Source organism: Cygnus olor, chromosome 3, assembly GCF_009769625.2.
Source record: "Cygnus olor isolate bCygOlo1 chromosome 3, bCygOlo1.pri.v2, whole genome shotgun sequence".
NCBI lineage: Eukaryota > Metazoa > Chordata > Aves > Anseriformes > Anatidae > Cygnus > Cygnus olor.
This window is the reverse complement of record NC_049171.1, coordinates 54,788,996-55,009,978: the sequence shown is the minus strand read 5'-3', so window position 1 is coordinate 55,009,978 and position 220,983 is coordinate 54,788,996. Positions and strand designations below refer to the sequence as shown.

The 220,983-nt window shown below is 40.3% G+C and overlaps 5 protein-coding genes and 4 long non-coding RNA genes across 21 annotated transcripts; 2 read left to right on the top strand and 7 right to left on the bottom strand.

Moving 5' to 3' along the window:
* Positions 1-2,309: 2,309 nt before the first annotated feature.
* Positions 2,310-28,898, top strand: LOC121067685. The gene is made up of 4 exons (XR_005818385.1): positions 2,310-2,323; positions 12,406-12,414; positions 14,833-14,836; positions 28,581-28,898. It is a non-coding gene; the product is annotated as an uncharacterized LOC121067685 (long non-coding RNA).
* Positions 18,976-34,881, bottom strand: SMPDL3A (sphingomyelin phosphodiesterase acid like 3A). Of its 2 annotated transcripts, none has more exons than XM_040552488.1 (8): positions 34,718-34,881; positions 32,722-32,935; positions 32,041-32,185; positions 28,910-29,006; positions 26,003-26,181; positions 24,594-24,774; positions 22,550-22,674; positions 18,976-21,372 (listed from the first exon to the last, which is right to left on the bottom strand). In XM_040552488.1, exons 1-8 carry the CDS (start codon positions 34,830-34,832, stop codon positions 21,061-21,063), a joined length of 1,368 nt encoding a protein of 455 aa, XP_040408422.1. In that variant the 5' UTR covers positions 34,833-34,881; the 3' UTR covers positions 18,976-21,060. The 2 variants fall into 2 exon arrangements, with proteins under 2 accessions (XP_040408422.1, XP_040408424.1); XM_040552490.1 differs by lacking the exon at positions 34,718-34,881 and adding an exon at positions 34,143-34,501.
* A 2,332-nt stretch (positions 34,882-37,213) lies between these two features.
* Positions 37,214-40,546, bottom strand: FABP7 (fatty acid binding protein 7). The gene is made up of 4 exons (XM_040552491.1): positions 40,364-40,546; positions 39,795-39,967; positions 39,058-39,159; positions 37,214-37,571 (listed from the first exon to the last, which is right to left on the bottom strand). The coding sequence occupies exons 1-4, from the start codon at positions 40,434-40,436 to the stop codon at positions 37,521-37,523; spliced, it is 399 nt and encodes a 132-aa protein (XP_040408425.1). The 5' UTR covers positions 40,437-40,546; the 3' UTR covers positions 37,214-37,520.
* A 12,200-nt stretch (positions 40,547-52,746) lies between these two features.
* PKIB (cAMP-dependent protein kinase inhibitor beta) lies at positions 52,747-107,381 on the bottom strand. 9 transcript variants are annotated; one of them, XM_040552819.1, is made up of 5 exons: positions 107,064-107,381; positions 88,859-88,932; positions 77,241-77,362; positions 57,947-58,121; positions 52,747-53,359 (listed from the first exon to the last, which is right to left on the bottom strand). In XM_040552819.1, exons 4-5 carry the CDS (start codon positions 58,092-58,094, stop codon positions 53,274-53,276), a joined length of 234 nt encoding a protein of 77 aa, XP_040408753.1. In that variant the 5' UTR covers positions 58,095-58,121; positions 77,241-77,362; positions 88,859-88,932; positions 107,064-107,381; the 3' UTR covers positions 52,747-53,273. The 9 variants fall into 9 exon arrangements, with proteins under 9 accessions (XP_040408753.1, XP_040408748.1, XP_040408751.1 ...); XM_040552814.1 differs by having other exon boundaries at positions 77,288-77,362; positions 107,064-107,379; XM_040552817.1 differs by lacking the exon at positions 77,241-77,362 and having other exon boundaries at positions 107,064-107,380.
* Positions 107,382-115,475: 8,094 nt separating this feature from the next.
* On the bottom strand, positions 115,476-118,002 carry LOC121067089. Its single transcript, XR_005818089.1, has 3 exons — positions 117,916-118,002; positions 116,162-116,344; positions 115,476-115,603 (listed from the first exon to the last, which is right to left on the bottom strand). It is a non-coding gene; the product is annotated as an uncharacterized LOC121067089 (long non-coding RNA).
* Positions 118,003-121,089: 3,087 nt separating this feature from the next.
* On the bottom strand, positions 121,090-126,917 carry LOC121067778. The gene is made up of 3 exons (XR_005818443.1): positions 126,732-126,917; positions 123,548-123,662; positions 121,090-121,393 (listed from the first exon to the last, which is right to left on the bottom strand). It is a non-coding gene; the product is annotated as an uncharacterized LOC121067778 (long non-coding RNA).
* Positions 126,918-130,068: 3,151 nt separating this feature from the next.
* Positions 130,069-147,238, top strand: SERINC1 (serine incorporator 1). Its single transcript, XM_040550471.1, has 10 exons — positions 130,069-130,246; positions 135,443-135,604; positions 136,395-136,588; positions 139,580-139,659; positions 139,837-139,974; positions 141,843-142,012; positions 142,138-142,228; positions 143,838-143,979; positions 144,088-144,318; positions 145,658-147,238. The coding sequence occupies exons 1-10, from the start codon at positions 130,208-130,210 to the stop codon at positions 145,794-145,796; spliced, it is 1,386 nt and encodes a 461-aa protein (XP_040406405.1). The 5' UTR covers positions 130,069-130,207; the 3' UTR covers positions 145,797-147,238.
* A 1,066-nt stretch (positions 147,239-148,304) lies between these two features.
* Positions 148,305-163,234, bottom strand: HSF2 (heat shock transcription factor 2). Of its 2 annotated transcripts, XM_040550469.1 has the most exons (13): positions 162,955-163,227; positions 160,033-160,141; positions 159,685-159,812; positions 158,771-158,895; positions 156,386-156,461; positions 155,164-155,225; positions 154,970-155,054; positions 153,956-154,122; positions 152,588-152,857; positions 151,929-152,034; positions 150,380-150,433; positions 149,676-149,760; positions 148,305-149,275 (listed from the first exon to the last, which is right to left on the bottom strand). In XM_040550469.1, the coding sequence occupies exons 1-13, from the start codon at positions 163,099-163,101 to the stop codon at positions 148,986-148,988; spliced, it is 1,704 nt and encodes a 567-aa protein (XP_040406403.1). In that variant the 5' UTR covers positions 163,102-163,227; the 3' UTR covers positions 148,305-148,985. The 2 variants fall into 2 exon arrangements, with proteins under 2 accessions (XP_040406403.1, XP_040406404.1); XM_040550470.1 differs by lacking the exon at positions 150,380-150,433 and having other exon boundaries at positions 162,955-163,234.
* Positions 163,235-163,631: 397 nt separating this feature from the next.
* Positions 163,632-186,759, bottom strand: LOC121067992. Of its 3 annotated transcripts, XR_005818546.1 has the most exons (12): positions 186,546-186,759; positions 184,873-185,032; positions 183,108-183,231; positions 182,587-182,686; positions 180,911-181,071; positions 178,656-178,735; positions 177,450-177,576; positions 176,135-176,257; positions 174,281-174,503; positions 167,726-167,797; positions 165,561-166,756; positions 163,632-163,788 (listed from the first exon to the last, which is right to left on the bottom strand). It is a non-coding gene; the product is annotated as an uncharacterized LOC121067992 (long non-coding RNA). The 3 variants fall into 3 exon arrangements; XR_005818548.1 differs by lacking the exons at positions 178,656-178,735; positions 180,911-181,071; positions 184,873-185,032 and adding an exon at positions 182,248-182,295 and having other exon boundaries at positions 163,633-163,788; positions 186,546-186,747; XR_005818547.1 differs by lacking the exons at positions 178,656-178,735; positions 180,911-181,071; positions 184,873-185,032 and having other exon boundaries at positions 163,635-163,788; positions 186,546-186,747.
* Between the last annotated feature and the right edge of the window lie 34,224 nt (positions 186,760-220,983).

Sequence of the window (220,983 nt, the reverse complement as noted above, 5' to 3'; positions counted from 1 at the left end):
AGTTGCTGTCTGTAGCTGAAAGGTACTTGAAGTTTACGTGGGACCTTGTTTGAATTGACCCCAGCCAGCAGTCAGGAACGTACACTGTTGCTTGTTCACTCCCCTCTCCCTCCTCAGCAGGACACCAGAGAGAAGAGGAAGAGCAGAAGTGAGAAACTTTATGGGTCAAGAGAATGACAGTTTATTAGACAAGGAAATAGGGGAAAAAACAAACGATATAAAGGCAGCCACTTACCACCTGATACAAGTCTGTCAGCCAAAAACCCCACCCCTTCTTCCTCTACCCCCCTTTATATTGCTCAACATGCTCATCACGCAGAATATTCTTTTTGCCAGTTCAGGTCAGCTGTCCCAGCTCTATCCCCTACCAATTCTTGACCACTCTACTTTTAAAATATATGCTTTGTACTTGTAGGAGCTGACAGTGGATTATTCGATTTGGTATCAGAGTATTGTAAGTACTTTTGTGTTCTGGTGCTGTGCTGCAGAAAGATAAGACCCCTTTGGAGAAATGCTGAAGGAGAACCACTAAAACATCCTTCACTATTTTGTACAACATTCCCATGACACACAATTTCATTTATAAATCATTTATAATGAATCACATAAGCTAAACATACGTAATGAAAATAAATTTCAGATATATTTAATGACATTGTAATAGATAACCTGAGGCTGTCACTGGTTTACATGTGTAAAAAATAGATCTCTCTTCACACGTAATTCTTACCCCTCGTTAACTTTTGCTGCTTTGAAGGGAATAAATTGCTTATATCTCTAACATAGCATCTACATAAAACTTTATATCTGAAACTCTTATATCTGCTTTTACCTCAGGTACGCAACATTTATTACTAAAGGAAGCATTACCATAATACAGAAATATCATCAGGTTCTTTTTCAAACTAAAAGAATTAGCAGTCCTAAAACAAAAGTGCAGTTATATGTAAACTAATACATAGCTTGGTAATATGCAATCTGAAATGTAATTTAGTTTTATAAACAGTTTGGTCAGTGAATTAGATGACTCACAGCAATGACATTTTCTTATTATATGACTTATACTGAGTTTCAGTAAATTATTTTTGTAATATGTTTAATTTTCATTTTGAAAATTTGAATTACTCTATCTTCACAGCATGCTAGATATAAAATCCAACCAGTATCTTCTGAAAAAAAAAAAAAAAAAAAAAAAAAGGCAATCCCTGTGGTATAGGACTTTGAGTAATTAAGAAGAAATGCTTGGGGGAGGGGAATTCTCTGCATTTAACTGAGCAAAATATACTCCAGTTCAAAGGCTGCAACATAATCCTATTTGCTTGAACTCTTTCTTTGATTGCATTTATGTTTTTGAATATATCATTAGTCAACAACCTGGGACAAGAAGTAGTGTCACCTGATAGAGGGCTTTCTTTCCTGGAAGAAAAGGAAGGCTGAAGTAGAGTTAGTAGTGTTAGGCTCTGCACCTTTTTGAGGTTGAAGAAAGAGCCACTGAGCATCCCAAAGAGCTGGTAGTTTCAGCTGATGCCAAGTGTACAAACAAGAAGCGATGGACAGAAAATAGACCAAATTTGAAGGCAAGCTTTGATCCGGATGTTAGCAGAGATCGTTGGGAGCTTCTGCCTTGTGGAACGAAGACTGCTTTTTTTTTCCAAGCAGGTGGTTCAAAAATACTCTCTCTTCTCTAGAAAATATATATGAGCAAAGCAGAGAAATCTCGCAACTGATAAAGCCTCACCCTTTCACAGCCACTGTTGGAACATCATTAAATTAGTTTTGTTTAAGATCCTGTGTGAAATTTCCTGCCTCAGGCTGCAGACTGACAAGTCAAAAACACTCTTTGCCATAAAAGAAAGATAAGATGTATTTTGTCAAAATAAACCAACTGCAGTTTGAAACCATTTTTTTCTGCTAAAAATTCAAATAGATTGTAGAAGTGAGATAACCTAAGAACCTACAAATGGAAATATGTCTGCTCCCATATGTCTCGAGGGATCTAATTTGTAACTCACAACACCAAGGTATTTGCACACTTAGAAATCAGCAGTATTTTCAACACTGCATTAGAATGCATTGCAGTCATCTGCTGGAAGATTTTGGTTAACCTTTCCCACTTTCACCTGGAATCATAAAGGATAATAATACCCGTTATCCAGATTTCTGTGTGCTGTCCCTAGTGAGGAACAGGCAACTGACTCATTTGCTGCCTGTTACACACAGATACTACTCCTCAGTAAGGAATACTTTAATGCTATGCAATTCATAGTATTTCAGAATAAATTAAACATTACAGCCAAATTCTCTCTTTCAAAGAAAAGATGATGTTACATCTTTCTAGCCGAGTCTGAGGTCTTGTGAGTTATTTCAAATAGGGGAAGAGGCCAGCATATCTTAGCTACAAAGCAGTTCATTAAAAAAAAAAAAAAAAAAAGTACTTTCACCTTTCCTGAATGCAACTGAAATTAATAGACCAACATCCCGCACTCAACAACACTTAGACCAAAAATTCTCGCTGTTTTCACCCATGTTTCTAATTGCCTCTTGTAGACATTTTTTCCCAGCTATTTTTGTCATCCTGCACCTCACAGATATGAAAACCATCGTATAGCAAAACCCATTCATGTTTTGTCTTTATTTCAGGTGTAAGCTGTTTTTGTTTCAGCTCTCTGAATACTTACAGCAGCTTAATCATTTCTTACCTTTATCCTTCTCAGAGAGCTACTGTTAAACCCAGAAGCTTTTAAAGAGTTTTAGCCTACTATAACATCTCGTTTGTGAAGGCTTAGCAACAGCTACAAAATCTCTCATTGCTGTGAGCAGCAGCCATATATGGTTCTGTGCCCCAACAGTTATTTTCAGCAAAAGACAGATAAAGATAAATTATCCTGGTTTTTGGAGATAAAGGCACAGAAACATAATGGTTTTCATATGTTTCAGTGCTTCTGCTTCGCAGTGGTACAGTGATGAAAAAGGAATCGAGTAGGAACGGCCATTGGCAGACAGCAGTGCAAACCAGCATTGGAGCTGCAAGAAGGCAAGTTCACTGGTGTTACTGGCTTTGAAAATTCTCTCAGTGGTTGAATAGTATAAAATAAACAACAATAATAGTATTGATTCATGCTTAGCAAAACCTCGAAATGACACTACTTGCCTTTCAAGGTGCATTGCTGGAATATTGATTTCTTTGTTCTATAATAAAAGACTAGTTTTCCTAACTAGCCTTAGCTGAGAAGAGTACCCCCTGTTCCTTCTAATGTTGAACTGTGTGGGAACAAAAATGTTGTTTTTTCAGAGTTACATTGTTTAGAGGGAAGGAATGCGGTATTGAGATATGCTTGCAGTGATAAGAAAGCTTAACAGACAACTTTGTAAAATGCAGACAACCAGAATCCTTAGAGCAATTAGGCGGAAATCACTGTGTAAGAAACATTACCACCTCAAAGAGTATAAAAGTCAAAAGTAATTTGACTTGTAACAGGCCGGCAACTGAAAGCCATGTATTGTCTGTGAAGCACCGGATAGATTGTGAACCTGGATTACCCAGTCAATGGGGAAGCAGGGGAGGGTCCCGACCCTCGAGAAAAAAAAAAAAATATATATATATATATATATATATATATATATAAGCTGTGTTACGGAACTAGTAGGGGCACTCCAGCTTGTGGGACGCCTGCCATTGCAATCGCGAATAAATTACTACTTCACTGAGATCCTCGCCTGAGCCTAAGTTATTGGCTACAGAGTGTTTCTCACAAACCGCTATGGGCAGATATCTGCCTACATGTCTGTGAGTATGACAACACTGCATGTGAATATCTTGAAGCCTTGATCTTAAAGTGAACTCTGCACAAATTCACATGTAGAGATAGGTAATCGTGATGTGATTATCAAGTCCAAAATACAAATTAGCTACAGGTTGTTTCAGATGTTCTGATAGATGCTGCAAATATTCAGTTCAGTCTTGGCACAGTCAGTCCAAATACTTGGAAACAGAACGTTTTCAAATTGCCGTTTGAAAACATTCACTTCCAGTAACCAGCAAATAAACTATATATTTTGGTGGGTTTTGTTTTGTTTTTAACTTTATTTTCATTGTGTGGTTTTTTTTTTTTTTTTTTTTTTTTTTTTTACTGAGAGATGTAAAATTTAAAAAAAATATGTATTAAATTCATGTGGGATTTTGAAGCAATGTTTATAATTGATTTGTATAAACTCAGATTTTAAGATTATTTTCTGCTTCTTTTTGAAATAACTGGATTATCTGAAGGATGAAGAAAACTTTGACCTATATATTCTAGTTACTGTCTGTCTTCCATTTACTTGTCTTTATATCATTTTAAGACAAGCTAACCCATATAAATGTCTTGCAAGATATAAGATCCAATTTTAGTTATGAAAAAGGACCTGTGTACCAAAGGAAGACAGATGGACAGATTCTTTTCTTAGCACACATTGCATGGCAGAAGGAAACCAGTGGAAAGCAGGATTTAAATTCTCCCCACCCAAGTATTACAATCACAGAATTATCCCAGAAAATTATAATGGAAAGAGAACACAACAAATCAACAACAACAAAAACATCTCATGCCACTTATACTGATACCTCTCATGTCACCATTGGTTGCAATGCTAACCAAAGCTATTAACTCAATCTATTTTCTCGGACAAATGAAAGACCAGAATTTGGCAGCTTAACTTATTATTGAATTGTGCTTCCTGTAAGGAGGTTGTGACAGGCAGATGAGAGAGTAACACATTGGAAAATTATTCTTTACTAAGAAAGAAATGAAGCAGACATTGTCTAAGTAAGTATTATTGATGCACTGCACCAAAGATGTGAAGCTATAAACCTTCTGCAGGCAAGAATTACCTCTTCCAAAAGTCTAGGGAAATCTGCATCTCTTGACTGTACATCAGACCTTCTTGCCTTTGCACAGGACCGGCATTGCTGGGGCATGCAGTGAGGCTCCAGGCACACACTGATGGGACTGTCCACCATCCATGAAGAACTGACCATCAAGTACCATCAGCTACTGATGATGCAAGTCTCCTGCATGTGCAAACACAATAGATTTTGTTTTCATTCTACTGTATCATGCCTCCACCACTCTTAATGATACTCCTGCATTCCTTCTTTCTTTGATTAATGTGACCATTTAGATAGCACACCTAGCACACTGATCCATGTAAAATGCACAACGTGTTCAATGCTAAATGACCCAGATAAAAGAGTTTCTGATTAATCTAGAATGGCGAGTTTTAACCATTAACTTGAAATTCGTTTCCATTTGCATCTCTGACATATTTTACTGAGAAATCACTATCACCATGAGCACTGGTAAAAAAAATGTGCAAAATAAAAAGACGACACAGGCACACTCCTTTACTGCTCTTTGATTCCTTTCTCTCCAAGAAAGGAGAGATGGTGTTCTCTCCAGTTCTGAAACAAAATGATTGAATCGGTGTAGAAAACAGCCAACAGTATTATTTCATTTTAGGAATAAAGTCACAATATTCTTATTTTCTTAACCATTGATGGAAATCTGCGTTTCCATACAAGACATGGGCATTTCCAAACTGGAACAGGGGAGGGCACTAAAGAGTTACACATGGATCTGAAAGCAGTCGAAATGATTTGCCCAAAATGTAAATTGGCTCTAAAATTATTTCAGACTTATCATGTATACAAAAACATATGTTCTGATTATGTTTTCTTTTTAAATGAAAAATAAGTTCTGATAGGGCCTATTTGAGTTGATTGAACCACTTCCTTATCTTTGGGAAAAGCTGCAGAAGCCAAGTTATGCTTTTCTGTTCTATAATCTTCCAGCCAAGTAATGAAAAATACTTCCTTGTCAGTAGTTTTCTAAGAGCAGGTTGGTCTCTGAGATGAGTAGAGACACAGCGTGAACCAGACTGTAGTATGCTTAGGCATTCATTTTATTTGTCTCTATTTCAGTCAAATTAAGTTTAGCATTAAAAAAATATGTCTTTTCAGGTCCTCACTCTATCTGGATGACTGTCGCTGAAGAACTGACACATTTAGATAATAGATTTCAACCCACACTGCACTTCCAATAAAGCTACTGCAAGGTTATTTGCAAATTTACTACATTTGCTCAGGACTTGGCTCCTTATGGGAAGCAACAATTCATCTTCATGTGCAAAGGGGGTATGTTTTGTCAACCAAAATGAACAACACACATCTATTTACATAATTAATTACCATCAAATTCACAGCAACTTGAGAAGCTGAAACAATTCTTCCTATTTTCTGCCTGTCAGAGAGTGCTGTCACAACTGAGAACATGCACTGAGGTCCTTCTTTGTAAAGGCACATCTGAATGAAAACTCTCTTTTAATTATAGGTTTTTATTCATTTATTTTTTTTTAAGTAGCAGACAATTCTGTAACCAATGGTAACATTGGTAATGATGCAGGCTATAATCAGATCTCATGCATTAGTGGAAAAATTTATCATGTCAGAGACCAGAAAGACTTTATGAATGGATATTCAATGTATGTATAAAGTTCTGTATTTCTATGGAGACCTTTTACACTATCTTTCATACTATACAGCACATAATAAATAAGGAGTAAGCCTGTGTGTTTTGGTTACTCACAGAATGGTTATGAGGCAATGGCATGCAATGCCTATTCATTTTAGGGCACATGAGGAAGAACAATTCTAATGCAGAGGGAGAGGTCTGAATGATACAGGCCACAGATAGGACTTAGTCCACAGTTCTGGTCAGTTCTGATCCAAAAAAAAAGACTAAGTGGAGCACATCAGAGGAATGTTACTCATGAGCACTGCAGTTGCTGTATGGCTTATATGCAATGAACACATGTATACACCATCCTTAGGCCTGATCTTGATGTGCATCCAACTCTTCTCCACATCATTGTTTTCTCTGAAAAGAAATCTATGTCCACAGGCTAGACAAGAACCTCAGTAAACCAAGAACCACATTTCAGAAACAGTCTGGCTTTTTTGATATCTTCAAGAGAAGTTTGGGAAGGAATGATTGTCTCCCATAAGTAAATCAGAAGGCAAAACACTGGGAAAGGGAAAGACTAATTTAACTTCTGCAGTAATGTTGCATAAAACATATGGTCAGAACAATGTCAAAAAATATATGGTAAAAGAGTGGCAATAAAGTGGCAAAAAAGTGGCAAAAAATAAATAAATAAATAAAAAACATGGCTGCAAATTAGAAGTCAGCTTCTGATAATTCTCAGAAGTGTGCAGCAAGAGACCTTTATTTCTAAATAAGTGTTTATGCTATCATTGCCACTGGTACAACTCCCTGACAGCAAAAACAGAAGCTCTGGGGCAGACGGGTTCCTCTGAGCCATCCAGATGACATGCTTCTTATGACATTTTAGAAAGAACATCACATGCAGCAGAAATGGAGTTAGGGAACAGTCCAAGGTTTGGGGCAGTAAGCTTCTCTGCAGACCCCTAGATGACCTAGAACCCGTGCAAAGGTGCCGTGGAACAGGTGGAAGCAGCACAAGCCTTCCAGGAGCTCACTGCCCCACAGCTAACCTCTGCTCTGGTTTCTGGAGGAGCACAACCTCGCTGCATGCCTTCACAGCACAGACAGACAAGCTCCCTGATGGCTCACTGGGTTTGTTTGTCTCTCTCAGATCGCAGTTTCCCATGACAACAGCGTTTCTGCATGGGGACACGAAGCCTGGCTGCCAGCAGATGGATGTTTGTGACTGCAGAAATATCGCAGGATCTGGACCTGTCCCCAGCAGATGGGGATGGCTCAAGTGCTCAGGGTGTCCAAAATATATAAACTCTTCACTTTCCCCAGTCTGTTTCTTCACTTTTAAAAGAAGCAACAACCAAGACTGCCATTGCAAGCAGAAAACTTAAACTTCTTTTGAATTTCAAAAGAGAATAAATGAGGCATCACTTTCTCTTAAGGTAATATAAGGAAAAACAAAAACCAGGATGAACTGGCATCACAAATGCCCGCTGTGTGTTGCAATACTTTTTATAAAAGAGATCCTGCCGCTGTCTCACCCCAAATGCCTCAGCTCAAGCGTAAGGCACGACTCTGACAAGTGGGAACAAGGGAAACGCTCTGGCTGATTGACAGTCCCAAAAACCTCAGCGGGTCCTGCAGACAAATCGCACCAAGGAGCGGTGGGACTGCCGGTAATTTCCTCGCCATCCTTTGCTGCCCTGCTCTGCTCCTTCCGATCATTCCTCCGCTTTTGTGAGTCCTGACTTGTGGGGCGGGGGAGAGCAGCGTGCCTTGTGTCATTTTGTTCCCTTCATTACCATGCAGACAATATTTGGCTTTTCTCAAGGAAGGCCTGGGATCCCTGCTCATTTCCCAGGCTTTCCTCTCGTCCATTAAAGAAGAAAAACAACGAGGGGCCTGTTCGGCTCTGTCTGGCCGTGCTGTGGGCTGACGCTGATGTAACGGCCGAGCCCGGCAGTGACTGGCTGCAGCCAAACTGGTCATGCTCTGTCCACGCATGGAGCAGCAATCGGCTGGCAGCCGCCTCACACCTCAGCCCCGGCCTCCGCACAAAGGCTCCGGGGGGGAAGCATTGAGAGGCGAACAAAGCGCCAGACCAGCATGAGGCTGGGGGTGTCCCCCCCCCCCGCAGCACAGGGAGGGCTCCCCGCTTCCACACCACCCCTGCCCAGAGCTGGGACCAGCCTGGGACCTCTGAGACGATGATGATGATGATGAGCTGGTGGAAGAGCATGCCACGAAACTGGGGCTGGCAGGGGGATGTGAGCACAGATGGGCAGGAGAAAACTAAACCATTTTCTTTTCCCCACAGGATACAAAGCCAGACCTCGGCTGACGTAAAGCAGCATGCTCTCATTGCCTTCAGTGGCAAATATATTCAAATAGGTATCAGCACAAATGGTGTATTGGGGTGTCTGACAGGTAGTTTAACTCTGCAGCTGCTGCAGTTACTCCTAGGATGATGAGTAAGCTCATTGGGTGCTAATATCTGTTTAAATAGAGACATTTAGGCAGTGGGTTTAAAAACAGCTTGCATTTTTTTTGTCATCTTACGACTTTTCATGTTGCCTAAAGAGTATTCATTATTATTAAATGCTAAAAATAATAATAATCCTTGCCCAAAATTTGATGATTGCTTATGATGGACTTTTCAGTCCTAATTTTGAATATGAGTTACATTCTGGTAACTAGAGGCAAGTTACCACAGAAAGGCACCTAATAGTTCTCATGCCTGTTGTGTGCCAGACACCTGACATAGAAAGGCCTTATTAAATATTTGAGGTTCTTCCACATTAGAAGGTAGAAAATACGGGATTAACATTTGTTAAGTTAGTTGTTAACTAATTTTACTTTTTCAGTCTTCATTCTGTCTTCACTCAGCCCATCTCAGCTGACTCCTGTGGTGACACATCCAAACACTTTGTTGCTTGCAATAGTTACAGCCTCTTGACAGATCTAGACCGAATGAAAAGCAGTGGAAGTTTGCAGCTTGTTTGCTTTCAGAGGGGCAAGACACTGAAAGCATATAACAATATTTTTCTAAGAAAAGATTAGATCTTAAGGGGAGGAGAAGAGGATGAATGGGAAGGATTTTCACCCTAAAATTACATCAACTTGTAAACTACAAGTCAACTTCCTTTTCAGATGCAACTTACCAAGATAGGTATCACTTAAACTTGTATAATAGGCCTCTGACAGCATTCAGTTTCATTCTTTTAAATGCCTTCCCGAGTCTTGAGTTTGAGATGTTCTGTATTTAAATTCAGTCTAATTAAAGATTGGAGATTAATTCATTCATTTTTAGTTATAATGGAAATAAGTAGCCAGATGTTTGATTTGTATGCCTTCATACTCATTAAAACTTTGAATCAAAGTACAAGTAAAGCCCTGCGAAGTAAACCTGTGCTTATCACCCAGCAACACAAATAATAATTAAAAAAAAAAAAACTTTCCTTCAATTTTTTTTTTTGAATCATCTTTTTTAAGATCTTCCACATACGTATGTAATCTTTCTGTTACAGTCCATTTCTTACGTGTGTGCAGGTGCTGCCTATTTCTGCAGCTCAACGACAAAAAGTGCATGCACATAAAGTATAATGGGCATTTTCATTCAGGGTATCAGAAGCTGCCTCTCAGGCCATTCAGCTTCTCATTTTCAGGTATTGGCATTTGGAGCTTGACACATAAAACATGATGAAGCTAAAACTGAGATATTAGTATGTACAGCAAAGTCATGCATCCGCTATTACATTCAGGGTCTGTTTCTCTTTACCTTGGTGTATCTCATAGATACACGCACAGGTATGACAGCAAGGAAACATATGCATTAGATGGGCTACAACTGCATTTGTAAAGCTAAAAATTGAAAGTGCTTGGAAAATGGATTTTTTTTTTCCTAATAAAAACTAAGCATAAAATAGCTGGAAAAATTCCTGAGCCTGCCCCACTGTATGTTTTTATACAAAATGGAGTTGGGAAATAGTTGAGGTCAATTTATTACTGAAAGGAAAAAAAAAAAAAAAGGAAAAAAAAATTTTTTTAAGTCTTCCTCTAAGCATTTTTCCTTTTTACTTTGCTAATTAATTTGTCCCCTTTGTTAGACTTTTTTTTTTTTCCCTATAGTAACAAATTATGTTATAAGACCTCTCACTTTTGTTTCATGGTACTGTTAATCTCAGGGCTTTGCTCTTCACAGCTGCTAGCTACCAAAGTCTACAATTACTTCAAGGTGTTACCTTCACTCCTGTGCTGTTGGGATTCTCGTTAAGACACAACAGTCCACAGTTCAACCTGATGTTACCTTACAGCCAGCAACTCCTTGCCAAAGCCACCTTCCAGACATGAGATCTGAAATCTTAGCAAGAGTGACATCTTCAGCACTTGAATCTTGAAGTCCTGTTCTGGGGGTGATCCAAAACAACAACATCTCTTGTACCTCTTCTACCACCCCCAGTTTTTCAGTGGGTCTCCCATTTAAACGGCAAGAAATGCTTGAGCTATATTTTTTAACAACTAAATACTTCAAGCAGCTTATAAAAAAGTCTATGACCTGTGAGCTGCCACGTGGCTTTATCTACTTTGCTACTGTGCTTACAATTGTCCTCTGTATTGTAACAATATTTCTTATAAAAACTACCCAGTTTTGATTCTGGTAGTGACTGAAGAGCAGCAGAACAAACAGCAGATCAGGAGAGCAGATTGCATTCATACAAACTACAAAAGACTTAAATAGGGCACTCTGCCACTTGTCAATCCTGTTTTGTTCTAGTAAAATTTGTAAACAATGCCGAAGAAGAAGAAAAAATGAAAGAAAGAAGAAGAAAAAAGTAACAAGAAAAAAAAAAAGTAAAAAATAAAACCTTCATAGGCCTCCAGAGAAAAAAAAAGGCATCTGTCTATACTATGAATATGTGTCTGTTTGCTTTTGACAACAGTGGGCTCTACTACCAGGGGAATAAACATTTTTAGTTCCAGAGAAAAATCTTCACACTTCAGAAAGGCAGAAGGAAGAAAAAGCTTCTCATTCTGATGTGAGATGCTTGTTTTTGTACTTGTTTTGTATGTGGGGACCCAAGCTTTCATGCTGATGTGGAAGTAAAATAGTTCTTTATGGAGTATTTTATAAAGGACTATCAATCATTCCAGTATGAGTCTGAGTCAGAAGGGGAGCAAAGAAGGGGTCATGCACAAAAAAGGTTGTGTTTCAAGACATGCGAGGAATGGAGACTGGGTTGTGGGAAAGCAGACTCACATTCACACAGACCCTGAACTTGGCCTTACAGAGCAGATAAGTTCTGCTTATGCCTGCAGCGTCTTCTTGCTGAGGTCTACCACCTATAAAATAAATCCTGTAATGAAAGCAGATTACCTCATAATGCAGTCCTGGAAGGGGCTGATTCCTCTGATATCTCTTGCTTACAAATGTGCCGTGGGGTTACCATAGTTCAGGCAGCCTCATTAAAAGCAGTGCAAAACATGTAGAGCCTGAATGGAGATGGAATAAAAGCTCTATAGATGGCTCTTACACATAATCCGTTTGTTACTATGCTCCTGGCAAACAAAGGACCACACTGTTTATAGAAGTGCTTTCTGCCAGGAGCAGAACAAACCCTTATATGATTCTAGTGAATATTTTATAATTCTCAACAAAACAAAGAGTGTGCCTTCTTCATAATGCTTGTAATTCATAACTGGGAGATGAATGGATGCAGAAGAGAGAGAACGAGAGTAAAAAAGTGAGGTTGGTTAATTAGTATCGGCTTTACAGGGAAATAGAAATTCTTGCTGGTTCTGATTGCCCAGAGAGCTGCAATGGAAAAGAGAAGGAATCTCTTGTGATTTTATATGCTTTGCATTTAATATATACAAAGTTTAGAAATATTTCCTAAGCACTAAATTCAAGTGATTTATAGTTCTGCGTATCAGTGGGTGACAAACTCTTCTAAGTTTGGACAGAAAAAAATAAGAGGATATTTTTGAAATAAAAATTGGCTAGATGCTGAAAACCACAATGGCAGGCACATAATGAAGCAATGTATTAAACAAATACAAGATCTGTCTAGTTACACAATGAAAAAGTTTAAAATAAAATTACTAATTCTAGTTCTTTTACACATTTGCCATATATATGAAGGCTTTTTTTTTTTTTTTTTTTTTTTTTTTAACCTAAACAATGAATGGAAACCACAGTTGGCAGTCCATGTATTACTTGTTTTCTCATACCCTGTGCTGAATCATGTAGATGCAGGGTTCATCCTGATCTCACTGAGTTGCCCCAAATCCTAAACCTGTCAACCCAGGTCTCGACCCACCCAGCTAGAATTGATTGATTCATGTTTTTCACCACACCTTGTTCTCTTTTCCAGGAACTATGTCTTCAAGAGCACACTCTTCTCCCTCAAATATGTGGGAAAAAATCAACAAAAACAAAAATCCCACCTCCTGAAGTCTGATTTCTGAAAAGAATGTAAATGCCCTGTATGCTGTTACAAACTGAGGGGTGGGTTTTATGCCCAAACGAAGGAAATGGGTGGAGATTATTCATCCAGCTGAATACACAGTAAACTACATAGAGCTAACAGCCCTGCAGTTTAAGGACAGGCTGCTGTTTTGTCACCTTGCCTACACACATACAAGGTGTCAGAAAAATTTATCACCTGAAAACAAACCACAGAAGAAGAAGTTCAGTGACAGAGTCAAAAAAAAAAATCTATTAAGAGGTTTCATTAGCAGCAGCATAATAACAGCCTCCTAACTGCAGCTGAAGCATCAGATGTTCACCTCCCCTGGTCATGATACGCCTTACCCCAGCTTAGAGCAGTAAAGGGCAGGGGCTCTTTCTAATAGCCTCAGAGCTGCTTCGGGAGGGAAAACAAAGCAAGAGAGGCTTTGAATGCAGCTAGGGGCCCTGAAAGGGAATCAATGTATCTGTAAAGGAAATAGGATACTATGAGGTCCTGCCCGTTAATGTTATTTTTGTCCCATGAAGAGAAGTGGCCACTAAACATGGCCTGGTGTAAAGACATGAAGACTGCACTAAGTCAGATATGCAAATTTCTGTGGGAAAACATCCCCTCTGAGGCATTGAGAAGCTCTGACATGTTTTCACATAAATCATTAGGTAAGATGGGATCCTATTTTCCATCCAAATGGCACTCCAGAACATTGCGGGAGCTGAGGACCACCTGCCTTCCATGAACACACAGCTGATCACACAGCAACTGCTTTTGGTATCATGACATGAAAGCAGCAAATATGATCAGGATATAGAAATACTTTATTTTCTAAGGCTTTTCCTGTTTGTGTATCAGGGGTAAATATTGACCGCCAGGATACAGGAAGAGCTGTGCTTAAATTTTCTAATTCTTCATTTTTTCTGGACTCCGACGTCCTAAAATTATTTGAAGTGGCTGTTGGTATCATAGGCAACTGATATATTCAAGAATGCAAACTCAAGTGGGCTGGATTTCTCTTGCAACTGGGAGGTCTTATGGAATAAGTAAGTAAATACAGTAAGGGAGTGGGAACTCGAATGGGTTTGACAGGTCAAAGCTCAACTGTTGGTGTATTCTGGACTCCACTGAAAATTAGTTTTGATTTGAACTGATCCTATGTAAAAAGCAGTGAGTAATAGCAGAGGCACCTGCTCAGGCACCAGCAGGTCTCTGGCACCAACAGCCCCACAGAAACCATCCAGGCATGCACCCTAAAGAGCCCCCCAACCCCTGCTGCCCCACCAGCTCTGCCCCCGACCTGCTCCCCAGGCAAATTCCCCTGCTCCTGCTGCCTGGCAAGGAGAACCCCACCGCCCCTGAAGCCTCCCACCGCCACACACATGGTGACTGATGGCGCTGCACTTCCTCTGGGGGTTGCTCTGACCAGAAAGTTTAACTCACACAAATATTTGGCAACAGTTTTCAGCAGAAAGTTCCCAGAATCACATTGGATGGGACTGTGGGCTGGGGGCAATACAAGTGATTAATGGATCCTCGGTGGAACAAAACCTACTCAGACCTGTCACAAGATAGTTGCTATGGTTTTCTGACACAGCTTAGCAGAAATTTGCTTTGGCCAGGGGACTGGAGGAGGGGAGAAACACACAAAAAAAAAATACTATAGAAAAGTCCTCCATTGTACGCTGGCAATTATTCTGGGCAAAATCCTGTGCCTGTCTAGAATCTCAAGCTCTGTATAAATACTTTCAATTAGATTAAAAAAAAAAAAAAAACAAAAAACAAAAAAAAAAAGAGGAGACTGTTAAGAACAGACAGCTTGAAACATGTCTTGTTAGCTATCAACAAAGTCTGTTAGAAATGTTGGAAGGTTTCAGCTAGGTTGATGTAAAAACAACATCAAATATCCCCTCCTGTGAGACTAAGTTAAATGTTCTTTGCAGTGACTCAATTAAGGCTAGGTAAAATGCACGGTTCATTGCAATCATCAGGAACAACATCAGAATCTTTTAGTGGGATATTTTACCAAAGTCTCAAGTTTCAGCTGTTTTAAGAACGTTTCGTGTAGAAGGCAGTTTGCATAAGTGTAAAATATTCTAATATATGGGACATGTTCTGCCTGAAATGCCCAACAAAATAGGAAGGAGAAGTTGCCCAGGAAAGGCTTTTCAAAATGTCTAAAAATCGGTGCTTTCCATTTTACAAGGTATAAAAAAGCCAGAGCAGTATGCAAGAGTTTTAAGGTACCATACCCATCTGGAAGAAGAGCTTTTCTCCATATATTTTGAGCGACATAACTCCAGGCTCTTATCACCACCCCCACACAAAGGAAGATCCTGCTAGACTGAACACCGGTGATTTTGGTAAGTTCATTGCTTATACAAGTGCCTACAGAAACTGCGATCCTTTAGCATCCACAGGCACGAGGCTAAGTTATCTTGTGATCACCAAATTCAGAAAGATGCAGTGCCCCACCTCCCCAGAAACACTGTATAAGGGTTGTCCACCTATAGTCAACAAACATCAAACCAGAAGACCCAAGAGCACAACTTCCAACTCTTTTCATTTGGTTATGTATACTTATACTTCATACTTGTATGTCATGTATTTATGTAACATAAATCAATGCTATATAGGCAAACATCCAGGGTAGCTTGAAAGATTCTCCCTGCATAATGCAGCAGCATAACTGTGTTATGACATTGCTCCGGTCTACAGGGGGAATTATTCCAGGAAAAGCACTATACTGATACAGCTGCTCTACTACTGTAACCTGAGCCTTCTTATTCAGCTTGAAGTATTACTGCATTATGTCACACAAATATTTTTAACATTTTTGGAAAATCCATTCCATTCCTGAATCTCCATTAGGATTATTCATTATTTTGTTAATTAATTCATAGCTTCATTCATTTTGGTGGTCCAAACTCAGTTTTTACCAGATGATCATCTGGCCCACAAGAACTCTCAGAAATCATAGATAATATAGGACAAAAAAGCTGCTGGAATGTATCCATTGACATGTATTGTGTTGGACAGGCAAAGTGTCAAACTATATACCATGGGGGAGAACTTCCTGAGAACTACTTAACAGTTTTCAGTGGAAAATGCTATGTCAATATCACATTTTTTCATATAAATGTAATAGTTCTAATGCAAATTTTAATTTAGAAAGTTGTTCAGTTCAAGGGTAGGAGGAGAAAGCACACTCAGCACCATGACAGACGCAGAGCAAGTGCTTGAGGGGGAAGGTGGCAGGCTCAGGTGCAAATCTCAACTTTGCTTATCTCCCTTCCTAAAAACTTGGCAAGGTCTTGGTTTCATTCCAGGGGGACATATTGAAGTTTCAGGATGGGAAAATCCTCTTTTTGCCCAGCTCCGCATTTGAAATTTCTCCAGCTTAAATATTCCTGATGTCTGAGTGGCTGCTTTAAAATCAAAGACTTTATTTATAGCGTACAAGAACAATATGTCCAGTGTTTTTACCCGCTGCACGCTAGAAGACATGATAGAGGAATATTTCAGTAGTTATCTACAACACATTTGACAGTTAGATTCAGATCAGTAGATGGAAATACAGATAACAGAAGGATTTTTCCAGACAGTCTTTAAAAATAGCTCTACCGTTGAATGCAATGTAAGTTGCATGTGAAAACTGGCCACATTTATAAGCCTATGTTTAACATCACCAGTGCTCCTTCAACTGCTTCATTAAGTGCTTTGGACTTTTTTAGGGTTCGCCACATTTCCAGTGGTTTGTTTTCAGCTTTTTTAAGTAATTCCCTCATTATGATTTTAGTCAGCCACCTACCGCATCCATCCTATCGCTGTCCACTCTCCTAACACCTGCTAGGGCAGCTCTGAGCAACACATACAGCCTGTTCACAGGAATTAACAGGAATAAGTCATCCAGTAGCACTGGAAATGTTAATTCAATAAATTATCTTTGCAACTCTCCCAACCATCAGAAACTAATTAAAGATGTGTGATGGTTAACATTTTTGATGATTTTTTTTGTCTATGTGTTTTCTTTGAATTTCTACAGCTATATTTCATACGCAGTGTTAAAACAACATCCATATTATTATTTGCAGATCAGAAAACAACAAAACAGGGTAGAATTCCTAGGTGGAATGTTCCTCCACCAGAACAAGAAAGCTGGAGCTGACACATGACAAGTGAAATTACCTAGAGCAATGTTCTTTTTTGAAAGCTGTAGCATTAAGCAGATAAAAGCCAGTCTCCTGCTTTGGGAAAGTAAGTAAGGAAAGCAGCTGGTCTTGCTTAGACAGTTACAGTCCTTTTCTACACTGACACTGGCATAGCTCCTCTTGACTGTGCATGAGAGGGATTTCCTAGTGGTTTTATTCTTAGACAAATGTGACAACTCTCCTTGAGAAGTCTGTTTCTACAGAGGGAACTTACATGGCTGTTAAACTAGACACTCCTCCTTGAAGATGCTATGTGCTCATCAGCCATCCACACAGGAAATGGATCACAAGGGACTACACGTACCCAGTTATCTATTTCTGTCTGCAGACAACTTTAGTGCAACACCAGTTTTACTAACAGTATGTTCACTCCTTGCCCACCTCCTCCAGTCATCTCAATTTCTTCAGGTTGACAAGTGAAGAACAGAAACGACGAGACACCACTCAGTGCCTCAATCTAAAGCAATTTAACATTGACCTCAGGGTGCAGTAAATAATAATTTTAGTTTGGATCAGGAGCACACCTTAGGACCACGTATACAGGTCGTCCCCACTTACTGTGCTTTCATTAATGTTGCAGAGTGCTCTTGGAGAGTGCTCTCTCAGATGCAATGCAGCTGTGAGGTGCACTTCAAGGGTCCATCTGATGTTCTCCAGTTGCAAATGAAACCTGCAGCAGTGGCATCAGCTTCTCAGCATCAACTCTGCTATTAAAGTGCTCCTATTGGGCTGAACTACCTGTTAAGGTAGACATAAGTTCAGAGAGTGAACTCTGGGAGAGAATTAAAGCACAGAAACTAATGGGAAGAAGACACCATAGATCTTTTGTTTCTATCACATCCTTATCTACTTAGCTGAGCTGGCCTCTGAGGATCCCTTCTGTTAGCTCTTTATTCCCAGGAAGTGGGCTGAGACCTGCACCTGCCTCAGGGTTCAGGATCCCCTTAAGTGTCACAGCCTCTAGGAGACAGAAACAATTTAATATCCAGAAGAATTGTGCAGCATGGCAGCACTGCTACAGAAGAAATAACTAGAAGGTAAATCCTAGAATATTTGAAAAATTTCTCTCCTTGTTAATATGTCTCAAGTTTAATTCTAGATAAACTCAAAGCTTTCATCTCCACTAGGTGGTGTGTTTTGTCTTTCTGTCATATGTGGCCTTACAAAAATTCCTTCGAATCCTTCATTCAAGACAGGGACACAAAATATCATGAAATGTGAAACAAGAGTCTGGCCTACAGAAGTTTTATCAGGCCATTCCTCTTTGGTATTCAATTGTTATGACTCCTTCAAAAACAATCAAACAAACAAACAAACAAAAAAAACAACAAAATGATGTGAGGAAAGGATAACTTACCTCTAGAACATTCTTAGATCCATGGAGGAATGAAGTATGAACCTGAAACAAAAATATCACCCTCTATTTGTCTTTACCCCAGGTGACATTTAAGTTCTTTGTGTGATTTTTTTTAATATTTATTACAGTGTAACATTCTTAACAGCTCTTTGTTTTATGTCCAAATTACAAGATGATGCAGTTAAACATATTCCTGGATCTTTTTTGGCCAGTTCCATTTGCACTTGAATAAATATAGTTACGTATAAGAGAAGTAGAGAATGCCAGGCTGCATAACTGGATGCATCTTAGTAGATGGCCCCTAGCTAAATATAACTCTTTAGGGGATATGTCCTTCTGGCTGAAACAAAAACAACTTCCTTGGCTGGTGCCATCCAGGACTTGGCTTCATCTAAAGTCCAGATAAAGTCAGCATTTATGTTTTTAAAACAAACAAACAAACAGATCATAGATTGCTATTAGACATTTGTAGGCATTTATTTTTTTTTATGCTCACTAAATAATAACTACAGACATACACAGAGACAAGAAATTAAAGAAATATGAAATAAAATAGGCAAGAAGCCTAAGAACTCATCAACAGCATACCAGTGCTCTGTAACTAATCTGCTACATGGTTCAGTTCTCCCTAAGATTCAGCAATAAAAATATCGTTAGTGGGAGAACGTAACTAGGTAATTCTTATTGCACATTTCCAGGATGGTTTGTAGGTATTAAGTTTAAACAGAAGTCAGAGAAATCACAAAAACAAACCAGTAAAAGAGACAGTTGTTCAAAGCACAAAACTAAATTGAACAAAACCCATCTGGCAAATTGGAGCAAAATCAGCTGTAATTGTCTGTATGCTATCCACCCATAACTTTGCTTGCCCTTGGAGAAGTGACACTGGTAACACAGGCTTTTTTTAATGAATCAAACCATGAGAAAATCAAACAATAAACACATCCAACAAAGAGGGAATCATCAACATATACCACTGAAACTTTCTTGTACTTCCTCACAGTGACAGTCTGCATGGAACCCATGTTAACTCGCACTATTTACATATCCAGATACATTCAAGATTAGCCAGAATAGATGTCTCTAAAGAGTTTACATGCCCATGTACCTTCTTTGAGAACAAAATTGAAAATACAGTACAACTACCTGTTATGCATCATTAATGGCATTTCTAAACACAGTTGCCACAGGAGGATTTGTTTCTGAATGCAAATTTACGAAACCAGCCATTTCCTCTGCCGATGACTGATGCGTGACAAATCTGAAGTATCTGCATCTATAATTATGAACACTATAGACTTAGTGGAATATCTGGGGACAGATTTTCCAAGTATTTCAAGCTTGGATGGAAAGAAAACCAGAAAATTCCTCAACAGCTACAATAAAGACTTTAATCTCATGAAAATAAACAGTTAGCAACTGGATTTGTCTCATAACCACTGCCACAGTCTAGTTACTGTGGAGTTATATTTTCTAAATAGAGTCTATATGATATTATATTGACCAAAGTTTCTAAAAGTATGACTCTTGATGAGACAGAAAAATAGTAAAGATCATTCTTGGTTGTATGCACTAGATAAATTGCCCTCTTAATATATCATCTTGTGCACACAGTCCCAAGAAGTGGTTTGTGCACTTGTAAATTGATACATGTGATAAGCTTTGCATTAAGTGCCCAAGTGCTCTATGAAACACAGAAACCTGAGAAACCCAAGAAATATAATGGTTAGTGCATGTTTGCCTGTATTGCACATTAGCTATGTCTAATTACTGATATTGATTAATTTAAACCTGATTCATAGTGTGCTGCAAAATCTCATGCCAGCTGACTGCTTGATAGCAGCACCAATATACACAGGCCTATCATAGGAAAGAAGCACTTGGTGCTAGATAATCACAGTCTGAAAGTACACTCAGGTGTACTGAGTACTTTCAAGTATTTTCAGGTTGGAGGTTTGTGATCCATTAAGTCACATTCATGCTGTTGTTAAAATATGCCCCTGAACAGAGGTGAATTTAAGAGGATAAGAGAGAAAAGGAAACTTGGCACAGGGACAGAAATGCCTAATACTGGCATCACATCAAAAAGGTAACTGCACTCCAGCCTCAGCAAACAGAGGTTCTGCAGACTTCACTTTGTAAATCGCAGCAGCAGATGGCTGAAATCCACCCCCATACAATTCCCATGCCTGAAATGGCATTGCCTACGTTTACACATCCTGATAAGAAACTTGGATTTCCAAAGAACTGAGTAACTTCTTTTCTCATACATCCTGATGCCTGTTACAGGGGGGCACAGGACACTTGAAACAACAGCAAAATATCTGGCCACTATTACACAGCCAATAAACTTTTATTTAGATGTGGAAGGAAAATATGGTTAAAAGAAGAAAAATCTAGGAAGATTTATTACTCCCCTGAAATTCAGGCAAGTCCCACAGGTTCCCTGGCAGCATGTCAGCGCTTGAGCAAGAGGATGATCAGATTTTTTAAATCAAAGGCTCAAGTTAATATTGGCATACATTGCATTGGAGACTTCATCTCCACGTTGCTTCCTGATTGATACAATCTGTGTATGAGGAATAATCCAGATATTGGATTGCACATATTTGGCAGGTCTTGCACCCCTCTTCACAGACAATGGTTTTGTCATAACTGACAATGAAGTTATTGTAATACTGCTCAAACAGCTTGCTGTGTGGCACAGACAACTGCTTGGCCATTTCATATAAGCTTTCAGGCTTCAAGTCTTCAATACCATAAGCTTTAGTCAGGATGTATTCTAATTTCCAGTCCGATTCATTTTTCTTGTTGGCGTCTCTGAGGTCCAAGTAAAACTGCCAAAGATCCTACAGTTTGGAAAAAAAAAAAAAGAAGAAAAAATAGGCACGGCTGTATTGCTTTCTTCCCTGCTTCATTAAGTCTCTAGAGTGATATATTGATTAGGAAGCTGTCACTCCTCATTATTCACAAATGAATAGAAGGTCACGTCCCACCCCAAGAGCTGGGCTTACACCCAAAGCTGGTACTTGCAGTGTGGTAATGGTGGGGGGATGGGGAGAAGAAAAAGGAAACACAAACGGCAGCAGAGGCACTGTTAGAAGTCTTTCCTGTCCAAACTGTAAACCAAACTCCACTATGCTCGTGTCTGGCTTGGGTCTGGGGCAAAAGGGTGAAATCCAGAACTCTTCTCTGTGGACACTGCTTGAAGGGCAGAATGGACAGAAAAAGAACAGCCCAGGGAGAATTCAGAGGAAAGGGAGAGATGGAGATACAGAAATGAAAGCTGCACAGGAAAGAAGCAGACAACATTAGCACAGATCTCCAGAGGGAAACCCCAGTCTCAGTCAAGCCACAGGATGTGTTGTCACTGAACTCGGCAAGGTCAAGATTTTACTTTGAATTACTGAGAGAATGTCTGAGTTACTCAGAGCCAAAATCACCAAACAGGATTCATTATATCTCCAAAAAAAATAAAGACTACAGAAGTATTCTAAGTTTTCTCCTTTAAAAAGTCTTTATAATTTCCTATTAAAAGTATAAACCCTATATAGGAAGCTGCATGATTATGAAAGGCATCACATGGCTAGAAGTGTGATTTTCTTCATCTGCTCTTCTATACCCTGTAGAAGTACTTCGTGCCTCCCAAAGCTCAGGCAATCACCAGCAAACAACACTGGTATGTAAACAAACTAATAATAACTGGCATGAACCTTCTTCACCATTGCAGAGCTGAACTCCCTGCAATCAGTTTCAGGATTATGCCCAGAAAAATTCCGACCATCTTTGATTCTACATCGTAGGAATGTTCAGAGAACAGGAAACACTGGGTAGTCTTGCAGCCAGACAGACTGACCAAGTTCTCTTTCAGATTTCATCTTCTTTGCCCAAGAAGAAAAATAACAGTAAGCACCAAAGTTCCACCGATTACCAGAATACTACAAAGGCTGACATCTCACTGTAATTTTTAGTGACAGTGTATTTAAATATTTAAGTCCTAAACAATGCTTTAAAAGCCTTACTTACCAGCAAGCTATAATCGAGAAGATCGTATTGATAGAATCTGACACCTGGGTTATTGGACTCCATTTGCCATACATTCTTCACTGGGGTTACAGCAGGTGCCACAAACAAGGAATTTACTGGCTTTTCTGCAGGAAAAGGGAGCGGAGGAAACAGTTACCTTTCAATCATTTCTTTCTCAAACATATTTTTATGGAGAACCAACACAACAAGAACTAGAGTGAGAAGCTTAGGTACATCAGCAATTTTTTACCCTGGATTAGTTACACCACTATGAATTCCTTTATTTCCATTCAATGGACCAAAATCTGTGTACCCACATTCCACTGCTTATCATTTATCTATACTGGAGGCTTCACACCAGTTCAACTATCCAAGTGCTAAATGGTCTTGCCTGCAGGTAAGGCCTCTGTACTTTGTATATTTCTACTGAAGAAATATCCAGAACTTTGAGTACCTTTCCTCATGCTACACTTTACATGTTGCATTATGTATTTGTTCTTCGTGTATTTATAATGTCATTAGAAACACCAGGGTATCATAAACTGACTCTGACTTCACTCACCTAGACTAGCCCAGAATCTAGTTAGTAAACACTGATCTTTACAGTAACTGAAACATGAGGACATACAAAAGTTTTAATAGGCAGAATATGCAGGTAAGAGTATTGAGAGGTTCTCTGTGTAACAAAAGAAACCCTAACCATTCCTTTCTCCAACAACATCATGGTGGTGAAATCACAATGCGAGTCTCCACAAATGACAAGAAGCTTTTAAAGCCTAGAAATCAGTAAATACTTCCAGAAGAGATAACACTGAGCTCTGTATCTCAGTATGCTGATGTTGGCTATAGTATTATATTTATCTTGAATTCTCTGAAATTCTGTCAAAAAGAAAAATGACATAAAGAGAAGACAGCCTAAAACTGTACAGATAAACACAAACTGTACCACGCTACTTGAAATTTCACTGTTTGTATTTTGTCAAAATATGCAAAATTATTAAAATACTCTGGAAGCAGTTACTTGCACATGGAAACTGTAATGAGAATGCATCAAGTTCTGTCTATTCTCAGTGAAATTTGCAGTAGAGGTGATGATTTTATGCACAAATGGGACAAGGTACAAAAACATGCATGTATAAGACTGTTCTGAAAACCATTTGAACGTATTAAAGGCCATTTCTTTCACTTGGGTTGGATTGATTTTTACTGGACATTAATTCCATGTTAACGGTATGCAAGAAGGTAAGTCATTTAAAACTCTGGTACCCCAGTCCGCATTTTGGGCATTGCTTTTATGAGTTCACATAAAAACAAACACAGATAAGGAGCCAATTAATATTGGAATATTTTGTGTAAACCAAAGCAGTAGACTCCTCACTATGCTGTAGACACAAGTATTTAACTAGCTACTTGTTAGAGATCTTCTGATAGAGATGTAAGAGTGCTTCATACAGAAATATCCACACTTAAAATTAAGGGATTTCAAAGCAATAAACAAACTTTCAAACCTGGGTGCTTTTCTTGAAGGGAAATTAGCTGCTCTAAGAGGTGCAACAAGCAGAGACTTTCATTCCCCTGCCTCCTGCTTACCCCTATCTTAATTAACTTTGAAGCAGCAGGGAACTCAGCAGAGAGGCACAGTAATGATGCAGGAAACACAAGAACACAGAGCATGTCTAGTTGGCCTGAGAACATTCCCTTTGACACATTACACAATAGCAACTGGCTAGTACAATTTGCCCGTGTCACTGAGAAAGTGGAGAGGAAAGAGTAGAAATTCTTGTCTAGGCATGAGCATTCATTAAAAATATAGGAAGCCTACAGAGTCTCTTCAAACTTCAGAAAAAAGTCTGTCTTGCAAGGTTTTCTTTGGAAAAAATCTGCGAGTGTGTGAGGCTTGAACTTTTGTAGATAAATAGCAGAATTTCACAATTTCATTTTTCAGTTATTTACAACACAGACTGATGGGTAACACCATGTAAGAAAACATTAATTTGCTTTTAATCAAAAAGGAAAAGATGAAGGATTCAATGAGCATCATTACCTTCTTCATCCAGGAGGACCATGATACTATCTCTATGTGTGTGGCCAAAAAACTGCCCAGCAATAACACTACTGTATTTGCGAAAAATCTTCACTAGTCTCTCATTGTAATACTCCCTGATAGCCGTAGTATTCCTTGCATATGGCAAGTATCCTACTGGTACATGTCCTATTATATACACCTAAGAAATTAGATAGAGAAAACACAATTAGCATCTTCCCTTGAAACTGATAGTTTTAGCTTTAACTTAGAAAAGGTTAACACAATTTTATGCTGATGCTATCTTTGAAATGGCATTCTGAAAGCCAGAAATCACAGCAGTTTTATTGTACAAAATACAATGAATAAGTATGTTTAAATTTATAATGAGAAAAATAGTTTTTTCTTAGTGCATTCTTGAAGAAAGTTCTGCTAACTCTCTGCATGATTTTAGGGCAAAGAAAAATGTGTTCAATTGTTTCAAATGAAAATGTAAGTTAACTAGGGCAAGACTTATGATTTGGCACCTCAAGGGAATAGCAAAAAAGTTTTGTGTTAGAATATTATAGGGAATGGTCAGATATTCAGCATAAACATAGAAGAACTAATTACAATCTTTCTGTAAGTCTGTTGTTTAGACTGAGACTGGCTTCCAACGGAACAAGAAAGGGAAAGATCTCCTTTCCCCCCACTATAATATAATATTTAAAAAGACAACAACTGTTAACATGTTTCAAACTAAACACTTTTCCTGGTCAGCTGATGATCCAATCCCCACACCAATCAATAAACGTGAGCAACAAGTTATAACCCCACTTCAAAACTGAGTATTATTAGGCAATTTATTATTATTATAGCACTCAAATTGAAGCTTGGCTAAGTTTTGTGGTTGTCAAAATCTTTTCTAATATCTAATTTTCATACTCATAATTACATAACAATGTAAATGAAATACACTAACTTTTGTCTTAGACCATGGGTGCACATTTTAAAATTGAAGGCTTAGAGTAAAAAGATTCAGAAACAAAAGTTAAAGTATTTTCCTTCTGACTCCTATGGCATTTTACATTAGAAGTGAGAAAAGGTATTTTACTGCATTATTTGAGAAAGAGTATTCAATTATTGTATTAATTGTTGTAGTATGTACATAATGTGCATATTCAATAAAGAATTATTAATACAAATGAAACTGTGATTTTTTTCCATCTCTTTGATAACATTAATATTATTCTAAAATCGTATTTATATCACAGAATCATCTAGGTTGGAAGAGACCTCCAAGATCATCTAGTCCAACCTCTGACCTAACACTAACAAGTCCTCCACTAAACCATATCACTAAGCTCTAAATCTAAACTTTTCTTCTTAGTTTCTTCTTTTCTTCAAAGTTTAAACTAATAATGCCAATGGGTTCTGTTCACAACCCCTACCTTTTCCTGTTTTTGTGAAGACGCTTCCAATATTCCCTCCAGCCAGGCCAACTGGTTGGCTGGGTCTGTGATATTCACAGTCACGCTATTTGGGCTGTAATATAAGTTTGTGTTCAAACTGATTATCCTGAGTGGTTGAGAGCCAACGCTTGATTCAAACAGCTGTGTGTAGAAGCCACCTGTGAAAGTAAGACCAACATTATCTGAAAAAAGAAAGGCTTCAAAGCACAACTTTAGAATCAAAGTACAGACCAACAACATATTGTCTTCTTTCTAATAAAATAGGATGTGTTTTATCAAGCTATGTATCACCTGATCACAACAGAACATCTTAAGAATCTGTTTTCAGGAACATTTTAGTAGGAAAAGTTGACACTGAATATTTTATGAATTCTTGCCTGTAATTGCCTTTGTTTTTGTTTCCATATGCAATTATCCAATTCACACACAAAAAGTGCCCGTAACATTTCTACCACAGAGATGTAGTAATTGTTAGAAGTATACATTTCTTAAAATACTGCAAACACATAGGTTTGTCCAGGAACTAACTGTTTGAGTTTAGTAGCCTTGTACTTTGAAACTCATTTAGCTTTAGACTAGGACATAATTAAGAGCATGTCATACAGAACTTCAATGGGTGCAATTTCATAGTTCATGGACTTCACTGAAGCCGTGACAATAGAACTGTAACAATATACTTTAACGTAAGATCTGCTCCTTTGAGTTTTATTTTCCTATTAGAATTCCTACTTCCATTCTTACCCAGATGTCCTTCTTAATCAGGACACAAAACACAAATTAAAATTCCAAATCCCTAATGTCTGGAAATTGGGTTGAATTTTTCAGTCTTTTGCTAAAAAGAAAAATCATAATTAGCATATCCTTACCTTCCTAGTTTAGTAAGTTGGATACAAACATGATGTAATTAACAATACAATCACCAAGACTAGGTACTACTATAGTCTGAAGAAATATATGCCTATTCCATACAGTAATAAAAACAGAAACACCATGTCATCAATTTCTGTACAACCAAATTTAACTCTTCCTGTGCATCATACATCTTTTTTTAGAAATGTACTTTTTGTGAGGTCCTGAAGGCAATAAGATACTTTATGAGTATTGGTAAAAAGCCAATAAAACTGTCCATGTTACAAGAAGCAGTAATGACTATTGCAAAGGAGAACAAAAGTACCCTGAAGATAAGCATTGATATTCAAAAAGCTAAGTAACTTCTTCCAGAAGAAGCATTTTTCTTCCAGAAGAAGCATTACTGTTAAGCTGCCATCCATCATATTTGATAAGTAGACGCCTTTCACTAGACGACAGTCTAGTGAAGTTCCCACTGGCTGGAAGAGGGGAAAAATAAGCCTGTTTAAAAAAAAAAAAAAAAAAAAAAAAAAAGAAAGGAAGACCCGGGGAACTACAGGCCAGTCAGTCTCACCTCTGTGCGTGGCAATGCGGGACAATGCCAAGCACAAATACAGGCTCGGCACAGAATGGATTGAGAGCAGCCCTGAGGAGAAGGGGACCTGGGGGTGCTGAATGATGAGAAACACAACATGCACCAGCAATGTGTGCTTACAGCCCAGAAAGCCAACCATATCCGGGGCTGCATCAAAAGAAGCGTGGCCAGCAGATCAAGGGAAGTGATCTTCCCTTTCTACTCTGCTCTTGTGAGACCCCACCTGGAGCACTGCATTCAGCTCTGGGGCCCCCAGTACAAGAAGGACATGGACCTATTAGCACAAGTCCAGAGGAGGGCCAGAGAGATAACCAAAGGGCTGTAGCACCTCTCCTATCATAGAATCATAGAATCATTCCGGTTGGAAAAGGCCTCCAAGATCATCAAGCCCAACCTTTAACCTAGTACTGAAGTCCACCACTAAACCATGCTACTAAGTTCTCAATCTGCACGTTTCTTGAAGACCTCCAGGTCTGGCGATTCAACCACTTCCCTGGGCAACGTATTGCAATGCCACACAACTCTTTCCATAAAGAAATTTACCCTAATACCCAACCTAAACTTCCCCTGGTGCAACTTGAGGCCATTTCCCCTCACCTTGTCTCCTGGTGCTTGAGAGAAGAGCCTGATCCCCACCTCGCTATGACCTGTACAATTAAGGTAATTGTACAGCGCGATAAGGTCTCCCCTGAGACTCCTTTTCTCTAGAGGCTAAACAACCCCAGTTCCCTCAGCCACTCCTCCTAAGACCTGTTTTCTAGACCCCTCATCAGCTTCGTTGCCCTTCTCTGGACAAGCTCCAGCACCCCCATGTCCTTCTTGAAGTAAGGGGTCCAAAACTGAACACAGTACTTGAGGTGTGGCCTCACCAGAGACGAGAACAGAGGGACAACGAGGGGAGAGACAGAGTGCAGAGGGACAACTAAGAGGACAGGTTGAGGGAGTTGGGGTTGCTCAGCCTGGCGAAGAAAAGGCTCCGGGGAGACCTTATAGTGGCCTTCCAGTGCCTAAAGGGGGCCTACAGGAAAGCTGGGGAGGGACTCTTTGTCAGGGAGTGTGGTGATAGGACATGGGGTAATGGCTTTAAACTAAAGGAGGGGAGATTTTGATCAGATGTAAAGACAAAATTCTTCACTTAGAGGATGGTGAGGCCTTGGCACAGGTTGCCCAGAGAAGCTGTGGATGCCCCATTCCTGGAAGTGTTCAAGACCAGGCTGGATGGGGCTTTGGGCAACCTGGTCTGGTGGGAGGTGTCCCTGCCCTTGGCAGGGAGGTTGGAACTGGGTGGTCTTTAAGGTGCCTTCCAACTCAAACCATTCTGTGATTCTAGATCATCCACTGTAACAATTCATTCTGTGAGAAAGCTAAACAAAGGGAACAAATCTATAGGATCATTAGTTCTCTAAGCCCTAGCTTTATGATGTATTACTGACATACTTTACCTCTTCTGAAGGTACTGATTGCTTCAACAGTTAGCCAAGGCTTCCAGAAATCTGCTACAGCATTGTAAACTTCACTGGTGGTTACAGGAAGCTGATCCTGTGAGACAGCAGAACTTGCCTAAGTCTTATCATTCAGACACACATACAAAAAAAAAAATTAATTTATCATCCCACCTGATTTCTCCCATAATACATAAGTGTAACTAGTAATCACCAGGTAGCACATCAGAAAGCAACAAAACTTCTCACCATGCAGTATTGCTGATCAGGAAAAAAAATCCCAATCTTAGAACTGACAGCATTAACAATGTTAATGCATTATTAAACTAATGCCAGAAATATTTCAAGACTTAGGAGCACAGCTAAGTAGAAAACCATACATCCTGCAAAATTATAAACCAAAGATTCACAGTCTACCTTCTAAAAATACAGTCTCTTGGAGGAGAAGCTTGAACCCAAGTTTCTTATATAGCAGGTGAATTTTTCACACAACTTGGGATACATAGCTCCCCGAAATTCCACTAAAGCCCTCAGAAATATTTCAATGCGATTAATCAATATTTCCACGATATCCTGTAGTTCTGATTTAAAATGTAAAAGAAAAGTTTTGTCAATGTTTTCATACACCAGCTCTAATAAGGACTGCAGCACTTTTCAGTCCGAGCCAAGCAATGCCCAAGTGCCACAGCCTGATTAGAGCCATGCTCCCATCTCACCCTGACAGGGAGATTCCAGTTTGTCCTTGCCTTTCCTAAAATACCTGCTTTGATCTTTAATGCTAGGAAAAAAAAATCAGAGGTCAAAAAATAGGAACACTATTACAGTGCATGTTTTCTTAAACACAGAATTTGACCTTTTCAAGATCTTTGAAACTAAACTTACTTTATTAGAGGCTTAGGCACTAAGTCTCCGTCTAGAAGTAGTGCAATCAGTAGTCTGTTCAGACATTTGTTGCTTGTAATGCACAGATATTGGTTACTAAGAAAGCTTTGAGTCATACCAGTTCAGCCAGAGTTAAGTCACTGAGACACAGCAAAGTCTGATCTCAGATAAGAGGCCATGTTATGGACTGAAGGTGGTTTGGTCTTGGGCTCTAAAAGGCAAATCAGTGTTCAGTGAACATTTGGATCAGACAGCAGTTAAGGCATTTGTTGTAAGCAGGGTCAAGAATGTGAAACAAAGTAAGACTATGCAGAAAGACCAAGGTCACAGTAAAAAAGTCTAAAAGGTATCCCAGTGGTTGATTAACCTGAGTAGTATTTTTAATAGGCTCTGCAAGAAAAATCATCCAAGACCGTGAAATCATTATGATGGATAGGTCAGAACGCAATAGAAAGCAATAAAATTATTTGGCGCATAGTAAGCAAACAGCCTCCACAGCTGTGGAGGAACAGTGTGTAGGCCTCTGGAACAGCCTACGGAGTGTGGCTTGCTCCACATTACTTCCAGTCTATGGTACGTATTGCCAAGCACGTCCGCAAGAAAAATAAAAATGTCTTCAAGAGCAAAAAAATCCAACAACCTCATAGTGGGGAATTTCTGGTCCCATGGTCTTTTTCCAACAGTAACAGAAAAGTATGCCAGTTCTGTGCATTAGTGGAGTCTGCCATTTCGAAGCAAAGCACCACAAAAATACTCGTGTGGTTTTGGACACAAAACTGCAACAGTTACTTCAATAGGCAGCCTGCTTCAAAACGCTATTTGCTGTCCAGCTGCCCCTGCTGACCATCTTTTTTCTACCTTCAAACTTAATTTCACAAACAAAACTCATATTTGTCAAAAAAGTGTCACTACATTCAAATGTCAGTGTCTGCCATGTGGACTTGTATCTTTCTTTGTTTATGGGGTTACTGTATACAGCTTTTTTCCTTTATACCTCAGGAGACTGCTGAATGACAACTATTCTCTGCTAACTTTTGTTTTTTAATTAAAATGAAAATAATACAACGAGTTAAATTTCATCTGAGGTGGTATTTACCAAATCATCTTTGGTGAACTACCCTTGTTTCCTGTGAGTGCACATGACAAGCTCAAGCTATACGAAAAGCTTAAGACCACAAAACTCTCCAGTCCCAGCTTGGTCTGGGCACTCACAGCTCCAAGCTATGCTACTTGCTTAGCTCTGATTTTCCTTCTCACGTTGCACTCTTCCCTCTCCAATACTCCCTGATTTAGGGATCACTAATTACAGGCAATCATACTACTATACCAAAGTCATCTACCATACCACATATCCCACGATAGGCCTAAATAACACAGAAGGCTGGAACAAAAGCCTTTATCAAATTGTTTTAGTTGACCTGCTCAACATCCCTTCCGATCCCCTCAGATCCAATGACAGAATTTGTTTCTCAGTCCTGTGCGCTGCCAGATCACCTTGCAATATGCTTTAAAGGACAAATGAAGCAACTGTTTATTTTTGTGCTATGCCAAGAAAAATATTCACAGATCACTGACTGTAAAGAAGCACTGTCCTCAGCTGCAATGGCCCACATATCCAGTAAATAGTTAATGGGAATATTTCTAAATTTTGAATAAGGAAAGAAAGAAAGACACATTTTAGTAGTAGTGGCAAAACTATGGGAACATTACAAAAATTATTCCATCAGTGTGACAAAAACAAACAAACAAACAAACAGAAAAACCATTAATGTCCACAGGTAGACTTCCAGTTGGTCTTTCAGCACGCCTTGAACTTTACCACATGCTGCCAGATGCACTAAGGATGTTATCTCTGTTATGTTAAACTATTGTACACACACCTGACTTACACATATGTAAGGCTTACATAGCATGAAAAAGTGTGTATTGACACACTGATGAGACCTGGTGGTTCTAAGTCACAAGGAGAGGAATGGTTAACAGTAAATTTGCATCACCTCAGACAATGTACAGATTTTACCTGACACCAATATTTGGTTGGGTAACTTAACACATAGAAATGTACTTTGTATTTTTGATTGGAATTATTTATTTATCATTTGAAATGCTAATTGGAGAACCCTGAGATACTGTTTCCAGAATAACATTTATACAAATTTCACTGTTATTTTTTTTTCCCCGCACTTGCCCTCTGAGGAGTTAGAAACACACTCAACATGATACCTAAAAAAATTTTGTATTTGTTTTACCTGTGGCCAGTAATCATGATTTCCCAAGGCTGGGAAAACCTGAAGATCTGGAAAAAAACTACGAATTGTAGAACTCATATTGCCAATGATGTTAATGACGAGCTTTGTCGAGAGTTCTTTCACTGGAACATGAGGAGGGCTATCTCTGAAAAAAGAGAAGGTTTTATTAACAAAGAGTTTAAGATTAGAAGTCATAAGCTATAATATAGCTTGATTCTAGATACATCTTACAGAACCCACTACCTAATATATTGCCAAAGGACATCTAAAAAGATATCCACTTTATATTTAATGACCTTAAGACAAAAATACAGTGCCTCCCATGATAATCCATTCCAGTCAGTTTTCCTCTGACCTTTCCTTTTGCTTTCATTTTTCTACTTTCCACCCTCCCCGCAGCACGTTTATTAACTTGCACTAATAAAGTCATGTGGCACATGTCACAGTGAACAGTCCAACAATACCCACAAATGGTTACAGAGATCAAAATCTCTTCCTGAGGCCTTATATACTCAATCTTCCACTTATTAGCTACTCAGACAAGTGGAGACTCTTTAAAAGTAGCATTTGTGAGATACTAAACTGAGGATGTGTTGGTGTGAATATAAACTTGTGAATTACTGCACTATATGCCTATCCAGCTGTTAAAAGCTTTAACTGTAGAGTGACTTAAACACTTACCCAGTCCAAATCATGAATGAAGCCTGCTGCTTTGAATCCTTCATGAATGTAAATGCTGACAAAATAAGTTGATACGGAGAATCACACAAAAAGTCTCCAAAAGGTCCTGGGTTAGAGGCATTGGCTCCTTTGGAAGAAGAACAAACTTTGGTGCGATCAGGGGTAATGTGGTAAGTTGGATCTAAATGCAGATCAGATACATGCCAGAACTGTCCTGTTTACAGAAAATAAAGATTAAAGAAAATGCATTATTTCTCACCAGGCTTCTAAGAATCCCATTCCTTATATAGCCTGGGAAAAAAAAAAATAATTAGCTGAATCTAAAGTTGAACAGGAATCCCTGACATTGACTTCAAAAAAGTGCAAGTATTTTACTTAAAAAATATATAATAGTTCTGTGACTTTCTGATTACAACTTGCAAATGTGAACTGGATACACATGGATAACCCCATGTTTGCTCCATTTTTTTCTACTGCTGTTCCTCTTTGAAGTTTTGTAAAGGAGAATGAATTTAACAAATTGCTGATTATCCTGCCTGATAAGTGTGCATGAGTGGTGCATTCCTGATAAGACTACTTCACACAGTCTGCTTAGAAAAACTGAAAACAGAAGCAGAGGCATAGGTTTCAACAATTCAGCAGAAAAAAAAAATGGAGGTTGGTAGGGGCTGGAATATGGAGCTCCTTTTCATTTACAGCAATCTGGAAACTGAAGAGCAGAGGAGGTGATAGAGGGACTTCTCCATTCTACCACCTGAAAAGAAAGGGAGTAACAATTTTAATTATTTTTCTACACCTTCCCTGGCTGGAGGCTGCTATAAAAGATAATGGTCTAGAAGGAAAGGCAAGAAACAGCATGTGTGCGGATTTCAAAGCGCTTCTCCCTAGCAGCCACAGCAGCAAAAAGACTGGGCTTCTTACCAAAGAGAGGTGTGTCAGCCTTAAATACTGAGTATTTTCTAGGCTGACACATTCTTAGTCACTTGTCACTTAGCACTGCTCAGGAAAAAAAACAAACAAACTCAAGAGCACGGGAATATATTGAACAAGATGAATTAAGCTTGTATGAGACTAGCAGCCTTCAAGTTCCATGTAAAACATGAGCAATTTCTCTCTGTCAGTTTCAAAGCATTTGGAAAAGGCAAGTCTATCCGCGGCACTGGTTGTGAAACCGGGACAGATATAAATTGATTTTCGCAAAGTCACATGCTCGCTCAGCAACAGAGCAGGCAACACACAGCTCGACCTTGCGGAGCTTTATTTCAGGAAGCAAAGCCCAGCAGCAACCTTTCAGATCTACAATGCTACGCCTTCTGCGAGCACAAGACGCGGAAACGCCTGAACAATGCTGCACGCTTGGTTTGAGACGTCTGTGCTCACAGGGACGGCAAATCCCGTGCAAACAATGTCAGAGCACTCACCTGTGGCTGTTACTGTGCCGGAAATCAGGCCAGGCAAAGCAGGCTGCTGGCTGACAGCACAGACACAGCACTCGTGTTTGCAAGGCATGCTCCAGGGCACCGCACGGCGGGCAGGGCACGGCTCACCTTACCTGACACCGGCTGGAGCGCGGCATACCCTGCCGACTGCCTGGAGACCCTGGTTAACCCCCACCTACCTAAACAGCACTGCATTCAGTTAGCTAAAAGTTACAGCTAGCTGGGACGTAAACCGGCAGCAGCCTATATTTGGGTAAAAACACGCAGGGAGGCGCCAGACGGGACTTGCCCCTCGAGCCGGGGTACGCTGCGGGTTATGGGACTCGCAGCCAAGGCAGCCGGCCCTGCCGGGGGTAGCAGAGGAGCCCCGGGGCTGGCAGGGGACCCCCGAGGCTGGAGGGGGCCCGGGAGGCTGGCGGGGCCCTCCCCTCCCGGGGCCCCCCTCGGCCGGGCGGGCACCGCGGGCCGCCGCTGCCCCCTCGCCCGCCGCCCCTCCGCGGGGCCGGGCCCCCGCCAGCCCCCGCTCTGCTACGGGGCCTGTCGGCGGCCTCACTCACCCAGAGCCGAGCGGGGCCCCGGGCCGGCCGGCGCTGCCTCGGCCGCTCGCAGCAAGGAGTAGAGCAGCGCCAGGCCGAGGGCCAGGCGGGCGGCGCGTCCCCCCGGCGGCTCCATGTTGGCGGTGCCGGGAGGGCCCTGCCCGCCGACGGCTGCTCGCGGGACCGCCCCGGCCGGGAGGGGAGGAAAGGGGCGAGCCCGGGGTTGCCCGAGCCCGGGCAGCGTGAGGAGTTCTTGGCAGGCGTAGGGGAGGCCAGAGCGAGTCTAAGGTAGCTTTTGGAAGGAAGGTTCCTCACGGGAAAACGCTGAGTTATATTGTAAACACCAGCCCCACTGTTACGCGTTACCATAGAGGAGCTCATTGCTCAAGAATAGTTTCCTGTGGAGGACTCGGTGTCAGTTTTAGTAGCAAATTAGAGTAATTGTCATCAATCCCCAAACTGCCCCTCCATGTCCACCTGCTGAGGGTGGTTTTCTATTCGGATCTTCTTTCCAATGGCTTGCAAAGCCAGTTTTAGCAGAGCTGGAGGTCCCTTGTGTCAGTGTTTCCTTCACTTTCCCGCTCTCTCATCTGAACAGTGCCACAGGCACTTCACGAATACCACACTTCTCCGTTTTTTCTTACCCTTATTTACTTTGGCATTAATATTGTTCATCTTTAGAACAGGAAAGTACCTCACCAATAAGATTTATGATGGTTTCATATGTTACATATAGAATGCACATCTGTATGGAAAAGCCATCTTTTTTAAAAAGTGAAAGTAATGTAAAATATTCAACATTCAGGCTTTATGTGTAAACCAAGTTTTAACAGTCTCGGTGTTCTTTGTCTCATATTTAAAACTTTTTTCTTTTTTTTTCACTTCATGCCCCATAAATCACTTGTCACAAAGATGAATGCCACTAATGGAGACCCAAGTCTGTGTTCCTCAGTAATGAAGTAAAAACAGCTGTTCCCATCTCTCTGCGGAGAGGTGGCAAGGACCACAGCCAGTGTGATGAATACACACATGGGTGGATAGGCAGAGATGGGGTGAGACAAATGAAAGCTGAAACTGAGGTTTAAATGAGCAAATAAAACCAAAGGACAAAAGATGCTGCTTAAGCACATGGAGGCTGAAACAGCCCAAAACAAAAAGAATCCAGCTCCCCATACCATTGAAACAAGTTTACATTTCTCTGATGAAAAGTTAGCTCCCAGATTTTAAGTGATCAATATCCACCATTTAAAACATATTTATGATAGCTCATAATTAAGGACTGTCTTTTACATTTCTAGTGTTCCCCATAAGGAAAAAGAAAGAAAAAAAAATGATGTTCTTTTCAGGCAGCTTCTTAGTGAAAAAGTGAAGCTGACAAATTAAGGCTTGTATTGTTGTTGGCTAGATGCCACAGTTGTGTCTGAACTTTGGATGAGTGAGATAAGCTATTGAGGTTACCTTAGCCCTTAAGGAAGAAAGCTGTCTATCTAAGGAAGCAAGAAGCCACTTCCCATGATATCCAGTTGCAGATCTGAGGGGAGGCACAGTACAGGATCAGGCCTGGGAGGTTAGAAAGGGCTCCCCTCCTGCACCTCCCTCTGCAGCCACACTCCCCTAGTACTGAGCAACTGAATGCCACAGCTCCACTGTTTAAAGGCTTGCAGCTACCTACATCTCAATGTGCCACCAAGCCAGTGTGTCTGGAAACATGGGAGTTTCCAAGCATGCTCCTCCATGATGCCAGCAACTGCTTCAGTTTTCCTAAGAAGATAAAGTATAGAACAGTTTTTGCCCCACTAATCTTTTAGGGAATATTTTCCTGGAAGGTTTTAATTTAATTTTTCTACACAGTATTTTATCTTAAATTGCTCACAGTGCATTGTTAATTCCAGTACATATTTGCTATGAAACTACAGTGCAGGGAGAGGAATCTCAGAAGGTTTGTCTTGTATTGTTTTCCCTCCCACCCCTGTGGAGAAAGATGAAAGACAAGCTTTGTATGTTGGGTTCCCCCAGTCCTGCCCTTTATCTTGTCAGTCCTTTCCTCCCATCCTGTGAAACACTTCACTCTTTGAACACTGATGTACTTTAGTCTTCTGTATATTTGCAAAAACCAACAAAAATCCCCCACACCAACCAAATCAAAAACAGAGAAATAACTCCCATAACTATTAAAACAAAAACTATGGGAATCCCACAGAAATCAAAGGCTGTCTATCTGCTGACCTTAGCAGGACAACCGGATAGCAAGTTTCAAGTGAAGAGGGGAGCTGAAACTGGGTTGAACCTCTCACCTCTGCCTACACAAAAAGACAGGGGCTTTATTTAGATTTCTTCAGCAAAGCTACCTCTTCTGAATGAAGGCAGTTTTTCATTTCCCATGTATCCCACATTCCATACAGCCAATGCCCCAGGGTTTTGTACCACATGCTTTCCTACTGCTTAACTGAGAAAAAGGAACTTTTACAACTCCCTCTAAAACACTGGCATATTATCCCATAAAATGCAAAAGGAGCACAGGTTTAAAAAACGTTTTAATTTCTGTTGAATCTCCATTCCAAAACAATTCAAATATGTTCCATTTACTGTAAAAAAGAAAGGCAAGTGTTTCAGAGTTTTAATGCAAAGTTTAACCTGTTGCACTATACAGCACAAGTCTGCCAATTTGATGGCATAGTTTTGTTTTTTTTTTTTTTTAAAAAAAAACACCCCCCAAAAAATCTTTATTAATACTTCATACCAGAAATGTGCATTTAAGCTACTTTCAGTTATGGACGGTACATTAATCCATCCAGAAGTAACATCTGGACAGGGGTCAGGTAAACTACGCTTTCTCATAGTGGCGAACAGCAACCACATCACCAAAGGTAAGAGTCTGCAAGTCCAAGGAAAAGACAGCAATGTTAGATACTGGACATTTTCTGTAAAGACTTAACACATACTAAGAAGTCCATATGAGAACAACGTTGTTTTATATTGCATAATTTAAAATATCAATAATGTAAATTTTTTTATAAGTAAACAAGAGGAAAAATTTCAAAGTTATGGTTCCCATATTAATGTAACTTTATCCTTGCTACTTTCAAACCAAAGAAACACATAATACACACAATACAGCTAAAGTGAGGCTAGAAACGACTTAATTTTTCTAATTTTGTAAATGTAATTTCTTAAATTTATCATTTTAATATAAATTTAACACTTATTTTGCTAAAGTTAATCAAAATGTGCAGTCTAAAATCCAACTCCCCTATTTCTGTATTCTATACTATTCTGCATACGCATATACTTAAGGAGAATCTCATACTAAAATGCATTCTATGCACTTATATGGCTAGAACTGCCAAATATTCCAGTTACTGCAGTTATTTAAAAACACTAAGTGCTGTGTGTGAGCTTTGGAGGTATTTTGCTAATTGGAATATAGCATCTCACTGCATTCAAATTCCAAAGGAAGTGCTTTTCTGTGTATGTGCTTCTGTTTCCAAAAACAAAATGTACTTTTCCTTGAATCACTGTCACACTATGCTGCACTGACTATAAACTTTAAAAAGTTTATTATTTGTAAGTCTCCATCCACACAGATACTCTTTGAAGTATTCAGAAAATAAAGCTACCTGTTTTTCTCCAACAGCCAAATCACATAGATTAATTAAAATAGCTGAAGAGGTTTTATTTTGAAAGCTACAACTCTATGCCAAAAATAAGCATGAGTATTGTCAGTCTGGACATTAAATACAGTAACTTATACCATTTATCCATCCCATACTCCTGTTCCTGAAAAGTCAGGAAGATAATGGGAATTTAAAACAAGAACGATTTTTCTTTAGACTATTGCTGTTTTAATCAGTTTTCAACAAGATAGGAAGAATAAGCCCTTAAATGAAATATGAAAATACTATTACCTCCTGCAATACTCAAGTTATATTTTCCTACGGAAATACTTGTTCTGTGCAGTTAAACTGCATTTACATGTGCATATATAAAACATTTTTAAAGAAATCTACATTATCACTGACAACAAATCATTGCCTATATAATAACCAAGAACTTCATATATTTTGCAAATCACCGCAACTATTTACTTATTTATTTTTGCTTGTGCGTTCACATAAAGTCTAGAAAGAAAGGATACACTTGGCATATGTACAGGCTGGCCTGCCTAAAACCATTAGCAATTTTTGAATAGTCAGTAAAACTAGATGCAAAAGAAAAAATAAACATTTGAAAAATCTCTGCTAGCTTTCCCCACCAATTAGTTTTAGGTTTTGTGTGCAAGCAACACTTACCCGCAAAGTTGACAAAGTTTGAGAAAGCGATATTAGTGGTGTATGTGAATGCTCAGTGATTTTTATACTTACCATTACCATTTTGCCATCCTTTATTTCTCTAACAAAGTTTGTCTCTTTGCCATCCCACTTCTGTACGTGAACTAGCTTGTCTCCATCCAGGGTCACAACTGACTGTGAGAAATCAAAAAATACAGACACTCATTGATTTAGAGGTATTTAAGATTCTACTCGCATGTTAGAATTCTAGAATTCTCTCTAGATCCACATGCATCTACTGAAAAGATAAAGTAGTCCCAGCCATTTTAAAGCCAAGCACATGAATAATCCTTGTTTTAAGGGTGAACTCCATACAATTAGCATTTGTATCAAAGAAAGGAAAAAGTTTCCTTTGAGTTCCAGTCTCAGAGGAAACATCCTTTCAGATGTGCTTTGGGGTAACTGTTATGTTAAGCCCTCAATGACACAGGGAGAAGGCATTCCCTCATTTCAACTGGAAAAAGTAGCACCAAATGATCTTTCTATCAAAAGAAAAATGAGCACCCAACAGAATTCCTCAACACTAGGAGGTAGAAAGGGGGCTGAAGACACAGTATGTTGATTCAGACAAGACACAGTGCAAGTAGACAAGTAAGATGCAATCTTGCCTTTTTCTCCTGTCCTTCACAGTGCTACAACTAGCAGTAGCAGAGGTTACTTTTTCTTTTTTTTTTCTCCTTTGATCCCACCCTGCAAAGGATACAACCTCGGGGGGTGGGGAGGGGGGAGAAAAAAAAAAAAAAGCCACTGCAGCCCAAGAGTTCACTTACTTTGCAGTTTCTATCATCTGGGGTAGTTTCATCAAATTCCTCTCCAAGTTTAAAGCTGATTTCTGTGTTTTTGAAAGTGCTCTGAGTCCTGATCACTACTTTGTCCCCCTCGCTGCTGATAATCACAGTCGGTTTAGTCACATTTCCCACCTGCCGTGTAGCAAACCCCACTCCTAAACCCGCAAGGAAAAACAAAGATCCATCAGACATTCGTTATCCTAAAACATCCTTCCCGCCACACACCGAGGCGCACAAACCTCCTCCCCCGCTCCACAGCTTTAGATTACCAGTGAGAAATGCCACTTTTCGCCCCGATCCCGCCCGTGGACCGCGGCTGCCCCCGCCACCCGTCTCCACACGGCCGCAGCCCCGGGCCTGCCGCTGCCCCCGCTCGGTGCCACGAGGAGCCGCCGCTCGGGGGCACGGCGAGCGCCAGCAGCCCGGGGGCCCCGGCAGCGCTCGTCCTTACTTCGTGCTCGCCCTGCCGCCTCCTGCAGCCAGGGAGGGGGCTCTCCTGCATTTCGGGCTTCCCACGGCGCCCCAGACCCGGCTCTCCCGGCTCTACCTACCCAGCGCCTTCATGTACTCGTCGAAGTTGTGGCTGTCCACCAGCTTCCACGTCGCGCAGAAAGCCTCGACCATGGCGGCCGGGTGCGAGTGCTAGGGGTGCCAGGGAGCGCCGTGCCGCCCGCGCCGCCCCGCATATAAAGCCGGCGCCCGGCGGGGGGCCTGCAGGCGGGGATGGCGGCGGTCCGCCCCCGCGGGCAGGCCGGGGGCCGCGGCCCGGAGCCTCCCCGCCCCGCCGGGGGAGGGCGCTCCCCCGCCCCGCCGCCGCCGGGGCCCCCGGGAGGGCGCTGAGGGGCGGCCGCGGGCAGGCCCCGGGCGGGAAGGGGCGAGGGCCGCTGGCTGCTGGGGAGGGGAAGGGGAGCGCTGGGTGCCCAGGGTTGGGGCAGGCGGTGCCCACCCGGGGGTCTGCTGTGGGTGGAAGGGCAGAGGGATGCGCTTGGCAGGCCTGCTCACCTCAGCACCCCACAGCACCAACCATCCACGCTGTACTCCCGCTGCCAAAAAAGAAGCGGGTGCCAAATGTGAAAGACCTGGCTTGAATAAAAATGCGTTACCACAGAAACGCCTCCATTAGAAGCCTTCCCTTTAGGCCTTTCCAGCCAAGTTTGTTCAGTGTTGGCCAAGTGCAGATTCCTTTCCCCTGCCATCTTGTGCCGTTCATCCCGATGCTGCCTGAAATTGGCATTTGCTATTGTTGTGTGGAAACAGCGTCTTGCCTCCCAAACCGACACCATCTGGAAGCTAAGAATGAGCAAAGAACGAAAGGAAATTGCTTAAAACCATTTCATCTAGTAAGATTTTTTAACGCCAGAGAGTCTTTCCCTTCTTCTAGTTCTTTGAAATTCCTTGAAAGTTCATCTTCTGAGAGTTTTTCAGAAAGCAGCCCAGCGCTGTGGTTCAAGTTATGGCGTGAGCTTTTCCTGACCTATGGCTGGGATAGGTTCCAGAGTCATGAATCTAGCTCTTAGCTCTTACAGCAGTACTCAGGGATTAAGTGAAAGTGATTTCCTGTGCTTTAGGAATAAAACCTCAACAATTGTCTACCTGGTCCAGCCACACGAAATATAAATAATTGTGAATATTTTCCTAATATTTTAAAAGTAGCTTTGGACTGTCATTTGCATTTCTTTCAGGCTCTTGTGGTATGGCACCTTCTTTGGGTATAGGGCAATCGATGCTTGATTTGTCACGTTTTGACTTGGCCTCAGAAAGAATTAACCCCTCTCTGAATTAACCCCAGGGATATAATCCTAATTCCTTTTACCACACAACACATTTTTGTTAGTTTTGATAACCTAACTAAGGGTATGAACTAGTGCATCTATTCCTCTTCAACCTTCCATCTACTTACGCTGAAGTACAGACAGAGACATAGTGTTGATAGTTACGCATGCCCTCTTGCAGCTCCTCAGTTTATGTCCAACTTCCTCTTCTGACCTGTATTTCTGAGACGTTTCAACTCACGTTCAGAAACACAGGGAGAGTAAGATCATCACTTGAAATTACAGACCACCAGTTGTTGCTTGTAAGGCTGAAAGGACAGAAGTCCCTTTTCTTGGTCGAAGTTGAAAAATGCTGTCTCCTAAGTATGCACAGAATATCAACATTACCAGTGCATCTCACATCCATGTCCACTAACCTAATGCCTGTAGTCAGTCAAACCCTCTATAACCCCAGTGTAATCAGTAAACCTTGCTCCCAAAGGCCATCCAGGGTGAATGTGGGACAGCTCTAACCTTCAGCCTTTGAATAAAGGACACAAAAAATGCTTTTTGCTACCTTTCCCCTCTGTTATAGCCCTGTTTCACAGGCCCCCAGGCATTCAGAGAATGAGGGGCACAGACTCAGGTCAACTCAGTTCAACCCTTAAAAAAAATAATAATAATTTGTTCAGAAAAAAAAAAAAAAAAAAAAAAAAGACAGCACAAAATTGCCACCAGGCTCATGTGATGGAAAAGTTTGACCAACAGGTTGTCTTAGGTGGATTCCTCATAATCAATGTTGGGAGCTGCTGAGAATCTAGTCAGTGTGGCCTGTCACTAAAGGCTTAGCACTCTGTTTATGGAAAAGTAGTAAAATTAGTGCAGGTAGTGTTTGAAGTCAGGTTTATCTAGCTTTCTGCCATGTCCTGCTGTGGATCTAACACAGGAGGGCTACTCTTGCTACAACAACTCAATTAAACCTATCCTTTCAGCATCTTTGTAGTACGATAGCCATTATTACTCTGTAGAGTTTGATCAATAGTTAATGTGATATTATGTTATAAGACTTTCAGATAATTTAGAGATGACTGTATTATTCAAACATTTCTGTGTGTGGATCAGCAGACCCTGAAGCTGGAGAACATCTTTGCATGTGTCCATGTATGCAAGAAAAAGGTAGCAGTGACACCAAATCCTAACTCTCCTGATATGAAAGCAAGTGTTGGCACTCAAAGACCTTAGGTATTAAATCCCACTGAAAGCCAACATGATTCAGGGTCCTAACTCACTCAGGCATTTGGGGAATCTCATAAAAGGGACAACTTTTGAATTAAGCACATTGAAAATTATGTGTAGCAGGAAGCAGAAGAGATTTCCTAGAGAGCAGACTAGGGTATACTCAACACATTTTAACCTTGTTTGAAGCCCTGCTGTGGCTCTGTTCAGCTTTGATCTCAGCGTAATACAGAAATGACTGGATTTTAGTAGCTGCTGTGTCAGATGGAATGATGTTGCTTCAGGGCTGAGAATGATTTGAGTTTTGGTGCTGTGGAAAAATCTAATGTCAAACAGGGCAGTAGAATGTCCTTAACAAAAATTATCTCATGCATCCTTTAGCTGATTTGCTGACCCCAATAATAAAAATAAACAATAGTGCTTTTTGGTGAGTCAGAAAATTACTAACTTTAGTGATGTGCAGCTCCTTAGATATCCCAGTTTAAACAAAAGAGATAAATGCCTGATGAAGAAAATGCCTAAATATGCAGCTGCACAAGTGGTCATAGAATGGTCCTAGGTATAAAGAAGCTGTAAGAATCCAGTTTTGTGCTATGTAAGCACCACTGGAAGGGCTTTGCTGGAACAGCAGACCATATGATAGGCAAGGCTCAAGGTAATTCAGATGGGAGCAGGGAAGACATGTTTATACCACATGCCTTCTAAGAGCAAGGTGTACCTTAGGCAAAGCTTAAGGTACATGTTAGCAGGCTTCCTATTAGTGTGAAAGTTCAATTAAAATAATGCCAGGACAGGCTAACATCAGAGCACAAGTTATGTTAAGATCTGTTCCTGGTGTCTCTGGCTAATTGGTGAACACAGAGTGGTCTATGATTGTGGATTTCATTTTGATAGACTCTCTCTGAGGATACAAATTGATGCAACATGAGATTAGGAAAGACCTGGGAAGTAAATACCTGCTAATACCTCATTATGAACTGTTAAGACATTTATTCACATTAATTTAAGCTGATAGGACAGCTGGTATACAATGGTTTAAAGAGTGAGGGAAATACTACTAAATATCTCCAGGGTCTTACCTTCTTAAGGGTATTTTGGGGCTTGTCATCTGATATCTTATATTACTATATGTGCCATTCAGAGGACTCTGAAGACTGAGGCTCTCCTCAAAAAAAATTAGATGGTGCTAGAACTAGTCATCTTCCTGGCTCCCAGTTCTATCTATTGAAGATTAAGTTACTTTACCTTAGTACCATTAGGCCTTTGGTTATTTTAATATTTGCCTTTGCTTTCTTTTGTGTTTAAGCATAGAAAAGCTATTTAAAAAAACTTCAAAAGGTTAACAGAAATGTTAGGTGTCACTTACAACAGCCGCCTAGTTATTGCGAAATCAATACTAAAAAACAGCTTTCCAGACTTACAACTTCAGCATGGCTAAATGCGAGGTCATACACCAGAGGAAGAAAGAAAAGCAATCTTATAAATAAGTAACTATTTCAGGGGCAATAATGACTCTGAAAGAAACTCAGAAGGCATATGAGTAAGATGAACACAGTGAAAATAATAATGTGTATAATCAGAAGAATAGCACAAACATTTAAGCAGATTAGATGACTTGTCTTTGACTAGATGCAACTTTTTCTGGAAGATTTGTGTAGGTTTGGTGTTCAGAGCAGATCAGTGAGAATACTAGTGGAGCAGAAACACACTGCATTAAGTTTCAAGGATTCTGTATTTTAGCAAAGATAGGGAATGATTTTTATCATCATCAATCCAAACTTTACAATATTAAAGATACAGGTAATCTCTGAGTATCATACTCTCTTTCTACAGCCCTAGTATATGCCATGGAGGCTGTCTAACACTTACCAAGTGAGACTATTTGGCAATCAGTATAACCAGCCTCAAGACTTTGATATTGCATGAATCCCTCTATTTTCCATCCAGCTATGGACTGGTAGGGCTGAGTCACACCCTGCCAAAGCCAGAAGTCATCCTTCAGATAAGTCAGAGCCACATCCCTCTGACACTGTCTCCTCTGAATCAGAATCTCTTCTGTGGCACAAGCTACTTCTTTTGCAGTCCTAAACTGGCAGAGGAATCCAGAGACTGTTAATGCACTCCCAAGAAATTTGTGAATTCCACAGTCTTGATAAATAATTTTATAAATATATATTTTTAAAATAATAATAGGTTATAAATTTATGGGCCTGTTGTTAATGGAAAAAAAATGCCTGACACAAATCAGGCAGGAGTGCTTCTGAAATGTTAGCTCATGCTGGGTGACCTAGATAGAATTACACACCTCCCTTGTCAATTCATTCACAGAGTGCAGCCATATCCCTGCTTTACACATAGGTTTGTGAGCAAGTGTTGCATCATTTTTCAGTTTTCATGAGTCTAAATACGTAAACTTCCTGGAAAACAAAATTCTAAAGCAAGTTTGAGCATTGCAGGGTTAAGATAGCTCATTACTAGCTTTAAATAGGGACTAATAACAAGAGAAACTTGGATAAAATTTGTCATCCCTGATGTTGGGAGACAATCCCAGAGAAACAGAAATAAGAGTGAATCTGTACTCCAGTATGCAAAGATATGAAAATTCCAATCACTGGAAGTTGAGTCTAGAGAAAATGTTATTAAAAATAAAGTGTGTTTTAGCTGCGAAGAGGCTTAACCACCAGATCAACTTACAAACTGCCTTATTAGATATTTCATCCCTGCAAGTTATAAATTACTTTAACAGCCACTGCTATTAGACGTGATACAGGAAGCAATTCAGAGAAGTTCCATATCCTGGATTATGCAAGAAATCACATGAGGAAGTCACAATGGAAGACTTAAAAACACATCGGTAACTTGCTGAGTGTGTGTTTCTGCTTTGCCAAATCCAGACTCTGTTATAGGAGAAGATGCAGATATGCATCAAAAGGAAAACAGGCATGTAGTCCCTGCCTGCATAATCATGGGACTTACTACCTGGACTGTCCTGTAACAAATGCCAGTGGGAACATATGGATACATCCACTATTCCTTCAACATGTATACGTCCATGTATATGTATTTCAAAAGATCTCCCCCTCCATGTGGCTGATACATAACCCAGAGCTTCTACGTATGGCAAGCTCCTTAACTAATCTTGTAATAGTTAAACAAGGCTTCTAATAGCATCTTCCTCCAGACCTTTGAAACTGTCTTGAGCAGGTGGTGGGAGCTGCAGACAGCGCCGACAACATCCAGAGTCCAGAAGCCGCAAAGGGTACAGGAACATGCCAAGACAGACTCAGCTGCTCTGCTCAAAGAAGGGCCGTGGAAAAGAAAGTGGACCAGCTTTCATTCCTTTAACCTATTCCCACTGTTCTTAGTCTCCCCAGCTTGAAATATTCTCCTTCTTACGTATCAGCATTTTATCCTTCATAAATTTAGCTAGAAATTTCCACTCACAAAAGCCCACGCTGAAAACAAACAACAACAAAAAGTTACAAAGTCAAGAGTTCAAAGGCTGTCTGAAAGAAAATGCCTGAGACACACTTATTTCAGCACTTTTTTATATTGCAACACCACCTCTATTTACATGGTCACATGCTATTTTTTTTCCCTAGAGCAGCTTTCCCTCTCTCAGTGCCCAAGACAAAGGCTATTCAGGGTCTGGCTCAAGGGTCTTAGGGGTCTGTCTGATATGTAAGCTCTCTGTCCAGTACTTGCTGGGAGGAATAGCAATGAGTTGTCCTTCTACATCTCATTTTACTGTATATGAAAGCAACTGAAGAGACTGCTTTCTAATATGGGGTGTTCAAAGCACTAACAGTTGATGTTGGGCATAAGGAGGCATAAGTAGGTCTAGGAGTGAAGAACGGAGCAAGCGCTGAAGGAAGGCGGTGAGGAGGCTGATGTGGGCGTCGAATGGCGTTAGATAAGCCATTCAGACAGGGGAAAGGAATGCGCTGGGCTCGAGCAGGCGATGGGTACGTCAGGTTTCGGTGTGAGGCCGGGGAAGCTCTCGCGTGTCGGCCTGCACGCCGCGCCGGGGCCGCAAACAGCCGCGGTCTGCCCCGAGCGGGCGGGCGGGCGGCGGCGCCCTCTGCCGGCCCCACCGGAGAGCGCGGTCCCGCATCCCCGCCGGAGCCGAGCTGCTTGGCGCTGCCGCAGCTCTCCCTCTTTTTCATGTCATGGTTTTTAGCGAAGGAAGCCCAAAATCTGATATTTCTGAGGCGCGGAGAGGCGGGGTGGGGGCGTTTATGAGGACCGCCAGGGCCCGGCCGTTGGCCTGCCACGGACTCGGGCGCCATCTTGTGCTCGCAGGCCGCCTCCACTGGTGGGTCGTTTAAGAATGTGACCGAAGTGCTCAAGGTTTCTGGCAAGCATATAGATAGGAAGGTTAAACCATTCTCTCAGGGATTCGTTTCTCAGTATGCTGTATGAAAGGCATTGGACTTGCAGTCACTATATGGTAGATTCTCGTAAAGTAGTAATAAAGCACTGGTAAGGATTGTCTAAATCATTAAATGAGGTCCCTTTACATTGCAGGCTTTATATCACCAGCCAATTATATATTTTTTCCATAAACATAAGGCTTGCATTAAAAGCCAAGGACCTGGCACAGGAAGAGTGCCAGTGAAGCTAATAGCATTGTCTGCTGCCTTCAGTCCCACTTTGTAAAAGTGAACTCCCCCATCCTCTTGGGGTATGAACTGCTCCTCATGCACCTAAGCAGGGACATGAAGTGAAATGATAAAATAAAATAACAGATCTAACATTTATTGCTAATCTTTATCCAGCATAGAGCAGCTTCAAATGGGGAAGGTGAAACAGAGTTCAAAATCACTCATATATGGCGGTGTTGGCACCCTAACCCAAAGCACAGAACAGGGTTGTAAACCTGGGTAGGCTGCAAGCCAGGGTTAGACATTTGTTTTACTATAGTGTTTACAAGTTGAACATGCTTTTGGCTAGCTCAGCCCTTGGACCCTAAGTGCCTTGCCTTTGCACATGCGGTGTGAGTGAGTTTCCATGGGAGATCTGGGTCCTCAGGTCAGTGGTGACAGACACTGTACAAGGGAGTAGGTTAGAAGGGAAAACAGGAAGAAGTGCTGCACATCTGCTAGTGACAGTGCTTATGTAGCTGGAGGGTTTAGCGAGGATTATTTTCCCAATCTAATCATCATTAGAACAATATTCTCAGAGGTGCAAGATCTCTGCTGCTTGTGATCACCAAACTTTTTGCATATATAGAGACATCGAGGTACTGACTCTAATGACATGTTTGGACCCCTATCAAAAAGCTTAGTAAGTGTCTCAGATCAGCTGGACACAGTCAGTCTCTAGCCAGCCCAGTTGTTGCCTGCTTTGCACTTCACTCTCAAGTAGCTGTCTCCCAGCTGGTGCTGAGGTCGCTTAAACAACTGACTCCATCTATTTGAACAAACTACCTGGCAGACTGAGGATCCCACTAGGTGGCAGGACAGTTAAGTCCTTGTTACTTGTAGCCAAACCACTTTGGAGCTCACGACCATTGTTACCTAGTGGGCTCAGCACAGCCCAGTGGGGATCCTGGAGACCCTCCATGCTCCACAGCAGGTCTGGGGCTTATGCTCCTTCGGCACAGCAAATAAGGCCTGTGACAAACCGGTGAAGAAATCCGTGCAGAAATAAATCTCTGAGTTTTTCATTCTTCCTCACAGGTTTTATTTCACACAGAGCTCGAGCAGGGAGAAGAGAGGAATACGAAGCAGGCCTAAGCAGTTTTCTAGATCTTGAAATATTCCTCTTTGCATATATGATATGTAGAGATATTTGGTATACACAATGGTAAAGTGTGGTTTAAACCTCTTCTAGCCACTGCTGTGTTGTCATTTTTAATTAATGCAAGTGCAGTTATAATTCTTTGTATGATCTCCCCTGTATTTATTAATGTGTCATAACTGTGTAGCCTCTCACTATTTGAGAGTGATAAAGAAGGTATAATTCCACATCTCTGCTTGTCAAACAGTGGGTCATCGTGGTGCAACTATGAATATGCTGGGATAAAAACTGAAAATAAACCATCGGCTAATATTTTGATATGTGATTCTTACATGGAAGTAGCTGAGCATTATTTAAATAAATTCTCTCTACAAAAACTGCAGGCCCCGAACAGTGAAACAGGTGGTATATGGCAGCTGACCTGTCATTTATAAGCATCTGTTTATTAATAGCATCCATGAAGTGAGTATAGGAATACTGATTACTTTTAACATACACTTCAAGATTTACTTTCCTGTATGGTACACATGAAGAAACTTCTGTGCACACAATCCTTTTTGTCTTCTAGGCCCCATTTGGAAGCATATTACGTATGTAAAAGACATATAAGTCATTACTGCTCCGTTACGACCTGGAGTGAAAGCTGCACAACAGAGAATTGGTCACATCAGATCAAAGATCCGTATAAGCAAATATCATATCTTGGACAGTACAAACATATTTGATGTTTCCACTGAGCAGTTTCCTTGTCTCAATCCTTTGTTCGTGGACTTTCTAAAATGGGAGAAATTTTCTGTATGATTAGTAACTCATGACTTCAAACTAAAATTAGATACAATTCACACTGCAATTAGTGTAAAACGATCTTTGTCTTCAATGACAACCGAATCCAGCCTCTGCATTGCTGTACTATCAATGATTTGCAAAATCCTTTTAAAATATGCCACCCTGCAAACTGTTTTGCCACTCATTTCATCCAACATTTCTTTTTAAGCTCAGCTGATGCAATATTTTACCAGAATAATGGCATATGACATAGGTGAAGGTAGATGTATGAGAAATTATAGCAAATAAGCTTCACCTAAAAAAAGAAAGAAAAAAAAAGAAAAAAAAAGTTTTATTACTCCTCTTAATCTTTCTAAATTAGAACATTCTAATAATCAGTCCTCTACCTTAAAACCTATTTAGTCCTTCGTTGCCTTCCAGAAAATAAATTGAGCTTTCCTGATTAATATAAACAAAAGACATGCCTCAGCAGGTTCACCCACCTCTTATATGGAGCTTCTGATGAAGGGCTGACCCAAAGAAAATTACTGTCTTAATGACATCTGGAAAAGATTGAGGCCAATTTTATACATGTTCAATGTATCTAAATTGTTTTATGCATGCACAATGAAGTTACAGGGGTTTATTTTTATTTCCTTGTCTTTTTTTTTTTTTTTTCCTATTCTTTTAAGTATGCAGCGTGGCTGAGAATGAATAATTACTTCATTAAGTTCCAAAAGTTGGAGACAACAGTTACCTTTTTGCTTGGTCCTAATACATGTCTTGGCTCTATAAAAGCCCAGGACAGTGTTTTATGCTGATGAAAAAGATGCTATTGCCTGTGCTGCACTCGCTGCAAATGGAAATTGGGATTAATGCATTATAATACCAGGTTAGCCCTAATAGAAGTTTGATGGTCTAATTTATCAAGCTAATTAAGTATGTACCTAATTTTAGGCACTGAGTGGTTCTATTGACTTCAGTGAGACTAGTCTGCATTTCGAGTTAAGCACGTTTTAAAATATTCTGCTGAGTCAGGGCCATAAATCTGTTACTCTATGGATTAAGAGAAAACACTATCATTAATTATTCGTTAGCTGAGCTAATGGGAGGGTGGTATATCCTGGATATTGGTTAAAGCTGGATAAACTGGCTCAGTGGGAAGTATTCAGAAGCACTTAATTGGCTCTTTCCAGGCTCAGCCAAAGTTCGTCAGGATTTATGACCTATCTTCAAGATACTAACAAAAAAAAGGAACCACAACTTTAGGGGTGCTTCAGACCATAACCCTGTCTAAACCCCTAAACCCCAGGCCTGGAGGCCCCTAAAGAGCTCCTAAAGGGTTTCACTACCTCCTGTCTGGCTGTGTCAAGAGTAATACAGAACTAATAAATTCTTCGATACCAAAGTTTTTCAGCACGATATTTCTCACACCAACCAGTGTTTGTAGTTCTAGGTATACAGGCCAGAAATATGCAGCTGCCTCAAACTGGAAAGGCTTATTTGACAAGATCCAGGGTATAGTTAGCCCTGGTTAGCTACTCATCTTCTATATCTGAATTGACTACAGAAGAGCTCTCTCATGCAGCCTACACTAACAATTCTTTAGATGCAAACCGTATGTGCATTTAGAAAAAAAAAAAAAAGTATTTCTGCATCTGCAACTTGGTTAATCTGCAACTAGATAAAGAACAGGCAAATGAGGACTGACTGTAGCAGTCATTTGCAAACCCCACATATTATAGATCAAACACATTAATCCTGCTTTTAATTGAGTTGCATTTTAAATCTTCCTATTTGTCTTTATTTCTTGTGCAGTGTTTCTTTTAACCTTCTTTCCATACCCTTTCTCTCAATGACAGGCTCGTACAGCTCAAGACCAAAGTAAGCACCAATTTTCCAGGGTGTTTAGCACCCTGCTTAAGGTTCTAAGCTCAACATTTGTGAGCAATTAACTCCATGTGTGTATGTCTGTGATTTTTATACATAGTTTAACACATGAATAATTTGCTAAATTCATCTGGTTCACATGACTGGTATTTTAATAGGAAAAAAAAAAAAAGTTTCTTAGGCTAGCAAAATACTTGTTTAAGTACCTACTCCTGTAACCCAAATTTCTGCGTCTGCTTAACGTAAGAGAAGATTTTAAATATATCCAGTGCTGCAACTGTGATGGAAGAGGAAAATTCAATATAGGCCATGACCCAGAAGACCGTTTTAGCATATGCTCCACTTAGAGCATATAAGGAATTCTGTTTCAGTAATGCTCAACCACTTGATTTCCATGGGATCATTTTAACTTCTTGAAACAACACTTTTATGTGCCCGGATGCTATAAAGGAGGGTGGTGTACAAGAATGGGACTGCAACCCAAACAAGCCTGTATACCACAAATACAGTTAATTCTGAGTCCCTCTCTGCTGTGGTTTCTAACTCTGGTCCTCCATGTCAGCTACTTCAGACTTGCTTAAGCCACCTGTTTTGCTCCAGCAGAGTAGGTTATTGACCTTTCCAACCTTGAAAGTAATTCTGAGATACTGCACTGCACTTGTTGAAGGAATGCAGATAAGAGGAGGGTATTCGGTATTGCCTCAGTTGGATGAAATCCACCCTTTACTGAATGGTCCCAAAAGACAGCCCATGAACAAATGCAAATGCATAGTATGGATAGTAGCTGCGTGGGAAAACCTCCCTGCCAGCTCTCTGCCAGCTGTAAAATACACAGATATTTTGTAGATGGAATACCTGTCAGATGTCTGATGTACCTATTGGGGATGCTTCTTCCCGCTGGCTACAGTCCAGCAGAGACTGTATGGGCAAATAAAAGCATTTGATTGTCAGTGTTGGTTAGGTTTCACAAAGCACATAAAATGGCAGCTGCTTTAGACTGCAGTAACAGTGCACGTCTGTGCATGAATCTTGGGTCTCCTACAATAAAGGGGTGCATGTGGGTGTTTCCAGGAGCATGACTTCCATAGCACAACAATGCCTTTCAGCGGGGAACACCCATTGTAAATATCAAAAACATTGGAACATCTTCATCAGCAGTAAAGAAAAAAAGCAAAACTGAGATGAAATAATTTTATGTTATGGGGTTTGAGTCTTGTCAAATAAAAGAAACATCAAGGATTCAACAGAAGACGGAAAACATAATAGCTATTTAATTTCCATTGTAAGATCAAACAGTTTTAACCACTTACAAACATGGCTATTTTATTTCAGATACACATGAATAGCTACAATATTAAGCCTGAAAACAGAAATGACAGAAGTAGCAAGACTGCTGGGAGTGAGATATGTGAAATGATCTGCCATAATCTAATAGAGTTTAAAGAGAGTTTAAAAACAGACACTGGTGGTTTAAGTGGTATACAAAATTCTTTGAAGTCAGGAGGAAGAGAGAAAAATATGTATTTTTTTGTTTCCTTTTTTTTTTTTTCCTAATTTTCACATTCATCTACATATCCCTAATGAGAACAAAAATCTCTGGAGATGAACTGCAGATTAGGTCTGTAATCTAATACATACTTATTATCTTCTTAAGGTGGGGAGAATAAATACACCTTTGTGTTAGAGAGAAAGAAGCTGTTTTGGAAAATTAAGAAATAGGTCTTTTATTTTAAAGCGATCATTACTTGGTACATCTGCTATTTATATTCATTGAAACTGTGAAAGAAGATTAGTTAGGATGAATACAATAACCATTACAGAACTCAGAACAACAGATACATTCTTTAGTTCTCTTCCCGTCGGGATGTGTAGAACATTGTTTCTGATGGACTACAGTAGAAAAAAAAAAAAAAAAAGTAGTTCCATCTTAATGCCACCTAGATACAAGGATGTTGCAAAAGTCTTGAAGTCTTGTCTGTGCTGCTGCAGTAGCTACCACACTTCAGAACAGGTAACAACACAGGGAAACTCTGGAAAGTCTGTCGATGGGTTTCGCTAATCCAGCAGTCCTTAAGTGTTAGGAATCACTGCTCTTTCCCTCTGCCTCTTGACTTTCCAGCAAGGCTTTGGATGATGGCATTTCTCCACCTTCTGCTCCTTCATCTACAAAAACACAGAATCAAACATTTATACCATGCACACTCTCAGAGCTTTTTAATTGCAGCTAAATATTTGGGTTTACTGATCACCTCTATTTAGATTGGCTCTTTATTACCACACTCATGGGTGCTTTGGAAAGGGAGATTAACTGAAAAGATAAAGAACTTGCAAAGGCATCATCCAAAAGCAATTTCCTATTGGTGCTGATTTCCCTGTTCCTTGCACCTGCTGATTAATGTGCACTTGGTTGTAAGAATCAGACTGGAGATAACTTTTCTTTATTATTATTATTTTTTTCTGGGTTATTTCCGAAGTCAGGTTAGAATATTGCATTCCTCTCAGAATTGCTTGGTTTCAGGTAGATAACATTACGGTTTATGAACATGCCAGTTATCTGGCTGACCTTTTTTACCAAGAAATACCTAGGAAAATTCATCCTGTTTTCACAAGATGATGGGATGTGTGCGTGTATATATATTTATATATTTATTTTCTCTTGTATTCTGACTTGGAAGTTCATTCTTCCATACATTAGAGTGGAATGATTACAGAAGTAGTACAAGTAAAAGCACCCTAGCATAAGTGATTTATGGTCATGGTCATCATTAGAACAACAGAATTCAGCTCTGTCTCTTTTGATGCTCGATTTCTGTCACTGAGAAATGAGAACTCCTCTTCCCTTGATTTCCTTGCAAAGCGTAATTATTTTCACACTATCTTCAAGTCCCACATGGCATTAACAATGGTAACAATACAGTTTGTATACACAAATCTAAGACAGACCGTAGCTTTTGGAGGCAAGGAGGGGTCTGCTCAGCAAATCTGGTTGTACCATCTTCCAAGTTCTATCCACTTTAACAGTCATAATCTAAGGGGTACATTTTCAGCTATTTGCCCTGAAGACTTGCCATAAAATATCACAAACAGACAAAAGAATTATATATCTTGGTCTCTACATACCACAGCAATTTATCAGCTAAAGCTCTTGGCAGAAACTGCTTGATGTTCTCAGCCTGCTCAGTGATTTGGAAGCTTTGGAGATTTACAGTGGTAAATTAAGAAATGAGTTATTTGCCATCCTTCACTATTACATAGCACAGCACTGCTGTGGAAGGGGAGATAGAGCTCTATCCTCTATTGGCTGCTTCTATGTGGGGCTGGATGTCCAATACCAGTGCAGTCTTGCAAACAGGGTAGAGGAAAACATACTTTGCTCAAGGAAATCTAATCTCGTACTTGGCAGCATTTAGGTGTGCAACAAGTGCTAAGCTGCTGAGTGCATCAAGTCAGTCATACATAGTCACCTAGAAAAAAAATCAGCAAACAAGTTATTGGCAGAATTTTCCCCTAAAGCAGATTACAGGTGGCCAGTGTAGCCTCTTTGCTCTCAAACTTCTTGCAGACTCCTCTTTAGCCTTTGGATCACCAAGGACACCAATCAATTGTTTAACGTGGTTCCACTACAGCCTCCTACCAGACCACCTTTGGGAAGTATCAGTCCTCCGAAACTAACGCATCACCAGAGGTAGTTAGGCTACAGATAGCCTTCATTTCAGAATTAGGCTCTGACGGAAGTAGCTGGTGCCAAAATCTCTCCCATCCATGTCAACGAGAACATGAATTTGGTGCAACCTTCAGGGTGCACGGGAATTTGTATCACACAGACAGGATCCTTGTGTATTCATAAAGAATACATGCATCTTTTCTCAACCAGACAAATGGTATTAGCACATTCTGTTCCTGACCTTTCTGTCTGACAGCAAGTAACAGCATTTTAGAAGGAAAGGAAATGTATGATCCAATGAGCATTAGCTAAATTTGAAGCAAGATGGAGAGAGTCCTCCTCACCATTTCCCACAATCTTCACTGAATCTTTCACAGCAGAAAAAAATAGGGCATGCTTTATATAGCCACATGTTCCGTCTTCACTTTTCTCATTTATCCAGCCTTTTTGCTCTGAGCTGGAAGTGGCTTTCATTTTGTTAATAGCTTATTGTTAAAGCCAGAGACAGGCAAAAGAGTTGCTTGTTAGAGCCCAAAATGTTTCCCAAGCAAACAATTTCCCAGTCACAGCATTTGAACTTACAAACTTTCTGTCCATTTTGATGAGTTCCCCTCATTTTGCTTGCTAGCTGATTGGAAGTTTAACTGACAAGAAAATGAGGCTGTAATTCCCATTCGATACTTGTAGAATTCCCAATTCCCAACCCCAAAAAGCACCCAAGCAGGGCCCACTCGTCACAGTGTGCCTAACCGTGTCCTGTATTCACTTTCTATTATCATTACTGCAGAGTGCTGATAACAGCCGCTGCTCCTTCCGGGCATGCTCTGGTACAGCTATATGCCGACGACAAAAGCAAAGGATAATTCCATGCTCTAAATTGTTCTCCAAATCCTGGCAGTGCTGGTCCTTGCATTTGTAAGAAAGCATTGGTACATTTTGCTAATACTAATGTAGCTGTGTCATTTCTTTTTCTTTATACATTGGATGAACACCAGAAGAGGATTATTCTGTCTGGAGTGCTTATTATATGTTGTGCTGTAACATTTCTTTTAACAAGACATTCACTCTTTCATGTTTATTTTTATTCAGGGAAAAAGAAAAAGGATCAGAGAGAAATTTTCCATGTTTTAAAAAGTATATAATTTCCAACTACTAAGCTTTCCAGAGACCAAAATGAAACAAACATGAGGCACTTATCTACCGCTGCTGTATGTTTTGAGCTTTGTTTAACATGGTTTTGTGCATGTCCCTCAAGGTTCACTGCTCTAAACAATACAAAGGTTAGTTATACGTAATGTAGCAATGAATATTTCAGTGGGTTGGACTGGCCAGTTCAAGAGCTTTACTTCCACAGTTCCTGACACTAATAACAGCAGTAATTCCCATCTGCATCCCCTTTGATAAGGGAAACAGTTCCCTCTTGCTGTAACCTACTCTCTGTTCACCGTGTGCAACCTGTGCCAGGTGGAAGAGCTTTTTGAAATTAAAACAAACAAACAAACAAACATCAGATTTGAAAATTAAAGCATTAAACATTAAGTGCCTGTCTATACTTTGGAATAGATTTTCAGTGCTGAAGTCACACACAACACAATGGGAAAGTCTGTAGGGATGTACTTCTCATATTCCTAGGGAAAAATCACTTCTCAAAGCCAAGGAGTTTGAACTGGGGCTTATCTGCTGGCATTAACCCGTGTTACTTTGAATGCACTCTGACACAATGCCCACTGCCTGTCCCACCTGCTCTTCCAGATTCCCCCAGTTCTCCTCAGTACTGCCCTTCAGCCTAAGTATATCTGACCATCCTTGTTGTTTCCTTTTTTTTTTTATGTCCACCCTCTCCCCTTTATAAGTCCTTGTTCCCTTTTTCAAAGGTAATGCCTCCTTCCAGCACCAATTCAGATCCTTATTTTCCTCTCCTTCCCACATTCAAAGCCAGGAGGTGGTGATCCAGTCCCTTCCCATTCCTCCTGGAAGTGCCGTTTCTACCTGCCCTCTTCTTCACCACCAGCAGTCCTTTGATGCGCCCAAGGTGGGTTTGGATTACAGAACCCCAAGGAGTATAAATGAAATGTTCAGAGCAAGAACAAATTGTAATCAAAGAACCCCCAACAACTTAATGGTGTTAGGAGGCTGTAAGTTCAACATCCTGTAATTGCTTTCAGCAATATACAAGCAGGACATACTGGACATACATCCTTTGTGCCTGGGAATCCTTCCTGTAACCTACTTCAGCTCGGATTCATGGGCCCTCCATTCCTTAGCACAGGCTCACTGTGCTGCCCCTGCACCATTGCAGCTGCTAGAACTGGGACCACCAGCTGCAGCGGTGTTTGTAAGAGCTGCAAAAGTGACAGGCATGAGAAAGAAAAAAATCTTCCAAATCAGGACCTAAAAAAGTAGGGGCGAGCCATGCTCAGGGGCAACATATAATTCTCATTTCTCTGGCATCAGAAATCAGACTTTTCCTGAGCAGTGGAAAGAGTCTGAAAACCTCTCTAAAAGTGAAGAAACAAACAAACAAACAAACAAACGACAACAAAAACTTAAATGCAAAGCCAGCATTGATTAGACCCGTGTTCATCAACAGGGCATTTACCAACCTAAAGAACATGGCAAATGCAACACTGCTGTCAGATAGCAATGTCCAAAGCTTAGTAGCAGGAGTAAATCAGTGTAAACCCTACTCTTAATTTAAATGTCTGAGTTGGGATGACAGCTGTAATCGGATCAGCAGCCCAGTTTACTGTCTTGTGCTGTTATCTCAGTGCAGGAGACCCTAATTTATAGCTGATGTGGTGGTTTTCCAGGCTACCCAGCAATTTACTGTTTTTCCCTTTCTTCAGTGGAACTGGAACTCAGTTCCCAGCACCCTTCCCCAACCTACTGCACAGAGAGTCTGTGGGTGGATGTGGCAGACTCAGTCTGGGTTAAAATTAACTTGTCTTGTTAGGAGGTACAAGCGGTAACTGCTTTAGAAGGTTGAACTTAATCCTGAATGAAGAAAGAAAGATTAGTATTGACATCAAAATTGCATGACAGCAGTATGCATAGAAATGTCTGCTTCTGGGACGTGCAGGCATTACCTTCTGAAACGGAGAGCTCAGCCAGTTTGTGTGGCAGGTCTGAAGTCCCAGCACCAGCAGGAGAGCCCAGGATATCTGGCAAGGCGTTCCGGCGGCCCGACCTTCCTGATGCTGCAAAATCTGTGACCAGGGGCTCCACATCAGTCATTGCTGACTCCTTTCCTCATAGCAACATCTGGAGATAGATCAAAAACATAAGAAGAAAACAGCCACAGCCTGGCAAAACAAAACAAAACAACAACCATGAAGTTGGGTCTGGTTCTTCGGGATGGATGCTAATCAAACGTGCTGCTCAACAAAATGATAGCCACGGGCTTTGACCCAGTGGGTTTCTTGTTAGTAAAGCCACATACCTCAATGTTGGGTGCTGAAGCTGTACGTGCCTGTGCATTTCCTTACGTTGCCATTTGTACACCCAAGGAGCACAATGCACAGCTCTCGACCTACAGGAAACCTGCGGATAAAGTCAGCAACAGACCTTTCTGCCAGCCAATTGTATGCATTTTTATGACCTGAGCCCTCTTTTTAGGTGGTTTTGACACACAGCCACTGGGAAGGGAACTGAAACTCTGTTTAGTCATACTGTCTCTACGAAGCAGAACATGCTTTCTTTATTTGGAATCTTGATTGGACTATTATTTAGAATCTTGTTAGAACAAATTCCTTTCACAGAGGAGTAAATTATATAAAAATACCTCTCAAAAAAAAAAAAAATCTGCACAAAATTTCTTTATCCTGTAAATTCCAAAACACTTGCTTTCCTCTGCTCCTACAGGAATAACTTGTTTGCTTGGTTTAACCACAGCTTGTGCACGTGACTTTTACCTAACAAATAACCAAACCCTGGACTGAATAGAGCCAACAGTGCTCTGTTCCCTCAAGCCTGTCTCAAAGCCAATTGAACTGAATGTGAAAACTCCTGCTGACCACAACGGGCTTTGGATCAGGAATAGGTGTGTTTGCACGATCACACCCCAGGGCACCAGCTTCTGTGAGAACACCTGGAGCAGAAGGTGGTGATACTCAGCTGCCTGTCACACACAGGGATAGTGTATGAAAGCTCCCATTAGCAACTGTTTTATTAAGAATCATAGAAGGCTATCACACCAGAATTTTACACATTAATTTTCAGTAATTAACAGAGTAAATTCTAATAATTAGCCATGAATTGTTCAATTAAAACCAAACTTGCTCTGTATGAGTGTGGTTCTGCGTGCAGTGCAAGAACAGGAATATTGTCTCTGTGTCACTGTGCTCAGCATGTGATGTGGAAAGGATACAGACGGGGTTGGAGACCTGCCTGATGGAAGGCTATCAGGTTTTGATTGACAACTGCCTGCATTTAGAATAAGAGTTAGATAAGCAAAGTCTCATTTTTACTGTCCTTCATATAACAAACAGAGAATCATAGTCACCAGTCTAAAATTCTGCCAGGGTTGGGAACCAGTAGCGCTCTCACTTCGTGGATGGAAAAACCAAGGGAGATCTCTAGGCCAAGCATTGCCTGTTTTGATGTGCAGGAAGGGAGGGGCAGAGCTTTGATTACTGATGCTGACCTTGTTTTCACCACAAAGAACATTTCCCTCTTCTCCCTCAAACTTCGTTCAGCTGTGTCACTCCAATTACAAGAATAAATATCCTTAATCTTCTTTGTATCTCTGAATGTGTTGTAATAAAAGAAATGAATCCTCCTTGGCAAGAAATGAGGTTTAAGTAGAATCTGCAAATCTGAAAGATGACTTGAACTGGCAAACAAACCACTTTCTTCAACTGAAGTCAGTGACTAAAGGTTCTGACCCTGAGATTCAAAAGCTCCATCCTACATGAACACAGCCAGGCCAAGTCCAAATGAATCTTTTCCATAAGCAGCAAAAATACAAAAGAGAGAATAGACATTCAAGAACGTGACTTTGAGAAAATATACAAGGTATGTGTATCACTGTTCTGGTTTAGATACAGCATTATACTTTGTATTCATTAAAATGGGTGAGCTCAGCACTGGACAAGAAATAACAAAATAAGGAGAATGAATCCAAATTTACAGACACAGTCTCACGGCTTTTTGTAGGTGTTCGTACTTACTTAACTGTAGGTGTCATAAATATATTTCTCTACATGCTCACCAGAGAAGGAAAAGAGACTGTAAATTACATTTCAGAACAGAAAATACTCAGCATCTTCCTTTGCTTGGTAAAGGCATTAAGATTTGTTCCCGATGCCAAAATACCGGTGTGGTACCCTCATTTCATTTCGGCCACGCAGTTGGTGGGCCAACACTGTTGTGAGCTGGCTGCTGTTCATCAAAAGATCTCCAGACTGACATGAGTTAAAACACACCAGAGACTTTCTCAAACCTGCCTTGTCCATTTGTTTTTTCCTCTTTTCTCCCTTGCAATTACTTTGTAAATGGAGAAAATCCGCTCTACAACTACAACTGTATCAAACCACCCTCTCCTGTAGCAGTTTCATCTTAGCCATGTTGGACACTTATGTCAAATCCCTCCCTTTTCTCTCCAGCCTCTCTCTTTCTTCCCAATGTAATCTCCCTTTGGTGCATAATGCTAGGCAACCCAGGAAGATGATGAAGGGCAGTCTGACATCCTTCCATGTACATGAATTTGATTTATTATTTGATTTTAAAAGTGTGCAGGGGCAAATCTTAGAACACCTGTTGGACAGGAAATCAGCCCATCATTATCTGTCACTCTGGTGGGCACAATTCAAGTGTAGCTATCTAAAAATAACAGCAATACACTGTCCTTTGCGTAGCAGTTACCATTATGGTATCATCATCATTTTTTCTGTATTAAATCTTAGGTATCAGAGGCTGAGGAGAAGGCTGAGTTCAAAAGTTAAGGGCTACTCACTTCTAAGTGAGTAGCACACTTCTAAGTTTGAAGAGAAAGGACTGAATATGGGACACTCTCTAAGCACATTTCAAAGATGAGACTACTCCAGCAGGCTTATAATTTACAATATGAATCAAAACTTATGACCATTTAGGTTCATATAAATCAAAACTTAAGTCTACCTCCAAACATGGAACAGACTATACAAAATATCTTTCTACAGTACTACAGTTAAATGGCATTTCTTTCTTTAATGTTCTAAGGAATTTGTTCACTTTCATTCTGCTGCTCCCTTACAATAGTATTTTCTAAGTTCTACATCTAGGTATGGATGTAGAGCTCTACTTCTCTTCATCTGTGTCTAGCTTTATTTTTTTCACCATTTCGATCAGGAAGTAACTATCTCCCTGAGGCTGGCATCCTCTCACACGTGTTATGTGTACCATTTTTCACGCTTTCTCACAGGGTAAATAATAATCATGGTGTGCACAGCATCAGTTTTCCCAATTCCACTCCTCCCACCAGCAACATCTCCCTCAGCTTCACTGAGCTCATTTTGCTGTATACTTATCCTAGATAAAGATATGTACATCTCGCCAATGCCAGCACGCAGTTGTCTTTCTCAGCTTCCAAATTACTGTTTTCAAGTTCCTCCCATGTCACCGCTCACCAGGCTAATGGTATACAGTTTAAAGAAAGAGTGACAGATTGCTGGAGCAGAAGATTCCCTACTTCACTGCCTCTCTCTTTTCCAAAGCGAAAAACAGGCAGCCCAGATAGCAGAAGGGACTGGGTGGGACATGAGTTGAGTGGGGAAAGTGGCTGTTTGCAGCGGGTCAACAGTAGGAAGGCAGATGGGACTGCCAGACCAGCTCTCCTACTGAAACTAGAGACAAGGGCTTTAGCTGTCATTATAAATAAAAAGTAACCCAACAAGTACTCCATCAATATTCCATGGTACCAGATTAATTTTGCTGCTCATTCATGGGCCATGACACAGGGCTAAGGGATTCTCAGGAGTATAGTTAATCTTCTCGGATAACCCTCTGAAATTCCTACAGGACCACACAGGACAAACAGCAGACCACTCTGGTGCACAAGGGGGAAGGAAGAAGGCTGCTTATGCAAACTGGCTACCACCAAAAGTAAAATTTGATTACTGTACCCAACAGATTTTCAAGTGAGCGTCCTCAGAGAAAATGATTGCAGGCTAACTACCAGCGTGTTTTTTTCTAAGCAAGACAGCTAGTTTGTTAATCTTTGAATCTTCTTTCGTCAGCAGCATAGCCAGCTTCTCTGGGGAAAATGAGTCACAGGTTTATTTAAATGAATTACAAAGGAAAAGAACAAATAAGTCTCCCAAAACAACTTGTGTTGAGGATCAAGGCAAAAATGCTTTACAGTGCTCAGCTGTAACAGGTGCCACAATCCACGTTAAATGTCAGCGCTGTCTCTTGCTCACCTTATCTACTAGAAAGTAGATAAGTCACCACCGTACACGTTTGTGATAGCTTTTTTCTTCTCATCTTTTTACTGTTTTATACAAAGACAAAATACTGTTTTTGTTCTGCTTATAAGGACAAACTATTCTTCAGGAGATGTCAAAATGTTCCTGACATCACGTTGTTGCAACTCCACGTAGGAAACCGAACAACCAAACGCATCTCTCCTTGCCACTCAGACTCTTCTCTCCTTTTGAAAACTTTTCTCTTAGGCCTTTGCCTGCACTATTGAATTGAAAGGTACACTTCCCAAACACCTTTCCACTCCTTTTGAATGCTCATTAGTGATAACAGACTGGAAAACATGAAATCCTCTTACAAGCACTTGAGAAATAGAATAGCCAAGTAACACTGCTAGAGCCAGATTGATTGATTTTGTGTCTTGATGGTTTCTTGCTGTAAGATGTATTTCAGCATCTTGTTTTATTCAAGAAGAACTTCAGTTGTTTTATTTTTTGTTGTTGTTGTTGTTTTACTTTTAAGTAAGAGGAGTGTTCTTCAAGCACCTTTTCCCAAAACGTCCGTAGGTTCAAAAGTGTTCAAGTAAGGAGAACAGAACACTTATTGAATGCAGTACTTCCCACTGTGCAACTGAGATGAAAACCACATCTCCTTGCTACGCACTTGCCATGCTTTCACATCCTCTTCTGCTGCTGCTGCACCCTTGTGGCTTTGCCTGCTCTTCCCAAAGATGTCAGAATAGGAACATTCTCATACGTGCTAATGTAATCTTTACACTTTATCCTGAAGCCGTACAGGACCACAGAAAAGGCAAAAAAAGTTAGGAGCAGTAATGATTTTAATGAAGACTGTCCAGAGATTACGATGTTGACTAATAGTAACCTGGACATTCGCATAACAATTTTTGTGAGATCTCTGTTTGGTGTTTTTCTCCACCAATGAAATTTGCAACACACTCATTTGCCTAGTGGTGGGAAGCACACAAATAAAAGCAAGCAGTCTTTAGGATTTCTGTAGCATACACAGATGCCTTGGCTGTTTTGGGCTTAGAACAAGAGTCCACACACTTCTTGATAATTGGAAAGGCAAAACAATATAGATAAGTATACAAAAGTTAAAAGTGAAGCACTCAGGAAAAGAAGCAAATTCTTTAGTTTTGTTTTTTGTTGTTGTTGTTGGTGGTGTTTTTTTGTTTGTTTGTTTGTTTTAAATATATCACTAAAGTTGAAATGAGTTTCTGTTATTTTTCATGGCAGAAAGATGATTTGGCTTTCCAGTACCTCCAGAGATGTTAACTAAACTAACAGGGAAATTAAATTATTTCCAGTCTCTGTGAATCTATAATGCAGAAGCATGTCTGGGTCTACAGACTTCCTACATCTTATGTCTCAGCCTGGGCTATTACAGCCCATACAACACATGACATTCTTGGCATGGCATCTGAAAGTTTGCTATGTTGTTTACAGGTTTTCAATTTGGTTTCTTCACAAAGTGAAAAAAGCTGGACACACATCTGTGTTCTTCTGCTCTGGATGTGACCTACTCTACCTTCATGTACCGGGGCAATATCCTTTCTGATAATCTGAAGAAATGGCACCCAGATGTTATTTTCAAAACTTTTTATTACTTAGTCTCAAACCAGTCAGGTTGAGATAGCAATATCACACCATCCCTTCATTTCCTGTCTTGGTCCTCTCAGAAGAAGCATTGAGTCAAAATCCAAGATCTTTCTCCTACTGTTCAGGTGCTCATCAGTTTGGGGTGCAGAATCTGAAAGGTTGGCCAAAGCTGTAGGATAATGACAGAAACTGACAATTTTTGCCCCTTGGTAACATACAATTTCTAGATATATCTTGTCTGTGCTTTCATTAGAAATGGTTCAAGATGGGGAATTAATTTTGTTAAGTGTTAAGGACTATCACAATCATCTTCTGTCCAAATGCAAAATATATATTTTTCTTCACCTCTGCTTTCTCCTGTACACTGTACCTGGACTTTCTGATCACTTCCACACAGCTTATGTTATAGGAAAGAGAAGAGAAAAAAGCTACATAACGTATTAGTCATGATGCTTTTGTACTTATGGAGAATGTGCAGATGCTATGGTGAAGTTCACCTTCTGAAAACCTACACAAAGTAGAACAGGTTTACTGTGAGCTCTTAGACATTGAGTACACAGTGCTCTGATGTACAGAAAAACACATTACAAGAATAATAATAGCACTAAGTAATGGTACAAATTTCCCGTTGTGAAAGAAAATAAGGAAGAGGGGAAAGGGTCATGATACTGACAACCTAATCAGAAGTTATTTGCAGTAAGTAATAAATGAAGTGACATTAGCTGAAGGCAGTCAATACCAGGCAAGAGAGCAAGCCACTTTCCAAATGTCTCTGAGTGACCAAAAGCAATGACAGACACAAGTTTTAGTCGAAAATACAGTTCAACAGGGAAGAAAGGCTGATGCATCAGCTATGCTGGAAAAAAAAAAAAAGTCAAATGCATCTCCTACTATGGAATAAGAAATGAAGCTCAGCGTGGGGGCAGGGGAACAACCTAATTCCTCCTCCTATATTTTGGCCATTCATCCTCACAGTCTTCATTACCCATTGCAAAATGTATACATAGCCCCTGTCATACACATACACTTTCTGATCTCTGCCACAGAGCCTCATATCCTTCCTGAAGATTTACACCTGGCCTGAAATCCTAGAAAAGTTTGTCCACCCACAGGCACATACTCGAGAGGTAAGTTAGGAATTACTTAGACATCATTTTTAACTACCTAAGTTTCCAGAGGCCCTGGTAACTCTAAGATTGCAGTTATGTTGTATTTATGATTTTTCATATTGCCACAGGCACACAAGGAAGCGAGTATCTTTACTGTACCACCTAGTCTTGTTACTATGGTCACACGTGCACCACACCTTTCATCTGTCCTCTCCCCTCAGCTTGTTCCTCAGTCTTTGGACTATGAATTCGCTGAGGGAGAACCAAAGGAGCTTTTCCCTCTGCTTTCATACATAACCATTGTCCTAGAATCCCAAGAACACTTTCCTGAAGCACACACAAACAGCTGCGTAAGCCAGCATATGCACACGTCGGTACTGCATTCTTTATGTGAATCTCCACTTGCTCTCTCTGTGGAAGAAAATTACCCTGACAAAACCACTTGGAGAGGCTCAGGCAGCAACCAGCTTATAGCATGCTGTGGTCTGCTCGCATAATGCCCTCTGGTAAGGCAAATAGTGCAGTGCAATATAAAAAGCAGCAGAGAGAAGATGAATTTATAATTCAGCAGATATATAGGATATATAGGAACAGGACAATCTTATGGACTAAACCAACACACATATATACCCAAACTCTGTTACTGGAGAAGGCCCAAGTCCCCTTCTGATCTTACAGGCACGAATGAGGAACATTTCCAACTAGACCAGAGTGAATCAGGGCGTATCGATATTTGTAGGGAGGTTCGTAGGAATGGAGATCCTTGTAGACGTGCTTACTAAAGGGAATAGTTGCAAGGAAAGAGAAGTTGTCTGGTAGGAACATGTGGGCACAAATTGCTGAAAGACAGGAGAACAAGCATGGCAGAGAAGTAAGAAACTATAGGTGTGCTTGTACATCAGAAGAAGGAATGACTAACTAAGGTCTATCTGAGGTAAAGAAATTACCTGGCAAACTAAAGAGACAAGGAAGGATAACTCTGAAAAATGACTGAGGAAGAGGGATGAAATTACATAATGAGGAATTTATTTGGATGGCAAGTGGGATGTAGGCAGGGAAGAAGAGAGGCATGGTAAAGTCTGGGGAGACTTTCAGGAAACCAGTCCTACTAGAGGATGCATACATCCAGCAGAGCCTATGGATTAGCAGCAAATTAGTTAGGTAGCAGTAAAACAGGCGTGTATCTGCTTAAAAGTTTGTATGTACAATTAACCCAATAGGCCCACATACAGAACACCTGAAGAGTCTACACAAGAGAGTTTAAAACACTACAGATTTATTTATTTTTTAAGGGGGATAAACTATTTCATTAACGTGCCACATGCTAAAACGTCTTGTTAACTGAAGATTCAGTATTTGCAATGACCCCCGATGTTGTGGGAACTCCTCAAAACAACAAGTAGCTACAACGCGAGCCTCTGCACAGCAGCTCCCTACCATGGCGAAAAGTCCCTGTCTTCTTCACATTCAGATTTCCCAAGGACTCTCAGAGGCAGAAGCAGGTTTGATAAAAGAGCTACCTTGCCGTCATGAAGCTCAGTGCTTCTCTCCAGCTAGGTAGTAGGTGGTAACAGACTGGCAGTGAGCAGACAGCTGGTTAAAAGGCTTTGAAGTCCCTAGACCTTCAAAACATGGGTCTATTTCAATGAAAAAGCAAGGACAAGCTCTCAGAAGCACTTTACTGTTTTATTTATGCAAATGACAGCTGACTTTTGTTTTATTATCTTTGTCACCACTAGGTAGCTTTCCATAATTATATTGAAAAACATAATCATATCTTATTTGTATGATTCTTCCTCCTTCAAACCTACAAGCTATATCTTTTAACTTTTTGAAAAACAACAAAGATTTGAAGTACTGATTTGATTGGTTTATGAGCGCTTTTAAAAAATTAGTGTAAGGCTACATTTTGTCCTTGTTTACTGTCATGAAACTCAGGGAAATGCCAATAAACAGATAGATATACACGGTCTTAAAAGATGTAGGATGCAGGCAGTGCTCATATAGGCAATGCTAGACCCAACCTCAGATTGGTCTGAATCACACCTGGAGAACAACGCGTCCTACATGTGGGCTTCTTCCCTGTTCAGGTTCAGTTGCACCTCGCTGATGTGGAAATACTTGTGTTTAGCCAGTTCTGCACCACACACCTTTGTGCTTCCTTGCCTGAACACAGGAGAGCATCACTTTCTTGTGATGCTGTGGTTCACGTCTGCTGGACACTTTGGAAGAGCTGAAGTGTAACCAAATCCAAGCACCCACTCTTCTCCTTTGACTGAAGTAAAACTTGCCTATTGCAATTTTTCATTTCTGTATTCTGGCTTCATGCTGCCAAACACACAAAAGGAGAAGTCATTATTTCCAGACCAAGAATTACTCACAGCAGTCTGTTTAAGGAACGAGAAAAAAAAAAAAGAAAAAAGAAAAAAAAATCTCGAAGAGAAATTTACCATTTCATTGCTAACTATTCATATGGGTCTGCATACTACATTTAAAGCCAAGTCAGCTTAACCTTCAGCTCTTAATTGGGCAATCAAAGTACTGCTAAAGTACCATAAGCTAATTTTATTTTCTTTATAGCTGCAACAAAGCCTGCTTGTCATTGTCATGAGAGGGTTTCTAAATCTAGCATTTTTCAAGTTTTTATTATTTGTCTAGTTTCTTTAAGAACCAAATCAAAAGGCAAAGCTGTTGACAACTTCAAATAAATCACTAGTGCTTATTGTTGGTGCTAGCACCTATTCCACTTTATTCACAAAGAGCAAATACCAGTTTGATAGCTGCTCAGATGCTTGAGTGAAGTGTTGGGGTGATGGCTACAAGACTAGGTTCTCAGGGCTTCTACTGACTCAAGTTCTTTGCTTTCACCGTGAAGTTCTGCATAACTATTTTCCCCCAAAATTTATTCTTTCTCTCACTTCCGTTACTTCTTCTACCCAGAAATGACCTGGGTTTCCTGAAATATTCTTCTAGCTCACTCACAAATGCTGCTGGAAATCCAAACCAGAATACTTCTTTTAGCTTTCTTTAGTGGATAGGATGTTGGAAAGCAAAATGTATTTGCTCAACTTCATACATGTTTATATAGGTAGTAAAATATTATTTTATTAACTCAGCTCAAGGGTAATAAAAGGTCTTTGATTTTGCAAATATAAATGAGCTATTGTAGGATAATTCTATAAAGCCATCTCAGCTTGAAGAAGAGCTGCTATATCCAAAAGGTTTTGCGAAGACATTTTCCTAATTAATAAAATATATTTTCTGTCCCTGTAAACTTTTTCGCAACCACATCCTTAGGCCAACACCGGTGCTGGAAAGCTCTACTAAATCACTTTGGTTCAGCCTGCCTTCGGAGGAAGATGAACCAGTGCATGTTGCTGTGCTTTTCACAGTAATCTGATGACTTCTAAGTAACCCCAGCAGAAAACAACCACTTGATATGTGAAGTCTAACACAAACAGAACAGAGCTCACCCTGGGCTGCAAGTGACCCTGGTGCACTGAAGCACCCCTTAATGAGTTACAGAAGTCTCTTACTGCTGTGCTTGACATCTCAGTGACTTTAACATTCACAAAGATGAAAAATCAATAGGATATAAGGCTGCATTTTGAGAGTTTGTGTTGAACTGCTTTTCTTCACCCTCTTCTAAAATTGTATTTTAAATCTGGATCATCAGCTCCACTTCTTTCCCTTGCTCTGTATGTTGCATTCAAACTCTACTTATGATTTAGCACATATTTTACTTCATATACAATATTTCTTCAATATCAAATGAATAATTTTTCATTTTAATTTCACTTTTTGACACACATCATGTTTATTCTAATATAATTCCAATCAGTCATATATCCTCTACAGCATACCTGTTCAGTCTTGGTAGCAATCCTGTTTACTGATTTTAGTGAAATTTCAGATAGAAAAAATCTGCCTCATTCTATGGTGACTCACCAAGAAAATAGACTGAGATTTGAGAAATGTGTCTGCCTTTAGCCTTATAATTAAGTTAAACAATGACCCTGATTCATGAGACTTCCCAATTATATTTACAGAATATTTTAATGTGCTGATTAAAAAAAGAAATCGATCACAATTCACTGAAACATATACCCTGATAGTATAAGTTTACATTTTGATCCTGCAGTTAGTTACGCACGTGCTTAACTTTATCTAATTGGAAGGCTTCTGCTCTTTCCATTCAAATTTGGCAGTACAGAAAGAGGGCTAAACTAGGAATGTGAAGGTTACAGATAACCTTCAGGAACAGACCACTGTGTTGGAGTTGTCCCACTCAGACTGGGAGACAGCAGTCTTCTCCATTGGATCAGACGCCTAAATGTTATCTAAAACTCCACAGAATGGGGAGTATGGCAGCACAGATATTTGAGAGCACCTTGTCCTTAAATTTTCTGGGAATGAGCCAGGTACAGCCTGCTCCCACTGAACAGCACTGCTGAAATTGAATTTCAAATAAATGAATACCCCTGAACCCACAATCTCTTGAGGGCTAAAGATGGAAACAAGTAGGGCATATGATTAGCCACAGTACACATTAAAAACTTTTTCTTTGCAACTTATTTTGGACTAATTTTATGCTCAGGTGAAGGGTTTTATCTGCAGCACTCTACTTGCTCCTGCCTCCCTATATTTAGATGACTCCATTTTTTTTTCTTTGCATCTCTCCTGAAAGGATATGGCTGATCACAGAGATTTATAAACTCCCTGACTTTCATGCTATTTCAGAGTGTCTCTTTTCCCCAAGAGAATAGGCCTAATAGGTGAAATTCATACTAGTTATAAGGCTAAACAAGTCAGTGGAATTACACCTGGGATTCATTTGGTTTAATTTCTTTAGCCTTTCAATATACTTCCATTTTATGAAAGCATGAATCATCTCTATTACCCTCCAATGCCCTTGCTCTAGGACATTAAACAGCCTTACTATCTTAGAGCTTCACAGTTATAGAGTAGCTCAGGAAAACAGACATATTTCAATCAAACTTCCAGTAAAATATACTAAGGAGATAGTTTTATGGTCTTCCTGAGCTTATTCGGTAATTGAGGAGAATTATTGTCTCTTAAAAAAAATAAAAAATAAAAGTAAGCTCTAAAACCAGATCTCTACCTCCAAAGATTATTGCCTGTTGTTCAAGAACAAACAGCAAACAGCCATTTCTATGACATGTACTGAGCCAGTCAGATAATTTCCACACAGTTGAATTAATGTGTTTTAAATTAATTCAATTAAAATTACCTATAATTAAGACAGGTGGCTTTCAAAGAGTCATTTCCATTTTGGTAAATGATCCTTCAGTAAACATGCCTTTCTACCAAAACACCTGGATAAAATGCTTTAAATAAGAACCAAGGGGAAAAAAAAAAAAGAAAACAAAAAAAAAACAAAGACACACATACAAAAAAAAACAAAAACAAACAAACCAAAAAAAAAACATTTTTATATTCCAAATGATAACAAGGCTACGAAAACAACCAGTACAAATGAGACATGTTAAAAGATGACAGAGGAGAAAGTAAATAAATAAATAAATAAATAAATAAAAGTGCTTTTATAAATGACTTGAATCAAGCACGGCTAGATCCTTCAGCTATTTTTAGCTGGAACATAACCGAGCACAGAGCTTTTATTTAACTTTCTTAATCTACGTGGGCCACTGATGCATAAGGGAAGGTGGAGGGGTGGAAACCAAAACTTTAAAAAGCTTTGTCCCTTGTCAAGTCTTGCTCCTATCTATCATACAAATAACTTTAGTTTGCAGGCCTGCATACTTATTTATCTGGTTCTTTTGGTTATAAAAGTTTAACAATCATCTTTTTCTCTTGTTTTTATTGTTATTAATTTAGCATTTTTTTCTGCTGTATTCTGAGTGAGAGACGGGCTTAATTTTGACATATCGAATCGGAGCTTTTCTCCCACAAGCAATAGCAAAAGGAACAAGCGAGACCAGTCCAACCAAGCGTTTTTACTCTGTTTTTCTGCAGAGCAGAATTGGGTGGGATTTCCTACTGAGAGAGAGGCAGCTCACCACAGACACTGCGCTTGCCATTTGCCTCGCTATCTGAAGGTGCTCTGATGCTGCAGAATGGGTGCCTGAAAGAACCACTTCCAAGTTGGCTACGGATTGCTTTTCTGTGCTGACATTTTGTAGCCTTAACATTTTATGTTAAACTGGAATTACTCCCCTTGCGAGCTACTTGGAAGATTTTGCATCCTCCGCGGCAGCTGGCCGATGTGCATACCTGTGTAACGTGTTGTGTGAGTTCAGGAACTGCTGAATGCTCACAAACAAATTTTTCCCATCTGCTAAGCTAATGACATCTTCTAAAATTTCTATGAGCTCTGAACATTTCCTTTTTTAGCTTTGCCAGCATAATCACATTACAGCCTGACAGCCGGCAGTGTAAATTAATCTTTTTTTTTTTTATACGTAAATCCCTCGGAAGAGGATTGTTCCCCATTTTGTCTTATTAAGCAGACAGAGAAAGAGGAAAACAGACAGGCACTATCACCAAGCAAAACTTCTGTTTCTAGACAGACTGAAACCAACACAAAGGCAGTTTTGGAGGACACATTCTACAAAGATGCATCTTTCCCAGAAACACACAGATCTAATTGCATTGCTTCATAGGAACTCCAAGGGAGTTTTGTTTGCAGAAGTATGGAGTTGAGCTTTTCAAAACAACTCCCTAAAAATTATAGTAACTGTGTTAGTATAACTGGTGTTCTGTTTAATGTTGTTCTAGCACTTCAAACATTTACTTCTTGTTTTACATACTTCTGCATTTACTTTGTGTTAAGACCTTATCTGAGAAGTCAAAAATATGAAGGATGCTTGCCTTGCTTTCCCATTGAACATACGTCCTTAGAGATGGTGGATTCTGGTTTTCTAGACTCCAGTCAGCACTGGAGATGAGTAGAACCTACACTTCCCTCCTAGAGTCCTATGTGAATCTGGGTAGAGAACGGTAGATGGTGGCATTTCAGGCAACTGGCTTTTCTGCAGAAGACCACTTGTTCTTGAAGAGCTATAAAAGTCTACAGGGGCCATGGGAGATATTTTTCTCTGATCTTCTTTGCCACATTTTATGGCTCAGTTTAAAATAAGCAGTTGCAAAGTTTATTTTATTCATGAGTTTGAGTTTTTCCTCAGACCTCCCCCCCCCATTTAAGAAATAAATCTGTATTTTCTTGGTTGCAGACAAAAAGACATGACTCTTTCACAGATCTGCATGCTGCACTTATTCTGAAACCACAGGTCACATTCTGTTCCTTATGACGTCAACCAAACCAGTACAGATTTGTTCAACACAACAAAGGTTTAGGAGAGAGTTGATATAAATCTCTGCAAATATCCCTCCAAAAAGTCTTCTTCATTCATTCTGAGGAAAAAAAAAAAAAGGCAGGATTTGTTGTTGCCTTGAACTTGTAACACCCATCCCGAACTGTAAAGCGTCCGTTGAATTCATGAAGACTGTAGGGAGACCCCATAGGCCAGGTCCAATCCCACACTGTGCTTTGTGTTCAGAGCTGTTTGTGGTTAGTGCTCCATCACCTCCTGGTGACCATCATCCTCCTGGTCACAGAGCTCCAAAAGCCTTGCAGTGATACAGGTGTCTCTACAGGACAGACCTGACAGTCTGCATCTAGAGGGCCACATGGGCAGTGGCTCTCCCCAGTTTCACCTGATGAATCACTCTTCCTCTCTGAAGGAGGAAGAGCTGCTTCCACAGAAAAACTGTGGTACCAAAATTCTGTACTGCTCAGCAGAGAACTCTGTAAGGCACCGACAGTCACAGACAACGAGCAAAATCTGAACATAAATCTAGAGGCTTTCCTTCTTTTTTTTTTTTTTTAATCTAACCACATTCATTATACCTCATTATACCAAAGAAGATTCTTACTCTGCTGTTTCAATGGAGGGGCTAGAAAGACTAAAAAACCCTTTTTGGTCACATGTATGTAAAGACCAGCAAGCAGGAGAACATCAGAAAAGCTAAGAATTTTTAAATAAGAGGGTTCTTTTCTGCTTGCTTAGCTTGTTCAAAGCAATACGGAGACAAGCACAGCTCTTTAGCTAAAGCTCATTAGGAATGCTAGACACTTATGAAACCACATAAAATATTAAAAAAAAAAAAAAAAAAAAAAGCCTACCAGAGGTAGAGAACACAAGTGGTAGAATACAGCAGATGAGAACATAAGAACTCACAGGACAGAAAGAAGGGATATTGAGTATCAGAGAAACAACTAGAACATTATCTCAATTTCTGGCTTTCAACTGACTACAGCAGAACACCGAGGGAAAGCTGAATTGTGGCCAAGAGGGAAACAAAACTTGAACACGTTTCAAATAAATAACAACACATCCACATACAGGATCATGTGCCTTACAGGTAGACTTCTGGGCTTCAACATTTCAGTTTAGGGCACTTCTGGTACAAAAATCAGCTTTCTACACTCAGTCCTTAATAACAGGGTCTTTGAATTCTCCATCCTCCAGCAAAAGAGGCAGACTCTCCGCACTTGCTGTGCTGCTACATTCACTTCAAAGGTAGTAATTACTGCCTAAATGCTAGTTAAGGAAGCAAGCTGTGTCTATTTAATGGCATTCTGCTACCAGAAGCGATAATTCAGAAGCTGTCAATAGCCAGTCACGACGACACTGTAGCATAAAAATTGCTTTCACACTTATGAGATAAATAATACTTTCCCACCCAATTGGCATCAAATGTCTACAACAACAGATATTCCAGTATCTACACACCGAGTTTCACAGCATCCAAGAAATCTACCTGGAAATAACCACATCACTTAAGTTTCTATTAGCTGTCAGCTGATTTGCATGGAGAACCAACTGGCCAGCAGGGAACAGGGTTACCTACTACAGTCAGTCAGCCAATCTTGCCCAATTCTGTTCCACAAAATGCCAAGTACCTTAAAGTTCATGGTTCATATATGCCTTCAGCCCCACAGCACGCTCCTTCTAGAACAGGGACTGGGCATGAGCTAAAAAGAGGAGAGAGCCACCAGTAGAGCTGTGCGTGATCACTGCGAGGAACATCCAGGAAGGCAACGGCAGCTCTGGCTCCCACCACCCCCACGAAAATAACCTGCCATCACACAGCTACCAGAGAAGCAAATTGCCAATGGAAAAACCTTGCTGCTTTTAAAACTCAGGAGGGCTGAAACAACTTGTTGTTGTACAAATAAAAAAAAAGCTCTTTTGTGCAGAGTGTGTCAGCAGGAAAAAACAAGAAAAGGAACACTGAGGAAAAACAAACTTCTCAATCAAGGAAATGACTCAACCATTTGTGCAACGGCAAGAGAGTCTCCACCTGACATTTTTCAAGGGTCAAATATACACAAGTGGAAGGGGTGATGGGATTTTATTAACCACTGGATAGGTTTCTTCCAACACAGAGGACCCAAGCTGAGTAAAACTCTACTGCTGTAAATCCAGAGCAATGCCACAGGAGTTATGCTCCTCTGGATGTACACCAGGGCAACTGAGATCAGGGTCATCCCACAAACTGTTCATATCAGCCAATTATTTAGTTACTAAAGTGAAAAGAGCTCATATAAAATGGGACATTTTAGTGGATGTCTGTGGAATCATAGTTAGCAGAAATAGAAATCAATTTGCATAGATATATTCTCCTTTTGTGCACTGTCATCTCTATTTTGAATGTTTAATCTAGACATAAAAAGAAGAGAAAAAAGGAAAAAAATGTTTAAATGGTTATATTAAGTTAGCCTCCAAATCTCTTATGTATTTATTTTAGTATACTACAAAACCACATTAAGTCTACACTGATCTATCTACCCAAGAATTCAGCACTTCCCAATATAATGTTCTCTTCCCCATATTTTCTCTTGGATGACCATTCTTCCCTCTGGACTTTCAGATTAAACGATATTACTCCATGAAATCCTGCACAAACCCAGCACAAAACCCTGACTGCACGTACTAGTTATAAAAAATGACACTCCAGGAAGTTACTAGAATAGTAATTCAAATATCAGCATTTTGAAGTTGATAGGGGTTTATTATGGAGAGAATATTGTATTTCAAAATGCTGCAAAATCAATTGTACCACTTCTCCACCTCCACGTCTTTGCAAGAGGAATTGATACAATAAAAAAGAGTACATTTACAAGATAAATTGCAGTCTTCTCTGCAGCTTTTAGCACTCTGTTAAATCAGTTTTCTTCTTGTGCTTGTCAACTATGCCTATGTTATTGGTTTTGCTTAATTAACACAATCCAGAAAACTTCAGCAACATAACTATTCTTGGACACTGGTTATGAGATTAATTCATTTATTTTACTAGTATAGTTGTAAAACAAAGCAGGAATGGGGGTCTACCTAAAATCCAGGATCTGAAGGGACTAGCATTAGTCAAGGGAAACAGTAAATGGTATCACGGTCACACCTACCTGTGCTGCTGGAGCAGGAAAGAAGTACGTGGTTGCCATCATGCCGATACACATACACAGCCCAGCTCTGGAAATGTAATAGCTAGAGCTCTGTTAGTCCCCTTTTCAACCTATTTTCTTTCCTTCTACCTTCTCTTACCACCTCTTTCAGTAAATCGTGCCTGGTGTCATTAGGGAACCACAGAACTGCAAATGTTTTCTCAGGGTAAATCATTCTCCCATTCCAAATTTGTTGTTTACCTGAAGACTGAAAATCCTGTTTTTAACTCAGTTGCTATATTAGTGGACAAACAGTTGGTACAGTCAGTGCTCTGAACCACATCCTCAGCCTGAAACACTTTCTTTGCACACATGCCCTTTCAAACTTGACATTTCATGTGTTGATTTTAGCTGCTTTATAGTTACCTAAGTGCTGAGGAGAGGAAGAAAACAACATGCACACATAAAAGGTCTGTCGATGGCTTCTCTCTTTTCTATTTTAAAGTTCAAAAGCATACATATAATACATCTTTTCAGCTCTACAGGGTTTTCACTAGCTAAAGGATAGATTTTTTTCTGAGCTGTTACTGCAGTTGCTGAAACTGTGACTCAGCAACCAGTCTCACATTTAGAAGTTTGGCAAATGGCTTGATGCCAGATAAACTATTATCCACCTAACAGCTTCCTCATAAATAGCAGGATGCTCTAATGCAAGCTCACCTACTACCTGTGTAAGGACAGATTATTTGCTGTAAATCCAGGTAAACTTCACTGGTCTTGCAGTGCTGAGAGTATTCAGAATCTCCCAAGCAACAGGATGTTTGGGCCGTGGAAAGTCTATTCTGGCATACCATCACTAATTAAGAAAGAATTTTACAAATCTCATTTCAAGAAACTTATTTTCCAAATAAAACTGCTGAGACTTTTCCTTGCTGGCTTTTTCCATAGTAAGAAGTTGTACTTAGTTGTTTTTTAAACAGATGAAGAAAGTCTTCTCAATTTAAATTCAGTACGCTCAAGCTCAGTTAAGTCTGTACTACTATACACCAATCAAGCTATCTTGTACAAAGTCTGTAAAGAAATTAAAGTTAGACTATGAGATATGTAATTGACATCCAGAATGCTCTTATTTTTATAGATGAAACGCTTACCTATGCATATAAAGGCCATTTCAGGTCATTAGCACTTATTTTGTATTATTAGGTATGGATACTGCTGTTGACATACAGCTCTTACAGCAGTGTCTGAGGACATATGTCATCCAAATTCTTTTTCCTCCAAATGCCATTCCAATGGCTATTAAGGTAAGGTGACTAAAGATGAAAAGAAATCTCTCTACATTTGACTGGATATGGAACTGTTCAGGCTCATACTACAGCTGATGAAAAAATCCAACCAAACAAAAGAAACAGCTTCTCTCTAAAGTGAATAAAGATGGGTGTAAAGCTCACTGTTAGCCATAAGCAAAATTAAGCTTTTTGTGGACTGTCACTGTGAAGGCCCAGTAGTGTCCCTGACCCCATCTTGCCTCATTTCTTGTTCCACAGACCACACAATTCTTTGCAACATCTGGGACTGGATGCTTCCTCCTTCTTCAGCAAAGAGCATGTGTACACATTAGATGGGTGCCACAATACTTTCACTTGAGGTGCTAGTCCTGCAAGGTAGAAAGAATCCAAACCATGAAAGTAGATGCTGAAGCATCTACAAAGACTTGATGCTTCAGAAAACCACTTCAATCTACAAAGCTCATACATGAAAGGAAAGCCACCTGGAACTAAACAACTGATAATACCTAGAAGAAGGGCATGCCTAGGGATCCTACCTGTTGCAAGGAAGTTGGGTTGCCAGGAAGTACTTCCATCTACTCACCAGCAACTTCATCAGATGAAGAAATAATCACCTCTGCAATGACTCCTTCAAATCACCAAACAGATCTCTGTCCTCCTGTTGAAAAGGTGCCCAGAAGAGGAGACCTAGGGCTCTGAAGGAAAACTGGCTTCATCTTCTGTTTCCTAGGTGAATGCTTTGCTCACTAGGGAAAAAAATAAGCTGAGCAACAGCACTTTCCACTGTGCAGAAGATAATGGAAGCATTCTAAATTAAATTCTGTCTTTTTGAAGTCAACTAAGTTTTACCACCATCTTCACACTTTAACTTCTAATACAATGCTTCCTTTAAGGGAAAAAAGAAGTATGTCACAGAATTTGGGGTCAGGGATGGCATTAGTCAGGCCACCATTTGGAACACAGAGGGAAAACATTATGCTTGAAGCCTAAAGACTGCTTCTGTAATTTATGCAGTGACTGATTCTTATACAAGAAGAGCAAGCCCTTGGTGTCAGTGCAAGGTTCACAATTCCCACATCTCCAATGGAGTCCTTTAATGACTGTGCTCATTTTGTCCCCACAAATCATGAATTCTTACCCATCTTCTTCTCCTATTATCTCTCAAACTGATGGATAAAAAGTGTTCACAGCAATGAGCTGTTAGTAAAACCAAAACAAAATTAAAGTAAAACCACTGTGTGTTTATTTAAGACTTAACACTAAAAGCATTGACCACATTCCAAGGAACTGCTGAGTGTTTCTCTGTAAGAGTATTTGCTTTGCATTGCCAATATTACAATGGCAAAGTACTGATAAAGAAAGCACTAAGAGGACCCCATCCCCTCAGTCACATCCCAAGTTAATCACTGAATTTGAACTCAGCAACTGCTAAGAAAACAGTGGTGACAAGATGTCAAGGCAGGTATAACTAGATGATATGAAGCAACTTTCGATAGACAAACTGATGAGCCTACACCACTGTCCACTTGAGGCCCTATGTTTTCTGGGAGAGACTCTTTGCTCTCCTTACTGTTAGCCAATCTAGCAAATTTCAGTTTCAAAAGTAACATTTGGGGGGAAATGATGCATTATCAAAGATTCAAGAGTGTCCCAAAGAGAAAGTGTCTGTTATATACTTCACTTCATCATAATTTTTGAAGCATTACATGTCATTAATCAACATTAGAAATCTGACCTTTGAGTCCTTTCATTATAGGAAAGAAAATAAATTCTGCAATTTTCCTAACTTTATTTCACATTTATTATTAAGTCATTATTTCGGGCTATTCTTAGGTACATTTTAGATGATGTCTTCATCTCTTCCCATTCTGTACGAATTCTAACTTTGCTGCTGAAAAAAAAAAAAAGCATAAACTTTCTGAGTTTTTCCCAAAGTCTGCTGAAGGGGGGAAAGGAAGAATTAACATAATTAGGAAAAATACGAACTAGTTCAACTTCATCCTGTCTAGTCTTCTAAAAGAATTCTACACATGAAAATGGATTAGGATCACCACTTCTGGGACAACTCAAAAACTTAATTAAAGGAAAGCAAGGTACCCTACTTGACTTTGCTGAACACTTTACAGATAGACGGAGTGAACAAGACAAGAAGAAAGGGCAGGGGTAGGGGGGAAGGTGGAAGAAAACTCTGGTGGTTTCTCAGACATCATGGTCTGCTTATCCTTGCTTCTGAATATCAAACAAACAAATTTAGGGATATCCCAAAATGTCAGTCTTCAGGGGAAGAAAAAGGAGCAATCATTTCAAAACAAAGATTTTCCTGTTTGGACAATTGCCTACACGTCCTGGTTAAGCACCTCTTTTATGAAGACAAGGTGGGGTTTTTCTCAAAGAAAAAGTCTGTCAACATCTCAAAACCAGCACACTTTTTATCATGCCAAGGCTCAGTTGGAGGAGATCAGCAATGATATTTTGCATTAGTGGTAGGTATCGGAGAGTGGCATAGGACATGCAGCTAGGAGGAGATATCTGGGACAGAGCCAGAAGCATAGGATAAAGCATGGCTGAAAACTTGGTGATATATAACAACAGAAAAATTCAAGTTGGAAGAGACCTCAGGTCATCTACTCCAATATCCTGCTCAAAGCAGGGTCAACTATTCAGATCAGTTTGCTCAGGGATTCGTACAGTCATGTTTTGAATATGTCCCAGAATGGAGAATCCTTTCCAAGGACAGAGACTCCACAACCTTTCCAGACAACCTGTGCCAGGGCTTAACTGCCCACATGGTGAAAAGTTTTCCCCTACCTCAAGTCAGAACCTGCCCTGTTCTAGTTTGTAACTACGGTTTCTTATCCTCTCTGCTGTGCAACTCTGTAAAGAGCCTGGCTCCATCTTCTCAGTATTGCTTTGTAGGTACAGGAAGGCCAATCTGAGATCCCCCTGTCTTCTCCAAACTGTACGTGCCACAGACCCTCAGCCTCTCTTCATAGGGCAAATGTTCCTCAACTTGATGGCCTCCCTCTCCGGTTTATCAACATCCTGCTTATAAGGCAAGGACAAAGCTGGACACATTCTTTCCAGACATAGTCTAACAAGTACAGCGCGGTATCTCATTACACCTTCCTTGCCACCAGCATGCTCTGCTGAGTATGTTTAGCTCATTGTAGACAACACACAAAGCAGGATCAAGATGGTCACAGTCACAAAGAGTTTTCAGGTTGAACTGCTCACTCCCACAGGTGTGCAAAAGACAGGGAGCTATCAACCGAAGCAGTGTGACTTTGCATCCTAAGAGCCTCCATCTTTCCGAAACTGGGCATGGCACCAGATTTCCTGTTAGGCAGAGCATTTGGTGCTCCAAATCAGGCATCAAAAATCAGCTTTGTTATTCTGAATGGGGCTGGCACCGAGACTGGTTTCCAGATGGTTTTCTGTTGTGTGTTTCTATTGCATAGAGGAACACAGCAAAATCAGAGGAAAAAGCCTTTTCCAGAGAGAAGCAAGAAATCAGGGAAACTGAAGTAAAATTGTGAGGGCTAAGGCAATAATTAGTAAATTAAGTCACTTCCTGTGTCGCTCTTTTCTCAAGGAAACAGCTGTGGAAGCTCTCACTTTCATGCCAAACAAATCAGTGCTTGACTCTCCGGTCTGTAGTAGCCTTGGCTGGCATTTTCCAGTCTCATTTATACAGTTATATGCAAAGCAGCCAATTACTGTGCTTATTATATCTTTATTGACAAAAATGGTCTTTGAAAGGACAGATGCTCTTGTTTACCATCCCCTCAGATTTCAAACAGTCTCCACATCAGTGTTTGTACTCCATGCTACACCAAGTCTGACTTCTTTTGCTCTTTATCTGCTTTTGATATTTAATTTTTCAAACATCTTGATGCCTGTATTAGGGACTGTTTTGAGTGTTTCCATCTTTGAATGTGTTTCCTACAGCTTGCTAATCTCAAATTCATTGATGAATATCATTAAAACTCAATGGGAGAAATCAGTTTAAGAATTTGACCCCTGTACTAATCCCGGCTCCTAACAGAACCCGAGTATGGCTGGAGGGCACACACCTAATAATACAGTAGGGACACAACAAAACTGAGTTAAAGGACTGCTGACATCACTCACCTTTAGCTATTTAACCATGTTCCATCTATTTATTGCATTAGAGCCCACTTTCTACTTGGCAAAAGACAACTCAAACACAATAAGGGATAATGTCAAATCAATGAACTGAACTGCAGTGCAATATCAAATCAAATGCCACTTTTACTCCAAACTTGTAGCACTATTTGTCACTGTACCACATAGCTCCAATCCATCAGGGCACTCAGTGAAGTGTTTAATTCTTGTAGTTGGAAGCCTAAAAACACATACTTAAGCACTCTGTACAGCTGGGGCCATAATTGCTTATTTGATCTTGTTTTCTAATTTTATCTTTCAAAATAGCAGTCACAGGCTTAAGAGAGACCACCAAGAGAGAACAGATCCAAATACTCACCTTTCTACTCTTATCTCTAAAAAGTCCTGAGTATTTTTGACTTCTACAGATATTGGACACCGGAAGTTACTTAACAACTTACAGGATCAAGCTTTACTAAAACTGCAGAAATTTGCAAGCTTTCGTCAGAAAAGTTTCTGTCATTATTAAACTCTAGGAAAATGTTCTTTTCTAACAGTGGACCTTTCCCTGACATCTGAACTCCTGTACCAAGCTGGTACACTGACAGACATGCAGTCATGGCCTAGTGCCCAAACCCTCTGAGGAGACCAAAAGGGCAATGAAATCCCAAGTCATGAAAAACAGGATTCACCTTGCAGCTCATCCCATCCTGCCTATGGGCAACCACGGGAGGCTGAGCCCGGAGCTCCTTGCTGCTGCTGAGAAGCAGGAGGTGGGGTGGAGGAATTGGGGCAGGAAGGCACGGTACCATCTGATGCCACGGCTTCTTCATCCCATGCCTCTTGACCATGAAGCCATGTCATGGTTTCCTCACTCCTTACCAACTTGCTTCTTTTCCTTCCATCTTACTGATGCAGAATTCAAGCTAATAAGCTCTGTGTGCTTCTCATTCTTCAAGTGAACTATAAATTACCTGGCTTGAAGCAGAAGTCCAGGATCTACAGGCTACAGGAAGCCAAAAGATCAAGTTAGATAAGCCCTGTGCAGACAGAGGGCCAATTGCAGGGTTAGGGGCACAGGTTAAAAGTTTGTGGACAAGAGTAACATTACTGCTGGCTGCACTGTGAAAAGGTAAATGTATGGCTGCAGTGCTAGGACCTATGAAACACAAAGTGTTAGCAAGAACCATTTTGAAAAGCAAGGCAATTTAATTTTAATCACCGGTCAGAGATTTGGGGAAGGCTGAGGAGGAGGAGGTTTGGGCTTTCCATGTTCCACAGTGCAACCACAGAGATGCTAGTGTGGAAGTAAACACCTTTACTGACAAGACCTAGCACAAGGTGGACATAAGTAGAGCCACATGGACGCCACCAGAGCACCTCTGGGGCAGATCTGGTAGCCTGAGACACAGAGAAAGTCACAGACTCAGAAGGGGCTAGAGGAATGTCAGTTGAAATGAAAGTCTTCTCTTTCCTCTTAGGCTGGTGGAGCTGATCCTGCCTGTCTGTCAAACAGAAAGGGAGAGGGGACAGCAATCTCCTCCAAACACCGGTATGTAATCTTGGTGACTCGCAGTCAGCAAAGTCACACAGACAGACCTCAGTCTGAGTGAGGCTGTAGACTATTTCCGCGCAGGTTATCATACTGTGCACAGGATTTTTTAAGTGCAATTATAGTCTCTGACATCCTATCTAAAAAGAGTTATCACCATAGTAACGCCGAAATCACACAGCTCGGCACACCTGATACCAATCAATCTTGAAAACATCTTTTTAAAGAAACAGGCTTCTGCAAAACTGCAGATGGAGGTTTCTTTTTGCTACCAAGAAGATGCTCTCTTATAAAAAAAATGGAAGCTGTACATTATAATCTTATCATTCCTGCATTCAACCCTAATACCTATTTATCAGTTTAAAAAAAGGGATAGAAAATAAAAAGGGCAGCGGTTCTGTGCTGGAAAGAGTGACAAACGATGAAGTACAGCTGGCATGTAAATGGCATGTTGCATTTTGTCCCTTGAGCATTAACTGTGACTTCTGAGAATACAATTTGTGCTGAAACAAAACATGAACATTCCCACTGTAATGCCACTTCACCTTCCCAGGATACCAGCTTTCCCCTCAAGTGTTAAAAAACCAGAAATTTTGTCAGCTCTTCCTTTTTTCTTTTGCAGCTTGCAATTTACTTCGGTTGATTAGAGTTGCGTTCCTCTGCATGGGTAAAAAATCCTGAAGAAAAGCACGTTTAAGGAAATGATTTTTGCAGTCAGTTTGCAGAGCAGGCTGCTGGGCACCACGGCTTCCTGAAGTGCCTTCTGCCATGGGCCCTCTGGACACATCCAGCAGCCAATGCACCGATGAAGCTGCTGATGTCTGTGTGGTTTTGTTTGTTATTGGTTTGTTTTTATCTCTGCCCTAGCAGCCTTTGGGCGATCTGTGCAGTTTCTGCTGCTGTGCCTGTTTCCACAGCCTGCTGCCTTTCATTATTCTAGCAAAACCACTGCTAAAGGTGGATGGAAATAATTCCAGCATATAACCCATGCACAAAGTTCAACCAGCCTCAGCAAGTTAGCCCTGCTATTTCTTATTTGATCCTATCCCAATTACCACTGCATTTTGAAAGCCTACCACTTCTTAATTTTCCTTCAGAAAAGACTGTTTCTGTTCTGATGGTTTCCATCTTCGTCACCTTCCATTCATCTATATTTTATTTTTCAAGTAAGTCACCACTGTAATCATTTATTGTGACAGTGCCTCTCTTCTATTAGGCATGATTTCAGAACAGAAGAGCCATTGAATTTGCCGATGCCATTGATTGACAATAGCTGGATATCTATCCACCACAATGCTAGTAACGAATTTGCTTAGAAATTCTTCCTCCTACATTCATCCTGGAGATGAGTGTAAAAACATCGTGAGTAGACAGTGTATCAGTCTAAGGAGGTAAGGAGACATCCTTCACTAAGCCTGCTGAAGCCTGTCCCCCCTTTACCATTTTCTCAGTGCTGACCCACCAGAACAGATTATGTGCACACGAACTGTTTGAGCTCCTCTGGGTGATTGTGCACTGAAATAGATTAGGAAAATGCTTCCACAACTCATTCCCAGAGAGATGGTCATATCCAGGACTGATTAACTTCCTAAATCATTAGGTGACCACTTCGAAAAAAGCTGTTGTGCTCCCTTCGCTTTTAAGAATGTTACCAAGATTTTTATAATAAAGTAATTTGGTGCTTATGATATATATATATAAGGCAGCTGTTAGGATAAGCACTTACTTACATCACTTTGCACATACCACAGCTGAAATGTGAAGCCATAAAAAGATATTTGTTTTGCTTAGATAGGAAAAAATTCCAGTTGCCTCCAGTTTTAGTGCGCTGTTGGCCTCTTTCCTACAGGTGTGCTCCAAGTCCAAAACAAGGAACAGAGATAGAACTAAGCTGCTGGCTGTTTTGAAGCTAGAAAAATAAAGGGAATTGCTGGTATGTAAACATTTGCAGCATAATGTTAACACACATCATTAAAGTTAAAGTGCCAATTTGGTGAAAAGCAATCATCTTTGCAGTTCACTTGTACAAATGAAGTTCTGCAGTAATTCCCCCAAGATGTTGCCATGCAATACCTGAAAGCTGTACGAGGTATTTGTGCTATCTGCAGCACTTCAGAAACCAGCACAGGTGGTCATGAAGCTCTATTATGCACGAGGAAGCTGGGCTACACATCTGCTCTCATAGAGCATGGATGTTAAATTTATTCAGCTGCACTTCTGACTTGTCTCACGGCATGTTGCATTATTCTTCATCAGGGCAACAGACCCCAACAGGTAGAAACATTTGTTCCAAAATTAAAATTAAGAAGCCACTAACAGTTAACTGAGTTTCAAGCTATGCCATGGCCCAAATACGGTTTTCAAACTGCACAGGTATCAACTGCAGAAGAGAAGCACTGATTTTGGTGAGGACCAAAGACCATAATTTGATTATATCAGTTACCTTTTGCAAAGATAAGTGGCAAGGGAAAATCAGGAAAGTGCAAATGAGTAGTTAGAGCAACTGATAAAGCTGTATGTAGCCTCCTGAGCTTTATCAGCTTATTGAAAAGAACTAAAACCCCATCCTTCCCAAATCCTTAGTTTAAAGTCAACAATGTAATCTATACAGTGAAACACACAGAAAAAGTCTACCCTCGCCCTTAAAGAGTTTAGCTGTAAATAACCATTTACCACGCATTTCAGCCTGGGAGGACTTCCTACTCCGGCACCAAGGAAAAAAACAGTTAGGGAACAGTATACCACATTATATTTGCCACATCAGAACGTTGATTCATTCGTTTCCCATATTCACTTATAAATCAGGGATCATCACAAAGAAAGGTGAGGGTCAAAACACCTCATGAATATTTCCATCACCTTCTCTAGCAGATCGTTGTATGCGTTTGCTGACTTCAAGATCACAAACTCTTCACTCCTATGCAGCTGACACAGGAACACTGTACAAGTCAACAGCATTGCAGTTTTGCAATGCATGCTAAACTGATGCTTTCTGTTAAGGCTGCCTTATGCATATGAGTTTCAAATATCAAATATCAGACTGTGAAAATGACTTATAGAACCATAGAATATCCCGAGTTGGAAGGGACCCATAAGGATCATTAAGTCCAACTCCTGGCACCGCAAAGGTCTACCCAAAAGTTTAGACCATGTGACTAAGTGCACAGTCCAATCGCTTCTTAAATTCAGGTAGGCTTGGTGCAGTGACTACTTCACTGGGGAGCGTGTTCCAGTGTGCAACCACCCTCTCGGTGAAGAACCTCTTCCTGACGTCCAGCCTAAACTTCCCCTGCCTCAGCTTCACACCGTTCCCGCGGGTCCTATCACTGGTGTTTACGGAGAATAGGTCACCTGCCTCTCCACTCCCCCTCGCGAGGAAGTTGTAGACTGCGATGAGGTCCCCCCTCAGCCTCCTCTTCTCCTGGCTGAACAGGCCCAGTGCCCTCAGCCGCTCCTCATACGTCTCCCCCTCTAGGCCCTTCACCATCTTCGTCGCCCTCCTCTGGACACTCTCCAACAGTTTAATGTCCTTGTTGTACTGTGGTGCCCAGAACTGCACACAGTACTCGAGGTGCGGCAGCACCACTGCACCTTTTAAGTTTGTGTTTGTTTGTTTGCTTGCTTTTTTCCCCAGTGCTCTCTTAGAAATACTATCTTTATGTAAGTACTTCTATTCTGTGACTTTTTTATCCCTTGATGTTGTATAAATAACTATAATAAATAGCTTGCTAAAGATTTATACAAGTACAGACATCAAACCACTATGATAATATATTTTCCTTTTGTACAAACCACTATGATAACATATTTTCCTTTTGTACTAGTGTAAAATTGTGGTGAAATGACATTGGCATGACAAAAATTTGGCCCATAAAAAGCAAACAAAACTAGAACAGCGGAACAAACAAGCAAAGTAAGTCAGTTCCCTTTTCCAATTCAAAATTGCCTCCCTGGCACCTATGTCAAAGACTCTATTCTCCTAGCTTGTTTTTAATTTCTCAGCCTCAGTACTATCCCCTAGAAGCATTTGCTCACTTTTTTCCCCTCCACTTTCTGTGCCTCAGAGAAGAGCAAAAAGCAAAGACAGAGCTTGGCTTCTCTGACAGGATTTGCTTTCATCCTGTGATAGATGATGCTGATGCTGTACTGGGATTTGGTTGTTTTTTTTTTTTGATTTAAACTTTAAAAACATCAAAAACAACAACATCCCTCTGAAGCACTGAGGAAGAAGGGCACCAGCTCAGCACATTGCTGTAACTCGGCCTGAAGCTGTCTGAATAGCCTCAAGAACATTTGAGGACAGAGACATGCCTCCTAACAGAGGATTTATGGTTTTCATTTACCTGGGATTTAGATGGAGCAACCACTACTTACTTACCAGCTGTGAAACGTCCGAGGAATTGCTGCTACCAGCCACAGCCCACGCTCCCCTTCTCCAGCCATACCAGAGAAGGGCTGCAGCAATACGAGGGTGTGACAGCCACCAGCCCCTGCCAACAGGAGCAGACGACCAGGAGCAATGCAGACACCCCCTGCCAGCCCATGCAAGGCTCTCGCTCCAGCAGCTGGGACTCGCAGCTCGGGGACGTGTGTGTGCTCCCCACCCACATTCTCAGGGACAGCTAAAAGCAGCACTGTGCAGAGCTCTGGAGCCAGCTGGCAGATGAAACAAGGGGCATGCCCAGGCCACCTGGTTAGCCCTCCCCGAAGTACGGGGGCATCCCTTTTTTTGCGTCGTTCTTTAGATTTTTGGTGTGCACGGTTCAGGACTCCTTCTCCATCCCCACCCCCTTCACTTCTGTCTTTTCACAAATAATTTGACCTATTCAGAGTAAAATGGAACTTCCGGGGGATTTGAATGTGCTAAATGACAAATACTTGGAGCATAGCTTTGAGGACCCAGATGTCTGATTCACGCATCATGGAAAGTCATGACAAATGTCAGTGCACTCTCCAGACACTCACCTGCCACTGTTTTCCCGAGATAGCCTGGCCTTTCACAATCATTCTCAAGATAAAATGTAGAAGGTTACTGACATGGCAACAAAAGAAGACATGGCATATTACAGCTGCTCTTATGATTTTAGTGCATGCTCTGTTTTCAGAATGAATCAGAACCAAACTAGGCCAGCAAAAGCATCTCCACTCCTAACTCCGTCTTCTTTTGAAAGAAGGGGTGAAGGCACCTCCAAACACATGCATCCACTCCTTGTCCAGACCGTGGACTGGAGAAAGTAACCCAGAGGAGACGGGTCTGTCCCATCACACACAGAAAGATCTAGCCGATAGACAATAGGCTAATGAAGTGCTTCTTAGTGAGGCTCCCACAGTTCGGCTCCCGACATACCTACCATTTGGCTCATTCTGTGTTTGGGTTAGACTGCATCTTTCTTAGGAGACAGCCTCCAAATTGCTGGTCTCTGCCAAAAGGCATTTTATGCCAGCTAAGGAAGGCTACAGGCTTGCTGGCCAGGTAAAGCCCTGCAGCAGGTGAGGGACCAGAACTTCAGCCTAGGGACAGAGCTTTTGAGGGCTTCCTGTCTGCTCACATGAAAGCAAGTACAGCATCTCTTTGGCCACAAGAGGACAACTTGCTCTTTCCTCTAAAATATGTAAATATGGTGTAGGTTTAGTCTGTGCAGTGCTTTTACAGAACATCTTTAACATGCATGCAGAGCAGTTTTAGAGATTCCACCATTTTTTCAGTGAGAAGTTTATACGCGGTCTCTCCAATGCAAAAACCCTTTATCACAATTCCCGCATGGCCCAGTATAATTATATTGACCTGGATGTCAGTGTTGCAAACTTCAGTGGTGTGCTTACACAGTCTATGGAGGCTTTGAAGAAAAAAAAAAAAAAAAAAGAAAAAGGAAAGAGGGAAAGAGGGAAAGAAATGGGGGGGGGGGGGCGGGGGGGAAGGTTTCTATATTAAAGAAACAAAGATATGAAGTTAACATGGGTTAACTGATCCAACTCACACTGAAGCCTAAAGGGAGAGACTTTCCAGGATCTCAGTCAGGATAGGGCTCAAAGAGAGGGCTGTTGTATAGGCTTGGACCAGCAGCAGAGTTCTGCCTTCAGGACATCTCTGAACCTTGAGAAGATGCACAACTACTTATTCCTCCCCATGCAGCCTACGCTGAACGTGAAGGATATTGGCAGGCCTGATTTCCACACTGTAAACCCACATTTTAGAAGTTTATCTTTCAAAAATGTATGCAGCTTATCAATTTCCACATTTTTACCGTTTCCAGACAGAGATATGTGGGCTCTACATCAGAACAGATAAAAGAGGTTAATTCAATTTCTGATCTCATGTTGTAAACTATTAAGCTACACAGCTTGTGTCATGACCATTATCTACAGTGAAATAAGGGGAAAAAATGTATTTCATGAGTTCTGCTTTTATCAAGTCTTAACAAAAATGTCTACAGCTGATCAGTAGGTTAATCTTATGCTTAAGCCACATCCACTTACAGTTGTGGCTCCTTCCTCTACCAGTTACTTGCGTAAGCAAAGAGCACTCTACTGCTTCAAAACAAATTTCACAGCTGCAGAGAAAAAAAAACCTTTTTAATACCTTGTGTTACTACTACTTACTCATAAGTATTTCAAACTCCTGAGATATTTAAAATCTGTTTGCAGCATTCAGGAACGAGCACCCTGAAAAAGGTTGTTTTCAGCAACAGAAAACTAATTTTCAAAAACAAGTCACTCTACAGCAAAGAGGCCTCAGTAAGCATCTTTCCTTTAAAAAATCTGACTGTAAGCACTTACTGAATTACTGATTTGCAGACCTGCTGAGTATTTGCACTTCTCATGTGGGGGCTCTACAGACTTAGGCTGAATGACACAATGTAAAAATCATCTACTCTAGTTAGGCTTGATTTTAATGATGTAAGTTTAGAAGTTTTTGTTAAACGTACAGTTTCTTCTGCTCTTCAAATGCAACATTAAGGAGCTCTACGCTCCTGCTCAATAAGATCTTAGAAATCATCAGGATTATTTCGGTTTCTTCCAGAGCTGTGACAAGTTCCTATTTCACTCTATTCCTCTGGGGTGTCTGAATGCACATCTTCTGAAATCAAAAGAGCAGCTAGATCACCTGAAGGCTGGTCACTGTGCGTAACAGCCCACCTCACCTCAGTACTTCTTTGTGTGCTGAGAGGCAATGCTTCTGCCTCCAAAACTGCTTACCCTGTGAAGTACCAGCCATGTACCTGCACACCTGGAGTGGACAAGAAAGCAGTGGTGACGGCTGGGCTAGTGACAAGGAGATAATTATAACAGTTGGCAGATGGCATCGAGGAGGTAGCAGTGCCATGAAAAGTAATATGAATCTGGCAGCAGTGAGGCTTGGCTTTGAAAAGACTGAGGTTATCGTTCTGAATCTCTTGATCTTTGGCCAGAATCTCTTTCAAAAACCAACACTGAAAATTCCCACACCTCCACAGACATATGGTTTGCTTTCCATTGCACATGATCTTAGCATTTCAGATATCCACAGGATAGCAACAGATCTCGATTGTTTCCAGAACCAAACTTGCTTGGTGTCATGCAGGTGTCATTATGGAGCAATGTCTGGATGTCTGAGGCAAATCTATCCTGGACCTGAAAACTGGATTCAATCTAAAGAGATGATTGAGGGGTCCAGGAGGTAATTAATAATGTTGAGAAGGTCGAGAGAAAGAGATAAAGAGAGCAAAATCTATCAACAGCTACTAAACACAAAGATACCATATCTGGCTCAAGTAACCATGAGCTGCTGAGCACTGTAGGAATGGAGAATATAAGAGGGGGAAGTGCTGTTGTGTGCTGACAGTCTTTTTCCAGTCCATTTGTTTTTGACCTCTGTCAGAGGCAAGACACTGTACACTACATAGTCATTCAACCTGATCCAGTACAACTGTTCTTGTACTCTGCAGGAAAACATGAAAATTAAACAAACAAACAAACAAACAAAACAACTTACAAATGAAATTCCCATTGTGTCACTTCAAAGCAAATGGAAAACTTCCCTCCCCTTCCACAGCAGAGACGTCCAAATCATTCAGTCAACATCAGTTTAGGCAAATCCATTTCTTTCTGGACACCCAAGCATGGCACAGCACGGCACACAGAGGTTTCTAGTTCGGTGTTGGCAGCCTGGTGCTGTGGCTAGGCAGAACATCACATTTTTAATGAAGAGAAGATCACAAAAAACATTTGCAGTTTTGATTTCCACCTCCAGAAGTTGGTGTACAAGACCTTCCCCAACCAGCCTTACAGCAGTCCCCTCCAGATGGGAAGTTCCTCCTGTAGCAAGGAAAAGTCAAATGGGTCTGCTGATTTTGGAGAGGCATAAAGCAGAATCTGGAAGTGGAAAATTACAAGGGTATTTTGGGCTAATAAGGCATTTTGTTTTCAAATGAAAATGGGAAAAGACCCTATTAACTGTTCATTCAGTTTAGTTTTAGATTTCAAAGAAACTGAAAGAATGAGAAAGTGCTCTAAAGATTGAAAAAGCTCAATCAGAAAAGAACATAAAGATTATCAATTTTGTCTTCCTATTGAAGTTGTGTGACCCCTCCACTTGTGCTGAACTCTACTCAAATGTTAAAATGGAAGTTTTGCAGCATACAGAGAGATGAACACACAGGTTTTTCCATTTTGATCATCCCTGAAGCCCTGCCACTCTCCACTGGTGGCTGCAGAGGCAGCCTGCAGTGCTGCAGGTTGTCCTTGTGAAAGGGCAGCTGGAGAAATCAATTCCTAAAGCGGTGCTCTTTCAAGCAAGGTGATACCGAGGAAATTTAGAAGTCAAATGCCTCAAAGAAATAACACCTGCTCTCCTGTCTACAGAGACATCCCTGACACTGGGCAGTCAGGACATGACAATTTATGTGCTGCATCTGCATAAATAAAGCTATCAGCATAGCTGTGAGCACCGAAGTCAGCAGTTCCAAAACGAAATCCCTCTTTAAAAAAAAAAAAAAAAACATGATTAGAAGGAAAAGGATGCCAGAAGCCCAGAGCCACCTTTAGCCACAGCTTGTGTGGCTGCTTATCAACGTTCAGCTGAAGCAATCTGCTGCCCCACCAGGGCTTGCCAAAGGCTGAATGAATGGCTTTTGGAGGTGAGGTGCAGGGAGCCCCAGGGAAAGACCATAAATCACATCTGATCCCTAAGGAGGCAGAGAAGAACAACAGAAGAAGGTTTTCTTCAGGTTTTGTTCTTGCAATATGCAGACCACACAAAGATGCAGCTCAAGGTGTTCCCTGAGGGTTAGGGCTGTGCCTCTTAGCTCTCCCCTGAACAACAGCATCTCTGCAAAGAGCACAAGAGAGAAAGCAGAAATCATTAAACCCCAGCCCTACCCTCTTCATACCCCATCCACAGAACGGATTGCATTGCAATCCCCCCAGCAAAAATTCTTGCTGCTGTCAGTAGGAGAATTCAATTTTACCCATCATGAAAACACAGTATTTGTATTTTCAAGTAGCAGTAACAACAACAACCAAAGCATAGCTGATGTTAACAGCAGGAGGATGACAAGCCTAAAGAGAAGCAAGTGTGTTTGAAAGCTACCATCCTGTGTCCAGAATGACCACTGCATGCACCATACTGCCTCACCTCAGACACAGATTTTCCCTCCCCAGTTTCATGCCACTTTAACAGTGCTCACCCTCCTCCCTTTCTCTCACCCATGCTGTTCTGCACAAAACCTGACCATGTTTGTTAGCACGAGGGTCTCTGTCGTGCCGGCTCTAGGACCATGTCTGCCAGCATTTCTTTCCTCCGAGCAGGCTGACTGACAGCACATTATTCTGCATCAGGTATCACCGAGATCAAACCTCAGATAAACTAAGGGAAGGAAGCCTTGGCACACTGTATATCCAAGGATATCACATTGATTATAACTAAAGGTCACCTCTGGATTCAGTGTGCTATGAAACCAAACCTCAGGCATCCTAATGGTATTTTTGCTTTTCCATCCTCTGTGTATATGGTTTATGTATGACAGGAGACTACTTATTCAGCTTTTAGCAGCCTGTAAGTGAACATAATTCTGATTTTAATTCACTAGCTTATTATTCCTGGTCCATCTCTCAACTATGCACAGCAACAGAAAGAATATATTCATGTTTATCCACAGTCCACTCTGCTCTTAATAGGGCACTTATAGCAGACATGATTTAAGACGACATCTCATAAGTCAGCACTGGTGAGGTCCAGCTGCAGCCCCAGCACCAGCACGCTGCAGAGGAGGGGAGCCTGCTAGGGGGCCACGGAGTGATTTAGGGAGCTGGAGCACATGACGTGCGAGGGGAGGCTGGGGGAAGTGGAACCATTCAGCCTGGAGATGACAAGGCCAAGGTGGGACTGCCATGGCAGTCCTCCACCACCTCCATGGGCCTACTAAAAAGAGATCCAGGCTCTTCTCAGAGTCGGTCAGTCACAACAAGGAAACTTGCTTTGGGCAGAGGAAGAAAAGATTTATAGTGAGAGTGGTCAAGTCCTGGAAATGGGGCTCAGAGAGCCTGTGGAAGCTCTGTCCTTAGGAGATTTTCAGGGCTCGAACAGAAAGCCCTGAGAAACCTGTCCTCACTTTGATGTCAGCTGCAATAGGTAGGCTAGATCTCACAGAAATTATGAGTCAGGCATTGGAACGGGTTGCCCAGGGAAGTGGTGGAGTAACTGTGCCTGGGGGTGTTTAAGGAAAGGTTGGACCTGGTGCTTAGGGACATGGTTTAGTGGGTGGCATTGGTGGTAGGGGGATGGTTGGACCAGATGGTCTTGGAGGTCTTTTCCAACCTTAATGATTCTATGATTCTAAGCATGGCCCAGTCCTCAAGAGTCTGTGTATTCAGCCAACTTCCTTTTGGGGTTATTTGGGGTGAAAAATATTCATGCGTGGCAATGCAGGCATACCCATAAACTTTTTCACAAATAATGATTTTCCATTATCATCTGCTTGGCACAACTGAATCCAGAGGACGCCACTCATTTGCCTCATTAAAGAAAACAAACTCCTTTGTCTTTCAGTAAACTTTCCTGGTGACACTGTTGTCTGCATTTTGAAGGCTTTGTCTTACAACTCAAAGTAATGTTTATTCTCAGAATTATTATAGATTAGAGGACAACTTGAAATTTCTTGGTGAGCATGCACGTTTTCTTGTATCTGCGTTACAGGATCTCAGGCCTGCACAAGCATTGCCAATGCTCTTCCTTGAGACTAAACACATACTGCTGGCCTCTGTTTTCCTTCTCCATCATTTAAAAACAGAAAAAAAATATATGTTTTGAGGCAAACAGGTAAATGCAAAAGTTCTGGCTGTGCAGTCCTCCAGGTGCTGTGGTGGAGCCAGTGAGGATAAGCTGGAGGTCTATGAGGAAATGTATCCCTGCTTCACAGCTCCCCCAGCTGAATGCTGACCTCCAGCTGGGAGGGCTGCTCCCTATGCAGGATGCCCCATAACCACCAGAGGGGCCCCACTGCCAAACCACAGCGTGGGGCCATCTGTGAGGTGCTACAGCCTAAACCCTGAGAAGGTCTTTTCATCTGTTTTGTTGCTAGTGGTTCGTGGTGGTGGTTTTTTAAAGCCTGAGCTACCCATGAATATAAAGTCCCGTACAATTCCTCCATGATCTGAAAAGGCACCGCTGGTTCAAGGCAAAGACTCATAACAAATCTGTGACTGCCCAGAGCCATTAAAACAGCAAGTTAGCCGATGGGAAAAGGCAGGTACATCTTTTAACTAAAAATCACCTTTCCTGCAGATCTCCTTGTTTGATTACAGATTTATTTCCTGCTTATGCAGACCCACTTTGCAATACGTACAATATTTCATTACATTTCCTGTCCAAAAAGTGGTACAGTGTAACACCAGAGCTGTTCCTGAGCTATGGAGAAGAGAATAAGGTAATGTTTGCTACCAAAACAGAAGCATAATTCAGTAGTATTATAATAATATACAATATATATAATAATATAATATAGAATAATATAGAATAGTATTATAATTCAGTAGAAAATCAGTACAATTTCATGCAGCCTTCTTCTAAAGTGAAGGTCCTTTAATAAACGCTATTAAACCCAAGCTTCAGCACCAGATCCAGCATGAAGTTGTTAAAGATGGAGCTATCTTTCTGTGGGAAATTTATGACCAGAGGAAACATCCTAGCCTTGGTATTTTTATAGCACCCATTCATTTTTAAATGGAGGACAGAGAGATCCAGGATATCAAAGACTACTGAAAGTGCCTTCTACCTTGAAGGAAGAAAATAACCTGAATCGGGACACCTGCCATAGCTCCTGAACTACATGTTTACAACTGGGTTCAACTGCTGTTGCCACCACACCTTCATTTTGTCAGCCAGCACCCTCCTCAGTGGAGGAGGGAAGCATTTGCAAGGCCTCGCTGGATTCACCCTACCCACCCTGGCTATAAAACCCGCAGTGACTGCTGCTCCTGTTCCAGCACTCGTGTTTGCCATTTGTCCTCCTCAAAGGAGTGTGTTGACAGAATAAACACAAGGAAAACAAACCATCTACAAGAGTGGTGCAGACAGTACACATAACTCTCCTCAGAGGGGGCAACACACTGTGCTCGGGGCAGCTGAAGTCCTCAGCCTGCTCTGCCCCTGCGCCCACACAAGGCCACGGTGCCCCTGGCAGCTGGTGGCAGAGCTGTCCCTGGGCTCCCCGGGCAGAAGCGGTGCCAGGACGTCATGCAAAGCCACCACAGCACCAAAGCAGGCGTCCACCCGCGCTTCACTGTGACGAACAGACACCTTCACAGACCTCAGAGAACCAGCCAAGGTTTTGGGGGAGTTTTGTTCCTGCAAAATGCTCCCACCACATTACACGAGCCCAACATTTCCTCACTTCTCTGCTCTACATAACTGATGCCTGTCGTCAAAGTCACCACATGCAGAAATCCACAAGGCCACACAGCACAAAGCAACCGTTCCTCATGCCCTTTCCATGCTTTGCAGATCTCGTTGTGCAAGTCACCGGCTGGCCAGTCACCCCAGCTCTGTGTCCTACTCCTACGTGCTCTGCCCCCGGCTGCTTTGCTTCAAGTGAACGTCCCACAGACTCAGTGCCCCAAATGAGACGTGCAGGAAAATTATGTGCTATTTTCATGCAATTTATGACCAAATATTTTTGTTCCTCTAATTTAGAAAATGAGGGAACAATTTCCTCTAGAAGGTAAAAGCTACAGAATTCATTTCCCCAACCCCTTACTATTTTGTTTAGTTTAAACATTGAAATTGGAGTCTCAATAAGTGTTTGTTGGCCATTTAGCAAAGTTAAGTTCTATTTTTATCTAGAGCAGTATCATTTCAGATGTCACAGTTCACCAACAAATACTAAGCACCATGTTCCCGCAGGCTGGAGCTCCAGTTCCAGAGTTGTTACTGGAAATGCCTCTTTCTCCTGAGTGGCAGCTTTTCCACTGAAACATAATTAACAATATAACACATCACTGCAGCTCTTCTGCACTTCCATTTGCAAACAAACTGGTGCTAATCTCCATCAAAATCCAACATTGCTCGTCTCCTCAGCTTCCCTTCCTCCTCACCCTCCCTCCCTCCCTCCCTAAATTCAGAGACATAAATATACAAGAAAATGTGTGAAGACACTTTCTGAAGAAATGGAAAATGGAAAAGGATTGTCTGCTATGTTCCTCACTCAAAAGAGCCTATGTGCCTTTTAGACACTGAAGTCCATATGCTTATTTTCTTAACAAGTTTTGAAACTCATACACACTGACACCAGACATAGCCATGCCTTAATATTCCTTACTCAGCTTAAGGTGTTTTTTTTTGACTCTCCGTACAGAATTTGCTTCTCTGAACAATCCCAGAATAACTCCAACTGCTTACAGCTTAGGTGCTCGCTGTGCTATCTGCTGGAACTGTGCAAGTGCAGATCCCAAAACATCAAGCTGTTTTTAGTTCCCACACTACCTTAGACTTAGCATCTTCCCCCTCATCACATCCCATTTAGTGATCATCCATATATCTTCATGTTTCTGAACACGAGGATACATGCCCTACACTCTCTTGCAAGATCAAACCTTAAAAAGGTCTCCAACAAAGAGCATGTGTCTCCTTCTGCTCCTATCAAGGCCTCTGCAGAAAAATATAGGACAGGTCAACATGGATACCAGAAAAATCAGCGCTAGGTCTTACTCTGCACATATTTTGTTCAGCTGTCTAGATTGGCCCATTTTCTGATGGAGCAGCTCAGAATGGCATGGAGAGGAGCAGAGCCAGATGCACCTGCCAGCTCAGCTCCTGTGTGGTTTGTAATTGTTACTTTGAAATTTGAACCCCTCTTCTACACTGTGAAATGTGGTTCAAATACAAAGTCACGGCCTTATCAACCTGCTTACAACCTTCTCACCAAGAGATTGGGTGTCTTGCACCTCAGCAATACAATTCTTCCTCCATTGTCCAAGGACAATGTGATTAAATATCTTTCCCCTGTGTTAATCCCTCTTTTAACAACACTTACACCTTCTAATTCAGCATCAGACCTATTACTCCTTCATTGAACACTTGCATGAGTTGTATGTTCTTTTATGAGAACTCATAGTTCCCGCTAAGACACTCGAACAAATAAGAGAAGTTCAATTTCAAATGGTAATTACACCTTACCTTTGCTGGGCTCTCCTTGTCTTCCAAGCCTAAATTGCTGGGCTGCCTCACTCATCACAGACACGACAGATCAGCTGCCATTTATACACAAACTTTGACTCACATCAGATGGTAGCTAAACCTGTCAGCCCCACTTTTCTTCTTCTACGAAATACTGCCATTGGAAAGACTTAACAAGAAAACTGAGATCACAGGAAGTGTCCTCCACTCCACAGACTACAGTACCAGCTGTTATCTCTGTTCTCCAGTTCTCAGCCAGGTATAGTGCAGGAACAAATGCATTCTTTCCTACCCTGACAGAGGCAGGGCTGCAGAAAAGCCTGGACTGGAAGTTCTTTCTTTTTGGTGACTTTAATCAAATGCAAACAAAACACAGAATCAGAGGGTGGAGAGGGAGCGGGGGTAGTGCCTGCACAGTCCCAAATCAGAATTGTCTTTTTTTTTTTTTTTTTTTGAATGTGCTTTGATTCAGCTCTAATCTTATGTACTTTCTAAGTTCTAGGCAACAAAATTATATTTTTAAAAAAGCACAGAAATAAGGCAAAGATACAAAATTAAAGAATGACCATTTCATAATGTGTGCTTAGAAAACTTTCACAGTAAAATACTTATGGCAAGAGCTGAGCAAACAACTATGTTTTGGAAGTTCCCTTTTTTAAAAAAAATACGTCTCTGCATCTCATCTTTCACTTTTTTCCAGAATATAAACTTGTATTTAATTTTAAGCAATAGAACTTAAAGTTCTATATTTTTATATAAATTTAAGGAACTCGCAACTTTCAATATCATTATGGTGCAAAGTTTTAATGATATTGTTTGGATGTGAAAAGAGGCAAATATCACTCCATGTGAAGTTGCAAAATAGGTCAGCTGGGTACATTCGTTCAGCTTCCTTCTACACTCTTTAGATGCTTTACCAATTACTAATTCTTTCTAAAGAAGGCTCCAAACGAGTTTGTTCCTTCTTTGCATGACATAATTTAACTCTCTACAAAGGCCGGCTTATTAACCAGTCACTTAATTAACACAGTGACTATACAGCTGAAGGTTGTATTATTTCCATCAAAATAGATGAGTTTCTGTAATAGCATTCAATTTCCATGGCAAGATGTGTGAATTGTTACAGTTCACTCAAAACAAGTAATTGTCTCTACTTAAATGTGATTACAGCAAGTAGGCTTCCATTTGGAATTATTTTTATAATCAGTACAGTTTAATGAATTAGTATTATGAATTAATATTTATTTTTTTTACTTTCAAAACTTGCTAGAACAGAAACAATACACTGGCTCTGGTAAATCTGTTCAAGAAAAGCATCATCCAATTTATTCTATTTTAAGTGCTACTTCCAGCTAGCTTTAAGCAATGGCAGTCTGGAAGGAGCAAAGGTACACAAAAGTGAAATAATCCATTAATAAAAGGAAGTGCATGGAGAGCAAGTATACTCTCTTCAAACTATCAGAGATAAAACTACCAAATTCAGAACAGCAAAAGCTACCATCATCCTCTTCCTCATAAAGGCATCAAACCCTGGCTCTGTGCTATGAGACTTCCACATTCAAGTGGAGAGTTTACAACCACATCAATAAAAGGACTATCCATTAGTAATCAGGAGAGATTTTTCTTCAGTTCAATTCCTTTCACAATTCTAGCTGTTCCAGCAAACAAATGAAAGTTCAAGGGGAAAGAAAAAAAATTATTCCTCATGCACTCATCTTCTTAAGCTTTTTTTAAGCTCTCCACTGTAAACAGCAAGCACTGTTAGTGACAATTTCTGAGTAATGATGGGGAAAAGTGAGGAGGTGGTTGAAAGCACCGCTGGCTTGTTAATGCAAACACCTTTATACTACTCAGGGAACATATGTGAAATCACTGTTTATGAAGCAACTTTGACAACGCTGAAAGGTGCTTTTTGCTTTATGTTTGTTTAAGTGAGACTATGTCTGTTTTAGAAACAACTGCTTTTATTTTGCCGTGTGCACGTGCGTGTGTTAAACAGAAGCAAGCCACAGTCTTAATAACAGCCTAGCGAGAATTAGAATTTCTAATATTTGAGGTTTCCAAGAAGAAAAACAGGAAATATATTTCACAGGACCTAACCCCACTGAGGGACCTTTTTCTTCAAAGCCTCAAAATCACGCCATTAGAAGCGATGCCATCTTCTAAGAAAGATTAGTGTTTCATTTCTGAATGCAGAACATAAATATCACATGCTAACACTTAAGCAAAACATGTTTACAGAAATCCCTGCCTATTCATAATACCACATTGTGCCTTGGAGAAAGCTTCTCTTAGGTTAACAAAGGCAGCAGCTAACTGAATTAGACTTGAAGCCTGAAACAGAGCACGTGCAGCACGCTTACAAATGATTTTACATAACTGAATTTAGCCATATTAAATATATTGATAATGTAACCTCTTAAAGACAGGGACTGTGAAACTCTATGCTGTTTAAGTGCCTATTTGTTATTTCTTATTAAAGGTACTTGTCATTGGCCTTCTTCTAGTCTAGGAAATTAGGGTTCTTCTTCCCCATTACGTTTTTTTCATGCACAGATGGTAATTTAAACTTAACAGCAACTTCTCAAAGGCTCAGATTTGAACTTCAGATGATAGGATCCCTGACAGCTATGCCTGGCTGGGCACTCGGGGTGTCCCCATCCCAGCCCCATGGCAGCAGGCTCAGCGCTGAAGCCAGGCCGGGCTGCTCAGGGTTGTGTGGGGCTGGGGCTGGAAACCCTGAGAACTGTGCCAGCATGGCCTTCCCTGACAGCCTGTCCCACGGGGGGAAAGTTTCTCCCTGAATCCGCTCTGAGCCTCCCTGGATTCAGCCAAGGCCCTTTGTCTCCCCAGCTCCTTTCTATCCACCATCTCTCCCAGGCTGGGCCAGCCCCAGTCCCTCAGCATCTCCTCACAGGGCAACTGCTCCAGCCCTGACCCATCGTGCTCCTGATGTCCTACCAGCTCTAGGTACTCTTGCTTCTCCCCCAGGGGGAAGTGCATCTTATTTGATCACATTGACAGCCCTTGTGAACTTAAGCTGCAGTACCATGACTCCTTGCTTCAGGGGTGGAGCTGCGTTCCTGCATGCAAGCAAGGCTCTGCTACAGGCAGGACTGCAGGCAAACCGCTGTGCCTGTCCTGTCATCTCATCATCCAACTACAGTTCTTCTCTGTAAGAGCATTCCATTCGCTCTCGAAAAGTGGCAACAGAAACACAGAGCTCTGTTCTGCTCCTTGATGCCAGAACGACTTCCCTTTTTTCCAAGGACACTATATATAAAGCCAATCCTCCAGATTTTTATTCATACAGCAGCAGAAAAGCTCCAGCACTCCCACTATACCCTAGATTTAAATTTAAATGAAGTGCCATATGATTGCCCAACATCTTGTCACACCATCTGCCAAATCTAGCAGTGCTATTCAAAACTGCCTAAGCTCTGAGAAATGTAGTTATACTTCAGGTATTGGGCAAACCACATCTTTCTGTGTGGTCCCATGGGGGAAACTCTAGTTACATTTCAAATACTAATTTCAGAACTGCTTGTCCACTCAGAGACAGAATTTCTAGATACCATCTTCCAAAGTTCTGTTCCCTTTATCGTTCGTATCTAACCAAACCTTGTCCACAACAGACAGAAGAGACCAAGTTCTCCACATAAAAATACCTACACAGCAAATCTTGCCGACACTATTTAATAGACACTCTCTTAATTAAGGACTCTAACATCTAACTTTATAGTTACTAATTACTTATGAACAAAGCATACCACATATTGCCCAAGAATTATAGCTATTTTTGATGAGGAAGAGGGAGGACATATACTCACCTTAATAATAATCTCCTTGGCATCACACAGTGGTATGTGACAGACCACTTTCATTAGTTTGTACGAAATACGTAACAGCTGCCAACGCTTCTGATTCTGTCTAAGAAAATACCTTGTAATGAAGGCATCATAATTATCAATGGGTGAGGTTTTTAGCTAGAGGATACAAATAGCACAGGACTCAAAACTAGGCAAAACAGAATTGAAAGGAGATGTCAAGTCTGAGTAAAAGGGAATATATTATCCAGACAGAATACAGAGTTACGTGAGTTTTATTAATGCTTGTCTAGTGTCTCAGTCACCAAATGATGGCACAGACATCACGAAATACACTTCAGGTATTTTTTATAGCATATACGAAAATATTCACATCAACAGAGCTTCTAAGATAACTCCAAGAGGTTTCCTATTCAGGATATGTTAGGTCATGGTGAAAATTTACTAGCTTTAATGCAATAAAGTCCTGAAACTATAAAGAATCAGTGCTACTAGGGTTCTGGGCATACAAACTGAAATTTCCTCCTTCATTTTCCTTATTTTCATTTTTGTTGGTTTCCTTTTCTTTTAAGACTTATCACACAAGTACTGCTAAGTGTTTTGCATTCAGAACTATCTCAAAAAGTGAAGGGTATCCTCCATGTCATCTTGCTCCATTAAGAATAATAATCATAAGACCAAACCCAGAGATCTGAAGGCATTTGGTTTTGTCTTATAAAAATGGTTTGCGGGCTACAACGATATTCACTTTCATACTTACTTCTGTTGACCTACTAGCTTCTTTTCACAGAAACAGAGGTGCCTAATGGCAATCCCATCCAATGCCAACAGTAGGGATCAGGGGTTCAAATGGAGGAAGCTGCACCCAAGAGGTGCTGAATTTAACATGTCTTCCAAGGACGTTTCAACAACTCTGCAGTGGCATTACTGAACACAGTTTCAGGTTGCTCAGGGGCCTATTGACAAGCTTGTGATTTCTCAGTGTTGTAAACCAGTTCTCAAGGTTCATAAAAAGGCTCATAAAAGGTGGCCTATTTGCCCACAAAGGCTAGGAATTAGCAGAAGTTATTCATTCCCCTGTCCTATATCAGTGTGTTTAGATCTGCACATATAAACATGGGCTACAAACCCACTTCACCTTCCTCTTTTGGATGCATTATGTGGACAGGAAGGGGAAAGCAAACAGAGAGGAAGATAGCATGTTGCTAACATTACATAAACAGCAAATACTGCTTAATCCGGATTACAGAGGGAAAAAAAAAAAAAAAAAAGAAAAAAAAAAGAAGAAGAAGAAATTGCTTTCTGATCGGTTATTGCTTCCCTGGGATCCTCCTAAGGAGAGCGCAGCAAAATTGTAGATTTTTAATTAAGAGCTGCATCCTTGCAGCACAGTCTAGCACAGAATTGCCATTATCTCTCTAGTTAGCAAGGAAAGATTTGTGCTATGTATCAAAGAAAGCACATGCAGGAGAGCTTCTACTGCAGATATTCAGCACTAATGGTGTTGTGGCAAGTTAGCTGCAACACGTCCTGTCCAAACACCCTAGCCTGGGTACATCTGACACAGCTCCACATTCAAAGATTGCTCAAGGTACACATCTTCGCACATACAACGGAAATACAACCAATTTAGCAGAACCATCACCTCCCCTCACTGACACTGGGGGATTTTTTTTAGGCTGAAGTCAGCTGAGCTGCTTTGGCTGCAGCTGACCAAGCAAAAAGGCTGCTCTGAGCCCAGCTGCTGGCTTTCACACCCCAACCCACCCTCCTGGCCTCCAAACCTGGGACAATGCCCTCAGGATGTTTCCCTTTCTCTGCAGGATGTTACTGCCCTTCCTTCCCCGACCTGCCAACATAACCCCAGGTGTTTCCACACCCTACCAGATCTGCCAAAGAGATTCAAGTTAAGCACTTTTACTGGCAAGTTTTTTTAAGATCCTCTGGATCCAGTTTAACTGAAACAGACCGGGTAACACCTACATATGCTGCTACATCCTGCGCTTCTGAGAGAGCAGCAACTTCTGGTGATGGGTGGGTGTGAGAAGCAGCTGTGGGAGAAGCCTCTTCAACCAACTGGGACAGGACCGGAAGAGGGTGGTTGTGCCTGGTCTCACCTCAGGAGGTGAGCGGGAAGTGCCATGTGGCTTGGCCAGGCAAGAGCCAGGAGATCCTGATCCTTGAAAAGGGTTTCGATAAAGCTGTTTGTCTCCATGCAAGTGCAAGAAGATAAGGTAGGGCAAGATGTTATACCAGCATGCATTCTCGCTCCCATAGAGAAAAGGCATTTTTATGTGCCTCCTTCCTCCTCTCACAAATATAGGCTGGTAGAATAGAGTTAAATTTAATCACTATACGAACACAATGCTCTGTACCAAGTGTGGAATGCAGATTTTAATAATATTTAAATGATTTCTAAAATATGTAAAGGAGAGCTTAGTGCATCTGCATTGAATGCAGATGAATATTTGACAAGAAATTAACACTAAGCACTCTACTCAGTTGGTTTACTTTATATATGTTCATACACAGGCAGTAAGCCCAGCTGATACGATTTTTACAATAGGAGAAGACTGGCAAATCAACTATATCATCAAAACTTTCTAAAAAGCACCCAAAGGAATTTTCTAGAAAGGTAACAAAAGAGAGACAAAAGGCAAGTATTGTGATGGTATTGATGTTGGAAAGGCCATAAAGGAGAAAATGGGCAATTGCACAGAAATATAGCTCTTAACTATAGTTATATATCAGAACAAATTATCAGAACAATGATCGTCACTTAAAAGTCGATAAAAGCAACATTTATTTATAATAAGTCCCTGCTAGATAAACCCACGATGCATTTTAATATTTGTCCTCTGTTATCCTTCTCCTGTCATGACACACATTGTTACGACACCATGCTATGAAGAGAAAGCAGAAGAGAAAGTTTGGATTCAGCTGTAACCAGAAGAGACAGCAGTGATGGAAGGAAACAAATTACTATGTAATCAAAAACTTGTAAGCAATTCAGAGAAACTGACTGGAAGAAAGTACATTTTATTGTGACCACAGCAATCAAGTGTTTGCACTGAGGCAAGGTAAGAAAAGAAAATTACTGCACCGTCGGCTATCGATCTGTATTGAGAAGTATTAAATTATGGGTTAGGAAAGCAACAGGTCAGTTTATAAAGTCGAGGAACAACAGCAGCACTTACATATATTTCATTACCAGAAACGTCTCAGGCTAAGAGTTTATTTTGAACCAACTACGGAGGAGAAAAGGCATGATCAAAACCTCCTAGAGACTGTGCACTCCCAAGGAGCAGAGAAATTGAAAACTATAATCACCAACCTTGTGAGTAGCAAAAGCTACGATGTTCAGCATCCTATGGAGCACCCACATGAATTTTCTGATGTCTAATAAGCTGAATGCTTGCTACTGCTCTCCCCTCAGTGGGGGCATCAACATCATCTCTCTTATCTCCCTGGTCACCAGCAGTCTTGAGGTTTGTAAGAATGTCATCACTTTGAAATCTCTACTCTTCTATTTATATTGGTTGAAATTGATCCCCAGGGGTAAAAAAAAGTTACTGGCGGACAATGAGAGGAACTATCAGTTGGACAGCATTATTATTTCAGCTTCATCTCTGTAGGAAACCAGGTCAAAAAATATACTCAGGACAGAAGGGAAGAAATAACATAGAGAAACCTCAAATTGAGAAAATTCCTAAGATCAGAATTATCAAAGCTAGTATACAATACATTATTTTATGTGTGAAAAGCCAGATTTTGGAGTTTTTCACAAACAGATCAGTATTCCTGACGTCTTAGAATTTCTGCTAAGCAATGCTCTTAGCTTGCAATGAAAATCTGGATGATCTCCATATCTCCATATCCCTAAAAAAATTAATGCCAGAATCTTAATTCATTCTAACGCAGATATTTCACTATTCAAATACTGCTACCAGAAAAGATCACTTTCATTCATTTTTATAATTCTCCCCTTTCAGTGCTGGTAGTCAGTCTTGAAGCAAAACAAACCCATGGATCTGAGAGGCCAGCCTGGATGCCAAACAGAGGAATAAATCAGGCCATCAGCAAGCTTTGAGAATCCTAGACTTCTGAATGACAAAGACAGCTCTGGGATGCGGCTAGACTTCTTGTCTTCCTGGCACGTCTGATACTCATGTGTGCTGCCTTGTTCTCCAGAAGGCCACAACTTCATTACATATCTTCTGAAGAAAATTCACTGCCTGAGATTACTCAAATATGAGTTGAATCAACATGACACAGTAGCAAGTGTCAAATCAAAACCACTACATCAGTAATTCATTTTGCTGTAAGCTATTGCTCAATTCTAAATCCTCAATTGTTTCACTGCTCACAAAGCTGTTTGAGAACAAGGAAGATGTTAGGAAGACATTGCAGTGAATGAAGGCTCTTTGGCCCTCAAGATATGGAGGGAGCACAGAAATTTCCCTCACTGTTCCCCCAAAGCTTCACTTTTCCCCAAAAGAGAGGTCAGCAAGGTCCTGGAGCATCTTCACCAGAAGGAGAAATCAATAAACTCCAGGAAAAGGCCTGGTATGAGTTCAGGGAGTTTACAGTCTCCCAGGAGAATGATCTTTAACTTATGGAGAAAAGTACACACATGATTCCTCACAGACTGATCCCAGGTTTTAGAAACCAAAGAAAGGAGGTACATTCTGAATGATTCATTAAAAACTTTCATCATTATACTAGTCATAAACCTTATTTGAACAGAATAGATCAATAAATGGACACAAAACAACAATTTTGTTCTTCCAGACATTAACAATATGCTATGAGTTTTTCTATTTCATGATTTGCATCAATATTTTTAAATTTGCCATGATTTTGAAGCCCATGGATATTTTCATAGCATTCCCATGCATGTTTTGTTGCTTTGCTTAAATTGGTTACTGCCTTGACATATTCTGACAGGTCTCTATTCCAACAGGGTTTATTTCAAAACACCTATGGAACCAAACTTTCTAATGGTGAAGTGATTGCTTTTAGAAGTTATTCGGATATTTCTAGTGAAGTTCCAGTTCATTTTACCTCCATGTAAGCAGTTCTTACCAACCACAATGTAACATTTCACAAACATTGTAACAGAGACATTTATAATTTCAAAGGGAATATTAGCAATTGGAGCTAAAAACAAAAACAAAACCAAAAACACCAGACTGTGACTTCTTCAGTGAGGAAAGGTACACAAAGAGTCATGGCCTTTACTTCAGGTGTTTCCAGGTCTCTGTTCTGATCTGGTTTTTGCTAGGTACAAAAGGTGGTTAAGTTATACTGGGTAAGTCAATGCACCCTGCATATTTTCACATTCGTAATTCCTCCCTATGCTGCTCACAAAGTCAGCTCAGATTTTCTTGAAAAAAAAAGTTTCACTCCTTTCAAAAACCCAAACATTTAAGAATCGGGTACATCTGTACCAACCAAACAGCATCATGTAGATCGCTTTGGGTATTGCTGCAGGAGTATTCTGAATACCCTTTTACTTTGTCCTTCTCTAAAAGCCCTTGCCTGCTCTTCAGAGTCCACGAAGGACTTTTTAACAGATGGAGGTGAGCATCCACAGGAACTGAATTAAGAAAAACTGTCTTACTGACAACACTGTCGCAAACAGAAAGAAAAACTCCTGTCTAGTGAGTGGTCAAAATCCTCTCCCTGTAAGGACTTTAGTTACAATCACAGAAAGATTTTCCAGGACTGTGTTTTGCATCAACAAATTGAAAGCCACATTACTTCGTTCTCTTGCCTGTGCGACTTTGAGCGTGAAGCACAGACCTGACTTGTCAGAAATGTACTTTAACATCAGTGAACAGTGCAGCTATGTGAATAACGCCGCTTATTCCCACTCGCTACTTTCCCGTGTCCTTAGTGCTGCTTAACTTGGCCGCCCGAACAGAGTACGAGAGAGGAGGGCAAGGAACTGCGGCCGCATCACCCCTGCTTGCCTGCGTGCCCCGGGAGCCCCTCAGCTCAGTCCCCCCCCGACGAGACGTAGCCCAGCGATGCCTCTTCTTCGCAGCCTCTCCAGGCGCTCCCGGAGCGTTACCACCCCCATAAACACCACTAAACACCAAAAACCCGGCCCCCAGCAGCCCCAGGTAGCCCCATGCATCCCCCAGTAGCCCCCGGTCTCCCCGCACTGCCCCTGATGGCAGCGGAAGGGGACGGCGCTTACCTGGAGCCGGCCGCCGTCTGTCTGTCGTTCTGTCGTTCCTCTGCCTTCCTCCTCCCTTTTCTTTTTTTCCCTTTTTTTTTTTTTTTTTTTTTTTGGCTTCGCCAGCAGAGGAGCGCGGGCCGCCCTCCCGCTCCTGCCCGAGGCGAGCAGCCGGCGGCTGCCAACTTGCGCTGCTGCTGCCTCCGCCGCTGAGAAGTTGGTGGCGACCGCGGGTGGCCCTCGGTGCCCGCGGCAAGGTCACGGGGCTCGTGGTGGCCGCGGCCCCCCGCGCCTGGCCCCGCCGCTCCTGTCCCGGGCCGGTCCTGGGCCCCGCCGCGGCGCGGCGCTGGAAACACTCGGGTCAAGGGGAGGCTCCGCCGCACCCGGGGCCACCGGGAAAATGTCTCATACACACAGGCTCTGAAGGCTTTTAAAATGACCTCGACATCTTAGGCATTGATTTTGACATAGTTTGTACATTGTACCAAAGGGCTCTAGACTATTCATCTGGAAATCCTATTTTATTTTTTATTTTGAAATCTTACTACAACCATTACAGATTTATCTGAGCCTTAATCCTGCCATCTCACTAGGTCCCGTCATAGCAAAATGATCATAGAGTCATAGAATCGTAGAATATCCCGAGTTGGAAGGGACCCATGAGGATCATCAAGTCCAACTCCTGGCGCCGCAAAGGTCTACCCAAAAGTTTAGACCATGTGACTAAGCGCACAGTCCAATCGCTTCTTAAATTCAGACAGGCTTGGTGCAGTGACTACTTCACTGGGGAGCGTGTTCCAGTGTGCGACCACCCTCTCGGTGAAGAACCTCTTCCTGATGTCCAGCCTAAACTTCCCCTGCCTCAGCTTCACACCGTTCCCGCGGGTCCTATCACTGGTGTTTACGGAGAATAGGTCACCTGCCTCTCCACTCCCCCTGGCGAGGAAGTTGTAGACCGCGATGAGGTCCCCCCTCAGCCTCCTCTTCTCCAGGCTGAACAGGCCCAGTGCCCTCAGCCGCTCCTCATATGTCTTCCCCTCTAGGCCCTTCACCATCTTCGTCACCCTCCTCTGGACACTCTCCAACAGTTTAATGTCCTTTTTGTAGATGATGAGAGAACTCCTGTAGTCCCAAAGTCCCAAACGGACAACACCCCCAGAAATATTTTCCATTCTTACCCATTTCTCAGAATTGCACAGATTCAGCTAAGGATGGGTATCATACCTGTTTGGTTTTTCTTTTTCAGTGGTTACCCTACAAAATATGTCAAGCTTTTCATCATAATTATCTGTGATAATAAAGACAATAGAAGGTTTAGAATTCTATTTATCTCAAAACTAAAATTGGTGTTCCTGAACCTAAAATCCCTCCCTACTTGCATTTTTCTGTTGTGAGTTAGCACATTTGGGATCCATTGTCACAACTCTTTAAGCGTTATTATTACAGTAATTCAATTTACAATGGGAACTTTAAACACCTAATAACTCAGTGCATGGCTTAGGATTGGTTGGTTATCTTGCATTTTTGTTAGACCTTTCCAAATGTCCTCTTAAAGAACTCTAATTTGGAGTCACGTCTCCACACTCCAAAAGATTTTTCCTTATAATATAATTTACTACCTATCATTTAACGATTAGCCCCTTTGTGATTTATTTTATTATTTGGGTATCTGGTTTGATTTCTCAAAGAACAAAACAAAACAAAACCACCCTCATGACTACTATTTTTAGTTTAATGACTGAAATAACTTATAGGAAAAAAATATATGGGAAAGATTTATTCAGATAAGGGGAACCTGCAGTTATTTGCCCATGAGGGCAGTATTTATGTGATCAATTTACACTCAGGAGCTCGTTTTTTGCTGCAGGAACTGGAATTCAGTGTGCTGTTCACCTGTAGCACATCATTTGCTTGAGGACACGCGAGGAAAGAAGAATACACCCAACTGCTGTACACACCCCCGTTACAGATATTAGTGCCAAAATGCCGTCCTAGTGGATCTAGCTTGCTAATATTAATGTGAAGGCCTTGACGTCTTTCTAGCCCATCTGGATGTCTTCTGAGAGAAACCCCAACCTGTGTACTGCTTCTGACTGATGCAGTGGTAGAACTTACTTCTTTTGAGGTAGTCCAAGATGCTGCTCCCCTTTCCCCTTGCAGCCAGTGTCTGCTGCATACAGGCTGGATTTGACACATGTTGTTTGGCCTAGGGCCCTTCAGACACCTGATCTGGCCCAGACTCACCATAGATGCCAGTAAATGCAATGGTTACCATAGGCAAGAAGTTCTTCCCAAGGGATGTGCATGTTCCTACTGTGGCACTGAGAAGAAACCTTTCTGCAAAGAAACAAATCAGTTGCCTCAGTGATATTCAGTCGTGGAAAGCTGTTTTCAAAGCAGCTGGGATCGACTGCTGTGGGCATGCCTTGACATGGAGCAGTCCACTTAGAACCACAACAGGGATTCTTTTCCGTTTCTTCATTATAAACTGTTATTTCTTTTATTTAGCTGCATTTTCCCCCTCTTTATAGCAAAATCAATGTCACCTGAAAAACAGATTTTATATCTGAAAGCCTTGCTAAGAAACTTGTGATGTGGCTCTGTGCAGTCTCTATAATTTTAGACATCTGGAGGATTAGGAAAAAATCCTAGTGTACTTTAATAATATTCATTCCAAACCTTTCTTTATAATGTTGGATATTTCTGATAGAATGCAATAAAAGATTAAATCCCAAAGAAGCTTCTAATGAAATTGTGAGGATCCAGGGAGGAAAATATTGCAGATCAATATTTTTGAATTCCAGTTGAGAAATTTGTGAAGATTATGTGTTACTGTGGTGCCTAGAGCAAGGGAATGAATTCAGTGGTCCACATCCTTGCTCATCCTGTGACCCTAACGTTTTCCACCTGACAGCTACAATTTCTGAAATGAACAGGATATCAATAAAGTCAAAATGAGGCAAAAGCAAAACACAGGACTGTTACAGCCTTGGGGCCGCATATCACTCTGACTGCCTTAATTTCAGTGCAAGGATTATTAAGGATACATCTATCTGAGGAAGCAAGTGGGGGTAAGGTTTTACAGCATGGCTGTAAAAAAAGGCCGTCTCCTTTCACCCATCTTCAGCAAGCCAGCACAGGAGGTCGAACTGAATGTGCCCATCATGTGTGGGCAGACCCTAAAACTCTCTTGCTCTCGGTGTGGTGTCCCCAATGCAGCAGGCACAGGCAGGAGAGGACAGGTAGGGGAGCAGTAGCAGGGGAGCAGTGGGGACTGCAGGACCACTGTCCTGCTCCTCAGCCTTACGATGAAGCAAACCTCTTGCAAAGGGTCCTTCCCTGAGCTGTGGGTAGAGCTGCACTCAGCTGGGATTCTGTGGGAGCTGAGCAGCCATGGCTGTGACTGCATCAATATATCAGAGGCTCAGGAGGCCTTTTAAGCTGGAGGCAGAGTCTTGCCTCAGTAAAGGCTTCTGAAATCTCTTTTCTTCTAGAGATTTGGCTTTAGAAAGCTGACATTTTGCCCTTATTGGAAGCATCATCTTAAGAGATTCAGAATAAATGAATATTCATTGCAAAAAAAAAAAAAAAAAAAAAAAAATCTTAGAGGGCTATAAATAAACTGGCAGTGTTAAAAGGAGTAAAAGGCGTTATGTGAAGCTAAAAATCATTTTTCAAAAAGTGGAAGTTGTATGCAAACAAGGGAGCTTACATAGAACATAAACCCAGACAAATTAGGCTTAAAACTATAAACAAATATTTTGAAGAACATCTAGCTGAAGACAGGTATTAAAATTACTAATAAAACCTCTTCTCAGCCAATAAAAACTAGGAAGCTTTGTACAGCTGGTAGATAATAAAGGAGTAGGAAGATCACAAAGGTCATGGTAGAGGTGCTAACTAAACGCTCAGCTGCGGTGTTCACTACCAAGGAGCTTATAGAGGTCCACACACCCGCTTTCTTTACAAAAATCAGGTCTGAAAATTTATCTCACATTGAATGGTTGGAAGAAAAAAAATAGCTCACATAAATAAAATGAATAATGAAATCAACTGGCCTAAGTCCTGCCCACCCAGAAGATCCTATAGAGGTCAGACAATGAATAGCTGGTCAACTAACCAAAATGTAAACTTACCATTCAAACAGTTTTTGAAGTCAGAGAACTAGAAGGTACCAGATCTTGAAAAAGGCTCCAAGAGGGTATTTGTATTTGAGGTGATCCATTTAAAAATATCCTAACGAATAATATCAGTCAGCATGTGAGTAAATCTGAATTCATGGAGAAATATTGACATGCCTTTTGGGGAGGGAAACCATGCCTCACAATCTGCAAAAACTCCAAGTTTCTTCTTATGTAAATTATCCAGTCATCTTGATGTCTTTTAAATATTATTAATACTTCTGTCAAGGTCTTTTAGGTAAGACCTATGAAGACCTTTATAAAGAAACTCAACTATCTTGAGATTAAAAGAATTAATAACTACTTAAAAAGATGTTAAAGAAATATTAAAGGACATCAGGGGATACTGAAGAAAATGGTCCAGATGCAACTTCTGTCTCAACACAGGGAAAGAGGCACTAAATGAAATCCTCAAAAAGTGTGAAACATGTAAAAGGAAATACTCTTTCCACATAGCACATTATTAAATGATGTTTTGCCCACATAGTCAAAGAATGATGTAAAGGAAAAAAACAAACAAACAAACAACAACAACAACAACAACAAAAAACACGAACAGGTAATATAGTGTAAGTTATGGAAGAAATACCCATAAGGTACAATTAAACATACACACACACACACACAAAAATATTTTCCATTCTTTATAAGTATGAGGCCTCTAATAAAAGACCAAAAGAAACAAGTCTTATGATAGGCTTCAGAAAAAGAAAGAAAGTTCAAAAGCATCATCAGTGTCATGGCCTTATGGCCTGAAATATGTTTGCTTGCCTGGGGAAAGCACAGACTCTGAGCACATTCAGGAATATTCTTGGGGAGGATGTTATTTGGAAAAGACATTTCAGTATGAATACTGAATTTTTATTTATTATGTACCAGCATTTTCATTACAATACTGACAGCATGAGCACTGCATGGAGCCCCTTCTAGTTTGCATAGCACAATTATTCAAAGTGGTAACATTTTCTTCTTGTTACCATTGTATACCCATGATGATCAAAAAGAGGGCACTGCCTCCCACATATTGGCCTCCAGCAAGTGGCCTCTATTCAGTACAAATCAAGAGTTAACTCCACATAAGTTTAAAGGAGGTGAAGCAAAAATCAGACTTCTGATTCCTGATGTTACACGTATGCATCCAGATGTATGCAAACTTCCAAACGCACACATTCTGTCTTCTGTGATATAGCATCAGGCTTTACATCTTGCAGTGACCTAAAGCAGGACTTACAACTATATATATGCTTTGAATTAAAGGGAAGGGAGGAGATTACATTGCCTATATTCAGAAATATCTGCTCAGAGGATCTGCAGCCGAAATGTGTGTATCAAAATGACAAAGCCTGGGTTTGAACAGAGATGTTGCTTTTTCAGCCTGGAGTTGGCCCTGACAAGTTGCATGTGAGCTGTGCCCCGCAGATACCCAGCTCTTGCCTACCCTTCCTCATCTCCAGGCTCCCACATGCATGCGTAAAAGGATTAGATCATTTAAATAGCCTTGTTACAAAACTGTATTGAAACATAGATACTGATGCAAATTGTACAGCCTGTTGGCACTGTATGAATCATGCCGGGCCTAGAATGAGTCTACATTAATTCCAAGTGTGCTGCATTTCCATTTCCAAACTAGTCCTCTTTTGATATTCATATTGCAAGTTGCCTTCATTGAGATTATTTTCTTTCTTCTTGCAATTTTCCTTTGCATCTATTAATGCTCTCGCCAAGTCTTTATACACATAGCTGATTTCCAAAGCTTCTCTCCCCCTGTTCTGTGTTTGATCTTCAGTTCTTCCAAAGGCATGTAAACAATGGCAATCGGAAGTCAAGATAAAGAAAGAGGCATTTCATGAACCAGTCATAACAGCCAAATTCTTATTAGAAACAGAAACAAAAGAATTGGGAAAGGGTCTGTTCGCACTCTAAGGTTGCTTTTCTGAGTCCCAAATATACTTACAGTTGACTTGTGTCCTACCATTTTGGTCATCCTCACTTCTTTCCTGTGAAAAGCATGCACAACCCCTTGATGCCTGTTCCTGCTTTCTAAGGGAACATGAGCTGTTCCCCTGTGTCACCTCCATGGAGAACACAGACTCACGTGTAGCCTCACCAGCAGCACATGCACAAGGCAGCCGTCTTCTCTCAAATGAACCTAGAAGAAGGAAGACGAGTCAACCTGGTGATATTGCCTCTGAGGCGTGCGCCCGCTATGATGGCTGCTGTGGTGAATAGCTGTACTCAGATGATACATTTGGGAGTGGTTATAAAACACCTGTCATTAAGAGTTTGCATTTATTGAGTCAGATATGATGCTGATGAATTTGGTACCCATGGGGATCAACTGGCAAAATATGTACAACCCTGCAAGCTTCCTTTTGATCCTTGCTACCAAAAATCACAAAAAAATACTTTGAACATCATAAATCCCTGACATAGCCTACTGGGTGAAAAGTTCATTAAAAGTCATATTCAATTAACAAATGACTGTCATCACCAGATGTGTATGTCCTGAGGTACAGTTTAATATATGTCAGCCACAGCCAAAATGACAAGATAAATGGTGATTAATGCTTAGCTGACTGTTTTACAAAGCATCACTCTAAGCAAAGGAATAACTATGAAATAAAGAGCCTAAGCCTCAGAACTTAAGCTAACTGGGGTGAAAATATGAAATAAGGGAAAAAAGATGAGGTCCATTAAAATACAGAGAATTAGAATATGTTTACAGTCATTCTCCAGGCTACATTTCCATGTTTCACACAGCTGGGGAGAAAGCATCTCCTTTTCAGATCATTAAATAGACAAACTTTCTGTTCAGATAATCCACAGCAACAGAGCTTCAAATCCATCCCCAAAAGACAATGAAAGCAAGCTAGAGACTCAAAAATGACTTGCTGGGCTTCTGAAGAGAAGCAGCACTGCAATGTACAGCTCAGAAAAGCCTAACTGCTGCTGTTCATGAGCCTTTCTAGAGCTTTGTGGGGTGTCTTCCAAGTCTAATACAGTATTGCCGTGATGCATAATTTCATCAGCTCTGCTCAGAGAACCCAGGGCCTTTGTTGATACAAAACATTTAGCAAGTTAGCTCAACTGAAAGATTTACACAGTTCCTGATTTCTGGGTTATCAGATTTTGGTCCAAACACTCATTCAATACACCAACTCCGTTTAAATTTATCTTTCTATTTATTTTTCCTCACTCTATTGGAAAGGTACAAGGAGGCTGGAAGACATTTACTTGTATGGCTGTCTGCAAGGTGTTTCTTTGTGACTGGTCAGTTCACTTCCAGAGCTGCTAACACTGGGTGCTACAATAATGTCACGCAGTGCATGAATTCTTGGGCTGAGCATTTTCACTTTTTCTAAGCTAGCTGTCCTCTGCACACCATAGCAGTTAGACAATACGATTGTATGGGATGAGGATATCAAGAACATATATTTCCAGTCACAGTTAGACATGTTGGGAAATTGTCCTACCAGGAACAATCTTCTCAGATGTCAAGGATAGGCTGTAATTACTGAAGAAAGGTGCTGAAAAGAAAAAGAAATGAGAGAAAAAAAAAAAAGTTGAAACACAAAGAATACTCTCCAGTTTTCTCACTTCATAAGGGACAGGTTCACAACATCCCTCTAGTCCCCTTTCAGGTTTCCCTCTTCCAAGGGTGTTTAACCTGTCTCTCAGACCTGGCCATGCAACATGACTGCCACAAAGCACATGTTGCTCAGCTTGCAGAAATGCAAGTAGCAGTGAGACATCCCTTCTGCCTACACTTATGTGAACACAAGGTGCAACATATGCAGTCTGACAGCAAGTACAGTCAGCCAAAGCTCCTGACATCAGGTTAACTTCATGAGCAGTAAGGACCGCTTGTGTAACTGTGTGTGGTGAGTTGGTTGCCATTAATAAGGCTAAAAGAGCTACAGCACCTGATTCTCTTCTGTACGTCTAAGATAACACATTCATTCATTCCCTGATAAATAAAATGATGCATATGAGCTGCAGTGATGTCTTTGTCAGGTTTTACTTCTCATGTGATGTATAAAGTATATGATACTTCTGTAACCATTTCACAACATTGTTCTCTGCTCTTTTATTTTTTTATATTTTTAAGCAAAGCAAGTAATATGTGCAAAGCAAGTAATATGTTATCTTTCAACTGTAAATTACCAGGGCTATGGAACACAGCTTTTTTTTCAAAGCGCCAATCCCATCTAAATAACCAGACACATTAAGGCATCCAGTTTACCTTTGCTAGGTTCATCCTCTGATTTTTCTTAACTAAGGAGCACTCTTCAGCAAGCATTGCATGAAGGAGCTGGAGATTACAAAAGTGTATAAAACAGCTTCTAAATGGCTTCAACAGCTGGAAGAGCAAAAAAAACCCTAAGACACATTAATGAAGCAGAAGTCAGCAGAGACAAAAGATAAGAGAAACAGCATCATTGTGCAGAATTATCTGCATGTCATCACAAGGTGATCAGAGAACTAAAATTAGGACAGGCATGCAAGCACATGACTATTAATTAATTTGGCATTAGTTGTTTTAATTTGGAATCTGAGTAATCTGGACTAAAATGTTTGAAATACAGATGACACAATGCAACTAATTTGGACTCAAAATTTCAGAGAATAGAATGGACTTGAATTGGAGTTCCCATCTCAGATGTAGAGATCATTAAGTCAGGGGTGATGTAAGCAGTACATCTGCACTGTATCTTTCTGGGGTGTACCCATTTCATGGCTGGCTCAGAGAATTCTCCAGGGAGAGGGCACATGAATACTGAAAAGCAGCAAAAAACTGTTCTGAAGAGGGGTGAAAGGATATTTTGTCTTAAAAAAAGGCAGAGAGAAGACATTTTATGAAAGACGTTCTCAAAATGAATCAGTTGTTTGGAGTGTGTCAGGTTAGCTTTACAAAACAGGCTGTTTCTATGTACTCACCATTCAGAAACCTACAGTGAATCAGTGAACTAATTTCTTTCAAAAAGTTTCTCAAGAGTGACTTGCCAACATTACTGGAGAATTAACCTTTATAATTCAGCTGTCAAGCAGTGTGACTGATCACCTATAGTCTTATTCTTGCCGCTTCATTACACGGTTTCAGCTTTAGGCAGACTTTTTCCTCTGAAAAATAAAAAAATAAATAAATAAATCCTTACCTAGTCATAAAATTAATCTCAAATTTAAGCAGCCTCGAAGATCACAGTTCTCCACTTTGTGATTATTAGTTTCAGTCAGATAATTATAGTTATCTGAAAATACTAGGAAAGCAAATGTTTTGTTCTCTAGAAAACTTGGGAGGAAGGATCATAATTAGGGCACAGATGATGGATTAGAAGATACAGGGTGACCCTCTTATGTAACCTTGTGCAAGATTCTCTGGGCTTCTGTAGAAAGGGAATATTAATAATTCAGAAAATCATTAAGAGGATAATCACTGTGGATTGGAGGTCCAAAACATTATACCAGGTAATGAGACCATAGAAGAAGAGAATAAGAATGGACATAACAGATTTGTTCGCTTCTGAGGCAAGCAATTTGAACAAGAATTTAGCTGCCGGAAAGATTGTCAGTGAAAGATCAGGCAAAGAGATGAGCTTTTAGGAAGCGAAACTGAAATATTTTTCCCCTGACGGTAATTAAAATGTGGAAGGTCCAACCGAAGCTACCAAAACAATTCCAATAAAAATCATATTCAAATAAAAGTTGGATGTAGTCACATGGTACCAATTAGAAACCATGTCGTCATACAGAGCCAATGGATAGGTCTATCTCCAATTTACTCATACATCATGTGGCATCAGGATGCCACAGCAGCATCTTTGTTTGCAGTCATTCCATTATGATGAGACCAGTTACAACGATTCACACAAAAGTCTGATGACTACAGAAATGGTGCATGAGGTCTTTCCATAAATCAAACTTAATATGAAGTTCCTGCCATGACAGTCTAGCAGCAGTATAGAGCTTGCATACATTTCAAATCATCACTATGTAAAAGACACACAGACTGAGGTTTTTTTCCACTTTCATAATCCCTGAAATATGTTTCCCCTAATCGTCCAGTAGAAAATGGGACAGTTCACGATATGCATATGGATGGTCTTCTAAATCAATAAAAATATTTGAAATAAAAATATATTTATATAAAAATATATTTATATAAAAATATATTTATAGTCGGTCGGTGTGTACCAACTGAATATAACACCGGAGCGTGACTGCTTGGGTGGGCAAGTCTGGGTTCATCCTGCTGCTCTCCACTTTCATTCTCCATCATTGGGATTATGATATATATACAGCAAGGAGCTCATCTACCTCCAGAAACACTTCTCACTATCTTCTGCTTCTTCACAACACTTCTGCTATCCTGAAGCTTCGAGTCCTATTGACGAGATATCAAAGTTTAAAGCCCTCTCTCCTCAGACTCTTAAGTGAGAAAAATAGCAGTGGGTTAACTGTCATCCTCTCACTGACTACGCAGGGAAGCTCAGGGAACCAGAAGTTAATGAGGCACATCATTTAAGAAAGCATTAAGAAAGCTTTTGAGTGGCCTTCACTTTGCCACATTGCAAGAGATAGATGAGGGTATTTCTTGGCCTCTGATTTAGCCCAGATAATGGGCACTGGACAGTGACCTTTAACAGACCCCTAGCACCATTCAGTCCAGAACCACATCAATTTCTCTCAGTTACCATCCACATTGCCCTGAAACTGCTCTGAAACCACCCTGCTCCTTCACTTGCTCTTTCAACTTCCTGCACTTGACATGCTGCTGTCAGAGATGTTACAACCTGGGAAAAAAAAAAAAAAAAAAAGACAAATTACATTTTATTATTTTTCTTGGAGCACAAAACCTGAAACCTGCCTCTGTTGTTGTATAGCCTGGAGCTGTCTTTTCTTATCTGTGTACCAGGTGGGTAGGCAAGAATGACATCTCTGTCTCCAAGCTCTGATTCATTACTAAGTGCTGGCAGGAAATCTCATTGCCTTTTTTATGAGACACCTCATGTCCACCTAAAATAGCTTTCCTACATGGACATAGGCAAATGCTATTTGCAACTTGGTTACTTTTTGCCAAATCACTATGCTCCAAAACAAAGCAGGTTGGGGAGCATTCTAGAAGTGGTGGGAGGCTGCTGAGAAGCATAGTGCCAACCCCCCCCAGCAGACAGCTAACACAGTTCTGACTGTCCTAGCTTTAAGCCCTAGAGTTGAAATAGGGGTTAACCTCATTCAGCATTGAAAGGTTTCTGTCAGGGTAGGTGTGAAACACTGGCTGCTCAGGACAAACTGTGCTAAGAGTAAGATGAGAGTGCAAGGAGGAGCTGGCAAAGGCCATCCTGACCATGCTGCTGACTAAGAATGGTTCTGGACAGCCAGAGGAGCTCACTTGTCCCAGGCCAGGGCTCTGATGGATGAGAGATGGAGGGAGATCAGGAAGCATTTCCTTTAGATGAATAATTTTCCTGTACAGTTGCCACACATTGCCAATGGCACATATTGTCATTGAAGACAGATGTTTTGTAGGATAAATTTGAGTTGCCACGACATACAAGATACAAAATACAAGTTACAAGATAAAATATAAGAGAAATACTTTTTAGTCAGAAAGGATATCCATATAAAATAACTGCATTTACACAAAATATAGGAGCATATCAAGCAAGTTTGTTATAACATTCTGGAAAAGCCTGAAAAAACGAAGAAAGCAAATCTAGACCAGACAATACCTACTGGAGATGAAACAGCAAAAATACAGTTGCACTAGTACTAAACAAGGACAAAAAAACTTGTGTCAGAAGACTAATAAAAATTACCACGATTCTTCTTCCTGCCTTAGGTTACAATAAACCAATCTGCAACAGGAAGAAATCAGGGAGCTACTAGTAATGAATAAGCAGGATTGCCACATTATTCTTAGTAGCAGACTAGATAGACACCCTCTAAACTCTTGCATAGTTAAACAAATATCCTTCTTCTTCAGATGTCAGAGTTTTTAAGTACAGGAATTGGATCCTCTAGGGGACTTGTTGAATTCACAGCAGACTACGTAAACTTTTCCTGACTCCATTATCATTGTATGGTATTTGACCAGTGTCCCTCTTTTAACATAAACACTTCAAGAAGAAAAAGAATCTTATCAGAAATAAATATAGGCAAAATGACAGTCTAAGGACAAAACTTAAAACAGTTTCTAAAAAAAAGGGTGCGAGGAAAGAGAGGTGTTAGCACTTCCAAAGAACAGAATCTTTGTTGCTAAAATAATAAACTGTATCTCTGAGGCCATGTAGATTAGCCAGAATATTATCCAGTAGACCTCAGCAACTCAGGAGTCAACAAACACAGCTTATTTGTATTGAAACAAATACCTGAAATACATTTGCATTTAATACCTTCTTGAACTTTTATCTTTCTTGATAATGTCTTCTGGCTCAATGCCTGAACATTCCATGTGGCTAGAGGTCACAATTTAGTACCTGAAGCACCATCATGTGACCTTGTGAGCCTGCCAGTTGGAGCAGTGCAAGAGGGGCATGCCATGGAGATCCAGACTTTGCAGCAGCTGTCATGTTATCTGCCAGCTCCACCCACTGATCAGCTGGGCTTTGGCTGTCTCCAAACCAAAAAGGTTCTGCTCTGGTCCCTCAACAGTGCTTAAACATTTTGAAATAAGTTGTGAGGCTGTTGAAAGAGAGTCTCTGTTAAAGGAAAATTAGGAAATATAAATAAATAAGGAAAAATACTAAGACTCCTTTATTTTTCATGATAACAAATTTCCCCATGCAGTATAGTGAACCAGATGTATGAAACAAAACCTTGATATGCTTGGTTAATTTCATATGCATAAAGAGGAAATAAATGATGAAAATATTCCAAAGCAGTCTTAGAAATAGTAATGCTTCTGAATGTTGCCTCTAGCCTGTGGCTTTTCCACCATTATTACAAAGCAACTATTCTAATACCATTACTCCAGTGTGGAATACCATGAATGATGAGGTCAGATTTAGCAGTGAAAAAGCACTGTTTTTCAAACCAGCCTGTTAAGCCAAAGAAGAAAAATCACAGAAGGATGTAAATGTTGTTCAGTGTGAGTTTGTTTTTTTTTTTCTCATTACATTAAATCATTTTAACTTTTGATTCTACGAGATAAGTTGTCCATGGATAGGAAAAGGAAGGGAAGGGAAGGGAAGGGAAGGGAAGGGAAGGGAAGGGAAGGGAAGGGAAGGGAAGGGAGGGGAAGGGAAGGGAAGGGAAGGGAAGGGAAGGGAAGGGAAGGGAAGGGAAGGGAAGGGAAGGGAAGGGAAGGAGAAAGACACTGACTCTATTCTTTCTCTCAAGTTGTTTTGAAAACAGGGACTTAAAACTAGGCACGATTTCTGTGTGGAGCCAAGTGGTCTGCTAGCTGGAGGTCCAGAAAATCAGGAAGTTCAAATGAGTTGATGGGATTGCAGAGGATTTATGTACATATAAATTTAGGCTTTTATCTCTGGAAATGATTTTTTTCTCTATCTGTAAAAACGAGTTCCATATGAAGTCAAAGGATTCTGAAAATAAACACCAATTTGCCTTCTTGGATGCATTGATCAGTATACATGATGCCTTTTACTGTTGGGTTATGTTTGCACATAGGCGATTTGTACAACACCAAAAAATAGCAGCGAACCATTATGGCTTGCCAGGAGATCATTCTGAGAGCTCAACAGACTGAGAGAGCAGTTCTTCTGTTTAGAACACAGACATAAATCTTTCCTACTAACAGTTCTGTTTAGGGGATAGGACTACTTGCATTTACATCTGAGCCTATCACTGTATATTCTCACACGGAGAAATATGCATGGTAGGGGAGAATGCTTACATGGACAAAAGTTGACTTGAAGAATTCTGCTGTCTCTTATACTCTCACACTCTCTTATACAAGTTGTTACCAATGCAGAGCCCATGTTGTCATCCAACCTTTCCTCATGTTCAGTACTGTAGGACTTTACCCAATCCTAGCCCTGCCAAGCACACAAGTTCTTCTGGCCGGCCCCTGTCCCCGCCAGCTTCCCACAGCTCTGCAGGGGAGGCCTCTCGCCATAACTCATCAGACTGCAGAAATGATGTTCCTTCCTCAAAATTCTTCTAAAACCTGTAAAAATTATGTGTTTCTGCATTGCCCCCTACATTGTACTGAGACAATTAAAAAAAAAAAAAAGGACAATAAGGGATAATTTTGGACAGAAAAAGACAATTTTGTAAGTTTGATTTCCTTCATAAAAGAAGCTATTGATGTGGAAATTGTTATTCTACTTTTACATAAAATTGTTATGTTACATGAGGAAGAGATCTTTTGTCGTTAAAAGGAGAAAAATGTAGATACTTTTTATCCCTAAGTGTATAATTCTATTCTTAGCTAAGAATATCGCAAAGGCTGCCCTAGGTCAGAGTGAAAGTCTCCTTGCCCAGCATTATGTCCCTGACAGAGGAATAGCAAATGCTTCAGGAAAGAGTGTAAGTGAAGGACGAGCAGGTGGTGATAGCTTTGCCATCCCAGTTGCAGCAATTACCATTTTAAGGATTTCCTGAATACAGGCTGCAACTGGACAATTATGTTTAATAGCCCTTGATGGATCTTGCTAGCAGCTATTAATCGAAAAGGGAGCCTCTTTTGTCATTTCATGACTGATTAGTTTCTTTGAAAGCTCTTCCTGAGGACCTTGTGTAAGGCTTTTTAAAAATCCAGGTACACTGTACAAGCCAAATCACCCTTATTCATAAGCTCACTAACTAAAGAGTACTATGAGGTTTGTGAAGCATGTGTTCCCCATAGGCTGAGCTGTGCAGGTGTCCCCGCAGCCTCTGGAAAAATTGGTATCACATTTGTTGTCCTCTGTCTTCTGGGAGAACTGCCAGAACCACTTAAATAATACTTAGGGGTTCAGCAAATTTGTAGTTTAATTTGTTTAGAATAGCCGGTGAACAACATCTGATCCCACCAATGTTATTAATTTATTCGAAATTAGCCATACTGCCTGAGATATTAGTCCTAATAGCAAAATGATCCTCAGCTGTTGCTTTCTTGTTACTGCAACAGGTAAGTGTTTCTATGGAGAAAATATTAAAACCCTACAGTTTCATCTCCTCATGATTATATTTTCGGATTAGAGTATTGCCACTCACGACTGGCAAACTTTATGTTTAGCAGGAGTACATAATTGAGGGAAATAATCTCCTCATTGCCTTTGAAAATGAAGGGAAGGTCATTGATAATACAACTAGTAACAACTGGTGTATATCAGCCTAGCTCCAGTAACACCCTTACAGATAAAGAACAACCATTGAAAATAATAATAAAAATAAAAAAAAAATGTTTGAAAAAGTAACAGCTTTCTGTAATAGTTTGGCTTTTTATGTATAAGTATGTATTTTAAGGGTTTCTGAAAAAAACTTACTGCAATAATCAACTGCTCCAGATACTGCTGTCCAGAAAAAAGATTAAGCAGATATTGGCTAGACCGCTATCTTCCTCTAGCCTAGGCCTTAACTATGAGGTATAAAAGTCTGAGGTCATTTAGAATTAAATTGTCTCATTTAAGTCTTGCCTATTAATCCTGAGCTAAAAATATCTAAATTTCTTGACTTATTTTTAGAGGAGACAGTAGTTACATGTATTTTTCAAAAGAGATGCAATTAACAAAAATGTTACAGCTTGAATCATTATATGTGCTGCCTACTATATATAGAAAAATAATCACCTTTTCAATTAAGATTGGGACACATATCTCCATTAAATTCAATGAGGACAGGTGACCCTGTGCCAGTTAAGGTTTTGGCCCAGATGTAGATTTCACTCACAATTTAAGAGGTATTTTTAAAAAATCAGGAAAAGAATTTGCCTCCAAATTAGCCATTACTAACAGAAGTAAGTAAAAACCAAATGGATGTGTGCATATAATGAGGAAATGAAAAGTGAGGTGCCAAGAAATTCATCTGAAGTGCTGGTATGGCAGATCATTTCAAGTAATATCTTAATGCAAACAAGTAAATATGTGTACGTGTATTTGTGTATGTGTATATGTACATCAATGTGCAACATGTAGATATGTAAATGCACACATACATATATATACACACATATACATGAAAAATGAATAACAACAAAAACTCTGTGTGTGTCCACACCTGTTAGGATAATATACACACACACACATAGATGGTAATAGCACAGCTTTAAGATCTGAACTAATTTTTGTTAAATCTGCTCAGAGTAAAAGCCGAGGAAACCTTCTAAAGAAAAAAAAAAATAGTTTCTCAGCGAAATCTCAGTGAAAAGAAGCATGTTACCTTCCACTCCCAAGTTACTCCCGAGTTACTCAAGGATCCTGGAGACATCTACTGTTCACCCAGTGGGCTGTAAAGTGTTTTAAGAGAACCGTCAATTCTGGGACTTCACACACAGCTGTAAAACAAAAGATGTACCAGTTCCTCAGCACTGTCACTACAGCTGCTGGTTGCTTGCCTTCACCAAAATCATAGACTCTCATCGTTACGTGAACAGCACCGAGGAGCTGGTTTGGTTTCTAACTGAAAGGTCATATTTACTTTGCTGAGCCTAGGGGAAGGAGGAGGACTTGGGCAGGGTACCACTCACTGGCTGATCACTTCTCTACAGGGAGATGGGAGCACAGACAGCATTGGTGCCACAGAAGATCTCACAGGGATATAACGGGGCAGAACAGTCTGATGCTCCACCAAAGGAGAAGCAATTCATATTGTTGCTAAACTGTGAGAGACATCTCAAATAAAGCTTCCCGCTGATGGCATCTATTTGCCAAAAACAGCATCTCTTGTGATACATGAAAGATGTGTGTGGGAGCTTTCAGAGCATTTGCTCTCTCTGTTCCTGTTACGATGTTGATTAGTGTTTGTTCATAGGCAGGGAACAGGGAGAACAGGGAACCAGAGAAACTGCAGCCTGCCAGTGCAAGCCTAGATCCACTTTGTGCTGAAAGCTGCCTCCAGTGGATTCAGTGAGACCATGTCTCCAGTCGCTTGGGCTTGAGAGCAGAGCCAGCCAAGAGCGATGCCACTTTTGTGTCCTTATGTCCTCTCAGACACTTGTTGGAGTTCTCTAGTAGACATGGTAGAGTGATTTTGGACAACACAAATGGACCCAGGTCTTCTATAACCTCACTGACTGACAAAAAATAATGGAAAAAAAATAATTCCTTGATGAATTCCACAGATTTCTTTAAATTTATCCCCGAGATGAATAATAAAAACACAAAGGTTCCCATCTTTGGACCACTAAGAAAAATGAGAATAGACTGAAAGTTGTCAATATTGGGTTTTAAGGGCATGCATCACACACTGATGAAAGGCACAATGCTAGCAGCAGTGTACAAGATGCCCATTATTTAAAAACACTGGATCATACTATGCTACTCAAATTGAAGGTGTTTTATTACAAATGTTTCTGTCTTTTCCTGTTAAGAAGATAAAGCATTATGTTGAGATGTAGAACTGTCTTGTTATTTTACCTTTGGAGAGATTTTTTTCCAAGCAGACAATAGCAGTGACAGAGGTAGAAATTAGCTTTCCTCCCTCACTTACAATGTCTGTGATGAGGCTTAGCAGGAACATTAATAACAGCCCTGACCCAAACTTCATTTTACCTTTGATGCCAAGAATGGACTGACAGCAGTTTGCACAATCTGATGATTTTTTGTTCTTTGCTTCATGACAGTCAAAAAAGTCTTTTTTCTTTTCTTTTTTTTTTCTTTTTTTTTTACAGTACTGTAAAACCATTTCAAATTATTCATTGCTTTCTAAAGATTGATTAAATCAATACATATTTATTTAAAAAATACGTTGCTTATCGATTTCTGCTCAGTACTATATTTTTGAAGATGACAACGTAATTTTATAAAAATATATAGTAATGCTCCACCATTTGAATCCACTACATCATTTAATTTTAACAAAATAAAAGGGGTTTGTTAGAACAATAACAACAATAAAAATCATAAGAAGAAAACCAAGAGAAATATTTATTCTGTAGTCCTATCTGTTTCTTGGAATTTGAATTAGATTTACATCTATTCCAGTCCTTAAAAATCATGGCCTCTGAACTCCTTTTCACTTCAGATCTCTTTCATATCAGTCTCTGTACAGTCCACCAGAAACAAGAGTTTTTATGTTTTTGGATTATGTAAATTCTTTTGTGCTCGAAGTCTCTCTGAAAACAGAGATATAAGCCTGGATATCATAACCCGTTATCACAGAAATTATTGCTATATTAAATTTCATTTAAAGGATTGAGGGGAGAAAAAAAAAAAAAAGGATTTTTGTAGATTTCACTTAAATATAGCTTAAAAGGAATGGCACGTAACGGTGTACACAGATTTATTGTAGGACTAGATGCCTGTAGACTATTTTTCTGTTAACTGTTGAGATGAAAACACCCCCCACTATCCCACTGCCGATCGCCGTGCACAGCCGTGAGCCGTTTCCACTCTTGTGTTACGCTGCCCTCTAGGGGATGCTCGCCGCACGGGTGTTGCCGTGCCGTGGAACAAAAGCCTACCGCATTTTCCTCCCTCAGTTCTGAAGTCAGAAGGCTTTTCCTTCGCAAAAGTGGTGTGTTTTTTTTTTTTTTTTTTTTTTTTCTCCTTCTGAAGGTCTTGTCTCTCTATATTCCCTTGGCAAAGAACAGGGGAGCAGAGGGGCAGATGCTGTCTGGATGCACTCACCATGTTCAGCATCATAAAGCTTCTGTCTGACCTGTCCTAGATTACACTTGTGCTATTATGCACTTGGAGTCGCTAGATCTCCAACACCTTTAACATAAAATTATGTATTTGGAAAAGCCTTCCCTAAAATACGCCTCTTTAGTGTATCTTCTGTATAGCTCGCCCTTCCTGTCAGCAGTCTGAGGACATGAACTCAGCAGACAAAATGGTAACCAGGGCTTTTCTCCACAGGTTAAAGTGTGTGTGGCCATGGTTGTGATCCCCCTCGCAAAGAAACTCTGAACTCTTTACATAGCTGGTGCTCACTGAAGGGGTAGATGGGAGTTACTTATGCAGACCATGGGATAGACTGGCGGTTTCTAGTTTGGAAAAGACAAACTCATTTTCCAATATGCATCTGACAGAAACACAATTTCTAGCAATAAGGTCCCTAACAGAAATGAGAAAAGAGAAAAAAAAGGCACAAGCTATTTGGGCCCTGTTATTTTCTAAACATTTTCAGACAACTACTCAAGTAATGGACAGCTATGGTTCTCATATCTATACAAGTTCAAGAAATTCACAGGGAAACAGGAGATCACATTTGAAAAGCAACCTGAGGCAGATTTCTGAGCGTGAAGGGGTTCTATCCCTCTTCAAACTGAATAAAACTCAAGCACTGCAATGAAAATAAAGAAATGACTCAAAACTAGCAATGCTGCAAGAGGGTTTTCTAGTGGTAGGTGGACTGACAGCAACTAGTTAAAAGAAACTCCAGTACAAAGGAGAGTATTTACCATCATCGCTGAAGGTAAACAAAGTCCTAAGTATTTCCATAGCAGAATATGAACAGCCAAAACAGAGCTTCAAATTCCTGAAGAACAATTTTGAGAAACTGTATACACACAACCAAGATTTCAGAGTATAATTAATAGTTGGCAAGCAAGCTGTATTTCACTCAAAAGTGAAATAAAATTTCAGAAGATAAATTCCTGTAGCAGATCTTCTCTCACGTAATTTCTTGGAAAATATGTGATGGAGGAGGAGGACTTGGTTCAGCGAAGTGTACGTAATGCTTCAGTATCTTTCCACAGCAGATACTACAAATAAGACAGCAGAAATTATTAACTAATCAGAGAACAATGATGTGATTTAATATGTTGGAATAAAAGAGATTAGGTTGCTCTGGGTAGAAACAGTCTGTCTTGGCTATCAGAGGTTTTTGTAATGAGAAAGAGTAGACTATGAAGATCACAAGAATACTGAAGCAGAAAATAAAACACATTAATTATTGATTCTGTGTTAGGCTCACATGGCAAGGACTTGGTAGCAGAGTCTGCAGGGGTGGCCTCTATGAACAGAGTCCAGAAGCTGTCCCATAGCAGATCAGAGCTGGCTCCAAAGGGACCCGCTGCAGGCCAGAGCTGAGCCAATAAGTGATGTTGTTTGTACCTCAGTGAGAGCAGATATAAGAAAGGGGAAAAAAAATTCTGTGCAGCAGCAGCTAGGAGAGTGAGGAGTGAGAACCAGCCCTGCAGACCCCAAGGTCAGTGCAGAGGGAGGCCAGGAGGTGCTCTAGGCGCCCCAGCAGCAGTTCCCCTGTGGCGTGTGGAGAGGCCCCTGGTGGAGCAGGCTGTCCCCCTGCAGCCCATGGGTCCCACATGGAGCAGATCTCCACGCTGCAGCCCGTGGAGGAGCCCCCGGGGGAGCAGGTGGATGTGGCCTGGAGGAGGCTGCGGCCCATGGAGAGCCCCCGCAGGAGCAGGCCCCGGGCCGGAGCTGCAGCCCATGGAGAGGAGCCCACGCAGGAGCAGGGGGTCTGGGGGGGAGCTGCCGCCCACCTGTGGGGGACCCGTGCTGGAGCAGTTTGCTCCTGGGGGATGGATGGACCCCGTGGTACGGAGCCGTGTTGGAGCAGTGCTTGAAGAGCTGCTGCCTGTGGGCAGCCCCCGCAGGCTCAGTTCCGGAAGGACGGCATCCCGTGGGAGGGAACCTGCGTGCAGCAGGGGCAGAGAGTGACCGTGAAGGAGCGGCGGAGATGAAGCCTTAAGGACTGACCGCAGCCCCCATTCCCCATTCCCCTGTGCTGCTCGGGGGTAGGATGTAGAAGAGGGTGGATGGGGGAAGGTGATTTTAGCTTGCTTTTAGTTTCTCACTGTTCTAGTCTACTAGTGATAGGCAATGAATTATATTCATCTCCCTACGCTGAGAATATTTGGTCCATGAAAGTAACTGACAAGTGATCTCCCTGTCCTTATCTCAACCCTTGAGCCTTTTTCATTGTATTTTCTCCCCCTGTTCCGTTAAGGAAGGAAAGTTAAGGAGCAATTGCGGAGCTGAGCTGCCTGTTGTGAAACCACTACAGACACACATTTGGAGACTCCAGAAAAACATTAAACCTTCATGAAGGAAAGGGAAGTACTCCCATTTTGAGAGATTAGAAAGGAACCCAGTTCATTAGATGAAGCTAGCCACAGTGTTGTCTGTGAGGTGATGCTGGGCCTGCAGAATCTTCTGTCTATTGTGGTAGTGCTATGTAGAAGATGAACAAGCACACTTTACTGGCTCAAAATTGTGCACAAACAAAAGTGATCATTAAGAATTACAATTGTGGCTTTACCAGCCTAGCTGAACAGGCTTTAAGATTTCCCCCCAACCCTGCCCTTCCACTGCCCCCCTGGGGGCAGATGTATAGAGGCTACAGCACCTACCTCACCTATAGGCCCCAGGCTTGGGCTCAAGTAGGAGAAAAAGCAGTGCTTGCTGCCTTCGTCTCCCCATATCTTTTCTCTTCCTTGTTGCACACTACAATTTCACTTCCATTACGCTACTTAATGCAAGTAAAGGCCCCATTATATTACAATATATTATCCCATTATATTGTGGGGAAGATGGTTCAGGCCTCACATTCACATCGGAGGTTATCTGCACCCAAATTCTTGTGTTTGTGCAGGACTAAGAGATATTTAATTGTAATAGGCTAAAGAGAGCCTGGTGGCCACTGGCAAGTAGACTTCAGTGAAGGAGCAGATGCATCCTAGCTAACAGTCCATTCTGTCCCCCACCATCTAGCATCTCAATTTAGCAAAATTTTTACTCTTGATAACTTTCTAAACCTCTTTTAACTGATTGGTTAGGGCAGGAAGGTTGGATTTTATTTCAGTTCAGCATTCAGTGTCCACTAATTCTATGTGCTTACCTTTCAAATTAACAGGTATAACCACTATGTTAATTATTCCCATTCCTTTTTTTTTTTTTTTTTTTTTTTTAATTGCTGGACAATAATCACAGTCTTAAACCACCAGATCACAAAAGTTCCTTCTCAGCTTTTTCTGTTCATGTTTTATTTTGAAAATACAGCTACCTTTAAAATCAATTATAGATGATAGATTCAGCAATATTCATAGATAACGTCAGGCTCAGCATGAAAGACCAGGCTGAGCAGTAGCTCAGCATGAAGTACCTGCCTTCATATGTTACTATGAAGGCAAACTTGTGAGTAGCATGAAAATATTCCTTATAAATCTTTTTTCTTAATCTGTAAGATGAAGCCACTTACTGTCTACTCCTTACGAGATGAACTGTCACACTGCGAAGTACTTTATTTTAAAATTAATTATTTATCCTTGTTACTTATTAAATAACAGCTTTTCAATATTAAAACACATTGGACAAAAGAGGCGGTCATGTTTTGGTAGGCGAAAAAATATCTTTAATATTGCCTAATTATTAAAATGTACATTTTCTATTCCTTGGACATCCCATTATTGTATAAACCGCTTTTGGTTTGGGACTGTGAAGTTCTTATTAGTACTTATGAAATCGAGAAACACGGTCACTAATGAGCTTTGGTACAATTTTGTATGTCCTGTGGGGACACGAGCAGCGGTCACCAGTGGCTTAGGCCAGTCGTACATGCACAGAGAAAGCAATCCCGCACAGAAGTCTGATACCGTGCAGAATCCTAAGCCCTGAGCGTGAGTTAGGCGCAGGGTCAGGCTGCCACCCTGGGTCCCCAAGCACCGGCTCCCTGCGGCGGCTGCCATCACCTCCCGGCACCAGCAGCGGGCGGCACAGGAGCAGCCATAGGCAACCTCTCCTCGCCCCGCCCCCTGCCGCACTAGCCCCGCCCCCGCCTCATCGCCCCGCCCCCGGACGTGACGCCGCCGCCGCCATCCCAGGAGCCGGAAGCGCCGGGCGAGCCGTAAACAGCCCCCGCCGGAGCCCGCGGCGGCGCCGCGTCCATCTTGTGCAGCCCCGCCCGGCGCGGACCATGGGCAGCGTGCTGGGGCTCTGCTCCGTCGCCAGCTGGGTAAGGCCGCTCACGGGCTCTCCCCTCCCGGCGTCCCGCAGGGCGTCGCCCCGCCGGGCGCTTCCGAAGCCGCGTTACCGAGCGGGAGGCGTCCAAGCTCCCCCGTCCCTAACTCGCCTTAAAAGCCTAACTCGGTGTTTGTGAAGTTCGGTGTTCGGTTTGGGGAGACGGCGCTCCTGTAACGCCCCGCTGCCGGCCGTTGTGTTCAGGGCTTCTTCCTTGCGGCTTTGTCTGGGGCAGCTCCGCCCTCTGTGACGGCTTTGTCATGTCGGGGCGGCTCTGCGCCGTGCTCCCGTGGTGTCAGCGCCCTGCCCCGCGCTGCCAGCCGCCTCTGAGCGCTTGGAAACAGTGCTCCAAGGGGGTTTAAATCTGTTAGCACCACGCAGAGGATCGTAGGAAATCGATGAAGGCCCTTCCCGGCGGGCATCTTCCCCGTCGAGGCATCGCTGTCTTATCTCTAAGGGATGATGTCTTTCTAAAGCTAGGCCCTGCGTGAATAACTCACGGTCACGTGGATGGTGAATCTTCAGACATTTGGGATAAAAATGTCAGTGGGATTGTGGAAACCTAAATTTCCATACCAAAAATATCACATTTATCGTGCTTAGATAAAATGAAGTTATATCTATTTAAACTGGAGCTCATATAGCCCACAGTCTACTGAAGCTTCATATAGATTCAAGCTCCTCTCTCAATACTACAATACACCAATAGATATAACTTTATTTTTTCCTAGTAGTGATATTGAGAGTGATGATAACATAACTCCTTAATCTGCTGTGCAAAATTAATAGCAGGACTATAGAGATGGTAAATTACTGAGTATGAAGTAAGCTTCCAGTCTGATAGGCATGTAAATAAGCTACCAGAGTGCTGATAATATCCTGCTAAAGAGATACTGTCAGTGTTCGTTTTGCTTTAATCAACGTTTTAAACACCACTTAATGGATTAAGCTAGTTAGGGTTTAATTGCTAGCTGAATAGAGATACCTTAACATTTTTAATTGTTGCCAAATACCGGGTGACAGTATAGCTAGTTGTAATGAAAATATTCGAGTTAATATGTGTTGTGTTTCAAGTGCATGAACAGCCTTTCTGGTGACTGACTGGTGTTTGCAGTGCATGAAGAATCCTTGTATGGTTGCTCTTGCTTTTGAGTGTTTTCTCTAGAGAGAAATGCTTTCAAGTTCCGCTAATGGTCTTTTAAATAAAATGACTTAGGTAGTCAGGTAATCTTGGTTAAATCACATTTACTGTGGGTGACTCCCATCCCGTTCTTTAAAGCGTCTAGACAAACAGTTGTGGTTTTTTTTTTTCCTGATGGCTTTAAAGTGTTGACTTTCTTTCCACAGTTAAAACCACAGCTAATCGGCACTTACAGCCTATGCAGCATGGGAGTCGAAAGTGGCTGTGGTCCCTAAGGATGTGTCTGTGTAAACAACTCATGGCTCTCAAAGAGGAACCAGCTGTGAGGGGGGTGTGTGGGGGGAACCAGATGTGGGGTGTGTGCTGGGGCAGGCTGTGCCACGGCCGGGATTACTGCTCCATGTCTCTCTAGGAAGACGCTGCTGCTGGCACTGCTTTGTGGGGCTGTGCGTTGTGCCACGCAGAGCTGTGCTGAGTAACTGACCTCGGCATCCAACCTTATGCCTTTATTTCTTCTTGATTTTTTTTTGTGTGGTGGTACTTCTGGTTATGACTGCACTCTGCAGGACTGTGCTGATCTGGCAGTCTGTAAGGGCAAAGAAGAGCCTGTGAGAGACAGGGGGTGGGGAGAAGTCTTAAAGAGCATTGTCATCTCACCGAAAGGTTTCTAATCCCGGTGGCCTGGATCAATCAGTCCTGATGGTTTTACTGGGGCTTGCTTGTATTGCAGTGCTCTCTGAAACAGTTTGTCTGCTGCTTCCTGTGCTTTAATACTCTCTGTCAAAGCAAACATCTTGATTGAATTGGTTGCTTTAAGCATATGGGTAGGGATGATGTAGCTAAAACCTAACTAGGCCCAGTGGGGGCTTAGTGTTTGTGCAGACACTGAATTCAGTGCATAATCATTTAGACTATATCCCAGTAAGAAGATTACATTTTATATCAAAAGCTTATTCGGTGCACATCAGTGGTAGTAATGCTTGACTTGCAGTAGACTTATGGGGTTTTCTTTCTCCTGTGTCCTGCAACATTCATCTTGTGTGATCCTCCTGTAATTTCCACTGTCCTAGAGAAGGAAGTGACGAGTTTGGCAAGCGTGAGTTAGCTTGTCTGTCCGACTGGTTGCTCCTGGAATAGGTGTGTTCTTGTTGTGCATCCATGAACACCACGGAGCTGCTTTTTTTCTAAAAAAATGTGCAGGAATGTATGTCAGTCAGTAGGTTCAACAGTTACTGGATGGCACAAGATTTTTGTTGTCATGATTTGCCCATTATTGGCCTAGCTTCCTTATGAAAGCAAGCTAAAAACTAATTGCAGAGTAGTTCTTTGTCTGCATCTGTGACTAAGCTGAATTTCACCTGAGGAGTTAATTTTAAGCTTTGATGTGTGTAATAGTAGCTTGCTTTTTGTACTGTGGTATTTTCTGTAGGACCAGAGCTCTGAATTTGGGAGGAAAGGAATTGACGGAGACTGTCCTTATCTCCTATAAACTGCATTCTGTGGCAGATTCCTTTTTGTTCCCACTTCTATTTGAAGGCTACTACTCATTAGCAGTGGTTTTGATGATAGTATAATAATATTATTTCATAGTATAATAATATTATTTTATGGGAGTGATGTATATTTATGTATCTTTCTGGAAGAAAGAGGGACTGTAACGTGACTTCCCGTAGGAGCCAGCTTGTATGAATAGTATCGGTAGGTATCTCTTGCTCAGAGATGTGCATAGTCACAGCTTGTAAGAATGAGCTGTTTGGGGCCACGTGTTTTAAGAGCTGATGTTGCTCGGACATGAAAATCAAGCGAGGCATGTTGCCTCAGTTAGGGCACGTGTTTCCCACTGAGGTGGACACGGCGATCTTTCTTTCAGCTCCCGTGAGCCTCTAGAAACACCCAGGTTAGGTGCAGTCCGGTGTGTTCCTTTTGATACACTCCGAAGGAAGCTGCCTCGATTACTTAGGCATTTAACAAGCTACTTAACACTGGGATAACCCAGAGGAGTTATTTTTATGCCCAGCAGTCCTTGCACCAACTTGTCTGCAGCAGATGAACCTAGTCTCATATACTGCTCTGCTGAATTCAACCTTTTTTCAGCAATATCTTTAAAAATATGAATGCAGACAGAATTAGTTCAATAAATTAATGTTTTGAGCAGAAAATAGGAATATCCTTCAGTAGAGAGGTTATTTATTTGGGGGGAGGAAATACCATAAATACATAAGCACTCTAAAAAGTCCTGATGCGTCCGAAGCCAACGTTTGCCATACATTTCCTGCTTACTAAGCACAAACACCCCTAATGTATTGCTCGTAATCAACATCTTCCTACACTTTGTGCTGCAATGTTACCGAGTAGAGAAGGAGGAGGAGGTCAAAAGGAGCACACTGGAATAGTAACAGTGAAAATCTACTTAATTTCACTTTTTTTTTTTTGTAGCAAGGCAATTTTAATTGTGATGTTTGTTAATTTAAAAATGATTGTGTAGCATAGCAAAGGGAAAACTCCTGGCTCTTGTGTCCTTAAGAAAGAGCATGGAGAGGAACATAAGGCAATCATTTAAAAGCCCCGGGTTGTGGGTCCAGCGTGTGGGTCTGGTTGAACCTGTCAGAAGAGAAGATGTGTCCCTTTTCCCCAGGGCTCTCAGGAGCCTGCCGGCAGCATCCTGGCAGCCTTCCTGCTGGCCCCGGGGCCTTGCCAGCGGTGCCAGGCTGCCGGTGTCCTGTTTGCCGAGTGATTCAACTGGTAGGAACTCTACGGCCCACACCCTGGATGGTTGACGTGCCCTGGTCATGTGGCCCTGTTGCTATTCCTGTTCTCCCGTGTTTGAGCGTCTTTCCGGTGGTGACTGACACCGGTGATGGCTTTTATTGCCAGACAGAGGTGTACCTGAGCTTGTGCTGGGGGAGCAGCGAGGTTTGCAGCAGTGTGGGGGCTGCGTGGGTTGCAGGTTATCTTGTAGCTTACATGGAACAGTACTTGCTTAACGAGCCTGGTGGCAACTGTAGCAGGGGATGCATTTGATTCTCACATTGGTAGATTTTACTGAAACTGAATAATTTGTGGTCTCCAAAACCTTAGCTATTAACCACTCACTGGGATTTCCCATCTTTTTTTTTTTTTTTTTTACATAAAATAATTTATTAGTGAACAAGAAAAAAATTCAATTTTGATTGAATCTTCCCTCTTCTGGCTTACGTTTAGTTGTGGGCACTTGCCTTTCTTTTGCTCCCTGAATGGTCATGCAGCAAGTGACAGAGAATTGGTAAGGGGTGAGGTACAGGTGTTTTCAGTGAATCTGCTCCCTTCTTCCTCCAGCTTTCTGATTAAGAAAAGATTTCACTGAATGCAAGTAATTTTTGTCCTCAATTGACCCTCCTAGCATCTACAACTATAGAGCATTCCTATCCAACTCTTGCTGTTAATATTTGGTAGAGCTGATAATGCATGCTTTGCTTTATTTGTGCGCTTTGTGACTGTGCATCGCCAGCTAACAGAGAATTATGTGATACCTAAATGTGAACAGCTGTTAAAAATGCAATAAATTGCAGCCCTAGCTTTAGGCTGTTTTACCCGTTGTCTGTGCTGCATGACTCTGCCCCAGTAAGGACTGCAGCCCAGCTCCAGTAGGTGCTGAAGACATACCTAGATGGTGCTTGGACTCAGACTTTTTTCTGTGGCGTGTTTCATCTCTGCAGCTATGGATGGGAGGATGTAGTTGCGAAGCAGAAGTAATCCTTGAATCTTAATTAGATGAAATAAATATAAAGACGAGAACAAGTAAGCCAGAATCCAGTCTTCCATTCCTTTGAATGGATAAATGATTACTTTTGATGTGGCAGTAATTGTACTGTACAGTGGTACACTGGGAACTGCTGCCAAGGTTGTTAGGAGGCTCTGTAACATGTTGCAGCCACTCAGTCTACGCTGGAGATGAGATGCATACCATGTGTCATTTTCCATCTAACTTCTGGGGATCCATACAGCCTGATTGTGACCGAAGAATGCAAAGCTTTCTAAAGAAATTGTTTTTACCTTCTGTGTCTCTGTCAGATACCATGTTTGTGTGGAAGTGCCCCGTGTCTGCTGTGCCGATGCTGCCCCAGTGGAAACAACTCCACCATCACAAGGCTGATTTATGCGTTCTTCTTACTCCTTGGTGTGAGCGTTGCCTGTGTGATGTTAATACCAGGAATGGAAGAGCAGCTGAAGAAGGTCGGGTTACTTTGTTAACATGTTTGGTAGAACAAATGTCGCAGATAATTGTAAACGATATCCCGAAAGCACAGGTTTTATTTGGAAGTACAACATTTTGCTGCAACCTGTGCTTCACAATCGCTATTACTTTGATTATAGATCAAGTAAGTGATGAACTCTTGGGAGCATCACTGCATAGATGAAAAGCACTATTTAGAAATAAAATTGTATCTCTTCTTTAATAGCTTGAATAAGAAAGATAAGTCTTTCCTCAAACAGGAAACTGTAATTAATATTTGTAGAGGTTTAAATTGTTTATTATTGAGGTGCTTGTGTTTGTGGCACTTAATTGATTTTGTTTGATGTTAATAAGAGTATAAAAGAGTAAAAGAACCACAGTCTAACATTATCTTCTAGTTTTCATTGTGCTGTAATAGTTAAAATTTTAAGTCTGCATATATGTAGCAAAAACATTTTTCACTAAGGACAGTAGGATTTTTTTCACCCAGGGAAGTAGGAAGTGCTTAGATAATTTTTACAGTTTTAGTTATATAAAGTTATATCTACTTTTGGTAGATAGTAAGTTCTGTTAGGCAAGCTTTTGTTCTTCCACTTAATTCAATACATTAAATTCATTTAATATTCTGCCTTAAACTTTAACTATACAGCTCTGCAATATCACTTTCTGCAAAGTTTGTAGTTGCATAAAGTTACAATATTAATGAATTGTATATTAACAAAATGCTAATATGTATTTACTCACTTCAGTGAGCTGTAAAAGGCATCCTGTATCTTGTGCTTGTCACAGATTCCTGGATTTTGTGACGGAGGGATTGGAACAGCCATTCCCGGTGTGCATGGCCATGTGAATTGCGATGTATTAGTTGGTTACAAAGCAGTGTACCGTGTGTGCTTTGGTATGGCCATGTTCTTTCTTCTCTTCTCCTTACTGATGATCAAAGTGAAGAGCAGCAACGACCCAAGAGCAGCTGTGCACAATGGGTAAGATGCAGAAATGAGAAGTGAGGTGGGCGGTTGTGTGTGTGATGCAGCTACTGTGAAAATTAAGCCTGCGGTTAAGCATGCTGCTCAAGTGTACTGTTCCACAAAGAATTTTGAAAAGTGAGAGGAGTGTTGTTGCAGTAGAAGGCATTCAAAGTTAGAGTTCTTAGAGCAGGTTAATTTTTGTAAAAGAAAAAGGTACACATGGCGTTAGTTTTCAGAGCCTTAACTATGACAGCAGGTAATCTGTCCAGATGTTTCCCAAAATTAGTTTCTGCTTTTGTCCAAAGAAAACAAAATTTAAAAATAAATGGTACCAGGTTTCATTCTACTGAGATTTTTTTCATAAGTAGAAAGTTTAAAAAGCCTCACTTGTCCTATAGGAGTTGCATTCCGTCTAACTTTGATATTTATTGAGCTTCTCTGTATATGTAGATATGTAGCATCTTGTATCTCCTTGCTATCTTTTCTTCAGTCTTCTTCTGTAAATAAGGAAAAATAAGTTGTGTAGTTTCTGAGCATCCCAATATTTTTTTGGTTTCATTACAGTTATTTTTATGAGACTGAAGATATTAGTGGAATTTCAGCTTGCAGGTTGACTCAAGTGATACTTTTCTTCCAAGTCAACCTATGTGTAATGTAACTTCTTAAATCTGTAGGGGGGAAGAAAATTAGGACTGAACAGAATATTGCTTTAGTTCTTTTCTTTGTTTAGGTCTAAAGAAAGAAATCTGGATATGGTATTGTTAAGATGCATTAGCAGTAGGAACTCAGTTCAGCTGCTTTTTTTCTCCCCTTACTTTGTTCATGAGAGTATCCCCTAAATCTTTCCAGTACTACCACAGGTAACTCTGTCTGAAAACATACTTGTTAAAAGCAAAAAGGAAATGGATCAAGTATGTTCTGTTACAAACACTTTGAGGAGTGGGTGTGTGAGGTGTTTTTTTAACAATAAAAACATTTTACATGGTATGAAATCTTCTTACCGAAGACCACTTCTGTGTTTGGGATCATCTTGTTACACTTATCTGGAGCTTCAGTGCAAATTTAAGTACTTTTTATACAATCTACAGCAGTTTACTCTTAGCAAATCTAGTATCAAGAGTAGGATAAAAGGAAAAATGATATTCTGTGCCAGTTACCAGTAAAATATTTAATGATAACTTCCAACACCTCTGTAGCAGGTAGTTGCTTCAGTAATATGCTTTACAGGTAGCTTTGTGAAACCGTGGGTTTTGATTTTGAAATTGTGTATCTTCACTAATAGTTTGCAATGTAATCTTTCTGTCAGTCATTTGAAATATTCAGAATATTAAGGTTTCCCATGTGTATGCACTTCTTCACGCTTGTACGTCAAACGCAGTTGATTTGATCCAGTGCCAGTGTTCACTTTCTTTGCTTTTGTAATAGCAGTCAGGATGGCTTCTTGCCTCAGGGTAATAAAAATAATAGGAGGAAAAAAACCAGTTATAATAGTTACAGTGTATTCAGAGGATTGTTGCTGACTTGCACAGAGCCCATGGCAGCTGTAGGTGTTATTTCAGAGAAGTTGTCTTTTCAGCTATCATGCAAGCTGTATGCGGATAAAGCATTAAAATCCTTTTAAAAGATCTGGAATTAAGGAATAATTACACAAAATTGAAACCGTTCTTATTTCTATATCTGATAATGATATTTGTTTAAAAAAACCACATGTGGTTTCAATAACTAGTTTTTGTGGGTAGTGGTTAAGGGTTAGGGTTTTGGTGGTGTTTTTTGGTGGGTTTCGGTGGTAATTTTTTTTCATGTATTATACAATATTTTTCCAAAGTTAATTCAGCTTTAATATTGGGTTTTGTCACTTTATATCACAGTGAATTCATTTTTGCCATATTCTGCACTTCTTTCATCTTACATAGTTCTTTTCTACGCAATTGAAGTTCTCTTAAGAGTTCTTATCTGAAGATGTTTAATCTCATTTTTGGGCTGTTATGATCAGGTGGTGGTGACTGAAGTACGGAAAAAGATGGGAAGGGTTAGAAAACTTGAACACCATGCAGCTGTTTGACATTGTGAGGGTGTGGTATGTGTCTTTGTGCTATATTGAGTTTTGAAGTACATGTAGTTGGTATTGTGCCTATATTTGGAGCTGTGTCATTCTGATCAGGAAGTCTTTACCATCTTATAGTTATGTTGGGGGTAATTTTTCAATTTGAAGTTTCCAATGCAGGGTATTTGAACAGTCTGCATTTGGTGTGTGCGTGGCGAATCTTTGGATAATACTAAAAGACTTCCCTGTCTCCTATGTAAGAGACATCTGACCTGTTGTTTGTCCAGGAGCACATATGTTTTACTGGAAAAAGTGCAATGCTGCTGGTTTCAAACAAGGGCTTTAAATTCAATTGTTTGCTTTCTGTCAAGGATAAATCCATTGTTTTTGTTGCTGTGATAAATCTTCATCAGGTGTCAGCCTAAAGTCTGAAGTTATATGGGAAGAATCTAGGCTTTTATACATCTATGTGTAAGAAATTATTTGAGACTGGTAGGGAATTCCAGCATAAATTTTTTCTCATTGTAGGCACCAACCAAATTCTCTACTTTTTTAGTTTTAATATTAAAAACAGGTAAAGGCTTTTTTATTTTTTTCTTTTCTGCCCATGACTTAGATATACATGGAGTTCAATAACCTCATTACTCTAGTTAAAAACCTTTGGGGTAAAAAAGCTCGCAACTTTGTACCGTCCTGGCTTTGTACATCAGGGAGATATTTATGGGAAATAAGTATTGAAACCATGCTGTGAGTCTAGCATGGTTTAAGCATCGTTTTCTGGAAGGGGAAAAAACCTTGGGTAGATAGAATAAGATTTTTATCTTGAAAAAGCTAAGTTAAGAATGAATGAATTAAAAAACAAGCCCTCTAAGAATGTGCATTTTGTGTTGTCTGAGTCTTTGTGAAGCAGATCATGTTTCAGTAGTTGCCTGACTTCCTTTTGTCCTTTTTTTTCCTTTTAGATTCTGGTTCTTTAAATTCGCAACAGCACTTGCAATTAGTGTTGGAGCCTTCTTCATCCCAGAGGGACCTTTTACTACTGGTAAGAGAATATTGGCCTTCTACTGGATCACGGTGGATCATACTGGTTTTAAAACTAAATTAAGCATGTGCTGATAGCTTTTTTTTTCTGTAGCTGCATAACTATAGACCTTCTCTGTGTTTGAGACAGAGCAGTAAATTATAAATGGCTCTAAACTGGTTTTATTTCTCTTTATAGTATGGTTTTATGTAGGTATGGCTGGAGCATTCTGCTTTATTCTTATTCAGCTGGTCTTGCTTATTGACTTCGCCCACTCATGGAATGAATCTTGGGTTGAAAAAATGGAGGAAGGAAACTCAAGATGCTGGTATGCAGGTATTGTATTACAACTGAAAAATAAATTCCATTGTATACTATGTTGAATACATCATTCACCAAAATAGTGTATTTTACAAGAGTGCAGAAGATCTACTTTGAGCACAAATATTTTCTCAGATGGTATAGTTTAGCTCAGTTGTCAAGCTGTCCTTTTGGTACCAAGTTAAAAATGGAGATAGAGGGTGGAGGGTGGGAGAAGAGCAGCTCCCGCTGACTAATAAGATCTAATCTCTAGGCATGTGGTACCAATTTATGAGAGCAGAGAAGTGGCTATTATAGTGTGTTTCTTCCATAAGTCATAGGCTTTGTTACACCTTAACACCGATTAAAAATAAACTAGCCTACTACTGTTCATATTAGGCATAAGCTCAATATGTTTGCCTGTCATTCTTCTAAGATATTGTGGTTGTTTCACCCTCATGGGCAGCTAAACTCCACCAAAACCACTCTTTCATTCCCTCTCCTCAAAGGAACAGGGGGAGATCACTTGCCAGTTACTTTTGTGGACCAGACAGACTCAGCACAGGGAGATGAATAGAATTTATTTCCTATAACTAACAGACTAGAGCAGTGAGAACTAAAAGCACCTTTGCCCAAACTACCCTCTTTTGTGTCCTCCCCCCTGAGCAGCACAGTGGAATGGGGGCTGCGGTCATTCCTTAAGGCTTCGTCTCTGCTGCTCCTTCATAGTCACTCTCTGCCCCAGCTCCACGTGGGGTCCCTCCCACGGGATGCCGTCCTTCCCGAACTGATCCTGTGGGGGCTGTCCACAGGCAGCAGCTCTCCAAGAACTGCTCCCACACGGCTCCGTACCACAGTGTCCATCCCCCAGGAGCAAACTGCTCCAGCACGGGTCCCCCACGGGTGGGCGGCAGCTCCCCCCAGGCCCCTGCTCCTGCATGGGCTCCTCTCCACGGGCTGCAGCTCCGGCCCGGGGCCTGCTCCTGTGGGGGCTCTCCATGGGCCGCAGCCTCCTCCAGGCCACATCCACCTGCTCCCCCGGGGGCTCCTCCACAGGCTGCAGGGGAACTGGGCTCTGTGCCTGGAGCGCCTCCTGGCCTCCCTCTGCACTGACCTTGGGGTCTGCAGGGCTGGTTCTCACTCCTCTCTCCCAGCTGCAGTTGCACAGCAGTTTTTTCCCCCCATTCTTCAGTCTGCTCTCCCAGAGGCCCAACCAGCACTGCTCCCTGGCTCTGCTCTGGCCAGCAGCAGGTCCCTTTTGGAGCTGGCTGGAGCTGGCTCTGCTCTGACATGAGGCAGCTTCTGAACTCTGCTCACAGAAGCCACCCCTGCAGCCCCCTGATACCAAAATCTTACTATGTAAACCCACTGTGGGCATATACTGAGTGAACAGCTGAGATAGTGAAGGAAAGTACAAGTCATTTCACTGGAGAAATATGTTAATTTTAATAAAGCAATTTCAGATGTGATGATTTAGTCTTTTCAAAAGAAAGCTCAGCCTGTCTTTGTGCAGTGGGTGCTTCAATTTGTTCTTTAATATTCTTAATAAGATGGAGTTGGGAAATAGGTTTTGTATTTCTTTCTGTTGGAGAAGTGGTTATTCAGTTTTTTTTAAGCCTTTGTCCAAAGCGTATGTAGTAGAACTATATTCCTTCATTCTTTGTGGTCTTGGTTGCTCTTAGAGCACTGGGAAATGACATATGGCTTTGTGCTTCACATTTGTGTTTTTTTAACATCTCAGGTTATTTAGAGGAATCTATTTCATTTACATTTCAAAGCCCAGAGCTGCTCTCCAATTCTGTCTTTGTATAAAATATCCAAAACATGATCGTCATCCAATATTATTTCATTTTGACTAGTTTATTAATAATAAATTGTAATTCTGTTTTTGTTTCTCTTCACAGCTCTGCTGTCAGCCACGGCTATCAATTATCTGCTGTCTCTAGTAGCTATTGTCTTGTTTTATGTTTATTACACTAATCCAGAAGGTTGTTCTGAAAACAAGACATTCATCAGTGTTAATATGTTGCTGTGCATCGGTGCGTCTGTAATGTCAATTCTGCCAAAGATTCAGGTATGGCTTTAATTCTGTTATCTTTTGGTTTTCTGTGTTATTTTTTCAGTGTTAGACCTATTATGCAATCATGCCTGAGACCTTTTAATTGCTTAACTTTGCTTTTTCATCACTACTTCATACAGGAATCTCAGCCAAGGTCTGGTTTGCTGCAGTCTTCTGTGATCACAATTTATACCATGTATTTGACTTGGTCAGCCATGACCAATGAACCAGGTAAGTGTAGCAGCAGTGTGTGGCTTTCTGGGTGCCAAGTTAGCAGTAAACTGTATCTTCACCTATTTGTGAGGCAGTATTGGAAGGAGGTATTACAATGTATGCAAGTTAGAGGCAGGCATAGTTTGCGGTTTCTCCCACAGCCCCAACTTTCTGTAATAACACCGAAAAAACAGTTCTTCCAAAGATCATGTTTTTCACTTGCTCTTATGTTTATTGTATAGAAGAATTTCTACATGTTGTTGGCAGGGTTGCAGTAGTCTAAAATGGTTACAAGGCTCATTTCCATACCAGGTTTCAAGCTTCTTGCCTGGTGACTGAGCTGCTGCTGATTTGTGTTTTTCCTAATGGAAGATTTTTTATCTTGTCTGAAAACAACTGAACAACTGAACATCTCTTTAAAAATGAAGAAATAAATAATTCCATTGATGGACATAAACTACCAAATACTGATTTTGGGGGCTTTTAATTGCCTCTGGCATTGAAGTGGCCCTTTAATCTTTAATCATGGACAATATTTTGTGCTTCTGTGTAACACTATTGGTGTGAGTCAGCGTAACTATTGAGGTGTTACGGGAAAATATGTTTCTGATACTTTCTGCTATTTCATCTGTGTTACCTGTGGATGCTGAGAGTTGTAGCATTCTTTTTAAACTTTGAGATGATTCTGATACCCAATCTATAGACTATGTAGTATTCAAACTTGGTTTCTAGCAGTAGAATTTCTTACATTTAATATGCAGAGCACCTTTATTTTGTTGAATCTAATTATGAGATGCAACAGTAAAGCACTTGATACATAGAGCAGATAGAGGGTTTAAAACTTTTACAAGAGTTTTATGTAACATACAGTCATTTGTCTGCTTTAGAGATTCTATAGGCTACAATTAGATTTGGAGCTTTTATCATCCAAGACTTTGAAGGTCACAAAGTTTCTTTTTATTACTCTGTGTTGTGGTTTAACCCGGCTGGCAGCTAAACACCACACAGCGGTTCGCTCACCCTTCCCCCTCCCTCTCTGGGATAGGGGAGAGAAACGGGAAAGTGAAGCCTGTGAGTTGAGGTAAAGACAGTTTATTAAGACAGGAAAATAATACTAACAATAATAATGATGATGATGATAATAGTATTACTAATAATAATCTGTACGAAACAAGTGGTGCACAGTGCAATTGCTCACCACCTGCTGACCAATGCCCAGCCTATCCCCGAGCAGCCAGCCCCCCACCCCGGCTAGCCACCCCTATATATTGTTCAGCATGACGTCAGATGGTATGGAATACCCCGTTGGCCGGTTTGGGTCAGCTGTCCTGGGCCTGTCCCCTCCCAGCTCTTGTTGCACCCCCAGCCTGCCCGCTGGCAGGACAGAGCAAGAAGCTGAAAAGTCCTTGGCTTGGTGTAAGCACTGCTCTGCAACAATTAAAACATCAGCATGTTATCAGCGCTCTTCTCATTCTAATCCAAAACATAGCACCCTACCAGCTACTAGGAGGAAAATTAACTCTGTCCTAACTGAAACCAGGACACTCTGCATTCACCGTAGAAATAAAACAAGAACAGAACAAATATTTAAACGTGTATGTAAGTTCTAACATAATTTCCTTCACAGACAGGCGCTGTAACCCGAGTTTGCTGAGCATCATTGGTTACAATACCACCACCATTCCAACCCAAGGTCAAGTGGTGCAGTGGTGGGATGCACAAGGAATTGTAGGACTGATTTTGTTTTTGCTGTGTGTCCTCTATTCAAGGTAAGATTGCTTTAAAAAAAAAAATCCTATTAGCTTGTATTACTTCCGTTAGATATGAAATTGTATTCATTTGGGTAACGATACTGTGTCTTTTCCTGTCAAATACAGCATCCGAACATCCAATAACAGCCAAGTTAACAAGCTGATGCTGACCAGCGATGAATCAACACTGATCGAGGATGGAATGCCCAGGAATGATGGCTCCCTTGATGATGGAGATGATGTGCACCGAGCCATAGATAACGAAAGGGATGGAGTTACTTACAGTTACTCCTTCTTTCATTTCATGCTTTTCCTGGCATCACTGTATATCATGATGACACTTACCAACTGGTACAGGTATCTACATTTGATAGTACAGAATGCTAATAATCTGCATACAAGAAACTACATTTAGCTGGATTAAGTCTTATAACAATTGAAAATAACAAGGACGGACCAGGTGTTTACTGACAGAGCTAGAAAAAAGAGGTAGGACATGGTAAATGCCAGCAGGTCAAGGGAGGTGTTCCTTGAGTGCCGAGTAGGTGAAACAGCTACTCAGCACTGGTGAAACCACAGTTGGAATGTTGGGTCCAGTTCTGGTAGTTCTGGTCTCCCCAGTATAAGAGAGACCTGGATGTAATGGATAGAGTCCCACAAAGATGATGAAGGGACTGAAGCATCTCCTGAGGCTGAGAGAGTTGGGACTGTTCAACTTGGAGAAGACTCAGGTGGAACCTCATCTGTGTGTATAAATACCTCAAGGGAGGGTGCAAAGAGGACAGTCAGGCTCTTCCAGTGGTGTCTAGTGACAGGACAAAAGGCAATGGATGCAAACTGTGACACAAGAGCTTGTCTGAACATCAGTAAACATTTTTTTTCACAGTGAGGGTTATCAAGGACACTAGCACAGATTGTCCAAGAAAGGTTAAGTCTTCCTCCATGGAGATATACAAAAGCTGCTTTGACATGGTACTGAGCAACCTGCTCTAGATGTCTCTGCTTGAGGAGGGAGGTTGGAGCAGATGACCTCCAGAGGTCCCTTCTAACCTCAGCTGTTCTATGTTGGGGTCTATAGTGGAAGCAAATTAAATCGCCTGCTTGCTGAAACGTCTTCCTAGATGTGAATTCAGTGAGTTATTTGGGTAGTCTTTCCACTATGTACATCTGCTAATATACAAACAGATGTGTAACAGCTTGAGCAGATGTTATTCAGAATTTAAAACAAAAATTAAAGGTCTCTAATGATTTGTTAATGGACTCTTTGTACTGAAGTAACAGAACTAGAAAGGTTTTCTTTTAGAGTAACTCTTAATAGATAGTTCTGTTCTGGATTTGATTTGTGGCCCTTCTTGGGTCAATATTACAAGAAGATTATTAAGTCTCAGGGGTTGTCTTTGCACAAGGTAAATTGCATTACTAGTATGTGTAAATACTATCCAATTCCTCTTTTCACATATTTGCATAGTATTTATTTCTGCTTCTTGATAGATTCTCTTATTAAGTACATTCTGAGCTTCTGTTGCTTTCAGGTCTCCTGTGACAGCAACTTAGAAATGGCATTTTCATACAGATTGGTGTGAACTGACTGGAAGAAGGGTAGAAGAGGGGTCCTTTGAAAATGTTGAAGAGTAGCTTACTATACTACCATGTCATATTAAAGCAGAAAAGCAAACTTTTATTTTCTTTCTTTCAGTCCGGATTCTTCTTACGAGACAATGACCAGCAAATGGCCGTCTGTCTGGGTGAAGATATCTTCCAGCTGGATCGGCATCGTGTTGTACGTGTGGACTCTGGTTGCTCCACTGGTTCTCACAAACCGTGACTTTGACTAAGCAAGCATTGCATTAGCTTCATCATGTCTTTAAAACAAACAGTATTCCAGGTTATAGTGTAGCTGTAAATATGTGTGCACACGTGCTATCCATGTAGTATACCCCGCTTTATTCTGCATGATCACCTCGAATCGTGTATTTTTGTCATTTCACCAAATGACTTTTTCTAACTGAGCTCAGTGACAATTGCTACGATGGTGGTTTTCTTAGGATTACTCTAGATCTAGTGCGTTGGAAGCATTAGATAGATCAAAGCCTTGGGGAAGTAGGTCTTTCTCCCCACTCCTCAATTGCATTAAATAGTTTTAGGGAAAAAATGTGCAAGTGTTAACCAGAGTAACAAAACTGTATTAGATCAGGCTTTGCAAGAAAAGGGGGGGGGCTGCCTTTGATAATCCACGTTGCCTTGAATCCAAAGTAAGTCTTGAGTAAGCATTGTTAGACTCAAAATTGCACGTTAGAGCTTATGGGACACGTTGCATCATGTTGGCAATAAAAGCCTGACCTTTTCTTGTAAAGGCAGCAATACCTTTAGCACAAATATTAATTGGGGAAACTTGCACCTGAGGTTGTGGAGAGGCTAACATCCTCCTGGGAATGACTGGATCCATTGCAGGCAGGAAGACAGACAGACTGGGGGAAAAAAAACATCCTGGTAGCAGATGCTCAGATGCATGTTTTTAAGGCACCTGTTTACAATATGCATCTACATATTTTTAAAAAGTAGTTTAAACTGAATAGCTGTGCTGTAATTTATTGCTGTTGTGTGTGCCATCTTTCTTGGCTAAGTTACAATCAGAGGGTTTGCAGGGAGTCGAGTGATGAAAACCGTAGGCCCTTCAGAGGAATTTCTGTGGTATAGTGATTAAAATAGAAGCAGAGGAAAAGGAGCACTGAAATTGCAGTAACTAGCAGAGGCTTGCATTAAATGAGACTTCAACAGAAGTTTCTTAATACATTTGGGGCTCTAAATTTTGATCTATTTTAATGTTTTTTTTGCTGTCCATGGCTAGAGATGGACTTGAGCCTACAAAGTAGTTCTAGACAAAAGGTAAAACATTAGATGTTTGATTAAAATACTGTATAGTATTGTGCAGTTATGAAATCTTAAATGCCTTTGTGCTTGCTGCTTTGTAATTGAAGTACATAAGCTGCATTATTTATATATTTCTGTTACTTGCTACAAGCTGAAATTTGAGCAGTCTGATTGGGGGTTACCCTAAAGCCTTTAGCAGATATCACAATTATCTGTTACTGTGGAGTTTATACCATTACTTCCTGTTGCTAATTCTTCTCTAAGCTTTTATTTTAAATTTACTCCCAGACACTGACACTTATTGCAGAAATGACATGTCAGTCAAGCTTGAGATGGTAATGAAAGGATTAGTAAGGCTTGTAGTAATTTGGAATATGTGGTTACCTTATTAATAAATAAATTTGGATGAAACTGTGTAATGACTTTTCATGCCTCATACTACTGCTGAACATGTGGATGGTACCTGGTTTTGCATTGTATTCTAATCTTACCTTCCTAGCCCTTGAGATCTTGTGTAAGTCTGTGTGAAGTTTTTCAAGTTGTCTCTGCCCTGTGTAGTCATCTCTCTCACATATGTAAAACTTGTGTTTTAACTGCATGCCCTACTTCATCATGAAACAATTTGGGCTGCATTATATTGCACTTCTTTTAAGCTTAGGTAAGACACCTGAATGCTAATGTTAATATGGTAGTTCCCCAGTCCTGTAACAAGTAACTGGTCCTTCCCTGAAAGGAAGTCAGAAGTCAGCTGACTACGCAGTCAGCTACTTGTATAAGTGGCTAGACTATACCTTCAAAATCAAACAAAAACCCCCACTGTCAACAGTCGCTTTTAATACGCTTACCCTATTGTGGAAGATATTTTCCTCTTACATGTGTGAGAAATTAGTACTAAATTCCAGTTTCTCTGATTACTGGGGCATCCTACCCTGAAGTTTCTTACAGAGCGCTGTAGCTACAGCTTTGAGGACAAAAGCTCCATGGTTATGGATTTAGCATACACTAAGTCAGATGCTCAGAGTGATATAATCTGATTACAGATACATCGCTTGTCACCTCCCATGGCTGTATAACCTCTCTGCCATTCAGCTGTATAATGCAACTGTAGTAATTTCACTTGAATGAGCGCGGAAGACTGACTGACTGACAGTAAATGCACACACCTTTGGAGTAAGGGTGTAACTTTTCCACTGAAAGGAACTAGTGGACTCTGCAGCAGTTACCAGTAAGAAAGAAAAGTAAAATTTTATATACTACTAAAATAAATTAATTTGCTGTATTAGCCACTACTTTTTTTTTTTTACTAATGATGGGGTCTTATATACAAATCTCAAAATTTGTAGATAATGAAACTACTTTCCAAGAAATATGCATAGGAAGGCAAATTTTGAATAATTAAGGCATTAAACACCCCAGCTGTTAAATTAATATCCACTTGGCATGTGGAATAAGAGACCAACTCTTACCAAGTATCACACTTAAGTAACATTTATTTTATCAGAGTAGATGGTCCAAATTAAAAGTACTCATGCAGTCAAGGGGCCTGGTGGCTGTAAAGAACTTTTTCCCCAGTTTGTGCTATGTATAAGCACTTCCACTGAAGTGAAAGTAAGGCAGAACCAAGATTTAGCAAGGTACAGGCACTTTGTTCCCAGTTCAAGCAGGGAAAAAAAAAAGCCTACATCAGGTCCTGGTTCCCCCCCACCCCAAAATAGCTTCATGTTTATTAAACAAAATGTTGTAAAAAATAGAAAAAACCCAAGATACAGAAAGTCAGTGCTCCCTAACCATACACTACTATTTTACGTTATCATATGTAAGACCAGAAGTGGAAGAAACCATAAATCAAAGCTTATTCTTAACAAGTGTTCAGTTACCTTGGATATTTAGAGATATGTGTAGTGTACCAAGTGTTTGACAGCGGTATAGTAACAGTCTGACTTGGTATTGCCAATGGTATCTAATAGTACACTGCGTACACAGTACTACACAGTGTAGTTAAACAATTGCTTGAAGGAAGGAAGAGAGGAAAGATATTTTAGATTCCACATTATCTGGTTACATAAAACAGTGATTTACAAAAAACTCATATACCAAACAATATTCTAAATAAATAGTTCATCTTCATGACTATATACAGAGTCCCCATTGCATTAGTTATCCAAGAATGGCATGTCTGTATCCATGGGTGCTGGGGCAAGTTCACATAAATAGAACAGCGTGGCTTCACTTGCTTCTGCCTCGGTCAGTGGCTCCAGCCGCACCAGCTTGCTCTGAGTTGGTTCGGGATCCAGGCTGCTCTCCAGGAGCTCGTCCACTTCCAGCGGTTTGTCCACAGAGGAAGGAGTTTCAGTGGTGGAGCTCCCACTCTCAACATTGGAACCTGGGTTCCCATCAAGGAATGCAAGCAGTGGAAATGCAGTATACTGTATGAGTTGCTTATCTAAGGGAAAAAATTCCCAAAACGTTATCAGTTCACATGCCATCCTACATGTAGAAAGAAGAAAAACAAACAAACAAAAAAAAAACAGCACCCCATATAACTTATTTTAGGAATGGTTAATAATGTAAAGTTCTATGTGCTTGTTTTAAATGATTGAAGAGTTACTACATCCACTACATCCCTACATAAAGTTATTTATCCAGATTCTCCTGTAAAACATCAGATTCTCTATGGCTGGTACAGTGCCAAATACCTAAAAAGCAAATATAATAAATATATTTGTTTTGGTTATTTGCTTATCAGCATCATACAAACTTAGACAAGCAAATAATTGAGACAGTTTTTAGAACAATGCTTGCTTAACTCAAACTATTTCAACAAAACACTTATTACAACTAACCTGATTTGGGCTTAAAAACTTGTGTTTCCTGTGAAGCAGCTGGACCAGCATTATTCTTAGTAGTTTCTATTCCCTTTGTCTCCATCTGGAAAGTAAAGTAAAATCTAAAATACATACCCTCAAACCTTCTTTCAATGCAACAGCAACGATACTAGAACTTAGCTGACCAACCATTTAAAAAAATATTTGTGAAGGGATGCACTGGTATCAGTTACTCACACTAACGGATCATGGCTGAGAAAATGTGAAATGGAAACAGATTTATTCAAGCAAGAACAAAAACTAATGCTCATAAACAAACAGGACAAACTCAAAGAGCTTGTATGTTGTTCTACTGCTTATTCTAATGTTTCCTCTTCCACCAGACAGCACAGATGAAAACATTTTGACAAAGTATGTTTTTAAGTACTAAAACTTGGGTACAGAAGATACAAAAATCTCTACGAAAGAGGCTGGTAACAAGTACAAGTTTTGGTTTCACAGTTTCAAATGACATTATATGTTGCTAATTAGAGTGTTTTTCCCCTTCCTATTTAAAGCTTAACAGGATGAATTCAATTGCAGCCTTCCTATACTCATGGAAGTCTTGAAAGCAAGAGCATGAAAAAAGTGCTATTGTACCAGGGAAAAAAACAGGAAGGGATGAAAAAAGTTTGAATCTCTCACTACTGTGTACATTGAGCAATGATGGGTTTGAGACTTACTTTGGTATTAGTGATATGATCTGTGGGATTCATCTGCACGGAGCTTGTAAAAAGCTGAATAAGACAAAACACATCAAGCTTTAAGTATCTCGATGCTCCTATTAAGAATACAAGAACGTCACATCTGCATGTGTGAGAATAATCCCTGCACTGTGTTTTCACCCTCAGTTAGGATTACAGTTTATTTACAGGTAGTCACCACTTCTGCAAAGAAAATCTTTGGAGCGTACTTTGGAATCGCACGAACTTCACTCACAAAGGAAACAACTGTAAGCGTGTCTAACTCGGAATAACGTGGTTCTCTGCAGTCTGAGAATCACCAATTCATTCTTACTTTGCTCCATGGAGAATTGTGTGTACAATAAGGAGGAACATACCCTGAACAAGTTTTCAAGTGACACTGAACTGTAAGGAATCAACAATACATAGGGAGCAGATCTGTTAAGAGGGATCTTAGGAAGCTGGAAAAGAGGGCCAACAAGTACTCCATCAAGTTCAACAGACAAATGTATCTAGGACACAACCACCTCATGCACCAGCCTAGGTTAGTGACCAAATGGACAGGGAACAGCTCCTCAGAGATGGACCTGGGAGTCCCACTAGACAACACCCCACATAAACCAGCAGTATGACCGTGCTACAGAGTGAATGGTTTTAGGCTTCCCAGTACGAGAATTTTCAAACTACAGAGTCCAAAGGGCCACAGATGGTTAGGGGGCATGAGACATACAATGGGCTGAGAAAACATGGTTTATCTTGTCTGTAGAGGGCAGACAAGGGCGCTAACTGCACCCTTCCACTACTGATAAGGAGGTGTTACAGAGAAGACAAACTCCACAGAGGTGGATAGAGGACAAGATGCAAGAGTGACATGCTGCAGCAGGGAGAATTTGGACTGACATAAGGAAGTTCTTCACAGAGAGCAAAGCACTGAAGCAGGCACTCAGGGAGGCTATGGAATCTCTCTTTGGAGACTGCAGAATTTGAGTTGACAAGGCCTGAGCAACACGATCTAACTTTCAAGTCGGCCCTTGAGCGAGGAGGTTGGACTAGATGGCCTGCACAGGTCCCTTCCAACCTAGATCACTCTGCTAGACATGAACCCGAAGAGAAATTGAGAACATACACATACTTCCAAGAAATTACCTGAAACATCAGAAAACCTTCTAAAATAAATGCCAAGAACCTTTTTAACCCAAGTTCATTGAGATGACGACAGATTCTGTGCTGGGCCATTTCAAAGCAAAAAATATTAATCTAATTGATGTCTGAGTTTATGTAGCAACAAATAAAAATGTTATTTCACTAAAAGCCATTATTTGATCAAAAATTTACATCACTGTCATCACCACAGCATGCACTTGGGCAGTGGTGTAGCACAGTTATACCAGTGCCCCAGAAACATATTCACAAATATTTATAACTGTCCTTTTTGAAAGGAAGAGCAAAATATAATCTTGAGCGTTTTAAACAGTAACAGTCTATACAAATATTTTCTTGAGTATATTACCAAAATACTAGAAATATTGAAATAAACAGAGAAAATTACATCAACCAGTAGGTCTGGATCTATGCTGAACTGTCGTCCTGATAACATGGCCTGGAAGTCCTCTAAACTGCAGTCGATACTGTCAAGATAATCCAGAAGTTCAACTCTAGAAGACAAAACCGGTATTATATTACTGTATCCACTAATAGAAGAAAGAAAAAAAAATCACAAGTTTTACACAGATGTACTACGTAATCTAAAAATCTTCACCAGCACTATTTTGACTTTTTCATTAACTTAACTTCCGGAAAAGACTGAAAACTTTCAACCTTACTCTTTAGAGAAGAAGCCAAGTAAAGAAGACAGGTGTTCCAAAAGAGAAATTACATCAACGTTAGACTATGATTATCATCAGCAGAGACAGAACTCCTGCATTCACTAGTCCTAATGGAGTGCAATCTGCCTGCAAGAATCCTGCATACAAATCCTGACAGCATCATCAGTTTAAACAGCGTTATTTACAACATTACACTGTCAGATTATGTACCCCAATTCACTCTCCTCATGATGAAAATCAGAGGGGGTCCCATGGTAAAATACTTAAAATGGAAGGATCTATCAGCATAAAGGTAACATATATTTATATTCTTAAGAGAAGCTACTGTTCTGTCCTTTGAATTTCAATCAGTTCTAATACTTAAGAACATCAGGCTACTCACTTTCCAAGAAGGTTTATATTCTGTGAAATTACTCCGCTTTCATTGAGAATGGAATCCATCATTGAGACTGGATCTTCTGCAGTTAAAGTTGACTGGCTGTTCAGCTGTACAGCACTTGACATGAGCGGACTTGCACTGTCACTGACAGGGCTGAGGGGATCATTAGCTGGGACAGCGACTGATTCTGTGCTTTTATCCCCTTGAATTACAGGGGCGTATTCTTCCTCATTATCATCTTCAACAATTACTATATCGGGAGAATGACTGCAGCTGTAAAACAAGACAAATGAATTGAAGTGTTCCATACACAAATTGGTACATTATTCCACACACCTAGTTACTTTTTTAATGCAGCTCAGTTAGTAGACACTGTTGTGCTAGACCACATTAGGAACTATTAGGAGCATAGAGGGACACCAATGTTTTTGCGTTAGAACAAGCAAAAGCTTTCATATAAATGTGAAGTAGCTACGAAATAGGCCAAAGCATATGAGACTGCCAAACAAGACAGACTGTGTGTACTTTGCATCTTTTCAGTGGAATAAAATTCAACTCTGGATTAGCCGTAACATGAAGGATCTCAGTTAACTGTGTTACAGTTAATTAAGCTTGCTTTGTACACCAGGAAGGCAACCAAAACAACCATGAAAAAACAGTTTCAAATAACTTGCTTTCCACTGTACACTGGTGGTTTTCTTAACACTTAAGTAGTTGTGCTGTCTTACCTTCATTAAACTTTTCTATCAGAGAATGCATTTCCAGACATCAGTTCAACAAACAAAACAGTATTAGTTCAAGCATAAACTACTAACCTCTAAATTTTATTCCTTGAGGCATAATACAGGCCATATCAATACCATGCAAATGAGGAACTACTTCTATAGTGCTAAGTACAGAAAGAAGAAATGTAGTCCCAAACTACTTGGGACTAGAAAAAAAAAAACACCAAAATTCCCCAAATTGACTAGCATAGTAATGTTCAAAGACCACACCAACACTTGATAAACAGCACATGCAAGTTAATCTCCACAAAAAAACTTTAAAACCAAGGGATGCCATCCCTGTCTGTATTCATAACCAAAAGTAAGACATCAATTATTCTGTCTTTTGACAAGTAGTATACTTAACAAGAGTGCAATAATACAGGTTACTTCACACTAGTTTCTATCTTCAACATATTAAAATTCTGACAGCCAGTTAACTATTGGGAATCCAGAGGAAACCTAGCGTGAATTCACAGATGATGTTCCTGTACATGGAGGAGTCTTCTTACCACTTTATTAAAACAGTATCTAAGACATCTGAATTATAGCACAATATACAGCAGCGACAGCCAACTACCCATACAGAATTCTAGAGACTTCTTACTTGGAAGAATCTGAAGTGGTATCTTCATTTGCTTCTGGTGTAACAGGAGGATTTTCATCAACCATGGTATTGTCCTCATCGGCCACATCCTCAGTAACATCATAAATAATGATGTCATCTGAAATTTGGTCCCTTTGTTTTAACCCCTCAGTTCTGTTGAGAGGTACCTGAGAATTATTTTTAAAAGAGTCAGGGGACAAAAGGACAATTAGCTTCAGCATTCTGTCAGTTATCACTGCATCTTAAAATGTTGTAATTCTGAAACAGTAGAAGAATTTTCCAACACCTTGGAGATTACAAGGGGTTTGTATGGATCTAAGTTTAACAGAAAAAAAAAACGCGTAAATAAATGAACAAGACGGAGAAGAGCAGCTACAGAAAAAAAAATGTTTGGCAAGTAATACAGGCATAGAAATAAAAATATACTAGCAAAAGCAACAAAAAGATACAAAGACAGGACTACACGAGAAGTAAAAATGCTAAAAAAGTGACTACTAGTCTTGACCTGCCATTTAAGTAGTACTTGCTAGAGCACTCATTCTGATGATTTCTCCACCCACAATTATTTGTACAGGAGAAAGTAACTTTCAGAGCTGTGACACATTCAAGCAGCACAAAAACTTGACGTGACTTTGCTGGGTTGGGTGCTGCCTTGCAGAACAACAAGGTGGATTCTTTTCTCTGAATGGGGCCCTCAGCTCCAGGAGACAACAGCAGAACATACACATGCTTAATGGCACTATTATTAAAAGCAAACCGCTTTCAGTAGGATCACATGTAGCTGTATTTAATACACAGGTAAGTGGTTTACACATGATCATACTGACAAGTGAATGGTAATTATCAACACACTTGGCTTCTGAAGGATACACACGGCATACTGCTTCTAGAAGCTGAAAGCTCTCAGTACACAGTTATGTTTCTACCCTCAATACGACACGTTACTTGATCTGTCTGCTTCCCCTGGACTCCTTCCTTCATCATAACAAATAGCATGCATAAAAGAAAACTTACATGATGGTTACTGTCAGCCGGTTCTTTCACAATTTGCTGAAATACATTTGACTTTGTAGGTCCATTAGTGTTCAGGAGAAGAGGCCTAAATCACAGTAAAGGAAGAAAGCCATCTCAGAACTAATTCTTCCATTTTATTCAACAAAAGATGTCAGTATACTTACTGGACAGCAAGTTTTCAAGGCCATATTTACCTCTTGCGCTTTAGGCTCACTAGTTGGTTATTCTGCACCAAGGTAACAATAAATTGCACAATCTATGAGGAAAAGAATACTATCATTAGTCAATTTACCCTGTAATTGCTTCTCTCTGAGCACCAACATACCTCACAGCATAAGACTTTGTTAACCAAATCCATACCAAAATAGCACATCACTTATTGTGTGTGTAGCGATTTTTATATAGAACTGTTCAGAAGAATTAAAACTCAAGGCAGATCAGAAAACATGGCTGGTAATATCTAAGAAGAAGAGAGTTAATCAGTTGTTTGAGAAAGGCTTTTTTTTTCCACATAGCAAGTAACAATTTTTTTACACGTCACTCAGTATATATTAAGAAATCCAGTAACTCAAGACTATCAGAAGAATTCTAATTCTAATGAAAGAAGGCATGTAAGGGTGTTGACTGTATATATAACCTGTATCTATAAATACTGGGCCTGATGAAAGGCTTTTTTGACAGATTAAAAAAAAAGACACATACAGTTGGCAGTATTCATCAGCTGCCTTTCCCTTTGAAATCTCAGCCTATTTTCACCTATGTTTTAAATTTAAGGACTAAATGAAAGTCTCTGGCTTGAACAAACTGAAAAAAAAGATCAGTAAAAGTCTCTGCTACAAGGCTGCTTATAGTATTACTATTTCTGATACATAAACAAAATAAGAATCTGTAAACTCTTTGCATTTACATTGGTTTTGGTAGATCATAAATCTGACTGTTAAGCTAAGCTAACATATTAGCAGTGGGTTCCATTCAACAACCTATTCTTCTGATAACGTTCTGATAAACACACAGTTAGTATTAAGTGGAATTAATCTCCAACACTGAACTTCGTAATTCTTGTAATACATTTTTTTCCAGAGATCTGTCAGTACTGTCTATTAGTTACCTGATTCCTGAAGAAATCAAAAACCAATGGACCATTTTAAGCGTATCTTAATGAATGATTTACAACGTTCCTGGAATTCTTTCTTTGAAAATGTTTACAAGAGTTTTGGCCTTAACTTTTGCTTATGGGGTGAAATATACTGAATGTTTCTTTCACAAAGGTTTGCTCACCGTGCACCACCCAGTTGTTTTTTTTTATTAAAAAGTTATTTCCCATGCTATGATAAAAGAGTGAGGGCAAAGAAAGGTAACTTGACAGAGTATTCTTAGCTTAGAAGCACTCATACTGATGTTTGAACCAAGTCTTACCTTCCTAATAACTTGCTGTTGTTGCAAGTGTTTTGCTCTCAGTTCTGCAACTTCTCTCCAAAGAGATTCATTCTCTCTGTTTGAAAAGGATAATTTAAAAATCAAAATAAGGTTTAAAATATTCACAGGAATAATTATTGTTAAATTATTGTTAAAGATTAGTTAGTTTCATTAAAGCTCTTTGAAATGTGTTTTTAGGTTTCAGTGAAAAAAAATCACAAAGTCAACAACCCTCACAAATAACTAACTACAAAATAGAGAACCAAACACAACAAATAGCTTGAAGAGAACTTCCAGCCTCCTTAAAACATTTTTTTTCCCAAATAGAGAAATACTTATTACACACACGTTCAGCATTTCAAAATGAAGTATTTTGTTTCCTTTCACATAAAGTTACCTTCTCTTCATTCTAGTAAATAAATAAATGAAAATCAAACAAACATACAACTGGTTTCTGGCAGCAGCAAAGGACTAGACAGCCAAGGAAAATCCCTTGGGAACAGCCCTTTCACCAGTAAATATTGCATTTCTTCATCTATATCAAGCCTGTATGCCCCTCCTCACACACCTTTTGCTAGATGCAAGACATCAATCAGAAACTACATCCACCTTGAAAGCACCTTTACAGAACAAGCTCAAGCCTTACAAGCAGCTGTAGGTTATAACAGCTGCCTTTATTAACTTCAGTAAAGGCGCATGTATTAGGTGCTGAAAAACAGGAGCACAGCAGAGGTGGCAGCCTTCAGGGAACACTGCCATTTCACAAACCTTGGTTGTTGCAGTTCTCACAAGAGTCCAGAACAGAGATAGTATAAAAAGTGCTGTAAAGTGGCCCTTGCTATCATATCCATGAACCTTCTTGCTTCCAACAGCGTAAAGCATATTAATCAGTAGACAATGAATACCAAAAGCTTCAGTGGATAAGACAACATACCACCCTCCTCTGTTTCATAGTTTAGTTTTCAACACAGATGAATGCCAAAATGGGAAGAAAATCTCTCCATTGGTGTTTCGTGTTTTTAGGAAACCTTAAGCTTAATTTTCATAAACAGCTGCTGATAGGCAGTACGATGAAGCTTAGCAGCAGTCTGAGGATTGTCTAACACACAATTTAAAAGCGCAGTTCCATCACAAATTTAGTAACTGCAGTCAGGGATTTTGAACTTTCTCAACCTTTCCACCAGCTTTATGAACATGTTTTGTAGGACCAGGTCTTCTGATTTAGCTCCAGTTTCTACTTAAATCATTTTAAACTCATGGACCAAGATGGGTATCAAACACCGACCATTCTATCTTCTTATCTCTACAAACTGTCAGGTCGTTAGCAACCAGATGTCATTTCAGCCAAAGTCAGCCGTATTCTGAGCAGGGCTTTGAACCTTATGGCCTCCTGACATGCCTTCCAACCCAAATTCACCTATGATTCAAAAGGATGAATGTGAGCAGTTTTAATTTAGACTGGCCAGTTTCTAATAAAGACCCTTCCTGGCCAAAATGTTTGCCTTTGAATACTCTATCACTCTAGTAATTAGAACTGAAAACACCAACTGAATGACACCATGTAATTCTCAAAACTTGAACATACTGCTTACCTCTGCTGCAGAGACAAGCAGTTGTTTATTTTGTCAATTCAGAGTCCTGAGACAGAGTTACCATGGAGGTGCTCTGACTTACAGTGCAAGAGCTTATCCCTTATTATCCCATTTGCATCTACATATTCATACATTTGTGACACACCTCTCATATTGTTGAGGATGAATCATAGTAACTACACAAGCGATACTATTCTAAAAATACTCTATTTATATTTGGATTTTAGATTCTGTATCTCTGTGGCTGAGGTAACTAATGAATTTTCAAATTAGATTTCTAACCAGATTTTTATAAGCATCAATTGTTCTGCAATTTCAGCAGTGAGGGAATGAAGACAGTAAGAGGAAACTAAAAAAACAATGAGCAAAAACATTGATTATAGTATGAAAGTATCACAAGCAATTTGCACAAACCAAATTCTGCCTCAGACTAAACACAGTAACCATTTCAAACTTGAAGTCACACATACTCAGCATACTCTACGCTAAGAACTTACCTGAATCTTCAGCCTCAGCACCATTATGGAACTAAAATTAATCGTGTTTAATTGCCTACTACTAGACAGTTCTTCAAACATCAACTTTGCCTATTACTTTTAGTCATATCAAAACGTTCCATTTAAAATGCAATTCTTTTACTGGAATTTCTCTTCCCAAAGCAATAGTTACAGCTGGACACTCAGAAATCAAGAGACCCTTAAAATTGTGTCTCACACTTAAGTCAGATTTGTTCTCCAGTATCTATTGTCAGAATTACTCAATTTCAGAGCTGAGTTGCTGCCTGGGCATTTACCTTTTCAGAGCAGACAATCGAGATTCAATAGTCTCTTGTTTAATTTGCACCTTTTGAGCACTACTTATTATTTTGGAGAGATCTTCCTGGCGTATCTTGTTTTCTTCAGGTCTTGAAGAAGAAACCTTTAAAAGATGAGAATCCAGAAGCAACACTTTCCTTTACTCGTTGTTATTATTTTATTTTGTAGATCAAGTATATTTTGTCTAGTGTTGATACTATGAGTTAATAATAAAACAAGCATCAAATACTAAAATACAGAAACTCCTTATAACAGTCACCATATTAGTTTTAGTTATTACAAACATCTGTATTCATTCAGATTTTCCAGGCATTGTACCCAGCGCTATGTATCGTAGCTGCTTCAAACTAACCCACGTTAAAAAGCATCTCCCACCACAGTTTAACTTGTTGTATTTGTTTCATAACAATTTTCTTATTCACCCTCTTCAGAGTAACAACAGAGCAAATTTCAGAAACGTATATGTTTATACGTTTGCTCCTTCTTCTCCTTGGCGGAAACTTTACTACTTGCAGTAGCTGCGCTCTACAACAAGCTACATAAACAAACAGACTGTTGTATTACTGATGGTACAGTCAAAGCATGTGCTGCACTCCTAATACACGTTTGCTAAATGTTCTATTTACACACCTCATTTTTGCTGCCTGTTAAGCTCACTATGACAGGAAAATACTCAGATAAAGGAGACTAGTCAAATAGTCAAACCCCCCAAAATACCTTTAAATAAATCTTATATATATACAAATATATGAATGAGAGCAGCACAGTTTATTTGCTTCCCCAGACTCCAAGCTCATTTGCACTCACAGTCTTGCAATTAAACATGACATGTAATCTGCTATTCATTTATACTTACTGGTACAGCTTTTTTACATACTGATTTTTCACTAACCTTCCTTTTAATGTGTTCCAACAAGTCCTCCCGACCCTGCTTAAAATATGGGTGCTGAAACTCTACTGGACCATCTCGCTCCAGTTTGACAATCCCAGAATCAACATGGACAACTTTACGGAAACCATCTTTAATAAAAAAAAAAAAAAAAAGAAGAAAAAAAATCTCTCAACGCCCACATTAAGGAAAACAAACTGTATCGCTCTGACTATCCTTTTATCAGGTTTGAGAATGAGACAGCAACCTAGTAGCAGAGAGCACAGCAGAACTGCTCAAAGGAAATAATCTGTAACTGAACACATGCAGGATCGTGAACTATGCCAGAACCAAAAAAACCCAAGAACTTACACATGTTTAACTGTCTGACAAAGCTTGCCATGTTGTTGTGCTTGAAGTATTTGGGAAGAATCTCTTTTGCGAATCTCTGTTCATCCAACACCAAGAAACTCTGGCCATTCTAAAACGAGAAAGACGTTAAGCTTCTTAAAGACTATTGTAGAAAACACTCTGGGCTTTTAGAATTAATCACCACATAGGAATGCTTCCTTTGTGCACGCAGTATGTAACTGATCTGCTTGCCTACAGTTTTCCACAACAAAAGTGTACAAACCCTTCAGTTGCAAAGCAACAGAGAATTCCTGATTTACATTGCTATCCATATCTAAAGGGAAACATTTCTATTGTTACTCTTCACTTCCTCGAGAGAAATGATTTAATGACCAGTTTACCAACAAGTGTCAGTGTCACTACAGCAGAATACTATCGATGTTGTATGTAGCTTCACAATCTTGGAATACAGCAAAGAGACTGCAAGGTAAAAAAAAAAAAAAAAAAAAAAAAAAAAAAAAAAAAAAAAAGAAAAGCCACCACAACACAACAAAACACAGCTTAAGTCCCTTCTGCTTCTCAGCATAAAAACATGACTAGTTTGGTAAGACCTGTAGAGAAGATGAAGCTGTCAAAAGCTGAGGGTGTCCACTGGATTTCAGAGTTACCAAACAGCACTTAAGACAATACTTCCCTCCTCCTGCGATGCCAACTGTGAGGGAGGACTGATCTTTTCCCCACTGCACTGGTCCTCAAATTTCATCCACGGGCTGAGACTAAAATAGAAAGAAGGCTCTGCTCTTTGTTCTTCAATGATCTTGCTCCAATAACTAAAGGACAAGTAATTGGCAGGATCCAAATCAGCTGCTTCAAAATGGTACAGGTTTCTCTGTGGTCTACACACAGTACTCTCACTTTGCACCTATGGAGAAGCCTACCATCTTTGACAAATGTCATCGCTGATACTCCATCTTCTCAGAGGCCCTTTGGTTCAAGAGGCCCCACTTTTTTCTTACCCCCCAACGCCAGCAGCTCTACGTTCCCCAAGCAGCTTGAAAAACCAGCACGAGACCATGTGAAGATCTTTACCTAAGACCTTGTTTCTGACAAGCAAGCGAGGATCATCAGAAGCAGGGTTTATAAACGGAATGCCATTAGATGAGTTACAAGCACAAATCTGAGAACAGTAGGAAGATGAAAGCTTCCCAGTAATGTATACCTATTTCCCGCTGAGAATCAGTCAGAGTAAGGAAAATTGGAAGCAAAACAGCAGGAACAGATGACTTTAGCTAATGCATTAACATAACTCACTAGCTGAAGGTACTCAACTGGTGCTACGGTGACCTGTAATGCCAACAGACAGTTTTCACGCAGCACCTGACTTCACTGTTACTTTAAAAATTTTCAGACCTACAGCAGAACAATTCAGGAGATAGTTCTTCTCGTCCTTGTTGCCTTGACAATCATTTACACTGATGTTGTAAACAGACGTCAGGTTAAGGCCTGACATTAATTGAGCGAAGCCTTACTACATAGCTGAATACAGCTTTCAGGTCTTACTGTTACTGACAGCAGCATACAGCAACTGTCCAAGTATTTCATCTGTTATTCCCTGTATATGTTTCAATGTCACCGCAACCTCCACTAAGATAGGCATGTGGAGAGACAAAATGTGGTTGTTCTGCTTCAGTTTCTATCCACCCAGTGTAGAAACACAGGAAAAAGTGAAATGTTACAGTTACAGCACTTTTCCTCCACTATTACACCTGACATCGTGTATTTTCAAAACAGACTAACACTCGCATACCAAAGGCTACCAATACCTTCCTCCATCCAAGAACTGCTAAATGCTGCTAACATGAACCACGATTAGTAGATCTTCCTTCACAAATTGCGTTGCAGAATCTCTAACAATTTGGCCTTAATTTTTAATTAATGAAATAACACAAAGATACCTAGCAATAGCCTTGGTACATTTACTTGAGGTAACTCCAAGCAATACATTTGGAGAGTGTCCATAAGGTGGCAAAAATGGCAGGTAAGGCAGGCATAACTCCCTGCAGCCCTCAGCATCTCTCTTCCAAAGGAAACAAGCAGATGGAAAGCTGTTGTGGTCTAGGCAGAATCCACAAGTCTCCTTCTCCAAAAGGTTCAGGTTGAAGCTACCGATAACCCGCTATCAGTGCAGTGCTTAAGGGAACCTTTGATGGCTGCCTGAGTATTTAAAATAAACTGAGCTGAAAGCTGCCATCTCAACACCACTCGAAGATGCCAACACGGTTTGAGAACAGCCCTTTTAAATACGCTGTTGGGAAAACGTTTAAGATAGAGAAAAGCATGACGTTATTGTAAAACAATCCGCGCGGCGCTACGGGAGAGCTCCCGCTGCCTGCGCCCAAACCCGCGCAGGATCGCTCCCCGTGCCTCCCGCATTACCTCGCCGGGCTGCAAGGAGGCGGGCACGTCCTGCTTTACGGTATTTTCAGACACTCGCGGATTTCGCAGCCTGGCAATGGCTCCGCGCTGCTCGCTACGGCAGCCTGGCACTTTACCACAAAGGATCCGAGAGGAAGGCCACCCGAAGCCCATTTCCCTTTTTTTTTTATATATTTATTTCGGAGGAACGAAGCCCAGCCCGACGCGACCGATGGGATCACGGCACACATTCCCAACCCCCGTACCCCCGGAGGGGACCCTCCACACCCACCGCGGTGCTCCCGGGGCCGGCCGCGAACAAAGGCGGCGGTGTGCGGGGGGGGGGGGTGGCGGCGGTGGGGGGGGGGGGGGCTCCAGCACCGCCATCCCCACGTGGCCGCCGCCTGCGGCCCGGCCTCGCGCGCCACCCCCCGCCTTCCCTTCCAGCCGTTAAACGGCTCCGAGCCCCCCCCCCCTCAGCGCGGGTGCCCCCCCTGAGGCGGGCGGGCCCAACGGGCGGCGCCGCACCTGGCTCCAGGTGATGAGCTGGTTGCTGGGCGCCTCGCCCACCAGTGCCCACAGCTTGCTGAGGAAGGCCGGCACGCCCGCGCCGGCCGACGGCGGTTGCTGCTGCTGCTGCTGCTGGGCGGGCTGCTGCGGGTGCTGCTGCTTCATCGTGCTCGGGAGCCGCGGCGCTGCGGCGCGGTGCGGCCGGGGGAGGGGCAGGACGGGGAGGAGGAGGAGAAGCGGCGCGGTGCGGCTCCGGTGCCGGCTCCGCCCCTCCCGGCCGCCGGCCGCGCATGCGCGCGCCTGCGCGCCGCTTTTACATAACGTGCCCACGTGCGCCGCCCTCACGTGCCACAACAGCGCCGCCCGCACGTGCAAGTGACAAGGGGCGGGGACCAATGGCGGCGCGCGCCTGCCCTCCGGGGGGCGGGGCCAGGTGCGCTGAGGGGGCCGTGGTCGCGCGGCCGGTGAAGGCGTGCCCTGAACCCCTCAAGATGGCCCTAGCTACTGCGGCCCGGGCACCCCGCGGTTGAAGCCGGCGAAGCGGCGGTCCCGGCCCTCCCGGCGGCAGGGGAGGTGCAGCCGCCTCGCCCCAGCCTTTGGCTGCCATTTTGGCACAGTACCTCCAAACGTAGGCGGTGTAACTGCAGCCGCCTGCTTCCTCTACCTACTGCCTGCAAGGATAAATAAATAAATAAGCTGATTTTTCAGTTTCCAGTCACAGTAACTCACATAGAAAACTGTCCACCTCTCCAAAGCTAGTTGAAGCAGTCATTTCTGGTGTCACCTGGCCGTCACAGGTGCTGAGAACATGCCCTTCTTACCCAATCCTTAGTCTTCAGAAAGCTCTGTAGTCTAGTAGAATGGTTAGAAAATAACTAGTTAGATGAAAAACGAGTATACATACCATGCTAATTTATTATATAGATGATATGAGAAAAAGAACATAATAAGCATATGCACAACAGACCCAAGCTAACTCTCTAGCGAAGATGTCTGTCATTCCCAAAGGAGACCTCCTTGCAAGGTAAAGCATTTAAACTTCAGATGTACTGACTGACTATAGAGCCTCTCAATAGAAATTGATTTAAATCAAAAGCATAGTTGAAGGAAAATAGCCTAGGGAATGGTAAAAATGCAGTAAATTTCCTTCCAAACTCCATTCTGATAAAAAAATATTTGCAGTGAAGTCTGCAATGAAGAAGCTCCTCTACGGCACTGAAGCTACTGTCTTCACAACAAATCCTCAGCCATTGACAGTGTTACTGATGTTTCAGTTTGTTAAGAGGTACCATAAAACTGCAAATCAAATCTCAAAGTCTCAAAAAAAACAAGGTCAACCTGGTCTGCTTCAATCTGCAGTGGGAACAGCACAATGTGATAGAAAAGAAAAACACATTAAGAACTTTTAGCTTGATAGCTTGCAGGAAGATGAATTTAAATATTTTATATTCAAACTATATATCACCTAACTTCTCCTTTCTCATAGCATTAGCTGGCTACAATAACCTTTAACAAACTAATTCACTCATGTTCACTAGGTCATGACTGAGAGAAGTCACAACTACTGAGTTTAAGGCTTATTCCAAATACCAATCCCTGAAAAGCTAAAAATGCCTTAAAACCTATTAAAAACAAATTTATAATTGTCTGAGCAATTTTTTTTATACTAACATGCATGCAAATTCCTACCAGCTTTCATTTATTTTGCTAGAAATGCCAGATAAGCAGAGTGAATATAATTATGATTTGATCTGGACACAGTTTTGTTCTCCATCTTATGTTTTCTGTTTACATCATCATCTTGGTGACAAAGACTTTTATATAATTTGGTTGCTAACCTCTTAGGGTTGAGGGAAGTCAAACTTTTCTTGCTGGACCTCAGTTTAGGGGAAAAAAATAGAGGAATTTTCTTCTGAGGCCTTAGGGCATAAGAACTCAAAAGTTATTAATTTAATACTTAACATACCGCTCAAGTAACCCTTCAATTAGTTTTTTGTTGTCTTACAAGGTCCAAACAAGGTAATTTCTTGCCTATGTTCATGAAACTTCCTGTTACCTTACGAGTCAGTGACCATAGAACTCACCAGCTTAACCCATGGCTATTTTACTTCCCAGTATCTTCATGAGCAGTGCTATCAATCTTCTTTTTCCACCCTGAAATAAATTTTTCCTCCATTCATCTTGCAGAAATATGGTAATTATTATCCATTCTGAGACAGCTCAAGCTAATTAGGTCTTTCACAATACTATTCCCACCTTCCCTTCACCAGAAAAACATAGGAACTCTGTAAAACTTTACAGGTATTGTGAAATTTTGGGAGTACAGAAAAAAATTCCTCCATTATCCCTTAATTTTTCCCCTATCCCTCAGGCCCCAGAAGACGGGATATTTTGCTATTCCTCCCCAACCTTGTGTCCCCTCCCTAGGGCCTAGACTCCCCACATGTGGAAGTTCCAACCTAAGACCTTGTGCTTTGGGGACTGAGAGCACACTGCTAACAGGGAACACCTACTTTCCAGACCCCTCTGTTACATCTTTCACAGAGAGACTATGTAAGTAGCAGCATCACAAATCTGGGCAGGAAGCCAATGGAACAAAGCTAAGCATCTATTCATATTGTTACCTGTTTACTTTGACATCACATATGTTTAGAATCACAACACCACTGATCCCTTCCACTCATGGCAGAGAAGCACGCAAGCCACATAGCAGTCCCATTCTCCCTTAAATGAGCTTCGGCCACAGATAGCCCTGTTTTGATGTGGTTTAAGGTAAGTTATTTGAAATGGAGACTGTGCTATAGCGTACTTACAGACATACTTACAAAGAGATGTCACAGGGAACAGCCCTTATGTAACAAGGCTTTTCCATTACGAACTTCACCTATCTTCTCTCAATTCTGATTTTTCTTTCACCACAGTGGAATACACAGCAAGGGTCAACAGCCAAGCTTTTCTCACAGGCTGTTGCTATGGCTCTTCTCAGTCTGAAGTGCAGTCTGTATAAATTCCTGTTACGCCAGACTGAGTAAAGCCTAAGTCAACTCCCCAAGGGATACCAGTCTACAGATTTTCCTCAAGACAAACAGCATGAAGCAAAATAAGCAACTGAAAATGACAAGGGACTCAAAAGTAAGGTGACAGATTTCAAGGCAATGCTCTCTTCTTTTCATGACCACTCTTTATCCTGACTGCAGTACAAAGCATTTGAAGGTTGTTGCAATGATAAGGTAATACAGACAGACACAGTGGTCCTGTCACTCTCAGACATACTATGTGTGTTTCAGATCCAGTTATCTTTATTGGTTTGCCTATAGTGATCCCTGTGAAGGCAAAAGAAAAGCAGTCACTGAGCATGCACATATGTTGCCACTGGAACAAATACGTAAGGGCACAAGTTACCTGTCTTAGAATGCCCGCAGTATCAAATGCTGTGCATAGCACTTCACAACCAAAATTTGATCTAAGCCTTCCCCCTTAAAAAAAACAACGTATTATGCCATTTAAGTAACTAAAGAGTGTTCTCCTGGGAGTCCAAACACTGCATGTATTAGCATCTCCTTAAAAGTGTCCCTATGAGGCCTTGCTTTTAGTTAATCCTCCTTGAACTTGGGGACAGCCTTTGAAATTTGTGTCTTCATGATGCAACTGGTTAGAGTAGACAGACAATTTCAGAGAGCTTCTGAAGAGGTTATTCTTCTAAAACGAAGATCCTCTGTTTCATGCTGTCCTTGTGCATCTGATTCAAGTAGTGTTCAGTTTTTCAGTTCATTTTTTTGGATAGCTAACCTATTCATTTTCCTTCTCTTTTCCACACAACCTGTAAGAAAAGCAGATGGCACTGTCAGCACACAGGGTACCTAGTGGTCAATGATAAAATAAAGACTAAGTTTTAGAATTAAATTATGATACTTAAGTATGAAATCCATTTCCATTCATGATTGATGGCTTTTTTTTAAAAGGAAATTTCATACTCACATTTGTGTTTATTACTAACTCTTCAAGATATCTTGCTATAAAAATGGCACAGGAATTATATTGATTTTTTATTTGTTTAGGTAAAAGGAATATTTGTTTCAGGCCTTTCCCACTTCGACAAGATCTTCTAACACTATGAAAACGCTCAGTGCACCTTAAAAGACTATTTTGATTTTATTACAAGGAAATTTTGCACACTGGGAAGAGATGTTTTAAACAAGCTTAGATAGTGACCAATTAAATGCAATCCGCTTCTTTAAAAAACAACATCCAGTCTCAAAATGCTTGAAGCCATTGAAGGAAGTTTAAAAATGAGACCAAAAATATGAACCTAAAGCCAGTTCTTAAGCCATCGTAAGAACAAGTTCCAGTATCAGGCCAGATTATCTGATCTTCAGGGCTTTCTGCAAAATTAATCTTTATTGAAGCTTTTGGAAGCTTTTAAAGAACATCCCTTCCATTTGGTTTACTCTTACCAAAAGCACAAAGCAGAATAGAAACTCTTCACAAAGTATCAACATGCAATTTTAGCCATGTATTTGACATGTAAAAATAAGTGTTCTTATTAAGTTATAAAATTAAGTTTATTCTCAGGAATAAGATGTATTAAATTAGTCCACCTCTTAAAGGTCATTCAGAGATGATCTGAATGCACAACACCCACCTGCTCTGTGATTGTGGAGTCTGTCACGTCATTCCCACCTCACCCTGCTGATGGCTATTAAACCACCCTCTTCAGCCTGTTTAAACTGAGAAACCCACAAGACTGAAAATATAACAAACCAAACTGGTTAATCTCAGTCTGATTTACCTGAATCTGAACAGGTAGAACGGTAATCTTCTGCATCTGTGTCTAATCCACTGTTTTTCATTGCTCAAGTTCCTGTAATTTTAAGGGAAAAAAAATACTCGATGTCCAAGAACATGACCCAAATACTAGTATTGTGAGAGACACTAGAGAAAGTAATGACTTGCTGCAGTTTCCACAGGATTCTACTATTTCCCTTCCAGTTTGGTTAAAACTACAGCTGTAGCAACCACACACCACTGTTCATATGAAACTGAAACGCCGTTTATGCTGCAACTGCAGCTGTCATCATCTTTGTTTAGTTAGTAAAATGTAATCAAGTTATTTTTAAATTTGCTATCAACGTGTTTTCTTGCTAGGCTGCGTTTTCTTCTTGTCCCCAGATTGGCTATTATGTTGAGATTATATGTTAAAAAACAGGACAAAGCCAGCAACTGGTAGTTTTCTATATTTTGCAGATGTAAGAACTAAATAGACACAGAGCATCTGGACTTCACAGTTCTGGCAGATGCTGTCTGTGGTTTGCACATTTGGTGCCTTATCCTGAAACTTTAATGGAGTCTCAGCAACAATCACTTCCTCCTCTCCCTGCCTCTAGACAGGAGATGCAATCAGATCCCAGTCACCTTCTTTAGGGTCTTTACAAAGAACAGATCAAGATTTCATTAATTTCATTATTGATCATTAAGGTTCCCTACTCAGTGCTGAGGAACAGAACTCAGAATGTAGCGCTCTGCTATTTGTGACAAATATTATGAATGAAAAATCTGTATTTTTTTAAACAAGCCACATACACACAGATGACAAGGACATTCCACTTGCAGATTTACTACCTATATTACTAAAGAGGCCCATAAACACGATCATCTCCCCCCCACCCTTAAGAAAAAAAAGCATTTCCCCATGTTACTGTTCAGAAACAGCTGTCCTCTAGTTCTCTCAAGCTAGATGCTGCTCCTTCAAAAATATATGGAGAGAACACTGAACAGCTGGACACAAGAGACTGTAGGACTGATAAGCATTTTGTCCTCCCTATCCCTTCAACAATGTCATGTTATTCAATCCCTTCCACCATCTCCACTGTGCCATCTTCTGCAGTATGCTGCAATAACTATTAGATCAAGGCAAACGGGATTATAAAATATAAACAATCGATTCCTTAAACACCTTGGGGAAGGGAATAAATGTTTAACCTGTATCAGTTCTATAATCCAGTTCAGATAAATCGGATGCAAAAGCAGTTTCATCATCCCAACCAAGAGATGATCTTAAATGCCTGATCTTAAAATGCCACTGGTGGGCTGCCTTACTCAATTTCTTACATGCCTATTGGGTGAAGAGAGGGATGCTTCTCCTCCGAGTATTTCCAGTGAAGTTGAATCTGTTTTGAGGCCAGAAAAGGAGATTAGTTTAAGAGATTCACCCAATCCCATAAATCAACTCTTTAGAGAACCTTTACACTCCAAGATTTTCTACTCTTTTAGCTTGCTAACTTCCCTTCATTCTCCAAAAGCTTGGTTTGTCAAGATACACTTTCTTAGTTAGTGAACCTGTACATTTTTATTGCAGTTCATTTTATTCTCACCCTGACCTCGTAACTTGATTATACGGACCAAGTTCTTTTCACAACTATTCAGTGCAGTACTCCAAATCCTACTAGCTTCAGAAATCTTCCAAAATAGTTGAAAACCTCGTGGCTACTACTGTAAGAGTTGTACGTTTAAAAGGACAATTAAGCATGTTGTAAAGCTAGGACTAAATCCTGCTTCTTGTATGCATTTCTATCGAAGCCTGTAGGAGTTAGCGTGGAAGTAAAATGAAAATATTGTTTGTGTAATAGTTTTAACACTACGCAATGCTTAAAACCAAACCAAAACACAAATGCTCTCAAATGCAGCCAAGGTAACCAGCAATGAAATAGAGAAATGCTTTTTTTTCCCCCTGTGCCTAGGGATGTAAAATCACAAGAGGTCAAGTCTATTGATATTTTGTTTTAAATTTATCAAAGCTTGCTGTTAGATCTGTGGATTTTCTCTGGGAAAAGAAAAAAGTTAATCTAACCTGACACTTAATAGCTGTTTGTAACTATGGCTAAACCAAGTTGTCATAGCTTGAAATTCAAGAGAAAAATCACTCCCTTGTGTTGTGTACGCTGTCTCTAGGTGACCACTAAGTGCAGAGCTCTCCTTTCAAACATTCAAAGGCAGGGAAGGCCACAAAAAAGAGAGACATACAGGCTCTAACTGCAGTTTGTACAGGAGTACTAGTTCTGCAAGGAATTTTTTTTTAACTCATTATGACAAGGGGTGTTCTACTTATCTACTGGACAACAGTACCAAAACTGGCATCTGGTGTGGAAACATCACGACTGAACACACGAATGCAGTTTACATATACACTGTATACATCTCCACTGAACTGTAAGGATCCCCAGGTCTCAATGGAGCAGGCCAAACATGACCCAGAAGATCCTCCCCATCCCCAACATTTCATGTTGTGAAACCCATGTTAATAATCTATAGGTGGAGCTGTGCTTCACTCTAAACCTGTGGAAGCACTGAAGAACATAAGGAGATTTCTTTAAATCAAAAGGATAATCTGTCTTATCTCCCTGAGGGAAAGATGTTTCATTACGACACATCTGGAAGTATCTAGTTCAGTTCCAGCAGAGATCAGGAACTGTCTTAAACAGAAAAGTCCAAGTACAACTTGGAAAGGTTGACAAGGGATGAAACAAGAAGCTGACCATAGGTTCAATGGGAAAAAAAACACAAACATAAATCCGAGGACAAATATGAGGTCCCTGGTAAGGACATGTTCTGTTACATTAAAAAACACTTTTCCAATATCAAACATTATAGAACAGCCCTGAACCAGAGAGAGCTGGTCAAATGGCTGTAATCTCATAGTAGTTTGGTTTTGGAAGCAAAACTGGCAGAAAGGGGGCCTGTCCCATCAGCTCCTTCAAAGCAAGAGAGTTCTCAAGAGCTTTTACAGCAGATTTGGCACAGTCTGCTAAGTTGTTCTGTAGGTGGGCACCGCGATCATCTATCAAATAAACACCACCCCTTCACAGAACAGGAACAATTTCACTTACTATACATCTGACCTTTCTGGCTGGACCAGCCACCCCTACCGTCTTGCAGACTCAGGAGGACTGCAGACCAATTACCCTCCTCCTGTATCAGGTGCTATAAGCTCTGGCATTTGGGGGAAGGTGCTGATTTATTGTTTTTGCATAGGAAGCGTACAAACTGTTCACACAGAGAATCAGCCTGAGAAATTCCCATGAATGCCTTTTTTAAAGGCTATCAGCCCACAGCCAGCTCAGTTCTCCCAGAAAACATTGTTTTCACAGTCTGTGTAGAGAAAAAACAGAAGGACAAAGAGACTCCCTTCTCTGAGAAATGAGGCAGTATTGCGGAAAGGCTGCTGTCACCTCAGTAACGCACCAGTCCACATCCTACCCCTAAGTTGCTAAATCAGTTACCCTAACAGTTGAACCTTCCAGATTTAGTGACTGATAGTGGTAGAACTCCAGCTTGTGACTCATGGTCACTAACAGGACAGCTGGAGAGGTTAAAGACATTTGACACAGGCATTTTGAGTCACCCTGCTCCCTAAAGCATAGAACCCGTGGGATTTTAATCAGACCTTAACCTTTGAAATGGCGATTTGAGATAACTCACATAAGCTTGGCAGTGCTATATTTATTGAGTACCACAAGGGTTTGAAGAAGAGGCTGCATTACAGAGGAAATGTGTATAAAAGGGAGTAAGACATGCTTTTACAAAAAAATGGTGGATTAACCAAACTTCAATATGGATATGCCAGAACAACATGTTATTCACAGATATTTAAGACTTACTTTCCCGAGCATTCTACCAAAGAAGATCTAAATCCATATAAAATACTCATTTGACCATTGAAGGGTTCTGACTAACACTTGCCATGGTGATCCAGATCCATTTAGAAGCATCACTGGTCCTGCCTATTTCTTCTTTCTTGATGGCATCTAGGTTTGTTAGTGATAAGGTAGTTTCTGCTCATCCTTGAGCAGCTGTTGATGAGAACAAAATGCCCATTTACAAGTTTAAAGCTGTCTATACTGACAAATGCAGCACAGAATTCTAATTGTAAAACCTTTTCTACCCTGGGAAAAACGCTGCCTTGGAAAATGCAGAGATTAACTACAAAAGTATTGCTACAGCGAAGATTATAGGTGTATGCTGGTGTACTATTTAGACAGTAATCTGGAACTGGTAAAGACTACAGAGATATCACTATGAGCCAATTGTTTACACAAGATTTTTTTTAATTATATGTATAAGTAAGTGTTGTTTGCCAAGTTAACAACAGTATTATTAAATGAAGCATGCCACATACTGACAACAGAAAAGCTTTTTTTCTAAGAAATAAATTGTTGCTGCATATATGAATGAAGGATCAGTTAGGTACAAGTATCTACACCACAGACTCTAGAGGTCATCTGTTCTGCACCCCCTCCCCAGCTTTACTCAAGCAGGGCCACCAGGAGGAGGTTGCCCAGGATCATGTCCTGCCAACTTCTGAAGACTTCCAAAGGATGGAGGCTCCACAACCTCTCTGGACAGCCTGTGCCAGTGCTCTGTCACTCACGCAGCAAAGAAGTGCTTCCTGATGTTCAGCTGGAACCTCGTGTGTTCCAGTTTGTGCCAGTTGCCTCTTGTCCTGGCACTGGGCACCACTGAAAATAGCATGGCTCTGTCCTCTTTCCACCCTCCCTTGAGGTATTTATAGACATTGGTAAGTTCCTCCCTGAGCCTCCCCTTCTCCAGGCTGAACAGTCCCAGCTCTCACAGCCTCTTCTCATAGGAGAGGTGATCCAGGCCCTTCATTATCTTGGTGGCCCTACACTGGACTCTATCCATTATGTCCACATCTCTCATGGACTGGGGGGCCCAGATCTGGACACAATTCTCCAGGTGTGGCTTCACCAATGATGAATATAGACAGAACTAGATACCTCTGCATTTGTTAATATTTTTAGATTAGTAACCACTGAGGTAAAGCAAGAAAAAGGTCACAGCCTCTGCTGCTTCCTGAACACAGACTGCTTTATTCCACCACCTCCCGAAATAATAGCTTCACTTTGGACTAGGATTATATGATGAAATTCACCTACCTCTCAGAATATAGACACATTTCAGCTAGTAAGTTAAAACAGGCATACATCATGTTTTAGGCTCCGTCATTTCACAGTGACTTGTAAAAACAAAACAAAACACAAACTCAGATTCTCCCTAAATTGGAGAGGACTTCTTTTGCACTACCTGCAATCTCAAAAAATCTTTTGATATTTTCTCTCCACAAAACATTAGGCCATACTACAGTAAAAAAAAAAACAATAATCAGATTTGCTCTTAGAAATGCTTTCAATGTATACAACAAATGCTCACTTTAGCTTAAAAGCTTCCATTAAGATTTTAGCTAAAAACTGGAAGTTACTTGATTTTGGGCTAAAAACACCACAAAATTTGTTTGATTTTTATTGCTAATGACTTAACACATCAGTATCGTAGCATCATCATTCTACGTACTCCTGAAAACATTTATAGGCAGATGGACTGCAAGGAATGTGAACAAGGAAAACCAGCTCATGCTGTAGGGAGGAACGCATAGTTCTGGCAAACTAAAAATAAAAAGAAAGCATTAACACACCATATGCTGTACAACAGCTAATAGTATTATTTAGAAATATTCCAATAAAAGAAAGCTAACAATGGCAGAAGTTCAGACCTACTAAAAAAAGGGGACTTAAGTCAGCCACCTCTGACAGTCCTATTCATCACCATAAAAACTCGTGTTTGTTTATAGCTAACAATTTAGCTTCTTTCATTTTACACAAACCTTAGGATAACATATACGTAGTTAAAGAGTTTTCCTTGTGACCAAAGTTACTAGCCATGCCAGAAGACAGTTGAAATACCACTGGTAAAACAAATTTTGGCTTGTACACAGACCACGACTTAAGACTGACTTGTCTTGCACCACAATAGTATCTTCCTATTCAGTAAGTTCTGTTTTAACCTCTGTGCATCTGCATAGTAGTGTTAATACATTCTCTTTCAAGCAGTGTGAGAAAAGCAGCCAAAGAAAGGGAGCTCTTCAAGTATTTTCTTGTAAGTGAAATCCTATCACAAAAAGTAATTTCAACTCAGGTAATGCTCATGTAACTTCGACATTTTAGAAACTACAAACAACATTGGTGTAAGAGAACAGCCTGCGTGCACACAGTGAATATTCAAACAATTTTTTTCATGCTTTCAAACTGAAGATAGCAATCACAACTGGATTATTTCTTAGAATGTGTCAATTAACAATCTGACCAGGGAGAAGGCTAAAGTAACTTAGAGGAAGTAAATCTTTTTGGCAAAAGAAAACACTTCGAACTGCCACAGAGTAGACAGTAACACAGCACTGGGTGAAGGACTCATTTAATGACACCACACCCTTGGGCAAATCTTAACCTGTTCTAATTTTCACTTCCAGTTTATGAAATGGTGGTAGCTTCCATACCTGCAGCAGAGATTTTACAATCACGTAATTGCTCACAGTCTGAAATCTTCAGGACTAACAGCAAACTTCTCAGTCTCAGCCTCGCTGAAGTGCTCACTCATTATTAGGGTAACCAGCTCCAGTTACAGAAGTACATATGTGAAGGTAAGAACTACGTTTTCCACAGTTTTTCCCTGTTGGTGTCAAAACAAAGAGTTTAGACTTCTCCTTTGTAGCAAAGTAGCTGAAGCACAGAATAAAAACAGGACATATTTGCTCAACAGCTCTCACTCCAGCCCAACAGAAAACAGGGAAGAAAATGCAATGGATTTAATCCATACTAAAAAGCTTCAGTAAATCACCATTCTGCAGCTTAGCCTGTGAGGTGACCCGACATCAGCAAATACATTCTTAAGGATGTTTTCATTTGTGACTTATATTGTGGAAAGGTAAATTTAAAACAGAAAGACCTGTGGTTTAGATCGGTTAAATTTTACCTGACAGGTCTCAAATTCTAATGGACTGTTTGGAAATTGATTCAAAGCAGCAAATGACGACTGTGTGGCTGTTTTTGTTCCAGAAGATAAATTTCATAAGCATCTCAAACGGAAGTTTCAGAGTCCACAAAGTACGTTCATTCTGGTACACCCATATGCTATACACTACTTAAATTCCCCTTTAAAAACATAGCTAGCCATGAAATACTTTTTCCTAATGCAACAGAGGAGCTGCACTAAGAATTAGCATTTTCCCTCTAGCCAGAAAAGGTGCTGAAACAGGAAGAACATTTCCACCTCAGACTAACACTGAACCCAAGCTCTGAAGCCTTTGCTTTTACACATGGCAGAACTCCATTCACATTCAAAAGCAAAAAGTAAAATGTGTCTCTCACTGTTTGTACTGGGTTTATGTGGCAAAGTTTTGGTAGCAGGGTGGGGGCTGTAGGGGTGTCCTCTGTGAGCAGAACCCAGCAGCTGCCCCATGTCAGATCAGAGCCAGCTCCACCTGATGATCAGAGTCAGCTCCAGGGTGGATGGTAGGGCAAATGCATTTTTAGTTTGCTTTAACTCTCACTGCTCTAGTCTGCTAGTGATAGGCAATAAATTACATTCATCTCCCTTATGCTAGTTCTGTTTAGCCTGTGACAGTAACTGGTGAGTGATCTCCCTGTCCTTATCTTAACCTTTGAGCTTCTTCCCTCCCCCCCCCCCCCAAACATTTTCTTCCCCCTTCCTTCTGAGAAGGGAAGTGTCAGGCAGGAATGGTGCTGAGCCACCTACCACCTCACTTCTCAGCTCCTAACTTACCAAACAAAAAGAACACCCTGGTCCATAAGGAAGAAGTCTCCATAGAAAAAAAAGGGATGCCTTTTCTCATCCTTATTCCCCTCAAAAAGGAGCACTGTTTCCCAGCCCTCTCATGTATCCCTTTTTCCTAGAAGCTCTATTTGTTTTCTTATCTCAAGAGCAGAGTAGGCCACACAGGGAAGGGCATGGATGCCCTTCTCTTTGACACTTTTTCAAGACTTCTCATCCCTGTTTTACCACATTCAAACACACAGATTATCTACTTAACCCTTCTGAACACATACTCCTACCCACATGTTTTTTAGTTCAAAAACAGCTACTACAAACTAGTTATGACCATGAGCTAGAACATGCTGAACCAACTGCCATGAACCAGAACAACTTCAGTCAAGAGAGAAAGCAAACAGGTAAAAATGAAGGATATTAGTTTAATTTGCTTGCAGCAAAGGTGTCTTGTTACAGATACCAACAATGCTCAACTCCCACAGATCATCAGTCTTTCCTTGCTTAGACAGATCTAAGAGTTCTGGTACTGTTCTCCCCATAAAGTTGAACCCACTGTTCTTACTCTTCAGCAATCCTTTCCCATGTCTGAAATGGGTCTGCTCAAAGTCTTCGATGATCAAGGTCCCTGCCTCCAGTTTCATGTTTGTTTCTGCTTCCTGTCCCACCACAGTGATTATTTCAAAGTCTGGAAAACAAAACACAAAGCAACTCCGCAACTTGTTCAATATTTGATTTATTACACAAGAAATATCCAAGTTATTTTCAGTTATTCAAATAATGTGAGGAGGAGACTGCTACAGGCACAATCAGGGAAATAAGGATACTTAATGGCAATAAGGAATAAGCTCTAACATGCCCTTGCTTCTACGTTGTTAACATGACAACATAATGGATGGATCTGTAGTTTGCTTGCTCTCAATGTAAATATTACACAGTACATGAGGATTTTGTACTTCAGTCATTGATAAAAACTTGTCGGTCAACATCAAAAACAATTAGCATTAATAGGAACAGGCCTCCAAATACTATATTTTCAGACTGAGAAATTCAATACATGGGATTTATGAGAATTCCAATTCAAAAGAAAATATATTTTGACTTTTTGATTATAATCACTACAATTAAATCATTTTTTGTCCTCAACTGTTTAGCAATGGTATGGGTATGTTTGTGTGCAAACTATCAACAGCTTGAGCAGAAGACAATAGCTTAATTTCTGTCACTGAAAGGAATGTGGTCCTCTGATGACTAGAGCTACAAGGCTACCAAGTTATTTTTCTACTCCTATACCAAGGCACACTATTCTTCTATAGCCCCTCAGAAACTCCTTTCATCAGCCTTTCACTGAAAGCTCCGAACTCCATTTCCATCAATACTTTTTAATTGTACTATGAGTTTTCAATATATAAAACTATACAAATTAATCCGGAAAACAGATCTAACAGTTTAAAATTCAGTAAACAACTGAATGATTCCAGGTAGCAATCCCAAGAACATCAAAATCAAGTTTTCCTTTAAGTATACTCTATCCTTGCTTGCTAAATTACTGCCCCATGCAACTATTACGCAAAAGATTAAACTCAAGTTATGCAGCATTCTTCCTCAATATGTCAGATGAAGCATTAAATAGTAGCATTAAATACTTAATGTAACTTCGTATTTCAGGAAGTGAATATTCTCCAAAGAACTCTAAAAAAAGCTAACTCCACAATCTCTACGTGTTGACATCACTGTGCTAATAGTGTAGTGTGACTACTAAAATATTTTTCTAGTACTTCGAAGTTCTTTGTCTCAAGAAATGCCATTTCAATGCTGAATGATTATAGCCATAAAATAGTCCAGATCAGAATGGACCTCGAATGATCATTTAGACCAACCTTTCAGGCTAAATGGGAACTTAGATGATATTATCCTGCACCCTGTCCAGTCTTGTCTTGAAAGCCTCTGGTGATGGGGATTCTATCACATCCCTGGGGAAGTCACTCCTCTGATTGATTGTTCTCACTGTAAAAAATAAAAATAAAAATTGTTTCTTGTGATATTAACTTGAATGCTTAAAAATAAACAGATTTCTTAGGAACATCAACTAAAAGTGACCATATGTACATAGTAACAGTTACTGTCAAACATGACAATTTGAGCATGCCATGAACACATTTTTTTTCAGTTTATTTGACCCAGAAAAATACAACAGAACATGACAGATACGATACATGTAATCGATTATTATTTTTAAATTTTAAGAATACCTCAAAACTGCAACTTGGTACTATGCACAACAGGGCAAGAGCACTCTTACGGTGAAAGTCCCAGAAGTTATGACAGACTTGTCAGCTGCATACATTCCTTGCTGTTTGTATATAAGATTGACATCTCACATTGGTAATAAGAAAAACAAACACACTAGGAGTTTCATTATCTACAGCAGTACTGTTTTAAGACCATGACAAGTGGTGATGATTACCAAGGTAAAAACTAGTGAGAATGAGAGCTCAAGGGAAAATGAAAAATCTAAGCGCATAGAGAAAGAGTCCCCTTGGGAAGTGCTGAGCAGTACCAACTAATTAACTACTGTGCTCATTATCATGCTACATAACATCTTACATAAGCTATGATTTCAAGTGTAGACTGATTGCAGCTCCAACCAAGACAGAGTATGTGCTGAACTACACCAGTTGCTCTAGAGAAGAGCTATGAGTAAAAGTTAATGGTTTACCCTGGCTCACTGCAAGTAGCTCTTGAGCATACTGTTGACTGCAGTCTCTCTCCTAGGCTATCTGGGGCCTAGGAGATCATTGAAAGCAACTACAATGCTAGCTTTTCTCACAAGTCAGGTAACAAAGCATTGCAAGGAGTGACATAAGTCTTAATATTCAAAAATAAGAGAAATATCAGCTTTAGAAGAACCACAGCTACTTAACTTGTAGCAACTTCATTTTTCTACTGATCAATTGATATTTTGGCTTACTAACATCCGCCTTTACCTTCTGATGGTAAAAAAACACCATTGAACTACAGCACATGCACACAAGAAGAGATCAGCATCTACCCATCTTTGTATTAAAAGAAAAAATAATAGCAACCTCCTTTTCCTTTGAGTGCAAGGATTTTCACAGCAGAACTCCTAATTTTATTATCTTCTTCCCTTTCTTGGTACACATACCTAGAGTTCATTAGAGAGTATATGTTATTTACTTGCATTGGCAGAATTTTAAGTTTATAGCTATCATACTCATTTCATTCATTTTATTTATATTTCCCCTCTGTGATACCCATTTTGCCCAAACCCAAATAGTTAGTTCAGGGGACTGGTCCAAACTAAAAATAAAACATCAGATGTTTAAAGATTAAAAAAAGCATATTCCAGTACTGGTGAACAACATTCTCTTGATTAGAAGTGAAAATAGAAGTAACAGGAGTTTCTGCTCCCAGAGAGACCTTATAGAGGCCTTACAGTGCCTAAAGGGGGCCTACAGGAAAGCTGGGGAGGGACTCTTTGTCAGGGAGTGTAGGGATAGGACACGGGGGAATGGCTTTAAACTAAAAGAGGTGAGATTTAGATTAGATATTAGGAAGAAATTCTTCACTCAGAGGGTGGTAAGGCCTTGGCATAGGTTGCTCAGAGAAGCTGTGGATGCCCCATCCCTGGAGGTGTTCAAGGCCAGGCTGGATGGGGTTTTGGGCAACCTGGTCTGGTGGGAGGTGTCCCTGCCCATGGCAAGGGGTTGGAACTGGGTGGTCTTTAAGGTCCCTTCCATCCTAAACTATTGTGTGCATCCATGATCCTTCCTATATCTCATTTCACAATCAAGACCAGCAACATGCCAGAGTTATTGTCAGTAATTATAGAACAAAAATCTCAGAAATTATATAACAAAATCTCAGAACCCTGATGTGGCACCAACTGTGTTAAATTCTTCTTTCATAAGATTAAAGATGTTCTAGCTTTCAAAAACAAAAATTACCTTGAAAACGTTACTAAGCAGAAGAAGAGTAAGAGTACTGATGTCCAGTGAAGGTAAGAATAATCTACCAAGTCTGACCAGAATGTATTTTTGATGTATCATAAGAAGTGATACATAAGTAATACAGAACAACAATTTGAAGGCCACAGCTAAAGGAATTTAAAATACTCTCCCCAATCTTCTATTAGTCACTTTAGTAACTTCAGTAATATTGCAAGCATACAGAAATCTGACTATTTCTTCAGACAATCATTAGAACACTTGGGTAATGCTTGTATCTTTTGTTAGGAAACAGTAAGTGCACAAAGCTTGGGAGAATCTACACATTTTGGGACACTATGGCTATGTTTTCTGTTCTTAAAAGCAGCAGCATTTTTCTCAGCCATTTCTCACTAATTAGATCACAGTCAATATAAAAATCAAGTTACGTACTGGAAAGCCATTAGCCATTACATCGCCAGCACAAAACTTTCTATTGCTAATGGAACAGATGTACTGTAGGGAATAACAGTACAAAAACCATCATGGCAAACACCCATGGCAAACAAGCCCTGCTGGCTTCAACTTCTTGATCGTTTTAGCTGCCTAGACAGATATCATATTGATACAAGATGCACACACTCATTTATGGGAAGAGCAAAGACATTAAGGGTATAAGCAAGGAATTTCATACAAGAATTGATATTCTCATTCATTTAAGCCAGAATATTTCTTATAAGACCATACAGTTCACAACTGCAAGCTGATACCAGTGTCAAAGAAGTTGGTCATAATCACACCATTTTAAATTAAAGTTTTCCTCTAGCATTGCTCAGCAGCTCCAGTTAATCACTGCCTCAGACCTGCTGATGCCTCATTTGCTTCTGTTCAGTATCAAGAACTTCCTTCCAAAGTTTTTTTTTCCCCCTGACAGCTTAAAAGGTAATATTTCAGTAGCTCTTAGAACAGCCCAACGTTGACAGAAAAAAGTGTTTTGTAAGTAATACTGAGGTCCTCAAAATGATAATTTAAAACTTCACTTCTGAGGAAAATATATTTTTCTTCATGAAGCAGAAAACATCTAGAGAGACAGAACACCGAAAGCTAAGGGATCATTATTGACACATCTTAACACCGTACCAGTTAAGCTGCTCTTAGTTACATATCTCAAGCAGGAAATACATCCTGCATAAAATAGCCATCATGAACAAGTTTCTAGTATCCCTCACTTAGTAAACGAAGGGCAACAATAAAGGTGATCCCATGAAGCATTCTGCTGCTTGTGAACACAAGTAAGTTAAAGCAAAGCAAAACAAGTGTGACAAGTATACTGATAAATTATACATGCTTATACATAAAGCATGAGTGACCTTTAGGCTCCCAGAGTTACTAACCTGGGTCTCATTTATTAAAACATCCACCAAAGCGATGATGAAACATAGCAGAGGTATTCCAAAGTGAGAGTCCCCATTTCAATGCAGTCAAATTGACTTAATGAAAAGATCACATTGATTAAAGTAGACTTCATCGCATCTTGAATATAAAAACCCTAGAACTGAAAAAAGTGCAAATGACAAACAAGAGGAAGGGAACTGCAAACAGTACACACAATAACAGGTTGGTCAGCTTTGATTACAGTTGCCATGTTGTTGCAGCCTTGTACCACTAGGACTGTGAGTCAGGCAATGTTTCTATGGAGATGTAATACCTTTTATTAGACTAACTGATATAGCTGGAAAAAAGACCTGATGTGCATCTAGGCACATAAGCTCTTGAGGTCACTGTGTGACCTAAAGCTTGCCTGGCACCCTATCCCATTATAAGCCAGTCTAATAAAAGAAGATTACCTCCCTCCACAGACCTTGTCTAATACATATTATTATACCATGTGCAGTCTCTGGAAAGAGATGATAGTGAAGACCAGGGCTCTGGTTTAGTAAGAGTCACGTACAGTGAACACTTTTCATCATAATACCCAATCTCTCAAAACAGTTGCAGTGCTTCCTCAAAATATCACAAGCAGCAGAAAAGCTATGCCAAACAAGCAAAAAGTCCTCTCATATAGTGCAACAATACTTTCAGGGAGTTACCTAGATCCAAGAAACAGTATACTACCTGCTTGTTTAAAGTCTGCAATACAGTGCCAAGGAAAAGTGTGGCAGGAAGAAATTCAATCCATGAGAACAGGGAAAACAAAACAAAAATAAAATTATCACAGTAGTGTTCATTAAAAGAGGTTCCTGTATTACAAGAGCTGTGTTTCGCTTAGGGACAAAGAGCCAACATAAATGAATTAGCAGTCCATTCTGAGAAGATGAAAAGGGATGATACTTCACTTGGAGAAAGAGAGATTATGCAAGTTCAGAGTAGTCATCTTGTCAGCAACCTGAGTTAAATTAGCTTTAAAGGTTATCTCTTCGAGGAATTACTCAAATGCCCTGAAAGTCTCAGTGAGGTACTTTTTTTTTTTTAAAAAAAAAGAAAACACAACCCAAAACATTGTCTCCTTGGCTTTCACTATCAAGACCCCTCTCAGAAAAGCCTCAAGTCATACTAGAACATGTTAGGCATTTTAAGTTTCCCAGATTTTTTACAATAAAGGTTTTAAGCCTCTGCTTAAGTCACATTCTTACAATACAAGTGCACATCAGACAGCTTTCCAACAAGCATTAAGCACTTCAGGCATGCTACACTGCAGCCATCTAAAAAAAACGAAGTCTAAGATACTTACTCCAGATTCGGAATGTGAAGTACATCCAAGAGAGAAATTTATCCTGTCCTAGAAAAATGTGACTAGATTTAATAAATCCAACTTTCAGAGTAGCATTCCTCAATTTAGCAGATAGATTATTTCTTCAGTTGTCTATCCTGTCAGAGAGTTGTTTCCAGGAAATAGAAGAGCATGGCAAACTACAAAAATCTCCCAGCTGGACACTAATATAGCAGATACATGACCGTAAGTAGTATACAAAGAACACTTCACTTCTTTACCATGAGAGAGACAGAGCACTGGCACAGATTGCCTAGCAAGGCTGTGGAGTCTCCTTCTCTGGAGATATTCAAAACCCACCTGGATGCCATCCTGTGCAATGTGCTCTAGGTGACCCTGCTCAGTATGGGGGTGTGGACTACATGATCTTCAGAGGTCCCTTCCAATCCATTTTGTGATTCTGTGAACACAGAGGCAATTATTACTAATGTGGTGAGTACTGGGATCCCAAAGACATCGTTTGGGAATGTGGTTCAACACTTTAAAAAGTGACAATGCTTTATGTAACATGGATGCAGTGGAACAACATAGGGAATGCAATATGCAGCAGGTGGTTCCTACCACATTTTGTTATCAGATAAATCCAACCTCATTGAGCAGGCCCCTGAAGCAATGGACAGATGTATGGTTTAATTACAGAACAATTTTCCATAATCAAAAGTAAAACTGGAATTTACTAACTGTACCTAAACAAGCAAAGGTTTTGACTGTTAGAGATGGTGGTACAGGAAACAAAACAAGAAACCTCCTACCACAAACTAAGAGGAAAAAAAGACACTCAGTGTCTTGACACATAACAGCTTTAGAAGGATTCAGCATACCTTTTTAATGATTCAAGTGCAGAGTCCACTACATCCCGTCTTCCTTGCACTGGATGAAGAACTGCTAACACCTTGTCAATCTTCTATGGATCAATGTTACATTTTCTATACAAGGTAAAGGCACCTAAAACGAGCAAAATAGAACACTGAATAAAAGCAGTGAGAATTAGAAAGAGAATTAGAAAGAAAACTAAGTCCTTTCACTTAGCATCCTCCTCACATTCTCAAAAGGTTCATTAAAAGGAGAGAAGCATATATAGGAAAAAAGAAAATGAGGTTGAACAACCAGAACAATCCCCCACACTACTAAAACATTAACTGGGACAAAAGTCTTAAATTCCAAAATGAGAATGTTGTTTATACAACTCTTTAGACACAGATGTTAGATTTACAAGAATTGTCGGTATTTCAGGATCACGTGCAACTATGTCTTTTGAGGCAGTACGATATATGCTTTTTTAGTTAAAAATGTCAAAAGACATGATATTGTATTAAGCTGTTCTTGTACTACATTGCAAATACTTAGGAACACAGAAGCTGCGAAACAATGTTTGCAACCAGAATAACTTAACAGTAACAGTACTAAATAGTGCTCTCAATCAATAAATACTAGTAGACGCTGTCAGTCTTGGTCTGTTCTATGAACTTATACAAAGAGTGTAGGGAGCTTAAGAAATGGAAGATTTATCTTTTAAACTTAATCACTAATGAAACCAGGAGTCATGATGAATGTACTTTAAGAGCAAATCAAGTCCATAAAACCTACCAGTTAAGGCTTCTGTATGTACTTCAGTACAAAAATCTTGACTTAACTGAGTTACAAACCTTCACAGAAATATTTATTGCAATCGGTATTTAAAAAAAACAAACAACTGTTCTCTGTTTTTAAGCACATTCTTACAGCAGAATATTTAATTCAAGAAAGATAACTCAACCAAAGAGTGCTTGTTAACCCAGATCTCTTCCCTGACCCCACTTCCCTGCACAGGCCGCACACCCTGGGAGGCAGTGCAGGGGCAGGAAAATAGACATCAATTCAGCTCACCTGCCTGCTTCTCAGCTCATCAACAGCAACTGCTGCAGGCCAGTGTGCTCTCAGGCACTCATACTGCCACTAGGAGGAGCCAAGCAGGTTAGGAGACAGGCTTTAGCAGCAGGTTAAGAGACAAAGCTTAAACTGATCCTCATCACAAACAGAAAAGTAAGAGGAAAGTTAACTCTGGTCCCTGAAGGTCATTTAGGGGAGACACTGTTCTTCAAGAAAAGAAAAAAACTAAAGGAAAACCATCAAAAAACAACAATTCACACATGAAAGAGAAAGAGGGAGCGAATGAAAAAAGATTCAGATAGATGTCAATACAACAAGGACATTGTAGGCAAGTTCACCATGTTCTCTTTAAAGAGAGGATTCACATTTATCCAGTGTATCTGTTATGGATCACAATGTTCAATACTTGTCATATTAGCTGCATATTTACATGCTGCACTGAGACTACCACACCACCACATCAGACAAGAGCTTGTAAACACCACTAATTCGTAACAGACATCTTATTTAAAAGACACATTGAGGAACACAAATACATTTCAGTTATAGAATAAGCCACAAAAATAACATTTTAAAAACTTAAAAATTTTTAATGACTTTCAGGATTTCACAACCCTAGCATTTTAGTAATGAATGACAAATTGTTTTTCACAACTTTTTTGGAATTGAAATGTCTGGTTTCACTTGATTTAATTGAACACTTGATATTATTCAAACCTGCACAATATTTTTGCCATCATGTGCTGTGGTTTCTGGAATCAGACGAACTCTACAGAAGCATTCAGTGAAGTGTTCTTTGGTCAGAAAAGACTCCATCGTGGGGAAAAGGAGGAACAGCGAAGGACTTAACTCCTTCCCCCAACTAGCACACAAAATCCTATAAAGACAAATAGGAAAGGATGTTGATAATTAAAGAACAAGGGCTAAAGTTAGCCAGCCTGACTTGCTAGTTCAGTGGAAATCCTGAAAGTTACCAAACAAAATAAAAGCCACACAGTCAAACTATATAAACCAAGATCCTCTCCTCACTCTGTCTCAGAGATATCCAAATAATACCTGTCAGTATGATTCTTTTTTTTTTCCCCTAAATAGAAGAATCAAGTCTCAAACCACAATGTCTAAAGCATGAAAAAAAAAAGCCTCATGAGCAGCCAGCAAGCTCCTTGGAGTATAAGCAGCAAGTCCTCTGTGTGAAGTCTTGCTCAGTGAGCCCTAAATTCAGTATTATCCTGAAATAATAATGCATATACACCCAATGTAATGCATTTAATTAACAAAACAGTGATAAGCCACTGTGAGATCTATTTATTGATATATTTGATATATTGATATATTTGTCACATTCCCACCAGGTGTAGACTAATGAGCTGCTCTCGGCCACAGCTGTCAGCTGATTACTTAACAGCCTGACCATAAGGCTGTAAGTCACAGGCTTCAAGTAAATAAGACTCTTGCATACTCCCCTGAATGATGCAGTCCTTCCCAAATCTGGGAACCTTCCCAAATGGGGGAACCTCAGCTGAGGCTGCCCATTCTATCACGCTGCTCAAGTCCCATGAGCTGCAGGAACTGTGCCTGACAAGCGTACAATGCCTCTTTGGCTCTCAAGGGACCTAAGCCTCACGCTTAACGGATCAAACAGAACCCATTTTTCTTGGCAAGGCTTCTTACAAGGAACTTCTCTGCCACTTCCTACTCTTCCTCTGTCCCTTTACTTTGCCAAAATTCCTCCCCCAACCTCCAGTTCCCCTTATCTACTCATCTGGGCTACAGTCAAGGTGTGCTGCACCTGACTCAAAGGTGCTCTGATGCTGGAGACCTGATCAGGGGGCTTGCCATGACCACCCAATTGAGTACTGCCTCTAGCAATGCCTAAGAGGCTGAATTGTTCCCTGGGGTGCTACAAGTAACCTGTGCCTCCCTCCTCCACCAGGACCCCCCATTTTACAAGATTTGGAGGATCCCATCCCTTTCCAGGTGACCTCAGAGTGAAAACACACATTACGAAGACTTCATGAAGGCACAGGACCATTACACATCAGCTGTGATCCACAAATGCCAGCAGAACTGATAAGCCATAACAGTTCTCCATACTGCTGGCCAAACGTGGCATTTGTAGTTAAACTGGCATCTCACCCACAGGTGAACAGCAGCTCTATGCCTCTACAGAAACTGATAGCCTAGAAGGCGGCTTGTTTCTGTATCGGATTTATATAACGATATATGGAAGAACAGTAGTCATTTCTTTCTTTTAATGCTCTTTTAAGAGCAGAGTAAGCTCACAGAGAGCTGACAGCATACATCATTCCCAAGGGGGTTTCTGAGAGGCTTTGCCAGAACCCCCAGACCTCTGCTAGGGACACGGGGCCACAGTGGGTGTGTTTTATTACCTGAAGGCAGCCGTTACCAGCACCGCACCGCGGTACCCTCGCACAGCCTTCTCCCAAAGCAGCTCTTCCTTGGTTTGGAAACACACGTTCCGGCTCCGACCGCCGGCAGGCCGGCCGCTCGGGGGCACGCACACCCCCCCTCCGAAGCCCGGCCGCCTGCACGACCCTTGCCAAGGGCGGGCCGCCGCCATCTCCCCCCCTCTCCGCCCCGCGCACACGGGCTGAGCCGGAAGGCGGGGCGTGGCAGACATCTTGGGCTGGGGCGGAAGTCCCCGACACCGGCCTCCTCCTGCATGCCCGAGGGAAGGTCTTGCCCTTAACCAAGATGGTGGAAGGGGCCATGTCTTGGCCTCCCTGCGTGGGTATTAGCCCTTCGCTGCATGCCCCCAGCTGCATGCAATTGCTCAAATATCCTCAGTATCCCATTTCTTTAAAGAATCCCCTACTATTTTGCTCCCACTGGCCATTTACTTTAAATTGATACTGTGTTTTTCCTGTGTGTCTCTTGTGATCATGGCCTCACAGCCTTACCATGCTTACTAAGCTTCTTCTTAGCCCATGCTCTATTTTCTGCCTGTCTACACACACAACCTGCATGGCTCTTGCCACCCTAGCATCTCAGCGACCATAAACATCCCTGCAATTGCTGTGGTAAATAACACAGGGAAATCCACTGCAGGACGTAGACAGTGTTTCCCCATGCATATTCTGCTGTAGGCTGCACCCCAGCCTTGACTGATGAAGGGACACACAAATGTGGGGTGACCTGAGGCACATGAACATATTGAGGGAGTCCTCAGCCAGCCAGGCACACTGGGAGAAGGTCTCCACCACCCACCCACTGGGACACACATTGCTGATGAGGCCAGTGGGGCTTCTGATGAGCCTCAGCCTCCAGTGCTCAGGGCACTGTGTATGCTAGGAGAGGTGTGGGGAAATGCATTGTCTTTCCTTCATCTTGTGCTGTGCCCAGCAGTGGACAAATGGGCTCGGTGCTGTCACCTTTCCACATCCTGCCATGTGGTGACACTAATAGTCACCTGTTAAGGCTGTGTTTAGAATTAAACATTGGTGAGTAATGGTGTCATAACCTCTGTGCTAAGAAAAGGACTACCCAATCGACCCAGTGAGAAAACTGTATATGCTGAATGACACCATTTTCATAAATTTAAACATTTCCACATGGCAGAATAAGTCACCTGCATGCAGCAATCAGGACTTAAAATCCTTAAGCTTTATCTAGAAATAGGGATGCACCCTGTTGTCTATATACAGAGCTGAGCCAGCAGATGCGGTAGTGATGATAGTGATGGTGAAGGAGAGGTTAGAGGTGTGACTGGATGACCTCCATTCTGCTATGAATTAATTTTCTCAGGATCAGGAACTCAGCTATCACATTACCATATTTATTTAAGTAATATATATATATTGCCTGGATTCTGCAATAAATATTTAGCTATCAAATGTGTGTTTACCTGCCTCAGCCAGTTCAGAAAAACACTAATGCATGTAAGCAGAGACGGAGGGGTTTGAGTAATACCTGTCTTATTTGACTATGTGAGACATTCATGTGTCAAAAAAGACTTAAGCTATCATAGAATCATTAAGGTTGGAAGAGACCTTCAAGATCATCTGGTTCAACCATCACCCTACTACCAATATCACCCACTAGACCATGTCCCTAAGCATCAAGTCCAACATTTCCTTGAACAACCCCAGGGACAGTGACGCCACCACTTCCATGTGCAATCCATTCCAATGCCTGACTACTATTTCTGAGAAGAAATGTCTCCTAATTTCTAACCTAAACCTCCCCTGGCGCAACTTGAGTCCATTCCCTCTAGTACTATCACTAGTTATCTATACACTTGTAAGTATCTATTAGAAAGAACAAGGTAGCATGGAAAAAGAAAACGGCACTGATAGCTGTTGGAGCATGTACAGAAAAGGAATTTATACCTAATCTAATGTGAGGATGTTGGATGAGATTAGAAAAAAATATTGAAAGCGTTTTGATCCTAATGCAAAGGATGGCATTGCTAGTCAGTCAACGGAAGTGATTGTCCCGCTCTACTCTGCGCTGGTGCAGCCTCACCTCAAGTACTGTGTCCAGTTCTGGGCGCCACAGTACAAAAAGGACGTGAAACTGTTGGAGAGTGTCCAGAGAAGGGCTACTAAGACGGTGAAGGGCCTAGAGGGGAAGACGTATGAGGAGCAGCTGAGGTCACTTGACCTGTGCAGCTTGGAAAAGAGGAGGCTGAATCACAGTCATCGTGGTCTACATGTTCCTCACGAGGGGGAGTGGAGGGGCAGGCACTGACCTATTCTCTTTAGTGACCAGTGATAGGACCCAAGGGAATGGTGTCAAGCTGTGACAGGGGAGGTTCAGGCTGGATATCAGGAAGAGATTCTTCACCAAGAGGTCGGTTGCGCACTGGAACAGGCTCCTCAGTCATGGCACCAGTAGTCATGGCACCAAGCCTGTCAGAGTTTAAGAAGCGTTTGGATTGTGCTCTTAGTCGTATGGTCTGAATTTTTGGGTAGACCTGTGCGGAGCCAGGAGTTGGACTCGATGATCCTTGTGGGTCCCTTACAACTCGGGATATTCTATGATTCTATGACTAGAAATAATTGCAGTAACGTACAAACCGTAAAAGAACTGAGTAGGTTCAAATTATCTTTGTAGAAAAATCTCAAAGAAGCTTTATTATATCGTGGTAGGTACCTACTGAAAGTCTTGAGTCTCATTTCATTTGGTTAGGGGTGATCTGACTACCTAATATTAGAAAGATAAATTCTGTGAAGTAGTTTGTTATGATGACTGGATTTAATTTCCCAGTATGGGTTGAAGAGCAAATTATATTGGTAACAGTGGGACACTGTTGTTCCTAGTGAAAGCTGAAGTATGAAATTTAACAGAGTTTTTCACAAAATAGTCTCTGAGCTGAGAAGAATAATATATTTTGTGAAAAAGTTTTTAATAAACAGTTACAACACTATAGAAAAGCTGAATATAGTAATTAAGAATTTATTCGGCTGACATAAAGTATAATTAGAAAGTGCCAAGTATTTAAGGTCTTATCTTCAAATGGGTACATTTTGAAAAGGTAGCAAACTGGAGAGGAAAATGTAAACCTGTTAGTCATCTGTTAGTGACATTTTTGACAAAATGAGTTTTGAAAAAATGAGTTTCAAAACTTTTTCAAGAGGGTGAAGAGTTGAAGTACTGTACTAGAAAGATTAGATAGTCTTGACAATGGAGGAAAGAAATGAGGAAAAATACAATAGCATGAAACAGAAGGTTATGTATTGGGCATCAACTGCAAAATGTCTTTGAAAAATTGAAAGTCATCTGTAGGAAATAAAGGACCTAAATATACTAGACAAACACAGGATGACTGGGAGTCACTGGCATGATTTAGGCCAAGAAAAAGGCAGAGACATTCAGGCTAAGTATTTCTAAGCCTCAAAGGGATCCTGATACTGGTTATTTGTAGGGATATTCTCAAGGGAAAGAGTTCACTTCACAGAGAGATCTGATTAGCTGCGTTCCAGCTCAGGAATAATAAGGTAACAGTTTTAACAGGAATTCATTAATTCTTTTTAATTAGTAAAGCAGCAGCAAATGGCACTGTTGGTCTGTTCTTTCACTGAAGAAGAAACTTTGTCCATTTTAAGTGAACAAAAATTTGGACAAGGTTTTTTTCCGACATTCCCCCTCCCCCCCCCCCTCCCGTTTTTTTTTTCTCTTAGGTTTCTTTTGAGGCTGCATATAAGCAAATCAAACATTTTTATTTTGCATTAGAAATCTCATGTTGAATGAAGAAGTTGGAGTCTAACTTTGCAACTTTCTATTCGAAATAACCCTCAAAACCATAGGCTAAAGGGAACCTTCTGAAACTAAAGAGGTATAAACCAGACATTTTCAAATTCAATTTCTGGATAAGCGTCGTTTTAATGTATGCCTCTAGGTGGTGCTAATGTTATGTCGGTGGTCAAAATCGCAGTTTTAAGAAACGCTTCAGATAGCAGTGAAAACATTTTGTGCGCAGCTTTTGAGTAGAGGGAGTCATATTTGTTCAACATATTGATAATTTGCAACGAAGAAAAATTCACATCATTTCTGGTAAATGAATCACCCATAAATCTATGTTCAAATAACATTTAAAGGTCTTGTTTGAACCCACAGAAGCTAATCATTTCAGAAATGGGCTTGACAAAACATCTTTAAGTAAATGTTGAATCAAAGAATTGTGGCATGTTGGATATTAGTTTGCTCACTGTTTGGAGAACTGTCTTACACCACCACTAATCTAATGACTGAGTTTATTTCTAAAAGATACTATAGCTTGCAATTTTTATTTTACATGTGTCTAGCATATAGTAATTTTCATGTAGGCTCCATAGCACTAGAGTCATAGCTCTGCCTGCCAACAGTTTTCTGGGCCTCTGTGAAAGCAAGCACTTTCAAGCCTTTAACTGATATATATATAAATGTGAGAAAGGAAACCAAAGCTTTCTACTAATAGAGATTTGTGCACAGTTTGCAGAAAATAGGAGCTAGCATTATTTGATGCCTATTTTAAAACAATATACATTCTTTCATAATAAAAGGTGATTATTTATCCAGCCATTTTTCCTTTGAACTGTAGTTCAGGATACTTTTTCTTCCTCCTGCCTCATTTGTACAGACTGACTTGGCAGCCTAGGTTGCTCAGCATTCTGATACATACTAATAGCTTTTGGATATAAAAAATGGAAAAACACTTCTGAGTCATTGTTACTGACTTTCTTTTTCGCAATTTAATTTCCAGTTGAGACAAAGCCCAGAGATAGGTTGTCCTGTAGCTCACCTCAGTGCTTTATTAAATTAAAAGGAAATACATACATAGCAGTGGCTCTTGTATGGCATGATAGGTGGGCTGCACAGCCTGCTGAGAGAGGAGGCAGCTGGATGATAAGAATGGGCCTTGGGTTTACCACATCTAGCATCCCAGGAGGCACTTTGTCCTCTGTACTCTGCCTGGTCAAGGGCAGCAGGGACAAGGCTGAGCACCCGCTCCCTTCCTGGCATGCATAACAACAGATATTTAATTTTGCTCTGGTGGGGCTCAATTGCTTTTTTTTTTTTTTTCTTTTTCTTTGACTTACTTTACTGTTTTCTTTTTTAAAGTACATTGTCCTAACTCATCCAATCTGAAATCCATCAAACATTTGTCATCCCTTCGAAATATCTTTTGGATTAGATGTTGTGCACTGTTGGAGCAACAGTAGGGTTTGAGGACAGACAGTGCCTTGCAGAGCCAATCATTTAAGTTGTAAGGCAACACAGACGTGCGATCAGCATGGGTTTCAGTGTGGCGAGCTAACCACATAGGTAATACAAATTACTCACTGCTTATGGGTAATTAACCTGCTAATTATTCATAAAACATTTTGCTCTGTGGTGGTTTCATAAATTGACAAGAATCACCCAAGCTGAAAGAAACCTTTAAAAATTCTTTTTACTGTTGCCTCACTTTATGTCAAGTCACATCATATCCCAGAACAAAGTTTTTGTGTATACAATGAGGTAATAGTGAAAAACGAAACTCCTTCCTTCCACATGAATGCCAGCTGTCATTTCACGTAACCAGAGATACCCACCTATACAAGGAATAAAGAGTGCAAAGAGATGGTGTCTGGTACCTGTTCCTGATTCAAGTTTTAGTATTGGGATCAGCTTTAGATGAGATATAAAACTTAGATTCAGACTCTACAGTTTTGTGCCTCAACATTTCTTTTTCAAACATAAAAGACTTTCTTAACCCTTGTGTTTTCACCAGTTCTCTGATTCCCTATTTTGGTCGTAGTATTCTACAAAGGGTAACCTCTCACACGGTAATGTGTCAGTATGCTCTTGGTACATAATGGATGCAAAAAAATGATGGACGCTATGATTTTAATCTTCTAAATGATCAAGAAAAGTATATAGCTACACCAAGTGTTGAAAGCTATGTCATGTTCCTGGGTGCTAGGATCTTTGGGGCTGTTTGGGCAGTTGGGCCCTGTTTTCTTAGGGCTTCACGTTATGGTGGAGACAGCAGCTTACAGTGGTTCTGGGCTTGCTTGGACTTCATTTTTCTCCTTTACCCTGGGTGAAGGCAGGTTTCTCTGCATCATAACAATCCTTCTTTCTGCTGGGATATACACACCTGCAACAAGCCTCCCAGTAGATTTTTATGATGAAGGATGCCATAACTCAGCAGACCTTTTCCCTTACTTTCTCAGAATTGCCACCTTTTCTCCTTGACTGATCCCATACAAAACACTTTCTCTAGTCCTGTTTTCTAGCATTTTAGTAGAAAGAAGGAAGAGCCAGGAAAAGGCATGAGAGGATTCAGACCACCTCCAATCATCAAGACCGTTCTTCCTCAAGATGTGTGGCATACATCTGTGTCATACCTGATGGACTTTGAATGATGGAAATGCATAGGCTCCCCTGGCAAGATAGTGTTTCACTGTGTTGTGACTTCTTTTGTTTTTCCTTAATGTCTCACATGAATCTTCTATGTTATGTAAACACTTTGCTACTTGCTATATACACTGCGAGCATCCATAAGCTTATGTCTGTAAGCCTGTTCATAAACTCATTTTCTGTAGTTGACTTCTACAGTTGAGTATTGTTCCTCTCCTCTCCAAATTTCAGCCCACTGAAATTCAGTATGAGCTGGTTTGAACCCTCCACTTTCAGGCTTATGAAATAGGTGGCATAATTATCTCAGACATGTCACTGCTTGAAAAATAGTTGTATTTTGAAAAAAAAAACAATCAAACAAACAAAAACAAACAAACAAACAAAAAACACCAAACATTATTTCCCTTAAATCACAGGCTGTGAAGATTTTTAGACTCTGGAATGATACATGTACTGTAACTAAGCCATAGGGGCAACACAAATTTCTCATTTCAGAAAGGATAAATGGACTAAATGGCAAAGCCTCATAAGATTTATTAGTTTATAGTAGACCATTTGTCCATTGTTGGTTTGTTGTCTTTGAAAATGGCTATTGATCTGATGTGTAGGAGTAGGGAAATTCATATAATCCACTTGGCCAGTTGTGAGACAGGCTAAGAACAGGCTAAGATAAAGGACAGGCTACATGCAGAAAGGGAGTCAACAGAACAGTGAGAAAATCCGCTGTGTTACCTGACAACTTACAGAGGTGTTAAGGGTGGAAAAGACAAAGTACCACCATTCTTGTCAAGTCCTAAAGGGTACAAAAGGCACAGCAGAAAAACAGCATGTGGTCTCCAATCTAAGAAGACAAGTGATGTGATGAATACTCAATAGCCAGTGTCACTTGTCCTCCTTGCCACTGAGGTGGCCTTGGCCAGACTACTTGGAAATACAAGCATGTGAGTGTAAGAATCCATGTGAGTGAAATCAGCTCTGTTTAAATTACCATTTTCTATTATACAGTTTCACACTGAGCTATGTGCAGCCTGAATATTGCAAAAAGTACCTACTTTGAGGCTGTGCTCAGATCCATAGGTAGCCAAGAGATATAAATGAAGGACAGAAACTAGTATGCACAGTTATTTTTGTGTGAATTTTTCCATCATATGACACAAGCTTTGTAAACAATAGTGTCAATATTTCAGCTATTTTCTGGTTTAGACACAGTTATCTTTGAATCCCAAATTGCATAAAGGATGGTGCTGAAGCAGCTCAGGTAGAGAGCGGAAGTACAAAATACAAATTAGGTTTTGAAGACCTAGAGAATCCTAAATCTTTTTACTACACACTTGGTAGGGATTTGCACGCATAATCCTTTCAGTTTCACTGTACTTCTTTGCTTGTATCCTTTGCTTCTATTTATGCTGCAAGGATCATCAAAAAATATTGTAAACTTCACCATTTAACATGTCAGAAACGGAAGCAGCAGAAACTTAAGCAGCAATTTATTTCCTTCATAAGTAAGCCTACTGTAGACTCAAGGAATCAAAGGGTAGGGAATGAAGCCATTTGATAGCTTGCAGATGTATACAGCTTCTTCAGCCAGGCCAAGTCTGTAGTGCAGGCTGTTCTAGAGATGCATTGTGCTGCTAAATGACAGTGGAAGCTTCCTGAAAATAAAGGTGATTATTTTACAACCAGAGACCTGCTTACACAAGTCAGGCTTACAGATAATTAGATTTTTATATAGACTACTTTGAGAACTTTGAAGAAGTTGTTGCTTGTAGCAGCGTGTATTCAAAGGTGAACTAGTTTTTATTTCCTTGAGTTACCAGAAGATGATAAAAAAGTCACAGCAAGGGTCTCACCATTCATTCCCGTACAGTGTCTGACACAAAGCAAACAGAAGAGATGGGAAAGCTGAAAACAAATTTCTGCAGAGAAACAATGGTTCGTTTTCTTTTCTATATTCTCCTCCCTCCTTCAAAACAAAGACAAAGCTGAAAGTTACCAATTGGGAATACTTTGGATTATTTCTTGCTAGGTGGATGGCCAATTACTGTGGATGAATTTGTCCATTTTCAGAAATGGAACACATTTTTGACTTTTACTGAAATATGGTCTTCATTTGACCTTCTTGAACGCTTTTCACAATGAGCCTTAAAACACAATATAGAGATAAAATACCAAGCATAACCATATTACAGTGCGGTTGTTGACTTCTGTGTTGAATGAATAACCAGCTAAAATTTCCCTTTCTTTGTTTTTGAGAAATTATATTACCTTCACAGCAGGCATGCTATTTTCATGATTTATGACCTATGTAGTGTGTAATGGTGATTCTTATCAGGGTTCAGGAAGTTTAGTGGAACACTGTACAGGAGGATAGGGGTTGCTCATACAGAGTAGGCTATAAGAATAAATGGGATTTATGGTCTGACCTTCTTTTTAGCATAGGTCATAGAACTTCAATCTGTATTTCTTACATCAAGACCATTATTTGTGATGGAGTGAAAGTATCAGATGACCTGGGAGTTAATATTTGTACAATGGGGGGAAATTCATTGCATATAATTTTAGATATATACAATACACACAGCTACACCTGCCTTAGTCACTCTCCCCTTGTGGAAAATGGAAGGAAATAAACACTTCTAAAGATCAAGTCATCTAATTTATTTCAGGCATAAGACTTTTGGATGAAAGGAGTCATTCCCAAAAGTGAGTGGAGTTTAGGGAGAAGGCACACTGCCCAGTACTAACTTAGCCTTGAGGTCTACTGCCCATGGCATAATCTAATATGCCTGCCATCTTCTCTCACATAGGAGAGATTGTTGTCAAAGGTGCCTAGTAACATTTTAGATGCCCTATGCCGTCTCTGGAGGCTTGGCAGGTATGGATCGAGTCCTACAGGATGCTATCCTGGAAAGGCAGCTGAGGCCAAGTTGGATCCATTAAGGCATCTAAAGTGACTCTAGAAAATAAAATAATCCTTTCCTTTTTATTTCAGTTTATTCTGCTTTTGAAAGATTTACTGTCTACCATTAGTTTCTCTTCTAAGTTTGTTCATCTTCCCTAGCCAAGAGTGTTTTCTCTCCCTCTCATTGTTTTTGTTCTGCTTTACACTTGCCTGGTTCTGCATCTTCCCTGATGGTTGAGATATACTTTATACCAGATCTCTCCCTCTCTTTTTCTTTTCTTTCTTTCTTTCTTTCTTTCTTTCTTTCTTTCTTTCTTTCTTTCTTTCTTTCTTTCTTTCTTTCTTTCTTTCTTTCTTTCTTCTTTCTTTTCTTCTTTCTTCTTTCTTCTTTCTTTCTTTCTTTCTTTCTTTCTTTCTTTCTTTCTTTCTTTCTTTTTTCCTTCTTTCTTTTCCTTCTTTCTTTTCCTTCTTTTCTTTCTTTCTTGTTGCAATAACACAATGTTGTTAATTCGCGTTTAGCTTGCAATTCTTTATAACCTTACAGCCAGTTTTAGCAGGACTGCTACTTAGCCACTGGCCTACTATTTTCTTTTTCCCAAAAATATTATTTTTGCTGTTTGATCATTTTAATTGTTATTTTGTTATCTAATATGACTGCAATCCCTTCCAGCTTTGTGTTGTTGGTATTTGCAGTAGCTATACTCTATATTCTATCATTCAGATGGTTAATTTAAAAGCTGAACCTACTGCATCCCTGGAAGACCCTTGTAGAACTTCAGGCATTACATCTTTCTAGTTTCATAGTGTCCCACTAGAAAATATTCTATATGAATGGCTATCTGCTGATGCTTTTCCATTCTATAGACATTGCATCTAGATTATGTTTGGTAAGAACAAGTATGAAACAGAGCCTTTGCTGAAGTCCATTATTACATTTCCCTGTGTCCTGGTTTCGTCTGCCTGCCGGGTTAAACCACAGCACCCCAAAAGGAAATTAGAATGGGTTGAAATAACATGTTCTTGACAAACTCCTGCTCTCCTTTTCTTCTAGGTTTTGAATTATTAACAATCTTTTTTTTTTTTTAATTATTATTAATAATAATAATTTTTGTTCATGAAACAGAACTGAAGTTAAGTTAGCTTCACACTTTAGGCACCATTTTTTATTTTCTAAGCTTCTGATGCCTACCCATGCCTCCAGGAGTTCTTAGGGATAACTAATATCATACTGCAACAGCCTCCTCTGCTGGCATTTTAGAGTGAACTCTGTTAAGGCCAAGCAGATCTGAAAACATCTTAAATACATTAACATTATTTTGAAGCTATCCTTCCCCGCCCCCCCCCCCCCCCCCCCCCCCTTTTTTTTTTCTTCCTATTTCTTATTCTGGGGATTGTAAGCTTTGCCTTTTCTTGTCTTATCTACCAGATCTTTTTGATCTGTGGTGTCTTTGATCTGATACACACTTCATCAGGAGTCATTCTTGAGCAGTATTGCTAACCTTGACATTTTCTGCTTACAATTTCAAATGAGAAATACTACCTTTACATTCTTCTGTTTTCTGACATTTCCTTTGTTTCTACTGCCTATTTATAAGCTTCTGGGTAAGGAGTCTCTCTTGCTAGAGGTTTACTGTTCAGTGCCCAAAACAGAGACTTTAATGAGTCCTTGTTGCTGGGGGTCCTCCACATTTACTTTTGTAGAAAGCAGAAACTCATCTCTTCCAGGCTGTTTACACGCACATGCAAACGAGAATCTGAAGAAGAAATGTTTAGATTTTCAGCTGGACTTTCTGAGAGAGGGTTGGAGAAATTTATTTTACTTCAGAAGTACATCTTGATTATATATGGTGGCTTGACTCATTCACTGTGCTGGCAGCAGGACAGCAGGGAGCAAATAACAAGAATTAGAGAATGAGAAGACTGAGGGTCAATATAAAGGCAGGGAAATCATTTACCAGTTAAAATACATATTTTGAATATTTATTTGGGTATTGGGAAACACACACAAAAAAGAAAGACACTTAAAACACCCATCCTGCCCCATTCTCAGTTTCTCCTTCAGTCACTGCTCTCCTCCCCTCTGTTACTGCTTCAGTGAGGCAATAGGCAGTGCAGGAGGCATTTGCTGTCAGGACATAGTGGTTTCTCTCTTCTGCTCCTTCCTTCTTATACTTTTCCTGCACTCAGGCATGGGTCTCCTATGGGCTGCAGTTGCTTCAGGAGTATCTGCTCTGCCATGGAGCACCTTGTCTTCTTCCTTCTCCCCTCCTGACCTGCTCCATGTGCTGTTTCCACCACTCCCTTCCACATCTTTTGGTTCCCCCATTCTCACTGTGTCCCCTCCTTCGTCTCCAGTGTTTTCTGGCCTTTTCAAAATAATGTTTTCCTAGAGGTGCCACCAGCTTGGCTGATGGGTTCAGCTGTGTCCTGTGGTAGATCCATTGGAACCACCTGAAACTGGATAAGTCCACCACAGGCAGCCCCTGGACCCTTCTCACAGAGACCAGTGCTGTGGCCATCCCACTAGCTGAACCTTAACACCTACACCCAATACGGTATATTATACCCTGATGAACCCATCTGACAATGCAACTGTGTACAGCTCAGTGAGTTCAACACTGTCCCACATAGTGAAGTGTCTCTTCACAGAAGCTCTTTTTTGCTTTCAGAAGCATCCATTTCAGGCAATTGTACCTCTTTGGGTTGAGTTCACTGCATTGTTCCGAAAAATCCTACTACACAGAGTTTTCAGAGAGACTTGGTTTTCCACTCAGTTTTGAAGTGTGGTTTTGTTGTCTTCATGGAAGGCATTGTGACCTTCATTGGTTTAGCTCTGTCCATACACAATAAGTTAGGATCACTTTGCTCAGGAGGAGAAAGGGTGAGAGAGGATGCTTGTGTTGGCCATAAAGACACCAGGGCAGTAAATATTAAGAAGGGGGGAAAAAAGGTGTAAGATAAGTGTTAAAGTTTGTGGTGAAGCATGTAAGTGTTAATCAGCCACAAATACACTCAGCGAGGAATTGAGAAGGAGGCCTTCAACCGTCAGAGCCTGACGCTCTGCAATAACCTGGTAGTACAAGTAACGCAGACAAAAAACCACACTGCTTCAGATTGCATTTCTGAAAAGAAAAATATGGCACGGTGCAATAGCAGATGTTTGGACCCCAGGGTTCCTTTCCCAGCTTTGTCTTTTACTGTCTTAAAAAGGCTAGAAGTTAAAAGAGCATCCCAAGTCTCTTTTTGCATAAACCGAAGTTTTCACATTCAATAAATATAAAGACTGTCTGGATAACTCCTTTCCAATACAAGTTTATTTTGTTTTGAATTTTCAGTTCTGTCATCACGATCTTTTAGGTTTTCCTAATGAGTAGTTGTGGAATTTCTGTGTAGAACTTGTTTTTGTGCAGAAAGTTCCTGATCATGCAAGCTGATGACCTTTGCTTGGTTTGGGCTGTGAAGCCCTGAATGGGATTTCATGTAGCGTTTACAAGATGGAGCTTTTAGTTGCTCAGTAAACGGGCCATCACATTTCACTGCAGATTGGTGTGTCTCTAACCAATCCTCTAAGGTAGAATGGGCTAAACCTGGGTGTTGTAAACCTGCTTTCCTACTCACATTGAGAAGACTACTTCCAGTGGCAACTTAAATGTGTCAGAAGCAAGAACAAAATAAACCTAGCTATGTTTTTGAAGGTCATATGTGAGGAGTTAGTATTTTGGCTGCTGTTGTCAGAGCTGAAAGAGTGGAAACGACCTAAAAGTCCTGAAGACTGAGGCATTAGTATACTTGCTTAGATCCAGGAAAGCTAAATTATGTCATCCATTTGCCAGATCCTTAGTATAGCTACACAGAGGAAATGGCCAATATGCTGCTAAATTATACTAATTTCTTGCACTACGAGTAGTACAAGATGCAGAATTACATTTCAATTTATCCCAAGTTCGACTTGCATCTGTTTAGGTCAATAGCAGTGAGAGCTTAAAGGCTGATAAATTAGGTTTCATATATCTCAGGACCCTAGACCAACAGATTATAATTTCTCAGGTGAATACCTACTGAGTTTTGTTTCAGAGTGCAGACCTCACTCAGAGGAAACCCTCAAAATAGAAACAGTGTATTGATGTTAAAATCGTTCTGGTCACTCTTTTATGGTGCATAGCTTTGCTTTATAAGCACTGGCCATAATTTACTTCATTTTAGAGTTACATGGCCTTTTCAAATCCCATTTGTTTAGCTGTCTGCCTCCTTCCAAGCCAAAGGGGCTGCATTTCATTGCTGAATATTTTCCCATTTGAAAAAAAAAAAAAAAAAAAAAAAAAGGGATCATTCACGCTGAGGAACACTGTAAATATAAAAGTACTTTCATGACAGCCAGTTGGCTGTGATGAGAAGCTAAACAAAAACATTTGAATACAAAATATTCTCAGTGACATAATTTCCTTTCAGTATTTTTTGGAAAGATTTTATGAGGACAAAACTAATTTTTGCGGTCAATTATATGCTTTTATTTTAAGTCTAACTGGATACAGAAGTCATTCTGTCTGATTTTTCCCAGATCTTGGCAAGAACAAGCTTACTGGTTACAAATTTTCACTGGGGCAAAAAAATCTAGTGAAGTGAAAACAAAATGCTGTACCTATATACTGAGTACAGTGGATTATGAATAAATAAAATAAAGAAAGCCCCGTTCTTGGGCAAAAATACGGAAAACATGCTTTGAGTGTGATTCATATTTCTTTGCTCTTGTCTCTTCACTGATTTCAATGAGTTTAGCAGATCAGTGTGCAGTACTGTGACTCGTGTCACACTTTCATACACAAAAAAGTTGTAATATACAGATTTCTTCCAACAGTACCTACTGTCTCCCCAGTCTTGCTTCTTTTCCTGACTCCTCTAATTATCCAGTACGTAACTCATTTTCCTCCTTCCCAAGGTAACAATAACCCATAATAAATTACATCCCTCAAAATAATACAGATTCACAGCTTTTTTCAGTTTTCCTGGACCTTTGTCAGGGCTATTTGTAGTAAACTTCTCTCACACAGTAATCTCCAAACAGCATTTAAATTATAATTAACAACAACAAAAATCCACAGTTTCTTTGCCCCTGGATCTCCATATTTTGGTCTTTCAAGCATCCTTCCAAAAGGGTTTCCAGCCATTTGGTTCTGGTTTCTATACTCCCCCACATGAAGATCACTCTTAACCTGATTCATGGTTACCACTGTTGGCAAAGATGACCTTTATCCCTGGATTGTCCCTACTGTGAACAAAGAAATTGCACTCCATCTGATATTTCTCAGCCATGGACAGGTGTGCCTGGTGGGGTTAACAGAGCTCTGAGGACAGTGCTCGGTTTGGTTTCATTCTGGCTCACCTGATCCAGTACAAGGTTCAAAACTGAAGAAGCAGAGAGGAGAATCAACCTGTTCCTATCCCACACCAGATTAGACCAAACAAATAACAGCAACAACAACAACAAAACCCACCAACAACAAAAACCACCACCAACAAACTAACAAGTCTATCATCTGGGTTATAGAAGCAGCTCTGAAAAAAGTAGGCATACTGTGACTTTGGTTCTTTTTCTGAGCTCTGCTATTTAGATCACTGCCATTTTAAGAGCTATGTGGAATGAAAATCACATTTAGGACCATGTTCTGAAGTCTTTTTGCAAGATGCGTTACTTTGGGGAGAAAGGGTGTTAAGTAAGAATAATGATGATAATGATAAAAGTGATGAACTAAGAAACAGTGAAGTGTCATTACTGGAGAAATAAAAACAAGATCCCATACTCTCCTAGTGCATTGCTGGGTCCTTTATTGCAAACCCCACAACACAACTCAAACTCTACACCTGGTGAATCTGGTCACTGGAGAGAACAGTTTCATGGGGAGAGGATTGTCCATGCAATCACTATGTGTGGTGTCAGGGTCTACTTGACTTTTTCAAGTTTATTCAGCTTATTCTATTAGGCTACTGGGGAGGCTTTCACTGATTTCTGTGACCAGGTTCTATGTCAGAAGATGTAAATAGCCACAGAAAGAAAATGTTTATGCTTGACCGAATTAAAACTTTACACAATGGGTCATTGAAAAGGCTGAAATATAAAGCTACTTGTATTTTGTTCTTACTCATAAAACTAAAAATGCCAGTCCAGACTCTCAGGACACTGAACAGCTATGCAGCAGCAGAAGCAGCAGCTGCGTATTAAAGAACATTAGGGAAAGCAGTTAGACAGGGATTTCTTCCTATACTCAGTCTTGTTCCCTGTCACCTTCTGTTCCTTCTTATATAAGGATTGTCTAATCTTCATCCTGAAGTGTTCGTGCTTTTATTAAAGTTTTATGCTGACAGATCTCAAGAGTTATTGGATAAATCAGCAAGACATATGTACAGTTAATTAGAAATGAATGTGATATTACATCAAAAGGCTTCAACTGTTAAGTTTTAAATGGTTATAATTAACTTGCTCTTTGATTTTGAGCTGGATTGACTAAAGAGACAATGAAGGTCAATTTCCGTTCACTTGAAAAAATAATAAAAAAAAAGAATAGCCATTAATTTAAAAAAAAACCAAACCCTCAATCGTGAATCCTTTCAGTTATGCAGTACTTCCTTGATGTGAAGGCAAGCCAATGAAAATCCTCTTAATTGGCTCTCCTATTATCCTTTATTATAAAAATATAGAGTCCAATTCACCTGATATGGGAAAGAAATTAGAGAATCAAGTCAATATTATTTAGTTAGCTCTGTGCAGAGTTTGATTTGATTTTAAGACTCCAAGCTAAGGAAGATTTTTGTTTTCTATATAGTGCTTTCTCCAATGAAAATACGATAAACTTTTAAGGATTTGCCATTACAGCTAGTGAAATTAAAAATTGACCATTTTTCAAAACATTACTATTTTATTATTATTTGTATTTACTAATTTATCTAATATATCTAATTTATCTAAATAACCATATTAAATAGTTTTTTATATATATAGGTAAAATTTTAACATCTCCAGTGTCAAAAGCCCACTTTACATGCGTAAAATCCAGTTATTTCTAATAGTGGTAATAGGATGCCTGGCCTTTTGCATTTTTCTACCCATCTCTTTTGTATACATTTATTCCCAGAGAAGTAGCCACGTTGGTTTGAGATTTGCTCACTGCTTTGTTTAATCGTAAGGGGATGCCATTAGCTCCTTCCATATCACATGAAAAGGGCACATGCAACCCATAATCACATAATTAGGACAAATACAAACACAATTATCCCTCAACAGTGCAGCAGAAGGAAAATACAATGCAAACACTAAAATCCTGACTGAATGCTTATCACAGTCTGTGGTTGGTTTTGGGTCTGGCAGAAGTTTGCCTGTGCAACCTTCTCAGTTATTCCTGCTCTCCTAGTAATGCAACAGCCTGAGCAGCTCTGTGGGTGGCAGCGAGAATAAAATCAGCAGCACAGGCTGACTGCCCATGCCACAGATATTTTTAAGACCCTCTCCTCTAAAACAGCACCAATAAAAGTTTGTTCATTCTGCAACAGGAAATGTCTGCACTCCTGCCACTGCTATCAAAGGTAAAAATAAAGGAAACGGAGCCTATAGTTTCTGGCCTATAATGAAACCCAAGTCCCACAGAGCAAATTATGCTGTATATAGTGCCTATCATCTAGAAGGATGGTATGATATCACAAGATACTTGGAGAATCCCAGTGCCAACCTTGTGTTGTATGTTCATGAACAGATTTCCCAGGGCATGAGGGAATTTTTATCATAGATTTTGGTGCTGTGGGGAGGTGACTCTGAATGATGGAGTTTATAAGAAAATGCTTGCGTAATATTAACAGAAGTATTAACATTTTGGGGTGTAGTCTATACATCATTAAAGTGAAGGTACTGCCAAAGAAATGTTTAAGGACCTAGAACAAAACTGTGCAGCATTTTAGGATAGGTATTCCACAATACTGTTGTGAAGGAAACAAAATTTAGGAATACAGAATATCAGTCATCCAAATTTGAATTTTGCCAGGGCACTAGGCTTGATGTCTATGCAGTGAAACATTTTTATGACCACTAAAAAAAATCGTTTCAGTTCTGTGCCTCATCCTCTAGGCAGCAATATCCCTTTGCTTGAAAAGCACATTCTTAGTTTCTCTATTTAGTATGTAAGAAAAGTATGCAATGATTTCACCAATATTTCCTTTGACTGTCCCATTTCAGTTCTGAGATCTGATAAGAAAAAAATCTGAGCTAATATGGCCACTGTTTTTTATAACTTTTTTTGCATTTAATTTTCTCATATTTAAGAAGTGAGCTCATTGCACCTGCATTGCAATTACAGTACCTTTATTTGACTGTTTTGTAGCTACAGACTGAGATTTCTGCCGAGATCCTTATTTAGATATCCACTTTGTATCTCAGAACTAAGCAGTAGGAAAACTTGAGCATTCAGCACTATTAATGCTGAACTTGTGGGTTTTCTGGATTCAGACCTGAATCTGAATGAGAGCTCAGTGACCTTGGCCAAGTCTTATAGCATAGCTGTGAGGCTGGAAAGACCTGTTAAATATCAAACCATTCCCATCATTATCATAGCAGTGCACCCTCCGAGGGTGCACTGAATGAGATGAGACTGAAGACTCTCCAGCAGTAGACTTATTATGGTAGATCTTGAGTAAAGTTTCAATTTTCAGCTGTGTGACATCAGATTTGCTTTGATTCTTACCAAGACAGATGCCACAAAGCCAGGATCACAAAGCTCTCCAACTGGGTGGGCAGCAAGCTTGGTACACAAGTATGTGAAGTAATATCTTGTGTTCATAAGGTATGTTAAGAGGCAAATATACTTGCTTTGGGAATATACAGTGTCATTTCCACCCCCACCCCCACCCCCTTTTTTTTTATTTTTCTCCAGACAAGCAGACAAGTTTCTTCCTAAGAAAATGCTACACAGTACTTGGCAGGTGGGAAAGGCCCTTAGGAAATATATCTTCAGATTGTGCTAGCCTGCACATATTTGACTCTACATGTTTTCCTAGGAGGGCCGGGCTGGAAGGGGAATGCTTTAGGCAGTGTATTTGCATGCTTAACAGAGCAATAAATCAGAATATTTGCAAGAGTTTCTAAATCAGCCTCATCCTATTACACCTTTTCTACTTTCTCTCTGGAAATCTCTTCTCAACTGGAAACTGGGGTTTTCAGAAGGATAGCAAATAAAATTATATGATATCAGTAATTTGTTTAACAGGCAAAAGAAATTTTATGTATAAGGATTAACTGAGCTTAACTCTTCATTTAAAATATGCTAGCTAGTTAAGGAGGTTTTAACTTTGCACATTTCTCCCCTTTTTTGAATGTAGATGGAAATTCGTACAACATCCTTTTGATTTCTTCTGTCATGCTGTATGTGTATATGGTATTTATCCATGTATATTTATTAATTTTTGAAATGTAAATAGCTATGAATGTAGGAATCTGTCACGATCTGTTCATATTTTAGACAAGTTTAAGCTCTTTCACTTATTTTCTCAGTAGTTTAGTATATTTCAAAAGATTATATTTTAAATGTATTGAAACTGAAATGAGTGTTTGCATTGCCTTTTGTATCAGTTTAACTAAATTAAATGCAAAACTTAAATAAAAGCATATAACTTTCCATGTAGACAACTCTTGGCTGACTATTCTGTTGGCCAAATATGCTAGCAGATATTTACTACTTTTTCTTATTGTTATCCTTAATTTTGTTGCATATGTGTAAATGCAATTTATACTTATATTTCATATAAATAGCTTTTGTGGTCTAGCATGGCATATACAAAGCAATATGCATACTGAAATAGATTATCCATGTGTGGCTAATTGCAAGAGAGTGCAACACAGATATATCACTGTGTGCTCTTGTAATTAAAGATATGAACACAATGCATAAGTAACATGATTAAGGACATATTCAACATTAACTTTGATTTTACATCTTTTGTGTTCTTTGTTGTGTCCTCTTAATATTTTCTAATTGTTGTAATCTGTTAAATATTTCAAAGACAATTCACTTAGGCAAGTTGTTAATCCTATAGAAAGTTATGGAAACAATTTTTACTGGTCTTCTATGTAAGCAAAAGCTTAGCAGATGTGATATTGGACACAATCTGAGCGCATTCTTGCAAGTGTTGCAATTGTATACCTGCATACCACTCAGGAACTCCATAATTCCAGGCTGGAAGTGATAATTCAGTGTTTCTCTAATTGTTTCAATTAATACATTTTACTGGTTCATTTTATTATGTGTCATTCTGGTTCTCTGGATTGGACTTTACTTTTTCACAGTGCTTTTAAATTGCTTATTACCCAAGAACATAAATGTGTAAAAAGATGATAAAGAATTTCTACCTTGGAGTTTATCAAAGACAGTGTTATTTGATTTTCCTGAAGACTAGATCTATCTGATCAACACATACAGAATTGCAAGCAGAATTATGAAAATAATTGATATCAGTTACCACAGTAGCATTACAGGAGAAAGATTAAAGAGTGAGTGAACAGAATGTCCTGGCTGCTCTTACTACATTCTTCTTAACAGCTTCCTATTTTCTAATACCTGGAGTAACAGGAAAAAAAAATAAGAAAAAATAAAATTAAATAACAAGAAAAATCCACCAACTTATTGTGAAATATCTGTGATAATATTTTCCCTTGCAGTGAAGTGTTTTAGCTGTGCATAGTTCATGACCTTTAGCAAATCTGAACTATAAAGTAATGTGAAGATTAACCATTGATTTACTTTTCATTAAATTAAAACCACAGTGACAGAGACTAGTGGTGAAAATTTGGTCACTAAGAATATTCATTCAATATTCACTAACAACCTCCTCCTTCCCCACCCCCCAAAAACAATCTTTTTTTTTTTTTTCTTTTTTCTGAAATATATTTGGATAGTCAATTGCTGTCTCTACAGTGGAGAGAGAGTCCTCTGTGGGAGTTTTTGGCAGTCTGTGGTATGTGGTCACTCCTCTCAGCTGAGCCAACTTTAGATGCTCATTTAGCTGAAAAGTCCGTTCTGGAGTCAGAGAGCATCTTTCTATTCTGGGAAGCTCCCAGAACAGGAAAAGGAACAAAGTGCGTTCACCCAGTCCCAGCTGTATTCCTAGACCTACTTGTATATCACCACCTCCTCCTCTTGGCCCCTCCCGTCCTTTCCCTGTGTGGGGAAGACCTGCAGAGAAAGTAGGGAAGCATGGTCTCTTTAGTTGTGCAGCTGGTGGAGAAAGTATAGATATTTATAACATTAAACCTAAATATCTCATGATAGGAAGGTCTAATGCATGTATGACCTGCAGGACAATGCAGGAAGCCTTCACCTTTGCTATCTTATGAAGGTCCACTTTGCTTTTGACTAAGGTGATGATTTCTCAATGGCTAATTAGATGTGCAAGACTGATAGCTGACAGACTGCACATCTTTTGAAAAAAAAATAAGGAAAAAATTATTTGGCAGATAATTTTTGCTACAGATGCAACTGCTAAAGTCGTTAACTGCCCATCAGATAAGACTCTGGCACTTGGAAAATTTTATTAGACTACATGTCAGTCTGAAGATGTGTATGCACGTGTAGAAAATGCCATCAAAATATTTTGGCTACTATTGAGAATATGGTTGGGGAAAATACATTTAATGAAGTCAAAAGTCTCTGCTTACCCTTTGTTCAGATATGCAGCACTCCGAAATCTCTAAGTTTATGTAGTCATTGACTATGCTTCATCTCTTTTCCTGCTGGGGAGGTGAGCAGGTCTCATAGTCTGACAGCCTGGGCTTGAGAAAGTGAACCCAGCCTTACAAGGGGTCCTGTTCTCACATGGCTTCTGCTCTTGTGCTTGGAGCCTTGCTCCTCCCACCACTGTGGCAAAGATCAAGGCTTGTCGTCTGCACAGGAAGGATGAATAGAAGTTGTTGATGCGTCTGGAAGAGCAGAGGCTGGAATAGGCTCAACTCCACATGGTGAAGGTCTTGGGAGAAATAATTTCAAACTTTCCAAGGTACATGTGATCTCCAAATCCATTGCTGTAGCCTTGGCTGTTATCTCCTCTTGCAACAGCAGGAAATTTTACAAGGCAGAAAGCTCAAGTCTCTTGATTAGTGGCCCGAGAAGACACGTGTTTGTTGACACATGCAAAACAAGCACAAAGACAGTCTGAGACCAAAAACCAGAGAGAAAAGGAACAAAAATCTATACCCTACCCAGAGGTTCACTGTTAGGGCATAAAAACGCTGTGTACTAATGTTCTTAATTATATTGTATAAATATTTCCTCATTAAACAAAAGTTTGCTTTGGGACAAAAAAGGATTCCCCCAGCTGGTTCATACATCAAGGAGATGGAAACTGTGGCTGTGTAGACACACTGAGGAAATCTGCAGCGGGACATTACCTGATTTAAATGCAAAAGGGAAAAAATGTTATGTAGGGGAGAGAGAGAGAAGAGATAAAACTGATAGAAGTAGACAAAAGCCTGATTAACGAGAAGAGAGTAACAAAACTGCCTCAGACTGGCTGGGAGCCAGAGGAAGAAGGGCAAGTAAGATAGCAGATGAGACATATTTTGTGAAGATGCTGGATTTGAGAGTCTGGGGAGAGGTGTCTGTAAATTGAAGCCTGAAATCTGTAAGATGACCTTCAGGCCAGAAGGCAAATTTTTTGGAACAAGGTGACCAACCAAGTCTTAGAGCCAGAGAGGCTGTGACTAGCAAGGTAAAGTGACAGGAACTGGGAAACCTGAGGAAGCTGAAGCAGAAACTTCATGGATGCTTCAGATTGTGCCTCAAAGAGCTGGTTAGTGGTGGATGTCTGTAGGGAAGAGAGAAAAGTTCCACTCCTTCAGGAGGCACATGTGGCTCTGATTACGGAGCTGCATGCTGGAATTCTGGCTGGTTTCTTTTCAGCTTTTGTTTGTGGTGTGTTGTTTTTCTTTTCTTTTAATCTAGGGCATTACACAAAAATAAACTGTCAAAAACATTATTAAAGTTGCAGTTTCCACTAGCTCAGGAGTCTGTGTAACACGAATCTCTGTAACATGAGTCTCAATGGCACCGTACATATGAAATTACAGTGTCCTCATACCAGTAGATTAGTAAAGCTTTTCCAGAGCAGCAATTTCTATTATCACTTGCTTCGAAAGGGTACCTGGAACCAAAGAAAATTCTTGGTTATCACTTTTGCATAAATGTGTATGCATATATACATAGATATACACACGCATACATATATATATATGTACAGAAAGGAGAAATATGTGATGATACAGTATATATAAATTGTTTTCACCTACATCATATATGATATAATGAGATTTGCATTTGTTTAGATTGAGGACCTGTCTATCCTGACAAACAGCACCTGCCCTTTGACAATGGCTGTAGCAGACACGTATGGAAGAATAATGAAGTACACGGTCATATCATGCTGGCTCCCTCCTTTCCAGTTTTCAGGTTCTATGGATCTCTGGCTTGGAGATTTCTGGTTTAGTGTTTAATAGGCCTTGATGGATTTTCTTCCCATCCATTATATCTCGTGACAATGAATTTCACAGTTTTATGTAGTGTCAGAGAAAGGATCTTCCGTTACTTGTTTGTACCTGCTGCTTGATGTTCACTAGTTCTTCTCATATTAGTCATACTGAAAAATTGTTCCATGTTCACTGTATTCCTGCCATGCTTCAGGACAATTCAGATGCTTATCATATCTGTGTCGCCATCACCTCTTTTGCAGGCTGAAAAGCTCAAGTCAATGTACCTGTTTGGTACCCTTTGATTGTACTAGTCACTGTGAGCTAGTATAATCTTACTCAGAAATAAAGAATGTATATTTGAGTTAGAGCAGGTAGCCTAAAAAAAACCCTATAAATTCTGCCCCCAAATCCTTTTCTCTGTATATGCCACACAGATACCAGAACATAATTGCTGGGGTATTTGAAATGGTTTGTAAATTTTTTACAAGCTGGTGTTTCACTTTATTTCACCAAAGTCTTTGTTAGTCTGACTCTAAATATAAAAGTTTGAAGGGAACCATATGCCCTCCTTCTTCTTCCTTTCATATAACTCAGAATAATTCATTAATATCTGGAAATGTGACAGCTTAGAAGTCTGGTATAAGAAAATTTCTTGGTCCACATGCAAGAAATCCAGGAAAGTTTCTTTACAAGTGGGGTAAGCTATGCCTACAAAGGAAAAAACTAATAGATTTTAAGCCATGACCCTTTCATATACAGAAAAATATACTCATCATACTTCATCATTTAAAACAATAACAACAACAAAACCTACAATAATTATATCCCAGGAAAACAGCACTATACAGTTCCTACAAACAGTATGTATTTGTGGTTTTTCCTTAAGTTTTAACACAGATAATGCTGCCAGGATTATTTATTTTTAAAGTTTGTTCACTAACTTTTTTTTTTTTACCATATTGCCCAAATATTTTCCTTCCTTTGCTTTGAGGAAATTCACTAGTCTCTAGAGAAGGGCAAGGCAGAGCCATTGCACGTAATTTGAGTCTTACCCTAGGATCTTGCTTTTATTAAAAATCACTACAGTGACGTTGAAAACTAACAATAATGGTAAAAAATCACTGCAGTAACTCTATTGTAAACTGTTGTGGTTTTGTGTGTATGTGTCAATTACAGACTATGCTAATTTTATTTTAAAGTAAAATGAAGGCAAGTGGTCTCTTGAAGATGTTAGATTGCTGGTCTCCCTCTTCATTTTCCAGTCAATAAACAAGAGTGAAAAACTTCCTTGCAGCAGATCCTCTCCAGTGATGTCTCCCACAGCGTGGTTCAGACAATGTCCTCAGCAAGCAATGATTCAAGATGCACTGGGGTAAGAAGAACATACTCAACATGTCGGGCAACTAAGCCTAAAAACGGTATACGAATCTCTCCTATTGCTCCTGAAGCAGGGCAGTCAATAAAACCTGCATATGCCTCTAAATTGAATACATTAAAATTATCACTGCTGCAAATAGTTAAACTTTAGATCGACCACAGCAGAACCATTAAAATATTTTAGCATTAAATCCAACAAGAAAGAAAATTGAATACTCTTTCCTTTATGTGGTCTGCCTACTATATTGGTATTGTGAGCCATTGTATGTTATTGGAAGTAAATGCAACATGACTAATAGCAACTCTAGGAATATTTTTATAGTTATTGGTAATTAGATTTATTTATTTATTTATTTATTCATTTATTTATTTTGAGAAATTACTCCTTCGTGACTCTTTCTAATTTTAGCTGCAGTTTCTAGCTGAATACCTGTCAGGTATTCTCAGTGATAGCACTTGCAAGGATAGAGACTTGTCTATGGAAATTTCCTCTAGTTTAATTCCGTTTTGTTTAGTCTCACCCATGTGAAACTAAAATAAGTTAACTGTGTGCACAAACCACTTTTGTTCTTTCTGCACTAATAACAGTAGCAGGCAGAAATTAGGTAAGCTTTCCTGCATCATGAGAAAACACCCATTCTTTTAGGTTGTTAAGTCTTGTTGAATTCTTTTAGGTTGTTAAGTCTTGTTGAATATTCAGGTGGCGTAACAAGTGGAACTTAAAAAATTTGGGGGGAGAAGTATAAAGTAGGATATCAATATACATTTAGGAGGATTTTATTCTCTGTTATTCTGATCTTTACTTGGTAGTAATGCCTGATTCCCAGGATTGCAAGATAAGGACCTTCTGACTAAGCAGTGTAGATCACCACCTAATACAGCTTCCTGTCCCTGCTGTACACTAGTCCAGTTTCAGTGAGATGTGGGAATGGAGGAGGTAGGTCAGAAGCTGACCTGTTACAAGGCTGAATGTGTGGCCTTATTGATTTTGCTTATCTTGACTGGAATATCTCCTTAGGAACTTCATTTAAAAAGACTTTGCAATTTGGTTCATCTTGAACAATGCCGACTTAGCATTGATAAGGGTACAGCTGCCCAGAATGTGCTGACATAAAAGCCCCATAATTGTGCTTGCCTAAATCAAGTCAGGCTGACTGCTGTGTTTGTGTAACTCCAGTTTAGAGCTAAAAGGGGTCCAAGGGCAAAGAGGACAGAGCACAGTGCCGGAGGAAGTGTTAATGGGACAGTTATAAGGACCACCAAGCTTTGGGAGAAAGTTTAGCTTTCAGTGTTTAAGTTAACATTAAGGGTGAATCACAGGAAGGAGTGAGTTTGGAGGATATTCAGCATATGTATTTTTTGTTCATAGCAAGATGAGAATGCCACTTGCTTCTTTTGTGTTATTTGCCCCTGTCTTGAGCAGAAGTTATCCACAAAACAAGTTCATGTACATATGTTCACCTTGTGTGTGAGTTCCTGGGAAGGGGTTAATTAGGAATAATTAGGTGACCTATCATTCTGATTTCCCATAGAATTTAATTAGGTTTTCTTTTTCTCTTGTATGTCAAAATCCTTTCATGGTCTGAGATTTTTGATGTGAGAAAAAAAAAAATCTCTGATTGTTAAAACATACCTTGGAATTTCCTACTATGCTCATGCCAGCAATGCAATTTTATCACTTTTACTAAGAAACAGTCTTTAGCTTGGGTTTGAGCAGCTACACAGCACAGTATTTACTATGTAACATTACTGTTTTCAAAGGTAGTACTTACCAGTGAGGAGCATAGAGATTCCTTTCAACTTGCATAGTTTGAATTTTAAATATGAGCTCTGATGCCTATGAATTTGTGGTGCAGGTTTGACTGATTTCGGTTGTTGAACACCCTCACTAAGTCTTAATCTCCCACATGTTTTTTCACCAAGATGAGGGTGAAGTTTGGGTATTTCATAATAGGTATTTTAAACTGCCTCAGAAATAGAAGCACTATAATCCCCAGTGGCTTGTTTCTTGGAGTTACAGGATGAGATCTGCTTTATTGTGGTGCACTCACATGGCTAGTTATCAAGCACATAAATGGCTTACCAGGGTAGTCTTTTAGTGTTAGATGTTAATAAATGGGTTTCCTTCACTATTCATATCTTTTAGCCCAAGAGACCAGAAATTTGGAGGAAAAACTCTATTGCAGCTGCAAGTTTGGACTCACTCTGTGTGCCCCCAAGCTTGGACTTAGTGGCTACGTCTCTATGGGGTATACCCATTTGCCAGCTCAGTGCCACTGAAATAGGAAAGCTCTGCTTCTCCTCCTAATGCACTTCTTTTTAGCTTTCTGTTTTAGGATCTGATTGCTTACCTTGTTCCAGCTCTGGGACTCATGTGAGACAGCTTACCTCATTAACGTGGCAGACAAAAATGTCCATCTGTCTTAATGAGTTAAATCAAATCATGGAAGTGGTCCAGTGGATGCCACAGTGTGGGCAGGAGACACTGGGTCTTCATGACTAGGAGCAGAGGAAGGGAGGAGGAAAACAGACCAGAAAAGGAACAAGGCTGCAGACTCCTTAGATGGGTGCATTGCTACCTATGAAGCTGTGGTATGTGAGGACCATGTTCTCTTCAGTCTACTCTGGATGAAAGTTGAGGTCCTTCTCAAATCCTCAAGCCTAGGCTGACACATGCTCCTCACACGCTTGGGTCTGGACAGAGCAAAAATTTTGGCACCACTGACTGAATCCTTCCTGCTAGGGCTCCCTGTTTCAAGAAGAGGGAACAGATGAAGCACCAGGTGGGACAGAAAGCTCACCTACAGCATGAAGTGCCAAGAATGCAGCGGATTAAAATCTCACTTTACAATAAAGAGAAGCTTTGGTTCGTGTATTTATTGGTCCATATTGTGCTGTAACTTGGGTACTTATTAGACGTCTTAAAGCACAGAGGTTGAGGTCAATGTAGAGATCTGGATAGTTGTTCTTGGACTTGTTGGAGGTGCTCCAGATGTCCAATATTATCAGATACTGTACACCTACAGCTTCTCTTTGAGGCCAGGCTGTATGGAAAATGGGGCAAATGTGCATCTCTTGATGTCAGACTAGTAAAACCAAGTTTGCAATGATCCTTTGTTCAAGTGGAGAACATGTACTCTTTGTGGGAAAAAATAACTGGAGAGGAATTTCTGCATCATAAGGGGGCATTTCTGAGAAGATTCTTGGATATTCTGTACTTGATTTTCAGGGCGGTGCTTAGAGGCCCATGTTAGCCTAATGCTATTCTTCTGAAGTTTATAGGAAGCATATTCAGTGACTGGGACAACATGATATATTGATTTTGTTCATGTGTTTCTGTTTATGGTGACTGAAGCTGGGATTGTGGTGATATAGTGCCAAAGATCATTAATCTTCTAGCATCTTTTTTGTTCTTTCCCTCTTGTTCAAGTCATAGATCCTAGCTGTAGATATAGCTGGAAAATGACTGTCAGAATGGAATATGATAGGGAGTTGCTGGAAATGAGCCATTGCTGTGCACTGTTACAGATTCAGAACAAAAGCTTTAAAAGAACATTCGTCTGAGAGTCCTATAACTTCAGTATGTAGAGCTCTTAAAAAGTGTTTGGAAGAAGGCATCTGTCCCACCTATTTAACTTTTTAAAGTACATATTGCCTACAGGGTTAAAGTTGGTGAAAGCAAAAGAAACCAGTGGAGGTTAATATTGAATTTTGCTGGGTTGGACTGAAACAAAATCAAAAGATCCTTTTGCTTGGACCAATTAAAACACAGCAAGTCAAACAAAGGACAATATGGAGTAAAAAGAGCTGTTAACTTGTCAGTGATTTTATTAATTTGTTTTAAGAAATGGAGGAAAAACTGAGAATCCACTTGGAAAGTCAGATGTTTGATTGTCAGAAAAAAGAAATAACTGTTAGAGCAATCATGAAATACATGCATCTTGCAAGGACTCTAATTCTAATTGCTGTGTGTATTACTTAAATTCTGAGTGTGTGAGATAAATTTAAGTGAAACAAGTGCCTCTGAGTGCAGTGTTTTGATCCAGGTGTTGAAAGGGATCCAGAGTTACCATCTGTAGCTGTTTCCTTGCTGATGACTCTCACAGTGATGAGATTGCTCTCTCAGAGTGCTGTACGACTGCAGCTTCAGGTAGCTAAATGATTTAATTACTCAGTTTTTGGATCATTGATCAATGTCACTGATATAGAATATGCTTTCAGTAGCTCTGTTTATCTATCTGGTTAGTAGATATATACTCATGGGCTGAACTCTGATCTGTTCAGCTGAGATAAGAGCATAATAACAGCCTATAATTAATATGCTCACTTATGCTTACTATGTGACTACAGAGAAAAAATAAATACTGGTCCTGGCAGTGTTAATATTCATTCTTCTTCTGAAATTGCTTGAGTAATTTTGTAAAGCGTATGTTACAATATGTTCTCAGAAAGCAAACTGCAAGGAAAAAATTAAGATGTTTCCTAAATTTTGTTCTATAGTTCAAAATATAATTAAAAATTTTTATGGAACAATTGGATACTTTAGAAGAACTTTAACTAGTTAATTTTTTACTTATCCATTTTTTGTCATTTGCTTATTTCATTACACGTGTGGCAAAATCCAGTTACAGACTTCTCATTCCAAAGTAACATTTTTGGGATTTTGCCAAATTCCTGGGAGTTGTGATTTCAGTATTCTTATGTATGTGAATGGTAACAACTGGCCACATGGCTGAAGGACTGTTTTATTCACATTGCATTGAATTTCACAACCATAACTTACACGAATTCTCAACATTACTGCTGTTCATAGTGGCTGTGAAGGCACTGTCACTGACAGGAGATTGGAATATGCTTGCAGTGTAGCTACTGTGCATAAAAACAACCTTGTGTTTTTCACTGACAAGAACTTCTTAAGCAGAGGCCCAGAGAAATGTGGCATCACCACTATTTCTCCTTGAGCATGTGGAGTGTTTTTACAGGCAAAGTACTAAATGGTACCTCCAAGGTTTTGGCAGTTTATCCAAGTATTTCATTCAAGGGCACCCAGGCAGGTCCTGTGCACTTTGTCCCAACTTGCTCAAACTGAAATCACAGTGAGGCTCACCTCTTTCCAAGTCCCTAAGGTGTATATCTTCCTTCTGCTGGGATTTAAACCATCAGGGCTGTTGATTTCCCTCTCTCCCATAAAGAAATCATGTACAGATAATTCTGCCATATCTGATATATATACACTATTTCTAACATATGTGTTGTGACAGAACAGTCAGCTTGGAGTGAGTGGTTCTGAAACATGTTTAAGAATAAATAAATGTTCACATGTTCAAATTAATGGTCTGGAGCTTTTTTCTTTCTCTGAAGCTGCTTATATCCCAAGAAATGGAGCAGCCAGTAAATAAGTTTGGTTTATAGCTCCAGAGTATAATATGGCATTAAAGTATGGCACAGTCTATGCCAACATAGTATCTACAAACTGATTTTTTTTAAATTATTATTTTCTTTAAATTATTATTTTCTACCAGAAATCTTCTTGTAAAGAAACAGGAAATGTTTGTATTTAATTTTGCTTTTACTATAAGAATTGCAACATTACTTATCTCTTGTAAAAGAAGGCATGAAATTAATAGTGTTGTCTAACGTTTGCAGTCTACTTTATAGTACCTGGGAAACCCTAAGCCCCCATTTTGTAGCTTTTTCAATTACGTTTGTGGTTAAAAGAATAGATTTCTTTAAGTTGACACATTGTGCAGTTGGACCTATTCCCCAAAATGCAGTTCTGCTTCAGAGACGTTAATTAATGTTGACAAATTCTTTCTTGAACTCTCTAACATCTTGTATGTAGACATTATGATATAACATCTATAGCTCTTCTGGGTTCCTCCTCCACTCCCCGGTTTGTGACAGAGAAATATTTCCCTTTCTTCTCCTTTCCTCTATAGTTTTATGAAAAAGAGGAAATGTTTCGTTTTCTCTTTGTTTACTCTTTTTGATTACTCAATGAACAGGAACAGCAATATTTTATATTCTCACTCATTCTTTCTGCTGCCTTATATGTGCTAGTAAGTGTATGTCCTGGTTGGAAACTTGCATGTAGGTATATTTACTTTTCATGCTATTTTGTCTATTTCCAAAGTATCCGAGTTGCCTCTAAGTGACTTCTAGAAGGCAATATAGTTACTCTATTCAGAGCTCCACTGATACCATTTTATTGTGCTTCTTAGGAGAATAAAGGTACAAAGGTAGATGGAGAATAAAGTAGCACAGGTAGATGGATTCTTCTTCTTCTATCCCTCCAGGGAAAAGATGGGTATGGGACAGAGGACACAGCTTAATCTGCAGTGAGTGGTAGCTCTTTGGTTACCTTACGTGTGAGCAGGAAGCGAGGACAGTTCTAGATAGCCAGTCACCTATGATAGCAGACTCTTTGCAACAAAGATGTGGATACATAAATTAGCTTGTCTCCGTCTGGGAAAATCAAGTTCAGTACTGCAATAGCTGTGACTGTGTGTGTCATAACTGTGCAATAACTGTGCAATGTGTGAGAAGACAGCTGCTTGGGGAAGCATACGTTATTCCCTGGTCAGGAACAGCAGGATCACAGAGTCCCCTGATAAACTTGTCTCACCTTTTACCTCCCAAGGCAGGAGATACTGTTGCAAGCAAATCAGTTTTAGATGATGGGATTCAATTTTTGCTAAGAAACTTTGAGAAGCTAACTCTGGCCCAAGATGATGTTTTGTTTGTCAAGCTGGATGTGACACAAGGGAAAAAAGGCAAAAGGACAGGACAGGGAAAGGAGAGGAGAGGAGAGGAGAGGAGAGGAGAGGAGAGGAGAGGAGAGGAGAGGAGAGGAGAGGAGAGGAGAGGAGAGGAGAGGAGAGGAGAGGAGGGGTTCATAAATCATTCTCATTCATCTGCCTTATAAATTCAGGCAAGGGAGAATCACTCATTGGGGTCAACAGGAGCCTTCTGGTGAAAGCACCTTTCAAAAGACACTTTGCACAATTGATATAACTGTATTTCACTCTTAATGTCATCATACCACATTTGTTTCAAAAAGTCTGTGATTATAAAGACATGAAAATTACCTTTTCTGAAAGCAGACTATAAAGTGACTAGACTGCATATTTTTTGTCCCTTAATATATATCCATTAAAATATGTTTTCCAGAAGAATTCTTCAGAAAAATAACCTTATTAAATGCAAATTGAGACTGTTAGGATTTTAAAAATTATTTGAAGGAGGAATCTCTGTGTCCCAAGTTGCTTATAGTTAAACTCTTAAAAGAATTTCCTAAGCACTGAAGAAGCTGACTTGAAAATCCAATCTTTCCCTTACTTTAAAATAGGAGTTGTCTGTTTGCATTTTTTTGAGCACAAGCACGTTTCACACATACTTCAGGTGCTTCTCCAAGGCATCTCTGTTTTTACTGAAGGAGGAAATGAGTCATCAAGTGCTATTCAGCAAACATTATGTGGGCACTTCCAGCCTCCCAACCTAATCTTAGTGGTACCCTGAGGAATCATTACTCTGTCCCATTCATAAGCTATTCTGAGAGTTCCCCCCTTCTCACCACTTCAAAAGATGTGGTATATGTCTTGTGGCTCTCAGACAAATGAAGATTTTGTTATGAGATTCACACAGTAAGAATATTAATCAGTTTTTTTTTTTTTTTTTTTTTTTTTTAATACTTTAGATCCACTGATGGCAACTGAACTACATCACTTACTGACCTTGGAGCAAAGCTTTTTGGCCATGGATTGTTCTGAACCTCACTTTACATATGAAGTAAGCTTGGCTGAACCCTTATGCACACTTCTTGTTGAGACAGCTCAAGATATTAGCAGAAATGCTGAACTGTGCAACTCAGCACTCCTAAGTTCACAGCTTTGACTTTTTTTTTTCTTTGGGCAGGGAGAGAAGTCTGCAAAAAACATGCTATTTACTTCAGCTGACAGTACGGTATAGGTTTCCTGGTTGTCTGTGAAGAGTGTTGATATGTTCTGCAATGACTTTTAGCCTTTTTACTTGACATGGTATTGATACTCACACAGAAGTCTTCTTGTTATACAATTATGTAAATGAGCCCAAAGAGTGCTTAATCAAAAGAAATTCAGTATTTCTTGCTTTAGAAAAAACAGTTCCTCTGAAATGTGTTGCTGTATTAGATGCTGAGTCTCACAAACACAGCATAAATGGCCTGTCTCCTTGATGCAGACCAAGCCAGAGGCAGTTTGCATCCAGCTATGACTTTTCAGCTGTGCTGTTAAGTAACTACTACCTTTTAGTGAATTCTGAGGACAACAGAGAACCACTAGACAGAAGTTTAAAAGCAGAAGAAAATACTTCTTGCAACATACAGCTTTATCTGGGAATGCAGAATATTGTGGGGGCAAAAATACCAATGGATTCAGAAAACAGCTGTACCAATTCATGGAAGAAAATTCACCTAGATCTAATAAATGCAAAGATGAGGATACAATGTCTGGCTTATGATGTCCTAAGGTATATGTTTTTTGCAAGCTAAAAGTTTAAGTGTCTCTGTATACTTACCTTGTTCCTTTCACTGCTTTCCTTGATATCATCACTGATCAGTTAGAAGTGGGACACTGAGCTACATTGGCCTTTGTCTAGGTAGACCAGTAGTGTCATGTTTGTTTGAGACAGCTGACTGCGCACATCTCAAATGTCTCCTTAAATAACAGTCTATGTGATGGACTCTGTCCAGAGCATGTTAATGATAGTAGTTAAGTAGGGGAAAGGAAAGTTGTCTTATTTCTTAGTCAGTCAGCCAAAAGCTGGAAAGTATGGACAAAATGCAATGCAATGTGGTACCAAAGGAGAAGCAGCAGACTTGCTTACACTGCTTGTCTGGAAGTCATTTCCTGATGCCCCCACCTGTGCCCACCCACTCCTCCGAGACACTCCCATCTCACCTTCATCCCCCAAAAGAAGGGTGGTGTGGCCTGGCCTGCTGGGGGGCCCATGGCTGGAGACTGGCACTGCTGTGGGCTGAAATGGGCTCCTAGGGAAGCCCATAAGGCCCTAGGTGCCCTTGGGGCTCCAACAAATGCTTCACACCTTTTTCACAGGGGAGGTTAGCTCTGAACTCCACATGAAACTCTTCTCACTGTGAAATGAAAGGAGAGTGTTTTTTTTTTTTTTTAATGGGTACTGTCTGACTAATGGAAAAAAACGGTGCTAATAAAAAACAGTATTGTTGAAAGAAAAAAAAAACAAGTGAGAAATGTTTGTTTGCTTGTGTCCTCTTCCAGAAGGCAGAAGGAAAAGGCAGAGTGGAAAAAAAAAAAAAAAAAAAGAATTATAAACAGCACAGGAAAGATCAGCTCAAGGAGTTGTTGAGAGAGAGGAATTTGTATTATAAAGAACTGAAGAGACACAGCCAGCTAGCCTGAAGTGCTGGAAGAGTAGAGATGTTCTAGGATCAGCGGTGACCTCAGGCAGGAAGACATGTCTGCCAGCATGACCCACTGATCTCCCTGGATGCCTGGAGCTGGAACAGGCCACCAGGATGCTCAGGAGTTCCCTGTGTCCTGGAGGGGGTGCTGGTGACCACCCACCCTTGGAGTGCCTGCGGGAGCAGCCAGCAATTGGCCAGGTCAAGCTTTTTGACCCAGAAAAGATGTGGAAGGTAGGAGACTGCTTCTGGAGAGAAAACCTGGTGACCAAGAGAAGGAGCCTGCTTTATAGAGCCCTCTGCCCCATGCATAAGTCCTCAGGCAACATGGATAAATATTTTTACCTCAGGATAAAGGCAGTGGTGAGACCAAGTGCTTTCAAGAGGAAGAGTGATCCAGAGTAGGAGACTGTTGAGAAATGTAGAAATATCTTATTTCCTTATTTGCAGAAAAGGCTTCTAGACATCACATTGCTAAAAGTACTATGGGATGCAGTAACATATTGCTTAAACCTGCTTTACTTAAAAATAAATAAATAAATAGATAAATAGATAAATAGATAAATTGATACAGCACACAGAACATTTTTGAAGGAAATTTTAAGGAGCTTAGGAAATAGGGTGATCCAGAAGTATTTAAATTAGGAAGTTACTTAAAGAAATGAATTCAAATAAGAGCATAACAGCTCCTGAAGAGGCCTACATTTTATCAGGGCTCCAGATATTTATGTTTTATGCCCATATCAATGACATTCTCTAATAGACCAAGAACTAACATAAAAAGAGCTG

Coding starts and splice junctions, on each gene's coding strand:
- HSF2 (XM_040550469.1), bottom strand. CDS start 163,101: ATGAAGCAGCAGCACCCGCAGCAGCCCGCCCAGCAGCAGCAGCAGCAG. Junction 159,813..160,032: donor TGTCAGACAGTTAAACATGT/GTAAGTTCTTGG, acceptor TTTTTATTAAAG/ATGGTTTCCGTAAAGTTGTC. Junction 156,462..158,770: donor CGATTGTCTGCTCTGAAAAG/GTAAATGCCCAG, acceptor CTTTTCAAACAG/AGAGAATGAATCTCTTTGGA.
- PKIB (XM_040552819.1), bottom strand. CDS start 58,094: ATGACTGATGTGGAGCCCCTGGTCACAGATTTTGCAGCATCAGGAAGG. Junction 53,360..57,946: donor TGAGCTCTCCGTTTCAGAAG/GTAATGCCTGCA, acceptor GTGTTTTTGTAG/ATGAAGGAGCAGAAGGTGGA.
- SERINC1 (XM_040550471.1), top strand. CDS start 130,208: ATGGGCAGCGTGCTGGGGCTCTGCTCCGTCGCCAGCTGG. Junction 142,229..143,837: donor AGCCATGACCAATGAACCAG/GTAAGTGTAGCA, acceptor TTTCCTTCACAG/ACAGGCGCTGTAACCCGAGT. Junction 143,980..144,087: donor CTGTGTGTCCTCTATTCAAG/GTAAGATTGCTT, acceptor TGTCAAATACAG/CATCCGAACATCCAATAACA.
- FABP7 (XM_040552491.1), bottom strand. CDS start 40,436: ATGGTCGAGGCTTTCTGCGCGACGTGGAAGCTGGTGGACAGCCACAAC. Junction 39,160..39,794: donor CAGATGATAGAAACTGCAAA/GTAAGTGAACTC, acceptor GATTTCTCACAG/TCAGTTGTGACCCTGGATGG. Junction 37,572..39,057: donor AGGATGGCAAAATGGTAATG/GTAAGTATAAAA, acceptor TTGGACTTGCAG/ACTCTTACCTTTGGTGATGT.
- SMPDL3A (XM_040552488.1), bottom strand. CDS start 34,832: ATGGAGCCGCCGGGGGGACGCGCCGCCCGCCTGGCCCTCGGCCTGGCG. Junction 29,007..32,040: donor ATCATGATTACTGGCCACAG/GTAAAACAAATA, acceptor GCTGTCTCACAG/GATCAGCTTCCTGTAACCAC. Junction 24,775..26,002: donor CTTCACAAAAACAGGAAAAG/GTAGGGGTTGTG, acceptor CTAATTTCTTAG/GTGTATATAATAGGACATGT.